We start from the raw sequence: 288,358 nt of genomic DNA, 5'->3' as shown, positions 1-288,358 counted from the left end.
ATAATTTTCTTTTAAATTGAAAATATTTGAATCTCTTTCAAAGTAGGCCAACAAACCAACCTTCAGAAATAATGCAAAAAAGAGTTATTTGAGATGAAAGATAATGCCCCAAAACTTGCCCACTTCTGACCATTAAAAGGTTTTGATCACTTCGCTACTCATGTTTGATAAGGAAGGTAAAAAACACTAATTAGGCTTTTCACTGTAACTTGCTTAATCTTTCCTTTTTTTTTTTTTGTCTAGATCTTAGGGAATGTGTTTGATCTGAAGAAGTGATTTAGAATAAATTTCACTGACTACAAGATGGAATTTTAAAAGGTAATGAATTTAACATCTGATGAATTAGAAATTTAATACAATTTTTATAATATCAATTTGGGAATCTCAAAAAACCATTTCTGTGAGGTATATTTAGTAAATGTCAGTACAGTACCATTTCTGTATGAATTTTATTATTCAAAGGTGATTGATTCTAATAATGGATGCAATATAAAACATTTAAGATGTCTTAAATGACAAATTCTTGGAAAACATTTTCTTTGCAGCATTTTTAGTGATACAGTGTTTTAATGGAAGCTATTAAAATTTATAAAACAAATATTTCACTACTTAAAAAAGGAGCTGGACACATTGGATCACCAGCCCAGGCAAAAACTTAGCAAGACCACCATCTCCACCAATAACTCAAGACTGGTGGCATACTTCTATAATCCCTGTAATGAGGAGGAAGAGGTAGGAGAAATGAATGCAGAGCTACCTCTAAGCAAAAGTGTGAGATCCTATCTAAAAATGTCTCAGGCAAAAGGACTGGGATATGATTCATTTGGTAGAACACCCACATAACAAGTGCAAGTCACTTACATGCTACATATTGAGAAAGAAAAACAAGCATAAAAGACTAATTTGTGACCTACTATTGTTTGTTACAAACATATAAAATCTGATCCAAACTACCTTCTTCCAGATCACACCTAACTTTTCTGGTTTAGCCAATAATAATAATAAAACCTATCACAAACCCCAGTAGAGTGCTTCACTTGTACCTGGGAGTGTTCTAAACACTTTCTTTTAATTTCCAACTCGGGAGGGTACGCATAGCTGTTCTGCAGGTAATGGCTAAGCCACTCACCAAAGGTGACAAATGATGATGCTTCTTTTGAGACAGACGTTATAATTTTTTAGGATGAATATAGTTTAATGTTGATCATTCCCTCCTCTCTGGAGGCCTTCTTTTGTGCTTTTAAAGCTTTTTCATTGTTCTCAGGTTTATTTATCCTTATCTGACAATATGCACATGGTTGTTATTTTCTTGTGAATGACTCTTGGTTGTTCAGCTATTCATTCTTTTGGATTTAAGTTGCTTAAAATTTTCCATTCAGAGAGAGGCCCTATATCAGAACAGAGGCTCTTTAGAAAGAAAGGCTAAAAAACTGTTTTATAATTCTAAAGATGTTTAGAGTTGAGAGAATTTTGAACATTGTGGAAATATCACTCAAAAAATTGAATTTCAAGAGAAACTCAAGCCACCTTTAATGCTATAGCAATTTGTACACATTACATGAAGGCATAAGCCTGACTGAGCACTTACATCTACATAAAGAAACAAATGAAATTTGTGTTATGATAGTTTCATGAAAACATCTCTTGAAACTCAATAATTTGTAGTCATTAGAAGAGAAAAATATGCGTCTGTACTAGGTAAGACAAGCACTTGGTCAGTATAAGTATTTTGTTTCATTTGATAATGTTTGTCACTTATGATAAATTAATGAATTGGCATTCTGATTACAAGTCATTAAATTATTATGGGACTGGTACTGGGGATGACACAGAGACCTATGTTTGGAGCCTCGTCTTCCATCTCACAACTCTGAAGCATCAGCAACACACAAACTCTGCTTCTTGGATTCTTCACTTATGAAATGAGGAGAGGCCACCACCTGACAGATAACTCATAGGTTAGACCAGGTGTCATTACCAAGTCTAAGAGATCGGCATCCGTTAGGTGGCAGTTGTTCACTTTCCCGGAAATTAAAACTGAAAAACTTAAAAACAAATGGACTGGACCAGGTGCAGTGGCTCATACCTTTCAAATAATCTCCACCATTAGGCTGGGCATGGTGTGATCACCAGTCATTCTAGCTAAGCAGGGGAGGCACAGGTAAGAAGATCACATTACAGGCTGACCTCCAGCATCAATGTGAGGCCCCATCTGAGAAATAGCCAAAGCAAAAAAGGCTGGAGAGGTGATTCAAGTGGTAAGTGTGAAGTCCTGAGTTCAAACTTCAGTACCACCAACAAAACAAAGCAAATGGATCAATACGTTTTTCAGAAAAGTACAGCAGAAAGTCTACTATTAGGGTTACCATTGAATCAATATTACTATTGAATTAATATAAGTACTTGAAATGTTTAAACACAATGCATTCGTGTATCCAAACAGCCTATCGATATCAATTAATTGTTCTATTATAGCTGGTCTGAGTTTTTAATGCTAGTAAGGGACAACAATCCTTCTATCCATAATTATTGTCCCAGTGGTCATAAGTGTGACCCTTAATCTAAATGAGAACAAAAATTTTGGATTAAATTTTTTATTCTGAATATTTTTCTGTATTGAAAACATCTCTCTGATGAGAAAATTGCCTGAGTTATTCACTGTCATCATTTAGATACTGTAGTAAAATTCTTAATCAACCCAGATAGTTCTGTCGTTCACTCAATTGCCGTGTTCTATTGTCTGCAGAATCCAGAAAGGAGAACTGTGGGCAGCTGAAGTATTGACGCCATGTATCTGAGAAGACATGTAACACTGGCGGAAAGTTTTATTTTTTTCTCTCTTTGTACATTACTACCTAATGTGACCAATAAATTATGGTGCATATCAAACTGTTAGCAAAGTAAACTATTTGTATTTAGGATTAAGTATTACTTTTGGTTTTTACAGAACTTACCATTTTTATATTCATTCACAAGACCTTAATTCAAGGCTATCTTGAACATATTAAAAAATTATAAACTTATGGATTTTAACATATTAACTGTATATCTCCAATCCAAAACCCCAGAGGTGTATGAAATATAGTAGCTAGGGAACAGGTTGAATGCACTTGGTTTTCAAATACTTTGTGATAGAAGACACTTGTTTGTGGAGATACATTAGGACGCTATCAGGCTGAGCCCAAAGAGACAATCTTCTAAGGAAGTTTTATTTCATAACGACTTTCCCTAGTAATCTAATAATTACGTTCCCTTTAATACAGTCTAACAATACTGCTTTGTATTAAATTACGGGTGTCTGAACGGTTTATTAACATTTCTGCTCAGCGAATGTATTTGAATGTGCCTATATTAACACAAACCTCAGCCTGTTAGGAGCTTTGAAATTACTTATCACACAGACGTATGTAATCATCAAAAGTTTTAAATTTTGAATTACATATTACCGTAAAATATTTGGTACTCTGCGTGGAGTATATTAAAAGTAAATATGGAATCTAATCTTTCATTATCCATTTAAAAGTACTGATGGGATCCTGTTTACAAGTCTGTTTACGTTAAGCTTTAAGGATTTGTAGTTTCTCTTCCCTGCTCCATGGAAATCTCGGTATGTTCACAGTGGATTCAATCGTCAACACAATCTTACTAAAAGTAACTTTCACCAGGCGATTTCACTGTTTTTGCAAATGAGATTTCCAGTTTATAATCAGGAGGCAGTTTGGGTGCAGTGGTCTTACTGGCTCAGCATTTGTTAGGAGTGGGTGGGGTTGTGTAGTGGAAGAAGGGTTGCTTTGTTCTCTGTGCAGCCGTTCCAATCCTGACAATCTATGATCGATCACACCCTACCAAGGCTGTACTTCAGCTGCCTTCTGAGCAAGGCAAGGCCTCCTCAGAGGTCACATCACTTGTTCAATGGCAGGACTGCAGGTGGGATTAGACTGCAGGCTGTGATTCATATTTTCTCACCCACATCAGAGTGTGTTTTGTTTGCCATTTGTGTCCCTCACAGTGAGTAAAAATAGACCCTAAATTTTGACCCTAACCCTATGATTAAGCCAAAACACACGTACCATGTGTGGAGAAAAATAAAACATTGTTAAAATCATTTTTACATTTTCCAGCCATACTGGCCTTATGCTTGCTAGGCAGGCGCTGTACCACTTGAGCCATAGCCATGGACCTTTTCTTTTTTGCTTGGGTTGTTTTTTAGATAGGATCTTTTATTGCTTCCCAGGGACAGCCTTGGATCACAGTCCTCCTACCCAATGCCTCCGACATAGCTGGATGACAGACGGGAGCCCTCTGCTTGACTTTTTGATTCAGCTGAGGTCTTGATAACTTTTTTCTCCGCCCCCCCACCCCGCCCTGCCCCGGCTGGCCTTGAATCACAATCCTCCTTATCTTTACCTCCCAAGTATCTGGATTACAGACGTAAATCACCAGCCTGGCCATGATGAATTCTTTATTGAGGATGCAGTGAAATTATCTACCTTGTCTTGAGCTAGGCCTTTAGATATTCTGCACACTATTTGTTTAGACATGTGTAGGGTGTTTAATGATCTCTATATATTTATCTTCTCTATAAATCTTACAAACTGTCTTATCATGTCTGCCATACACGCCTTACTTGTTATATCATTTTACCTTTGGTGCTCCTTGTGACAGAAAAGCAATTGTTACTTTTTTAGATTCATTGGTGTTTCCATGTTAACTCCTAACCATTATAATTTGTATCGTTTTACCCTGTATGTCTTCCCATGCTGTTCATTTTCATATCTGTTCCTGATAAACTATTCTGGCCATGACTTCCACCTGCTTACAACAGTGACTTCCAGCTGACATCTCTGGACCTAGGAATTTCCCAAACCAACCACTAAGTCCATCTTTTACTCATTAGCCAAAGATGGTATAAACTGCAAGTCTGATGATGCCAATGTCTTGCTTAAACCATTAAATTCTTGATTTTGTGCGAAATTTCTTAAGATGATTTAGAAGTATTTCATGATCAAGAACTACTCTGAGAACATCCTTGAATTATTTCCAGTCCAATTAAAGTGTTATGTCTGTGATATCTTAGTGTATCTCACTACTTTGGGAAGGCTATTTTCTTTCCTTGAACTATTTCCCCACCACATTCACCTCCTTTTCTTTGCTGTACATGAATCATCCATCAGTTTAAGTTTTATTTCCTTGGGATAGCCTTTCCTGACACTGAGCACACTCAATTCGGAAACTTTCTTTTGTAAATTTATGCAAACTTTGTAACAACTCCTTACCTCATAGGAGAATGCAGCCCCTTTTGCAATTTATTTACATGTATCCTTCAAGTAGAAAAGGACTCCTGCAGAGTTCACTTGTAGGAGAAAAAGAAAAATGGAAAAAGGGATGTAGGAATAGAGACAAAATTTAAAAAAATAGGGGGAAGGAGGAAAAGAAGGAGGGATAAAAGAAAGAAGGAGAAGAAAAAGATTGTATAAAGCAAGAAGAAAAGCAATATTGTGATCAAATAAGAAATAAATAGCTCAGCTGTCAGCCACTGCTTCATTTGTAAGAACTAATCCACTTCATATTAATAACTAATCCACGTCATATTAACAATAATATGACCTTTAACATAATAAACATCATCCTCTATGCTGAGCTGTCATACCCGAAATGACCACCAATGATATTCCTGTGTCTGTGACAGTTACAGGCAGGCTTTTACTTTTTCTATCTTCCTGGTCTTTGTTCTTAAATCGTTACATGTTAAACTAGACACAATTCATTGGAAGAACAAAAAAAAAAAAAAAAAAAAAATTCCCAAATAATAAGATTACAGTTAGAACAGAAAAAGAGAAAAGTATGTTTGATATATTTCCCTGTGTAATTTCACAAGTTTTAAGTAGTAACATTAAAAGTTTTATTGTCAGGTTTTTAACTGAACAGAAATGACAGAATACTAAAATGTGTAATATTTGTCCAGTATATTCACTAGTTTAATGAGATTCATATGCGAATTACTAATTTACTGCATGATTTGTTGTAAAACATTTTTTAATTTGAAAGTCTCAGAGAAAGTGACGATAGACTGTTTAAAGACATACGTAAAATTTTCCTGCTGATATAAAATTGATACGGTTAAACTCAGAATGTGTGAATCAAAATATGAGAAAGCTATAGTTAGAGAGTACTAACATAGGTTGTGACTTAAAGAAAAGCAGATAGAACTTTCGAAAACCTTATTATTCTAACTAGTTCCAGATTGCCATTCCTAGGACAGTGGGTTGAGGTGAAAAATTAATTCTTTGTCTGTATAACAAATATTGAATCTGTATGAAGGTGAAAAACACAAGAGATTAGTTTTAGTAATTCTTTGTGACTGAAGTGTAAATTTAATTTGAAAAGAAAAATAGTACATAAATCTCTCATAAAAAGACAGTCACAAGACTGTCATAAAAATCATTATGGATTGGAGAATACGAACATAAATTGCAGAAAACTAAGATGCAATTATGAAAAATTATCCAATTACAAATGGAATTAATCTTGCTTTCTTACACAGAAAAGGCTCCTCCCTCCCCTGTCCCCTTCCATCCCCCATTGCCTCAGCTCCTCTATTCATCACTGTGTCCTTTTTCTCTCACCTCCTAATCTCTCTTTTCCTTTCCCCACAAACCTTTGCCTCCCCCTGTTTGCCTTTGCCTGTCATTTCTGTATGTCCCTTCTTTTGATGTAGAACAGATTAGCTTCTTTAACAGGGTAAAGGCCTGGACTTTGACAGGCGTTTGCATTTTTATCTCTACCTTTGGAAAGGAGGCATAGGTGACTCCAGGGAGGGAATGCCAGTTATCACTTGGAGTCTGTGCCTCTGTCTGGCTCAGCAGATCTGAGACTCCCCCTTCCTTCTAAGATAGCATTTCCAGAGGGCTAAGGCTCCCATTTCAACTAGGAGGTTGGGATTATTTTCCAGATAGAGGGGATGTTATTTTTGTCAGAAAAACAAATGTATAGCTGTCCTTTCACAAAGTGCCTAAGCCTGCAGGGAAACAGAGTGGAGACCTGTGGTAGACACACATGGTCATAAGAACTCCAATTAGAAGGGTACCAGTGAACAATACCAATATATCAAAACACACTCACTAAAAAACCCTGGCATTTTTCTGAGGAATATTTCTGAAAGTTACATAACAATATCAATTTATCAAGTGATAAATTCCTCCATGATTTAAAATTAATGAGGATTCCTCAATATACCTATTTAAAGCTTTTCATAAACCACATCCCTCTCTTTCTGAGCTATTTTGCTTGAGAGCAAACTCTTATACTTGGTCAATTTATTTTCTGGCCTTGATATGGGAACTGCACACAATCAAATAGCAGAAGGCCATGTCTGTCCCTGTTCTCTATAATAGTGACGTGCATGAAAACGTGTGCCTGTGTCACAATGCCTCACAAACCATTTCTAGTCTGGTGTTTGGCCCAGAGGAGAGAAATGAGTACTTGGGCTGCTGATGTTTTTTCCCCTTGTCCATCTCAAATGTTTATTTATGCTCCAATATCCTCTTACTAGCTAGATCTTATATCTACAAATTAACAGTTCATATATTTCCATTCGATCACCTGGTATTAATATTTAAAGCAATTAGAGTTTTTATGATTTTTGAGATATTGTGATTACATTTTTTCATTAAAGAATTCTAAAGTATTATAAGAAATCCAGTTAATCATTTTTATTTTCAATTCTGAAGTAAGAAAATAAGGAAGAAAAGCTAAAAAAATTCCTGACATCTTGTAACCAGGAAATATGTGTGAATATCACCCAGAGCAGTGGGTTCTTTTCCCTCCCTCAGTTTCACTCTAGGTCTATGTGCATGCTTGCTTAGGGTACCTTTGCATTCTGTCTTCTTGTTTCTGCCTGCTCTGTCTGTTTTGGTCAGAGGCATTTGTTCTTGTGGAACTCACAGTGCCATCTAAGATTTCACGTTCATCCGTCCTGTGACTGGCCATGTGTTTGAAACTTGAGATTTGGCACGTGTATTATACTTTTTGTATATCGAGAAGCATCTAAGCAGTTGCCTTAGATACACACCCTTCATCTCATCACTTAAAATTTCTACTTGAAAACATTTTCGGTTCCCTAAATATAAACATTTAGGGTTCATATTTATTGAATGATATTATGTTCTGAGAGAGGGAAAAGAAGGGAAACAAATGTATCGAACTACAAAAGATTTGAAAGACAATCAAAATGTAAGGTTAAGGGTTTCTATGATGAATATATATGAGCATAAAGGTAAGCAAAGAATGACGACTGTCATACTCTTTACTGGCTTTTCTACATACTGATTAATAATTCCCTTGAAAAACTTCCCTCAGTTTCAAAACAACTATCCCAAAATATTCAAAAATGTTAAGGAGCGTGTGTTATCAGCTTTCTCAGGTATTTGTATAACAAATATCCGAGATAACTGAATAGGAGAGAAGGGTCCTTTGGGCTTGCAGTGGTGGAAGTGTCAGTCCATGGTCAGTTGCCACCTTTGCTTACAGCCTGTTGTAGCACTTCATGATGAGAGGCCATGGTGGAGCAAAACTGCTCATATCATAGCCAGGACATCAAAAAGAGAGAATGAGAAGGGGGCTGAGGCCCCACAATTGAACTCAAGGGCAAGTTTCCAATGACTTGAAGACTTCCTACTTGGTTCCACCTCTTAAAGGTTACACCGCCTGCCAAGAGCCCCTCTAACCCATGGGCTTTTTGGGGGACACTTACAATCTAAACTATAGCACAGCACACAAATTTATGTTGTTGAAGAAATCTCCTTATACCCATCTAATTGTCTTGTTGAATTCAAGGCCAGAAACAGTCATGATATTGGGTTCTTCCTGCTTTTTTTAACATTCATTCTTGATTTACTCTATTCATTTTGAAGAACATCTAATATAGTAGGTTATAGAAAAAGAAGGGATAATAATAAGGAGGCATAATTTTGGGAACCTCACATATTATAGAATATCTACTTTTTAATTCAAATTTTGGTAGTGAATACGATAGGCAAAATGTTCTAACTTAAAAATATTTCACTCAGAATTTTGTTTGAAGGTTTTGTTCCTTCTAGCTTTCAGCACAGAAATCAAAAGGTCAGCTCCATTCTTATTCTTGACCCTTCCTATAGCTAATGGAATTCCAGAAGTTCAGAATTAACATATCAATATGGGACATTTTTATCAAGTTTGGAGAAAATCAATGGAACTTTTTTTTTATCAGAAAACTCATGTCTATATGTTCTGAGAAATTTTCTCAGTGATTTCTTTGATGGTATACTGATCTTTTTCTTTTTTGATATTCCTTTCTGGTTGTTGAATTTCCTAAGCTGGTCCTTAAAATTTCTTCTCTTTTCTCCATCTCTATATTTTTGTCCTTTCCTCTGACCTTCTGTGAGAGTTCTTAACTTTTTTTCACTTCCTTACTGAGTTTCTTCTACTGTATTTTAAAGTTCCAAAGTCTCCTTTTATTTTTCAATATTCATTTGAATAGCATGCTGATCATATTTTATTTGAATTATCTTTTCTCATTATTAATTATAGTAACATTTCATATTATATATTTCCTCTCCTCATAACCTCTGTTTTCTCTAAATTGTATGTTTTTTTTTTTTTTTTGCTTGACTATTTTGGCCTCCTCTTTTCCTATGAGGGGCTTTCCTCGAATGCCTGGTGAGCATTGACCATCTGCTCACAGCAAATAATGAGCACCTAGATTCTTTGCCTGTGTCCAAGGATGAACATGTCCAGTGCGTCTTTAGAGGAGAATGTGAGCAAAGCTGTTTTAGTGGTAAACACTTACGTCATTATCTGTAAGGCTGTGTTCTCATCAGTCCTGCTGATCTGATTTAGCAGTTTCCAAGCATTGCCTACTCCTTATAACATGGACTTGACAAAACTCTAGTTCAGTAAAATGGCAAGAATGCCTTAATATTCAAGAGAAAAACGTCACTATTTTACTCTTAAAAATATTTCCCATATAATTCTCAACTTCTGAAAATAAATGCAGCCAGAGGGGCCTGGGCATTCACCATGTATACTTGAGAAAATGGTGCTCCAATTACTTTAGAGTCACTGTGAGTCTTGCTCCCAGTCTTTACCTTCTTTCCCTGTAACTCTTGATCCGAGTTTCCAAGATGTTGAGTTTCAAGTGTGAGTGACCTACGACATTTTTGAAGATGTCGTTTTGGATTTTTAAACATTCCAAAACTTCTTAAAAAACCATTTCTACCTGTTTTCCTTATTTGAAGTTCATAGACTATAGCTGTATTTCCTGTTATTGAACAGTTATACCGATGTGGTAGTAACTTGTGGAGGGAAAGAGTTCTATGGTCCCATGATTAGGGATCAGTGTTTTGGTGAGCCTACGACCCTGGATTGCAACCTTCACTAGTGGTTCTCTTTCCCTGTCTCCCTTTAGGTGAGACAAGAAGGCTAATTTATGGTGGAATTGGGTATTTCCCTTCTCCCAGGTTAATTAGGTTCTGCTAAAACTCTAGTCTGTTCAGCTGTGACCAAAGTTTCTCTTGAGAGGAAAGCCTTCTTAAGAGCACAGTGATTCCAAAATGATGGCTCTCCCTCTTCCCTTGCTCCACACATAGGGGTCTGTGAGAACATGCAGGGTTCCAGGAAGTAAACTCATGAATGTATGGGAACTTGTTAAGAATGAGTCCCATGGAATTTTTAATTCTCAACATGTCCACATGGAGCCTCCAGCAATTTGTCAATTATAGTTTTTCCGTTCCAATTTTGGCTTCCCTGAGATTTCTGCTACACTAAGTTCTTTGTATATGCCTCTGGGTCTCTCTGATTTTTGGAACATGGATTTCCATGTGTGACCTTAGTGCTCCAATGGGTCTCTGAAGGGTTGTAGATTTTCTGATTCCTGAGCTTTCTTCTGAGTGTATGGATGGGAGTCATAGTTTCCATGCTCCTTCCATATTCAGCAGGAAATCAAGAAGTCATCCATAAGTTTAACTAGAGGTTACTTACTCTGGATTAATAAGCAAAGGCCAATAATACCCCTTTCTTTTTAATTTTTAATTGACTCTATTGTTGTAACTATGGCTATTTTATGGCTGTGATTCATGAGATTTCCAGAAAACCTATTTTTCTTATAATCAAATCATATATTTAGACTTCTTAAATTGTTTCTGAACAGAAATAATTCTTCTTACAACATTTAAATGTTAATTTTTTGAAATATTCTCTAGTTTTATGGAATAAGTATTTAAAATACATATTCTAATTCATAAAAATTGCCTCACTGAACATGAATGATAATTTTTTGTATATTCTTATAGATGGGTTCATATTTTAGATGATTTCTTTGCAAAATGATAGATCTTTGCTGAGAAATTTTAATTTAAGGCATCAGATAAACTTGAGTCATAGCTCAATAAAAAAGAGCAGCTAGTGTAGATACTCTTCCCAGCCACATGAAGCAGATTTTATAATTAACATTATCACCACAAATTAGTTGTTTATGGTGCTATTAAGTTCATTATAGGTAATTTCACAAGAGATTAGATTAGTCTCAAGTAATCTTTTAAATTTTCTAGTTAAGGTTTTAGTTCATACCACCTTTGCCCAGTGATTTTTTTAATTGCAAGGGATGAGAGAAATGAAGAGGGGAAGTAAAACATGAAGATGTCCCAGAGAACGTCTGTACCAGAGGAGAAAGAAAGGTCAGTGAGTAGAGTTACTCCTGAAAGGAAAGGAAGAAATATGGAGGGGACATTTGAAGGGATTTACATAATCAGGCAAATGCATTCTGGGTCTCTCCTCCATGATGAAAATCTTAGAAATTGTGATGTTGGATAGTTCGGATAGAAAATCAAGAGATCATGCTTTCTAGCCCCTTTGTGATTCTGGGAGGACCATTAAACAGGAATTTGTATACCCAAGCAAATGAGCTGGAGCAAACTAAAAGTGGCAGTGTGGCACAGCAGGCTGAGAAAAGACCAGAGCCCTAACCATCCTCAAGTTTCTCCATGCCTAGAGGCTGAGTTGGGATCCATAGAACTGTCAAGCAAGGGAGAGATGACCTTGCCCAAAGGATGATGGATGGATAGGCTAAGCCAGACTCCTGTGGAGGACATGGCTGAAACTCAGGAAGGGTATGCAATCTGTATGACTAAAAGTAGATTTGGCAGAGAGAAGCACTGGGCACTTATCCAACAAGAGACAGAGAATATCGTCAGTGGTCATCTTGACAAATACAAGTACAAGCAATTTAGGGACCTAAGATGATGTCAGCAAAGAGTTTTGAAACATACCAAAAAAAAGATAAGAACCCACAGTGTATCTGAGATTTGTGAGAGGATCCAGTGGATGCACAGAGTGACACCAGGGTACAAAATGGATTATTTAATTTTTTTTTAAAGGAATGTTTTCCTCCTCATTCATTATAAGAAACTAAGAAGGTCATGAAATAGTAATCACAAGAAACAGATATTTTTTTAAAAAGGCACTCAAAAACAAAGTACAAAACTCACTAGTAGTATAATGAGTTTCAAACGTAGGAAGTATCTGTCACCTGCCATTTTATGGTTGTCCATTCATCTACTCAGCTGCCCAGAACAGGATGTGAATTCAGAACCTATAGCAAGCATTTCCAAACACGAAGCATAAAATGCACACCCTTGGAGATAACAAAAGATGGGGAGCTAAAAGGACCTGGCTACTCAGCTAGATGCTCCCTCCTGAGAACATGACATGTGCTCTTTGGGGGCTGCTCTCAATACAGCCCGATTACACTGTTGCACAGCCTCCAGAATCATGGTCATTTTTAAATGCCATCTAATCACTTGAAGAGACTTTCTCCCAAGACAGTGATGAACTCAGTAGTAAATGACACCGACACAAGCAACCTTTCTTATTTATCACAAATAACTTTTACCTAACTTCAGTTCTTTTTCTGCTTTCCTTTGTTGTTTGTTTAATGAATGGCCAGACTGTTCCTATGTCACTTAAAGGTTGCTTTCCATTTTAAGACTACATTGATGTTGAATTGATAAGAACTGGTGAGTTGTAATTATCAGGTAAAGTGAAATTTACTGTGAAAATTTTGACTGATTTTTGAGTAGGTGAAACATCTGTCAATACATACAACACCATCTCCAAAGCAGTGCTAGCTCACTCAAGTTAGACTGCAGTTGCTACAGCAGAAATTTTACTCTTTAAATGGAATTTTTTATGCTTTCTTAAGTCTGGGTACTGTATTATTGTATTTGTTTCATGGTTTAATATGAATAAAACATCAAAAACTGAGTTATATGTCCAGGTAATATGAAACCGGCTTGACCTCTCTGTAAATATCATCAAATCTAGCAAAGAAACATTTTCTTTATTTCCAGACTGGATGGTGGTTGCTTTGGAAATGACTAGGTCAAGAAGCAGATCATATGCATTTTAAGATATGAATATGGGAAGTACAAAGGAGAACATCGGGTCAAGGCAGCGATCTGTCGTGTATCACAGCTGACAGAAGTCTATAAATGTTAAAATGTATGTAGGTTATTTTCTCTGCACAAGTTTCACATATTTGAAGACTGCACAGAAATGCTTTTTTATACTGTTTCTACATACAGTCCAATTTTCCCCTCGGTGTTAACACTGGTGAGAAAATAGGAAGCCATCAGACTTAAAACTTCAGGGGTTAGTGGAAGAGAATAAGAATAAATAAGTCTGGAAAAAAAAGATTTTGTGGGTGAAATTTTCCTTTTTGGTTGGGGGTGGGGGGAAGAGGTTTTGAGGAATGGTCTCATTCAAAATCCTAGGCTGGCAATCTTCCAGCCTCAGCCTCCTAGGTGCTGGGATTACAGGCATATGCCACAACAGCTAGTCTCAGGAATGATTATTTCTTAAAGGGAAAAATAAATGACCGTAAGTATCATGAATTTTTTAACTAAGCATATTTTTTGTCTTAGAACTTTTAGCATAAAGAGAAATTAAAGACATTTACAAATAAGTTATGATTTTGAGTTTTCACACATTGATTATTCATATGCAGTACCTGAAAAACACTTGATACCTGAAAAACACTTGAAGCCAGTATTGCTCTTTTATCTTAAAAAATAAGGATACTTTTGTTCAGACTCTACAGTTTGAATTAATTCATTGGAAATTAAAGGCATGGCAACACAGGGAAGACAATAACTGCATTTTGAGTTCTACTTTGACCTTTATCTTTCAAAACAGTAACTCTCTAAAATTGCTGAAAGGTTAACTAATCTCTTAAAAGGTCACCTGTCTTTAAACTAGCTACAGTATATAAATGCTTTCCTGATATCCTGCAGCAATTCATCAATAACTCATTAAAATAGTTCTGTTTCTTTCTCAAAGTGTTTACTTTCTTGTAAGGCTATTTCCTCTTGGTCAATATAACATTTAACGTATGTCATAATTTACAAAAATATGATTATATAAAACTATGTAGTGCTGTTCTGTTAATTAAAATGGTTTTCAGAACACGGTATATGCCAGGCATAGTCATAGATGCTAGAAAACCAGGCTCCTATTTTTTCATTCATATGAGGCTTATACTTCTGCATTTATTGTATAGATGCATAAAAGAAGCCATCATAATGGCTGAAAAACCCTTTGAAAGACAATGCTCTCATTTCAGTACTCCCAATTTGATCCCAACATTTTCAGGACTATTTTGAGACCCTGCAGCACTTCTTTCCTGATATCTTTAATGTTAAATACAAATTAATGTAAAACAGGTCCTCATACAATAGGATTTTTAATATGATCAAACACCATTAAAAGATTAGTGATTCGACTAAAGTGACTTAGATAGACACAAAGGGGATATTGTTTGCATACAAATATAGGATTCCAAAACAATGCTATGGAATTTGGCTTCTGTTTTTGGTACTTAATCCAGAAGACATTTTTGTTGTTGTTGTTGTTGTTACTCTAAAAGAAACAGAAATATTTTTGCATACTATTTATTCATTATTTAAAAATGAATCTCACTAACAGCAACTAAAATGAAGGAACCATTACCCACTGAATAATTAAGACCCTGTATGTCATCCTACTGAAAACAAAACTGATACGCTTTATGAAAAAAAAAAATCTCTTTCTTCCAAAGAAATAGCACTTTGTTCATCCTCTGGATGACCAATTGCCGTTGATAAGAGAAGCGCAAAACAGCTTATGAATCCATTTTACTAGGAGAGTTTATGTTTTCGTCATTAACTAAATTCATACTGTGGATTTGACGTATATTCTCTAGGCTTTGCTACCATAAACGAGTATAAAAGAGAAAAGGCACCAGTTAATATTACCTTATCACATATTGTAGAACCAAGAAATGCTTTGTGAAAGTTGGTCTCTATGTTTACTGCTGTGTTTCTCTATATGTATTTATGTGTACTAGATTGCAATTTCTTCCTAAATTGCATTTCTTTCTAAGGGTTTTTTCAAAAGACTTGAATGGCACTGAATCAGAACATAAAGTGAAACAATCTGAAAGCATCAATAAAAGTAATGCCTGATTTTTCATAATTACACATTAATTTTACATCTCTGATTTTTCCACTGAAAGCTTCAGCATTCAGTGAGTTGATGTGGATTTGCAAAAAGGACAGATTTGTTACTGCAGTTATACAAAACAGAGAACAACAAACAAATTATTTAAAGCTACTTACCTATGTAAGCACTCAAAATATAAAAGTTCAATTATTACAACCCACAAGTTGGAGATATCCATGAGGCAAAATTAAATAATACAGTTTATTTGGAAAATTATTTTTGTAGCTATGTTAGCTATCTAACCAAATTGTTTTAAATTAATTTTTATACCGTATCTATGATTTAAAAACATGATGTGTACTCAGGCTTCTAATTCAATGTGAAAGATGGAGGTGACAATTTTTAATGACTGACTAAGAGTGTAAGTAGTTAAGAAGTCTGGTCTTCTTATCTTAGTAAGAAAAAACATCCTTATGCAATCTATGATTTATGGCCCAAACCTTGCAGATCAGACCAAGATTAACCTGTGCCTGATAATGCAACTTTCTTCAAACTTTCATCCTTATTTCTACTGCTAAGATTCCTCCCTTAACATGGTGGGTTTTTTTCCCTGAAGAAAATCACCTCATCACAAGGCTACTTTTACCCAAATCCCTGCTTCATGTTTGACTTCATGGGAACCCAATCAAAAACAATTAGTACCAGAAATGATACCAGGAAATGAAGCCATCAGTCAAGATTGAGTAATAGAGAAGAGATTTGTCTTCCTTCATGAAAAAAATAAAACATGGCAAAGTATGTGAAATATTGTTATTCAAGACATTGGATGCCAAGCAATGGTCAGTCATCCTGGGGAAATAAGAAACAAACAAGGTTATCTCTAAATTTTTCCTCTGAGATTTTATTTTGTAGGTAGGTCTTTTCAGGACAGGACAGTAAGTGAAGCTTAGCATTTTCCCTAAGTTGAGGAGGAGTTTGGGGTCCAGACAGACTGAAGTGTCTAGAATAGGTGGAGAATAATGATGATCAGACAAGAGAGACTGACTAAGCAATCTGTGGATCTTCCGTTCCTGATCCTTAAGTCTGTAGTGGAATACTCTGTATCCCATGTCTGTGATGAAATAGCCAAGATGGGGATAGAAAGCCACCCCAAAAGATTAATGTAAGCAGTATCTGTATATTCTACAGTGATATGAATAGCTCCTATTCTCCACAACCACTTGAGCACAAACAGAAACTACCAAAAATGAGAACCAGGTAGGTAAATAACAGAAAAAAATACAAATATTATCAATGAGATTCAGAATATCCTCAAGTGGTCAAATATGCATAAAATTAAATTCCCAAGTAGACATGAGAAAGAAGACACAAAAGAGAGACCAGAAGAGGGAGAGGAAAGGAGAAAGATTGAAAAGTGATGAATAATTTTTCAAATTTGGTTGAAACTGTGAAGGTATACACACAAGAAACTCAACATATACCAAATGTAAGAACTACAAAGAAACCCACACTTAAGCACATAGAAATGAAAATGCTTAAAAATAGTTACAAAGGGGAATCAGGGTATATGGTGGGTTGGAAACCTATGCCATGTGACTCTAAATAAGAAATCAAATAACAGTGGAGAGACTGTATTCATGAAAGAGGTAGAAGACAGTAAAAAAATGCAGAGAAACACAAGCAGCAGTGAAAAACAGCAAGCAGTTCCAAGCCTTGTTTGCAGCTCCCCAAGAAGGGGAGGAGAAGCTGAAGACACAAGGTGAGCTGTACAGCCCTGGTGACAGACTGGCAATTCAAGCTGCATGATGAGACCACACCTTCCACAGCTGTAAACCCAGTGTAGGGATTGGTGAGATAGTGACTGGTCTGATGTGGAAAGCTAGCCTTGGTGAAAAAAGACATTCTGTTACTCCCCTTGTGGATGAGAGCTATCTTAAGAGAGGGCCTATTGTTTGAGACTGAAGTACTCTGGCAGCTTGAAGACAAGAAACAATCACAGCTCAGAGAGCCTTGGGACACCCTGCCTCAGGACTGGGTGGTACCAGGTCACAAGAGTTGGTCATAGAGAGAGAGGGAGTATGTCAGAGATGTTCAAGCAGCGAGTAACTCAGACAGCAAAGGTGCAGTGATCTAAGCCACTGCCCTCCCAGCAAGGAGAAGTGGCAGAAACAAAGCACTGAGCCTTCACTGTTGTAGTTTTCATCCTCTCAGTCTTGCTTCATGGCTGTGTGTGTTGGTTGCTAGGTGGGTCTGAAGGTTCTGACTTTAGATCTTTTAAATCATGTGTTACCCACAGCCTCACCCTCTCCCCCCAACATACACACATACACACACACAAAGAGAGACAAATATCTGGGGAGGATCTTAAAGTACTGAAGCCCACTGTGGTATCTGCACACATTGGTGTGTGTTTGAGGGCTCTTTGCTCAGCCACCTGAAATTGTGATTTCTACAACCTCCTCATACCTACAGTGAGGTGAATTCCTACGCAGGGTCTGAAAACACCGAGGGCTATCTCCAGGAAACTTCATCCTGGTTTGTGTTTGCTGCCAAGTGTATCTAAGGAACCCAAGCCTTGGCCTGCAGAAATAACAGCTAAACAAGTCAAATAATATTAATAAACCTAAGGTAAAATCTCTAATAGAATGGATCAAATAAAAGTCAGAATATCGGGGCTTGAAAACAAGATATATGCATTAGGATGTGCAAATGAAGATAGAGTAAAATAAAGAAGAATGTAATATGCAAGATGTCTAGGACACCATGAAAAGACTGAATCATGGGCTTAGAAGAAGGATGAAAGATGTAAGCTAAAGGCATAGGAAAAAAATCCTATGAAATAAGAGCAGAAAACTTTCCACATCTTGAGAAAGATATGATCATCCATGAACAGGAAACTTTTAGGATTCCAAATAAACAAGACCAGAAAAGACATTCCCCACATCATATTGTAATTAGGACATTAGGCATACAGAAAAAGGAAGGAATACTGAAAGCTACAAGAGAGAAGGGCCAAGTCACCTATAAAACTAACTGCACAGAGCAACAAGAGATTAAAAAAAAAAAGGTGGAAGATACTCCCTGTGTAGCTATCTTTATCTCAAACTAGCAAAACGTCATGTTTCTCATTAAATCTTTTATGTTTTTTCTTCCACAAAATCAGAGGACGAGAGGGGCAGAACAGGTTCTGCACAGCAGTGGGGGGGTGGCACTGGTGGGAGGGAGGAGGTGGTAGGGAAAGGGGTAGGAGGGTGAATATGGTGCAAACAATATATACACATGTATGCAAATGCAAAAGTGAGACCTGTTGAAACTGTTCCAGGATCAGGAGAGGGGAGGGGGGTGAATTCAATTATGATATATTTGATAGATTATAAGAACCTTTGTAAATGTTACAATGTAACATGTAAATGCTGGGTGTGGACCCAGCACAACAATAAAAAAATATACAACTGATTCGAGTTTGAAACAAAAAAAAAAATTGGAAGATAAATGCAACCATGAGAATGCAGGAAAGACTGTATCTCACCAAATGAGCAAATAAGCAAATGAGGAATAAGGAAGATTCAAGAACTACAAAAACAATAAAATGTCAGGAATTAATACATATCTTTCAATAATAAATCTTAATGTTAATGGTCTCAATTCTCTAATCAAAAGATTGCCACACTGACATTTTGGATTACAAACAAGCCCTGACCATTTGTGGCCTATAAGAAATGCACCTCACTGGCAAATACGATCACAGGCATAGTGGAAGGAGGGAAAAGGATTTTCCAAGCAAATGGATCCTATGCAAGCAGGAGTAGCTATGCTCACATCTGACAAAGCAGAGTTCAAGTCAAAATTAGTCAGAAGAGACAAAGAAGTTCACTTCATATTGATAAAGGGAACAATCCATCAGAAGGATATAACAGTTATAAATATATACACACAGAATATTAGCACACCAAGTTTCATAAAGCAAACACTTGAAATGAGATGAGAAAGGGGATATTAAAACACATACCAATAAAATTCAGAGGAACATTAGAATGTTTTGAAAACTTACATTTTAATAAATTGGATAAACTATTAGAAATGGATAAATTTCTAGATGCACATGACCCACCAAAAGTGAACCAGGATGATATAAGTCACATCTGCCAACAAGCAAAAGCCTGGACTGGACGGATTCACTGCAGACTTCTACCAGATCTTCAAAGAAGAAATAACAACCATGCTTCACAAATCGTTCCATAAAACAGAGAGGAAGGGAATACTACCAACTCATTCTGTGAAGCCAGTATGGCCCTGATACCAAAATCGAATCAGCACACAACAAAAAATAAAATTGCAAATCAATTTCCTTGATGAATATGGATGCAAAAATTTCAATAAAATACTTGCAAAATGAATTCCACAGCACATTAAAAAGATCATACACCATGACCAATATGGATTCAGTCCAGGGATGAAGGATGGGTCAAACTATGCAAACCACTAAAGTAATGTAGCCCATAACCAGGGCAAAAATCCAAGGGATCAGCTCAACAGATGCAGAAAATTTCTTTGACAAACATCAAAATCCCTTCATTACAAAAGCCCTAATGAATCTAGCAATAGAAAGATTGTACCTCAGCATAATAAAGGCTATTTATGATAAACTAAGAGTCTGCATAGTCCTAAAAGGGAAAAAAATGAAGTAAATTTAAGGAACAAGACAAAGGTGTCCATGCTATTTACTCTAATTCAATATAGTGCTTGAAATCTTAACCAGAGCAATAAGGCAAAAGTAAAAAATAAAAGGGATTCAAATATTAAAAGAAGAAGTCAAATTATCCCTATATGCAGAGGATGATACTATACTTTAAAAACTCCACCAAAAAAATTCTTAGATCTGATAAACACATTTGGCAAAGTAATATGATACAAACATCAACATAGAAAAACCAGCTGCTTTTCTATATACTAATAACAAAGAGGCTGAGAAAGCAATCAAGAAAATCATACTATTTGTAATAGCTTCAGCAAAATTTGAATACATAGTAATAAATCAAACTAAAGGGGGAAAGAGCCCTATAATGAAGGCTATAAAAACACTGAAGAAAGACTTTGAAGAAGATACTGAATGTGGAAAGACCTCCCATGTTCATGAAGCTATAGAATTAATATTGTGAAAATGGTTAGACGAATGAATGCACTCTACATATGCACTGTTATTGCCATCAAAATTCCAATGTAAATTTCCCAGAAATACAAAATTCAATCCTAAAATTCATATGGAAGTACAAAAATGCTGAATGACCAAAGCAGTCCCGAGCAAAAAAGGCAAAGCTTCAGACATCAAAATACCCAACTTCAAATTATACTACAGAACACAGCAATAAAAACGATATGGTACTGGCATCAAAACAGACATTAGACAATTAAATAGAATATAAGATAAGAAAAAAGCCCACACAGCTACATTCATCTGTTTCAACAATGGTGTCGAAGCCATACAGTGAAAAGATATTTCTTCAACAGATAGTGTTGGTGAAACTCTATATCTATGTGTAGAAGATGGACAGTGGATGACTGTCTGTCTCCACTTGTGCAGAGATTAATTCAAAATGGATCAAAGAACTAAATTTAAGACTTGAAACTACTATGGGAAAACCTTTGAAGATAGACAATGCCTTTCTGAATAGAACTCCAATTGCTCAGAAAATAAGAGCAAAAATTGACAAGTGGGATGGTATCACATTAAAAATCTTCTGCACAATAATGGAAACAATTACCAGAATCAAGAGACAACTTTCAGAATGAGAGAAAATCATTCCCTGCTGTTCATCAAATAGGAAATTAATATCCAGAATATATCAAGAGCTCAAAAAATTACACATCAAAAGAAAAACAATCTAATTAACAAATGGGCAAATGATTGCACGAAGTGTTCTCAAAAGGGGCTAATGTTCAACATCCTTAACTATTAAGGAAAATCAAAGCGAGATGACACTGAGATTCCATCTCATCCCAGTAGAACGGCCATCATCAAGAAAGCAAATAACAACCAAAGCTGGTGATGATTCAGGGGAAAAGGAACTCTTATATACTGTGGGTGGAAATGTAAATCAGTGCAGCCACTACAGAAAGCAGAATGGAGATTCCACAAGAAGCTGAAACTACATATTATCCTGCACTGCTAGGCTTCTACCCAAAGGAATTAAGTCAGCATACAGTAGAGATATCTGCACACACACATTCAGAGTGGCACTAGTCACTGTAGCCAAGTATGGGATTAGTCTAGGTGTCTGCGAACTGATGACTACACAAAATGTGGTATATATTCAGCCTTAAAGAAAACTGAAGCTATGTCCTTTGCAGGAAAATGGATGGAACTCGAAATGATCATGTTAAGAGAAATAAACCACACTGAGAAGGCAAATAGGCCATGTTCTGTCACATATGTGGTACATGGAATCCAAACCAAAAGAACAGAGTATGGGGGAGAGAAAGATAAAATGGGGGAACTGTTTGGGGGTGGGAACCAGAGGGAGGGGAAAGTGAAAGGAGTACTTCATATAAATGTATGAAAAAAAAAATGAAACCTGTTTAAATTGTTTAAAAAAGTGGGGAGAGGATACAAGAAAGAGTGATAGAGTGTTAATTTGATCAAAGTATGTTATATACCTGTGTAAAAAGAATGGGATGAAAGTCTTTTGTACAATTAATGTATGCTGATAGAAATAAAATTACAAAACTCTCAAGGAAAAAAGTAGTTACACACAGCCACTCTTAAGCCAGTCACAAAAAAGTCACCCAATATTACATGTACTAGTATATTTCATATGTTACATGTATGTATATGTATATATATATGAGAATAATAGATTTCTTTTTCAGAAGCAAAATATGCTAGAAGACAGAGGAGCAATATGTTTTGAAAACAAAAGAGAAAAAAAGATTTCTCAAATATGCAAAAGATTTATCAAGCATACAATCAGCAGGGAATAGCAGCAACTGTTAACAGCAATCCTACAGGGAAAAGCTGAATACTCTCAGTCCACCGTCGTCCTTCCAGTCCCTGGTGAGGCATTGCCACCGTCTGACCATGGTTCTTGTCTCCTTTTCAAGTATATTGTGCAATAAAGGAAGAAGAGAGAGTTGATGTTTCTTCTTAGACTAGAGGACAGGTTTCTCACTGGAAGATCAGGAGAACATCTCCCTCTGGAGCAAATGGCAGGCCTATTTACTTCCTGTTATAAGGACTGTCTTCCCTTTTCATGCTGCTACATGGGAACCAGAGTTAAGGAACTATACAAAGTGAAGATACTCTGGCTACTGCTACTGCTGTTAATAATACGCTGTCTTTTCTTTCAGCATCAATAAAATCATGCCAGGCTACCTGCTTATTGAAAATAAGGTAAAATTTCACGATTCTTCGTAGTTCTCAACACCTGGTCACATATATTAGTTATTTCTCAGTTCTTTAGTATCTAGTCAGCACGCACATACTTAGAAGGTGGACAAACACTCACGTTGGTTCCTTGACCTGCAGAATAAGAGCTGTTGTAGTAAAAATGAGAAACTGAGCATCCTACAACTGACTATGAGACTTCCTTCCAAACCCCTCCCACTATTAGCATCTTGACTGTATCTATCATCTCTCAGGTGAAGGTTTTGTAATAACTCCTAAAACCCATGCACTTGAGTTTACTGTTGTTGTGAATCAACTCAGAAAACCCAAACCACTCTAGGCATTCTATGCAGGACAGAAAGGGTAATATTTATTGGCTTTCCATTCTTCAGTGATTTCTAATTATTAGCATATATTTAACTGTTAAAATTGCAGGGTCACATAACTCTTAAAATGTACTAGAAATTAGCCAAAAAGGAACGCTTAGCAACTTCGTTTTGACCTGGAATCTCCTTTTAAAGCAATGCATAATCTCATAAATATTATAAAGATTATTTAAAATAATATTTAGAATATAAATGGCAAAATTATGTACCAAATATTATACCAAAAATTTATATTTTATACCAAATTTTATTAAAAGTTTCAATACAAAGTTAATTTTTATAAAGTAACAATTTTCACAATACATACTCCCAACTTAATTTATATTCAATAATGATATACGCCTACTCTTTTATTTAATTATTTTAGAGTATGGATTTATGTTGGTGATTGAGCTGAGTGTGAAAGGGTGTGCTTTGCATATGGGTCATAAATTCAATCCCCAGCACTACTAGAAAAGAAACACTGTATAGAATATTATTATTAAATGTGTCACTAATAATAAGAAAAAAGAAAATAACAGTACAATGGCTGCTGAAAAGTAATCAGATACAACTGAAAACAAAAGTACCTCAGAAATTACTTATTATCAGTACTGACAAAATTAGAAAATGGTTAGAAATCCTCAGTATTATTCAGAGATCAAACTAAAAAAAATCCCCAATGGCAGAATAATCACTAGTTAAGAGAAAAATGAGAAGATGTAAACATATCTGACTTAAATTCTTAAAAATTGTTTATACACTTCTAAAACTTTGAAGGGAAAAACAAGCTGTACTAGTGTCAAAATAAGGCAAAATATATACATATATATACCTATTTTCACATATATGTATTTATATATACTAACATACATATGCTAGACATGTATATTTCATATACATTTATATACTAGAAATATATATATATACATAGACACTAGACATAAGGTTCCAATTTAAGCTTTGCAGGTATTGTTAATAAAATAAGAAACAATTACAAATAAAATTATAATAAAATTTCATAGAAGTACTTGAGTTGAGAAAAGCTATGAATCTGCATGTTAAATTTTTATGTGTGCTTCACTGTCAACCTGGGTGAAATTCTTCCAAAAGTGCAGTCAAACCTGTAACTTGAACATTTTATTTGCATAAAACAAGTCCTAAATAAGAGAGAAATCATTCTCTTATGAATAAATACATTTGGCTTGAATTATTCAATTTTTAAATTTTATATGCAAGGTGTAAACTATATACTGGGTACTATTAAAATTGTTGGTGTTGGTAACAATGCACTATCTCCAAATAATTACAGTCTCTTGAGGAAGATAGAGAAAAACAAATACTTTCTAAAGAAGTTGGTTATAATTAATAAGAGCTATTCTGTTATGCAGAAGTAAGTCACAATTCAGTGGTATAGATTTACCATACCCATAAGTTGAAGTTACCACAAGACAGTAACATTGTGTGTCACACACACACACAATATAAATATTATATATGTCATTTACACATATTTATCTCCTCTCACTTATGTTTTCTACTATTGATATGGACATCTAGTTGCTCTTCATGAAATGAGAAGTCGTTAGACTATCTGAAAGTGCATCAGCTTGTAGCATTCCAGAGTCAAAACTAAGAAAGTGGGGATTTCTAAATTTGGAGATAATCCCAACACTGGTTTGCACATATGGATCTTCTTGACAATATGTTGCATAGTATATAGTTTATAGAAAAGACAGTTAAAGGAGATATCAACTGAAACAATGTGCTCTTGTTGGAAATAAAAGTAATTTTTTGAAGTCTCATGAAGATTGCTCAGAAGAAATAGAACAACCTGCACCACCAACATCAGTATATAACCATATAAACCCGTTACTGAACAGCAACAGGGTATCATGGATACCTGTTAACTCTGCGTTGACAAGAGCCTAAGAATAGCTGGATTGTTTTAGTTTCGCAAGAAATTAAGAATTTTGTAAAATCACACAGTAGTTGAGATTGGTGAAAAAAACAAGCTATAATAATAAAACTATAAAGTGGTATTGTAAAAATATGGAATCATAGGGGAGGTGGATTGTAGGAAAGGACTTTAAGCCAGCCTGTGGCAATTTCCTCTCTGATAAATTGTGTTAGTTTCTTACTGATTGAAGGTGAACACTCAGCACACAGTTGTGGTTATGCACTTGAGAACTTTACCCTCTGAGTGCAATGTACTCATCTGAATATACAGCTAGCTTCTTTTGCACAGAAAGGTTAAAAACAGTCTGTGCACTAAGGAAACTTCTAAACTTTTATTCTTTTTATTGATTTCATACAAATTCTGTAACAAATTTTTTCTAGAATATACCATGAGACTGAATTATAAATATCAGAGAAAATACTGATAAACTAAGCTACATCACAATTTATAGCTTCTGTTCATCCATAAACATGTTAAAGAAAGTTAAAGAGCAAACAACACCGTGAGAGAAGATATTTGCAATTAACATATCTGAAAAGTGACACAAGATAGGAATTTTTTATAACTTCCTACAAAGAAGTAGGAAAAATTTCACCTAACCATATCTGAAAAGCGGTAAAGACTTGACCATTAGGTTAGAAAGAGCTACCAACAGAAGATCTGTCCACTGTACATATATAAAAGGACTTAACAGTCATAATCAAATTGCAATTAAAACCACTTTAAGGGATGGGGTCATAACTCAAGTGGTAGAGCACTTGCTTAGCCAGTAGGAGGCTCTGAGTTCAAGGCCTGGTGCTGCCCTCTGCCAAAACAAGCAAACAAAAAACCACTTTGGGTAGCATAGACTTGATTACTTAGGCCATCTCATACTGCCAAGTGTTAGCAAGAAGGTGGAGCAACTGGAATTCTCACATGCCTCTAATGGCAAATTCTGTCAGGGTCTACTCAGTTGGGTTTCCATACTGCACCATCCAATTGCCACAGAAGAGCAGAAGGGACTGCAGTTCCACAGTGACTGTCAATATTCAACATCTCTGTTAAAGAGAAGGTGAAAAACTATAAAACATCAAACAATCAGGGCTGAAATAGTTAGAAATGAATTCCAATCTCAAGAAATTTAGCCTGAACCATAAGTCTGAAGAAAGGACTATGGATAAAAGTGGAACCTGGCTGGTTCCACCCCAGTCTATGGGAAGTTGCCTGTGAGTTGTCCTTTCCGTCATGCTGGGGCGTCTTTTCAATGGTGGCTCTAGAGATGTGATGTGCACTAGCTGGCGATGGTGACAGGTGGTCCTGTCCAGGGCCAGACATTGAATTGTCACATTTCAAACTGGATCGTGGATATAAGGGATCAGCTGCTAATGATTTATTTGGTTCAAATACCTGTTGAAAAAGAAAACAGAAGAAAGCACTGTCAAATAGACCCTTGTAAATTCTTTTAGCAGATAATATGATAGACAAGAAGAAATATTGACTGAAGTTGTGAGAGACAGACCAATTTAATTTTGCCTACTGTGCTGCAATTAATTGCTAAAATTATTTATGTTTTAATAATGCAAAATAGAGGATATTTCTTTTAAAATGCATTATATATGAAAGTACTCACAAAAGGAATTAAAGATATAAAATTATAAGGGGCCAATTCATAAATGAAAACAACCATAGCATTCCTACCTAACTTTATGTAAGTAAGACAAAGTCATGAAGGGAATTGTTGCTATGTAGCAATTACGAACAATTTTATAGAAAATTGATCAGCAAGTAATCATCAGGAAAACACTCAAAGAATTGTATTTTCTGTTATATAATAAAGGAAGTTCATTTTCCTTCACTGTATTTTTGTTTTCCCACTGAAATATTTTCTAAATAAATAGAATTTTTGAAATGAAATTACCTTAAATGTTCCATTAGAAAACTTAAAATACACATGCAAGTTAGCTCCATAAAGCACTGTGAACATTATGAAAATTAAATCACTGCATAGTGAAAATGCAGAGACTTCATAGACACAGTATCTCCTAGTCACTGCCACATGCCACCTGCAATGTCATTGTCAGGCCCTAAGAGACGCCTACTGCTGTCTCATCCCATGGGGACTTATCTTAGCAGAGCTGCAGGCAGAACACAGAAAACTCCATTTCACCACTCGTAAAGCTGCCAAATTTAAGGTCAGTGCACATTATCAACAGCAACAATTTTTAAAAGAAAGGAACTAAATTTGTCAACTTTGTAGCCAAGTCTTAACAGGGACAAAATCTTGAATATTTTTAGGAACTAAAAAAGTGATCTGGCTGGGCACCAGTGGCTCACTCCTGCAATCCTAGTTCCTCAAGAGGCAGAGATCAGGATTGCTGTTTGAAGTCATCCCAGGCAAATAGTTCATGAGACCCTATCTCAAAAATACTCATCACAAAAAAAGAGCTGGCGGAGTGGCTCCAGGCATAGGCTCTAAGTTCAAAACACAGTACTCCAAAAACACCCAAGATGTATTAACTCTCTAATAGACATTGCTCCTCACTTGTACTTTTAATTATTCTAGCAGAAAAAAAAGTCATGAAAAATACATTTGGAGAAGGATGTAATCAAATACTGAATGAAATGACAAAGAATTTTTGTTCAAACAGATAATTACCATTTACAAAAGAAAATAGATACCGCTTTCTATCCCACAGTGAAAATGGAATTGAGCATGGAATAACTTTCCATTACATCCTCCGTGTAATATTTTTTTATAAATGTACTCCTCTACCGAGAAAGATTAAGAATTTCCAACAGAAGTAAATTTTTTTGTTCCTGCTGTTTTGGAGTTAGGGTCTCACTTTTTGCACAGGCCGACTTGGACCACAGTCCTATGTTAAGCTTCTGCCATAGCTGTGATGACAGGCACCTGCCACCTCATCTAGCTTTTCTCCACTGAAGCATGGTCTTAATGAACCTTCTTTTAGACCATGCTGGCCAGGAACTGGAATCCTTCCCATCTAAGCCTCGCATGTAGCTTGGGGTGACAGTTGTGTGTGCCACCGAGATCAGCTACTGGTTGAGATGGGGTCTTTTGGACATTTTGCCTGGGCTGCCGTCAAATAGTGATCCTCCCAATCTTAGATTCCCAAGTATCTAACGGTACAGGTTGAGCCAACAGTGCTTATCTCAGAAGTAACTTTTTAAAATGTATTTATTCAAGATCCTTTTAAACAAATGTGATCAATTTCTGTATTAATCAGGATACATTTTATTGAGAAGAATAGAATATCACAAATTAATTCATGACAAAAAGATAATTTACCCAACAGGATTCTAAAAATCAAATAAATAATGTCACCATTTCTCTTTCTTCGGTTGGCTTAGCTGTACTTGTTCTTGGTTTTATCATTTGACCTCTTTCCTTTCTTTCATAAAAAGATACATCTATTTGCTGAGAAAGGTGGACTTCCAGCAAAGTGATTTGCTATTCTAAATTTTGGGTAATGGGACACTTTGGACCATAGATGTAAACTCCAGGTCTAGGTTCAATGAATGATAATCCCACACAGACCACCTGGAGGAGTTGTTTATACGAGAGGAAATGGAAAACTGTGCGAAGAAGAATTAAGGAAGTTGGGAGGGAAGAAGGAAGGAAAAACAACACAGCTCACTAGCTCCTTTATACCCAAGGCATTTACAACTTCTGTAACCTCAATTTCTATTGCCTTCTGTGAGGCACACATGGTTGAAGCACTTCTTTAACAATAGGTTTTTCTAAGTTTATTTTTATGTAAAAAATGAAAATATGCAATTGATTTCCAAGTGAAATATCTGACCTAGCACAAAGTCAGGAAATGATAATATATTTAAATTATTTTCATATGATTTCAAAGTTGTTTTCCTTAGTCTAGTAACACATTGGGGAGGTATATGGAGAAATACAATATTTCCTTTCACATTGTAATTTAGGTGCACTCTTACTGCGTGAATTATGGTATCCTTCACCAACAAGACCATGTCTGGAGCTTTATGCAGAATTTAAAGGTTTAAAAAGGTGTGGGTAAATTTATTTTACTTAGAGGAGCATACTGTGAGAACTACTTGAAAAGAATGTTATGTGAGAAGTTAGAAGGGCAGAGAAAAAATAACTTATTGTTAGAAGATGGACATGCTCTGTGGATGTTTCAGAGTCTGCGTTAGGACTAATGAGAGGGAAGTATAAGAGTGCCGAATTTTCTCTTGGGGATATACCCAAAAGACTGTGACACAGGTTACTCCAGAGGCACCTGCACATCCATGTTTATTGCGGCACTATTCACAATAGCCAAGTTATGGAAACAGCCAAGATGCCCCAGCACTGACGAATGGATTAAGAAAATGTGGTATCTATACACAATGGAATTCTATGCAGCCATGAAGAAGAACGAAATGTTATCATTCGCTGGTAAATGGATGGAATTGGAGAACATCATTCTGAGTGGGGTTAGCCTGGCCCAAAAGACCAAAAATCATATGTTCTCCCTCATTTGTGGACATTAGATCAAGGGCAAACACAACAATGGGATTGGACTTTGAGCACATGATAAAAGCGAGAGCACACAAGGGAGGGGTGAGGATAGGTAAGACACCTAAAAAACTAGCTAGCATTTGTTGCCCTTAACACAGAGAAACTAAAGCAGATACCTTAAAGCAACTGAGGCCAATAGGAAAAGGGGACCAGGACCTAGAGAAAAGGTTAGATCAAAAAGAATTAACCTAGAAGGTAACACCCACGCACAGGAAATCAATGTGAGTCAATGCCCTGTATAGCTATCCTTATCTCAACCAGCAAAAACCCTTGTTCCTTCCTATTATTGCTTATATTCTCTCTACAACAAAATTAGAAATAAGGGCAAAATAGTTTCTGCTGGGCATTGAGGGGTTGGGGGGGAGAGGGAGGGGTGGAGTGGGTGGTAAGGGAGGGGGTGGGGGCAGGGGGAGAAATGACCCAAGCCTTGTATGCACATATGAATAATAAAATTAAAAAAAAAAAGAGTGCCGAATTTTGTTCAAAATGAAGATTTTAAAGGCAAAACTCATAAAGAGCAACAATTGAAGGATGGTTTTGTTATCTACACATGTCACAAAAGGATTAAACAGAGCCAGGACCTTAACTTTCTAGCGTGAGAAAGTTGGAGGTGGAGTAAGGAATTGGATATCAAAGAATAAGAAAATAAATGCCTCTCTACTACACAACTTTTTAAAAGAACAGATGATTGTTCTTTTTTAGGTCATTGAAACTAAAACAAAATAATCACTGTGGTCATCAAGGGAACAAATGTTGACTCTTTCAGAGAGGATATCAAATAATCATCAAATGTATCAACCTTTTTATTTGGTTCAAAGATGTTTTCAGAGTCAATTTTAGCATGTGAAAAATGCCATCAATATAATCAAACTAATTAATGTATTAGTGCTGACAGGAAGTTATAGTTATTATGAATTTAAGAAAACTTTAATTGCTAAGATTTCTTCCAGTAATACATCACCAATTATTAAAATATCATAGATATTATGTAACTGGAGCACTTTTACTATAACACAGTATCACAGAATTATACAAAGACAACAGAAATGAATTTGAGGTCATAATAATGAGAAACTCTAGCTTACTGAGGAGAAAACTGAATCCAGAACAAGTAGGGTAGTTTATTTGAGGACACAATTAAAAAGTCTTCAAGGTATAAAGAAGAGATATACTGATATCATGTAGTGCTTTGCTCTCTTCTGGCTTTTTGAGTGACACATTTTAACAAGACTATTATCAAATTAGAGGTCCTCCATAAAAGTCTGATCAAAACAGCAGGAGACCTAGGGGAAAAGTCATGTAAGAAATAATTTTGGAAAGGAATGGATCTTTTCATCAAAGGCTGTGACCCCGTCTAAGGGAGTGAATCATTCTTAAAAGTTCTGGAACTTGAGAACACAGAGCAATTCAGAAAACTGTTTTCTTCTTTGGATCCAGCACAGTACAAACTCATCAAACCAGCCTGTCTCCAAACTCCATTATTTCTGTCTTTATCAAATTAACTCTTTCCTCCATTAATGGAGTGCTCTCTCAAGTCAAGCCTTCTTTTCTGTTATCTTCCAGAGCCCTAAAACCATGAATGGTACATAGTAAAACCTGCTCCAAAATTACATGATTCTACATATGAGGAGTTTCCAAACTATGGTCCAGGAACTGCCAAGTCTGTTGAGATACTTTCATGGGATCCAAAATATCAAAAGACTTCATGAACAAAGTTCAAAAACAGTAAACATGGGAAACATGACTCATACCTGTAATCCCATTCAGGAGGCAGAGATAGGGAGGATAAAGGTGATTTGAGACTAGCTCAAGAGAAAAGTTAGCATGATTCCCATCTCAACAAATAATCCTGGCATGGTGCCATTTGCCTATAATCTCAGCTGTGCAGAAGAAGTGAGTAAGAATCCTGGACAGAAGCCTGATGGGAAAAAACATGAGACCCTATCTGAAATAATAACCAACGCACAAAGGGTTAGTGATGGGTTCAAGTGGTAGAATGCCTACCTAGAAAGTACGAGGTTCTGAGTGTGGATACACTCATCAGGATGCAGCCAGATGTTAAAAGGATTACAAGGATGGAAAACAAGCCACTGTTTCAATGTATGCTTTTATTGATAAGAGTATTTTCTTTAGATTAGCATGTGGCAGCCTTAATTTTAAAGAAATTAACATAAATATGTTTAAATTTTATTTTAGTTTTCAAGACAAAAATTATCAGTAAACAAATTCCGTGGTAGACAGGAGGCCATTGTTATTCTGAATAATTTTAAAAACTGTTCAAGATATTCTGGCTAACAAGTTTGTGAGCTACTGGTGTATGCAAATAAATACACCAATTTATATGATGATTTAATCAAATCCAGTTGTATGTGAACAATTAAACACTTTGTTTTCTTCGTCAGGGTCTCACTATTTCCCCAGCTGGCCTGGAACATGGAGTCTTCTTCCCTCAGCCTCCCGTGTGCTGGAATTACAAGTGTGCAGCACCAGGCCTGGCTTTCAGCTAATTTTAACAAGAGGCAAAATTGTCAGAATATTTTAAAGGATGAGCATCAGATTTTCTTCTGTGGGATGGAGAGCAAATGTTTTCTAAATTTTGAACTTCACAAAAGCATTTCATCTGCACTCTGAAGACACAGCATGGATTAAACACTGAAGATTTCTGCTCTTCTAGAGTTTATATTTTGTTTGTTGAGTAGAGCGACCAAGCAGATAAAGAAAGTCTCACAGTCTTTGATTGTGACCAGTGTTATGAAGGAATAAAGCAAAGAAATGGACTAGAACCAGCATGGTGAGGAGTGCATCAGAATTGAAGCGAGGAGGACAGGGTAGGTCTCCCTGAGCTGGGTGGAAGAGAGGCTTGAGTGACAAAAAGGAACAGATTGGAAACCTTCATGGAAGGGGCAGAATGGACGTCAAGGATCAGTCCTAGAATAAGGATGAGCTGATGTTTCAATGCATTGGAGCTGCTGCCTGGTGATAGTGAGGAGGACAGGGCTGCAAAGGCAGTCACAGAGGGGAGTCAGGCTGTGAGCAGACTTTGTGCTGCTTAAAAAGCTGATTTTAACCTGGACAGAATGAGAAGGCAATGTACTGTACACTCATAGGACTGAGAAGAAAATTTCCACAAGATTTTCAATCTATGTATTGAAAATGAAATTTAGAAAGCCATGGAAGTAGGTAATGAATGAAGTGCAGGAAGTGAATTGGGGTGGTCAAAGAGGACCCCAAAAAATGCATGCTGATGGTGGAACCAAGACACTGGCTGACCTGTTGGATTTGGATGTAAGAAACGGGGAATGAAGGATGAATTCCAGTTATTGAAAGCCATGGAGCTGTGTGGATGGTGGTTCGTTAAGACGAAAGAATCAGGTAGCAATAGGTGTTGGGAGAAAGCAATCGGTACTGGACCTGCTAAATTTCATTTTTAAGTAAGATATCCAAGTTAAAATTCTGACTAAGCAATCGATTTCCAAAAATGTCTACAGTTGTGGAGTGACGCAGTGGGTGGTGATATCTCTGCCTCAGAGCTGTGATCTTACAGTGCCTGAACACACACTACCAGCAAATGTTTGCTGAGTGAATAAATTAGTGAAGCCTTTACTTCCCTCATTCTTGATTTTTGCTCTTCATATAGTCTTTTAATTAATTCCTTCATTATTAATTATCTTCCGATCTTGTTCTACATAAGAAGTACTGGTGGTGTAAACAGGAAATTGGAATATTTCAATATTCCAAATCTCCTTGAATTGATTCTTTTTCCACATTTTTTGTTAGGATTTTTTAAATTGAATTATTTCAGATAAGCTACAGTATTTACCTACTGTATAAAAATCTCTGGAATAGCTAGCAAATTCAAGTTTCTTGCACCAACCCTGCTGGTACCAAAACTGTTTATCTTGATAGGATCTGCTGCAGTGAGTACAGGCACCCACCTCTGTGTTTGTTCACTCACTTGCTCACCTTGATAAAACCCGGCTGAGTGTCCACCCTGCTCCATGTGGAAGGGCGACAGCCCTGCCTCACGATCTCCCGCTGAGTTCTAGAAAAGACAACCAGCACTTTGGAGTCAAGAGAACAGCAATCACAGAGAATTTGCTCCAAATATGAAGTCGAATGTTCAAAAGAAACATTCCACTGGGAAAAGATAAGAAACGTCTTTCAAGATCTTCCATGAAATTTGAAACTTTACATGAGAAAGGTTAGTTCAAGTACAGGAACCACATGTCTTCTAATTGACATATTATAAAAAACACTGTGGTGGTATTTTTAAATATTGTAGTAGTATTTTTTAATGAAAAGGTTGGTAGGAGAGGAACTGGAAAACATAGGAGAGAAAAAAAGGACAGGGATGTTATTTGAACAATCCAAGAGAACTCCCTGAACTAAGCCAATGACAGTTGGAATAAAGAGTGGCTTCCAAATGTCAGACTTTGAAATTTAGGGACAGATACTATCATTTACCTGGAGTCACTAAGAGTAAGATGGGAAGGAGATTGGGACTTCCAAGTGGAAATGTCTAATAGGATGCACAGATCTGGAGAATGTTGGCATTTTATCTTTAAAACATCATATCAGTAATAGTTTAACATCTGACGTGAAATATGATAATGTAGCTGAAGTGAAGAGAGACTAATGCAGAGGCAGATTCTTATTAAAAACTGGAAAGAGAAAAACAGCATATGAAAGAAATGGAGAGTAGATAGAAAGATATAACAAGAAGTCGAGGACTGCAGTTTCACGAAACCAAAGGAGAGTCTGCTGAGGAGGGAGGAATTAAGAGAGTTGATGACCCATCTGTAAATTAAAAACTCTAACATTTTACTCAAATTTTAGTATGGCAAGGAAAGAAGAAAGAAAAGAATGCAGCAGGTGTCCTGCAAACAGTTGGGGCAATTTTCAGAGTTTTGCTGGAATAGTGTACAGAGTTCAGAACCTTGAGATTCAAGAGAAAGCTCTTTGGGGGAAGTCTGAAAGAGTGAAAATGCTTTTAGCTTCAACACACAACAGGATATTAAGAAAAGCAGAGAAGCAGAGGTCTCAGGTTTCTAGAAAGAAGGCTTAATGTAGTGCCTCAAGCAGTCTTTTGCAGAAGTATTCTCAGATGCAGCGTTTCCTTGGAACAAACCCTTAGAAGTCAAGTTTGAGACCAAGAGGTTTCACTAGGAAATTCTGTATTCTACTTTAGAAGAATAAACTAAATTTGTGATAAATAAAGAGAAATGCATGTTTGAGATTGTTTGGGGTGAAAAGCATGAAAGAAGAATTATATTGTGCATAGTATGGTAACTAAAGAGATATCAGTGATTAATTGGGGAAAATAATGTCTTAAGTATTTCTGCAGGTTTTGTTCTCAGAAAAAAATACACGATTGTGTTTACAGAGTACTATTTTTGTTTTGTGTGACTTGGGTTTCAGCAGAGTACTTAAATGTAACATTTTAAAGAAATTAAATAGGTTTTACTTCCAGTTAGTAAGTGGAAGTACTATTGTCACTTTAATATTTCCTTAAAGTTCAGCAGATCCTGAAGTTTCAGCTGTTGACCCAATTTTGCATTTTGCAAGAAATATGGTATCAATACTAAATCTCACCTTTGTCTTTGATGGCTTCTGAACCTGGAAGGTGTGGTAAAGCACTATATCATTAGCTAATATTTATTGGGCTCTGGAACTTCTATACTCTGGGAGTATATGAAGGCTGAAGCTATAATTTAGTAACAAAAGTAGAAATCTGCAAAATTATTTTTTAATCAAGGAAAATAATGTAAATCACAATTATCCAGATAATTCTGATTTATTATGCATTCTTATTGATCACATTATTATGAAAATGGCAGAAATTGTCTTCTGTTATACATAAAAATGATCTAGATTTGAGTGGCAGAATGTTATATTTTAGGAAGCTGTCATTGACCTTTCATCACTCATGGTTTATGATTTATTATTTTACCTCCTTCCATAAAAATGGGCTGTGAGAGCATGACAGATATTTAAAGAGAATTGAGGGTCTTCTTCCTGGCCAAATTTGTGATGGACTTTACTATGCCTCCAAGAAAAAAAAGAATATCATAAGAATGGACTTGGGTATAAATTTAGCTACTATCGATTATGTTATACTCTAGCCGAAGTAACTAATCCTTCAACTGATGGCAAATGGAAGTAAAATGGTCTGATTATTTCACTTTGAATTTTAAAAGGCACACAGTTAAGTTTAAACATAGCCAGTTAAAAATAAAATAATGGAAAAAGGTGTTGTCAGCTAACTCAATAAAAATAGAAATGTTTTCATTACTTCAAAAATAATGAAAATATATTATGACAAAGTAACAAGATCAGATGGAAAACACAGAAACCAAAAATTAGACTTTCTAAATAATTTGGTAGAAAGTATAATGGAACCTGGAAATTAACTCTGGGCTCTATAAATATTTATTATAAATGTACACAAAAAATTTGCCAAAGATCTTTTTCATTCATGCTTTCATAGAAAAAAGTTAAAGTATGTATACTATACACGTATAGACAAATACACAATATCAAATGCATACATACATGTTTATATGTATAGGCTTGAGATATTTTAGTCTCAAGGAAATGAAACAGAAAATGGAAACAATTCAGTATTTTTTTAGACCTTGTGAATAGTAAATCCAAAAAAGCCTTTCTGAATGTTATAAGACACAGTACGTTACTGAATTTAATCAATTCTGGAATATTATATGCTGCTTTGAGACACCTTCCTATTATGACTGTAAAGGAAGTTATTGCTAATATTTTTCTCATTGTAGCATATGCTTTGTATTTTTAAAGAACTCCAAAGAATAATTGCAAAGAAAAATTTTCTGGATTCTCTGATGTGAGATTCATTACTGTTTGCAATTTAGCATATTACTTTTGAAAATAATGGGATCAATCATTTCTTTTTAATCCAATATGATAGAAATTGCATGACATTTAAATTAAGGCTAATTAATCATTAATGTTTTGGTTAAAAACTACCCAAATTTCAATACCAAAATTTTAAAAAGTCAGAATTTGTAACTTTTTAGTCAAATTATAAATAAACACAATTATTTTTTAGTATTTTGATGGTTAAACCAATGTGCCAAGAATTTTTTCGTATGACTTCTTTTTCAAAATAGAAATATGTGACAAAAAGCTACGTAATTAAAGAAATTGGCGATCAAAAGGTCAGACCAGAGAGGCACAGGGTGCACACTGCAACCCAGGCTGCTCAGGAGTCAGAGGAAGGCAGCTCACAAGTTCATAGGCTAGGTTTTGGTCTTCCTTTGGTTTCATACCTAAATACTGTTTTCCTCTTGGTCTATCTTGAAATGGGACCATTTACTATGTGCCATTGTATCTTGCAAATTTGTAAAAACTTTCTTTTTGACTTTTAAAGGAGCCCACAGCTAACAACCAATGTTTTGGAACTGTTGCCAACCTGGCTTCATAGGAAGTTCTCTGGACAACTCAGAGAGACTCTGTCTCAAGAGTGTGAAATGAAAAGAGCTGGTGCTGCTGTTCGGTGATCGAGTGCTTGTCTGGCATGTCAGAATCCCAGCAGTCCCTCCAAAATACCATACCTTTATGTGCTTAGAGAAATGTATGCTGGAGAAGACAATTATCATTCATGATATGATTTTGACCTATTAACATATTTTCCTTTGAATAGCATTTAAACTTCATGAAAAAATGAATCACAGAGCACTGAAATATTCATATAAAGTGTTAATTTATTCATTAAGAAAATGAAGTTTGCTGTAACAGTCCCAAAATAAGCAAGATTCTCAGAATAAAGGCTTGCATAAAATGTGGTTCCAAGGAATTCCCAGTGCAGGAGTTTGTACTTGAGGTTCCCTCTGTCTGGATGCACCATGGGGCTGACCACCAGCAGGTCTTTGTCATTCATTGTTAGTTGCTAGTATGTCTGTCTTCTGGCCTTTTTTCTTAAAACTTTGTTTGGGAGACAAGAGTATGTTAGTTCCAAGTCAAGTTTTTAAAGTCCTTCGCTTTTAGAGCACACATATTTCCCAATTTTGAAGGTTGAAAAATTAAGCAAAAGTCTACTGGCAACTCTTCTGCTCCCTTACAAACAACAGATTTGATTACTCTTTATTTTTTTCTGCATTGAACAGAGAAAGATAAGAAATACTGCAGTGAGTTTTGAGAAAAATGAAGGGATCTCCAACCAGATTAGAGAGAGATTAGGATGGAAAATTACAGACATACAAAGAGGGTACAGAATAGAAACTACTTCTTTTCCTATAAATTTTAAGAAAAAGATTAATAATTTTGTGTAAGTATTCCAGAAGGGGTAAAACTTTTGGTACAACAATGAAATTGGTTTATTCTCATTGATTATAAGGAGTCTATGACACTGTCAGGTACCATATGTAATTTTGATCCTTGGGCAGTAGTTTATCTCAGCTAGGAACTCAGGTAAAAATCTCAGGTATGAAGATACAAACATAGAATTGAGAACAGGGGAGATAATTGCTTTTAAAGATAGTAAAGTCTAGGAGGAAACTTTGGAAGATTTGATAATGAATGGATGAGAATGGATGTAGAGAAAAGACATCATCAAAGAAAGGCCCAAGGAAATCAGAAAAGAATAATTCTTCAGAACAGTTAAAAGTCTGGAGAGAAAATACTTTAAGTACTAGCAATATAGTAAGCTAGGAGACAAATTCAAAATACATGCTAGTCTTAATAATTAAGGTCATCTATACTCTTCAGTAAGAGAAAAATTTATGTTACATACAATTTTCCTACTGATGCATATGTACATACACCCTTTCTAACTTTTTAAAAAGAAAAGCAGGAAAGATTCACATTTGTGACTGACAGTAGATAAACTTCTTCTCTAATAACTTAGGTAAACAGGTGATTTATTGCTTCTGGAACACCCATATTTTGACACAAAACTTAAATCAACAACATACCTATGACAAAAATATATTGAATATATATTCAAAATATTAAATAAAACTTATCAGGGCATAATACTCCATCAAGAACAACCTATCAACCTATGCTCAAGTTATCATTTCTAGTAGTTTTAAAAATCTAAAATGACGAGTTACTAGTGCTGGATATTACTGCGTTGGAAGCAGAGGCTCACATCATTCTCACGATAGGAGACACTCCCAGGGCAACGGCTGAATTTGTACCTTCACATCGCAGAGTATTTCATATTCAAATGAGGATTGTCTCTGCCATGAGTGCTTTTGAATTCTCTTGGCTATTTTCTCTTTGTACTTTCTGTTTTTCTTTTGTACAATTATGGCGAGTTACTACTGCCTCTCATGGAGATTTTACTTGCATTTCTTTGCCAACCAGTGCAGTTTAGAATATTTTTTATGTCTTACTCATATTTGGCTATTTGGATTTTATTTTTTATCAAATCTTCTGTCCATAAGTCTATTAGATTTGTGACTTTTACTATTAATTTTTAAGTTTTATTTATTGGGAAAACAAATCCTTTTCTGTGATACATGGATTATGAAGTTTCTCACTCTTTGAGTTGCTTCTTCATGTTTAGGCTATCCTGTGAAGAATAGATGCTATTATTTTTAATACATTCTAAGTTATTGGTTTCATTGGCAATTGCTTCCACTGAGATATCTTAACTACTCCAAAGTCATAAAAATATAATAATTTTTTTCTAAAATTTTAAATTCACCTAGGATTGGGTTTTGTGCACAGTGTGATGTAGGAATATGTGTGTGTGTGTTGTATGACACAAATGGATGTTATCTTAAAGCTGTGTATTATGGAAGTCATTGTTTTAAGAACCAAGTTCAAACCTTTGAAACTTTCTGGTAATTCTAACAAAGAAAATACTATTGCAATAAGACAAGCCCATGCTTTCCTGAAATCCATTACAAGGAGAAAATCACAACTGGATGCAGATGGTCACACACCGTATCTGCGTTCTCATCACATGGGTGATGGACAGTGAGATGCAGTAAGTAGTCCTCGCACCATGGAGGGAAGGAGACAGGCTCGAGGACAGAACCGAGAGATGTGGATAAGAGGTGCAATGTTACGGGGAGTTTTCACAAGACATTAAGTGTGTGGTAGAATGGGAATCGCCTTCTCTGTTACCCTTATAAAAATCTTTAGTAAATTTCTAACAAGGTCCATACAATAGTAGTAGTTTGAAAGGACACAAAGTAATTAAAATGAACATAGCAGCTTTTTTTTCTTTCTGAAATTCTTTTTCATAAATGGCTTCAATTTAAGAAGTGCTGTCACTCAAGAAGCCCTGGTAACATGTGATCTTAACATATGTTTCATCTTTGCTTGTGGAGGATGGGTTGTCTGATACAATGTCCACTCCTATTCAACATAGTACTGGAATTCCTAGCCAGAGCAATTAGGCAAGAAGAAGGAATAAAAGGAATACAAATAGGTAAAGAAACTGTTAAAATAGCCCTATTTGCAGATGACATGATCCTATACCTTAAAGACCCAAAAAACTCTACTCAGAAGCTTCTAGACATCATCAATAGCTATAGCAAGGTAGTAGGATATAAAATCAACATAGAAAAATCATTAGCATTTCTATACACTAATAATGAACAAACTGAAAAAGAATGTATGAAAACAATTCCATTTACAATAGCATCAAAAAAAATCAAATACCTAGGTGTAAACCTAACAAAAGATGTGAAAGACCTCTACAAGGAAAACTATACACTTCTGAAGAAAGAGATTGAGGAAGACTATAGAAAGTGGAGAGATCTCCCATGCTCATGGATTGGTAGAATCAACATAGTAAAAATGTCGATACTCCCAAAAGTAATCTACATGTTTAATGCAATTCCCATCAAAATTCCAATGACATTCATTAAAGAGATTGAAAAATCTACCGTGAAATTTATATGGAAACACAAGAGGTCACGAATAGCCAAGGCAATACTCAGTCAAAAGAACAATGCTGGAGGTATCACAATACCTGACTTCAAACTATATTACAAAGCAATAACAATAAAAACAGCATGGTACTGGCACAAAAACAGACATGAAGACCAGTGGAACAGAATAGAGGACCCAGATGTGAAGCCACACAACTATAACCAACTTGTCTTTGACAAAGGAGCTAAAAATATATGATGGAGAAATAGCAGCCTCTTCAACAAAAACTGCCGGGAAAACTGGTTAGCCGTCTGCAAAAAACTGAAACTAGATCCATGTATATCACCCTATACCAAGATTAACTCAAAATGGATCAAGGATCTTAATAACAGAACACAAACTCTAAAGTTGATACAGGAAAGAGTAGGAAATACTCTGGAGTTAGTAAGTATAAGTAAGAACTTTCTCAACGAAACCCCAGCAGCACAGCAACTAAGAGAAAGAATGTACAAATGGGACTTCATAGAATTAAAAAGTTTCTGTTCATGAAAAGAAATGGTCTCTAAACTGAAGAGAACACCCACAGAGTGGGAGAAAATATTTGCCAGCTACACATCAGACAAAGGACTGATAACCAGAATATATAGGGAACTTAAAAAACTAAATTCTCCCAAAACTAATGAACCAATAAAGAAATGGGCAAGTGAACTAAACAGAACTTTCTCAAAAGAAGAAATTCAAGTGGCCAAAAAACACATGAAAAAATGCTCACCATCTCTAGCAATAAAGGAAATGCAAATTAAAACCACACTAAGATTCCACCTCACCCCTGTTAGAATAGCCTTCATCAGCAACACCACCAACAACAGGTGTTGATGAGGATGCGGGGAAAAAGGAACCCTCTTACACTGTTGGTGGGAATGTAGACTAGTACAACCACTCTGGAAAAAAATTTGGAGGCTACTTAAAAAGCTGGACATCGATCTACCATTTGATCCAGCAATACCACTCTTGGGGATATACCCAAAAGACTGTTACTCCAGAGGCACCTGCACACCCATGTTCATTGCGGCACTATTCACAATAGCCAAGTTATGGAAACAGCCAGGATGCCCCAGCACTGACGAATGGATTAAGAAAATGTGGTATCTATACACAATGGAATTTTATGCAGCCATGAAGAAGAATGAAATGTTATCATTCGCTGGTAAATGGATGGAATTGGAGAACATCATTCTGAGTGGGGTTAGCCTGGCCCGAAAGACCAAAAATCATATGTTCTCCCTCATATGTGGACATTAGATCAAGGGCAAACACGACAATGGGATTGGACTTTGAGCACATGATAAAAGCGAGAGCACACAAGGGAGGGGTGAGGATAGGTAAGACACCTACAAAATTAGCTAGCATTTGTTGCCCTTAATGCAGAGAAACTAAAGCAGACAACTGAGGCCAATAGGAGAAGGGGACCAGGAACTACAGAAAAGGTGAGATCAAAAAGAATTAACCTAGAAGGTAACACACACGCACAGGAAATCAATGTGAGTCAACTCCCTGTATAGCTATCCTTATCTCAACCAGCAAAAACCCTTGTTCCTTCCTATTATTGTTTATACTCTCATCAACAAAATTAGAAATAAGGGCAAAATAGTTTCTGCTGGGTATTGAGGGGTAGGGGGGAGCGGGAGGGGGTGGAGTGGGTGGTAAGGGAGGGGGTGGGAGCAGGGGGGAGAAATGACCCAAGCCTTGTATGCACATATGAATAATGAAACAATAAAAAAAAAAAAGGACACAAAATAATTAAAATAAACATAGCAGTTTTTTTTTTTTCTGAAATTCTTTTTCATAAATGGCTTCAATTTAAGAAGTGCTGTCACTCAAGAAGCCCTGGTAACATGTGATCTTAACATATGTTTCTTCTTTGCTTGTGGAGGATGGGTTGTCTGATACAATGTCTGAAAATATGAAGAATGCATTAATAATATCAACCATAATATCAGGAGCAGACTTACCTGAGTGATTTCAATAGCCTACTTGTCCAACACATAATTTGCTCTATAATTTATTTGATGAACCAGGATATCTTTATTGCAAATACATGAAAGACATTAAAATTTAAACTGTGAATTAAATTCACATTGATGTCTTAAATAGTTGCAATATACAGATACATATAAGAAAAATACATTCTCAAAAAAGCTGCCTCTGAACACCCTCAGTTAACTATTAAAGGAATCAATGTCTCTGTCAGAGATTTCTTTTAACATTTAAATTACAGAGATGAATGACTCATGATGTTTAACTTGTTTTGATGGGAAAGAGAAAATCAGTATTTGTTGCCTATTTATTTTAATAAAATTTTATTGTTACTGATTTTTTTTCCTTTTTTGCTTGATTTCAAACTTGAAAGACAGTTTATCTACTGTGGAGCTCACAGCAAAGCTAAATCAGAGAATATATTCAAATAACCATTCCATACATTTTAGGAATAAGAAGCAATGGGTATGGTATGCTGAATGTAGAGGGGAATTCTTTAAAGTTAAATTCATGTGCTTATACTGCACACAGAAAGGGTGCGTTAATTTGTCACACAGAGGGAATAATTTAGAGAGCTTTCCTTGTACTGCATAGTAAAATCTTCTTGTGTCATGTAGAGGTGGCTTCCTGACTTTGGAGCTTCTTGAGCAGTGGCAGAGCGTTAGTCAGTCCTGGGTCAGCTTGAAGTAGGAAAGGTTTATTTTGGCTCACAGCTTCAGAGGTTTCAGTTCTTGCTCAGCTGGGTTTGTTGTTTCCGGGCCTGTGGTGAGGCAGAGCATCATTCCAGGGGTGCTGAGTGTGGTAGAGCAAAGCTGGTCACCTCTTGACTACAGGGAGGGAAAAGGAGAGAGGGAGGAAGGAGCTGGGATGGACATTGCTTCCCAATGCCTGTTCCTAGTGACCTACTTCCTCTCATTTGGCCCCCTTTTGGGGTTCCCACCACGTGCCAATAGCAGCACAAGCTGAGGACCAAGTCTCCAACAAACACTGAGTTTCTCAGTGGCATTTTAGATCCAAAACAGGAATCAGGCACAATGGCTTACAAATGTAATCCCAGCAACTCTGGGAGTATAAATAGGAGAGTTGTAGTTTAGGCTAGCCCTGGCATAAACATGAGACCCTACTCAAAAAATAACTAAGTACTACCCAAAAATGAGGGGAAAGAAAAGCAACTGGCATCATGGCTCAAGAAGCAGAATTCCTGCATTGCTTGTAATTGCAAGGTCCTGAGTTCAAACCCTAGTATCCCTAAAAGAAAGAAAGAAGCTTAGAACATCAGGTGTGCTTGGCAACAAAGCAAGGAATATAACGACTTCTATTTGGAGGTTCTCCAAGCTTATTTTCTAGGTTTGCCTTAAAGGTATGGGCTTCAGGACACCAGAACCATCTGCACATCATCTTGTACCCTGGTGTCAGTCACAGTCTGTGCTGGGGGCTTGTTGCTGTGGTCATCAACATCAGAACAAAGCAGTCCGTGGATCCACTACAGCTTAGAATTTGTTCGCATACCAATGCTCAAGGAAATGTTTTATTGCAAATCCAAATTTACCCAGGAGTTCTCAGGCTCAGAAAAAGCACTTACAGTTAAAAGGATAGCAAGTGGCAAAGTCACACACTCGATTTGTCCAAAACAAATCTCAGGAGGTGTTTTGTTGTTTTTGCTCTTATTGTTGTTTGGTGGTGCTGGGGAGGGAAGCGGCTCCCTGCACTTGCTAGTCAGGTGCTCTACCATTGAGGCACACCCCCCAGGCCCTGAAATAATTTTTGTGATGCTTTTGCAGAGATGTGCCTCCTCCATATGCCTTTCTCAGAATCATAGGGAATCATAAGCTGAGTGAGTGGGGACTTTTCACCCTCTGTGTACAGCTAAAGTATACCTGCTTGTTTCTCCTTGTCAGTAAAAGTCCTATACGAATGTTCTTCTTGGAAGCAAATTTCTCTCTGTGACTAAGTTAAATTATTGCATCTAGAAAGAAATGTCACTGTGTTAGGAAATGGAGAACTGCCAAAAAAAAAAAAAAAAGGAGAAAGGTACATCTACACTGATAATGTAGATGCAGTGGGAAAAATAGGACAAATGTTTTGTTGTGATCCTTTTAAAGATTATGACATAAAAACATAAAAGAGTAATTTTTTGAAGTCTGTATACAATTCTATCTACTGGGTATGTCAGTAATTCACAGAATTCATATCATTTCATTAGAGATAATTAGGCTCGACCATAAAGACACAATTACAAAGGGTTGGGAAGCTGTCCAAGTGTTCCTTCTGTCCCAGAGTCATCATGCCAGGAACAAATTCCATTATTTCTTGGATTACTACGGACATCAGCTGAATGGGGCACTGTCTTGCACAAGTCTTTTAACTTGTATTAATCTAAAGTGTACTAAGCACTGGGATGAAACTATGAATCCTTTATCCTTCCTGATATGGAGAACATTGCTGTCAAACTAAACTCTGAGAGTAGAAAACTCATTTCCTAATTATTTAGATGAACACTGAAAAGAAACCTTGAAATGCCTTCTGTTCAAAAAAGTCTAGACTTTTATAGACACTATGTAGAGAAGACAGTATCTGGTAGATTCAGCAACAAAAACCTGCTTTAATAGCAACTTAAAATAAATCCATGATTGCATTAAATTATTTATTTCATCACAATATTGCTTTCAAATTAAGTATTATCAAAGTAAGGTGAACTAGTCTCTACTACAACACTTATGGTTAGAGCATACATATTGATTGATTACAGATTAGTTATCACAGAGTTCATCAACTCATGCATACTCGCTTTTTGTCTTCTGTAATTTCTGCTTAAATCTGTTTCCTGTATGTAAATACACTCCAATAAACTCCACCTAGCTTTCACTTTATACCTTCTGAGCACATCACAGACAACTGTATATTGTCTTGTCTTCCTTATTCCTCTGCATTACATGTGTGGTTCTCATACGTCTTTAGATAATAAGAACCCTGAAGGCAAGAGACATCTTTTTCAACTCAGAACAGTGTTGTAGAAGATAGGAAAGAGGATCAAGTAAAAAACTTTAGACATCTACCTAAAGAAGTCAAAGACATGAAAAAACATGAGCCATTGAGGAGTAAAGGATGAGTGGGGTTCTCCTGGAGAAAAGTGCTGAGGATGTCCCCACAAGATAAAAACCAGAGGCAAAGGGATTCAGAAAAGGCTATTTGATTGAGAAAAATACAACTGAAATATGTCAGATAAACTTAAGAAAAGGGACATTAAATCCATCAATCAGGGTATGCATTAGAATAGTTTACATTCAGTACAGTAAACTTCCGCTTGTCTATCCTACCTCACCCCCTGCCCTGGCTCTGTTGTGTAAGTTTAAAGACTGTTTTTAAGATAAGACCAATGGCTTCACATCCATGCACCAATTGCCTACCATTGAAAAAAAGTGTTGGCTGGGAAACCTGAGAACTCTTACAAGATGGGCTGTAGAGATGGAATTATGGTTGTGCTAATTTTAGAATGTAACTACATCACTTCTGTGGCAAAGAGAAGTCCTCAGCAGGGAGGCAGTTTCTACAGAGGAGGGTTAGATTTGCCGTTACATTGAGTTTGAGGAGTTGACTTGAAATGAAGGATGTCAGTGCAAAGACATTGAGTGTTTGAGTTATACACTGAGGTAAAGATGGAGGCTACATCTAGATTCTGTGGAAGGGTGGGTTTTTTTACTTAGGATAGATTTATCGCATTTATATACTGACAGAAAACATGGAACAGGAAGAAGAAAAGGAAGAGTTGGTTGATGGAGTGAGGTAACCAGGAGGCAGGGGAAAAACGGGATTTAAAAACACTGATGCATTAAAACCACACTAAGATTCCACCTCACCCCTGTTAGAATAGCCTTCATCAGCAACACCACCAACAACAGGTGTTGACGAGGATGCGGGGAAAAAGGAACCCTCTTACACTGTTGGTGGGAATGTAAACTAGTACAACCACTCTGGAAAAAAATTTGGAGGCTTCTTAAAAATCTAAACATTGATCTACCATTTGATCCAGCAATACCACTCTTGGGGATATAACCAAAAGACTGTGACACAGGTTACTCCAGAGGCACCTGCACACCCATGTTTATTGCGGCACTATTCACAATAGCCAAGTTATGGAAACAGCCAAGATGCCCCACCACTGACGAATGGATTAAGAAAATGTGGTATCTATACACAATGGAATTTTATGCAGCCATGAAGAAGAACGAAATGTTATCATTCGCTGGTAAATGGATGGAATTGGAGAACATCATTCTGAGTGAGGTTAGCCTGGCCCAAAAGATCAAAAATCATATGTTTTCCCTCATATGTGGACATTAGATCAAGGGTAAACACAACAAGGGGATTGGACTTTGAGCACATGATAAAAGCAAGAGCACACAGGGAGGGGTGAGGATAGGTAAGACACCTAAAAAATTAGCTAGCATTTGTTGCCCTTAACACAGAGAAACTAAAGCAGATACCTTAAAAGCAACTGAGGCCAATAGGAGAAGGGGACCAGTAACTAGAGAAAAGGTTAGATCAAAAAGAATTAACCTAGAAGGTAACACACACGCACAGGAAATTAATGTGAGTCAACTCCCTGTATAGCTATCCTTATCTCAACTAGCAAAAACCCTTGTTCCTTCCTATTCTTGCTTATATTCTCTCTTCAACAAAATTAGAGAGAAGGGCAAAATAGTTTCTGCTGGGTATTGAGGGGGTAGGGGGGAGAGGGAGAGGGTGGAGTGGGTGGTAAGGGAGGGGGTGGGGGCAGGGAGGAGAAATGACCCAAGCCTTGTATGCACATATGAATAATAAAGCAATAAAAATAAACACTGATGCATATAAGAGCCTTGGAATTAGGAATTAGGCTTCTTTGGAGCTTTGAATATGATTTTTTTTCTTTTACTGAAAACCAGAAGTTTATTTCTCACAGTTCTGAAGGCTAGGATCAAAGATCAAAATGCCTATAGAAACAGTGTCTGATGAGACCCCTCCCGCCGCCCCACTCGCAGAAGACTTGTTTTTACATCATAGAGGATGCAAACACTCCCTCAGGTTTCTTTCATGGGGACATGAATCATCACCTTGGGGATGAAGTTTTAAAACATGAGTCCTGAGGTTGCAAACATTCAGTAAAGTACTTGGGTTTCACTGGATCTGGAAGACAAAATAGAAAACAAGACTACAAAATATGTCTCTCACAGCACATAGGACGAATTAGCCTAAGATTTGCTCAGCTTCTGTGAAAGGCATTGGTTCAATAAGGGAGCATTCTCATAGTAAAAGAAAAAGTGTTTTAAAAACAATGAACAAGAGAAAAAAAATTACATTGAATATGCTTTTGAAGACTTTCTCAGTTGCCCAAGCTGATGTTGTCCTGATCTCCCAAGCCAGTGTCATGACATTCTATGGCATGACAAAAACATTTCCATTTGAGATGTAAGGAATGGTGCAGTTGATGGTAAGTTTATGAGGCACTCAGCGGATGTTCTAGGACACTTTCGCATGCCTAAATTATTTCCCTGAACTAGTAATAAGAACTATCTACTGGAAGGTTGCATGGAGAAGATCTGGATTTCTGGTATAAGGAAAGTGACAGTGTCTAGTCTACATAATGATGGATTTGATGAAAATTATCTCCCTATGGCATACAATGTCAGATTAGCAACTCAAAACAATTTCTCCAAGAATTATTCATTTTCTTTTGCAATACTGGGGTTTGACTTCAGGGCCTCACGCTTGCTAGTCAGGTGCTCTACCTCTTGAGCCAGTCCACCAGCCCAATATTTGGTTGCTTTTAAAGATCTATTTGTTCTGTTAGTTTTCTAACCATTGTTACTTGAATTGGGAATATATATATATATATATATATATATATATATATATATATATATATATATATGTATATATACACACACACATATACACACATACACATATATATCTTAGAGCTATTCAAACTTAAAAATAATTTTACATGATTTGCTATTATAGATAATTGTGCAATTCAAATATTAATCAAGTAAACCAAGTGAGACTGGCTTCCCATAAAGAAGAAAAAAATCATCATTTTCTCCCGTGCTTATATTAATGCCCTTCTCTCCATAAAGTCATTCTTCCAACCCTTTGTAAATTAATAAGTAATAAACACTATTTGTCAGTGTCCCACTGAGTTCTTATTGCCTTGATTACATGAAAATCAATTACTGATAATCTGTTTTTCAACCAAGAGTTATTTTTCACATCATCTCTGAAGGATGATAGATATATTTTACTTTCAGATGATAAGGTGAAACCTGTATTAAATAAAAATATGATGGTATACGTGTGACTATTGCATATTGTGTATCCAAACACAACACAACCCTATATATATAAATATATACTATGGGGATATAAATTTCCTAAATACAACATCATAAAAGCATGTTTGTAATACTTTCTGATATTGTAAATCAGTAGGGTTAAATATACTGAACTGTTAATAAAAATAAATTCCATGCTTTTACTCATTGTACTTCATGTAAATCACTCAAAAATAGTTTTCTAGAATAGTAAAATTAGTGAAAGGTATTTTATCTATATATAGAAAAAGAAAAAAACTCATTTAGTTAATTTTCTTATGAGCTAACCAAAACATTATTGAAAAACATTATTTTGACCTCTCCAACTTAGAAATAATCCTTTACTGGAAGTTTACTGATAAGATGAAATTTAGCAATATGTTATTTATTATTCTATAAACATCTTCCAGATGTGCTTCCAAGTTCTCTGGCTACCATATAAAGACCAATTGTTCTAGAAGTAGTTGAAAATGTGTATGTTGATAACTGAAAGTAATTTTAGAAACATAAATATTATAACAAATATTTAGAATGCTTATCTAAAGCTCCTCTTGAATGGGTATTCAATGCATAGTTAAGTGAACTTCAAATACAACACTCACTCATCAGAAAGTGTATTTTGTGAATTTGAAGCCTCTGTCATCTGATGCAAGGGACAAGTAAAAGTAAGTGGTATTTTTCTGAAAAAAATATAGAAATGTGAAATGTTACAACAGGCCTATAAAGTGCTTTAGAACTCTTCACACTACAGTCATTTTGGATTTTCTTTTGTAGTCAAATATTATCAAGATGAAAAACCATTTGTACTACCTTCATATAAATTTAACAAACCAGCTTCTCTTTAATATCGTTCTCCGTGAGAAACTTCACAGAGAAAAATGCCAAAATATCGAATCATTAAGCAATATAAATTATCTTGCTAATTTTGACTTCTGGAACATCGTTTCTGAGTATTGTGACAAGCACTAAGAAATATTATTTTAACACCTTATTAAAAGTTACAGTTTACAGAGGGTGTGCATGGCCCTCCGGTATTAGGAGTGTGGCATGTGCCCGCCATCAGTAGCCTTGTGAGTGACTCAGCCGGGATTTGAACAGAAACACATAGTTTCCAGTGCCATGTTACCATTGTAATTATTTCTCTCGTGGCAGATAAGCGATTTACTTATGATATTTCCCAGAGATTTGCGTTTTTAAAGGTAAATTCTCAACATGACTGTCTCTTATCTACTAGCAATAGACCAGAAACACTAAAAATCTTTGCCCAAATTACAGGGAAAAGATGGAAGCAGTAGTCATTCATAATGATGCTTCTTAACTCTTCTATGATCCATCCAAACATATTCAGCATATTAGAATCAAAATAATAATGGTTAGTCTTACCCATATATGTCATGCTCAGTACAAATTTTATATGTATTATCCCGTGGAAGGTGCCAATCACTAATCCAAGGAGGAATAACAAAGTATTAGTCATAAATTACAAAAAGGAAACTAAGGTTCACTAGGGTGAATGATTTTTCAAAACTTACCTGGATTTCGATCTTAAAGTAAGGACCTTTACCAAGGCCATTTATTCCTTGTCCTAGGTCCATCGATTGTACTGCCTCTGTGCATTTTAGCTCTGATTTTGCTGTTTTATTACAGGCCTTTAAGCCATACTCCTCAGGGCCTAATTTTCCTTGTGGAATGGTAAGTCCACATTTCCCAAACCATGAAGCTCACAACTGTCATGTTGGTATGCTAATTTTGTAGAAAAAGATTTCCATGGTCAGTGGTTTGGAGTACTGGTCCAAATATCTGCTCGGCAGGATTGTTTTTATTGAACAACTCCTGAGAGACCTTTCACATGCTAACAAAATTGTAAATCTTTCAGAAACAGACAGAGCATACAACGTCCATTTGAAATGAAAATTCTGACACTTCTCCCTCCCCACCCCCCACCCTCCAGTTAGAGGCAGGACTGCTGTAAGGAATATATGTTGGGAGAATTTGGAGAAGGAGGTCTTAAAATCCCCTTTACTCCAATGCATTCTATGATGTTGTATTCATTTCTAAGATTGTTCCCTTCAATTCCTAACTCAGTTTACATAAACAGACACTGGTCACAGTGTGAGACACACTGCCATAGTTTGTACATGTAGCAGAAAACAACCTACAATGTAAACCTGTGATTCTTTTTGTCGTTTCTATTCCTTGCACCAAACATTCTGTTTGAATCACATAGCCATGTAGTTTAAGTGTGGGAGGGATTTATGTGTCTAAAATATTTGCTCTTTAACATCAGTGTGTAGGATATCTATCTTGGATCTTTCCAAAGGAACACTATTCAGTGAAGTTCTTCATTTTATCTTCTTCATGCTAATTAAGGAAACCAACAAGAAGGACCTAACTCAGAGGTCATTTCCAAACTTCAACATTTTTTAGCCTTGAATTAATAAATGAGAACACTGCCTGTTTCTCTTAATCTCATTGTCTGTAAATGTTGTAAGGTTTCATTTTTCCATGTGAGTGTTGTGATAACTAGCACGGTACTTGTCACAGACAGCACGACGGACATTAGCTTTTATTGTTTTACTATTATTTTAGTTCTACTTTACATGATTCATGCCACAGTTTGGAGTTAGTCAAGCTCTGGTGGCTTCTAGCTATGTGGGAGACTGACTGGAGGATCACCACACAAGGCCATCCTGGGCAAAAAAGTTTGTGAGAACACATCTCAGTGCAAAAATGCTGGCTGTAGTGATGCGAACCTGTCATCCTAGTAATGACGAGATTAAGGAGGATTGTGGGTCAGGCAGGCCTGGGCAAGAAACAAGACAATATGTCCAAAGGGCAGATTAGGAAGATGTGGAGGTGTGGCTCCAACTGTAGAGCACCTGCCCAGCAAGTGTGAAGCCCTGGTTCATCCCTCAGGGAGAAACAGTGAGAGAGAGAGAGAGGAAAAACAAAACAAAAAACCTCTTGGTAGAGATTTTTAAATCATGGGTTTTTTTGTGTGTGGCAGGGGGTGGGGGGACTGGGGTTTGAACTCAGGGCTTTGTGCTCACAGAGCAGGCACTCTACTAGTTGAGCCACACCTCCAGTCCATTTTGTTCTGGCTATTTTGGAGATTGAGTCTCAAGAACTATTTGCCACAACTGGCCTCGAACCATGATTCTCCCTATCTCAGCCTCCCAACTAGCTAGGATTACAGGTATACTTGGCAGAATAACAAGAAGTGACTAATTATCATATAATAATTGGAAACATTTTAATAGGGAATTAAGAGTATTGTCTTTTTTGGGGGGTTACTTTTTTATTTCTACCCCGAATTTCCATTCAAGAAGAAATTTCACATGAGCTCATGGGATGGGTATGCGCCCAGATCATAAGGGATTCTTTTTATCTAGTGGGGATTGTTTTGTCTTATACCCTTCCATATAAAATTCAACTTATGACCAAAAATCACCTATGAGAATTCACTTGTGTGTCTCAGTTAGCTTTAAAACTGTGCTAAAGTCACATGATTTTAAGTAGTAAAGCTTGCAAATAATCAATTTAGGAATATTTTTAGTTATCATGACATGATATGTGTTCTCTCTGCATTTCTGTGGTGTCTGTTAATGGATAATGGTTCTAACGTTACATCTATGTAAAGTTTTATATTTGAAACCTTTGAAGTTTTTCAAATTTTGTCAGTTATTTCAGAAAAAGAGCCTTTCGGTAGATTATTAAATATTTTTAGTGAATATAGTGTCAGACCTAACTCAGACCTCAACTACTACTTGAATTATCATTGTGTCCTCCCCCACACATTGTAGGTTAATAACTGGCGACCTTTGTAAAGTTCTAAACATGGTAAAATTTCCTACCATAGACTCAATACGTAACTATGACACTCATAACTACTCAATTCTGCTTGAGTTAGCATTGGTACATTTTGTTCAAAAATTTGCCCCTCTTCCTCTGATTTCAATTGTACCTACTCAATAGCTGTGCATTCTAAAATCTTAGGGCATTTAGACCTTAAAATTTAAAACCTATTTCTCTTAAACAAACTCAGTTGTGATGGATATTCTATTCATTAGTTTGGGATACAATTTTATGAGAAGATATGCCCTTTACGTAGAAAAAGTAGATTCTTCAGCACAGTTTATGTAAAAGAACAAACGTAAGATGAACTTTTACTTAATCCAGAGCAGTCAGCATAATCAGGAAATATTGAAAGTTCAGAGTACGTGCTCTTTCAAATTAAAGTTGGGTTTTTAGCAATCTGTTTTTAAATAAGTATAGTATTGGTTTCAGGTTTTTAACCTACAAAACCACCTTGTGTTCCTTTTGTTCTCCTGTAGATAATGAGAATGAAGGTGGGTGCTTATGTGTCTGTCACTGGTGGTGGACCTTCCTACCTGGGAGATGTACAGAGGTGAAGATAGCCACATGGGTTTTCTATTGACTTCCTGGTCTAGGCTGCTGTCTCTAGCATGGGAGAGGGGGAACCCAATTCTACCCTCAGACCATGCTGTGCTTTCCCATTTGAGCCAGATGTCATCTTTGGGGAAGAGAGGTAAAGCTTTTGTCAGAGAGTATTTCTCTTATCTCACTTAACAAGTACTCACCCTTTGGTACTGAAAGAATAGAAAGTACAAACTGATAAGGCCATCCCCAGGCAAGCTCTGCAATAATCTGTCAAAACCTGACACCACTGTGTAAAGCACCGTTCATTTCTATGTCTCATTTTGGATTGATGTACGCACACTTTTATATCCTTCATCTCGATATAACATTTGGCCTTTCATGTTCTCCATTTAAGCTACAGGGAATTCAAAGCTATTTCAAAGTGTAATTAGACCAATCTGCATATAAAAGGCTATATGTCCTACCGAGGGTTGGATAAAAAAGCAAACTCTTGCAAAGAAGGAAATTAGAAGTAATTCCCACAACTAAAATTCACTAGAGTTAATACATTTTTCATCTGGTGAGAACAGTTTTATTTTTTAAACCAATAGTTTAATCCAGGAAACGATGGGGATATTTTCAAGGTGGAGAGGAGTAAAGGAGAAATGAAAAATTGAAGAAGAAAGCAACATGAGTGCACATTTCACAGATTGTTTGGGAAAATGGCCACAGAACATCAGAAAAATCAATTGTTTGTATTACTGTAACTGACAATGGGCTTCTCACTTACATATTCTATTAGTTACCTATTGTTACCTAATGGTATCCCCAAGAACCAGCAGCTTCATCCATAGACATTTGTCTCACAGTTCGTGTGGTTTGGAAATTTGAGTGTCACTCAGCTGGTGCCCCTGACTAAGGTCTCTCATGGGACTGCAGTCATGCAGTTGGCAGGGGCGCCATCTGGCCAGCTCGCTCAACTGGGGTGTCTGCTTCCAGCTCACTCATGTGGTGTTGACTGGGCTCCATCCCTTGCCACGTGGGCCTCTCCACACAGCTGCCTCCATAATATTTCTGCAAGCAACCCAAGAAAGAATGAAAGAGTACATTAGGTGATCCTCACTATGCAAACACAGCCATTTTTATAAATCAATGTCACATGTGACATACCCTCCAGAGCTCTGCCACTTTGGGTCTTAGAAGTGCTTTACTCTTTTCCACCTGCATCCAAGAGAAAGGTATGAACACCAGAAAAGGACATCTTTATGGATCATCACAGAGGCTGTCTACCCTCCATGTATCCATTAATGTTAAGTTGCTTTAGGTCCATTTAATACTACAAAAGATCTTTCAAAATACAAGTCCTATAAGAAATTTTAAACTAAAAATAATGTTACTACACAAATTCTTTAGTTTTTATTTTTTCCAAAAATATTGCTTTCCAAATATAATCTTGGTAGTCTTAGAAAGTTTCATAAGTTTAAAACGATGAGAAAGTTACTTACATCTTCAACACTTTTTATCTTTTTCTAGGAAAAATGAGCATGAAATAAACCTCCCAAACATAATTGTGTAAATTCTGAAGCTAACAAAGTGCTTAGCACAGAAGTTATGTAGCATATGGTTATCCAAGTCCCAAACAGTAAAATGTGTCTGTATGTGCCAATTCCTAATTACCAGCTCATTAACACTCAGGTGTCGATTGCTGGTGGCAAAGGCAATACCCACACGGCCTAGTTTCTGTCATGCACAGTGTAATTAAATTGACCTCAAGTACTGAAGCTTGCTAGTTGCCTGTTACTATTTGGACAGTAATTTCAGGCACCACTCAAAATAGAGCGGTAGGATGAAGAAACCACTGTAATGAGAGGAAAAATATGTTGGATTTCATATTGTATTTCCATATGTAATTACGACCTTAAAGACAACTGAATAAATGATATCTATTCTATTCTACAAAAAGCATGATATAATAATATCATCCACTGGATTGCAAGAGTTTCTAAAATTTCTTTAGATTTTAAGATAAGGATAAAGTTGTTGTAAAACTAAAATGAAAATTATTTCAGTAGTTGCATTTGGGTAAAATAGAATGAGGTATTTTGTGATTTTATGTGCTGATATGCAATGACAGACATTAACAATTTTATTTTTATGTTTTAATTAGTTCCCAAGTATGATTCAATTTCAGTTCCCCAAAAATTCAATTCCAGACATATTAGTGCTTTTCTAGAGAACCATAATAGCAATTAAAAAATGTATTAACAAGAATCCTATATTTAACATAGGATCAAAAACATAAGGCCAGATTTCCTTATGACATTCTCTGTTATACCCACAGGACTCTTCCCATTAATGTCCAAAGTTTATTTTCAAGTTTCTAGTGAAAGCTACAGGAGAGATAAATTCATGGACTAACCTGTCTTCTTGTTGAAATGAAAAGAAGACTTTAAAGGGAAAACCTATAAAGATTAATAACAGACAACTATGAAAGCATTTTGAGAATTTAGGGGTAGATCAATAAGCTGTGATTGACTTATTAGTGTTGAAAATATTTAATCCTTAGCTGTAAAGAAAGAGCATGAAGAAGCATAATTTGTTCCACAGGAAATTCCAAAGACTCAGGAATTAATAGCAAACTAAGTGTGAAGTTAGAATGAGAATAATACTAGCAAGCAGAATCAGAAACGTTAGTCAGAAGCAGTGAGAACTAACTCCCAGATGTCCTCATCTACGTGCACAGGTTGGCGATCTACTTTTCCTCTGGTGAGACGACAGATTTATTCTCTGTGGAGGATCAAACACAGAGTGCTTAGATTGGAAGACAGCAGGCACAGTCCAATGTGCAATCACACCAAGAAAGTCTGGATCTTGAGTCTCCCAGAGTCTTTCCCAATTAATTTTCAGAACACAGCTTTCCAGGCTTATCCTTCTAGGCAGATCTGAAAAAAGTTCACTTGAAAATCTAACTTGCTCAAGAAGAAAAATATGCCTAGCCATAGTAACACTGAGAGTTTTCCAATTATGCCAGAACACCCTACACACAAACATACGCAACAAGCCCTTCTCAGCAACAGTTTACCTCCATCATTTTACAGTACAGACAGCCAATTATCAGTTCTGGGGACTGAACCCAGGACTCCTGTATGCAAAATAAGCTTTGTACCACTAAGGTACCTCTCTAGCTGGACATTTCAAAAAATCTTTACCATAATTCCAGGAAAAAAGTAGTGGCTTTTTCGGGAAAAATAATATGTAAAATAAACTCATCTATATATTCAAATGAAGGAGAAAAAGGATTTTATATAGAGAGAGATAGAGAGAGAGAGTTAAAATATCTTTAACAAGGAATATTCACAAAAATTGCTCAGAATTAAAATAGTAACAGTAATAAAATCAAAAGCACAACAAAAAATTGTAAAATAATCTTACAAGATAGAAAGCTTAATAAGAGGTTGAAATATAAGCATGCTATAATGAAATCTCCCAAAAGTATATTTTGAAAATATAGAAAAATTGAAGAAAATCAGCAGCTTGGTAGAGAAGGTTTATTGCCCAAATAATAAGGCCTCCAAAAAGATTTTTAAAAAATTTTAAAATGTGTGATAAATGTAATAATTCAAGAAAAGTTTTAAAAACTGAAGGCGTGGGTCAAAGATTGAAAGAATCTCTAATGTACCCACAGCATGGATGAAAATAGATCCACATCAAGTTACGTGACATTGGGAACTTTCAGAATTTAATAGCAAAGAGATCCTGCTACCGGTTTGTGACATTTACTTATGACAATGCTCTAGTTTGGAGGACATTCAGGATGTAATGTGAGCATGGGGAAGGGACTGTGGCCCTCAGCGATGGTCCTCAGAGTCCTAATGTGACTCGCTCAGCCAGGTAGCGACTTCATCATTTCCTCTGCTACGGTTTCCCTTGCTGTTGTCCCTGCTTTATGACCCCTAAGGGTATGAAGGTACATATCCCAGGTAACCCCAAGCAATCATGAAAAGCATAGTGATAGAAGGTTTAGAAGCATTTAGTGCCAGTCCTCCCCAAACACACTGGAAAAGTAAGGTAACTAATGGTTCTCCCAATGAAAACCCCCTTGCCAACAGGTAGATTCCTCTCAGTACCGCGCTTCTCACCAAGCTAAAGAACTAATCTGATCCCAAGGCTACACTGCCTACCCACCTCAAAAATGAGAGGACCCTATTGAGTGTGGACCCTCATTCTGGGCAGACTGAATGGAGGAGGAGGTTGCTGTCTGCAGGTGATCACTGACTTCCCGAACACATTGCTCTCCATCTCCCAGGTCTGCATTGAGGCAAGCTGAAAGTCGTGACTACTTTAAGTGTTTAGAAGCTCAAAGTATTTTGGTGAAATTTATAGAGAAGAAAAAAAGAGAACAGAGAAAGCACACAGTAGATGATGGTTTTAAAGAATTGCTCTTGGGGTTATGAACCCAGAATCCTTCTACCTTGCCACTCAATTGCCTATTTCTCTATTGCAACAAAGATTTATATCTGAGTGGTGGAGAAAACACTCATGGAACACCTATGGCAAGACGAAAAGTTTGATTCAAACAGAAAACAACTGAAAGAAAGTAACCCAACTTGACCTCTTCTCTTGGCTGTTGGACATTCTGCCCCCAACGTACAGCTGTGAGTTGCAGGAGGATTTCTTATGTAAGAGACTGTCCACTGTCAGTACCGTACAGCATGACCGCAACGATCCCTTCCAGAAATAAGCGCTCTTCCACACCACGCTTCTAATCTGTTATTCCAAACTGGACATCATGCCTTGGATTATGAAAGCAACATTCCACAAGCTCCGAATGGTCCCCAAGGCTGTCTTCAACATAGTGGAGCCAAAGTCAGGACCCTCCCCCCAACCTGTCCCATCTGTAGGAGAGGTGGTCTCACCTCTTCTCAGCCTCATGCTGGATTTCATGATATGGAGGAGGTCAACCCACTCTCAGAATCTTTGTCAACCTCGACAGATGCTTGTGAATACTGTGTGAACATTACTGGGAGTTTTCCATATTACAAACCACATCGCCACCATTAAACATGGCGGAGTTAAGGGAAATGTTACTGCTTTTCAGGTCTTAGCCATGGTATTCCAGACAGGTCTGCACATGGTCTGCATGTCAAGTAGTCCTCTTACTCTGGATACCCTGACCAGCAAACGGTGTCTTCTATACATAATCACCGACTCTTGCTATGTTGTCTAAGTGTTGACAGTTTTGAGGAGCTCTGGGAATCTCTTGCCTCATAGACCCAAAATATAAATTAAGGCAGTGGATATATCACTACATAAACTGAAGCTAAGCGTTAAGAACTCCACATTCAACTTCACCTGACTCTTGTCTTGTCTGGAAAGCTATGACTCCTGAAGCCTGTCCATTATGTAATATGTGAGGAACTAAATGCAGACAAACTAATCAGTAAACAAAAATAATTGCTGTTTTTCTTAAGATTTGCAGAACTGAAAAATAAATATCTTGTGACTAGGAGAATAAAACCAGATTCATCTTGTCCATAGGCTATGAGATGATGCCCACCAGTCTGAGACCACCAAATATGGGTATTCTCAATCACTCCAGAGTCAGCTTCCTAGCAAGATGGACTTTGGACAATAGTCCTCCATCTCTCCATCTTCATGGGCAGCCAACCTACTTCTCCTAGGAACTGCTTTTTGTTGTTGTTGCTGTTTTATTGTGCTGGGAATCTAACCATGGACCTATATCCCCGGTCCATTTCAAATAAAGTTGTCATCTTTGACTCAATATGTTGTCTGTCGGTGTTAATGGCCTGTCACGCAGCAAGCAGTCAGACTTGGGTCTGAGTCTGACCACAATGCACGGCTCACCAGAGTACTCCTCAGAGAGGTCCCTTTAGAGGTGGGAAACCATTGATAGTGATCAAGCCATTTATTTCTCTTCTCAAAATAAACAGTGCTGGTCTCTAGAGAACGCATTCAATGCAACATGTCCACTCTAGGCAACCAGTTTAAGTGAGACATACGATGGTCTTCACCATGAATTCTGATTTAAATTGCGTAGTGACAAGTGACAGTGCCTGTCCATATCCCCTGGGGCAAGCATTCTCTACTAGTGGCACACCAATTTCTTGGTTTCTTTTATTGTCTACAAAGGGATTATCTCTAAATAAAGTTCATGATTTTGAATACCGCTTTACTATGCAGCCATCTTTCTCTTGGTCATACTTAGCTTAATCCTAAGGAAAGCTCTTATACTCCCTAGAAATCCTGGTTCAGCTTCAAGATATAAACTAATGCCAAGGATTCAAGGAGCTGGTGGTACTGAAAGGCTAAAATTAAGACCCAATGTTATGTTTTCGTGTTGTCAACTGGCACAAATCAGAGGGCCTCCAACAGCCTAATGCATCCTTCTCCTCCAGAAGATGAGGTCCTCTTGTTCTCTCCACAGGGAGAGAGTATAGTGCCTTTTTACTTCCAAACAGTGGGGTTTCAGGCCCAGACAAGCCCCCCCAGAATTACTCAAACAAGCCAACCAGACTAGTGTGATTGCACTAAGAGATTTGCTTGCCTTGTTTGAGACCTAGAGAGGCTGCTCATTCTGCCCATGTATAACCACACTGGGACTGGGAGCTGCCCGTGTTCTCTCCCACTCTAGACTGCACCACTAATACATTCGTGGGGACAGTCAGTCACTAGAAGAACCCTTTACCTGCCTTCCTCTGTGTCATTCCATATTTGACCAAATTACTTGAAATAAGTTGAGTCAGTTGTGTGGATGACTGTGTGCAGTCAGATTTTGGAGCTTTCCTCTTGAGGAAGCAGCCATGTGTAAAACATGATTTCTCTGGGACATGCACTGGCTCATTTTTGATTCTAGTTTTCCTTATTCTGCCAAAGTAACATGTTGATAAGAGGAATCAATTGTACACATTAAACATTTAATTTTAATGAGAACACGTAGAAGGATATTCAGAACTGTCTTGTGTTTCTTAGGCCAAATTGAAAGATATCTTATTGGTGAGCATGTGGTCTGAGAAAAGCATTTAAAATATGAAAAGAGGCTTTGGAAAATACAACATGTTGGTATCCTTTTAGACATAGTTTTTCCTGGGATTTTGAGTTAAAATAAGTCACTGACTGGCCCAGGTTGGGTATTTAGAGTGAATAGAGAGGGTTAGGATAAGTGTGAGGTTATGGTCAGATTTTCCCATGAATCAGCCAACATTGGTCTTATGTTCATTATAAATAAGATTAGGACCAGAATATTCTCAAGTCACTGCTGCGCACTAAAATGCCATTATTGAGAAGGGTTCACTTTCTTAAAGGAAACATAAGTAAGGTTAATTTCTGCTAAAGGCAGATGGGAGTTGATGAATACAGATTCAACAACATGAAGAGTTCTTGGGTTCTTATAAAATATTTGCTAAAAATGTTATTTGAACTCATGTGAAAAGGAAAGAAAGAGTTTTTACAAGTGTTATTTCTTTTATTCATTTTATTAACTTTTATTCATCTTTATTATGAATTATGTTTGTGTCGCAATAAATGGAGAGGAATTGACTTAATTTGTGTCCTTTTTGTATTGGCCAAACCTACTCTTGCCATATATGATAGTCAAAGTTGAATAAATTACAGAAAATAAACTTTAAAATAGTTAAACTTTACATATTGTATGATCATAATTATTTCCAAACAATCATAATTAATGAAAAATGTTAAGTTGAAATAAAATTTAAATTATAAGCACATAATACAAAGAATAAAGTAGAATGCAGGCCAGATATTATCATTTGGTTTTAGTATAAAATCTAAAATACCTGAAATTATTTAAATATTTTTCAGTGCAGGTCTTACTTGGGTAGCTAACACAGAAAAATTTAAGTGAGAAAGAGAAAATTAAAAAGCCTATCTACAAACAAGATTACATTCCTGCATAACCTTTTCCCTTTCTTTTATATGATTTTGTCTAAAGATGGCGGGATTCACTCAAGCAAAGAGAACTACAGTTTCTCCCAGCCCAGAACCACCTGACTGACCCTCTAACCAGCGAGGATTCCCGTCTCTCTGCCCTCTCTGTCTCTCCACTCTGTTTTCCCCTCTAGTGTTACTGGCTAGTCTGTAAGTTAATTATGCTAAATTGTTACCTAGGTAGAGGTTTACAATAGTCTATCCTTGCCTCATTTTCTTTATTTTTTTTTTACTTTTTTCAATGTTATAAGTTGTCTTACTAAATCTAAATTAGTTATTTACACCATTTATTTCATCTTTTAATTATTATATCTAATACTGGGATAGCTCTTCTATAGAAGAGTGTTAAAATTGTTTCTCACAAGAAAATATTACATGTTAAACTAAAGTTCTGTGCTGATGATCTAAACATTAAAAGTTATTTAATGCCCCTTTTTCCTGCACAAATGGTCTTACTTTTTACTCCCCAATTGAGAATCCTGCTGCCCATTTCAGAAGCCATGGCTTAGCCAATGGTACGGGCTGTGGCTGCCTCACACAGCACTACGAAGCGTGACCTCACATCACAAGTTTCTGCATGGTCTCTTAGTGCTATTGCCAATTTTCCTCATTCTGGCTCCTAAAATTACAACTTCATTATCTTGGAACCAGTGTGATATGTGTGAAATGGGTAATATATGCAAATATTTTCAGTGCTGGGAATGGAACCCAGAGCCTCGCACCTGTTGGGCAAATTCTCTACCACTGTGGTACACTTCAAGCCCTGCAAATATTTTTATATGAGTTTATGCATCTTTATTAAAGAAACAGTGCAGCAAAATGAGCATCTATGAAGGCATCCCAATAAGACAATTATGCTTAAAAATTTAATATCATATTTTAAAAAGCTAACATGTCACTAATTTTTCCTAGAACATACTATCTCACTTGATTTTATCCCTTGCTATATTTGAACTAAAATAACTCAATCATCAATTTTCCTTATTTTTCTCGTTTTCACACACACACACACATACACACACAGGCACACGCAAGCACACACTGCTTCAACTTTACTTGGTGTATATTTTTTATAACCACTTTGTTGTCTCTCTGTAGTCTTGGGAGGCCTGTCATAAATAAGGGGAATATTCACACATCATCTAAAAAAATCAGTCATCAATTTTATGGGGTTGAAACCCCCAAACAAGCTTGTTGATGATCAAGTAATATTGCTTTCCAACCAGCATATTGTTATTCTGAAGACTAATGAATGGAGGGACATAGAATATAGGTGCTTGCCTTGCCTACAGAATTAGTTTATCCCCTCATCTATTTCTTCATATGAGTCTTTTTTGTACTCGTTAATGTCACACACACACACAAACACACACACACACACACACACACACACACACACACGCACACACACACACACACACATGCACACATATCAATTATGAGAGAAATATATTGCCAGAAAACTTTGAAATTGGCCATTCAATCCACACTTAATTACAAAACAACTAAGAAAAAGACATCTTTTTTGAAATAAAATTCAGATTTAGACTTCTGCAATCCCTCGTGCCAACACTCGTGTTCTTCCTTTCTTTCAAGGTCAAGAGAAGCATTGCTCTCGCAATGAGGAAGAGAGACAGGAGAAGGGGACAGTGGTCCAGATTGCATAATTTCTATGTTAATTAACTTCCTCTTCTCAGAGATTTGTTGGAGAATAGCCCTAAGATTATCAACTGCTCTCAAAGGAAAATAAATAAGCAAAGAAAAACACAAGGTTTCTTCATCCACTCAATATTCAAATTACAAGTTTCTACACACATTAATAAATTATATTTAAAATGTAAAGGCTCCTTTAAAAACACTAACTTGGTTACAGATTAATAAGAAAACCTTATTTTAACCAGAAATGTTAAGACCAAGTTTTCATGATAAGGAATACAACTTGTAATTGATACAAAAGAAAAGAGATCTTTTAGAAATATTTTAAACAGCTGTAGGGAACAAGTTCTGCCAGTCTTGGCCCACTCACATCAGTGAACAATCCAATTGTATTGAGCAGACACTGAATGCTGCCCAAAGTCATTCCTAAAATGAATAGAAGGCAAAAATGATGCATAATTCTCTCAGTTATGCTCTATTTTCAACAAATAATCATTTACATGGAAATATTAAGAAAGGACCTTGGCATCAAGGAAGTGAAAAGTGACCTGTCCTTGTATCATACATGTTTATTTGTCAATAATAGGCATAAAGAGTGACTTTGGAGTTGTGAAAGGAGACTGAAGGAGATGACTGCAACCTGGTTAGGAGTGAGTTTTATTACCAGTGACAAGTAGACAAAAGCAAGCAGATCCCATGAGCACACACCAAAGGGAAGCCTACTTTCACCTGGACAATCTGGAATTAGAACAGCTTATGTACAACTCCACCGCAGTGTGAAATTGTGAAAGAAGAATTCTTCCCATTTGTAAACTGTATTCTATGTTTTTGGTAATCAAAGATAGTGATGAGGGGATGGAAAATAATGATAATAATAATAATATATACCACCTGTGGGTTAGCATTTTATTATGCATTTTGCATGATCAATTCACCTAATTCTCAGAATAAACCTACAATTAGTATACTTATCCATACTTTATAAAGGGTAAAGACTAAGAATCAGATGTGAAGCAACTTTTCAAAAACATCCTCACTGACTTTCCACAGCTAGTAGAAGTTTAGATTTGAAATTAAGATCATATGGTATGGTGCAATACAAACATTTGGGAAATGATTCACAGTAAGAAATATATTTCACATTGTGACCTATTCCACACATATATCTAGAAAGAGTTTTACAAAGGACTATTTCTTTTTACATGAATGTTTTGTTTTGGTGTTTTTCTATCTACTTTTTCTATTGTATTTACTCATGTTTCTTGTTATATATTTATTTATATTTATACATTAAATTGATCTCATGATTCACTGATGGATTTTGATCACAATTTTTAATCACTCAATTACTTAGTATTCATTTAATATTTTTCTGCAATCTCTCTGACTGGCTCCAAAAACAAATTTTCTTGAAGGAGATATTGCCATACATTCTTATATCCCCTGGTTGTCAGACTTGTATCTCTAAAGACTCAAATCTAATTTTACTTCTAAGATTCATAGTCTTGGTTTAATGAAAGAGTCCATGCTATGATTTCCAGAAAGGTACAGGAAGTAGAAATCCACTTGGGAAGTCAGGGGATCTGTAATGGGAGTTGATCGCATTTCATGGAGAACCACATTCCTGAATATTGTATTCAATTCTTTACCATCATAGAGCTGGAAACTTAGATGTTCAAAGCTAGAAGGATACCTTATCCTCAACTCATGGGCTTAAAAAGGGATCTTGTAGATGTAGTGTGTGCAGTCTGAAGTCAAGAAAATCCGTTACACGAACCACACGTGAGATTAAGCAGCACAGACTTTCCTTTTAGCTATTTCAGAGCTAATTTCTGTTCTGTTAATTCAGATTGCATTACCATAAAAGGTGCCTATGCTTTAAATTATATTTTCTTCTTTGAAAGGAATCCCTATGTGTATTTTTTCTGTGTTTCCATTAACTTTAAATATGAAATGATATGCTTCTGAAATTTTACAAGTCTATCTAAAATGTAAATTTTTTTTTCTTTTTTAGCTTGAAGGCACTCATATCTTATGTACAACATCTCTATGAATCTTTGTGAACCCTTGGTATTACTACAAATAAAAAAAGAAGTTTAAAAAAATACAGCACCAAGTGGAAAAAAAAATACTTAAAGGATTCATTGTGGGTATCATGACAGTCACGTGGGATTGAATGCCTACGTTCAAAACTGTAAATATGGTGACATCTTCTCAATCCTGACATATGAGCTTCAGAGGAGAGTGTTTCGAACATATGTCCCCTTAGGCCTGTTATATTAAGACTAAAATTGCTAAACCAGCTTTAGTTGCTTTTAAACCTAGGGCCATATTTTGCCACTAATTTTTGTTCAAAGCTCCCACAGGAGTCAGTGGAAGACCCATGCATGGAAAAATGGCATATGTATCCTACTTTTATTTATTTCATATGTATACAGCAGTATAAAATAATATATGACATTTACACTCATTTTACTTATTATTATAGCATTCACAGTAACAAACACTATAGTTAAGATTGAAACTCATCTTTTGTTATAATACCCTGTTTTCACTCACAGATAACTGTCCCAAAAATGTGTTTAGAGCTGAAATTCTCTGCTTACTTTCAGCTCCACAATGTAGGGATGCATTATAAGTCTCGGTTCTACCATTCAGAAATTTTTTGAGTCTTGTGAAAATTTAATAGTCTTTGCATCCTGAATGCAATATTTTCACGCAACTCAACAATCTCTGGAGAGTCAAACTTCAAACTAAGCATGTGACAAGTTTTCCTGAAATAAAAATCATTTTTCTAGTTTTACAAATACTTAAAAAATAACAGGTATTAGAAATGCATGCATGCACACTAAAGGTATTAGAATTTAAGACGTATTATTGCCTGCAATACTCTGACGGTACCCATCTACCAGCATTCTCACAGAATGCTATAATCTAAAACCTAAGCCAAGTTTTGAAGAAAAAAATACTCTACTGAACAGTTTCACAAATTACTGTATAAGAATTTTGTTCTACTTAGCAGAGGGATCTCCTTTGAAGTACTAACAATATATAAAATAATTCTACCACTCCATGTGTAAAAAATATGGAACTTTGTTATTCTGTTTTTCCTTGTTAAAAAGGAACATGGAAAGGATGTTAAGTGCAAAGCCTTTGCCACTACAAAATTAGATTTGAAAAAGGTAAAGAACCCAAGAAATTATATTATGAAAAATATAAGATTTTCAGAAAAATTGTCAAGAATACCAATGTTTTAAGTACTTTTTAGTTCCTTGGGCATTCATAGCACACACAGAAATACGAAGGGGGAAAATCCATACATAAAACAGAACAGTGCCATCAGCAGTCAGCCCATAAGTCTGATCTTCCTCCTGCTGAACACCTGCTAGTCTGGCTGAGAAACATTTAAAGGTGAGCTGAACTCCAGTGCACAGGGTTTAGCACAATTAATGCCGAGTGGTGAAACTATGTGGACAACTGTGAGAACTATGAGGAAGAATTTTCCTTCCTCCTTTTGGAGAAGTAACATTCTGGGACATTTACTGGGGAAGTACAACACAATTCAGAAAGGAAATGGAATGCAAGATTAAAATACTTCATTCTCCCATTTAGCTCCTAATTTGCAATGTTTGATAAAGGCATTGCATTTAATATTTTTCCTAAAATAAAACACATATATTTCCTTAATGTTTTCTAAGATGCCACACTTATGTTACTGACATTATTATATCTTTAAAGTAACTGTAATGCAATATTGAAATATTCTATTTTAAGTGATTTCACAAAATTATATTCACAGATAAAATTTAGAATTTTACATGTGGATGAAGTACTTCTAAAAATTATCATTTGACATACTATTGAAAACATAGGACACTATTTCCACAGGAATATATTTTGGCTTTTACTGCTCTAAAACTCATATTGAACAAGGAGTAAATATCTGTATTATTCTCTTCTCAAGCAGTTTATGGATGAAATGCTGTCTAATAGTATCATCTTTCTTTTATGTGTATAAAAATTATAGAAGATCAGTTATTAGAATGATCAGATTAAATAGAATCCAATACTAAAATTCTTTTCATGTCAAAGAATCTTTATATGGAAAATAAAGTGTTTACTTGGAAAACTTCATTATTGGCTATTTGCACATCCTATTTTATAGTCCTCATTGAGGGGTAATATTTTAGCCAATTTACTGAAATGATAACTTTATTGTACCCTCTCATTCATGTTAGAAGCAATAGTTTCTTAGCAATCTAATTGTTTGGTATTTTATGTTTAAATAATCTTGTTCCTCAAATAGGTAAAATTTTTTATTTTGTTTTGCTTTTTGTAGAATGGTGATACAACTCACAAACTAAAATGCAAATTACTCTAAGAAGTTACTATGACATATAAAAATAGGTAATATACAAATATGTATATTTGTATACATATTTAAATGTTAAAGAAAACAATTTTAAGTCAAATGAATTAGTATGTATTACATAAGAAGTATCATCTTATTTTCGATGTGTGTAATAAGATTGATGTGGATTTTAGCCATGTTGTAAACTGATGCAGGAAAGGTTTTAAATAAAGCTGAGTACTCAACAAGAGAATCATTTTCTTGTTGTTCAAAAGCAATTGAACAAACAGTTTTTCCACCTAAATTATATGTAAACATTTTCTTACTAAAATAATCTATTATACAAAATATTGATGCAGTTGCCAAAAGTTTAAGAACTTTTGTTACTGCTGCACTTAGCAAGTATATGTGCTTTTGTATTACTTATGATCGGTTTGCTTCATCTCAAAAGGGTCCCCAAAAGACTGGAATATTTTACATTATTTTGATAGGTAAACTGATTGGGAATATTGATATATGATAATTTAATTTGATAACAGTCAAATGAGTGATACCAGGACATCACTGTACTTCAGGGACCTATGAATGTATGTATGCATTTCTTGTTAAATTTAACAAAAACTTTCCTCCTAATTCCATAAAATTAAATGGAGAACATTTGTGAAGTGTCAAGTTTTAGTCTGTTCTTTAGTAACCTTGTGCAGCTCAAACTGTCACTGAACAAAAGACCGGATGAAAAGGGAGGTTAGAAATTAATTATGCTCTGGAACTTGTACTGGACAAACATTTTGATACAGATGATGACTTTTTTTAGACAGGAGCCGAAATGATCCTATGATTTGCTTGGAAGATTGCCTCACAGTCTCTGATTTTCCCTCTCTTAATTGTGTTTCAATAAGCAAAGGACAACAGTAAAAAAACATGTAAAAGAAAGGAAAATGCATCTTACTGGATTTAATAATTGATGTTTTTGACATAAAAGGAAAAGGCAAGCTTAGCTCTTCAAGCCTGAATCATGAAGAATTTTCTCCGTAATGAAACACTGGCTACATTTAAGCTATAAAATTTCTACACATAAGATAATACTGAAACAATAAGTGTTATGTTTCTACCTTCAAATTTATTTAACTTGTTTTAAATTTAGAGATCCTTTATGTTTTACAATTATTCTTTACCAGTTCAGATATTTAAATTTATATATCTCTATATGTTCATATAGAGTTGTAAATAGACTTTGTATCCATGTGTAATTGAGAGTGACAAAACTATGTAAAACTATGTAAAATAAAATTCTGTGAGCTATATGACTGAGTACTTCTTAAAATAGTAATCTTAATACATATTTTATACCACAAGATGTACAGACACCCAGATTTTTTTTCTAACAACAAATACAGGTGAATTTGTAGATTAGAAAAGATTTCAGTGATTCTAAATTCAAAGCCATAGAAATAGAATCAGAATCACGTAGACTGTTAGATATTTTGATAGTTCATAGTCAACATTCTGTCTGATAACATTGACAGCTGCATCTTTGGCATTGAAAATTCAGTTGAGTTCTTGAAAAAATTTTGTAGCTTAGAGCTTCATTTTCTTTTAAACAAGGAAAAACAGGGTAGAGTAATATATGAAAACTGGGAGGAAGTTAGCAATGATTTTTTTCTTCTTTTTCTTTGGGACCCTGAATTACCTTTTTCTTTATTGTATGTTTGATGTGGACTGTAGGAATCCATTTAAAAACCAACTGATTTGTACCACATTTTAGGAAAATTATATAATATAATATATATATTTTATATTTATTTAGAAGCTTTGAAATAGTACAGTAAACACTTTGCCACACGGTGTAAAAACTACAGAATGTCTTTGATATTTTGTGGGTCTTCAGGATACAACATGTTTTCTAACCCACAGGTGAAAAGAATGTAGTCACAATCTCTCTTGTAAAGTGGGAATCGTTTGGGGAACACTGGATCACACAAAAATAATATAAAACAGTCAAGTTTAAAACAGTGATATTGCATTTATAATGCACAAATTTCCTTTATCTTTATGACTGGCTTCTCGTGGTGAATATAAACATCTAAAGGGCTCAGTAACATTTGGAGAGAGAGAGATACAGTGCTGTAAACAGGCACACACTGATGGGAGAGGCAAAGTCTGCTGCCTCTAAAGGTTCTACAGTTCTGCACATTTCAACTCATTTCTCAGGCCTGCTGAGAGCAGTTAGGTCCTATAATTGGCCACGACGACTCCGCTGGAAATCTAGGGTACACACAACTAAGTGGATGGCCAAGATAATGAAGTTGAAAAGTTGATGCTTTTGTTGGTCGACTTTGTGCAAATCATGCTGCTTCAGGTAAGTTCTGTAGAATTGACTAGCATATCCTTTTCCGTGCTGTGAAAAAGAAAAAAAAATACTCTAAGAAAAAGTGGTTGACGTTCGGGGGTCAGAATCGCACAGAATTGTACAAGAAATCAATGTGACTGGAAACTAGTTGCACTCCCCTACGAGACACAGCCAGTGTCAAGTTTCTCCAGCAACCCGGAATTCTAGTCCTCGCAGTTACTCTGTTGCTTGGTTTTCACAAATTCGTAATTTTGACAATTTTTTTATAGATCAGGTTGGCATGGGAAATGTATGTTTTATATATATCAGTTACCAATTATGTAGAGATTAAGTATTTAAAATTAGCTACAAAACAATTCTTTTTTTCACTATTTATGCACAGAGTTTAGAAAAAATGATTGGCCCACCCATACATTTCTAGAACAAGTCTCTATAAAAATCCATGAATAATTTGATTTATATATATAATTTAATAAACTTTAAATTATATATGCATTAAAGAAAACCTTCCCATAAGATATACATATGTTTTCAAAATTAAAAATGACTTACATTTTGTAGGTTAATCTCATGTAATTACTATTATTATAATTATTATTAATTGTATAAAATATTGGGTTTAATTATGACATTTTCATACTTGCAAACTGTGCTTTGACTATATCTGCTTCTTTTTAAAAATTATATAAAAACCAAGTCTTTTTATGCTGCATCATTTTTAAAAGTAACTTTATCTCCTAAAAGGAATGTTTTCTCTTAAAGAGATGAAAGCAAAGGGAAAGAAGGGTATTATCTTTTTTGGGTCCCATCATACAAAACATTGAGATTGTGAAGCAGAACACTCAAATTCAGTTTTTCAGATTTATAATTTTATGCATTTTAAAGTGATAAAGAATATTTCCCAGCACTATTAATAATCTTCAGGATATTTGTCCATGAACACAATGGGATCAAAACTTGCACCCCTGGGTCTACTGGGCACACAGTAAATGTGTAATAAAAAAAGTCCTGAAAATTAACATAGCAAAATTGAAATAAAACTGAGAACATCTTGTTAAAACTGAAAAGCTACACTAAATAGCACAAATGAACTATTTTATTTATATGCAATGTGTAGTAATAAGTGCTAAAAGCACTCACAAGCATGTTTTGTTTTATATCACATGGCAAGATGGTCCATGTGTACCATCACGCATGTGTTCCCTATAACTTTGGTCCTCGGTAGATACTGACACCTATCTGGTCACAATGCTACAGAGAATACGCTGTACAAGCAAATAGATCCAGCTCTTTTAATAGAATTAAATCCGATTTTCTGTATCCTGAAAATTTCCGGCTTCATGATAAACTTTGGTATAAGTAATTCAAATGTTTTGTTTTGTTTATACCAATCAGAATCAAAAGTGATTCAGTAAATTAGTTAGTGCATCCATGGAAATTCAAGTTCATACAATGAATTGGAGTAAACATATACAGAGATCAAAAAAACCTACTGTCACAATTGCATACTTTGGTGGATGAAAAATTCTGCAACATCTTATGTGTTTCTGGCCGAAAAAGGAGATATGGCGACTTATAAATTCTATTCATTTTTTTTTTCTAAATAAACTGAAAATGGTACTTGGAGGTTTAAGGCTTTCCTGATTTATACCACTTAGTAGTTCAAGTACAAAAGGAATTCAGAACTAACCTATGCTCAATCTACAAATTAATTTACTATATGAAAAAAAATACACCCAGAATCTACCTCTTCAGTGAATACAGAAATTAGTCCACCTGACGAATGCTTAAGTTGGTAAGGTATCACTTCTTGTTAAGTTGAGGGACTGCTTATAGGAATTGCTATTATATGTCAATTTGATTTAGTGAGAATACAAAAATAGATTGTTTAGCTAAAATGGCTCACAGTTATGAGAATACAGTTTAGCACATTTTATATCAAATATCTTGAACATATTTGAATAAATGCCTTCAAAATATCTTGAATAAGCTTAATAACCATGCTTTATTTGCTGCATAGTTACATGTGCATTGATTTTATTTAAAGTTTGCATATTTCAAGAGTGGTCTGAATAATATAATCTTTTTATTCAGCTTATCTCCTCCTACTTGTCTGTTAATTCAAACGTACAATTCTGCATAAGAGAAATAGAGAAGCTGAGGTTGAAGATCAGAATGATTGGAGCAAGAAGGGAAGACTTCTCTTCTGGAATCTAAGCTTTCACGTGTGGTGAACTGCCAAACTAGAAAAATTTCACACTATTACCGAAGCTGTTCACACATCCATTTTATTCCAAATTTTGAAGAGGTGAGTTTGCTCATGTGGACAGACACTCATTATTTAAAGGTGTATGGGCTAACTTGGACATATAGCAATAGACATATTATTTTTAAAATGTGATTATGCTGTAGAGATCATGCCAAGGAAAATTATTGCACAGTGTTAAGTAGTACTGTGATTATACAGTCGCTCACATACTTCAGGCTGGAAGAATCAGTCAAGTGCACTGAGTTTCCAAGCTTACTGGTGTCCTCTATGTGTATAAAGAATTATCAAAGCATACTTGGAGAATTTTTGCTTTTTCTGTCATTTCACAGATGAGGTTTTTTTTTTTAGCTATGCATTTGTATTTGTAAAGACTTGGTCAACAGATATTGGATGAAGTTCTTCTTTTCGGTTGAGTCAAAAGAAATAGGAAAGGGACTGTTTGTATTCTTTTATAAAGTCTGTTTCTTCACTGAATTTGTTTTTTCATAGTGGATAACAGAAATGTGAGATTTAAGACACTTATCTTAACATCTAATGTACAGGTGATAAGTACTCAAAGGAAAAGATGTCCTCAAATACCTTCCTTCTTATAGTTTAACATATGATTTTCATAAGTTGTTAAATGTGTATATTTTTTGTTTATGCTGAGGAATCCTTTTGCTTTTTATAATCTTCAAAGTCTGATATTAAACTGTGGAAACACTGTACCAATTGAGTGGATTAAAATTTATATTGAACTTTTTAATGACTTAAGAAATGACTGTAATTATAAAAATTTCAGTGCTGATATGCTATTTGTACTATGCAATTTCCAGATGTAAAATAATTATATAATACATTAAAGCGACAATTTATAATTTACATATTACATTCCCATACTTCCATAGCAAGAAAGACAAAATGCTCTTTACACTAGGACAGCCTAAACCATAGAAGATAAAGTGGTAAATTACGCTTGGGAAGTGATCTAATCTGTTCAGCAAGAAAGAACAGCCTTCAAATATTTCAAATGACTGAGACTCCACTACAGTAAGAAATTTCCAGAGGCTGCGATCTGTAACCTATTGCAAATCTCATTGAAATGTTTAATGAGCCTCACAGTCAGGACACTTTTTTATACTTAAAGTAAGTCTAAAATGTGAGGATTTGAGCCCATTGCCCCCTGTGGAAGACAGAAACACCTGCCTTCTGTTCTCTGTGTAAAGGCATATCATACACTTCAAGACAGTTTAAAAGTAAGCCTCTGTTAGAGATTTGTCCAGCTGAATAATCAGCTCTTTCAACTCTATTCTGTCTTATTATTGAACCACTTCTGAAGATGCCACTTAAAATCTTTCTAAAGACTTTATTTTCTGTTTAACCCTATATCCACAAAGGAAGGCAGTTCTGTTAAGCTATGGAGAGAGAGAACCTACTCCATTAGTCATTTACCTTCCTATTCAAACACCTTTGTACTTTTTTTTAACACTGTATATTTTTCAGATGATGGGTCATGGTTTGTGCCTCACAAAAACACTACAAATAGATTTTAAATAATATACAAATGAAAGAATAACTTAATTTCATATTGTGATTTATGAACGATAAAAAACTGAAGATTTCATGCATCACAATGTATTATTGTGTTCAGTAGTAATGTTTTAATGCAGCATAGACTTGAGTTTTTACTTAATTTGTAATGTTTCTACATGATCCTCATACAAAATTTACATTTTTTCCTTTCATCAAATAATGTGCTTTTTATTCTGGCTTGACAAGGGATTATATAATGCATATGAAAAATAGGGAATGGCAATGTGTAAAGTATGTAAACTTGTTTGGTCTTTCAGAAAGGAAACTGAAATAAATGAACCAAAAACTCCTTTAAACCATTAACATAAGGCACATGTGGTAAAGGCCTGTGTTTGTATGCAATGACTGTAATGTAGTTCACAAATAATATTTATTAAATTAAATATAAGTGAACTGATATTTTAAAAGATTAGAGAACTGATGAGTAGAATGAATAACACACAAGGAAATGGACCATTTTTAAGAGGAAGAGAAGCACATTGACTGTAATATTTATTCACAGATGCTCTAGTTCTGGCAACTCTGGCTAGAGTCAGCCATTGCGCCTAAGATTCTCAAGAATTCATTGTGAGAGAAACCACATACTAATTTAAAAATACAGATTATAAGTGAATCAGGCCTCATTTTCTCACTTCACAAACTGCATGATGCAAGAATTTATCTGATAAGCTATAAAATACTTTCCATGAAGTTAGTAAGCTGTATAAAGTCCTGAAGTGATCAGGGAAGATTCCACAAATTAGTACCTCTTAGCTTTCATTTTTAGAGAAAATTGTATTGGTGTGAAAAGAACTTCACAGCATTAAAAACAGGATATCCAGTGTCATGCATGGTATATGGCTGTGTCATTGTCCTCACATAATTTTGTAAGATCATGTGAGCCCTTAACAAACTACAGATGCCTTCTCAATGGAGGGTCTCCAGGCACTCAGCAATCTCTCCCTCTCTGTATGTTAGTGTGTGTGTGTGTGTGTGTGTGTGTAGATAAAATTAAAATTACCTCCTAACAAAGGTGATAGCATATGTATAATTGATTCATCTGGAAAAAAGCTACTCTGTGGATTACTGCAGCAATATTCACTACTTCTGATATTATCTACAGGTTAGATATAGTTACAGTAACTCAGTTTGTTTTGATTTAAAACATGTATAGCTAATTAATTATGCTAATGGAAAGTGACTTGAACTATGACAAAAACTAGTAAAAAATATATTAATTTCTTCAGACAATTCCATACGAATAGTATTATCAAAATTGATTTGAACAACATACCTAAAAATCACATGGTAATCTAGCAGCAAAATTGTCAGTAATCTATTGATCTGTTTTTTAACTAATAAAAACATTAAAGTTGATGCTAAAATATTTATAAAAATGCTAAGACAATGTGTTTATATAGAATTTTATAGGCAGGGATCCAGTTCAAACTTCTCAAAATCATAAAAAATGACATTTTATAGCTTGCTTTTCCAAGAAGGAATTAAAAATGACAGTATGTGACCCAACTCAGGGCTATTTGACCACTATTCTTGTTTCTCTTTGACAAACAAAACCCCATTACTTCATTGCTTCCCTGAAAGCAAGTTTGGGGACTGAATATTTTTATGCACTTTGATTATTTATTGGCAAACATTTTAGTAAGGATAAACTTAACATCTTTGATTCTCCATGTAAAAATTTGAAATTGTTTCTTGAATCAATTTAGTGAAGTATCATACTTCATTAAAATGTTGAAACTATAATTTGTTTCAGAAATGTTTGTTTACAATAAAAAAAACTTGAAACTTCTAAAGATAACACACCCAACTGTATCTTACTTTAATAGTCCTAAAGAATATTTTCATTTAAGAATACCAATATGTTATACATCTGAAATTCTTACAAGATACCATTATATTCCCTTAAAAACTAAATTGCTCCTTTTCTCCTTTTGAAAATTATGAAGCTGATAATATTTACTGATTTTTTGACATTTGCATTTCAAGTGATTCCTTTAATACGACATGTTAAGAAAAATTAGTTACTTCTCTATAAGCTTGAAATCAGAATAAATTTTCATAGCAGAAAGCATGTCACTCCTGTAAACACACGGATCTCTTTCTTGTGTAGACAGACTCATTTGCTCCAAACAAAACCATCACTTTATACCTGCTTAAGAAATGCACAACTTTATTTTCATAGATCATGCATTAATTTCACAATATAAGATGAAGATCACAGGAAGATTAATAAGACTTTCATTGTGAAAATACGTAGTCATGTATCTAATTCATTAACCAATAATAACCTGCTTAAAAAACAGGAGTAAGGTTTCAAAATAATTTAACCATTGCCTTAGAGATTGAGCAATGAAGATAAGTACAAGATCTTCTAGGTTAGTAAATAAAATATTTCTACCATAGTCTATCCAAGCATGTTTTTTTTAGAAACTGTGCTGAACTACATGTCTACTTATTTATATACTTGATGATATTATGTTCCTTAACCTAATACTTCTGTACCCCAGAAGACAGCAGATTAAAGCCAGGAAGGACTAGCTCTGAGTGGAGTTGAAAATATGGACACACTGGATGAAAGCTGACCACAGGAGAACGCAAAAGAGGACACCTCCATACAAGAAACAAGGTAGGAACTAGCGCTCGAAAGGGGTCCCAGATAAAATACTGCCCAGTGACATCCTATGCTCACATGACCATGAATGATTTGTTGTACACTCACGTCATGACAGCAGGACTCCAAGAGGAATGCCACAAAGGCAAGAAGAATACGGCACTATGCTTTTATATTATTTTCTAACACTAGTTTGTGTTTTAAGCATTCTATGTTCCCATCCAAAACAATAATAAGGTAGAACGGTTTAAAAGGAGATAAAGAAGCAAAATTCAGTTCTGCAGACTATGAGTGTGTATTCACTACCAATGATTATCCTATGTGACAGTAATACTGTTAACCTATTTCAATGTGCTATTTATTCTGTGTTGCACTCATTTTGACCATAGTTCTTGAGTGAAATCTTTGTTTTTGTGGGAGAGATATAGCATATGAAATAAAATGTTCTTTTTTCTATGCAAAATAAACATAATTTTTAGTTACCTCGGCTGAAGTCCATATCTATGTAGATAATTCAGTTTAGCTATGGCCTAGACTCCTTAAAACACCTCCTTATCTCCCTTTCAATTCAATCTCTCATCAGACAATAAGAGATGTGACAGTTGATAGGCAGTGGATCAAACAGCTTTGAAATTTAGAAATGTTAAATTGCTGAAATGAGATTGAACCATGCCAGTTAGATTAAGAATCTTTTTAGTTATATAATGGCAAAGATTTAGAATTTCATATTACTTTCCACATCTTTCAAATTTATGTTCTATTGGGTTTTGTTTTAGTTATTGCAAATATTAGACTACATACCAAAGTAAAAACTCGTCTATGCAAGGTAATGCAACAGCATCAAGAAAAACTTCAAACTTTCAATAATGAATCTTTTGGGAAGCCTGTAACAGATTTTGGTTATTCAGAATTGATAGTGTTCATCCATATATAAAATACCTAGATCATTGTTCTTCCTGGAAATAGTGAAACTATTGTAATGTTATCTTTAAATATCAGCATCCAATCACCCATTACTTGCTATTTTTTGCCATAAAAAAATGGTAAGAAAAAATTTGCCCCATGGAGTAATGACAAACAGAATACCATACACACAAAAACTCTTACATGAAAATCTCTGAAACCTAAAGGAAAGTCAAACACATTGCCTCCAGCCATGGACACCCAGTCCTATGAAGAACGCCTGCTCGTGACCACCACGTGGCTCCAACTGCTCTCTTCATGCTCACGTTTACGGTTACTTTATATTTACATACTATTTGCGTGCATGTTGAAAATGATATGCTACAGACAACTGAAAGGACACAGATTAGTGAAACCAGCAGTTGATAGCAAAACATAAGGCATTAGAAGTGAAAGAAAAAGTTTTGTATCAGAAAAGTATGAATAAAAGAACTACTTAAGTCCAGAAGAGAAATGTGACAATCGTGGAAATTTAAAAGACAATGAAATCCAGGGAAGAATCTTTAAAATTAAGAATTTTTATGAAGTTTTTGTTTGTTGGCATTCAGAGATTTCTGTAATTATATTTTGTATCTAAGTCGGGGTAGAAGCCTCACCAGCTTCCTTAAAGAGAAGTGTGACGTCCCTTGCTCCTTCCAGGGTGCTTCATTATTGACTCATGGATGCAGTCTTTTTTTTTTTGTTTTTACCTTATTACTGACGTTAAAATAGATTTATGGTTTAATTATGAGTTAATCTGAGAATGATTTTTATTTATTCCCATTGAAAAATTATTCTAGTAAAACAAATGTGAGAGGCTTTTAAAATAAATAAAATGTTACTACTTAAATCCAAGTTAAATCAGTAATATTATGCACTCTAAAGTTTTTAGTTAATAGCAAGAATTAACTTAAATCAATATCTCATTATTAAGTGAGAATCATAAGGAGAAAACATTTAACTACACATTGCCTTTGGAGTGAATGCATTCAGGTACAAGTGTCCTAGGAGATGTATCACAATTTGTTTTTTACACTGTTCGTGAAAAGTCTCTGGAAAGTAAACTAGGGAGGAAAGCTTGAAAAATCAGCCAGTGTGTGACAGTGAAGAAAGTTAAATATATGCCAAAAAGTTTAGAGATTATTTAGAAATGTCATTTATGTTGTCATTTCCCTTTGTTATCTCAAAGAGATGATGGGCACAGAAAGCTCCATAGTTTCACTAAAATATAAATTCTTATCTCAATAAATTCCAGCTTCAAATTATGGAGATTTCAAAGCATGTAAGTGAAATCGTTTCTTCATTTTTTTCTCTTCTTGTTTTTAATGTGTTTCTTTCTGATTATAAGCAGACATTGCAAATTATCCCTATCATTTATTTTTTTTATTATTATTCTTTTTTTTCACATGTGCATACATTGTTTGGGTCATTTCTCCCCCCTGCCCTTCTCCCCTACCCTCTCTCTCCTTCCCCTCTCAGTTCCAGGCAGGTCCTGTTCTGCCTTTATCACTAGTTTTGTTGAAGAAAAGAGACAAGCCTAAAAAGGACAACAAAGTGTTTTTCCTAGCTGAGTTGAGGCTAGCTATACAGAAATATTCCTAGCATTGCTTTTGTGTACACGTGTTATGACCCATGTTGATTCATCTCTAACTGATCTGTACCCTGGTAACTGATCCCCTTCTCATGTTAACCTCTGTTGCTTTAAGGTTTCTGTATTACTTCCTCTGGAGTGGGGACATCAAACGCTTTCATGTTTTGGGTTTTCTGCCTATTTCTATATCACCCAGATGTGCTCTCCCCTTATCAGTCTTTAAGCATTTGCGATTTCTAATTGTCCAGACACACTTCTGAACACAAGGCTTTAAATGAATGTGCAGGCACTCTGTGCTAGAGGATTTTACAGTCCAGTGGGCAAATAATTTTTTTACAGATTATTTTAAAGACAGTTTTCTTATGTATAAGAATCTACAAGACACTACAAGAAGAAGGTACATGTCTCTTTTTCTGGGAAGGCTTTTCTTGAAAGGTAAAATGAGCTAAGTCTTGATTGAGGAGGAGGAGATGGCTATGTGGGTGGAGAGGGATTTATATTTGCAGTGAGTTCATTCATTCCAGAAGTAGAACAGAATGCATAAACACATAAGCGCTCGAGGAAAAGGGTGTACACGTGAAGATAATGTAAAGTAATGCGCTGTAAGTTGAATAAGAGTAAGTAATGGGGGTTAATTTGATTAAAGCAGTAGATACAAGCCCAGACCCTCTTAGACTAGCAGCATTCACTTTTAAAAAATAAAGTGCAGGAAAGTAAAACAAGACCTTTCTGGGGGTGGGCATCAATGGCAGGGGAAGGGCATAAGGAAAGGGTGAATGAGAGTGATATGGTGGATGTATTTTGTACTCATGAATGGAAAAAGAACAATGGAATCTGTTGAAATTGTTGTAAGAGGAAGGGAGACGAGTGAGAACAATGGAGAGAGTAAATCTCATTCTGAGGTGTTGTGAACTCTCTGCAAATATCACAATGTATACCCCTGTACAACTATTACATGCTAATAAAAAAGAAGTGGTATATCATTAAACGGCATGAAGCAGAAAGTGTAGGCATGGCTTAAACATAAAAAGGATTTAAAAATGAGTATAAATATGAACAGTATTGAGGTTGTACTAGAGAGTCTCTAAAACAAAGAGGATAGTATTAAGGTCAAAAGTCTTAGGGAAATGCTTGAATTAGTTGACAAAGCAGACAGGAGGAGAATGCAAAGGTGTCCCCACTGACTTCACTGTGCTGGGTACAAGGGACTGAGTGCCAAACCCAAAAGCAAATAGACTTCTGTCTTCTCACCAGGCCTGCAGAGAATCCTGGGTTTATACTTAATATGTTTGGAGAGAGTCCGCATTTTCGTCTTCAAATCATTAAGGACATTTTGTAGTCAGAATGACTGCCTAGGGGATCAGGCCCAGCTCGGTGCCAAGGGTACTTTGAGAGGAAGGAAGTGGTGAAGGCAGTGGGTCACACAGTGATTCCACCCATGAGCTCGGGCCTCACTGAGGTCAGCAGCAATGAAACTAGAAATCTGCGGAAGGCACTGGATCTTTTCCTCAGCACTTTTTTTTTTTTTTCTGGCCAAGAGATTCTTTATTGCTGGGTGGAAGAGGGAGAGAGCAGAGAGAGCCGAGAGAGAGAGGGAGAGAGGGGCAGGGGCTTAAATACCCCTCCCTCAGCACTTTTAATGAGGAAGAAATAAGGCAGATAATGACCATGGGCTCATATTGAATTCATTTTGTAACCGAGACTCAATCTCTTTTTCTTATAAAAGATTGCTTCTGGGTTTTTCTTTTCCTAGAGAGATATGAGTGAATCTTGCTCTGTAATACACAGAATTGCTAAAGACATAAGAACTATTTTAATTATAACATTTCAAGTAACAAACTTTAGGTGATTAAAAGTCACATATTTGATCGAATCTTTCCCATGCAAAAACAACTCCTGCTGTATCCCAACCTACTAGTACTTTCAATTGCCATCTCTAATGTCTACTTTTCACTTCCAAAATGCTAAACTTAAAGAAAGAGAGTATACTGGCTTTAACACACACACACACACACACACACGTCCTCAAGAGTATGCTTAACTGGCTATCAGATTTTTCTGTTGTTTCTGAAGTGCTAGGGATTAAACCCAGGACTTCCTGTATGTTAGGCAAGTGCTCTACAAACTGACCTTCATCCCCAGCCCCACTATCAGCTTTCTAGTCAAGATGTACTCCTTTGCAACACACGAACCCATTATTGTTGCTTTGTCAGTCTCAGGACTACAGAACTCTCCTTAATAACTACTTTCCTTACTCTCATTGCTAAATTTAGCTTTTTGATTCTTCCTTTTCATTTTTATGTTTCACTAATACTCATTCTTCATTTCGTCATTCACCATAATAGTCTTGTTCAGGCCTTACTGTCACGAAGCTCTAAACCTCAGTCACACTTTCATCAGTCAAACAGACACTCTCCTGAACACAACTCCTTCCTGAGGTCCTTCTGAAAAGCACCCAGTTTCTTCAACTTAGCGATCAGGTAGTGAATGGTTATATACATCCACTCCGGAATCTGGTGGTCTCAAATAAAATGCCCTTTATTAGTCATGTAGACTAATCAGTGTCTTCTGGTACTGGCAAGTTACTGCGTATATCTTTTTCTTAGTTTTATAATATTTTGGAAATTGGGTCCAGCAAGAATACTTACTTAATATGATAAGACTTAGATGTATTCACATCTGAAAAGTGCATAAAATAGTGCCAGGCTCATAAGAAATTCTTGTTAACTATTGCTTTTTTTGGTATTATGACTCAAAACATGTCTTAATTTATCCAAAACTTAACTTTCAAAAAGTCTGTTATGCCTCTGGATTTATCTTATGGATTTGACCATTTAGAACATTTTCTTCTGCATCTTTATTATTGCTCTGCAATTTTGCATGAGCATGCAATTTTGCATGAGCATGCAATTTTGCATGCAATTTTGCATGTATTGCTCATGCAATTCAACATGCAGAAAGCTCTTGGGCTCTGACAGTTAAAATCATATAGACAGTATTCAAATACTGACGCTAAAGGGAGTTGTAAAAATCTTTTCTTGATTACACTGTTAAGACTCATTCCCAAAGATCATGCATTTCGTTCTAATAAATTAAATATCTTTTTCCTCTGTTCATAAGATAAGAAACTTAAAACAACATAGAATCATTTTAAAAAGTGAGTTTTGTGAAAGGGTAATTATAACTGACTGTAGCAATTTCACTCACAGCAAATGAAATGCAAAAACAATTAAATCTGTTTCAATATTTCATTTCTTCCATAGTTGAAAATAGCATTATTAAGTGTAGGGAATTTTATCACTTTCTAAAAAATGGAAAAAGTTATTCTTATGAGAAATGGATGTAAAAAGTGAGAATATTATGATTCTTGCATAGAAACTGGGCATGGGAACTTAGTTGCTATGACTTTTGTTATTCAGGTAAAATAGTGATATATAGGTAAGCTTCAGGTAGAAAGTGGAAGACAGAAAACACACCTAATCATAAAATCATGAGAATTATACCAAGAGCCCAAATGAACAAACTGCAAGCAATAAATAAATTCTGCTTACCGTTTGTGAGGTGTTTTTAAAAAGGCCTTTTGAAACTCTTTGCTAGTTTTGTTTGATTTTGAAAGATAAAAGCACAAAAATATAGATATCGGGCTGACTGAAGGAATCAGATTTATTAGATAAGATTTTGGAGAAAGAAAAGGGGCAAGAAAATGTCTGGGTTGTTCTTTGTTCCCATGCTGACAATGGCAGACACACGTCTATTTGATGTGTCTTACAAAAAGATACAACTTTCAACACTAACAGTTGCTTAATTCACTTTGATTATTTTAGGGCATATGTGTCTCTTACACAAAGGTATCAGAGATCTTTGGGGTAATGATATCCTAAGACAATAATTCACACCAAAAAAAAAATGGGCAAGAAAAATCATCAATCTATAGGAGAATCAAATTGTGTATGGACATTGACTTGTATTTCTGTTTACTTTTTTTTTTGTCCTGGAAGAATATAAATCTTCTCTTTATCTATAATCATCAAACATAATATGCAATTAACTACACTGAAATAAAAATCTGTGGTTTCAAAAATGAGTTTCTGTGTCAGATTATTTTCACCGTTTGTTGTACATAATCAACTATCTTCACTTGTTTTAAGTGTACAAGTAAAGGAAAATGAGTCAGTGCTGTTTTAAAAATTATAAGCATGTCCTGTGACTAACATTATCGTAGAATAAAAACAAACTTCATCTTCACTGCATGGTTGACATTGGTTTTTATAATATCTGTTCCATTGGCTTAATGGATAAAAAGGCAAAATAAGGATACTGTACTTTTAAAATGTGTTATGTGAAAGAATATATTTACTGCAGATGCATCATAGTGATACATTGTGAAAAGAACACTTGGAGTCTGATTTTTCCCTGAGAGTAAAAGAGCATAATTAGTTCTATTTAAGTCTTGAATTTTAATTTTGTCCATACTAAGACTGATGTCATTGTTCCCATTTTAACTGAATATATGGTTGCCTTCATCACTTAATGAGTGCTTCCTTTGGCCTAGGAACTATACTTTAAATACGTTAAATAATTTAATCTCCACAATGAACAGTTGAGGATCCTTACACATAGGAAAAAAGTGTTCTTGGAAGACTAAAGAAATGACAGAATTCACACAAGTAGTGACAGCTGGGTCTGACCAATGCTCACAGATGGTTCCCACCCCAGAGCTCTGACATGTGGATTGTCACAGAGTCCAAAGAAAGCAAATGCTCACTTCGAGAAGAAAAAATAAACAAATCACATACCTAATACTAAGAGTTCCAAGTTATAATAAAGTCAAAATGGATAAAATTAGTGAAGTTTAGGAAAACCTATTCTAAGACATTAAGACCTGAGTGATTTTTTTCAAATATTTGTGAAGGATATCACAATCCAACCAGGACAGCAGGTTGAAAACTTCACCTACTGTGATATGCAGAAGGTTGACTTGGTATGTTTAAAAAGTTTTCTACATGGAAGGTTGGAGGTTTGGGAAGAGCAGAGAGATGTGACAATAAAAAGTACCTTTGTCTGTTTCCAGGGTGGCCCACAGTGGGCGGCAATGATTAAGGATTGCACTGAAGGGGGATTCTTTCAGCCACAGAACCCACTAGTGAGTAAGTGGATCTAATTTTCTTTACTTCCTCAAGTAGAGTTTTGATGGTATTTTAAATTTTACCCTGGAGACTTGTCAGGAATATTTCAGTTTATTTAGTTATGATATTTGTATTTTAAATGAGGTTGATGATCTTATTTACACATGAGTTGGTGGTGAGTTCATGAGTCCTTATAACTTATATACCAAGCCCTGGAAACATTTATATAACATAGTTCTAGGTCAAACAAAGCTGAATGCCACAAAATCTAGGATACAGTGATGATCAACAACCAGTTATTTTGAAGTGGATGACACTTTGGACAGTCATCCACTTGGGAAGACCTGTCCAAAGCATTAGCTGCAACATCTGTAACAGATTTAATCTATTACAAGCCTCCTATATAATAAAGTGATAATACTAAGGCTAACAGAGCCTATTGATGACCCCCTGAAATTAGAAAGGAAAGTAAGTCAAATGTGAACTTTAAAACATTAGAAAAGAAGGACATAGGTTAACTTCAAAACAGTATGATGTGCCCTTTGTAACTACTTTAAATGTTTTGCTTTAAACAGAAGGTAGGGGCTGGGATGTAGCTCGGTGGTACAGCGCTTGCCTAGCATGCGTGAGGCCCTGGGTTCGATCCCAGCACCAAAAAAAGAAAAGACAAAATAAATAAATAAACAGAAGGTAATCTTCCTCCTTAGTAAACATAGTACACACTTTTTGTATCAGCATTGTTAAAACAGAATTTCTATGAAGAATTACCACAAAGTGAGCATCAAAAATTATCCAACATTGTATTACTAGATCTCGATCAATTTTAACCATGACAGAAAGAAATTAAATTACTTAATTGTAGTATTTCCTACAAAGTAATTTTCAGACAAACTGGGATTTAAAAAAATTTTCCAGTAATTTCAGTGAGAGAATACTTTGTTATTATAACTTTACAAATAATTACCCATACCATTATATTAGATTTAAAAGTACGGGTCACACAAATCCTTAGCTTAATTCAAGCCTGAAGGAATTGAATCTATTCTAAGCTATTAACAAAAAGTATTTTTGCCTTGTTTACTACCAAGCAATAGTTAAGGAAATTAAGTACATTTATGTAATTATATGCTGACATACAATTATATAAAATATCAATATATCTGATTCCAAAATTTTTCACTAAAAAGTCTTATTCCATGATCCGTAACTGAAGAGTTACAATTCATGAAATTGATAATTTTGTTGTATCTTATTTCCTGTACTCATACTTATAAAATAAGTAATCAGTATGTATCTCCTACTGTTATTATTAAAGTCAGTATTAATATTTACCTAACATAATTCCCCATTTGATTATTTTCCTTTAACTATATTTTTCTTAATTACGTGACTAATTCAAGCTGCCATGTGGCAAGATAAGGCTAACTTCTTTTAACTGACTCCAAAATATCAATCCAGAATATAATAATCACTTATGTCTACTTACTAAATCTTTCAAAATATGAGGAAAGCACATTACTACTAAGTTCACGAACAGCACAGGTAACTGCACCTTGAACACCAATAATGGCTCTTTCATTACTTAGTGTGTGCTTCATCTCACACTGGAGACACAGATTTTTCTTAAAATTCAGCAAATAATAACATTATACCAAAAGTAGAAAATTCTCATAATAAGAAAAATAAACTAACTCAATAGCAAGAAGACTCAATATTTGACAAAGTAACATATTGTAAATCTACTCATTTGTCTGAATTTTATGAACTATTATTTCACATAGTATGATGTCTTACACTTCACTTTCTGGTGCATGATTTCAATATGGTCAACTCATGTTATTTATTGCATCTGTATATAGAACAATTAACATTTGCACACTTGGTTTTTGTACTCTATGCAACTCCTCAAAGCTCTTCCTAAAATTTTACTTCTTAATTTTTGTACTGAACATTCTATTTCCATTGCAATTCAATATATGAGATTGGAGTAAAGCTTTAAGAAATGAATTTTTTTCCCTTTTCAAAATTCTAAAGTAAGAAATAAGTCATCCAGGGGGACACAGGAAATGTAGGAAATAGGCAAAACCAAATCTTTCTCTGGGCTTTTTCCTCTAGTCAACTGAGCTTCCTCATTCTTGTGCAAAGTCCTAGCTTCAGCAAACCATTTTCTGGGAAATGCATCATCAAAGGGCTAGACAGTGTTGTTGCAAAATCACAGAGAGATATACATACTCCTATAGTGTGCAAAGCTAAGTGAAATGTTTCCACATCACCCAGGAGCAAAGACCAGAGTGAGGGTCAAAGTCTTCCTACAGTGATGTCAAGTAGGTCCTTTTAGTCTCTCCTTAAAGACAGATTAAAACTGATCCCTATCTTATCTATGCAACATGTAATTTAATACTTAACATTTATTATGCATCTTTCCCCTTTTCTTCTCAGTTCTCAGCTCCTCAATCTTTTAAAACTCTTTTGAGATATGCTGTTTTCCAAAATGTTAATCTCTTTATTTAAAGTCTCCAGTTAAGCATCAAGGTCACAGTTTGCTACAAATTCTCTAAACTGAGCTCAAAATGTGAAATACACACTCCTCAATGTTTCTGCTCTTTTGGCTTTCGAGTTCACACATTTAAACATACTTTTCTATAAAAACTAGTAACTTGACAGGAGATTATATTTCAATCGATAAGAAAGATATAATATAGGTGTAAAGCATTTCTGATAGCCTACACCTAATGACCACTCCAAAATTCTAAGAGAAGTTACTTTCAAGGAGAACAGATACTAACTAAAGTAACTTTTCAGCTCACATATCTGTGCTTGTTAGGTTCTGCTGATGGTTTCTCCAGCATTATCAGAATGATGACTTGCTATTAAATTTGAGTGGAATTCAAACACACTCCATTTACTTCATTGATTCCAATAATATAAAGTTTAAAATACAGAGCAAATAATTTTTGGTTAGAGACCAGAATAGCACTAACTCATGGATGGGGTGGTTGTTACTGGAAACAGACAGATGGGATGGATTTCTTGAAATTTCCAATGTTTTGGCTACTGAACACAGAACCTGGTCACTTATAATACAGGTGTTCTGATTTTGAGACAATGTCTCCAATTATATTCTTGTGATTTTTTTGGAGTCTCCCACATGCATATGATAATTCGATAAAAAATTTAAGATAAAAGGAGGCAAATAAAAATTGGTTGCTATATTTAAAGCATATTTCAATCAAAAATCCACCAAATTAATTGTAACTATAAATAACATGAGAAAAATTTATGGAAATTTTAACAATAACTAGGCAATCAATGATACTAAAGGAATTCATTTAAAGATAAGACAATTCTTGCAGGTTATCTTAAAAATAAACCTTATTTTGAATAAACACATGCTGAAATACTAGTGAGTTAAATAGTGGGATTGCTGGCATGCTTTAAAATATCTAAATGAAAGGACAGTTGTGTTCATGTTTGGAAGAAATAAATTTTGCCAAATGTTGATAGAAAACATGAAAGATTTAGTACTCCTGTCTCTGTACATGTGTATATGCTTGAACAATCCATTATTGTAAAATGTTCAAAAATATAACTTAATAGAAGGTGATAAATGCTATTTACTCTTATCCTTTATGACTATTATTTTTATTTTAAAAGATTGAGATGAAAAGGAGAATCAATATATAGCCACCAAAATATGTCTGGCTTTCACTATTTCCAACATAATCCTCTGATGTGCTATTCTAAAGAAAATGTGCAATTCTAAAGAAAATAAATCTCAAAGTTGTACCACTAGAATTTCTTACTAATTTTTCAGGTCCACCTTCAAGTTTTCAATGCCTTTTCTTAGCATATAAGGTATGGCAACTGGCAGACTGTCACACCTCTTTATTTATGAATCTCTTCCTGCCACTTTTCAGATTAAAGGAAAATGTGGAATATTTCAGCTTAATAAACCGTCCCACGCATAGCATCCAGAAAACTTTATGATATCTACATCATCTACTGATGTCATTGTCAGCTGAGAATGTTATGATGTGCAGCACTGCAAGAAACAAATCCAATGATACATTTAATAGATATTTTAAAAAGGAGAAGAATCCTACCATACTATTTATTTCCTTATCCCATTTGTTTCAAAATTTAAACCAGAAAGTATATGTCCACAATTGAATTACTTCTATGCTCAGGGGTTTTTACAAGACACTTATTTGAAATCGTGGCAAAAACATTTACAAATATGTGTTTGTAGAATAAACAATATCTAACTTCCAGCCCAACTGTAGTTACTGGCACATATATGAAACTTAAATAGTTGTTGGTAAACTAAAGCTGCCTTTCTAGTTGGAGTAAAACAAATACAATCTAGTATAAGATTCTCACTAATGTGACCCTTTACAAGGCAGGGAAAGCCATATCGACTACATTTTCCTAGAAGTTAAAAATAGTGTCTCTGTTGTAATACATAACCCTCAAACTGCAAATCTATTTCCTCTTCAGTATCCTAGTTAATTTTCTGTTTTTTAAGTATTATGAACAGGTCCTTAAAAAGTGCAACTCAGACCTTAAAAAATAAAAGAGTGGACTGATAATAGATTGCATCACATATCTTTTTCTCAACAAGCTCCATGTTGTCCTGTCAAAATCTTCTGACAACAAAGTATTCATATATTAAATAAATTTATTATGTGTCAAACATGATCATGCTTTGTTCTTTCTCTAGTAAGTGGTGGGTATAGTTAAAGAATAAACTTATCGGATTAAAAACATAAAGTATTTTTGTATGAGATATACACATATGTGAATATATCAAACTGAATCAAGATACAAGAACATTAAAAGTATGATCACTAGTTGAACTCAATTGCAAATTACATTAAGGTCATTTATTTTCTCTTCAATTCATATAGTTAAGAAATGTGTCTCTAAAAAAAGAATACAGTTAAGTGCCCTGCTATTTGACATGCATGGTGTATATAATGTATTGATTATAGAATCAAATATAAAACTTTTTTTAACTGTGAAATTTCCAGCTTACAATTTGTTTCTATCCAGGTCCTCTGGTTATAATTACATTCTGAGATTCCATGGTTTCAAATTTCCTTTCCTCACTTAAACTGACACAGGTCAAGCCCTGCAAAGATTAGGAGGGCTTATTGGGCCTCAGTATAAACCTTCAACAATTTTTTATGCTCCAGATAACATTGAAGTTACTTATGGTATGCTGACTTTAATCTCTCTTCACTAAGACTGTTGAATCTTAAACAATGAATATCACATCCAAAACAATTTCTGTGCTACTTTATCTAATGTTATCTAACTCCTATAAATAAGACTTTATAAGACACAGACTTACCCCAAAAAAGTGTAGCACATTGAGTATTGAATAATGTTTAATGAGAATTATAGGCGATTTATTTTGTGTATTCCAGACTTCTTCACAGTATCTTTATAACTCAATGCACTTATATTTTGACTCATAAATCTTCACTTTGATATGGATGGAAAAATAGTCTGAAGTAGATATTCCTTTCCATTGCATAATTCTATTTATGTTTTAATTGATAAATCTTCTTTTGTTAGGCTCATATGACAGACAAATGCTTACATGGGTTTACTTCCAATGTACAAAATAACAAGAGGATGGAAATGATATGAAATATAAAATGAGGTATGTAAAGATATTAACATGCTAAATGATACCTCTGCAAAGTAAAAGTATGCATTACAGAAATCTCCTTGAATAACAGATAAAGCTTCATATTAAGGAACTATAAAATGTTGGATAAAATACAACTTTTATGTGTTGCTTTCACCTTATTTTTTAAATGAAAGTATTTTATTTAACCATTATATCTATGAACTCAAAAATATAAGAACTATATAAATAAAAAGTCCTACATGGGAATTAAATAAGAGTAAAAGTGACTAAGCCCAGAAGAATGTATATACTTCATAAAAAGGGGAAAGATAAGAGTTATGGTAAAAAGTTGCTGATAAGTGAAATAAATGAAACATAAAAGAAAGTCTCATGGACCATGTAAAGAATGGAAGTAATTAAAATTCTAAGACAGTTAAGACTATTTAACTTCTCCATAGGATAGAAAATAAGTTCTCAGAAAAACAATCAAAATAAGTTTACAATCTAAAGGTATTGGGAAAAATTCATCATTCTTCAAACACCCAGAGTGATGTGCATCACAGTATCTTCAATTTGTTCAAATTCTATAGAAACATGTAGGTACTAGTTAGAAAAGAATATACTAATTTAAAACAAATTGAAAGCAAGTACTTTGCAAGATGATATCAAAAACTGAATGTGTGTGCACAGACATGTGTAAGAATGAATGAATGAATGAATGGTGGAGAAAACAGAGGAACTTAAATACCCCCTTCATCTGCTTTTCATCCCACAATGATGGTACACTTATACTACACATAGCTGGGTAATGAGTCTAAATAGCATCAAGACAGAATTGTATCAGGGAATAAAACAGTATAGAAGAAGCATATCTTTGCAAAATTTATAATTAGTGAGAAATACAAGTCACATTGTTTTACAATGTTCATATAAATTTTGTGTTTAGAATACAAAGATTTTAATAAACTGTAGGTTAAAAAGATCAAAATAAGGTCAATGTAATTCGATGTCATATTAAGAAAACAGTTTAACTATCACAGAGGATTATAAAGACAATGTGTTGATTAAACAAACTATGAAAATGTTCTTCAACAAATAGAAGAGAAATTTCTTGGATGGTACCTAGTTCCAAATCATTCAAAGGCATCGATTTGAAATTATCTGTTTTAAGCCACAGAGAAGCCTTGATGTTTAAATAAGTTCAAAAACAAGCTGCCAAGAAAAATGAATGGATGCATGAGTATGAAAGGAACAGCTCTGCATCTCAGAAGAATTTTCATAGCTTTCACTTTAAATCATATTAGTTGAGATAGATCATTACCCAGCAACTAAAGATGAAAGAAAATAATATTATCTTATGTAACTAGAGTTAGAGAGGCTCCAGGCGACTGCTGTCATCAGTTAACTGAAGTAATGATAGGAACTGTGAATAGATTATTATTTTTCTAAGAAGTAGAATATAATGCAACTTAATATACGTTCAATTTAAACCCTACATTTGTAGAGAATGTAAATAGGGTCGGACATTTCTACTGATCTTGAGTTACTGCTTGCTTCCTTCTCACAGGTGAGTAAACTATTTTGATTGTGAGAGACATATTCACAATCACTGAATGATGGAAGTTAATGGAAAAGTAAAATAGTTTGATTCTAAGACCAGACATTTGTCACACAATGATAAACTTAGAAAGTAAGAAAATTAAGCTCACCAATCCAAAGGTATACAAGGAAGAGACACACCCCAGAAGTAACACTGTGCAGGAAGTATATGAACGCTAACGTTATCAGTAAGAAAAGCCATTTTACTTCGAACACTATAGATGCTCTTCCCACATCGAGTTCATTGAGTTACGAAAACTCACAGAAGGCAGACTGAGATAATGAAGAAGCTGGAAGAAATGTTACTAAACAAAGCATGTTCTACAATTCCAATCAACTAAAGACTTGAAGTGCTCATAGTCGTAATGTAGAAAGACGCTGAAAAGATTTTTCCCAAAATGAGATTTACTGAAAAGAGATCTAGGTAAGCTGTCAGCAATATTTCAAGTGCAGGATTCCAAAAATCGGACAACATTTCTTTCATTATGAAATGGGTGAGTTACAAAATTTCAAAAGAGCTCAAAACTGGCAAAAATAAAGTTGGACAACCCAAGTGATATTTTTTAGGTATATCGATTATTCTACACATTGTATACCAGGAAGGCAGGACTGCACAATTTTCAATGAAAACTGCCTGTTGATTCTGGAAAACCCCAAAGATTTAGAAATTGTTAAAATGATTCTGTCAGTGCTCTTTTTCACTTAACTCAGTATGACTTAGTATTGTATGACATTTTAAATAAATGAAAATTTTTCACAACTATATTTCAGATGAAATTTCATTGGTTATCTCATGATTGCCTCCAATATCCAGGGAGTGATTATGCTTATGGCAAAAATTTAAAAGTTTCCAAGTAACAAATCCTTATCCCTTTTTTACTGTGTTGTTTAGACTTACTGAAACTCAATGTACTCATTCAATGACAAAATCTTAAGAGATGATGTTGAAACTGCAGAGCCAAAGTGATACGGGACAATGGTTACAAAAATATTTTACTATTTTTTGTATTTGGGTTTTCCTAAATTTGTAAGAGTTTTTAATCAGTTATATTCAATTATTTTCATGTTGCTAACTTGCTGAGACTATCAGTTTTTCACATACGATAGATTGTCTCTTTTCAAAGACTAAATTATTTTAAATAAGAGGCCAATAATTTTCTTAAAAAAAATCTTGGACTTTCAATGATAAAATTGCAATGTTATTTTTAACTCCAGAGAATATTTTGTTTTACTTTAAGATTATTAAAGTCATGAGAGCAATTATTAATTTTAATTAAATGTTAAAATGATGTTTTAGTGTTTCTATTACATTAATAAAAATTAAAGGTAAACTAAAAATTTTCAGGTTAATCTAAGTATGGAGTATGGGATGTATGGACATATTCTATACATTTAAATTAATTTCACCAATACTTTTATGTATCATTTTGCTACATTTATGAAAATGAAATATTATAACAAGAATAAAAGAATAAAAGCTAATAAAGTGCTCATAACAAGCTCAGGGAAGACTGATTTTTTTTTAACTTAGAAGTCAATTTGAACATGTCTCTTTGAAACACACTATGCATGTTCTCCATGCATGTTTTCTTACACATTAAGGAAGGAAACATGACTGTATTTGGGGTTTTAAGCCATTAAGCACATTTTAATGTGTGAATGCACATAGGTTTTTTTGGTTTTTTGGGAAAACTTTGTTTCTCAGTTTTTAACTTTAGCTAACAGTGGTATAGAAAGTGGAAGTTATTGGTATAGGCAATGGGGTAATTAATATTTGTAACCATACCACCTTTTCCTGGCCATTGCGGTGTAAATCACAGGCGTTTTTAGAGCCATACAAAAATAACTAAATAAACATCTGTTTTTCTGAACATCAGAATCTATGCCATATTCATTACAAAACTAAATGCATGTTTAGCAAAAGTAAAACGGCAACCTCAATAATTATTTAAACATTCTGATTAAAAGTAATTAGTGTCATTTTTTAGCTTCTTTAATTACATAAGGGATATGCTTTTTAATTTAGAAGATGAGAATGCTTCCATTCCTGATAATAACTGGCACAGTATTACAAACTATTCTGGGTGGGAAATGTTCAGAAATACCTGGGTTCATAGTTTGTATATTAGATTAATGATAAAATTGACAATGCCCATGAAGGGTCAAGATATAATTTTTAAAGATAACTACCTGAGTCTAAGGTGACATAAAATACTAAGTTTATTTGGAAAAGGAATTCAGACGTGATTAAAGACCTGAGAACAATATGAGTACAAACAAGTTTTCTCTGCTTATTTGTCACACTCATACTTCAACCAAAACTTTAAATTTTGAGTGGTGTGAACTGGTTAAAATGAATAAAGAAAAAAAAAGACACCATTATTAAAATCTAGATTATTCCAACACATATGTCTGAAAAAAATGCAAACAAATCTAAATATACTCAGTATAATAATAGGTGGATTATTTAATTGCTAGCAACACATATACATGCTGACAAATTTCAGAATCCTCGACACAGGTTTCTAAATGAAAATAGTAGGTTCTTAAGAAGTAGAGAAATTCGTACTAAGACAGATGCAGCATTACCATCTTACTAACCAATTGTTACCATGATTATTATTAAAGAGAAAAGCTAGCCCATGGCAGTGGAGAAAAGACATCTGTAGATGTTTCAGATTCCAGGACTACATATAGGTATAATTTACCAAGACCAGTACTCACTAAAACCATAAAAGGACAAATTTATTTTCTATTATATTTGATGTAGATTTACCTGACACAATGTGCAGAAAGCAAATATTTGTATTAAATTAAAATAACAAACTAGAAATTTTTACTTCCAAAAACAACTAATACTTGCAATCCAGAAGTCAATTTGCGAGGTAAAGATCTCATCATAAGCCTCACTTAGAAAATTTTGATTTGAGGCTATATGAATTCCTTAACGTGTGAATGTGTGACTTTAGTAACCAAACTACATCCTAGACATCTCAATGCACTGTGTGCTTGTGCTCTTACAGTATACTGTAACTTTTAAAAAGTTAAACAAATATCCATGATCTCTAGGAAGATGTAATTGTTTGGTTCTGGAGTGCTGACGTACTATACCATGCTGGGATAATGGTGTTTCTTTGTAGTTTGAAGAACTGAACACATTCCTTCATAAAATACAAAGAAACACAATGGCCATCACAGTTCACACACATGAAGAAAGCCTCACAATAAAATACCTGTTTTCACTGTCAACGTCCAGACGTGCAGCCATGACCTGGACATATCTGATTCAAACCTTCTACATTACACATCCCTAAAGGCTTGAATACATGTTCTGGGTTTTTTTTTTATTTAAGATTCTTTTCAAACAAAAATTTCCTTTCTATTCCATTAGTCATAAAAGAAATTATACATCTGCAATCTGTCTCATCTGTTGTTTCTATCTTATGGTCCCACAATTTTTTGCACTGCAAGATGAAAGATTACATTGTGTGGGTTGGATTTTCAATATCTGATAAAAGTCATCTTTTGATTGAGTTGCTATGACACTCACCTTCATCAATTATTATTTATGTCGTTTGACCACCATATTGAGTTATTGGTAGTATTTATCCATTAACTAAAAGGAAAAGACACTTAGGTAGCAGAGAATCAACGGGATAATTTCATCACCAAGAACTCAAAGGAAATCTACCACAGAATCCCAAAGTATTTTCACTGTTCATAATAGTTGTATAAAGTAACCCATTTAGATAATATGGACCCAATATTGAAAGAGTTGAGTGCACTTATCACTACCTAAATGTTAGAAGAATGTATTATTTTAAACAAATTAATACTGCTGTGTTGACAGGCTCCTATCACAGACTTCCTCTGATTCTCATCAGAGACTTGAATTCTCATCTACATATTGCTAAAATATCTTGAATGGTCAAAGTGATGTCTACACTGCCTTCTGGATTTGGTCTAATGTGTTCACTATCTCTAGGACAAAGCACCGATTTGATGCTCTTGAAAGCATCAAGAGGAGAGTTCTTATATTAACCCTTGAAAACACACAGAAGTCAAATAAGCGAGAGTGCCATACTCTAGGAAGCTATAACAAACACTGGAAATGTTTGCCATAAAAGCAAAGGTTGCATGTTATACCATCAACAATGATGTTCTAACACAAGAACCTGGGTTCCTGCTAAGCAGATCCATTTTTCCAGGCTAAAGTACTGCTTGCATCCAAAAGTCATTTTTATCCATGTATATATAAACAACCTGAAGTCTATTTTAACCAAGAAGAGCCTTGAACTTTTATTTCCTCAAAGGAAATACTTTTATGCAGCCTTTTGTGCAATACTTACTCAAATACGGTGGTTTGTAAGGCGCTCGTGTACTAGACAGCAGTCCATCCAGCTCCTTCCTCTCCAGAGTGCTGTGAAGCGCCTTCTCTTTGCCAAAGGTGGAGAAGGATCGCTCTGTTCCAGGCTGGGCTTCTGGAGTTTCAAACACCTCGGTGTCAGGAACAGAGTCCATACCAGGAACGTGCAGGTTGCTGCGATAATCTGCAGCCTGGCGTCCATCAGAAGGGACAAAAGAAGGCATCCAGCACCGATCTGAGTGGCCCAGGGCTTTACATTCCTCAGTGCAGTTGGAGAAGAGATCCATACCTATAAATAAAAACAGAAAACGAGAGAAAGGAGCTACAGGTGCAGTCTTCCCCTTGTGTCCACCTAAATAACAGTGAAACATTTCAGGTGGTCTGAAGAGTGATGGGTGAAGTGTTGAAACAAATATTTTTTGTCTTAAATGGGCAGGAACCAAAATCGCCATTGAATTTTATCTTGTTCATCATTTTAAAAAGACATGTGATCCGCAAACACAAAGGGTGAGACTCTTCTGGCAAAGAGACCTCAGAGATAAGTTGCAGAAAGACGCAGGATGCTCACAGAAATGTGGCAGCTGCAAGTTATTGAAGTGATTAGGAAATGGTGACTAGGAAAAAAAATGGATATTTGCTTAAAGTCTCTTGTGAGGCTTGTAACAGAGAATAAAAAAAAGGTATGAAAGCTTTTATAAGTCATAATCCCAAACATGAGGAATCATATGGTTTTGTTCTTGGAGACAGAAAATAGAAATGTGTCTAGCAGTAACAATGATACGTAGACTACAGAATCTAGATGTGAAGTGCAGAGGAGTCAAGTTCATCAGAAATACGGTTTGCACACTGATAAACCAGTGAATAATAATGATAATGACAATCTCATGAGCAGTGAAAAGTAAGTTTTCTTAGGTTCCTAGGAAATGACTTCCTAAAGGTATTTCTCATTGGCACTCTGGTAATCCATATTACTACAAATCACTTCCTATTTACCACTGTAGACAATCCCAGAACAGATGACCATAATTAGGGAAACCAAGGAAACCAAATGGAGGTAAATCAGTTGTAGATACTATTGACAAACAACTAATTACTCATTCTATAACGTAAACACCTGTCCTAGTCAACATGAAACTGCTTATTAATTCTATACTGCCAAGACTGCAAATGATGACTTCAAATTCTGTTGTCTTCCTTAGACTGACAAGACTATGATATGTTATCTGATTATGGTCAAAAAAGCTCACCCAGTTTTTTAAGCAAGACATTAGAATTTCTGAATACTTCTGAATGCTATCTGATATTCATTTTGATATATAGCACTGCACAGAAAAGCACATAAACAAAAGCTGCAGGTCAATGTTTTTCTAAGTATAATAACATATTTATTGAATATGTTTTGAAGTAAGACTAATTTAAAATAACAAAAATATGATGAGTTTTTAAGGAAGGAACTCCCAAATGCATGACAAGTTAGGAAAAACTGGGAATTTTTTTTAATGAACAGAGTAGTATTTATTTAATGATCATACCCAATTGCTACTTCTATAAATACCATGGATGATTTGAGATCTCAAAGTATTTTTAGCTTTTAAATTCCTCATGGTATTCTGTTTTATACTGATTTACATGTGTTTGTGAGTATGTGTTAATGTTCATATATGTACAATAATCTTCAAACTTACGAACCTTCTAGGTTTGCTACAAATGTTTTGCCTTAGGAGCAGTTATTTACATAAATTACTTCTTTAGAAATAACACCAAGTCTCTTATCATGGATTAATCTAACTATAATGACTTTTTATTTTGGATAAAGTTAAGCACAATGCAAAGTCTGACTCTGATTTTAACATTCCATTGATAATTGTCGTGCATAAACCCAGAAATAAATTGCTGGTCAGTGAGCTGTTGAGGAGCACAAACGTGAGCTGAAGCTGGGATTATGGATTCTGCTTGGGAACGGCATGTAAGTGTTTCACTAGACACCAGAGAGGCCCAAGCCTTTATCCTGATTCTGCAACAAGATATATGGGAAGAAGAGAAAGGGGCTGGGAATGTCCCCGACACACGATCACATGGGGCATAGCTAGAGATCCAGGCAGAGAACAGATTTACACAGTGATTCTCTAGACTGTCAATACTGCCTATTGAATAATAATGTAATGGAAGGAAAAGGGGGGTTTTATTAATAGAAAAAAACTATCATAAAGAAAATTATTAGGAGCAATTATTATTTAAAAATAAATTTAAGATAGCAAATGTGAAGAATTTAAGGACTTGTATTCAAGCACCAAGATAGAAGTGTTTTACGGATCCTCCTGACATAAGTACTAATGGGAAATTTGCAGTTAATACAGTTTTTCTTCACGTGACTTACATATTATCATTTAAAATATGCCACATAAGATCACACACAGTCTTTCACGTGTTTTTCTGCACCTGTGCCTAAGTAGTCTAATTCTGAACCCTCTAATCTCACATAGAAAATTTCCACAAAGTGTGCCCACATTGAGATGTTGCTCCTTGATGCCAGCAGGTCTACTCTGGGTAGTTTACAGTCAGTCATGCCCTTTTCTTTTGCAGGTGTATGGCTTTTCTGTCTTTTTTTATTACTAGAGGTTGGCTAAAATTTCCTTAGAGTATTTAATAAAGCTTGCATGAGTTGCACGTGCATAACAAAAAAGTGAGGAGTATAAAAGATTTGCTGAAAGAATAATGTCACTCAACAAAAAGGGGAACAACTTGTGGATAATGGTTTTAATTAATTTATGAGTTAATTATTTTAGAGTGGTATTCGTGAGTAATGATATATACAACTTTAGATACCTAGAATGAAAAGTAAGTTTTCTCAAACTGTGCCTCAATGTTTCACCAGTTTTATATCAGCAAAACAGGTGGATCTATTTCTCATGACAAAAAGTCACACATAGAAATGAAAATGAAAAACATAATCAATGAATTTTAAATTCAGTAACAGAATATAATTGAAATGGATTTTTTCATTTTTCACTTCAATTTGGCTGTATAGTTTGAGAGCCAAATAAATGCATCCTTTATCAGTTTTCAGCTACAGTATGACTAACATTTTATCATTTATCACCAGTCTCATTAAATATATTACTTTAATTACCAAGTAAGTAGAAGTATATGTAAATTTTGTTGTGCAAAATGACTAAATGATTCACAGGGAAGCAGGTATCGCAGTTACTGTGGCCCATTAAAATGTGTGCATTGCTCTTATAATTCTTTATTGATCCAAACTGAAGACTCATGAATTCAGTTCAACTTGACTTCTTTTCCCTCTCAAATATTCTTACTATTGAACCTGCGAAATTTGTACAACAGGAAAAATATAAGCAAAACCTCATTTTTTGAAATTTTGGTAATATCTAGGAAATATCTCAACATATATAATTCACTTGCAATCTCTTTTTGCAGTTATTTATCTTTTCCAGTTCTCAGGAATGATCTGCTCTGCACAGTATGACAGCTGACGTGATAGACTGCCTGTTATACAAAGATATATTTAGACAAATTTGAAAATACATATTTTTTAAACTTGTCCCTTACAGACAGTAGCAGTGAATAGTTTCATTGAAGATAAATTGTGGTTTCAAAAATATTAGAATTGAATTCAATTTGGACTGATTTCTAAAAACTACAAATTTATAGGCATAATTCTATTTCAGCAAGTATTCACTAAAATCTGAAAAATCGTTAAAGAAAACATCAGTGTTGTTTTTTGAGGAAATTTCCAGTTACATAAATTATAAACTATAAAACTGATATAATGCATAAGAAAATATGGCTTGGTGCCAGATATTTATCCAAATAACTTTCTCATGAAAAATTTAAAATGCATCAAAATTTAGCCCTCATCTCATCCTTAAAACCACACATAGATCTTTTTCATTTTCTCTCACATATTTGTTCCACTTATTTTAGCAGTTCCACATTGTCACTCAGAGAGTCATCAGAAACCCAAGTAAACTTTGTAAATAACTGGTGTAAGTTAACTTTATTTATAGATCGAAAGCAAATTTGGCAATATCTGAATTCTTAGAGGTTGGGTAAAGGATGTTTGTATTTTGTGATCATCAAGAATTCCCCTGCAGATATTGCAGTTGCTTAATGCACTTCATGATATCTTTACCCACCCCTGTGAAAATACTGACAACTCACATCACTTTGCTTTGTAAATCTACAGCCAAATTGTGACCATGTGCTATATAACTCTCATAATAGTTAAAGCCAAACACATTTAGAAAATAAATTTCCTTATAAATGAAAGAAAAATTTACATAAGGAATTGAACAATTTTCTAGTAAAGTTTAATAAGTAATTCAATCACCTGTTAGATTATCCTTGTCAGCATATATTTTTAAGGAATTAACAAAAATTCATAAGTAATGCTATTTATACTATGGGTATTTAATAAGTAGCAGAAAAAATTCTGATTACTAAACAGATCTCCCTAGAGATGATTCCAATAATAGTAAAAATGTTTCAGACTATAAAATTTAAAATGTTCTACTATTATTCTACAATAGAAAAAGTAGTTTATCTTTTAATAAATAGACTTTGTGAAGTCCACTTTTGTAGCTTTTTAGCATATGACTAATCAGTTTTTCCCCTGTGTGATGGCTTAGGTGTACATTCTCCACATGGCTTGGACTTCTGCCATATCTACCCAATACATCAACAGTGCACTGAAAAACAACAGGAAGCACCTTGCAAGGCCGCACAGAGAAAAGTGCCACAGTGCTGCGGTCAAGCCTAAGGATTTCACACATGGATCCAGGTGCAGTGACAACCGAAAATCTTAGTGATTCTGTGAGCAGCTGCCTGCATGGTTAGAGCCCTTCTGGGAGCAAGATTGGTGACTGCAAGTGACTTAGGGAAAAGCAAGAGGAGGAAAAAGAAGGAAACGAAAAAAGAAAGCTATTCATGAAAGAATAAGTAGAACGCATATCTAAATAGGTATAAAATAAAGATAACATGAAAGTGAGAAAATAAAGGAAAAGTCAGAAAGTTTGAACAGGTGGCACATTGTATTATAGTTTGGAGAGAGTTATAAACTGAAGGAGAGAATTCAGAAATTTTTTTCTTTCCAGTATTATTTCCTTGATAATTTAACTTCCTTCATAAAATGCAGTAAAGTGAGATTTGCTTATTAGTATAAGAAATGGATAGTTATGAATAGTAGTACCTAATTTTACAAATTTGGAGAATCATTGAAACCTGTCTTTACAAAGAAATGGAACATTTATTTAAAGCAAACTTAACTTTGGGAGCATTCTAGCTGCTTGCTGTGAGGGTTATAATGCACAGCTTCAGTGTGAACTGGACAAAAGGCCCTAAGTAAATGCACTTTAATTCTCTACATTTAGCACTTATGACTAAAAAAGAAAATACTTAAAATCATTCTTGCAATAAAATTAAGCATATTGAACCCGATCACAACTCGACACAAAGAGGGGCAATTGCTTCTTATTTTAAGTTCTTCATTACAATGCTGAAACAGTGTTGTCGTGCACATTGTTGTGGTTGTCCTTTAACTATTGAAATTCATAAGTGGATTGGTATTTATACAATACTTTTTCATGTTTAAGGGGACTTTGAGATAGGAGACAAATTTAGCATTTTGATGAAGAAAAATAAAAGCTGCCTTGCTTTTAGAAAATGTTTTGTGGAACATATTTCAGTATTTTAATATTCCTTTAAATGCTTTGACATCTCAAATACTCTGAAAGAAACATTACCAAAATGGCAACATTGAGTGTCTGTGAAATAAAATAGCTACTGGGAAGACACATTGATAAGAATTCATTCCCATCCATCTTCCAAACAGTGCTTTTTGCAAATGTTTATTCCCTTCCTTTCTTTGGTTAGATTATTATGGCCCATTATGTCTAAGGGACTAAACTAATTGAAATGTTCATTGAGACTGAAGTGCTACAGAAAAGAAAAAAAGAAAAACCAAGTGGGGGTGGTGGTGGGAAGGGAACAAAATGCATCCAAAGAAACATGTAGCAGATAGTCTTTTTTATCTCAAACATTTTGATTTAAAACTTCTAAAGGGCTGACGGTTAAATTAGAAACAACAACAACAAAAAAGAATACAAACGAACAATTCTAAATGTACAGTTTTTAAAAGCTAAAACAATAAATCATATACTATATATAGGCAAAAATGAAAGGGACTTTGTACTCCATATAAACTGCTGGCAAGATCTGGTCTGTTGTCGGGTTCCCAGACACTAAATAGATGCTCTGTTCACTTAGCGTGAAGGCCCGCAAGGGGCAGGGACCTCCGGGGATTCTTGGCAGTTCTCAAGTCTCATTAGGTCTGCATATTAATAAGTTGCAGTAATATAAAGAGACCCTTGAGCAGCCTTTTCTCCCTTCCTCCTGCCTGGGTTTCCCAAGGCTAAGGCAGCCACAGCACAGCACACATTGGCCAACTGAGAGGCTTGTGGCAGCCCCTGCTGCCAGAGTGAACAGTGCCTGGTGACACAGACACAGCCCCACTGGGAGGTCCACCAAGCCTGGTGAGGAATGAATGCTCTCGAGGACTGATGATCCCTCAAAATGCAGAGCCCATCATTTCATGGTGATGCTAACAGGAATAAAGGTCAAATCTCAAGCGAGCTGGGTAGAACCCAGAGGTAGTCCAATGGTGGAGATTGTTTTAGAAGTTACAAAAGCTGACCAGCCTTCCTTATGTGTCAAATAAACACAACTCAGAAGGAAAAGTTAAAACTCGACAAGCTCCCTTCATAGGTGAAATCCAAAAGAAGTATATAGAGGAAAAAACCCCAGAAGTTTAAGAAATTATTTTCATTTTAAGGTACATATTTTTTATTTTTTGTAAATTTCCTTTTAGCATCAGTAATTAGACTTAGAGCTTATGCAACTTAAAGTTTGAACTTATCAAAACAAAATTAAAATTAATGTAAAATAGAGCAAAAATTCTGTATCAAATTACATTACTAGCTAGTGAGTACTAGTAGTAAGCCCACATACAAATACGCTCAGAGCTCAACTTTCAACAGGTCAAAAAGCCTGTGGAAAATAGGAAGATACTTCAGAAAATATACAGAAGACATGTTTACTACTGTATTGAAGCCCAAAGACTCAGGACTGAAAACCTAGCATTTAAGCTGTTTATGACTTTTAATCCTCATACCTTCTCTCACTTAACAGTTGTGAAAAACACATTGATCAGAAAAGTGTGAAGTTAGTTTCTAGTCCCCAGTCATCCATCACTCCTCCTGTGACCTTGTGCAGGTCAATCAATGTCCTTCATCTCAGTTACCTCATCCACAAATAAGTATAATAATACCCTAATTAATTAAAGACAGGGGATTGGACCAGGTGAGATCTCTCTGGATGTCTGTGTGCAACTGAATTCCATTAAAGAGCATCCCATGTTCTAACACATCCACAATGAATTTCTGACCTCAATTCCACAAAGGAAAGTCATGTTCATACAGTCCTCTTTGAGCATACAATGACCAACTTAGGCTGACACTGTTTTGCCACTCGTGTAGTTGCCACCACTCAACAAATAGAAAACTACATAGGACATCATCCTTTCTAGATTTACTTTATCTGTTTTGCTCTTTGGTCACACTTACCTGCTGACTGGCCGCGGTTGGTGGCATCATGATCACTGTCTCCTTGCTCACTGTCTCCATGGCCACTGTCCTTAGAGCTCACTATGTCTGCTTCCTGGAATGCAGAACTAGAAGTACAAAAAGACAGATATTAGAATAAATAGGTGAAGAAACACGGAAAATATCTTCTGCCACCACATGGTCACACATGTGTGCTGCAGATTCTAGGCCTCTTAGCTGGCTTCATTTCTGCACGAAGCTAGTTTTTATAGAAGCCTAACTCTTGCAAAACTGATCCTTGAAACCCAATTTGAGCGTTTAAGACATGCAAAGCTTAGGTATTATTCCATGGCTGGAGCCATGTATATATTTATATCTTCTTTGTAAAACATATCTAAAAATATAACAGAACAACTACAAAAACTATCAGAAGCCATGAAGGTGTGTAAACTGACAAAAATATTTGCAATTTGTATGTAAATGAAATATACCCTTTAAAAAATGTATCCTTCAGGAGCACTTTATAATTAGCATTTATGTCTTCCCTAATTTAAAACATTATATTCATTCATGTTTTAATGTCAAATAATCTACCTACTTCCTACTTTTACTAGGTAGTAAATTGTCCACATCCAGAGCTAGGGAATTAGAGGGGCCATACCTGTTAACTCGGCGAGGTCTGTCAACTAGATAGCTGAGCTCTGCTCGCTGATGTTTAGTCTAGGAAAAAAAATATATCAAGAGCCTTTGAATGCTAAAGTTATCTATTTCTGAGGTAAGGAACTATATCTATTTTAAGTAATTGTGTATATTTTAACAAATCTCCAGGCTTATCTATGACTTCACCCTAGTGATTGCTGGGTAAGAATAGAGGAGAAACACATTTCTTTCAGTCAGCTGTAAAGGTTTAAAAATATTGCCCAACATAAATGTGCTTTTATAAAGACAGAATGAAAACGACCCCCATGCTAGGGCTCATAAACTATCAATTGTAACAGAATTAGTATAACCTAGTTACACTCCTCAGTCTTTCTGTCAGTGGCCTCAAAAGTGTTTTAAGTGCATTACTTGTAGACACAAGAAAAACAGCACGCTCAATAAAAAAAAGTTTGGATATTTTATAGAATTATCTTGTCGTTTATTTTCAAAACGTGGTTACGATACAAATGAGCTGTACAAATATTCATGAAAGCCAATGAGTAATATCTAAGACTCACGTAAAAGAAGAGGCTGGCAAGGAAATCATAATCCTGTCCCATCTTTTCCCCTCCAAAGGCCCTCTGTATTCTTCTCCGCCTCCGCCACCCACACCCCTTTTCCGGTCCAAACTTTGTTTTACAAAAATCAACTCTGTTTGTCACCCTCCCCTCCATCCAACTTTTCCACTTCTCCCTCTTGAAAAAAAATTGGAATTGACAAGCCAAATTATTTGACGAAGAAAGCTAACAGGAGTAATTTATCCAAAAACCAAAACAAAAAAAACCCGGTGGCAAGAAGGTAATTATTAGCCAAAAGATATATTTAAGACAACAATCATTTAAGCTTTAGTTTACTCTTACAGGGTTTGTGCCAAAGCGACTTCATTCAAATTCACACTGTGTGGGCTGTCGGCTTCAAGAGCGTCTGTAATTGCTGTCCAGGGCAGAACTGAAGGCCTTTTTTTTTTTTTTTTACAACCGGAGTTCAGAGGATAAGGAACTGCTAACTTGTACACTAAAACATGCATTCCAGTTTACGCAACTGTATAAAGTTTAAACAATCTAAAATCTATAGCTTACTTGTACACGCGACTGAAAGCAGCCATAAACAAAGCAAAATAGAAGCACCTTTATTAATGCTTGGGACAGATGCAAAGAGAAATAGACCTTGGCCAATTCTAGAGTGCCCCTCCCCCACATTTCCCTTTCCCTCCGCGCATTTCCCCTGATGACCCCAGGTTTCCAGAAGGGCAAGGACTGACAGAGATAGGACCTCAAAGGAAAGATGGGAGAGGGAAGGAGAGAGCTCCAAGGTGGCACCAAGGGAGACAGAATGGAAATCAATGGGACATGGTGGAGAGCAGAGAGAATTAGAAACACCAGGAAAGTTAGGTTACACGCCAAGAAGTGAGAGAAGGTGCCCCCCGCATCTCGCCCCCCACAATAATACAAATGGACTAAGATCTTAAAAATAAGTACACAGTGCACCAGAGATACAAGGGCCGGGCTAGAGGAGGCTTTCTGATGGAGGAGATGAGAGATGGTGGTCCTTTCGCTTCAGCCTTACCTCGTTGGACAAAATGCTTCCGTTGGAGATGATGTCGGGCTGCTGGTCGGTATAGCCAGTGACTATGGCCCCACAGGGATTGTGCTCAGTGTCCGTACTCCGGGAAGGGCTGCAAGGCTTAAGGAACATCAGGTCGGTCTTAGCGGACTCAGGGGTCAGGCAGACTTGGTAGCAGTAATTCTGGTTGTGGTGGTGGGAGCCAAAGCCCCCGGACTCCTCCACGGGCACCTGGGCCGGGTTGCTGGGTACATTGGAGCTCTGCACCAGCATGATGTCCGACTTGCTGAGTTTCTTCTTGCGCGCCCGGGCTTGGCGGCCACAGCAGGTGGAAGCCCCACTCCCGCAGCAGCAGCAGCAGAGGCAGCAGTCGCTGGCGAGACACGTGTAGATGTTGAGCTTTTTCTCTTTTTGGCAACGCACCGCCAGCACGATCATGGCCAGCAGGAAGATGAAGGACACTGAGCCCAGCGCGATGATGAGGATGAGGGTGAGGTCCAGAGAGGTCTCCCCGCCGCCAGAGCGGCTGGGACGCTGGTGCTCCCCGGACCCTCCGCCTCCGCCCCCGCCCCCGCCCTGGGGCTCCACGGCGCCATCCACCAGCTGAACCACCAGGGTGGCGGTGGAGGACAGGGGCGGCTGCCCGTGGTCGCGCACCTCGATCACCAGCTCATAAGGCCGCTGGGGGTCGCGCTTGGCTGGAACCCGGCGCGCGGTGCGGAGCTCCCCGGTGCGCCAGTCCATGCGGAACAGGTTCAGGTCGTTGCCCCGCACGATGCTGTAGGTGAGCCGGGCGTTCTCGCCGTCGTCCGCGTCCACCGCGGCCACGCGCGTCAGCAGGTAGCCCGGCTCGGCCGAGCGCGGCAGCACCTCGCGGGCCGGAGTCCCGTTGCGCCCAGGTAGGGGCGCAACAATGGCAGGGGCGTTGTCGTTCTGATCCACGATGAGGATGTTGACCGTGGCGTTGCCCGTCAGCGCCTGAGGGCTGCCGGCGTCCCGTGCTTCCACCTGGAAGCTGAAGTCCTTCAGCTGCTCGTAGTCGAAGGACCGCAGGGCATACAAGTAGCCGTTCTCCGAGTTAATGGACACGTACGTGAAGACGCTCATGCCCTGGATCTGGCACTCCAGGATGGAGTAGGCGAGCTGGGCATTGGCCCCCTCGTCGCGGTCGGTGGCGCTCACTGCGTAGATGTAGGCGCCTGGCACGTTGTTTTCTGTCACATACACGTCGTAGACAGGCTGGCTGAAGCGCGGCGCGTTGTCGTTCACATCTGACACCTGCACCTGGATGGACTTACTGGTGGAGAGCGCAGGCTCGCCCCGGTCCCGCGCCACCACGGTCAGGGTGTAGGAGTCCCCAGCCTCTCGGTCCAGGGGCGCCTCGGTCACGATGGTGTAGTAATTCTTGAAGGAGGACTTGAGTCGGAATGGCACGTCCCCCAGCAGCTCGCACTGCACCTGCCCATTCTCCTCCGAGTCGCGATCTGTCACGCTGAACAGGGCCACCACCGTGCCGGGCGCCGCGCCCTCGCTCACCGCCTCCTTCACGGTGCTGAAGCTGATCTCGGGCGCGTTGTCGTTCGCATCCAGCACCCGCACCAGCACCTTGCAGTGCGCGGGCACGGCGTTGGGGCCCAGGTCCTTGGCTTGCACGTACACCTGGTACACCGGGCTCTCTTCATAGTCCAGCTCTCCGCTCACCTCCAGCCGGCCGGTGCGCGGCGAGAGTCCGAAGAGCTCCCGAGCCCGAGGCGAGATGTGGCTGCTGAAAGAGTACACGACCTCTCCGTTCTGTCCCTCGTCTGGGTCCGTGGCATTGAGCTGGATGACCAGTGTGCCCGGGGGCGAGTTCTCTGGTAGGGACACAGTGTAGACGGGTTGGTCGAAGGCGGGCACATTGTCGTTGGAGTCTAGCACTCGGATGGTGAGTAGGGCCGTGCCGGTGCGCTGCTGCTGGGGGGGCAGGCCCGCTCCCCCGCCGCCGGCCCCTCCTTCGCCTCCTCCTCCCCCTCCTCCCCCATCCACCGCGGTCAGCACGTAGCGGTGCACCGCTTGCTGCTCTCGGTCCAGTGGCTTCTCCAGCACCAGCTCGGCGAATCGGTTGCCATCCCCCTGGGTCTGCACGTCCAGGGAAAAGTAGCTGTTCGGGGTGATCGCATAGTCGCGCAAGGAGTTGGTGCCCACGTCTGGGTCGAATGCGCTTTCCAAGGGGAAACGGGTGCCCGGCGTGGCGCTCTCAGAGATTTCCACCGTCAGGTCCGGCTCCGGGAAAGAGGGAGGGTTGTCATTGATGTCCAGAACCTCAGTCTCTACTCGGAACAGCTCCAAGGGGTTCTCCAGGAAAACCTCCAAGTGCAGGACGCAGGAGGGGCTTTGCTTGCAGATTTGCTCGCGGTCGATCTTCTCGTTCACGTACAGCACCCCAGTCTCCAGGTTGATGTCCAAATACGGGGTCCGTGAGTTGGGCACCGTCTGGAACCTGCGAGCAGAAAGTTTTGTAATGTCCAAGCCCAGATCTTCAGCGATATTCCCCACGAAAGTGCCATGTTCCTGCTCCTCCTGTACCGTGTAATGAAGCTGGGAAAAGACTCCTTCCACCATCCAGAACAAGGCAAAGAATAATAGCACAATCATCTCCAAATCGAAAGGAAGCAGCTTCCCGGAGCCAGTCAGCCACCCAACCACCTTCCCCCCCACCACGAAAAAACCTAAAAAAATGTTTTTAAAATGCAAATAAAAGTGTGCTACGTGGAGGCTACTGTGGCTTTCTGTCTTTAAAAAAGATTATTCTTTTTGCTTCATTTTAGAGCTTCCCCCAGCCTCATTTTTCAATCTTAGCGCAGGGTGGGTGACAGATGTCTTCTTTCTCAACAATAATCTTCCCACTGATCAATTAACAAAATAATGATAATACAATAGTCAGTGTCCTTTATTCCGACAGTCTTGGCGCAACGCGGCCCTGGCAAATCCCAAGGAAATTTCGGTATTTCAAGACTGTCCTCGGTTTATCTTCTTGCTGGTGGAAGGAGAATGAGGAGGAGGAAAAGGAGGAGGAGGAGGAGGAAGATGAAGAGGAAGAGGAGAAGGAAGAAGAGACGCTGCTGGCACCGCTGCACATGCCTCTTAATGTCAACGGCTGGCAAACACGAGAGGGCTCAAACACAGAGGGAGAAATTTGTGCCGGAAAAACACAGAACGGCTCTGCAGCATAAAACTTTCATTCTCTTCATTTCTCTGGATGGACGTTCTTCTGGGCATTTTTTTCCTCTCTTGCTCTCTATTTGCATCTTTTGGCTTTCATCGTCTTGTTTCCTTCTGTACTCAATTCCACCTTTCCTTGCCTCTGTAAGTAGAAGGAGCAGTTTGTTTTCTGCTGTTTCCTTCCCAAGCCTCTTTCCCTCTAACCTGTCTCTTTTTCCTTTCAGTCCTTTCCTCCAGCTTCAGCCCCCAAAGCCTGTGATCTCGGCTGGCAGTTTCTGAGCTCCGAGCGCTCGGCTTCTCTGTTTTTGCGCAGCGCCCTCATTCTGCCAACCAATCGCCGAGCAGCACCACCCACTGAGCAACTGCTTATTGGCTAAACCGGCTGTCAAGCATGCGCGTCACGCGGCAACCAGGCGGGGCGGGGCAGAACCCGCGCCCAGGCTGCCCGGGTGAGTGTGAGTGTGAGAGCGAGAAGAGCCCGGTAGGTCCCGAGGCGCTGGCTGGGGACTCTGCCGCGGAAAGTTCCCCGTCCCCAGCCGCAGGTAATGGGGAGGGAATAGCGAGGTTCCCCTGTTTGCATCAGCAAATGCGAAAACATGATAGCAACAACTGCGGTATCCTCTCCAAGGAGCGGGATTTCCAGTGATGCTAACATTCTTTTTCCTTTAAGGTATTTTCCCTGCAACTGATCATGGAACGAAATCACCGAGAAGGGGAAAAAGTTACACAGGGGCCACTAATTGTCAGGCGTTAACTAATTAAGGGACTCCAGTTGAGATTGTCAGGACATTTTTAAAAAGTGGCTAAAATATGGCAAGTGTCGAGCGAGAGGGTCTGACCGGGCTGAAGCTGTGGGAATGGGGCGGAGGTGGGTCCTAAAACGCGGAGGGATTCGTGCGAAGGAATGGGGGGTTGACAGCTCCTATAGACGTGCGGACGCATTAGACGTGCTATTCCCTCCTTACACGAATAGCCACAAAATTCTCACCAAAAAAATTAACTCGTTTGGGGACCGCGCTTCCAGGTGTGAATACACTGGTCAAAGACTTCAGAGTTTCATTTGAGCTTCTGCATATAAACTCGCCACCTAACGCCCGGCCCTAGGGCGCCAGGGCCGAGCACCACTGGCGCTGCAAGGCGCATTGGATATCCCTGCGCCTCGGCTGGCCAAGTGCCAGGCAGCAGTTGGGAGCTTCGGCTATTTTCTGCTTTTTTTGTTTTCTGTTTTTTGGAGATCCTTCTCCGCCCCTATGCTAAAGCAGGCCAAGGATTCCTAACCCGCTTAGGATCAGCTCTGTGGACGAGGACCGCGGCGGGCCGGTGACTGATCCGTGCCTGTGAGTGCGGTGCATATCCCGGACTCCGAGTGTGCACCGCTGCGGGTATCCGCGAATGCGTTTGCACATCCACGGCGCCCGCATCTGTCCTGCCTGGCCGGGCGCTCAGCCCAGTGCGCGTCTCGGCGGAGCCGCCCCTGAGCCCCAAAGAAGGCGCTTGACCCGCTGCAAATGCCAGCTCCCAAGGCGCGGGGGCAACGCGGCGCATCCTCACCCAGCTCTCTAGAAGTTCAAACACGGCGCGAACTCTTCAGGCTGGAGAGTGGACTGAATGCCAATTTTCCAAGGAAAAATTTATATATATAATATTTATTTATTTATTATTTATGTGTGTGTATTCGTATGTGCTGCACGCGAGGATAGGTTGTTCAATCACGAAAGCAGCCCTTGCTCAGTTTCCTCCTTAGGCTTAGTGGTTTTCTGGTAATGAATGACCCAAGAGTAACACTGCCAGAAGCCGCGGGAACAGGAGAGCCATGTCCACCCCCAAGGTATGTGGCTATTCCCTTCAGCGGGGAGCTGTCGAGCGCGCGTGTCCACCGCCTGACCGTGGACCCCGGCCCGCTCCTACGAGTCCCGAGGGCTCCACGATACCTCCCAGCCCCACCCCCACTTGGCTCTTTCTGGGAGATGGGCTCTGCCTTTAAGCGGTTACAAGGATAGGATGCCAGCAAAAATGGCTAATCCCTTTCCAGCTGCAGTAAATTGAAGACTGGCCAAAGCCAAGCGCAAACCGCCGCAGTTAAAATGATCTTAGCATCACGTCTGCGGCTGAGAATGGAGCGGCAGTGTATAAAAGGACCTGTGGATCAATGAAAAGGAGATTATAGTGTATCTGAATATTAATAAGTATTGCAGCGCGGCTTCCGCCCCTCCCCCTTCCCTTTTCTTGAGATCTGCAGAATTGAAAGGCAACATTTCAGCCCTTCTAGCTGACTCATCAGAATCCCGGAGCGCGGTTAAAAATACGGTAATGTTCTAATGTGTGCATTTGTTCGTGTGCAAACGTTGGCGTGTGCGCGCGCGTGTGCGCGCGTGTTTACGTGTGGCAGACATGCGGCTGAATGACACTGCAGATCAGGGTGTGTTTGGGGACCAGGGCCGCCTCCAAAATGTACTGGAAGTTGGAGCTGACTGAGGGCGTTTGCTGAAAGCCAGAGAACTTCCAGAGGTGGAGATGGGAACGTGGAGGGATGGTCAGATTTCCCTGTAAATAATCACTACCTCCACTGTAGGCTGGAGCTGTTTTTTTTTTGGTAGCAGATGTGTTTCAATGGGAACACGCGCTCTCTCGGCAAACGTGGGTTACTCGCGTCCCCTAGCGGCCGAAACTGCACAGGGCAAGCAGGAGCTTGAGCTCAGGAGCCAGGGTTGGTTGGTTCGGTTCCGCAGGGGTGGCGGGCCAGGTCTCTGCGGGACTCCTCAGGTCCTCGGGTTCCCGAGGCCGGGACCGCGCCAGGGCGCCAGGCCCGGCTCCTCCCCACGTCTCGTCGCTCTGACTTCGCCTCCCCGGCGTCGGCCCGGGACCCGAGAGTGACATTGGGTCTTTTGAGCCAGAACCTCCGCCCTCCGCGCGGTAACTCCATCCAAGGACATTCCCAAGAGCGTTTTGTTGGAGTCATCGTTTGGATATTGGCATTGTAGCCTTCCATGTCTCCTTAGCCCGGAGCCATTAAAATGCACCCACCCTGTCATTCGCGACCCCAAACAGCACTTTAATTTTGCCTTTTAAAAATGCCAGATAAACCTGACAGGTTTGCTTTCTCTAGTAGGGGCAATCAAGCAGATGCGTCCCTTCCCCCCCCACACCCCCAGATTTCCTTTTTCTTCTTCACGCTCACCCCAGAATTTAGTGAAGTCATGATTTTAGCAGAGGTGGCGAAGTGCACGACCTCTTTGAGTGCAGGGTGTCATGCATATGTCCTGTGATCTCAGGCTTCTCCTGGCTGGATGAGCAGTGGGAAGGAAGCCAGCACAGAGTCCTCCCTCCCTCCCGCGGCTCCTGCGCCCCAGGAGCGCCGGTTACCAGATCCAGAACAAACTGGTTCCCTGGACTGAGAAGGAAAGAAGTTTTCAGTCGTTTGGAGGGAGATTATAAAATCAGTTTTCATAAAAGTCTTGGTTTGTACGTGGGAGTGGTGATGCGTATTGGTCTATTTCCTTGGGCTGTAAGTGCAGCAGAAGTAGGGGGCGCCAAGGAACCCCGAAGTGCTCTTTACAAACTTTGAAACTAGGTAAGGGTTGCTTTCTTCCCTACCTTTTGCCGGAAAGGGCAGGAGAGAAACAAGTGTGTTAAGCAGCCATTGGATAAATGAGTGTTTGCAGTGACTTAACATGACTCGAAAGCAATCTGTTTCTAAATCCTCTTATTACTGCAGTGTGTCCAGAGCTTTGAAAGAAAAGGTGGTTGCTTTTTTCCTTAAGAATTGGAAGAAGAAAAATTTAATTTATTAGTAGGGAATATTTCAAACACCAGACTGGGCCAGGATAGAGATGCATGGTTCGGTTCGTGGCACGTGCTGCTCCCAGAAAGCTCAGCTCAGAGTCCAAAATCAAGGACCTGGACTGCATTGTTGCATCGTGTGTGGGGAACCACAAATAGGTTTATTTGTCCTAACCTAACCTAGCTTGGGAAGAAAGAAGGCGAGGCTTTGGAGCTAATCCACAGGTACAGTGTTAGTTGTTGTTCATCTGAGGCAAAGAGAGAATTAATTGAAATTTCTGGAAGAGACTTGAAGTGTTTACTATAGTAAGTAGTCAGGTAACTCTAGTTGGTGTGTGAAAATGCTTTGAATCCAACAGAGAAGAAGCCACTCCTTGTTCTTGGAACTGAGAATACTAGATATTCCATTAAGTACCACTATCCTGATATCAGGGCAGACATGCGCTTCTCTGTTTTGTTTAACCTAACTGATCTTGGTGTGCCTTCACATTTCAATGGTTATCAAACAGGGCCAGTATTTTGTTAAACTCTAAAGAGTGAATTAAAAGCACTGAATGAGCTGGAGCCACCTTCTAATGCAAAATGACAAATTGCACTTAAGCAATACATGAACAAGAAAATGATTTATGGACTTTTACAATGGTCTGAGCAAATGAAAGCAACATGAATTATATATCCTAATGCTCGTGATACCATTTTCTAATAATACCATCTCAGTTCAGCTGCTCTGCTCTCCTCTCTGTAGGGAAATTGATCAATAAGAGGTCCAGGAATATTTTTAAATTAGGCGATGGCTTTTGAAACTGATGCCAAATGTACATATGCATATATTTTCCCTGGGTACAGGGAAGTATTGAACATGGAGCACTCACTCTTGCCAGATTCTTTTTATATGGTGCTTTTTGGTAGTAAATAGTCTTAAAAACTTATGCTGCTCCACACCATTGTTCAGAATGCAAATAGATCTGCTTGGGGATGATAATCTTTATTGCTCCATGACTTCTTTTTAGGTTTTACAGTGTCTTAGTAGATAGATAGGTCCTATGGGCTCTCTTAAATTACAGAAAAAAATAGATGAAGATGAAGTTTAACATGATGCTTTCTTTGAGTTGGAAAAACAGAGTTACCTGTAAGTATGTCTAGCATTTTTACTTAACCATTTGTTGCTTGATTGCGTGCACATTTTCAGAGGGACATACAATTTTAAGTGAAGTAATGCCTTTGCTATGTTGCATTCTCAAGCACAGGGACACGGCTAGTCACCATTGGCCTCTGGAATCCCATTATTAGGTTTAAACTTAATTATCAAGTTTTATGTACAAAAAAAGAAAACAGCAAAAAGAAAAGCATTGAATCCCAGTTTCTGCTTTTGACAGCATTAATAACTACTCTGACTGAAGGATTACTGAAATCAATGGTATGATTAGGATTGTGAATAAGAACTCCATGACTTCATGTTTAAACAGCCAGCTCTTGGCTAACAGGGAGATGTGTGAGCTTTACTGATGGGGCCCAGAGGCAGAAAATGAAGCTCCAAACATTGAGGTTGATATAAAACTATTGCAGGTCCTACTAAGTTTATATGAGTAATAGAGAAGTATCCAGAAACTGTTTTTTTTTTTTCTTCCTCCCTCAGTACTTTGACTTCCTATTTGACAGTGATGCAGAGCCAGCACAGTGCCAGTATTTGTCTGGCCACTATAAATTGTTTTCTTAGGGGAAGTCCTTTGATTTTATAAATACAGAATGTGATTACTCAAATTGTGATTAGGGTTACAAGTCATGCAGCTATATTCTGAAGAGTTTGCAATCATTATTGGAGACAGATACTACCAGAAAAAATATCAAATGTAACTTTCAAGTCACGTTAGTAATTAGAACTCTGTTGGAAATACAGTAGTACATCAGAACAAACAATAAAATAGATACTTCAGTAAAAACAGTATAACTCCCAGGTTAGTGTAATTCTCTGGTTAGTATAATTCTTTGTATAAGAAACTTGATTTTCATGGTATCTTCTTGAAATAAGCCTGCAATACCACACCCTAAAGTGCTTTATTTTATTTCAATTTCTTATGTTTTTAGGTGAAGGTAACTAATAGTTTTCAACAACTATTCTGTGCCGAGAAATGTTTTATGGTATAATGCTTGATCTTTGCCATCTCTATTAGGTATTAATTCAACATTATAGAGGAGACCACGAAGGGTGTTTAGCCTTTAAGTTAGTCATAAGAGTCATATGGAATTCAAATGCAGATCTTTTGATATTTTGATAGTTTCATTTCTACTGCCCCATGATATTTCTTAAGTCTATCTGAAAGGACTTAGGAGACAAAACAAAAATATGAGTAATTTAGACATGTGGTTCATTCAGACTTTGGACTGACAGGAGTGGTGATTATATTCTAGTCAAAATTGGTCAGTACATCCTAGTATATCCTAGAATCGAGTTATGGAGGAATTCATGATGATGTTTGAGGGTTTTAGTTTTTTTCAAGTTTTTATCATGGAACTAAAACCTGAATATATTTTCTTACAAAAGATTGAAAGTATAAGCAGCCATCTCTTCTTGTGCTGATGTGCCTAACATAGAAATCCTAGATTCTAAGGAAGGAACATGGAAACTGATAATGCAAACATGTCCAAAAGAATAACACCTCTGCTTCATCCACTCCTGAAAATTACCACTTTGATCCATACTGCCTTGTTCTCTTAGTTCATCGGAGGATACAAGCAAGGGAAAAGAAGGAGTGTAACCTATTTAAAGAACACAGATACCATGTTTATCATATAGTTCTGAGTTGGTCTTTAAGAGAGAAAATGTATTTTGTTAAGTGAAACTCAAGTATCATTTTATATTAATTTCTTCAATGTTATTTTGAAAAAAAAAGTTTTACTTAGAAATTTGGGGAATTAAGCAATTAAATTTATTTGAAAATTTCAAAAATTATTTGTTCCAGGGAAAAAAAGTGAAAAGAAACACTGTAAAATAATTTTAAAATTGGATAAAAGATAATCATAGTAAGATGACTATGACAGCACATTAAAATTTGAATGACTGTGTTTTGTTAGTAAGAACTGACAAGAAAAAATATAATTCAGAATACATGTAATGTGGTCCTTATAGGAAAGTTATACATCTTTCCTTCTCATTTCTGACAACACTGACCAGTGGCAGGAGATGATATGGTAAATTATGATATAATCCTGAGAATAAAACCAAATTGGGCTCAATTCTTTGCTTCTACAAATTTGGACTTGGCCAATTACATAACCTCTTGGAATCCTGGTTAAAGTATGTAATACATTCTAAAAGCTGTTAACATAAAGCTATATGGACTTGTTGACTCATTCTGAGGCTTGATCTCAATTAATATATTATAAAATCCTTGAACCACAAGAAGAGTCTCAGTAAATGCTAGCTGCCAGTATATCAAGATGCTTTCAGTGGGGGAGTCCTTAAATATTGTTTATTGAGAGTAGTTGACATTAATTTTCTTGGAGGCTTTATTTTTTTATCAATACAAACTGTTCACTAAGCAGGTATAAAACCAATTTTACATTATTCTTATTTTATAAGAAACATGGTTTTGAAGACTAGATGCAAACAATAAGTGAATACTAAACTACTTAAATATAAGCCTTAAACCATAAAAATCAATTATGGGCTTTTTCTGTAATCATGTTGTTTTATTTTAACACTTTTCTTGCTTTCTTACAGATAAATAGGTTAATTAAAAATATCATTTCAATAGGGAGATCTTTTATTTCAAAATACTACTTTATTATTTTGATGTTTGTCAAATTTTAAGATTAAAGTACAAGAATGCTTTAATTTTAGAGACATTTATTTTTCTAATTCCTTAATTTAAAATGTCTTGACACGCCTCTTCTCATGCTTATTAGTCCTAAATTTTCAAAATTAAAACCAAATTAGCAAAAAAATTAGTTACTTAAAAATAGAATGAGTTCATTAGAACCTTGACTCTGAGCTTAAAGGCCGACTGACTGTAAGGCTCTCTCTTCAGCAAGCTCTGCCTTACCATTTTCTCTGTGGTATTGCTGTTAATGTCATTCTTTAGCAGTCTTTCATTGAAGCCTCAAAATCGTGCATTGGTGCTGATGTGACAGGACCCCACCGTAGAAATCCTGAGAGAATGGAAAAAACAATGCAAATAATGGATATTTTACATCATCACCTTGATAAAGGATGCACATACATACAAAGGCTTGAGTCACTTTAATAACATGAAAAATATTTAAATGCCTATCAGCTCTGAATAATAAATACATGTGAAGTAAAAAGAAAGACTTGAATAAGATGAATTGAGCAAATTTTTCTAGAGAACAATTTTTGTTATGGTTTTAGAGGCAACAGTGATACACATTGGTGGAAAGAAATCATGAGAAACGTTTTAGAGAGACTCGCACCATGAAGAATGACTAGCACCAAGCTTTTCTACAAAGAATATAAACAGAGTGAATATATATTTTTATTTGGGGCCAAGATCCTGACTTTGACCCAATTCCTTAAATTTAAGAAGTCAGCAGCCCCAATTTTGCTTTTTATTGGTAACTTCCACCCCCGCCCCCAACTGTTGATTGAACAAGTCTAAGGTCAGGCAAGACAGGTAAGATCCTCAATTATCAGTCACAGCTGAATGACACTTTTGGTATGTGCTGGGCGAAAGGCCCATTTTCAGTCTTACAATTCTGATGGAGCCTATATTACTGTTTATTCATTAGTGCATTTGAGAAAGTTGGCTGAAGTTACTTTAATGCTAAACTGTTGATCTTCTGAAAACTTTAATTTTCAACACATAACCAAGTATCTAATTTCACAAGAAGCATTACTGCAAGATTACAAGAGACAGAAGTGTTGTTTAAACCTTAGGATTCAAGCGTATCCATTTGAATGGTAGTTTGTTATGGAGTTTGAAATCTATCAATCAGACTGTTTAATGCTTAGTACTTAATAAAGATTTACTGACTCACAGAACACCTGACTTTTTAACTTTCTACTGTTGATAGTATTAGAAGGTATTTCTAGAATATTAAATTCAATTCCACAAGATGTATTTTTAACACTTTGTATTTTGGGAAGATCTTTTTAAGTTGGTCATTGTAATAAAATTTTACTTAAACTGGAAAATCCACCATACATTGTTAAGAAATGTTAACCCTTGATCTGTCACTTACAACTAATAAAGTATATCTCTCCAAACTACAACTAAGCAAGGTGGTACATCATCTTAAGACTTTCCTTTTTATCTAATTTTTTATGCATATACACTATGTTAGATGTTTAAATTTGAATAAACTAGGCATAGTGGCCAGTATTCTGACTTTTAACATTTTTTATAAGGTCATGATAAGGATGAGTCCCTTGGCTGGGCATGGTGGTTCATGTCTGTCATCTTAGTTCCTCAGGAGGTAGAGATCAGGTAGGAGGTAGGAGACCAGCCTATGGCAGGAAATTTGCAAGACCCCATCTCAACCAATAAAAACAAGAAAGCTGGAATGGTAGTGTGCACCTGTATCCCAAGTACATGGGAGGTGTAAATAGGAGGATGGGGGTCCAGCCCAACCAGGACATAAAGTGAGATAGTACCTGAAAAACAACTTTTAAAAAAGGGCTCGAGATAAGAGTCCTGGGGTGGAGTCAGGAGGTCTCATAATTTGGAAACATTGTAGTGCTGTGTTAAAAAGAAAGGTTGATTGTCTTGGTAGCTTCAAAGCAATGTCTGGAATTGCAAGTCAGTAAGGGCATGGTTTAGCTTCTTGCTTCTCTCTTCTTCACCCTTCTGAAATGGAAATGATTCAGTTCAAAAAATGGCTATTGATCAAGTTATTATATTTAATTTTTTTTCCTTTTGGGATGATGGATAAACCAAGCATATTTAATCTGTAATCAACAGACCCATATTGTTTGTAGTTTAGATGTTATGAAGTTAGGCAATACTTACCTCTTCAATTCAGCTAATGATGATTCTAGACATGTAGGATTAAGAGTAACCTTGTGAGATTTTTCTTGGGCTGAGACAGTCTGAGGTAGTTAGCAAGAATGAAAGCTTTTCAGTGGAAATAGAAATCACATACAGACATACAGACCCCTTAGAAAAAGAAGCATTGTACTTGAACTGTGTTTTTGACATATAAACAGAGCTCTGAAACAGAATAAATCACACAAAGTCAGAGAATGTAGCATGTAGAAGTTTACTTGGCTTTCATGGAAAACTTGAATATCCATTGTAAATAGACTTAGTGTGTTATTTCACCCAATAGACAAAAATGAATTCCAGATGGGTTTGAGCATTAATTAAAAATAGGAAACCATGGGATGATTAAATGTAGACAGTATTGAATATTTAGGTCAGTCCTGATACCTTTCTTAAAATAGGGCTTACTCTTGTGCCTTTCAGGGCCATTATGAAGGCAAGAACAATACTAATAAAAACCAAGAAATATATGAAGGATAGCAGAAGTGGGAAGCTTTTCCCATGATGCAGGACAATAAATGCAGAGTACCCTCACTGGAGAGCTGCTTCGAGGTGGCCTTTTGCAGATGGATCTGTTGTTGGTGGTGACTGATGGGGATTCCAGAAGGAAAACTGAAGATGTGTGACAATTTTGGACAGTCTCTTTTAAAATGCAAGTACCTTTTGACCATGCTGTGGGAAGGTTGTTAATCTTTTAATTCTCACGAAGAGAACTTTTTTAAAATCCTAGTTTTTGGTATTAAGATCCTAGAAAATCTAGGAAGAGTTTTATATCAGTTAAAGAAATGTTTACAATAAGCTGGTTTGGAGGTTCCAAGTGGAAAACATTATTTTTGGAGTTCTGAAATGTTATTTCTAACATACATGCATGGTCTTGACAAGTTTCCTATTGATTCGACAACTAAGTCACTGAGCCTTTAGTGTTTATTTATTTCTTATAGACATTCACATTGGAATTTTTCTAAAAGTTTTTTGGTTTATGTATTAGTTCATTGGTCTTCATCTGATTAAGTGTATTTTTTCAAGAATTAAAATATACCAGATTGTTTGTCTCAGAAATGTGAAGAATGAGTAGATATTTAACCTAGAACACAGGATTTGTTTATTTAAAAAGGGCATTCATCATGCTGTTTTTTTGTGGTTCTGCAGATCAAACCCAAATCATCATTACAATGTCACATCAAGATTAAGTTATGCTGAGATGGAAAAATTCACCATAAATTTAAAGCAAGTGCTTCTCTACAAAAAAGAAAATGTCCTGCTCCTTCTCCAGTGAAGGTAGTAGTATGAGTTTAGTGGCTTTCTCATATGTTCTATACATAAAATGGGAGCCTACATGAGGTTGGATTCACTTCTTAGGTTGTACGCGAAAAGAACTCTATTTCTTTGCTTTTATATTGGAACATATATATATATATATACATATATGTGTGTGTATGTGTGTGTATACTCTCTCTCTTTGTGTCTCTCTGTATATATAAATATATATATATGAAAGAATTGAAGAAATACATATAAATACATATAAATGAATAAATACATGTATATGAAGAAATTTGTTTGCATGTAAAAGCCAAAATGTAATAAGCATCAGAGTTTTTAAAAGTCTAATCATTTTGAATAAAATAGACAAAGGAAAGCTAAAGGTGGCATTTTAAGAGCATCTGTTTAATAATACAGTGCTGCCATCCTTTTAAATTACTGCTCACCCTGTCTCTGCAGCATCCTTACTGTGTTCAGGAGGATTTGTGAACTTCTTTCTTTTTTCTGAGCTGTCATATTTCAGTGAATTGTAGATGGCAGTATACACAGCTAAATTCTATGTGGTATAGCAGGTAGACGAAGGATTTTTTTTTCAATTGCTGTTTTATTTCATTTATTATTTTATAAAATCCATTCTGAGAGATAGTAAAGAAACATTTAAAAATTTTCACTAAAATAGTATGGAATACAGATATATAAGAAAGCATAGTATTTATTCACTTAATATTAAGACTTTAATATTAAAATGAGAATTGAAAGCAAAAAGGACAATTTTTTATTCCTTTTTATTGTCTGTTTTAAAAGTTATAATGTGCTTTGATCGCTAACTTGTAGTCGTGCAATACCTTCCTGATTCACTATCCTGAGGTGTGATAGCTTTAAGAAAGTTAAGTATAAAATTCTTGATTTTTATACCTGAAAGCATTCTATTCTAGGAATGGTAGCAAACTTGTATGGTGAAATAAAGAGCAACATAGACCATAAGCTGGTGGTGGACCACTATGCAGAGGCACCTTCTGCAGAATGATGCTAGGCACTGTGACACCCATTGACACCATGCTTTGGGGAGACTATGGAACACATCCAAGGTTGCAAGGAAGTTATTGGGAGAGGCATGGCATATGTCTGATATGCAATCAATATTCACTTTGTTTTTATTTGTTTCCTTGAGTGTGGTTTTTGTTTGTTTTGTTTGTCTGCCCTGCACTCACTATAATTTGCTTTAGCCTTCAGTATATTAAATTCTTGGTTCATATGCAGCTTATAACTTTTTAATAGATATTCCTTCACTTTTCTTTTCTAATTTGAACTTATTTTTAGCTGATACCTACAAACATAAAAACTGTAATGTGTATGGAGTACCATTTGAAGTTTCAATATATGTATGTGTATATTCTGTAATGTTTAGTGTTTAAATTTGTCTCCTCAAATCGTTATGATTTCTGTGTGGTGAAATTCTTTCTCTATGTTTTTGAAATATGCAGTATATTATTAGTGTTCTTGTTGTTCCTGAGCACATTCATGCTCTTCCACTGTTTTAGACAATTGGTTACTAACACGATTCTCATATCAAATAACCAGATTTAAAAAATCAGATCAAAATAATTTCTTCAAGTTAATTTCCTGTTCTTTTTCAAGACCATTAGAGACAGGCTTTCAAAACGTGTTTGTTTCTTAACTACATTTTAATGGATTTCATTGTTTTATTTGATAAGATACAGTTCAATAACAATTGGAAGTCTGGAGCACCACTCAGTGTTTGGAGTTTAAAATAACCATAGGATATAGAGAGCCATTGAAGCTTCAGTTAAATATGCTGACTTTACTTCATTTCAAAAGCAAACTGGTGTGATGAAAAAAATCCGTTAAAATAGGAGGTCATCTGAAACTCCTCTATTTAGGGGAGACATTCAGTGGGCCCAAGGTTTAATTGTTCTAATTGTTATTACTTTTGAATGATTTACAATCCTGGATAGTTCCTGAGTCAGTGTGTTGGGAACAAGTCTCTTTTCACTGGAAACAAACATTGTACTTCAAACTCCCCCATCCCCACTGAACTTGTCCGTCTAAAAAGTATTTTAAAGTGTACTAACTGAGATGGAGTTTTTTCACTACTCATGCCTAGGTTTAGTTTTGTTTTTTTTTTAAATCTTGAAGGAAATGCAGATATTGTAATAAATTATACCTAATTTATTTTTTATACCCAGCTGTGGCCTAGGGGAAATTCATTTCTTTAGGTTGGGCCTGCATGGGTAGATCCTGGATCTCCTACTAATAAATTCATGGTTGTAAAATATAGAAAAGATACTAATAACTTATCATTCTAATTTCAGGTGAATTATGGCAAGAAATTGTGATTGGTTTATTAATTAATTTACCCATTCAACAAATTCATATTGAATAGACCAAGGTATACTAGTGAACAATACACTTGCCTTTATATGTGGGTATGCATAGATAACAAGAAATACATATATTAACAAATTACCTACTTGAAGGTGAAAAGTGCTGTGAAGACTAGAAAGCTAGAACAGGTAAAGGGGAGCTTTAAGTTTAAAATTAAGTACTTCTCAGTTTGTGCCAGAGATGGAATACTGCTATAAGGCTTTAGCGGTATTGACTAATAATGCTTTTGATATCACAGGAAGAGAAAAAAAATCAAAAGACAAAAATGTGGCTGTTCTTTTTTAAGGTCTCCTTCAGGAATTACTTTGAAGTTGATTTCTCATTAGCCACTAAATTGAATGTTTTCCCAATAGGCAATTTGCCCCACACACTAAATTAGTGGGAGAGCCACTAAAATAGCTCTGTCTCTCTATGTCAAGAGAGCTTTTAAAGAAAAGAGTCATCTGGATGTAGAGAAGGTCTCCATTTTCTGATTGTTCCCTTTTATTTTTGGCCAAAACGTAAGGTAGTATTTAAGAATGTATCAGTGGAGGCAAAACATTGGTGTAGGGTGCTGAGTCCCCAGAAGGACAGCATTCAGGAATTTCTTGTTTGCCTTTACAAAACCCTTATTATACATTGAGAGTAGCTAAACAATAAAATAAAAGTGAGGAAATCAAAAGCAAAGAAAAATCTGGTTATTTGAATAAATAAATTTCCCATAGAAACTGATGACAGTGACCTGTGTGACTCTGGACATCTCTAAGAGCATTGCCTCTTGTTGAGGCTTTTGCAAAAACCTGATTTGTAGTGAAGTGATGAGGAAAATGCTTGAAAACGCCACATGACAATATGATGGGCACTTCTGGAGGGTGCTGTGTGTACAGGTGTGCTCCCTGTACATATTGTATAAGCTTCTCTAAACTCATTTAGCTCTGAATTTAATATAAGCAGTGGACTTCCAACAAGTGCATGTCTCTGTGCATGCAAACTCTGTAATTACCAAGTGCTCATGCCTCACTGTAGTGCTCTGTAGAATTTTGTCCTGCTGCAATTTCACTATTTTACCAGCATGCCTATCACCCAAACTTATTTGTTTATTTGCTTGCTGTCTTCATGTACTTATTTACTTGTTTATTTTTAAAAAGACATGAAATAAGCACCTATATATTTGAGACATTATGCTACATGCTTACAGATACCTTTCCTGTATAAAATGCTGTAGGAAAGTGGTACACATTTCTGTACATATCTCATCTCTGAAACACCATTTTGTTCTTTCGAGGTTGTACCTATGCATATATTAGCAAAGGAAAAATAGTTGACAGTGCTGACATAGGTAGAAGTGTTACTAGATGTGATATCAAACAGAAATATGGATACACTCAGTTAAGTGCTACAAACATAATGAACATAATGAGAATCAGTGAGAAAAATATGAATCCTATTGCCTGTATTTCTTTTAATAAGGCAGGGACAGTCTTAATTCATGTCAGAATGCTTTCAATACAATGGTCTATATTTTATACAGTTAATTACAAAATATGCTAATGATACTATCAGTAGTTTATGAAGTCCTTGATCAATTATTTGCAAAGTTCCTTTGTAAAGAAAATTATTTCATATGCATCCTTATTTTAAATTATTAATGGGTATATTACATCACAACAGATTACACTCCATCTATTTTTTTAATTTGTCCATATATTAAACCTACATATTCGCCATACCAGATATTCTATGAACATGTTCTTTTTTAAATGTTGTTATTTACAGGTTTGCAATGGAATGCAATGAATATATTTATAATCATATCATAATCCTTGTAAATATTTGAAAAAGCACACTTAAATCACTCTTACCTATGTAATGAGTTCTACTTTAATACAACCTAATGGAATTATCTTACGTAAATGTTGCATTTCTAGCTGAATTTCATCACATAAAGTTGAAACTATGTGTCTTAGTTTCTTTAGAAAAATTGTTGAATTTCATATAATATGTTTCTGGGAGAAATGAGAGTAATTAAGGAGTGCAGTGTTACCCATTTAATTATCCTATTTGTAGCTTCAGAAGAATCCTCAGTTGTGAAAAGTGTGAGGGACCTTGCCCTTGGCTAATTAAATCATAGAATTTCTTTACCTTATTTACATTCCTCCCTTTTTATTTGGTTTACTTTTGTTCACTCCAAAGTGACCCACCAAAAAATTCTAGACTACGTGTTTATTCTAAGTAACACATTGTGGAAACCTGTGAATCTGAGGTCAGATCTAGGGTCATATCAACTTTGTTAAAACAAAACAAAAGGAGAAACAAACAAAAAAATCCAAACCACTGCATATATGTTTATAATAAGAGGGGTTCCTATAGGTACATAAATTCCTCTAATCTTTGAGAGTAAGGATTTAACATGTTGACACATTGAACTGTTCAAAACTGTGGTTTGTTGCTGCTTAACCTTTCTTGTTTGAGAATGTTGGTACACCGCAGGGATGGGGAGAGGGGAGTGCACACAGAGCCTTGCTTCCCAGACAATTGTACTATTTACTAAAATGCACAGTACCTATTTCAACTTAGTATTTTTTTTGAAAGGCAAGTCCCAATTTAGAATCCAGTGAACAAAAGGCGTCATGCTTTCAATGACTTTTAAAAAGAAGCTAATCTTTCCCCTTTAAATTAGATTAAACTTTTTGAGGAGAAACAAAGCCAAGGGGAGTAGCCAGAGGAGAAGTGTTTTGAAGCCAAATATAAGTTACCAATCCTTTTATGGAATAAAGAAAACAGCAGCTGCCATTTCAGCTCAATAACTGTGCTACCTCCTAGTGAAATCAGTTTGAGACTGCAGAGTAGAAACAGTTTAAAGGTCTATTGTAAAAGAAACAAGAATTTGATTCATTAATTAGACTCCTCAGAGACTGCTTTGAATTTGCAAAACTGAATAACCTTTTATTCTGTGGTTATAGTTAAATCCTTAAGCTCATTTGATTTCACTTTAAGGTTTCACCTTTACAAATGTATTACACCAGACCAATGCCGTAATGTTTTCATTTCCATGGCACTATAGTTAAAAAAAAACAAAACAAAAACAAAGAATAACTTTTGTTAACAATTAACACACGACAGTGGGGATATGAATAGCAGAATTTAAGTTATTTGATAAAACACAAATAAAAGAATAGGAATATGCTTGTTTATGTATTTCCCATTTTAGCTTCAGATAGATAATGAAGATTTTTTCCTTTAAAAATTTTTGAATTGTGATTTTTATGCTGTAAAATATTGGAGTTTTAAGGAGGTTGTTTTCAGTTTTGACACATTTCACTTGAAGTCAATTCAGAGGCAGAATCCATGCCAGTGTTTGGGATCCCACTGTACAGCATGTATCATGTGTCAATAACGAATTCATGTGTCACTAATGTGGAATTCCTGAAACTTTGAGTTTTTTACCGAACCTTTTTCAGTAGACAAAGAGAATATGTTAAGCAAATAAATAATATATAATTATAGTATATACACAAGATTAATTAGAGATTAGCCAGTTTTAAAGTTTCAAAAATGTTTTAAAGGTTTCCAAAGTTATTTTTCAGTTGGTTTGGGTGACAGCTACAACTCACTAGTGAGAACATTGATCTTCTTAAGATCAATTAAGATAATTATAGATTATGGCTATAAACCTTCCTCTTAGGACTGCCTTTGCTGTGTTCCATAGGTTCTGGATGCTTTTACTTGCCTTTACCTGATGCTTTTCAATTCAATAAACCAGAATTTTAATCAAAAAAGTTCAGCCTACAAAAGCAGGTGTACTGCTCCCAGCCTCTCCACCAAGGATTTCCAATCCCAGAGAAATATACTGAGTTTTGTAAGCTGTTTCTTTGGTATTTGGAGCTACATATTTACATAGCACATTGATTATTTTCCTTAATTTTTTTCCATTTTAAGTTATATGTATTAATGTTCCAAGTACAAATTCTTTTAACTATCTGCCTGCACATATAGAAGCATGATTTTTCTAATTCCATCTTCCAAGTAGACTTTTATTGCACTTTTTGGTTAAAACGTTACTGTTACATTATTGTAGGTGTGCAAACTTGTTGCTATCTGAGCTAAATAATATATTTGAAAATAATTGCTTTCTTGAGCAAATACTTTTATCTGGAGTCAGTAAGTTGCCTAGTACGTATTTCATTTGGATATATCTATCACCCCAACACTCTAAAAGACCATGAGAACCGCTCAGTGTGACACATCATATAATCTCCTAAATTCTTTTTGCCTTTCTCATTTTTCCTTCTTTCCCTGGCAGCTGTTTTATGTTCTGAAGCAGCTAATCTCCAGCTCAAACACACAGCTGCCAACCCAGGAAATCCAGTTACCACCATCCTACAGTTTCTGTGCCTTTCTCCTGTGTATTTATCCTGTTTCTAAGTTATTCCTTAGTTTTAGGTAAACATGTCTTTCCAAAGTTCATGAGGAGCGATCATTTCACTTTGAGGATTCTGCAGTTCTTAAAAAAATGGAGGACTAGAATATAGGTTCTCACAGTAGTCTCTGATGGTTCCCTGGATTTCCCTGGTGTTTGTTGTTATCTCCCCTTTTGCATTTCTGATTTTACTAATTTGGGTCTTTTCCCTCTTCATTTTTGTCAGATTTGACAGGAGCTTCTCAATGTTGTTCATTTTTTCAAAAAACCAACTTCTTGTTTTGGTGATTCTTGGTATGGTTTTTTGGTCTCTATTTCATTACTTTTGGCTCTTATTTTCGTTATTTCTCCCCTTCTGCTTGTTTTGGGTTTTGCTTGTTCTTGTTTTTCTAGGAGATTGAGATGTAGAATTAGGTCATTTATTTTAGATCTTTTTGTTCTTTTAATATATGCACTCATGGCTATAAACTTTCCTCTTAGGACTGCCTTTGCTGTGTTCCATAGGTATGTGGTGTTTTCATTTTCATTAAATTCTAGGAACTGTTGATTTCCTCTCTGACCCACTGATCATTGAGCAATGTGTTGTTCAGCCACCAATTATTTGCATATTTTCTGCTGTTGTTTTTGTTGTTGAGTTCTAGTTGTAATGCATTGTGATCAGATAGAATGCAGGGGGTTATTTCTATTTTCTTATATTTGTTGAGGCTTGCTTTGTGCCCTAAAATGTTATTTATTTTGGAGAACATTGCATGGGATGCTGAGAAGAATGTGTACTGTGCTGTTGTCCAATGAAATATTCTGTAGACATTAGTTAGGTCCATTTAATCTATGGTGTCATTTAGTTCTAGGATTTCTTTGTTGATTTTTTGTCTGAATGACCTATCTATTAGGGATAGAAGGTTATTAAAGTCTCCCACTACCACTGTGTTGGAGTCTATATGTGTTTTTAGTCCTTTAGCTTATGTTTGATGAAGTTGGATGAACTGACATTGGGTGCATATAGATTGATAATTGTTACTTCCTTTTGACGTATTGCCCCTTTTATTAGTATGAAGTATCCTTCTTTGTCTCATTTGACCAATGTCAGTTTTAAGTCTACTATGTCTGATGTATTACTACACCTACCCATTTTGGGGGGGCATTAACTTGGTAACTCTTCTTCCAGACTTTCACTCTAAAACAGTGTTAATTTCTGTCAAAAATGTGAGTCCCTTGTAAACAACAGATTGTTGGATCTTCCTTTTTAATCCAGTTTGCTTAACAGTGTTTTTTGATGGGAAATTTGAGTTCATTGACATTCAGTGTCAATATTGGTAGGTATGTGGTGATTCCTGCCATGTAGTTGTTTTTGTTAAGGATTTGAGTGTTTGTAGCCAAAACAATGCTACTCTCTGTTTACTTGTCTTTTCTTCTGAAGTTTAATGCTTCCTGTCCTCACATGGTTTTGTTTGCCTTCATCTTCTGTGTGCAGAATTCCTCATAAAAATCTTCTGTAGTGGTGGCTTGGTGGCCATATATTGTTTTAGTTTCTGTTTATCACAGAAAACTTTTATTCCTCTGTCAATCTTGAATATATTTTGCTGGGTAGAGTATCTGAGAGCTAAAATTATTTTCTTTCAGTGCCTGAAATACCTCACTCCATGCCCTTCTTGCTTTTAAAGTTTCTGTTGAGAAATCTTCTGTTATTTTGATGGTTTTATGTTTATAAGTTATTTGTGTTTTTGTCTCTTACTGCCTCCAAATTCTTTCTCTGTTCTTTGTGCTGGTTGTTTTAGTGATAATATGTCATGGAGAGGTTGTATTTTGCTCAAGTCTGTTTGGTGTCCTGGAGGCCTCCTGCACCTGAATGGGCAACTCTTTCTCAAAAGTTGGGAAATTTTCTGTTTTTTTTTTTTTATTTACTATATTACATATCCATTTGGCTTTCACCTCTGCTTCTTCTTCAGTGCCCATGATTTCAGGTTTGGTGTTGTGATGGAGTCACTGAGTTCTTGCATGTTCCTTTCACAGCTCTTGAGTTGTTTGACTAAGAGGTCTTCTGCTTTTTCTTTAACATCTGTTTTATTTTTAGGCCTGTGAATCTGTCTTCCACTTGTTCTAGTCTGCTGAAGTGGCCTTCCACCTGTCTAAGGGGACTTTTATTTCCATGATTTCTATTTGATTCTTTTTTCTGAGGTTTTCCACATCTTTGTTCAACTCCTCTTTAATATCTTGTGTTGTCTTCTTTATTTCGTATATCTCTTTTTTATAATCTCCTTTGTTATACTTTGTTGTTTGTTGAAGTCCTCTCTGAGTTCATTTAGTTGTTTCCATGGTTTCTCAAATTTTTTATTTGTGATGTCTTTAAATTTCTTGAGTGCATTTTCTACTCTCTGGTTAACTGTGTCTTGTATCTTCTCCATTAGTTTCTCAGTGATGTCTCCAAGATTTCCTCTTTGAGGGATTTTTTTGTGGGTACCACTGGGCTCGTAAGTGACATTTATCATTGTTTTGTTGGGGTTAGGAACTGGGTATCAATTTTCTTCATTTTCCTCTAAATCCTCTATTAATTTTTTTTTTTTTTGAGGCACGTATTTTCCTTACCTTCCTCTTCTCCCCATTGCTCCAATTGGTATGGTGCAACTTTGTTTTTTGATTGGCTACTTGGTGGTTTTAATTGCCTGTTTTCTTTTCTTTGATTTAATTTTTGTGTTGTGACTGACTTGGTTGTTAGCTAGGTTGATGTGCTCTTCCTGTCCCTGGCCTTAAGGTGTAAATTAGCAATAACAAATTCACAGATTCAATGTCAGACCATATGTTTACATCTTATATAGAAAATCCCTTGGTGATAATATCCATAAACAGTGGGAGTTGAAAGGCTAATGGTTGTTTGTCTAGAGACAGAAACTTGGGTAATTGGTAAAGGTGGTGCTATAAGGGGGGTGGGTGAGGGAAAAGATATGGGGACTTCTGGGTTTGTGACCCTCATGTTTGTCTGGGTGTGTTTGCACTGTTGTAGTGGAGCATGCTTGTGTCAGGGATTGCAGGGGACTGGGTTTGTGTACAGTTGGTACAGTAGGCTAGTCAGCAGATGGTGAATGTGTAGAAAGGAGGAGCACTGTGGTGACAGGTTGGGGAAAGATAGGAGGGGAAGGCTAAGATGGGAAAATGTGGACGAGAAGGGGCAAAAAGAGTAGATGGAAATGAGAACAATAGATTGTAGCACATGAAAAGGAGGGAAAGTGAAGGCAGTAAAAATAGGGATAAGAAAATAGTGATGGAAAAGGTAATATGAAAAACCAGACAAAACAAAAAACCAGTTACAGCAATAACAAAAAGTTCAGTGTGCTCGGTAAAAGTTTTGGACTTATTCCTTTGGCATCCAATTCTGGTATTAACACTTGGCATTCTGGGCTTTGTGGGGAAGGGTGCTGCCCCTCTTGTCACACAGCTTGGGGAGGAGACTGCTGGAAGGGTTTCTTTTGCCTCATTCCTTGGTCTTATGGGCTGTCCATTAAAAGCAGGAGCTCTGACATGGTCTCATCAGCTAACTGGCTTGTGAGCAGTATTTGGTTCCTTTTGTCCACTGGCCAGGTTGCAATTGGGAACTGAGGTAACTCACTGCCAGTTCATGCAAGGTGGTCAGATTTGTTCTTGTTTACACCAGGCAGCAGCTGCCTTGCCCTACCACTGCAACTCTGTCTGGTCAGCTCCTCCCCCAGCAAGGTGGGGCATTTCAGTTTTGAGTACTTCCCTCAGTCTCACAAGACTAGCTCAGTGATCCACCATGTCCCTGCTTTGGGAGGTTGGCTTGTTGCCCCACCCATGCTCTCAGACTTTGTTACTTGTCCTGCCTTAGTTTGCTCAAGTTCGACTCCTTTCTCCACCCCCATTCTCTGAGAGAGGTTCAGTGTTGCACCCCACCCTGTTGTTGGTGTTAGATCACAATTTGATGTTCATGCTTTTCAGTTCAGTTTTGGTGCGGGAGAGTGTTCAATCTGCCTAGGGTCTGTGCTGGATTATGTTCCCAGGGGGTGGGTTAGGGGAGTCACGTGTGGTGCATGTTGCTCACCTCTTGGGTCTTCACGTTTGTGCAGGCAGCTTTGAAACCAGCTGGTGGGGAGAAATGGCTTCTGCTTTTCTCCAGGCAGACACTTACTGGGACTGGGTTCAGTGTGGCAGGGTGTAGGGAGGCTTTCCATGAGTTAGGAGTTCCAGATGTCACAGAGTTTGATTCTGATTGATGCTCTATCATCTGTTTATTGGAAAAGAAAGAAAGAAAGAAAAGGGAGAAACAGCTAGGTGGCTTTTTCCCCCCAGGGCAGACACGCCCTATTGAGTGTACTGTTAGGATCTTCCTGGCTGTGAGGTGCAATTAAAAGCTGTTTTAAGGGTTAGTCCTTGGATTTTGTATGCACCTAATGTGTTGGCACTTGTTATTTTTTTTCTCCTTCTTTCTCTCAATCTTTTTTTTTAATTGTTGTGTATGGAATACATTGTGGCATTTATAAAAGTTCTTACAATATATCAAATACATCATACTTGAATTCACCCCCTCCACCATTCTCTTTTATCCCTCCCCCCTCCCCTCATTTTCTCTCAATCTTCTGAATGTAAGTTGTAGGCTGGATATGTGGCTCAAGAGGTAGACCACCTGTTTACAAAGCATGAAGCCCTGAGTTCAAACCCCAGTACCACCAAAAAAAAAAAAGTAAGATGCAAACATCATAACACTTCACCTCAGATTACTTCAGCATAACTGGGTGCTGGTGGCTCATGCCTGCAATCCTGCTACTCAGGAAGCAGGGATCAGGCCAGCCCTGGGCAAATAGTTCACCAGACCCTGTCTTGAAAATACCCAACACTAAAAGGGCTGGTGGAGTGGCTCAAGGTGTAGGCCTGAGTTCAAACCCCAGGACCACCAAAAAAAAAACAAAAGAAAATTACTTCAGCATGAATTTCCTGACACAAGGACATTTTTCTGCCAAACAATTAATATCATTATCATACCTGAGAAAGGCAGTTGTTATTTTGGCTAGGAATAATCAGAATTACCCAAGTGTAGTTGCCACTCTTGAGGTGGTTTCTAGAGTCATGGAGCTCAAGAATTCTGATTCCCTTCCATCTTTGATACTCCATTTTTGCCATTTTTGATCCTCTATTTTATTTTGAATTATTCTACCTTTCTTCTCTATCTTTCAATATCCTATTTTCTGTTTATTGATTTTGTTTGCTACTTTCCATTTAGAAGATTGGTTTTTGTGTGGTACTCATTGGCCATCCATTCAGTTTTAGATGCTGAACTAAATGTTGATTTAATGCTCAGAATGAAAGTGTTGATTGGATGCTTAGTGTACACAGATCAGCTAGTGAATGGTTGGTGTATCTCACAGTAGAGAGTCATGTTCATGGAATTCATTTATCCTGCACAAATTTTCACAGAGCATAATCTTCCAGTCTCCTGCAGACGTGTGTATAAAATGGACTGGGGAGGGCCACTTTTGTATGTAGACTTTCATGTTAAGCCTTCTGTTTTTATTTGGCTCTCTTATTTCTCTCAGTTCTTAACACTTGCATCTGATTTTTACAAGATAAAAGCCTCCTTTGCTTAACATCTCTGTAGATTTGATCTGTGTTTAAGAGAGAGAGGTATTTGAGGGTTGATAGAAAGGTTCGGAAAGATCAGAGCAGTCATCTATTGTCTATAATTGTGTCCCCTATGCTTTATTCTTTTACTAATCACCAACGCTTCTAATTTCTGAGTAATCCAGTAGTCTGCAGGAGTGGTTTGGCTTGCTTCATGATGTTCTCCCCTCAAGGTTCTTTGGCATCATCTTTCTTTATTATACTATTTTATTGACTATACCCCATATTTTTCCTTACACCAAAAGTTTTCATTGGCTGTGCTTTCAAGTGGTTATGAACCAAGAAAGGACAGGTGAACAGCTTGTATGGGAATGATAGGCCCAGGAAGTGATAGCACCCTTAGTCCCATGCTGGTCTCTCAGGCCAGGTGACTATGTGAGGATGGACAGAAGCCTGAGCCCTGTGCAGACATTGCTGGTGAAGGGAGAAGGTACTGGAGAGTGAGGAGGAGATGTGAGAGAGCTTCTGTTCATTGTGTTTGTGCTGGGGTGACTATCCAGAGTGTCCAAGTCTCCAGGCTGCTGTCTCTGCAAGTCCAAGCTGGAATACAGTAGATCCTTGATATCTGAAGGTCTGTTGCTCCAAGAAGATCAGTACTGAGGAAAATCCACACATGCTTAGGATGCACAGAGTTCAGCACTCTAGAATTACTCAAATTTACCTACACTGTGTAGGTATGAACACACATAACTTAAAACAATATGGATTAGGCTACATTTCTACCACAAGATCGCTGTTGTACACATTAACACTGCTCACCAAAAACTGGATCTTATTGCATGCTCTATCTCTAATATTGCTGATGCTTGATTTGTTTTTCACATAGCATCACCCAACTGCCACTAAAGACAGGCCACCTTCAACAAATTCAAAATTCTTTCACTCACATTCACACTCACTTTCTTTCTCCTTGGTTTGTGGGCACCACTGACTTTCTGGGAAGATGACTGGCACAAAATTCAGAACAGGGGAAAACTCATCAGATCACATGAAAATTTAAACACAATTAATGATATATGGTATTGACTGAGAGGTTCTCCACATCAACTGAGCTGTGTGATACATGTGTGAGAATTTAAATTTTTTCCTTTTGAAATTCATTCTGATTTTTTGATTATCATTTTTTATGCCACATTTGGTTAAAACCATGTGTAATAAATCCAGGAACAAGGCTGGCTTACTGTATATACAATGACTTTACTAGATCATGGGTGGGTGAAGGTGGGGAGGTGAGTAGAGAGGTCCATTAGCACCATTCAACTGCATGATCTCCCCATCTGGTCCAGAAAGTGATGCTCCTGGGTACTGCTGTGATGTTTGTGGCAGACTACAGTGAGAAGGAGGCTGAGGCATCTGTTACATCTCAGAGCCAGCAGATGGCTGACATCTAGCAGAAAGACTCATACTAGTAGGTTGAGCTGGTGGGGATCACAATGCAGTAAGCTGGTACCACCCTTTTGGAAGATCCCCTGCACAAATTGGTTTGCAGAGATAAGCATGAGTTTCTGGGCCACTTTTGGGGAGTCATTGTTATTGGGATTTGGGAAGAAGGCACTGAACTATATTTAAAAATCAGGCCTTATACGTGCCTCCCACCCCCATTCCTCTGGTTGCTGAGCTGGTCCTGCTTATGGGTCTGCTGAACCTTGGTCAACCTTAGTAAGCTGCCTGTTCCTCCTTAGGCATCATGGGCTATAAACCACACTACTGGAGGCTGAGGTGGGGATAGAGATTAATTTTGATATTGCTGACTGATTGAAGAGTAAGACAGTGTTCAATGATCTAATAGGAAATCTGGATTGGTGGACAGGGCTCCATGGGGGTCTGGGATGGAAGGACTAGGCTGGAGGTGGGGCAGGCAGAAGTGGGGAGAGACTTCATAGAGGCAGGGGCTGTACCATGAGAGGGAATACCTGCTGAGGCTGCTGGGAAGCAAGTGGAGACTGGAAGAGAGCTGAAGAAGATTGGCTGCTTCAGCCCAGTCTTGGTGGCCATGGTTCATGCTCTTCAAGATATTACTGAGGTCATCTGTCTATATGCTCTGAATTCTAGGGCTGCTGTCACTGAGGCCTGGACAGGAGTATAGGAGAATTGCTGCTGCATTCAGTGCAGGGGAGAAGGCTGAGGAGAGATGGGGATGAAGCAGCCTGGTTTCACATTTCTATGGCTCCCAGCAGAAAAGCCCCTTGCACTGCCACCTTTTCTGCTTCCAGTACTCTCACTGAGAAGAGATTGTTCTCACTGAGAACAGCAGTTGTATTGATGGTGACACTTTTCTAGGTAGGTCAACATTGTGGTCCATGCCCTAATCAAAGTCTACCCATTGTAGCAGAACATGGTGAAATGAAGTCATACACGTGAGCTTCTTGAACAAGTTATTTCTGTTAATAAACTCCAGACCACTGCTATGATTTTGGCAACACCAGTTTCTCCCTTGAGTTCCATTTCAGAGTAAAATAGCACTCTTTGATCCATCATTTCACTTTGTTCAGTGATCATTACCCACATTCAACCACAGCTTGGAAATATGAAATGGAAAATTCCACCCATAAACAATGCATAAATTAAAACTTACATTCAACTCTAGTCATTCCATCCTTCCCAGGACACATGAATCATCCTTTGTCTAGTGAACCCATGCTGTATGTGCAGCACTCCCTCAAATTCCCTCCTACTCCCTCCTACTCCCTCCTACTCCCTCCTACTCCCTCATACATAGTAGCTGGGTGTGGTGGAATCACAGTACTTGTTTTCAAGCAGCCTTTAAATTGTGACCCAGCACCACCTCCCAGAGTCTACATTATTCACCTCATGTCAACTCAACTCATCATGGGCCCTTTTCTCACCACACATCGTCTCGGGAAGACTCAGTGTGGTACAATGCAGTAGTTTAAGAGAGGGGTTGAAGTCTTGCTCAAGTGCTAGAGTATCTGTGTAGGAAGTGTGAGGTCCTAAGTTCAAATCCCAGAACCACCTCCCCCTCAAAAAAATATTTTGTTAGAGAGACCACATTCACAGAACTTTTATTATAGTGTATGGTTAAGTTGTTCTATTTTATTATTAGTTGATATTGTTAATCACTTACTGTGCCTAACTTTTAAATGAAACCATATATGTTTGTGTGTGTGTGTGTGTGTGTTTGCATATATATATATGCAAACACATATATATTCACACACATATATATATACATATATGTATATATGTGTATGAAAAACACAGTATATATAGGGTTTAGTACTGTTCATGGTTTCAGGCATTGAATGGGCATCTTGGGTCACAGCCTCCAAGTACAAGCATGTGCTTATGAGAAATTTGATAGATGTTTTCTGCTGGAGTCCATATATTCTTGGAGGGAGTCTCTGGGTAGCATTTTCCTTGGAATTCTTTCTTTCTTTTTGTCCTGGTCTTATTTTTCAGACACATCCTTTGTGGACTTTTCTTCCTCCGTGGCAGATGGGGAACTAATGTGCAAATAAATTATATCTGGGTTTCTAGTGGCCCACCCGAGGACATTTCACACAGTGCCAGGCGTCATCTTCAGTTTGGAATGGGACTTGGCTCTTTTCTTGCACGAATGTTCACATGTCCACAGCTGATTCCTCATACACACTGGTATTTTCTCTCTTTCTCGATTTCTTTCTTACCTGGAATCTTAACATAACCTTGTGTTTCTTTAGAGACATTTCTATCACTTTTTATGATTCTTTTATGAATTTCTAGGTTATCGTAAGTCATGTTAGTCTTGGACATCTTCAACAGGATGCAGTCATATCTGTTGACTCCTGTGATGGGCAGTAGCAGGGCAGGTGCTCTGGTCTCTGCCCTCCGCTGGAGCCCAGGGTTCTATACTTGTATGCTTCTAGGGTCAGGCTGTCCTCAGGATGGGCATCCCCAGGGCCCAGGATAGAGAAACAAGGGGAATAGAGAGTGGAAGGAAAAGGCTTGGAATAGCGGGAAACTAGATGCAAAAAGAAGAGAGGGCTGCTAATCACACCTACTAATTAGTAAGATGAATTCTGCTACTGCTCATTGAAGTATAAACGTTTCCTATCAAAAAAGAATCAGTGATTAATGTTGGCTTTCTCACCAGTTAAAATTTAAATTACTGTATAATTGTAATAGCTGTGATGTTTTAATTAGAATAAATTTTGTTTATATTAAAAAGATACCCAGGACTTCTTTATAGCTGGTAACTCCATCACTGGTGATTTTGTTCTTTCAATCCATGTTAGTATGGTGAAGGTTCAAGTGTGAGCACAAAAAGAAAAAGCATTCTTGGAGATTGGCCAATAGTTTTCCAAAAGGCCTTCATTTAAGTAGATTTTTCTATGGCCCAGGATTTGTCTTAAGAATTTAATTTTTTTATATGTTTTGAGATATTATTTCTCACTGTGCACCAGTGCAATATTGGCACATGCTGGGAGTATGTTTTTAAATATAAGGGTGACTAGCTAGCAGAGAGCAGAACAAGAAAGACCTGTGGAACTAGAGGAGTTGCTTTTCTCTCTGTGGTTCAACCCTTGCAGGGACCTGTTGTTTGGTGTCCCTGAAATGAGAGTAAGACAAGTTAACTTAAATTAGTATTTTACAAGAGCAGCTTAAGTGATCTAATGCATTCATTTCCTCCCGTGATGATCTTACCTATTTGTGATTCATTGGGGAACGAGAGCATAAATCTCATTTGGCCATGAAGATGTGCCAGTCATTGAGGTCTTTTAGTGCTTTCATTTACCTTTTCTGTGGTATTTTGTGGTTGATACTTTTATTCTCATTTTACTCATGAGAAAACTAAGGTTCAAAAAAATTGTGATTTGTGAATGGCTTGTAAACAGTTGCATCAAAATTGTAACCAAGGCCAACTCCACCACACACAATCTGAAAGACTGATGGCCCAGCATCGTCTGCTGCAATGCTTACATTTGTTTCTTAAATGAACCACACACTGTGTGGCTTTAAAAAGCAATTTTGTTTTCTCGAATATAGGAAGTCAACTAGTTCTAAATGAAGCTAGTGTTTCCCTCCACAGGCTCTGGGTAAGAGTCTGTCCATGTCTCTTCTAGCTTAAGGTTCCCTTGGTTTGTGGTGGTAAACTCTAGTCTTTACTTCTGTCTTCTCATGGTCTTCTCTTTGGGTCTTTCGGTAATTTTTCTTTTTTTGTTTCGTATAGAGAAACTTGTCTTTGGATTTAGGACCTACCCTCATCCAGGATCATCACTTCTGAACATTTTTTCTTTTATGAAATTTTGTTGTAATCACTCACTTTCTTTGCTTTAAAAGTTTATTATTCATATAATAAAATAGTAGTTTTACATATTTTGAATTTTATAGAAGTAAAACATTATTAAGTTTTATTTTGTTTTACGCTTCTTCTAGTTATTATTGTAAGAGTCATATGGATCATTGAGGGAAGCTGTAGTTACTTCATTTTCTTTACAACATAGCTATAAATTTTACTTTTGTTGTCTATGTACATTATGTTCTATTTTTATCTATCACAGGCACTGCTCCTTGAACATTTTTATATATTCTTTTCAGTATAAATATACAGGTCTGTGTGAGGTATGGGCTCACTAGATGACAAATAGTTTTTTGAAGAAGTTATTGCAATGTACCTCTCAGTAGCAGTTTCTGAATGTTTCTGTATAGCATGTGTTTTTCGCTGAAATTTCATGGGTGTGTAGTCATATTTCATGGTGGTTTTAATTGAAATCTCAAAAATTATCAATTACATTGTATACATTTTCTTTCCTTTCATTTGTTTTTCTTTTTTGGTTCATGGTGCTGCAGATTAAATCCTGGTACATGTTAGGCAATTGCTCTACCACTGAGCTACACACCCAGACAGACTTTGGATATATTTTCATAGATTTATTTTGATTAATACTTTCATGAACTATTTTTCCCACTTTTTAAGTTTGCCTGTCTTTTTATTGTTGTTTGTCTTTCATGTCATGGTATAATTCTGGTTAAGAACTCATTCCTGGCTATACACTTGGTAGACATTTTCTCTCATGTAGTGACTGTCTTTATTCTCTTTTGATTGTGTGTTTTGATCAGCACATGGTTTTTTAATAAACATTAAACTTTCATCCTTCATTTTCGTTATGCTTAGGGCTTTCAGTGCTTTTAAATGTTTTTCCTCCTCTTTTCTATCAAATCTTTTTGGTACTTTTTATTCTGTGCATCTATCACGGGCTAAACCCTTTCCTGATTGGAACATTCTTCTTAAGAGACGATAGAAGTGTGTAGTCAAGTCTTGCTTTGGGGCAGCATGATTTTCTGCCAGCTCAAGGTGTGTTGCATAATTATTATGAATGATCTCTTCCAATGAAATTGGAAGCCAGTGTAAATTTTCATCTGTGGAGCTGTGTTGTGGGCCCTAGCTGTCCAGAAAGCATAAATAAAGGGAGGTTCTCTCTCAAATTGCTTGGCTTTGATGATGAATTGGAACAAAAGAATCTCACCAGCTGGGCACCAGTGGCTCACATCTGTAATCCTAGCTACTCAGGAGGCAGAGAGCAAGAAGATCACGGTTCAAAGCTAGCCTGGGAAAATAGTTCACAGACCCTGTCTTTTTTTTTTTTTATTCATATGTACATACAATGTTTGGGTCATTTCTCCCCCCTGCCCCCACCCCCTCCCTTACCACCCACCCCACCCCCTCCCTCTCCCTGCCCCCCCGATACCCAGCAGAAACTATTTTGTCCTTATCTCTAATTTTGTTGAAGAGAGAGTATAAGCAATAATAGGAAGGAACAAGGGTTTTTGCTGGTTGAGATAAGGATAGCTATACAGGGAGTTGACTCACATTGATTTCCTGTGCGTGGGTGTTACTTTCTAGGTTAATTCTTCTTGATCTAACCTGTTCTGTAGTTCCTGGTCCCCTTCTCCTATTGGCCTCAGTTGTTTTTAAGGTATCTGCTTTAGTTTCTCTGCGTTGAGGGCAACAAATGCTATCTAGTCTTTTAGGTGTCTTACCACCCTGTCTTGAAAAAGCCCATCACAAAAGCCAGTTGGTAGAGTGGCTCAAGGTGCAGACCCTGAACTCAGCCCTTGTACAACAGAAACAAGAAAAGAATCTCTCCAATAGCTTTTATTGTTGGTCATGATGCCTCTTATTAGTCTAAGTTATCTAACTATCAGGAACATTTACTCATTATCAAACATTTTATATATGAGATGTCAGCAAGTTGTCTTAAGAAAGCTAAAAATGCATGTAACTATGATAATTTTACTGATGAAGACTATAAGACTTAAAGACTTTAAATAACATATTCAAATGCAAGGTAGCAAGTTAAGGGTCAAAATATGAATTCAGGTCTGACTTTTTTCATCTCCATTACATATCTTCCTTTAAGTGCAACTTCAAACCTTAGAGTGAAAGATTCACTTATTTTACTTTAGTTAGCATTTTTTTTTCAGCAGTGGAGATTGAATTTAGGGCCTCACACTTGCTCTACCACTTAAGACACACCTTCATTCTTTTGCTTTTAATTTGTTTTTCACATAGACTCTAACTGCCTGAGCTTGCCTGGGACCCCTATTCTACAACCTCTTTCTTCCCAGTAGCTGGGTTAACCGGTGTGCACCACCATGAGTAACTGGAGTCACTTATTTTAAATGATACCATCTATTTAAAAATAAATAAAAATTATAGGTGCAGTGACTTGCACCTATAATCCCAGCCCCTTAAGAGGACCATCACTTGAGATAAGCATGGACAAAAGGTTTTCAAGATCCCATCTTAACCAATAGAAGACAAGAATGTGGCACATGCGTGTCGTATCAGCTACATGGGAGGCGTACATAGGAGGACACTGGGCTGGGCTGACCTGGCCTATGTGAGACCCTATTTGAAAAGTGTGGTGGGGGCTGTGGTTCAAGTGCCAAAGTGCCTGCCAGGCAAGTGGGATGTTCTTACTGGCCTCAGCCTCAGAGTGATGAGGTCAATTGAGTGTGGGCTGGAACCTCTGAAACTATGAGTGAAAATACATCTTTCCTCTTTTTAAATTTTTGCAGGCATTTTGTCACAAAGAGTGAGAAGCTAACTAACACATGGGTGTTATTTGGTTTTGATTTTTTTTTAACATGTTATGTGAGTGAGTTTAGAGAAACATGGACATATTCGGTTAGGGAAGTTCATTTACCATTTGTTTGCAGCTCCATTTGACTATGGTTATTTTTTTTTAAAGTTTATTCTTGTGAGGTACTAATTAAAATTAGTAGAGTTTAAAAAAAACATAAAGTTTGTTGCATTACAACACTGAATATCAGGTTTCTACATTGGAACGCACAAGAGTCTCAGAAGTTGTTTCTTCCCAATGTTTCTGCTGTCTACAGACTAACAAAGAGAGGATTCACTGTTACCCCTGAGGTTCTGTGGTGGGCGAGGTAAGTTCCAAAAACATGGAATATATGGATCTTTTGATTATGGATGCAAAAAACAGGTGAAAAGTCTCAGTGAACTGATAAAATTTTGGAGAAAATATTTAAAATGCATATGCTAGCTGGTAATGATGGTAGACATCTGCAGTCTTAGCACTTTGGAGGCCGAGGTAGAAGGATCACAAATTTGAACTCAGCATGGCATTGCAGTAAGTTTGAGTACAGGCTGCACTACATAAGAAGACCTGACTTAACCTCTATATCAACACATACTTCTGCATAAATATAAACATGCCCACAATCTGAGATTTTTTCAATCTCTATTTGCCTTCAGGCATAGAGTTAGAGACAATTTATTGTTTTACTAATTCTTAGAAATAGTATTCATATAATAATGAATTTTAGTGAAAATATGGCCAGGAATGGGGAGAGGGGAATGATGGAGGGGTTGAATTCAACTATGATATACAGTAAGAACTTTTGTAAATGTCACAATGTACCCCCAGTACAACAATAATATAATAAAAAAAGAAAAAATAAATAAGACTTGCAAGACTAGTATTAGTCACTAAGTAGTAAGCCATATTTCCATGTTCTACCTATGGCTTCTTTTTTAGTGTTATTTTGAACATTTTCACCATTTCTACATTTGAAATCTACTTCTTTTAAATAACTTCTCTTTATGATGACAATCACATCCTATTCAGAAGAGAAGCAATAGAATGGGTGGCTGTTACAGGCCAGTCTCTCAAATGGATTATACACTGTCAAGCTTTCTGGACATATAGAGCTGGTCCAAATTTATGTTCTAGTAATTGACTGAGATGGAAATCCCAGTAAATCTGTATCATTTACCCGGTCTTGGGGTTCTCTTAAAATCATGCCTTTCCATTTTTCTTTGAATCTCTTTGGCTCCATCTTCTGTTGATGCAGTCATTAGCAGAAGTCCAGAGAGAGTGGAATTTCTCAAACTGTACATACTTTTATTCAAAACATGAGCCCTGCAGGCGTTTCATTCATTTTTACTTAGTTTGGGATACAGAGCTGCACTTTGGCTTTAATATGCTTGTTACAGAGTCTGAACACTGAGCATATTTCATCTTGCTTTAAGATACAGATGGCAAAAATCCTTAGTCTGCCAAAGAATTTTATTAGCTTTTAAATTCTAACTGTCCCATTATATGACTTTGTTATATTAAGATTTTAATCATGTAAATAAGGGTCAAGACGTCATTGTTGATGAAATAGTAAATTACTCTGGCTTTTTACATCTGACAGCTATTTTCTACTTTATATTTAAATGCGGAAGTTCAGAAGCTTTTTAACCAGTGGAGAGGTAGGATTTTATTCATGTTCAGAGTCATTGAAACCTGCCAACCATATAAAAACAGTTGCCAATATGGGAGAAGTCTTTCTTGTGTTGTGATAGAAAGGGTTTCACTGTTAAAAATCGAACTTACCATGAAAATGTATTTCCCCATGAAGAACCTGTGCTTGCTGGTCCAAGAATGAGAAACAGCAGACTTTTTTGATGACATTCCAGTGATTTTTTAAATTCTGTGTGTCCACATATATATATTACACTCATGCATACACACACATTCACAAACACACATGGATATACATCTGATGTACAGAAACATTCCCAAATCAATGTTAACTTTGAGTTGGTCACAAATGTTCCTTCAACATTTTCCTGAGTGATTTGAAATGCAAACAAAGCTTTTCCTTTCCTTTTTAAAGTTAATGCATGTATTCTTTGGGTTTTAGTTGAGATTTAGGCATGTGTATTTACAAAGTAAATTCCAAATGAGCTGAGATTTTAATCAGTGACTTTCTGTTGATGCTAATATGGTTTTTCTTATTGGCATGTCCTCTGCCTGGCTCTCTATAGCAGCAAAGAGTAGCAGCAAAGACAGACAAACCCCCTGACTTCAGTTAATCTGGCCCTGTTAAAGTTCCTAATCACTTTCTTTCCTTAATTCAGGTCCTTAGTTTGAAACATCCAAATTTTTGCAAGGTTCTGCCTGGCCCTTTGGCTTCCCATTGACTGTCTACTTCAGTTCATTGTAAACATTACTTGCAGCACCAGTTTTCATGCATTCAGTTCCTGTCTCATTGTTTTTCCTACTATGAAATCTCCATGGCTTTTCATTGATTTTGAGTAAGTGTCAAATTTCTGAGAAAGGGCTCCATACAGCAGCCACTGACCATATGCAGCTATTTAAACTTGCATGGAAACTTAATCAAAAGTAAATAAGGCACACTCAACTCTTCAGTCACAGCAGCCCAATTCCAAGAGTCACACTTACAAGTTGTACTGCACTGATCCACAGGATTCCGTTCATCCTAGAAGGTCCCCTGGGACCTTTCTATGCTTACAACAGCTCTTCCCTAACCATGTGTCAGATGACTTTTTCTACCTCATTTCCTCCCTCAAAGCATTAACCAACTCTGTGATTCTGTCATATGAGTTTCATTATTGGTGAAAGCATCAGTCATTCAACCAACAAGCTTCTTTGAACACCTTGTGTACCTTCTGTATGCTCAACCAGATTTGTGTGTGTGGTAGGATTTGTGCTTCCTGGGAAAGCACGCTATCACTTGAATCCTTTTTGCTTTAGTTTGTTTTTCAGATAGGGCCTCACCTTTTTTGCCTGGGGCCTGCTTCAGGCTGTGATCCTCCCACCTCTTTCTCCCAAGTAGCTGGGATGACAGGCATGTGCCACCACAGTCAGCTTCTTTGTTGAAATGGAGTCTTGCTAAGCTTTTGGGTCAAGCTGGCCTTAAACAGTGATCCTACCATCTCAACCTCCCATGTAGCTGGAATTAAAGGTGTGCACCTCCACACCAGACTAGATACTCTTCCATTTTGAAAGCAAGACCATGGATTAAAGACAAAAGCAAAACAGAACAAAATAAATTACTATCATGGAGTTCATGGAAGTAAAATATGGTGGTGGGTAGGTAGATGGGGTGTTCAGAAAAATCCTTTTGATGAGGGATGTTTTCAGCAGAGTTCCTGGTGAAATGAGAGACATGCAGCTAGCAGGGGGTTGGGGGAATAAGCCACAGGTAGTCTTAGGTTTGTGGGAATACCACTAATAAAGGTTGTAGGTTATTAAGTGCTAGCCCATGACACTGCTGTAAAGAGTTTTGGTCTCACTCCAGAATGTACTCAGAAGTGTAATCTATTAGAGCTACAGATAAACACAGAAATCTTCACGCCATTTCCTGCTTTAATGAGGAGGTGCCTAAGATTAAGATAAGTTCACTGCTTCATTCTAAATGATCATGTAATAATGGTAAAATGAAAATTAGAACTCTGGTTTCCTGGCTCTTACAATTTCTGTGCAGGACTGAGTTTTCTGAGTAATTATGAGATACAGATGCAGAAGACATGTTAATACTTTTAATTTTTTTTAATTTGGTATTTATTGTTATGACTATTTTTAGCAGTCTGTTGATATTGATGTTTTAAATGAAGCCCCCCCCCCACCACCACACACACATATACTGGAGCACCCTACTCGTGCAGGGACATGGCTAAGATTATTTGCACACACATGTGCTTCTTATAAATTTTATTTTATATGGGAAAACACTTTTACTGTTAGAAACATGATACTCATATATATGTGTGTATGTACGTCTGTCATAACAAAACACCAAAATGTCCTTGCATGTAGACCCCACAGCCTAAAGTCATGGGTTTTAGTTGAATCATGCCTCGGCTTGGCCCACAAACATCCTTAGAAACTGCTCTAAGAACTCAAGAGAAGGTAGCCTAATAATGCACTTTATAGACTCTCTTTACATCTTAAACCCATCTGTGTTAAGTAAGGACTATTCTTCTTCTCCATTGTGGGGTGCACAGTCATGGTCCCCCACATGAATGGTCATGAATAGTCATGGCTATTCAAGGTTTATAGCTTAGTAGTATAATTCTATTGCAGTTATTACATTATCAAAACCTAGTAAGTTCATATGGTACATCATTGTTTAATACTTTTGAAAATATAGTTTAAATGCCTAAACTACAGCTATTGAAAAATATTTGAAATTATATATTATGTTTAATGTTTTTTGGAGAAGAAACTATTTTCTTACAAGATCAACAAAGCTTTCTTTTATAGTTGTCCTATGTATATAATAGACAGCCACTTCACTCTAATATGTCCATGATTACATATTTTATAGGAATATAATGCTGTATTTCTTTTAAAAATATACAAAGCGATTTGCCCCAAAATCTGAAACACATTCTGTCATTCTCAAATCCACTTTTTAAGGTTCCCTTTTGGATGTGAACTGTGCCTGTTTAAAATGATTTTTAGACTTAATTGTAGCATTTCTTTAAACTGACTGTGAGCTACTTATTACAGTTGAAGATACAGCATAATAAATCAATCCTTCAATGTTTTGGAGGGAAAATATACAAAGTGAGTGATAATATGCTGTCTGTGAAACAGGCTTTCACTAAAGAAAGCATGCAGCATTCTTTTCTTGGAAAATATTCAGCAACAATTTCACCCACAAGTGAATGTCTTTGGAGTCTCCTAAATTTTGTATCATGTATCCCTTCTGCTGTTCTCTGGCCAAGGTCTCTCTTCATAGCAAACCTGAGTGCAATATTCAGATCCAACAGAAAATGTGGCTAAAGAGTGTATTCAAATGTACACAACTGAACATGAAAGCGTTTCCTTATTTCAGGCAGCAGAATTCTATCGGAGTGCTGGGAGGGGGAAGCTCAATAGCAGCCACTGGACTTTCAGGTGCAAGGCCCTGATTTCAATCTCCAGTACTGCAAAGTGAGAAAAAGAAATAAAAGAATGATTACTAAAAGTATGCCAAAATTAAAGGTCAGTTTTGGAATGACCTGTCAGATCATGAATTTTATGAATAAACCATAGATTAAAGAAAGAAAAATCAACAGTGTATAAAGTAGTCCTTTAAAAGAAGTATTTCAGTTTTCTCATTTCAAAGGAAGAAAATATGTATGAACCCTAATCTTAGGTTTTTCAGTATTTGTTATTTCAAATGCTCCCCCTGTGAAGTAAAGGGGGGGAAAGAAATGAAAATAAAGTGTTTAAGAGAAAAATAAAATGAAGAAGTTATGGGAGAAATAGGAAAATGAAGAGGTTCAAATGTTAACAGTGCCAATGCAGTCTGATCAGAAGACTTGCAAATTGTTTATCCCACCAGGCAGAATTCATGGCAGGACGCGTGGTGTAAATGGGGTTTTTTAAATGTTAGGGATGGGAAATAAAAAGGGAGCGTGGAAGGTGCAGGTGGACTCTGTAGAGAGTGTACCCTCATTTTCAAGTGCTTTTAAAACTCGTGCTAATCTATGGGACAGAGGAACCAGGTGGATTCCATCTAATAATCAATGAGTGGGGAGGGGTAGAGGGGTCCAGGCCAGGTGAGGGTGGTCTGGGCCATCCTGGGGCAACCTATATATGAATTCCAAACTTTTCCTTCTTCTAACCTGCCTCACAAATAGAATGTCTAGTTATTTTGAACAGCAGAAGAGAAAAATAGTACAAAATGCTCTCTATCCATTTGTTCTTTGTGTCACAGCCTTTATTCTTGGTGATTGGTGGGATTTTGTTTACTAAACAACCGGAATAATATCTAAAATCAAATTAAGTCAAATTCTGTGCTATATAAACCAACTCATCTCTGAGTGAGACTCTGATGTGTTTATTTTTCCTTAAATATCAAAGAAGTTGTAAGGGCTAAGTGATTGTCGAAACATTATATAAGGTTTGGCTAGTTCTTTGTACAAAAATCAGAAGAAATAGAATATATGTTCTTTTTCTCTTTCAAGAATGGACTAAGAAATGGGAGGGAGGGGGAGAGAACCCCTAGAGACTTTAAATTTTCTTTTTTTTTATTCATTTATTCATATGTGCATATACTGCTTGGGCAATCTCTCCCCACCCGCCCCGCCCCTCCTTCTCCTGGCAACCCCACCTCCCTTCCAGGCCTCACAAAAAGCATATACCTTTTTTTCATTATTATTCATTTATTCACATGTGCATACATTGTTGGGTCATTTCTCCCCCTGCCTTCCCTGGCCCCAGCCTCTCTCCCCCATCCCTCCTTGCTTCTAGGCAGAACCTGTTCTTCCCTTATCTCTAATTTTGTTGAAGAGAAGACATAAGCATAATAAGGAAGACAAAGCATATTTGCTATTTGAGTTAAGAATAGCTATACAGAGAGATTCCTAGCATTGCTTCCATGTACAAATGTGTTACAACCCAAGTTGATTCATCTCTAACTGATCTTTACACTGGTTCCTGATTCCCTTCTCCTGTTGACCTCTGTTGCTTTAAGGTTTTTGTATTAATTCCTTTGGAGTGGGTACATCAAACGCTTTCATGTTTTGGGTTTTCTATCTATTCCTATATCTCCCATATGTGCTCTCCCCTTGTCATGTGATCCAAGTCCAACCACATTGCTGCATTTGCCCTAGATCTAAAGTCTGCAAATGAGGGAGAACATACGATTTTTGGTCTTCTGAGCCTGGCTAACCTCTCTCAGAATGATGTTCTCCTGTTCCATCCATTTACTTGCAAATGATAACATTTCATTCTTCTTCATGGCTGAGTAAAATTCCATTGTGTATAAATACCACATTTTTTTGATCCATTCATCAATAGTGGGGCATCTTGGTTGTTTCCATAACTTGGCTATTGTGAATAGTGCTGCAATAAACATGGGTGTGCAGGTGACTTTGCAGTAACCTGTGTCACATTGCTTTGGGTATATCCCCAGGAGTGGGATTGCTGGATCATATGGCAGATCTATGTTTAGATTTTTAAGAAGCCTCCAAATTTTTTTCAAGAGTGGTTGCACCAGCTTGCATTCCCACCAGCAGTGTACAAGAGTTTCTTTTTCCCCACATCCTCACCAACACATGTTGTTGTTGGTGGTTTTGATGATAGCTAGTCCATCAGGGTTGAGGTAGAATCTTAGTGTGGTTTTGATTTGCATTTCCTTTATGGCCAGAGATGGTGAGCATTTTTTCATGTGTTTTTTGGCCATTTGAATTTCTTCTTTTGAGAAAGTTCTGTTTAGTTCACTTGTCCATTTCTTTATTGGTTCATTGATTTTGTGAGAGTTTAGTTTCTTAAGTTCCCTGTACATTCTGGTTATCAGTCCTTTGATGTATAGCTGGCAAATATTTTTTCCCACTCTGTGGGTGGTCTCTTCAGTTTAGAGACCATTTCTTTTGTTGTGCAGAAGCTTTTTAATTCTATGAAGTCCCATTTGTACATTCTTTCTCTTAGTTGCTGAGCTGCTGGGGTGCTATTGAGGAAGTCCTTGCCTATACCTATTAATTCCAGAGTGTTTCCTGCTCTTTCCTTCAAACTTCCCAAAAATTCAGAGTTTTTCCAAAACGTCAGAGTTTTGGGTCTGATATTAAGGTCCTTGATCCATTTTTAGTTGATGCTAGTACAAGGTGATAAACATGGATGTAGTTTTAGTTTCTTGCAGACAGATAACCACTTTTCCCAGCAACATTTGTTGAAGAGGCTGTCTTTTCTCCATCGTGTGTTTTTGGCACCTTTGTCAAAAATGATGTGGGTGTCGTTCTGTGGATTCATATCTGTATCTTCTATTCTGTTCCACTGGTCTTCATGTCTGTTTTTGTGCCAGTACCATGCTGTTTTTATTGCTATTGCTTTGTAATATAGTTTGAAGTCAGGTATTGTGATACCTCCAGCATTGCTCTTTTTGCTGAGTATTGCCTTGTCTATTCATGGTCTCTTGTGTTTCCAAATGAACTTTAGGGTGGATTTTTCAATCTCTGTGATGAAAGTCATTGGGATTTTGATGGGAATTGCATTACACATGTAGACTGCTTTTGGTAGTGTAGCCATTTTTACTATGTTGATTCTACCAATCCATGAGCACGGGAGATCTTTCCATCTTCTGTGGTCTTCCTCGATCTCTTTCTTCAGGAGTTTGTAATTTTCCTTGTAGAGGTCATTCACACCCTTTGTTATGTTTACTCCTAGGTATTTGATTTTTGGTGAGGCTGTTGTGAATGGAATTGTTTTCATATATTCCTTCTCAGTTTGTTCGTTGTCGGTGTATAGAAAAGGTAATAATTTTTATAAGTTGATTTTGTATCCTGCCACCTTGCTATACCAGTTTAATATGTCTAGGAGGTTTTGGGTACAGTGTTTTGGGTCTTTAAGGTATAGGATCATATCATCTGCAAATAGGGATATTTTGATATTCTCTTTACCTATTTGTATTCCTTTTATTTCTTCTTCTTGCCTAATTGCTCTGGCTAGGAATTCCAGTACTATGTTGAGTAGGAGTGGAGATAGTGGGCATCCTTGTCTCATTCTTGATTTTAAGGGAAATGGTTTTAGTTTTTTACCATTAAGTATGATGTTGGCTGTAGGTTTGTCATATATATTGCCTTTATAATGTTGAGGTACTTTCCTTCTATTCCTAGTTTGCTTAGAGATTTTATCATGAAGTGGTGTTGGATCTTATCAAAGGCTTTTTCTGCATCTATTGAGATGATCAAGTGGTTTTTGTCTTTGCTTCTATTGATGTGCTGTATTGCATTTATAGATTTGCATATGTTGAACTAACCCTGCATCCCTGGGATGAAGCCGAGTTGGTTTGGTGAATGATCTTTCTGATGTTTTGTTTGATTTGGTTTGCCTGTATTTCATTGAATATTTTTGCATTGATGTTCACTAAGGAGATTGGCCTGTAGTTCTCCTTTGAGGAGGTGTCTTTGTCTGGTTTTGGGATGAGTAATACTGGCTTCATAAAATGTGTTAGGCAGTTTTCCTTCCCTTTCTATTTCATGGAACAGTTTAAGGAGGGTTGGTATCAGCTCTTCTTTAAACGTCTAATAGAATTCAGCAGAGAATCCATCAGGTCCTGGACTTTTCTTTTTTGGGAGACTCTTTATTATTGCTTCAATTTCGTTTTGTGTTATAGATCTATTCAGGTGATTAATTTCCTCTTGGTTCAGTTTTGAATGATCATATGTATCTAGAAATCTGTCCATTTCTTCAAGATTTTCAAATTCATTATACTATGGGTTCTTAAAGTAATCTCTGATGATATCCTTGATTTCTGTGGTGTTTGTTGTTATCTCCCCTTTTGCATTTCTGATTTTACTGATTTGGGTTTTTTCTCTCTTCATTTTAGTCAGGTTTGCCAAGGGTCTGTCAATCTTATTTTATCAAAGAACCAACTTTTTGTTTCCTTGATTCTTTGTATGTTTTTGTTGTTATTGTTCCTATTTCATTGATTTGAGCTCTTATTTTTATTATTTCTCTCCTTCTGCTTGTTTTGGGTTTTGCTTGTTCTTGTTTTTCTAGGAGTTTGAGATGTAGCATTAGGTCATTGATTTAAGATCTTTCTGACCTTTTAATATTTGCACTCATGGCTATAAACTTTCCTCTTAGGACTGCCTTAGCTGTGTCCCATAGGTTTCAGTAGGTTGTGTTTTAATTTTCATTAACTTCCAGGAACCTTTTAATTTCCTCTTTATTTCATCAATGACTCATTGATCATTGAGCAATGTGTTGTTCAGCTTCCAATTGTTTTCCTGTTTTTTACTGTTGTTTTAGTTGTTGAGTTCTAGTTTTAATGCATTGTGATCAGATAGATGCATGGGATTATTTCTATTTTCTTATATTTGCTAAGACTTGCTTTGTGCCCTAAGATATGATCAATTTTGGAGAAGGTTCTGTGAGTTGCTGAGAAAAATGTATATTGTACAGAAGTTCGATGAAATATTCTGTAGACATCAGCTAGGTCCATTTGATCTATGGTGTAATTTAGTTCTAGGATTTCTTTATTGAGTTTTTGTTTGGATGACCTATCTATTGATGATAAGGGGGAATTAAGGTCTCCCACTACCACTGTGTTGGAGTTTATATATGTTTTTAGGTCCTTCAGCGTATGTTTGTTGAAATTGGGTTCACTGACATTGGGTGCATATAGGTTGATAATTGTCAGTTCCTTTTGGTGTATTTCCCCTTTCATTAGTATGGAGTGTCCTTCTTTATCTCGTTTGATCAATGTAGGTTTGAAGTCTACTTTGTCAAAGATAAGTATTGCTACCCTTGCCTGAATTCAGGGGCCATTTACTTGGTAAATCTTCTTCCAGCCTTTCATCCTAAGCCAGTGCTGGTTTCTGTTGATGAGATGGGTTTCCTATAAACAACAGAGTGTTGGATCTTCCTTTTTAATCCAGTTTGCCAAACGGTGCCTTTTGATGGGGGAATTAAGTCCATTAACATTCAGTGTTAGTATTGATAGGTATGTGGTGATTCCTGCCATTTAGTTGTTTTTGTTGTTTAAGGGTTTGATTGTGTGCAGCTGAATCAATGTTACTCTCTACTTTCTTGCTTTTTCTTCTCCTGTGGTTCTGTGTTGCCTGCCCTTTCATGGTTTTGTTTGCTTTTTTTTCTGTGTGCAGAATTCCTTGAAGAATCTTTTGTAGTGGTGGCTTGGTGGTCATATATTCTTTCTGTTTATCATGGAAGATTTTTATTACTCCATCTATTTTGAATGATAGTTTTACTGGGTAGAGTATCCTAGGGTTGAAGTTATTTTTATTCAGTGCCTGGAAGATCTCAACCCATGCTTTTCTTGCTTTTAACATTTCTGTTGAGAAATCTGCTGTGATTTCGATGGGTTTACCTTTTTATGTTATTTGTTTTTTCTCCCACACAGCCTTCAATATTCTTTCTCTATTCTCTGTGCTTGTTGTTTTAATGATAATATATTGTAGGGTCATTCTATTTTGGTCAAGTCTGTTTGGTGTGCTGGAGGCTTCCTGTACCTGAATGGGCATAGTTTTCTCTAGATTTAGGAAATTTTCTGTTATTATTTTGTTGAATATATTACAGGTTCCTTTTGCTTGAACCTCTTCTCCTTCAATGCCCACTATTCTCTGGTTTGATCTTTTAATGGAGTCAGTGAATTCTTATGTATTCCTTTCACCAGTCTTGAGTTATCTGACTAATAGTTCTTCAGTTTTTCCCTTAATTTCCATTCATCTTCAAGTTCTGAGATTCTGTCTTCTGCTTGTTCTAGTCTACTGAAGTGGCCTCCATTTTGTTTTGTATTTCTGTTTCATTTTTTTCTGAGGTTTTCCATATCATGGGTCACTTCCTTTTTACTATTGTCAGTTTTCATCCCCACCTGCCAGCCCACCAGCCGCCAGCTCCAAACATGCTTGGAAGACCTTCAGCAGACAAACAGAATACTTTCCTGCTGGAGCCACACTTGGCAAAAAAAAAAAGCAAAACGAAGAAACAAAACTCCAAAACACTGAACCCCCATCCCATTAAAAGCTTCTCCACATCCCAGTATGGCTCCAACCTGCCTAGGAGATGCAGACAAACAGGACTGCACACTAAAGGAGTAACAACGGAACTACTAAGACTGAAATTCTGCTGTTCCTGAATTGGGAATGTCATTTTCTTTTCTTTAAGTGTTTGTTTGTCTTGTTCATTGTCTATCATATCTCCCTGTTGAACTCTTTGGTGCTCTTTTTTTTACTTTATTTTTCTTTTTTCTCTTTCCTTTTTGTTTTTTTTTAGTTTTACTATTGTAAGTTAGCTAATACTGAATTACACATAGACCAGGAACAGAAATAGTACCAAGTGGAAAGATGGGAAGACAAAAAAGGGATGAAAACCATTCTCCCCCCAAAAATAAGTTAGTACAGGATTCAGAGGGAAATGAAGAAAATGGACACTCAGTTCCAGACTCCAACAAAACAAAAATACACTATACCAAGGAACCCAGCACAGCCCACAAGAACACCCTAAAAGAAGAAATCCTGCAGGTAATCAATGCAAACCTCATAGAGATGTTACTAGACATGGCCAACCAAAATGTAAAGGAGGCACTCAAGAAATTCCAGGACAAAAAAAAATATGAGGAAACACAAAAACAAATAAATGAACTCATAGGAGCCCTAAATAAACATGAAAGTGAAACAGAGAACCTCATAAATAGAGAGATAAATGAATTAAGGTTGAAAATTTGACAATATTAAAAAGGAAGTGACCTATGATATGGAAAACCTCAGAAAAGCATATACTTTCATAATTTTTTCTTTCCATATTTATTTTGAATAAGAGCTGAGAGAACCCAGACAAGGAAAAGAAACCTACATGCAGATTTTTTTTCCCCAGCTGAAAGAAAGGCTGTTTACAGTGCAGTTTTTTTTCTTTTCATTTATTTCTTTACCTAATTTTTTTTGAAACAGAATCTCTTTATGTAGCTCAGACTGACTTATAACTCCATATGTAGCCTAGACTGTCCTTGAACTTGTGCTCTTCCTGCCTCCAGGAGGGAGATATGCTGGGATTGTATGTGTGTACTACCACACTGGCTCATTTATTTTTAAATGACAAATTCTTTGATATTCAAAATCAACAAACACCTTTCCATACTATAAAGTTCCCCCTGTGGCACTTGCTGGCAGTTACTCCCTAATGTGGGCAATGGGAAGGGAAAAGTTTAGAATATGAAGATTTCAAACTTGAGCTCATGCCCCATGACCCTGTTTGCTGGGGGTTAGAGACACAGGTGACATCAGATGGGACCCTACCTTGGATACCACACACTTTGCCTGCTTCAGTGTATGCACGCACTCTTGTCACTCTGAAGATTTATGGGAAAAGCAGGAGAAAACAAGGCTTCTCTTGGTATAATCCATCCAGCTGCCACCATAGAAGACATGCTATCCAAGGACATGACTCAACAGTGACAAGTTAGTGTCTTCACAGTGACATTCCAGCAACCACCTGTGGGTAGTTAACATGGAGAGGGCAGAGGTAAAATGGTGCAGTGTCACAGTGAATGTCCAAGACTTTATAATGTCTGATAAGGAGTCAGAAGAGGTCCAGGTAGCCATGACCTTTACACACATTTCCATAAAGGAGGTGGGTTTTATTTCTATATATCAAATTATCCAGCACCTCAGATCTGCTTGAGCTTTCTCTCAACACAACCCCTTTGTTATGATTGCTCTTTTCCTACAACCTTTTTGCAGTCACCGCTTTGAAAAATCAGGAAGAATCATCTCAGCATTAACAAAACCATTGCATTTACACCTCTGAGAGGAATCTGAAAAATGTTGGGATGACAATGTCTCTATAAAGTGTCATTCATGTGAGTTCACCTTTTATACCAACTATCACTTTAGTTTGTGTGAGACTAATGCATGCTTAGTGGTGATTGTTCACCAGTGGAAGAAACAAAGCAAGTGTTCACATATGTCTTACTATCTGTTCCAGAAAGTAACAGAATTTTTTATTAGCACACACACAAACTGTAAGACCAGCATTGTGGTTATTGTGTTGTTGGAGAGCACGCATATATTAAGTGGCTGTGGTCACGGAGGCTCTTTCTTGATTTTCACTAGGGCATTTCTTGCCTTTACTTAGTTATGTCTTTTAAAATCTTCCAGGAAATTGGAAGGATTTTCTTTCATTTTAGTATTCTTTCCTACAGATTTTCTTACTTTTTTGAATCTACATATACACATTTTTTGCTTTTCATTTTTTATGCTGCATAGTATTCATTATAAGTACTATCTGAATTGATTAATCCATTTGGCTGTGGGAATTTAAATTGTTTGGTGGCAGTGCTAGCAGCACTACTGTTATCTTTCCTACATGTCTTCCAGTGAGCTTTTGAAGTGTTTCTCTGCAGTGTAGATGCAGAAATGGAATTGTTGCCTCAAATGCATGCATTCCAAATTTTACAGAAATGCTCTTCCATCTGCTGTTCTCAGAGCTCTGGAAACTCTTACAGAGTCAGCAGATACTTACAGGTGTCACAAAACTGGCAGTTGTCACATGGCATGCTGGTTTTAATTTCGAGTTCCTGGATTACTAGTTACCTTGATGCCATTTGTGTTTTGTCTTTTGTGAAGTGCCTATTTGAGTGTTTTGTCCATTTCAAAACACTCAAGACTGTCTTATTGATGGTTTCCAAGTTTACTTCATGCTCTGTGTGTAAGTCTTTTTATCAGTTTTACACCTTGCAAATATTTTTCATTGCTTTTTGCCTTCCTTTATGTTGTTTTTGATGACTAGGTAGAGAAAGTAACTCAGGCACTTCAAAGTGGTTTTTGTGTTTGTCTAAATTTTCCAAGAGTGTCAAGATTCTCTCCTGTTATGCTGTCATCATAAGGCTTTTGTGGGTTTTGTTTGTTTGTTTGTTTGTTTGTTTAACATGAGTCTGTAATCTCTCTGATGGAAACATTTTAGTATGGCTCAGACAGAAGATGGGCACCGAAGCTTGCAGGAAGAAAGTTTCTCAAGCAAGCCAGCAGCTATTCAGCAGATTCGCATCCAAAGGCTGAGCTCGAGAACAAAAGGAGCTTTCCTTATATACCATTTAGAGCAGGTTACAGAAATGGGGGTAGTTTGTCCCGTACATGGTCACATAGTAGTTTATTGTCCATTTTAACTTCTGGGGCAAGATGACCCTTCTCTGGTCTCACCCCAGTGACACTCCAGAAGTCTGTTTTTGTTGTTGTTGTTGTTTCACTGTTGAACTCATTGTCTCATTGTCTCCCTTCCCCCTCCCGGCTTCATGTCACAATATCTTTTGACATAGAGTGATTTTTATATTCCAAATTGTAGTCTCCATATATTTATCCTAAAGTTTTCCATACTGTTATCCTATTTCTTGAAAAGTTTGGTATTTTCTTGCATCCTTTCTTTGCATTGCTTCTTTTTCATGAATAAAATATGTACATACACACAGGTCTGTTTGGGGTTCTCTGTTCTGTTTACTTGGTCCCCTGTTCATCATTGTGACAATATCAAGCTGTAATCATTAATTGTGGGTTTATAGTCTGCTTTAATAACCAGTCCTGTTAATACTTTTAAATATCCGGCCCTTTGATGCCCACAGAAATATTTTAATTAAGTGACCAAGTGACTCCCCAGACTATTAAAATTTTGGCTTATGGTTGCATTAAATCAGCCTATACATTAGAAGGAGAATTTATAGCTCTAAAATATTGATTTTTCCAGTCAATAAAAATATCATATATCTGGATTTATTTAGCCTTTAATATCATTTAATAAAAAATTTAAAAATCTTGCACATAAATTTTGGATGTATTAGTAGGAATATGGCAATATTATCAATGACATACAGAATGATTTCCTTGAATTATTGCTGGTGCATAAAAAATACCAATTGAATTTATACATTCTGTATCACACAACATTTCCAAATTCTTGCTGATTCAGATATTTTGAGTGTAAGTTATTGGGTATTTTTTAAATCTAGTGGTATCTTTCTTAAAGCTGGTATAAATTTCTATTTTTTCCTCTTGTCTTACTATACTGGTGGTCAATCCTAGTACAGTATCCACTAGAAGCAGTAAAGGCACCTTGAGATCAGGATGATTTTAAGGCAGGTTAGAGGTTGGGAAACTTGGGACTGAGATCCCTCCTGACACACCTTAAGAGCTTAATGTAATTACAATAAGTTAGAAAGAATGGAAACTTCCTCCCCCATGGGTGTGGCACCTAAAAATTAACATAGGTGTATACAGAAGTCATGCCTGGCAGCTTCCAAGTCATGTGCTCCTCCCCCTGTCTCTAAGGTCATTGGATTCAGGGAATGGCACTTATTTTCTCCCTGCCTCCAGGTTTAAGGTGTTATATAAACCATGCACTCTCTCCCCACTTATACAGCAGGTAGTCCCTTTTCTTTTTCCTGCAATAAAACTCTTTCTCACAACATCCAAGTGTGTCCTGCTTGGAGTCTTCCATGTCAGGTCACAAAAGCCAAGGTCTTCTGAAAACAGCATTTGCTGTTAACATTTTAGTTTTCAAATCCAGTTGAATATTGTACAATCATTGCAGAATTAGTAGGTGATATATTGAGGAAAGATTTATTTTATTTTATTTTATTGTTGTGCTGGGTAGGGGTACATTGTTGCATTTATAAAGGTTCTTACAATATATGAAACCACTTCTCCTTTATCCCCCCACCCCATTCATGGAATTGTTTTAACAGGTTTCATTTTTCAATATCAAACCCTCCTCCCCCCACAGGACTTGTTCCAAACTCCTGTTCTTCAATTTTGCAAAAGAAAGGAAAAAGAAATAATATTTGCTTCTTTAAGATAGCTACACTGGGAGTTTTCTTGTAGCACTTCCATGTATATACATACTATAGCCCCATTTGATGAGGAAAGATGTTTTACTGCTACTTGATTTAGCTTGAAAATGTCCTGCCATTAGGATGAGAAATTGCTTCTCTCAATTAGCATTAAGTTATAGAAGTCACTGTGAAAAGAGGCTGAAAATACGATGGTTAAAGTAAGACAGTAATTTGCTTCTCAAAACCTGGCTTGGGTACATGGGTGCACAATTTCCTAGGAGATCAAAGAGAATGTGAGCATGAGAGTCAAGTTTGGATGTGGCACAGAAAACACTGCAACACTTCCTATAATTTACTGAAATAGTTTGTTATGTGGCTATTCAATGGTAAGAGAGTCTGAGCATAAATGAACTGACTTGGACACAGCATATCTATTATTGAAGAGAATTTATTTTTGGTAGAAAATTTACATCTGCTCCCTGCTATACTACCAATCTTTGTTTAAAGTTACTGTGTGTGTGTGTCAGAAAAAGAAAGAAATGTGATAAGTCCTTAGAAGGGAATTTTCTAACATTTCTAAGAGTTTTCTATTACACTTAAGATTTTATAATATGATTTACTTATATGAAAAAGCAATGTTCACAGTTAAGAAAGAACAAAACTCCTACCACTTGTGTGCCTTAGTAAAAATCATGTCACATTGCATTTTATAAAGCATTTTATATACCCACTTTGATTTCAATTCTAGTGTGTATTCTTGGCTTTGATGCCGACACCAGCATTTCATCACTGACTGGGCTCTGTTCAGGTGATGAGCGGAGAAATCTCTTCAGTACTGAGGGAACTACATTTATCTACAAGACAGCCCTTCAAATATTTAATCAACTGGGAATTTTTTAGGCTCTTGTTGTTCTTTTTTGGTTTTTTATATTAACCTTCAAGAATGTATTATATTTTTTATGTGGTGAAAATTATTTGTCAGTACATAGGTGAAATACATAGTAGATAAGAATCATTGTGAAATCATAGACATATTTTAGAAAAGTAAGCCAAATATTTAATATGCACATTTGTGTTCCATGAACTGTATTTAAAGTAAATACTTCCTAAGATACATTGTAAAATTTGTACCAGTAGAAACATCATCAAGTGACAAATGTCGTAAAATCACAACATATATCATAATTCTCTTGTTATTGACATCAAATTATTACTCACTGACTTAGTATTTTACTCTTTCAGGAGTCTCTATCACCAATGTTTTCCTGTAGAAGTTTCATAGCTATATGTCTTATATGTAAGTCTTAATCCGTTTTGAGTTGATTTTTGTTAACTTGTGATAGTCAGGGTTCAGCTTCATTCTTTTACATAGTTGACTGTATATATGACAGTCTTTCTTCTTGGCTTTCAGAACTGATCGATTGGTCTCAGTTTTCTGTTTGTCCAATATTATGGTCTTTTGATTACCATAGCTTTGAAGGCTATTGTGAAGTCAGGTAGTGCAATGCCTCTTACTTTGGTCTCTTTGCTCAAGATTGCTTTGGCTACTCAAGTTTGTAGTTTCATACAAATTTTAGGATAATTTAAGTATTATAAATAAAATCATTAGTTTTTTTAATAGAGATTGCATTGAATATGTAAATTGCTTTTGGTAGTATGGACATTTTAACAATATTGATTCTTTCAAGTCATGAACACAGATGGATGTCTTTCTTCCTTTATTTCTCTTGATTTTCCTTTTTGGTGTCTTCTTCCATTTCTTCCATCATTGTTTTATAGTTTTCCTTACGTGATTTTTCACTTCTTCAGATAAATTTATTCCTAGATTTTTTTGTAATTACTCTAAGTGGGATTGGTTTCTTGAATTCCATTTTAGATATTTGCCATTGATATACAATAATGCCACTGATGTTTTGATTGATTTTGTATCACACAACTTTTTTGAATTTCTTTATTCTAAATTTTTGGTAGGGTCTTTTGACTTTTCTTTACATAAGATCATGTCTGTAAATGGTGATGGTTAGACTTTGATAGGGAAAATAGTTCAGAATATTGCAGTGGGAAGAAATTTTGGGCAAGATTTTGAAACCATAAGAAACCAAAGCAAAGATAAATGAGGTTACATCAAATAAAAAAGCTTCTGCCCAGCAAATGAATCAACAGAGTAAAAAGACAACTTATGGAATGAGAGAAATTATTTGCAAAAAATTATCTAACAAGAAGTTAATATCCAGAAAATATAAGGAGCTCAAATACATCAAAGCAAAAGAAAAATCTGTTTAAAAAGAGAGAAATAGATACAAATAGACAATTCTCAAAAGAAGACCTACAAATGACCAACATGTATGTGAGAAAATGCTTCATATCACTAATTATCAGAGAAATGCAAATCAAAACCTCAGATAAGAATGGCTGTTAGCAAGAAGACTATATAGTGAGTTCTGGGGTGACATGAAGAAAGTGGAACTTTCAGCACTGGTGGCTAGGATGTAAGGGTAGTGTTGGTTGCTTGCAAGTTTTGGCAATTATGAATCCAGATACTATACACAACCTTGTGCATGTGTGTGCGTGTACAAGTTTTCAACTTATTTGGGTAGATATCAAGAGACGTGACTATTTGGTCAATATGGTCCATGAATATATAATTCAGTAAAAACTGCTAGACTATCTTCCAAAATAGAATACAGTTTTGCATTTCCATCAGCAATAAAAGGAGTGTTTCTGCTGCTGCCACACCCTCACCAACATTTACTGCTGCCAGTGCTCTGGGCTGTGGCCGTTCTAATAGGTGTATGGTCACATTTTATTTTTTTATTGTATTTAAATTTATATATATATATATATATACTTATATATATATTTTAGAACTACTCATGATTGTTTCTACAAAACAATAAAGTTAACCAAGACTGTTTATTCTGTCTCCCAATTTTTAAGTGTGTATTTTTCTATCATATGTTGTCAAATTTCTAAAATAACTATATTTGTTCCAAATCAAAACTTAATGTTCAGTTTACCTCTTTGTTATATGGTTTATATATGATTTTATAAAATAGCCTGTGTTATTTTTAAGCCATATACCAAATATGGCCAGTATAATCTGAATATTGTTATACTGAATTCTGATTATATTAACAATAACTTTTAATTGACTAAATATTTCTATTAATTATCCATCACTAAAAAGTATTCAAACATCACTTGTCCTCACATAGAATTTCCTAACAAACTTTTAGAACAGGCTATTTTTTAATGCTGTCTTAGTTCATCCAATCAAATACACATTTAGGACACTGAATGCTAAATAGTCTCTCATTAATAATCATCCTTTGTAATACTCAACATTTACATGTAGAGCACTAATTGGTGTGAAAAATCTTAATATATATAGTTTTATCTTCTTGTTTACCAAAACTAATAACAGCAAAAAAAAAACACCCCATGATAATTTTGAGTCTACATTTAATATATAGTATAGTACTTACCACTAGATTACTTTCTTATTCTTTTAGAGACTCCATTATGTATGACATTTTCAGCTCTTTCAAAAACCTTTATCACCTATCTCCATTATTTATTCTCAGTTAATTGGCACCAAGCATGAGGCCCTGAGTTCAAACCCTAGTACTGCCCAAAAGAGAAAGAAATTAAAACATTTACAAATGATTTTCCTGCATGTTCAAATAAACACATATTATGAAAACAACTTTTTTAAGTTGTAGAGTCAAGTGGCATTGTTTCCCCACATTTGTCTTCCAACATAGGCCTTAATAGAAGATGGATGGCTTTTCATATCTTCTTCTACATTCAATCTGTTGTGATACCAGCTATCAGGTACCCTTTGAAAACTTCCATTGCATTCTTGCATTCTTGTGACAGAAAATACAACAACAACAACAACAAAGCGTTATTACTACTAAGAAATACCTCCAACCTTGTGGACTACCCAAAGAAATAATTGGAATCTTTTAGAAGTCCTCATTTTGAGAGTTACTGCTGCTGAAAAATATTGTCGTGGTCATTCAGCATGTCTCACATTTGTCTCTCAACACCACATCTGTTAAGTCCAGTGTTGTGATTTTTATTTTTCAGTACTACACTAATGGAGTACTGATGCTTCTGAGGTTAATATGTGGTATTAGAGATATCTTAAACTTTGCAAGTGCTGAACCACTGCTAAGGAAGCCTTTATTTGCCTTCAAAACCTTTCTCCATGTCCTCTTCTCTGTGACACATTAATCACTCACTAGGCTTCCCACTGATGTACTTCACACATAGTTTTATTTTTTTCACCACCAAGAGGTATTAATTACAGTCTGCAAGCCAAGGTGTGTATGAAACACTACTTTATTTTCTTTAAATAAAACTTATTTTTACTGTCACTCTTAGATTTTTAAATTCACAGGAAATCTCATCTCCCACATGTTAACATTTCCTCCTTCACCTGAATTTTGGTGCCCAAGGAATGGGGCATGAGTTTCGGGTGACTGGTTAATTCTGGTGATATCCGAACTGACATTTCATTGCTGGCTCTGACATCAGTCTGGCACTTTTTAGCTGATCTCTTGGACATGTGTAAAGTGTCCAGCTGCCTCCTAAGACTGGGCTGCTGCACCCACACAGCTATTCCTCTGGGGTACTCTCCTGTCACAGTTTGTGTCCATGGCTCTGTCACCCCCTTACCTAATTTAGGGGGAATGCAAACATATCACCTGGTCTTATAAGGCCTGTATAATTCTGCCCCAAGAAACCATTTTTCTTAGAGAGTGCAGGATTTATAAAGCAAATGTTCAAAATTCTGGTGAGCTGTTTTTCATTTCTTTCCACTTATATACCTATCCTGAGTACACAAAATATGCAACTTGCTATTTTCTTGCAGGGAAGGCAGAAAAAAAATGTGAAAATCTGGGAGAAGGAACAGAGAGCAATAACAAATATCATACAATGCATCTAGCTGTATTTGTATTAGTGATATTTTTTATTTATTGAGTTTTGTCTTTTCCCCCCATCCCCCAGCACACATACATACACACAGGGATGCACACACACTCCAGTGTGTCAAGTGTGTGTCAAATCCAACTGCCAAGGATTTGATGTAAGTAGATTCTAGTACTAATCACAGTCATCAGCATATAGCAGGTCCTGTATAAATGTTTGGCTACAGCATCCCAAAAAGCAGGAATAAATGCTTTCAACTATCAATGCATTCTTGTATCTTAACTGTTTTTAAAAATAATGTAAGCTTTCTGGTTCTTTGTTATTTGAATTGAGGAATTGAAGGAGTAAAAAAACCACAGATAAAATATTGATGATGATCTCCAGGGATTTTAATACACTAAACAAGTTCTTAATATATCATAGCAACATTTACTGAATATCAATGTAGGCTCTTTATTATGGTGCTGAAAGAAATAACTATACTTCTGATCTAGAATTGTTTTCCAGTGCTGAAAAAAATATAGTGATATAGCATACGGATGTGTGTACACCATCTATTTGTCTCCTGCAATTTCTTGTGAGTATGAAAAGAAGTGTGTTTTAAAATAGCTGGTGTGGTATGTCCTGGTGTTAGCTGCTGAGCACACCACAGTCCTTTCCACTGTACTGTCATTTCTTTCTGTCCATAGACCTGGGCTATTGCACAGCTATTATGTAGCTTTGAGGAACACAGTCTGTTCTCTTGCAATACATCCTTCATGGATTGTCTCAAGGCACTGTTTCTTATTTATTTCCTAGTCTTAGACATCAAGAATTAAAGTTTCAATTTATAAAAGAAGTTAATAACCCAGTTACAAATACTGTCTTCATAGATTTTTTTTTCACCATATTAGTTAGTTGGCATTCTTAATGACGATTACTGTCATGTGATGAAACAAACCCCCATTGTGTTTGTATGCATGGTTACCCTGAGTGTGTTGTAGAAGACTCTTTCCTCTGAACTTGATATAAATACACCCTTCATTCTTAGGATATTATAGGAATAGGTAAGCTTTACCTTTATTTTCTTGAACAAATTGTAGTTCTTTCAATTCTAAGCTTTGTATGATGATAATTATCATTGAAATTCTGAGATTTATCCCATTTCTCCACTTGCTGTTTACTTGCCTAACTTAGTTCATCTAAGACTGTGCAGGTCATTTTTGAAAAGTAATTTAGAAGCTTGTCATATTTGACATAAAAGCTTCTGTGATCATGGATTTCCACTCTATTAATATTATCATCTGGCTGTTTTCTGACATTCTAAAATAAATGTGAGTGGTATTTACTATTATTCAAAAGACAGATCACTCAACTACTCTGAGTGAAAAACATTTCACTGGCTAGTGACAATACTTCAACAATAAATATTCTACCCAGAAGTTTAATGGAATGACCATTAAAATTCCCATCATTTTGTGTAATTGAGTGTTCTTTTGAATACACTTAAATTCAACTGCTGTGTCATTCTTTGTTACACTGAAGACATTGATACTATTTTAGAACTTGAAGTCTAGAGGTTTAGGCTTTGTTTTCATTTGTACTTCAAAAAGAAGGAGATCTTTGAAGGATTCTTTTTGGTTTGGCAGTACTGGGGTTTGAACTCAGGGCTATATGCTTGCTACATAGATGCTCTACCACTTGAGTCATGCCTTCAGGACTTTTTGCTCTGGTTATGTTGCAGACAGCATTTCTCTTTTTTGCCCAGGCTGGCCTGGATTGGGATCCTTTTATTTGCCATTTCCTGCCATCACTGGGATGCAGATGTATGCCACTATGCTCAGTGTTTTCCCATTGAGATGGGGTCTTGATAACGTCAGCTGGCCTTGAGCCAGCATCCTCTCCCAAGTAGCTAGGATTACAGGCAGAGCCATCAGCACCCAGCTTTTGAATGACTCTTTAAATTAATTAGGATCCCTCTTCCGAAAGGATAGGTTTCCATCAAAGTAGTTCCAGGAAGTTAAATCTGTTTGCAAGAAAGTGAGAGCAACAGTCTTAGTTAATTAATTAGCATAGAACGGTGGTTAAGAACAGGTTCTTGGTGGCCAAGTGGCTTGGGTTTACATCTCTACAGAGTTACCTTGATCAAGTTACTCCAAATGCTCCTCAATTGTAAAGCAGGGATGAAAATGACACAACCGCACCAGGATATTATCAGTGACTCTAATCTCTTTTTTTTATTTTTAAAATGACTGGCACACACAGTAAGGGCTATACAAATACACGACAACCATTCATTACTAAGATGTGCCAGGTACTGTTTTGTTTTATTCTCGGGTTGCTCTTTGGCACCTGGCATGATGTTAGCATGTGGAGGTACTTGCTAAGTAAGGAAGGAAGGACTGAATGAAGACATGAATGATTTACTTGCATGCTTCTCTGTGAATGGAAATGTTAGATGTCCAGAACATCCAATAGCTTGGTCTATAGTTATAGATATTTTAATCTTATGTTTCCATTGGATTTTATAATGTACAGTCTCATTAAATATGTATGAGAATGTGTGTTTCTATACATTCTTCTCTATATATGGTCTTGATTGTGATGTCAGTCAACTTATAAAAAATGTTCCTACTGGTATAACTTGTATTTTCTTGATGATTACAGATTTTAACACCTTCTCTTTGATTATATATGGGTACTTTTCCTGCAAAGAAGCTCTTTGAAACTTTTGCTCATTTTCCCATTTTTAAAGCATCATTAATTGTGAAAAGTCATTTTGTTCTCTGGGTACCATTGATTATATATTAATTTGTGCTAAACTTGTGTGGTAGTGATAGTATTTTATGTGTAGATTTATTTGGGTTTTTGATGTAGTCTATCTTGATATCATGAGTAGCAACTCATTGCTTTCCTGCCAGTCCTTAAGCTGTCTGTGCATAGCTCTGGGCTGCTGCCTTAATCTGCATCCTCTGAACCTCTGACTAGAAATGGCCATACAAGCTCCCCTGACTTCTTTTTGAGCAATTTTAGTGGATTTAAATATTCTATATTCACACATGTATGTAATGTATTTGATCATATTCACCCCCCCATTGACACTTTGCTTTGGTCCTCCCTTTCTTGCTGTTTCCCCCAATAAGAAATGCCCCTTTGTTTTTAGGTCTGGAGCCCAAGTAAGAGAGAAATAATGATACTTACCATTTGCAGTTTGGTTTATTTCAGTTCACACAGTGATCTCCAGTTATATCCATTTTTCCTGCAAACAGCATGATTTTATTCTGTCTTTTCTTTCTCCTTTTATTATATTGTTTTTACATTTATTTACATGTGTATACATTGTTTGTGCCACTTCCTCCCCAGCCCCACCCCACCCCCACACTCCCAGGCAAAACCTGGTCTGCGCTTTTCTTCTCTAATTTTGTTGAAGAGAAAACAAAAGAGATAATAAGAAAGACAAAATGCTTTTGCTGGTTTGGGATAAAGATAGCTATATAGAGAGATTCTTAGCATTGCTTCCATGCACTTGTGTATTGCAACACACATTGGCTCATTTCTAAGAGACTTCTTTGCAATTTCCTGGTCCCCTTCCCATAGTGGCTTCTGCTAATTTAAGATTACTTTATTTGCTCCTCTGTGAGCACATCAACCACATTCAAGTTTTAGGTTTTCTTCCCTTTCCCTATTCCTCCCATGCATGTTCACCCCTTAATGTGTGACCCATGACCAATAATATTACTGTATTTGTTTTGGGTCTATAATCCACATCTGAGGGAGAACATGCAACTTTTGGCCTTCTGAGCCTGACTAACTTTGCTTAAGATAATCTCTAGCTCTATCTGTTTACTTGTGAATGATAAAACTTCATTATTCTTTGTGGCTGAGTAAAACTCCATTGTGTATAAATAACACATTTTCTTAATTCATTCATCAGTTGTGTAGCATCTTTGCTGTTTCCATAGCTTGGCTATTGTGCATTGCTGCTATTGCTGCAATACACATGGGTGTGCAGGTGCTTTTGTTATAACTTGAGTCACATTTCTTTGGGTATATCCCTAGGAGTGGGATTGCTGGATTATATGGCAGATCTATGTTTAGTTTTTTAAGAAGCCTCCATATTGTTTTCCAGAGTGGTTGTACTAGCTTGCATTCCCACTGGCAGTGTATGAGGGTTCCTTTTTCCCCTGCATCCTCACCAATATTTGTTGTTTTTGATTATTGATGATAGCTATTCTATAGGGGTGAGGTGAAATCTTAGTGTGGTTTTTCCTTTATGGCCAGGGATGGTGGGCATTATTTCATGTGTTTTTTGGCCACTTTGATTTCTTCTTTAAAAAAAGTTCTGTTTAGCTCAGTTGCCCACTTCTTTATTGGTTCATTGATTTTTGGGGAGTTTAGTTTTTTTAGCTCTCTGTATATTCTAGTTATTAGTCCCTTGTCTGATGTATAGCTAGCAAATATTTTCTCCCACTCTGTGGGTGGTCTCTTCAGTTTAGAGACCATTTCTTTTGTTGTGCAGAAGCTTTTTAATTTTATTAAATCCCTTTGTCCATCCTTTCTCTTAGTTGCTTAGTTGCTGACAAAGCTGACTTGGTCATGATGAATGATCTTTCTGATATGTTGTTGGATTTGGTTTGCCATTATTTTATTGAGGATTTTTGCATCTATATTCATTAAGGAGATTGGCCTATAGTTCTCCTTTTTGGATGTGTCCTTCTCCAGTTTTGGGAGGAGTGAAATACTGGCTTCATAAAATGAGTTAGGCAGTGTTCCTTCCCTTTTTATTTTGTGGAAAAGTTTAAGGAGTGCTGGCATTAGTTCTTTAAAGGTCTGATATACTTCAGCAGAGAATCTGTAAGGTACTGGACTTTTCTTTTTTTGGGAGACTCTTTATTGCTGCTCAATTTCATTTTGTGTAATAGATCTGTTCAGGTGGTTAATATCTTCTTGGTTCAGTTTTGGATGGTTGTAAGTATCTAGAAATTTGTCCATTTCTTCAAAGTTTTCCAATTTATTGGAATATGGGTTCTCAAAGTAGTCTCTGATGAGTCCCTGGATTTCCATGGTGTTTGTTGTTATCTCCACCTTTTCATTTCTGATTTTGACAATTTAGGTCTTTTCCCTCCTAATTTTAGTTAGATTGGGCAGGGGCTTGTCAATCTTGCTTAGTTTTTCAAAGAACCAGCTTTTTGTTTCATTGATTCTTTGTAAGTTTTCTTTTGGTCTCTATTTCTTAATTTTGGCCCTTATTTTTTATTATTTCTCTCCTTCTGTTTGTCTTGGGATGTGCTCGTTCTTGTTTTTGTAGGAGTTTGAGGTGTGGCATTAGGTTGTTTATTTCAGATCTTTCTGTCCCTTTAATATATACACTCATGGCTATAAACTTTCCTCTTAGAACTGCCTTTGCTATGTCCAATAGGTTTTGGCAGGCTGTATTTTGATTTTTATTAGCTTCCAGGAAACTTTTTTCCTCTGTTATTTCTGCTAAGACCCACTGATCGTTGAGCAATGTATTATTCAGCCTCCAGTTGTTTGTGTATTTTCTGCTATTGTTTTTGTTGTTGAATTCTAGTTTTAATGCATTGATAGAATGCATATAGAATGCAGAGTGTTAGTTCTATTTTCTTATATTTGCTGATGCTTGCTTTGTGTACTAAGATAATATCTATTTTGTAGAAAGTTCCATGGGCTGCTGAGAAGAATTTATATTGTGTTGTTGGATGAAATATTCTGTAAACATCAGTTAGGTCCATTTGATTTATGGTATCATTTAGTTCTAGGATTTCTGTGTTGATTTTTTGTTTGGATGACCTATCTATTGGTGATCAAGGGGTATTAAAATCTCCCAGCATCACTATGTTGGAGTCTCTATGTGCTTTTAAGTCCTTTAGAGGATGTTTGTTGAAACTGGGTGAACTGACTTTGGGTGCACATAGGTTGATACTTGTTATTTCTTTTTTTATGTATTGCCACTTTTATTAGTATGGAATGTCCTTCTTATCTCATTTGACCAATGTAAGTTTGAAGTCTACTTGTCTGAGATAAGTATTGCTCCTCCTTCCTGTTTTGGAGGACCATTGGCTTGGTAAATCTTCCAGCCTTTCACCTTAAGCCAGTGTTTATTTGTGTCAATAATGTGGGTCACTTGTAAACAAAAGATTGTTGGCCCTTCCTTTTTGATCCAGTTTGCCAAACGGTGTCTTTTGTTGGGGGAATTGAGTCCATTAACATTCAGTGTTAATATTGATAGGTATGTGGTGATTCCTGCCATTTAGCGTTTTTGTTGTTTTAGGATTTGATTGTGTGCATTTGAATCAATGCTACTGTCTGATTACTTGTCTTTTCTTCTCCTGTGGTTTAATACTTTCTGTCCTCCTGTGGTTTTGTTTGCTTTCATCTTCTGTGTGCAGAATTCCTTGCAAAATCTTCTGTAGTGGTGAGTTGGTGGTCTTATACTGTTTTAGTTTCTGTTTATCATGAAAAATTTTTTTTGCTCTGTCAATTTTGAATGATAGTTTTGCTGGGGAGGGTATTATAGGGTTAAAATGATTTTCATTCAGTGCCTGAAATACCTCACTCCTTGCCATTTTTGCTTTCAAAGTTTCTGTTGAGAAATATGCTGTTATTTTCATGGATTTACTTTTATATATTATTTGTTTTTTCTCTCTTAAAGTCTTCAATATTCTTTCTCTGTTCTCTTTGCTTGTTGTTTTAATGATGACATGCCATGGTGTCGTTCTATTTTGGTCACATTTGTTTGGTGTCCTGGAGGCTTCCTGTACCTGAATGGGCAACACTTTCTTGAGATTTTGGAAATGTTCTGTTATTATTTTATTGAATATGCTATATATCCCTTTGATTTGTACCTCTTCTCCTTCTTAAGTGCCCATGGTGCTCTGGTTTGGTCTTTTGATAGAGTCACTGAGTTCCTGCATATTCCTTTCACAGCTCTTGAGTTGTTTGACTAAAATTTCTTCTTTTTCTTTAATTTCTATTTTGTTTTCAAGCTCTGAGATTCTGTCTTCCACTTGTTCTAGTTTGCTGGAGTGCCTTCCACTGTGTTTTTTGTTTGACTATAGGGACTTTTGACTTCCAGGATTTCTGATTGATTCTTTCTTCTGAGGTTTTCCAACTATGTGATCAACTCTTCTTTTATAATTTGTGTGGTCCTCTTTAATTCACGTATCTCTCTTTTCATACTGTTCTTTGTTACATTTTGGTGTTTGTTGAGGTCCTCTCTAAGTTCCCTTATTTGTTTCTGTGTTATTTGTGTTCTTTGTTTTTGGTGTCTTGAAATTTTTTGAGTGCATCTTGTACATTCTGGTTGACTATGTCTAGTATATTCTCCATGAATTTCTCAGAGATTTCTTCCAGATTTCTACTTTGAGGGTTTTTTCCTTGGCATCACTGAGTTCCTTAGTTAAATTTATCATTGTTTGTTGAGGTCAGGGACTGGATATCCATCGTCTTCATTTTCCACTGAATTCTGTATTGAATTATTATTTTTTTTAAGAAGAGTGGTTTCCATCTTTTCTTCTTCTTCCCATCACTCCACTTGGTGCTGTACAACTATATTTTTGGTATGCTAGTTGGTAGATTTGATTGCCTGATTCCTTTCCCTGATTCAATTTTTGTGTTGTGGCTAACTTGGTTGTTAGCTAGGTTGATGCTCTATCTGACCCTCATCTGGGGGTGTAATTTGGCATTAACAAATTCACAGGTTCAATGCAAGTCCAGTTGGTAATGTATTCTATGGAAATCCCCTTGATGATAATATCTATAAACAGTCGGAGTTGGGGGGTAATGGTTATTAGGCTAGTTATAGATCATGGAGAATTGGTAAAGATGGCACTAAAAAAAAGAGAGGAGTGGGAAAAGGAGTGGGTGGGTGAGTTGAGTTTTGGGAGTTACTGGGTTTTGTGGCCCTTATGTGTGTTTGGGTGTATTTCTGTTGTTGTAGTGGAGGGTGCTTGTGTCAGGGGTTGCAAGGAGTTGGGATTGTGTAAAGTTGGTAGAGTAGACTAGTTAGCAGGTGGTGAATGTGTAGGAGGGAGGGGTAATGTGGTGGCAGGTTGGGTGAGGATGAGAGGGGAATGTGAAGATAAGGGAAAGAGTGGACGAGAAGGGACAGAAAGAGTAGTTGGGAAGAATGGATTGTAGTATAGGAGAAGGAGAGTGAAGAGGATGAGAATGGGAATCAGAGAATAGTGATGATGGAGTTAATAATACAAGAATAAAAAAAGAAAAGAAAGAAGGAAAAGAGAAAAAAGATACACACACACACATACACAAACAGGTTCAGTAACCTGGTTCAGTTCTGTCTATTAATAAAAGTTCTGGAGTTATTCTTTAAGTGTCCAAGCAGAAGCTTTGATCTGGTCTCACCATCTGGTAGTTGGACCTTCTGTCCACAATATTAGTTTGAGTTGTGAGGTGAGGTAAGACTGCCAGCTCGTGCAGGGTGGTCAGAGGTGTTGTTTTCACCAGGTGGTAGCTGTATTGCCCTTCAGCTGCAGCTCTGTTTGGCCGGATCCTCCCCCAGCAAGGTGGGGCAATTCAGTTTTGAATACTGCTCTCTGTCCCAGATATTAGCTCTGGGATTCATCTCCTGCCCTGCTTTGGGAGGTTAGTTTCCCTCTCTTAGCCTTTATGACACTCCTGATCTCTGCTGGGTGCCCTTGGCTCCTGTAGGTGGTTGGCTTGTCAGCCCACCTCTGATCTCAGCCTTTGCTGATCATAGCATTTCACTGAAGAGTTCAGTGCTGAGAGCTCAGCTGCTTGCCACACCCCTGACAGTTCAGCGGTGAGAGATAGGCTCTTCGTCCCTCCCCTGTTCTCCAGGGCAGGTTCAGTGTTCTACCCTCCTCCAATATCGGTGTTAGATTATAGTTGCTGTTTATGTTTTTCAGTTTCGCTGGGGGAGAAGGGGAGGTTCAGTCTGCCCAGGGCTGTGCTGGTTTATTTTCCCGGGATGTAGGGGTGGGTTGGGGATTTGTGTGTGGTGCAAGATGCTCACCTGAATCTTCTGCAATTTTCTGCATACAGGAAGGTTTGGAGCCAGCTGTAGGGAGAAATGACGTTGTTCAGCATGGTGTAAGGAGCCTTTCCACAGGCTAGAGGTCCAGGATGTTGCAGGGTTTGATTCTGACTAAAGCCCTGTCTTCTGTTTGATGGCAGAACAATGAAAAAATAAGGAAAAAGGAAAAAAGAAAGAAAGAAAAGAGAAGTGGCTGGGAGCTTTTTTCTGATGGCTGGAGCTGGACACACCTCACTGGCAGTGCTGGGTGGGATTTTTGTGGCTGTCAGATACAATTAAAGGATGATTTATTGGTCAATCTTTGAATTTTATCTGTACCTAACGTGATGGTGGTTATTATTTTGGCTAGGAGCAATCAGAATTACCCAAGTGTGGCTCCAGCATCTCAAGGAGGTTTTTGAAGTCACAGAGCTTTCGGGATCTGGTTCCCCATCTTAGCTGCCAGACATTTTGATATCCAAGACTTCCATTTTCTCATGATTTTATTATTTATGGCCAAATAATGCTGTATTGTTTATCCATATATTGAAGAGTGTTTTCTTTTAAAAAAAATCATGGATGTAGTTTTGAATTTATCACCATTTCTATTGAGGAGACTATAGGATTTATCTTTGTGAATATGCTAATATGATTCTTATATTAATTGATTTTTTTGTGCTGTAGAGAAAACCTTGATCCTCATGCATGCTAAGAAGACACTGTACACTGTGCTGTATCCCTACTCACTGATTTTTTAAAATATAAACTACATTTGTATTCCTAGAGTGAACCCAATATTGTTATGGCTATTTAATATTTTTTTAACCTTAATTGATTCAGTTTGCCTTATTTTACTGACAAATTTTGCACTTAAATTTCACAAGTTTTGATTTAAGCTTTCTAATATTGTTTTTGTTTGTCATTTAATATCAAGTTCATGCTAATAAAATAGTTGATGTCATCATTTTTATTTTAACTTCTTTTGTTTTAATGTATAGTATAAGTATATACACTTAATGTATAATATAATTATATGTCATTTAATCTAGACATGTGCTTGTAAAGGGGAAATGTTTTCATGATGGTATGTCTTCATCTCTGTGAACAAAAGTAAGACAAGTTAGCAATTCTTTAAAAAGTCTTTGTATTACTATAATGTTTTCTGCATTCTACTTATTTATTCTTTTATTAATCAATTTTATTGTGCAATTAGTTTTGCTTTTTATAATGCCATTTAACATAAATTACCTAGTTGCTTATATAGCTTTAATTTTTATTTAGCTGTGTTACTGAATGTTCACCACTTCTAGTGACCAATCTGAAATTCTTTATTATTCCAAACAGGTAATTTTTTCACTATTGAATGAGTAGAAGTTTGTTTTTGTTTTTTTCCTTTCCAGTTGCTTCTCATCGTTTTTGCTGTACACATAATTTTAAATAACAGTGATGATAACAAGCTTAACTTCCAACTTTTATTATGTTAAAGTTAACAACAGTAACTCTTCCTCCTTAAAACATAAGGTTTAAGGAGGTTTAATTTTTATTATGTTAAAGTTAACCATAGTAACCCTTCCTCCTTAAAACATAAGGTTTGTTTACAACAAAGACTCTCCAGCAAGAAAAAGTCCGGGACTGGACAGATTCAGTGCTGAGTTCCACCAGACTTTTAGAGAACTAACACCAATGTTCCTTAAAGTAATTCATAAAATAGAAATTGAAGAAATGCTTCTAAACTCATCAAGTGAAATCAGTGTTACCCTGAAACCGAAACTGAATAAGGGCACAACAAAAAAGAGATGTAAAGACCAATCTCCCTGATGAACACAAACAAAAATCTTCAATAAAGTACTCACAAACCAAATTCAAGATCACATTAAGAAGATCATACATCATGATCAGTTGGTTTCATTTCGGGGATGCAAATGTGAGTTGACATATATGCATAATAAATTTAATACAATACATAAACAATATCAAGGACAAAAACCACACAATCATTTCAATGGGTGCAGAAAAAGCCTTTAACAAAATTCAACATCTTTTCATGATAAAAGTCCTGAAGAAACAAGGACTAGAAAGAAGATACAGCAGCATAATAAAGACAATATATGACAAATTATAGCCAGCATTGAACTAAATGGGGAAAAAATTGAAGTCACTTCTAATACAAGGAATAATACAAAGATGTTCACTTCACTGTTATTCATAATAGTGCTTGAATTCTTAGTGAGAGCAATTAAGAGTTACAAATAGGAGAGGAAGAACGAAATCACCTCTGCTTTGAAACAATATGATCATTTTCTTACAAAACCCTAATGATTCTATCAAAAGACTGTTAGTAACAGGATATAAAATCAACATACAAAAATCTGTAGTTTTTCTATACGTCAATAATGAACACTCTGAGAAAGAAACCAGGAAAACAATTCCATTCATAATTGCCTAAAATAGTAGTAGGAACACATGCAACCAAGAGGTTGAAAGACTTCTACACTAAGAGCAATAAACACTGGCCAAAATACTTGAAGAATACTGTGTTCATAGATTTCCAAATTTATATTGTGAAAATGCTTGTTTATATTACTGAAATAAGTCTACAGATTCAATGCAATCCAATTCGGTTCCAAAGATATTATTCACACATATAGAAAAGACAATCCTAAAATTCATATGGAAGTAGAGCAATGGTGAAAAAATCACAATACTTAACTTCAAATTGTACTACAGAGATAAAGTAACAAAAATAACATGTTACTGGCAGAAAAACAAACATGAAGATTAGTGGCATAGAATAAAGAGTCGAACCCTCACAACCACAGTCCTGTCATTCTCAAGAAAGGTTTCATAAACACTAAGCTTTTGTAGATTCCATCTATTGTGTACTTTTAAGACCTAATTAGGACTTTTATATGGTATTCTGAACCTTCCAATGGTTTGTACTTATCCCTCTTCCTTTAGGACAAACCTTTCTTTACAAAATCCTTTCTCATTTAACAGCATTTCCTTTTTCTCTTTAACTTTTTCCCCAAAACATACCCAGTACCTTTCTATATCCTTTCTACTTGTTGACTTTTTTGTAACTCGTGTTTTAAAATAACTTTTATAAGAATTTTAAATTCAAATAATATTGTTTTTCCAATAAAATATTTTATTAGCCTTAAAATTGGAGAAATAACAGCCTTTTTAACAAACAGTTCTGGAAAAACTGGATATCCACTTGTAGAAGAATAAAGCCAGAGCCCTATTTCTAACCCTGTCCAAAAATTAATTCAAATTGGGTAAAAGACCCTAATATATGACCTGAAACTTTGAAATTGCTAGAGAGAAACATTTAAAAATGTTGGCATTGGCAGCAACTTTCTAAATAGCACCCCAGGAAATAATAAGACTTGACAAATGAGATTGTGTTCAATTAAAAAGTTTCTTCACAGAAAAGGAAGTCACCAACAGAATTAACAGGTAGTTTACAGAATGGGAGAAAATCTTTGCTAGCTGCTCATCTGATGGGATTAATATCCAGAATATTTAAAGTACTCAAAAAATTAAACACCTAAGAGCAAATAATCCAATTGACTGATGGGAAAATAATTTGGACAGAAAACTGTACAATGAATAAATATAAATGACCAAAATACATGGTGTTAAATATTTTTGTCATAAGGAAAGTGTTAATAAAATGACATTGAGATGAACCAATTAATGTTATAATGCATATATATGTGGAAATGTCACAAGGAAACCTATGTATAGCTATCTTAAACAAACAAAAATGGAGAACAAGAAAGCAGGACAGTTCCTGTCTTGGCACCAGTGGGAGGGAGGAGGACACAAGGAAAGGGTGTAGGAGTGATTATGGTGCAAATACTGTGTACACATGTCTGTGAATGGAAAAATGAGACCTGTTGAAACTATTCTGGCAATGGGGAAAGAGGATAGGGCAGAATGGTGAAGGGGTGAATTCAACTATGATGTATAATAAGAACTTTTGTGAATGTCACATCATACTGCCAGTACAGGATAATAAAAAAAGAAGAAAAGAAATGACATTGAGAGCCAATTTCACCCAGTCAGAATGACTATCATTAAGAAAAGAAAAAAGAGCAAATGTTGATGAGGATGCAGGACAAAAAAGTAACCTTAATACCCTGCTAGTAAATGCTCCTTAAAAAAATTAAAGATAGACCTTCCATATGATCCAGCTGTACTATTCCTTTCCTCTACACCCATGGTTATTGCAGCACTATTAAAAAAGCCAGTGAAGGAATCAGCTCAGTTGCCCAGGAACTGAATAGTGGATAAGAAAATGTGCTCTCTGTGCACAATGGACTTCTATTCAGCCATAAAGAAGAACAGAAATATGTCACCTCTAGGAAAATGAATAGAAGAGAAGATCTTAATGTTAAGAGAAGTAAGCCAGTCCCATATGTGGAACCAAGGGAAAGACAAAGGACATGAAGGTAAGAGGGGTACCAAAAGGGATGTGGAAGGGGAGAGAGGGAGGAGGAGAGGGTATGAAGAAGAGCAACCGAGGGGCGAATATGGACAAATTATTCACGTATGGAAATTTCATAATGAAACCTCTTACTGTGTGCAATTTAAAAACACACAAAAGAAAAGAAAATAATCAGATTCAAGTCAAATGGAGCCACCATTACCTATGGTAATAAACAGGTTCCTGGTAATCTTAGCTAAGGCAGCAGGAAAACTAGAAATTATGTGTAGCTTAAGAATTGCAGTGTAACAAATAATTTCCTTTATGCACATGCAATATTATTATTTCATTAGAAATCTAAGGTCCTGAGCCAATATTAGACTCATTGAGAAGGTGAGCCAAAGAGTGGACATCAGATAGAAGTGTAGATTTCAGGGTCTGGAGACATCCGTCCCCTTGTATTGAAATTCCAGCTCTACCTCTCCTGTGACTCCACAGATGTTGCTTAATCTTTCTGTACCTAAGTTTCCACATTTCTATAATGCAGATAATTGACCTTATCCATAAGGATATATAAGGAGTTTAGATAAATAGATTAATAGATAGATAGATACAACATTTTTAACATTTGTCATATGGTAACCACTATTTAATTAGTTGCTATTATTAGTAGTATTTCTCCAAAATGAATAAAAAAAACCAAAATGGAAATATATAACTCATCCGTGGGCTGAGAAAACTAAATATTAGAATAATATCAAGTTTCTCTAAATTAATCTGTAAATTTGATAAAATTAAAACCCAGATCCCCAAAGTGATTTTCAAAGCTAACAAGTGAATCAGAAGTCTTTAAGGAAGAATAAAAGGCAATGTACAACCAAAGAAAATCTAAAACTATAGTATTAGAAAGATCACCTCATCCTGTCAAATATGAAAACAGTACAGTAACACCAATTGGGTGACACTGAGACACAGATAGGCAAATGACAGATCAGACAAGGGAGCCCTAATTTATATTCTACACATAAATATTGCATGACTAGTAGTTCTTCACAAATTAGTGTCTATGCTAGATGATGTTGCAATTATTGATTCCTTGCATGAGAAAAATAAATTAATTCTCTACCTCACATCTTATACAAAGACAATTGTATTCATAACATGACTTCTGGAGAGCACACTATGAAGTAAAGCACTGTGTCAAGCCAAAGTCAGTCTCACATCAACGCACGAAAAATGTCAACAAAAAGGACCTGTCTTGTTGCTTAATATTCTCATTTCTCAAATGTGGGTGAGGTGATTAAGATATCACTTTGTGACTCCATGCTCACGTTTTTAAACCATGGCACTCTGGTGGAATTATAAAGCTACTAACCTCTTTTGAACACTTGTAACTATAGTTGAAATCAAGGCAGGTTTAGTGGAAACCTATTTCATTTTGGCTTTACAACTGTCTACCCTTCATCTGGCAGATGAAACTCTGTGTCATAAATGGAGTCATTTTGGACTATTCTGCCCTGTCTTGTACTATGACCTTAGGCACACAGAATCAAAATTCTCCAAATTGGTTGTCTGAGGTTTGGGTTTATGACCAAGGAGGGACCAATTACATGGCTCTCAAGACTTACCTGAAAGAGATAATGGAGAGGCTTCAGTCTATTTCCCAGAATAAGTAGTTTTGAAAGCATTTTGAGTCAACCAATTGTCATCTTTACAACAGAGAACCTGTCTAGAAATGAAACCAACATAAAGGAAATTGAAGCCCAGGTAAATAATAGTAAGATGGATGTTTGATGATATAACCATGTCATAACCAGTCATGACAGAAGCTGATGACATTCCTTGAGTTGACTACTGTTTGTGTTGAAGGTGATCATTTGCACTAAATGTGTAATGCTGTCACCATGATAACACAATAACAATAATTGGATGAGTTAAAATTGCATTTAGACTGCATAGCTGTGTAAGTATTGTTGTAAAATTGACAATGTGAAGGTAGAAGTAAATGATCATTTATAAATGTGTTTCATGCTCCTTCTATAACAAGCCAAGATCTACTAACTTCTGTAACAAATGGATCCCAAAATATGAAATAGCACAAAAGTATTAGAAGCTTATTACTTACAAGAGTAGACAGGTCACTATAGAAACCCGAATTCCAAAGGCCAACAGACATTCTGCCATGCTCGCTCTAAGACAGCCAGTGCTTCCCTGGCATCTCCTCTATAGGTTGGAAGTGGACAAAAAGCAAATGGTTCTTAGAGGAGCATGCATGGGAGTGTTTAATGAACCAAACCTGGAAATGGTATACATTTCATTCTGGGTTTTCTTTCTTTTTGCCATTACTGAGGATTGAACCCATGGTCTCAAGCATGCTAGGTAAGTGCTTTGCACTGAGCTATATACATCAACCACCATAAACATCCCATTAACAACTCAAAGCAAGCAAAGTGTAAACACATTCAACATGACCAAGCTGAGTATCTGTAAGGAATATTGGTTTACGAAATTAGGGAATATGTGAATACTAATCACCATGATGTTATATTAAAAGACAATAAGGTCACTTCAATAAATGTAAAAAATTCCTTGCTGAAATTCCACACATTCTTGTTAATAAACAAAAAATTAGCACATAGGCAGGAAAAACTGATGTTCAAATAATCTCCTACAGCAAACCTTATTTTCTTTTTTTGCCTTGACAGGGATACACTAATTTTATTTAAGTAATTTTATTTAAGTAATATAAGGGTATTTTAAAATTTCCATACAAGTTTCCCATTTAGTTTTAATGCTGTGTATTAACTGTATCCAATGAATTTCCGTATGACATTTTCATGCACAGATTTCTTTACTTTGGTCACATTCATCTCCTGCATTACACTCTCTTGTCCCCACATCTGGGCATGCCTGAATCTCTATTGTATGCAGACTTAGATAGTTTCAAGTTTTGGAGGAAACTCTACACTGATTTCCATAAAGGGTGGACTAATTTATATTCTTACCAGTGTGTATTAGGATTTCTTTTTGCCCCACGTTCCCCTCAAGATTTGTTTGTTTGTTTTCTTGATGATAGCCATTATAACTGAGTGAGATAGAATATGAATGCAGTTTTTAACCAGTATTTCCTGATAGCTAGAGATGTTGAGCACATATATTTATTGGTTATTTGAATTTATCCAATTGAAAACTGTCCCATTCATTTCCCATTAATTGACTGGATTATTTTCTCTTTTGGTGTGTAATTTTTTTGAGTTCTTTATATATTCTGGATATTAATCCCTTCCCAGATGTGTAGCTGGCAAAAATTTTCTTCCAATCTGTAGAATGTTTCTTTGCTCTGTTGGTTGTTTCTTTTGCTATTCAGAAGCCTTTTAATTTAATGCTACTATTTTATGAGATATGAGAGTCCTATTCAGAAAGTTTTTGTCCATACCTAGTACTTAAAGTGTTTTCCTCTAGAAGTTTCAAAGTTTCAGTTCTTGCATGAAAACCTTTGATGCATTTTGGATTAGATTTTGTTCATGGTGAGAGTTTAGAGTCTAGTTTCAATCTTCTGTATGTGGGTATCCATTTTTACTAGCATCATTTGTTGAAAAGACTGTGTTTTCTCCAATGTCTGTTTTTGACTCTTTTGTCAAGAATCAGATGCCTGTAGCTGTGTGGGTTTATTTCTGGATGTTCTACTCTATTTCACTGGTTTTTCTGAATACTTCTCTGCCAGTGCCACCCTGTTTTTGTTACTGTGGCTCTGAAATGTAGTGTGAAGTCAGGTATTGTGATACCGCTGACAGTGTTCTTTTTGCTCAGGATTACTTTGTGTGTTTGGGGTCTTATGTGTTTCCATATAAATTTTAGCATTGGTTTTTCTATTTCTTTCAGGAATGTCATTGGAAGTTGGATAGAGATTGCACTGAATCTGTAGATTACTTTTGGTAATATGATGTTTTTCACAAGATTTTTTCTGGTTTCCCATGAACATGGAGGTCTTCCTATCTTTTAGTGTGTTTTGTAGTTTTTTCCTTCAGTTGCACCTGATTTTAAGCAGAATGTTTCCAAATATGCTTGGTATAGGTTGTTAATAATTACACATTACAATATTATTTTTCTTCTATTTCCTATGGTTTTTAAACTCATTAAAAATGGGTTCCATTATCATATGCATTTTAAATATCCTGAAAGCTTATGTGTTGAAGGTTTGGTCTCCAAAGCAGCAGTATTCAGAAATGGGGTATTGGAAGGGTGATTGGCTCATAAGAGCTCTAATCTCACCAGTGGATTAACCCATTTATGGATTCATAGCTGAATGGACTGTTGGGAGGTGGGGCCCAGTTGGAGGATCAGTGGGGGTGTGCCCTTGAAAGGTATATTTGACTCTGACCTTTTCTGTTTCTCTCTTTTTTGCTGCCGTGGCCACCATGGACTGAGCAGTGTCCTCTACCACAAGCTTCTGCCATGATGTACTTTCCCCCTGGGGGCCTAAAAGCACCTGGGCCAAGTGAAAATGGACTGAAATTTCTGAAACCATTGGCCCAAACTAACCTTCCTACCTTGAGGTTGACTCATCTCAGGTTTTTTCTCAATTTCCTAGTGTGAAAAACGTATGCTTTCCTAGGATGAATGCCATGCTCTCATGAAAGATTTTAGAGTCATAGGAACATGGTGTCTATAATTAAATTTTCTAGTTTTAAAGCACTCTGTGCCACTTACAATCTATAGTCCTTGAGAGAATTCCTCTACCTCCATAAGGGCACCAATCCTAGACTCTGACCGGAGGGAACTTTTCCCCTGGGCCCTGGCATTTTCAAGATCCTATTCATCACAATCACAAAAAGTACGAGTATGCCTGAATTGTGGTTTGAATGTAAAAGTCTCTCAGAGACCCGTTGTTGAAGGCTCCACAGTTGGAACTTTGGAAACTTCTGGAAACTTTAGGTAGTGGGCCCTGGCTGGAAGAACTAGGTTTCTGGGGGTTTGCTATTCTTGGTTGTATCTTGCCCAGCCCCTCTCTCTACTTTCTGTCTGCCATGAGGTGAGCAACCTCAACCACCTGTTCCCACTGCCATGATGTTCTGCTTCTCTACAGGCCCAGAATCAACAGAGCCAAATACTATGAACTGAAATCTCTGAAACTATGAGCTGAAGTAAATCCTCTTCCTTTAAATTGTTTCTCTTGGGTACTTCCTCATAGCAACAGAAGTGTGTCTAACTCATGAGGTAAGACTTGGGTGTCTCAAATTGTTATGCTAGCAAGTGTGTGACAATAGGCTTCCAAAAAGTTCAAGGTTGGCTATGAAGTTCGGTCCTCCTGCTGTTCACCTCCTGAATTGCTGGGATTAGAGACATGAACCCCTGTTCCTGGTCTATTATACATTTCATTGATATAAAAGTTGGGTAACTCACCAATTTGAAATGATTTAAAAGTATTCAATAGTATGCATAACCGGTTGCTTTACAAGGAATGTTTTAATTATTTTTGGTTAAGTGCTGTGTATATAGCCATCTTACACGTGTCTTGATAGCTAGTCCAGTCATGACATGAATGTTTGTTATAGAGTCATAATTTTAATGAGTAAAATAAAGTGACATAACACTATTTCATAATTGCACTTGTTCACCGATAATGTGAGCAACTTCTTTGCCAAATCAAATAGAGATGTAGAATGGTAGAATAGTATTTTCTTGTGCTTTTTTTTAAATTCATTTTGCCATATAGCATACATTTTCTCCATAAATTTCTGAAGTCTAGAAAATCAACAAAACAATACAGTCCTGATTCATCATATTTGCCCGTCTTTGTGATATAAATACCCCAATGTGGCTGATTTATAACTCCAGGATAGGAGAAGATACACAGCTGGTCTCCATGTTATGATGGCCCAACTTACAGAGGAGATTGGCGTGCATGTCCTCAGGACAGGGTGAAATAGTAAAAATATTAGAAAAAGTAAAGTGATGAGATTTGAATGTTTAAATTCTTTAATGCAATTTATTTATTTATTTTCTTTTTTATTGTGCTGGGTGGGGGTACATTGTGGCATTTACAAATGTTCTTACAATATATCAAATATATCCTATTTGAGTGTACCCCTCCACTGTTTTCCTTCATACCCTCCTCCCCCCAGTCCTGGAATAGTTTCAACAGATATCATTTTTCCATGTATATTACATGTTTACCCAGTATTTGCACCAAATGCACTCCTTCACCATTTCACTACCCCCTTCTCCTCCACTGGTAACAAACCTCCAGGCAGGACATGCTCCACCTTCCTGTTCTCAAATTTTGTGTAAATAAAGAAGAAGAAGAAGAAAGAAATGACACAGGAAGTTTCCTTGTGGGATTTCCATATTTATATATATGATAGCCCAATTTGGTTCATCTCTTCTATTTTTCTTCTTTCTACCTTAGTCTCCTTCTTATGGTTGTTTCAACCAATTTAAAAATTCTATATTCATTTGTACATAGAGAGTACATCAACCATATTCACCTTCTTAACTTCCTTCTTTTACCCTCCCCTTCTCATATGTAACCTCCCTTAATGTGACCTGTTTTTCATAGAATTGCTGTATTTGTGTTACGTCTATATTCCACATATAAGAGAAAACATGCAGCTTTTGGCCTTTTGATCCTGGCTGAATTCACTTAAGATGATGTTCTCCAGTTCCATCCACTTAACTGCAAATGACAACATTTCATTCTCCTTTGTGGTTCAGTAGAACTCCACTGTGTATAAATACCACATTTTCTTGATCCATTCATCAGTAGTGGGACATCTTGGCTGTTTCCATAGTTTAGCTATTGTGAATAGTGCTGCAATAAACATGGGTGTGCAGGTGCCTTTGTTGTAACCTGACATACATTCCTTTTGGTATATCCCTAGGAATGTAATTGTTGGTTCATCTGGCAGTTCTATTTTTAGTTTTTTGAGGAGACTTCATACTGTTTTCCATAGTGGTTGTACTAATTTACATTCCCATTATCAGTGTGTGAAGACTAGAAGGAATGTACTTCGACACAATAAAGTCTATATATAACAAAACTGTAGCCAACATCATACTAAATGGGGAAAACTTCAAACCATTTTCTCTACAGTCAGGAATGAGACAAGGGTGTCCAGTCTCTCCACTCTTATTCAGTATAGTCTTAGAATTCCTAATCAGAGAAATAAGTCAGGAAGAAGAAATAAAAGCAATACAATTTGGAAAGTAAGTAGTCAAATTATTCCTATTTGCAGATGACATAATCCTATATATAAAAGACTCAAAAAACTCGAACAAAAAATTCATAGACACCATAAATAGCTTCAGCAAAGCAGCAGGATATAAAATCAATTTACAAAAATTGGTAGCTTTTCTATACACCAATTGAAAACAGATTGAGAAAGAATGTAGGAAAATAATTCCATTTACAACAGACTAAAAAAAATTATCAAATACCTAGGAGTAAACTTAACAAAGGATGTAAATGACCTCTACAAGGAGTACTACAAACCCCTGAAGAAAGAGATCGAGGAAGACTATAGAAGATGGAAAGATCTGTGCTCATGGATTGGCAGAATCAACATAGTAAAAATGGCCATACTACCAAAAGCAATTTACATGTGTAAAGCAATCCCATCAAAATTCCAATGACATTCATCACAGAGATTGAAAAATCATCCCTTAAATTCCTTTGGAGACACAAAAGACCATGAATAGCAAAGGCAATAATAAGCAAAAAGAGCAGTGCTGGAGGTATCACAACACCTAACTTTAACCTATACTACAGAGCCATAGCAATTAAAACAGCATGGTGCTGGCACAAAAACAGATATGAAGATCAGTGGAACAGAATAGAAGACTCAGATATGAATCTACAATGTAATTTATTTAAATGTAAGTTTATAAAGTATAATTCTTGACAGTATCCATGATAAAATTAGCTTGCAGAATTCCTGAAAATTTAACAGTGTGTTCTCATGAGCTTGTATGAACTCATGCATGACACTAACTTAGCGTCATAGATTCAGCATTCACTGGTGATGATTTGAAATCCATGTCACTGCACTTACACTTTCATACTCCTTAGGCTCCAGGAAGACATTCTTCATTATGGCTCTATCTATCCATCTGTCTGTCTATCTATCTAATCTATCATCTATCCATCTGTCTGTCTATCTATCTAATCTATCATCTATCTGTCTATCTAGTGTATCATCTATCTATCTATCTATCAATCATCTATCTATCTATGTAATCTATCATCTAGCCAGCTCACTATTTTTCACCATACTTGGGTTCAAACCAAATATTCATTGCCCTGCCCTTGCCAGGCTCTCCCCTCCAGTTCTCCCATCCTTTTTGCTTTAGGTAATTTTCAAGTAAGTTCTCACATTTATGCCCAGGTCATCCTGAACCACAATCCTCCTATTTATGCTTCCTGTGTAGCTGGGATGAGAGGGGTGAGCCACCAAATCCAGCTTTTATTGTTTGAGAAGGAGGGAGGGATCTTCTGAACTTTTTGTTTGGATTGGCTTGGAACTATGATCTTCCTGATCTCTGCCTCTAGAGCAGCCAAGATTACAGGTGTGAACTACCATGTGGTGTTCACATATCTTAATGTCTTTTCCTTGTTTTAAAGGGAAAAGGTGACTGCATTCATGGCTTTGGAACTTGTAAGTTGTAGGTGGATTTTTCTTTTTTATGATGCTATTATATTGTTAGCATATTAATAATATATTAATATTCAGCTTTCAGCCTAGAGCTTTGATCATGCCAGATAAACACTCTGTCACTGAGACACATCGTCAGCCCTTGGGTTTTGTTCTTGAGAACTTCACAATGGAAGTACTGAGGAAAAATGAGAGACACCTTAATCACCTTGACAAATCTATCTTTTAGAAATGACCAGATTAATAAATTTTGCATAAAGGTATCAAGTAAACCACTGCAAAATTTCCCTCTTTTAAAATTGCAATTCATGGTTTAATTTTCTTCATCATTAAAATGGTACTCATAGAAGTTGTAAAACGCAGGAAACATTTTGCAGCTCTCAACGATTTAAGTTATCTCCAACTCCTATATACGTGGTCTACACAGAACATGAATGAAATATAAAGTAAGTTTTTAGCAGACAACTAAAAGGCCATTGAATATTTAAATTGCACCTAGCATCATTTGTGTTAGTCCTTCATTAATATGTCAAAAGTAAGTTTTTGTAAAGTGTATTAATTTCAATAGTATGGATTTTAAATCTGAATATTTCTTAACTATGATTAGTATTTTGTCTTTAAATTATTTATGTAAATGTTTACTGAGACATGACACATATAGAAAAACTCTTCTCACAGTAAATGAAGGCTTGGTAAATTCTCACAAAACATACATGTCTTCAGCCACTGCCTGATCTGGAGAAAGAACTTTCCCCACATTGCAGAAGTGTTTTAATGAAACTGACCCTGTCAACAGCAAAGGGCCATGCTTTCCTCTGGTTCTTACAAAATGTATTGGTACTGCTTCTTTCCCTTTCTATATATAATATAATATAATTAATATAACATAATAAATATAATATAATTACTGTAATGTAATGTAAATATAATGCAATACAATATGTAATATAATATGAAATATATATATGCATATGAAATAATTCAGCCTGCCTTTTTTGTGTCTTCATTCTTTCCCACATTTATGTTAGTGAGATGTTCCATGTTGTAGACAAAAGATATATTTTTTATTTTCTTTGCTATGTAGCAATCCATTGCATAATCTTGTCATTCTTTATTTATTGCAGTATTGACAGAAGTTTGGACAGTTCCTAATTTACATGAAATATTGCTGCTATGAACAAATATTACATATATTTTGAAAAACATATTTAACATTTCTGTAAATATATATGTAGGACAGTAGTAGTAGGGTCACAGAATATGTGTATGTTAAGTTGAACCTTACAATTTAAAATCCCATGAGAAATAAAAGTTCTCTGTCTGCTTGCGAATGCTTGAAATTATCTCTTTTTAATTTTAATATGCTGTGGATACATAGTGGTATTGTAACACTTCTCTAACTACTGATGACTTTGAGCATTTTTCATATATTTATTTGCCAGTTGGCTTTTTCTTTTTCCATTACAAATATTCTATTTTCCATTTTGATTTATCCATTTTCATATAAAGTTGTAAGGGTTTGTTTTTATTTAGTCTATTTCTATTTTTGTTGGATATTTTAATGTATGAGAAAAAAAATCTATGTTAAGTATTTACCATAAATGTTAAAAATACATTGAGTTTATATGTACATATCCAATATTTCCATTTTTAAAGCATATTTTGCTCAATTAAGTTTTAATATAACTACAGATTTAAGGTTTTTCTTTAACTCCCTATGAGATCTTTCACCTCCCCAGATCATGGGATAGTCTCCCAATATTTTTTTTATAAGGGCTTCATTTTATCTTCCATATTTTCAACAATATTACATCTGCAATAACATTTTTATTTGTGATGTGAATTGAGTTAATTTCCTTCCTTTCTTCCTTCCTCCTTCTCTTTCTTTTTCTTTCTCTCTCTCTCTCTTTCTCTCTCTCTCTCTCTCTTTCATTGAACCCAGAGCCTGGCACATGAAAGGCATGCACTTTGAGACACACCTGTTTTTTTTTTTCATTTGGTTTTTGAGATAGGGTCTTGTTAACTTTTCTAGGTTTGCCTTAAACTTGTGCTCCTCCTTCTCCACCTCCTGAGTAGCTGGGATTGCACATATGCATGATATTATTAATTTTTATTAGAATTGTCCAGCTGATTCAGTACCATGTAAAGAACCATTATTCTTTTCCAATATCCTGCCCTGTTGTGGTTTCATTATCTGTATATATCTTAATTCAATGTCTTAATTATATGTTAGTAATTATTTGCTAGTCATGATGCCTTGTACTGTAGTTCATCCAGTTTTCTTCTCTTAGATTGGCTTTATTGCTCTTGGATTGTTACTTTTCATACATACTGTAGAAACAGCCTGCCAGTTTCTACATCCAAACACAACGATGCTCAGGTACCAGCCTGAATCCTGACTGGGACAATATTAGGTTTATAAATTACTTTGGGAAGATTTGTACCATTAAAGCTCTATCCACCCTTCTAACTCATGAGTACCCTATATTCCTCTACTTAAGGTCTCCATCCTTAATGTCAGAGTTTTCATTGTACTAGCTTGAACATACTGTATTACGTGGATTGTATAATTCTGTATTTACAGTCTGGGGCATGGCTCAAGTGTTACATACCTCCCTACCAAGCCCAGGCCCCAGCACCGCCAAAATACCTTTTACATCTTTTATAATGAGAATTAAGTTCTATTTTCAAGTTAAATTTTCCTTGCAGTGTTTGCAGTAAATAGAAATGCATTACAGATGACCACGTGCTGATTTTGTATCCAGAAACCTGGGATGTGAGTCAGCTTCCCATTACCGTAACAAAAAAGCACGGACACGCAACTTAAAATGAGACTGTGGCTCAGTTTTGGCATTTCAGTTCGTGGTTCGTTGGCACCACTGCTTTTGGGCCTGTGGTGAAACAGCACATCATGGAGTGAGAACATGGCAGAGGTCATTGCTTTCCTTCTGGGAAGCCGAGAGAGAGAGAAGTAGCCTAGACATCGAAGGGTCACAATGTCCTCTTCACGATCACTCCCTCAGTGACCTGGCTTCCTCCCACTAAGCTGTGCTCCTAAGTGTTCACCAGTGCACTGCAGACCGAGGACTAAGGCTTTCAAACATGAAGACTTTGCAAGACACCTACCTAAACCTTTGTACCTAGCTAAATTCACTTATTAATTCTCTGATTTTGTAAATATCTCTGGATGATCTCCATTCAAAATCATGTCATCCACTGATAATGATGGTTTTGGTGTATCTATTTTAAACTTCCAACTGCCTGAAATGTCACTGAATAAATCTTTTCTTGCTGAGTCTCACTCTGGACCACATTGCACATAGTGCAGAACAGAAGTTGGACACTGGGTACCATTGTATCATTTCTGCTGTCAGAAACAAATCTTTGAAAATCCATCTTTCAGAATTTTCATTGATTTATTTCTTATAGTTACCTTATCATATTTAGAGACTTCATGGTTCTAGTTTGAAATGTACTTAAAAATATGAATGATTTTGAATGTTATCAAATATATAGCATTTTCTAATTCTATTTAAACTTTTCAAAATGGAAAACTGCCCACTTGGTTGTGACAACTTTTTTTTCTCTTGTAGTGTTAACTTATCAACACTTTGTTTAGGGTATTTGCTTCTGTGTAAAGAGAGGATGGTCTATAATTTTTCTTTCTTACAATGACCTCAGGTTGGAAGTAATTTCATATTTTATTATTATCTGAAGAATTTCTGTAAAAGTTATATTATTTTTAATTAGCAAATGGAATTAGCATATCAATAGAGCCTTTAACCCATGGAGTTTTGCTCCTGGAAAATTTTAGAAATAAACTCAATTTCTTTAAAACTTTAACTTTCTTTAAAACCTTAACTTTTTTCTAAGTTGTGTCTTCCAAGTTCTATGACCACTTCATTTCATTTTCAAAATTATTAGTATAAAGTTGTTTGCAATATTCTACCAAATAATCTTTTAATGTTTGCAGGATCTGTAGTATCGTTTATTTTAAATTTGTGGTATTGGTTATTTATTTTCTCTTTTTGAATTAGTCCTTTTGGAGAAATTTTTATTTCATGTTTTTAGGTAAGTCTTACAATTGGTAGATTTTCTTCATGGCATGCTGATTTCCTATTTCATTGATTTCCTCATATTTATTGATTCCTCCTTTTTATTTTCTCTAGAAAACTTTGATGTTATTTTCCTGTCATCCTTGGACGATGGGATGCAGTTTATTTTCAACTTTATTTCTTTTATTGTATGTGGCAGCTTTGAGTATTCCTTTAAATGCTGCTTAGTTGCATCCTGAAAAGTTGAGTGTGATGTCTTAGTTAGCTTTCCTTTGAAATATTTTCAAAATTTCCCTAGTGACTCCTTATTTGACCTCTGCTTTATTTACAATGCATTGCTTATTTTCCAAATAGTTGGGGATTTCTTAGTTGGTGTTTTGTTGCTGATTGTTGGCTTAATTTCACTGCAGTAAGATAATATACCATAAATGGCTTAAATCATTTTAAACATGTGAGCCTTGCTATATAACACTTTTCAAAGTCCTGTTGCTTTCTGCTGGATTATTTCATTTTCTTTTTCTCACTTCATAGTGTTAGTTTATTATATCTGCTTAAAATTAGGCATTATCCTCAACTGTTGTTTTTCATTCTCTTATTTCCATTTATGGTTTGCATTAAAAATGGTGCCGTATGGGAAGAGATGTGATTTTGTTTATAGCAAAGTGACACAGTATTGACTAGTCCAGCTTTCAATCTAAAAAATCACATATTTTTTGTCATGTTATATTTTAGAATAGGGCAGATTTACTTTCTATGTTGTTACACTATCATTATAAAGATGTGTTACAAGTGTCATGACTGAATAAAATCAATACTCTCTACTGCTTTCTCATCAGTGAAAAATGACACTAAAACTTGTGAATGCATTTTAATTGTGAGTAAGTTAGGAAGACTACATGGCCTTAATATAATGAGTATCAGCTGAGATTTGCTACCTTGTGCTACACCACTAATGCTTTTCCTTCCTCCAGTGTAAGTGACAACAAAACAGAAAAAGTAAATAGCACTATGATAAAAAGATTTTCCAGACATGCAGACTGTACTCAAGAAACATTGCCTTAAACTAATCAAGGACTGAACTGGGCTGAGGCAAGTTTGTAGTTCTTAAAAGGATTCTTTTATTTGTTTTTGGCCATTCGTTTTGGGTATAGATAGCTAGAGGTTGCTATGCAAAGTCTGGAATCTTCCCTGGGAACTTTTCTTTCCTGGGCCCTGAACTGAAATCTTCATCTTGTCAATACTGAATGATGGTGGGACATTCAGATCTTTTAAGATACTTTGGTCTTAGTTTGGAGCCTTCTACCACTTGTATTAGAATCTGAGGAAAGATGGAGAATCTTGCAGCCTGTTTGCTGTTTTTCAAATCTCCAGTTTAATCTCTACAGCCCTGGAGACCACTTAGACGTCTGCCAATAATTTGCTGTCTCTCTGTATGACCTGCCCCCCGTCTCACCTCAGCTCAGGTTTTCAGCTTCTGTCTTGTGCCAACTTTTGGTAAAATTGTGGATGTGGAACCTCAGCAATTTTCCCACGAGAGTCCTCTGCAGAACCCACTGAACTTCATGATTCAGAAGTTGTCTGATCTTCTCACCCTATTCCCATGTGTTCGATTGTCTCATTATTCTGTATTTGTTCTACTGAAAGCTGTCCCATTATATTCAGAAAAGGAACACACTGGCTGTGAATTTGTTTCTATTCTAATACATTTTATTTTGCTTCAATATTTATGGTTATTTGTCTCTAATTATATTTTTATTATTCTATTGAAGTGATTCTGTCATTTGGAATTTATATGTCACTAATTTTTTTCTTCCATAAAAATAAAGTGTTATTTTATTTATCTGTTGAGTTATATTTTAGCACAAAATCTGTTTTTAATTTTAGACATTATGTTTGTCCTTTTAAAAATTAATGTTTTTCTCAATGTTCTTTTTCTTTAAATAAGTTATTTGTTACTTACCTTCTAGTTACTTAAAGATACTAAGTATATAATGTGTTGAAAATTTGTCTTTCACACATGTGCATGGGTCAAGGTTTGTGTTATTTCCTTTCACATATACTTTTAAACACCTACTGCCTAAGCAAAAGATAAGAAAAAGCATAAAAGGAGGTTTCCATCACTTTTCCTTTTTTAAAATAAGGAGGATGCCTCTGTAGTATTGTGAAAGTCCCATTTCCAGTCGGCTACCTCGTGCCCCCATGCCAGCAGCTCCATCTTTCTGAGCACTCTAAAAAATACCCAGTAACTCCCAAATTCACACATAAAAGTCAGATCTCCATGGCCACCCCAATCCGGGGTCCGTCTCACTGCTCGGGCTTTGAATGTCCCCATTTCTGCCTTTGCTGAATTCCTTCCTTTACTTTTCCTTTCACTTCTTGTTTTGTGTTTGCTTTTCTTTCACTGTCTTTTCTTTTTGAATTTAGCTATGTATTGAAACATTTATATTAAATGTTATACATTAAGTATAATAATAAATGTTATATCTATATGTTTGCATTTGGATTGTGGGAGTACATTTTAAATTATCTTAGTGCACCATGTTGAGGGAAGTCTTGGTCACAAGCTTCAGTTTTCAAAAATTTATTTGGCACACATCTCATGTAATGTTCCTGGCCATAGCAGTGTTACCTGTAGCCTTGTAATATTTTGTACTACTTTGTGTTACTTCTACAACACACTGTTGGAGTACATGGAGAATATAATTTCATTTTATTTCTGTTACTTGCTTTTGTAATAGCTTCCAGCAAGCAATGTTATTTGATGCACTCAACCTCAAACCAACATGCCCTGTCCAAAGCCTAGACCTGAAGCTACATCAGATTACACGACAAAGAAGAATTAAGATTGTAGATGGACATAGGTTTGCTATTCAGCTGACCTTCAGTTACGATATGCTGGTTATGCCAATGGGCCTAGTGGACACCCAGGGCCGTGCAAACGTGAAGGAAGTAGGCAGCAAAGCCAAAGCAAGCTTAGAGTGATGTCGTGGCAGTTCTACCCACCATTGCTGCTTTTGGAAACAGAAGCAGGTGCTGAACTGAGCAAAATGGGCAGCCTCTAGCAGCTGGAATAGTAAGAACAGTATTCTCCTCTAGAGTTTGCATTCGGGAATGCAGCTCTCCCAACACCTTGGTTCCAGTCCATTGTGGTCTATGTCAAACTTTGGACCTGCAGACCTGTACATGCTAAAATTGTGTTGCTTTAAGATAATATGAACTTGATAATTTGTTACAGCAGCTCTAGGAATGGAACACATACATAGTCCATCTCTAAATTCTGTTTTTATCTGAAACAGTTTGAAATATCAGGGGAATCATATGTCTTCATGACATGAAAAACTGTGAGTCAGTGGGAAAAGAGGATGTATTTCCCGAAAACTTGAAGATCTACAGTAGAAAGGCTTGGATTTTAGATGTGGATCCTGCAGCATGGGAGAGGGGTTCAGCTTTCTTTGCAGGCAGCAAAGGAAGGAAGGACAAAACCTTTCTTCTTTCTTTTTTGTTTGTGGAACTGATCTATTTTAGATACAAAAGAGAGATTAGATATCCTTATGTATTATAACTAAAGTAAACTAGTCTATGGTGGCAATAGGAAAGTAAATTCTCATGTATTTTTCTTTCTTTTTCTCATAAGTATTTTAATAGGAATTTGGGAGACCCTGGCATAAACTGTTTCCTTGTCATAATTTTAATTGTGCATCGACTATTACATACAAATCTCACTAAAGTCACATGTTACATACATATATATTTTATCAGGATAACTTTGCAAACTAATTTGCATCAGTATGCAATCAGAGTCAAGGCTTCTTTTAATTTAGATTCTGAATGAGATAAAATTAGTACATCGATTCTGATCTAAGTGTTTGTAAGTTCCATTATTCTTCTTCAACAGACCAAGGTATCTTCACATATTTATGTATCAAACAGCTTAAAATAATTCTGACATTTTTATGACTTTCTACCTTAAGAAAAAAAACCTACAATATACTCCTTCTGAAACACGTGCTTGTTCTGTGTCTGTCTCTTTCTCTCTCTCTGCTCCTCATTTACTAAGTGCCCTGTGAGCCGCTTGGGCATGGTCCATCACCTCCAAATGTTTTTGTGGAGGACATCCATCCATTGCATTATTTCAATTAAATATGTGATTGGAGATAAAAAAGAGAATGTTCTTTATCATTTCTAACACCCTCCTACCCAGTGTTTAAATAAAGAGAGATTTGTATTCAGACAGCTACTTTAAATCACTATTTCTCTTTTTAAAAGGTAGAAAAATGAAAATACTTTGGTAATACAAATGTTGTGTATCTGTACACGTGGAATTTAGCTTTTTAAATTAAATATGTCAAAATGAATTAAGATGATGGAATGTTTAGTTGGATTATTGATCGCTTAGCAGAGCGTTCAACTACCGCTTTGATCATTTCAGTGACTCATAAGCTTTGCCCTTTCTGCATTTTCTGGCAGCATATCTAATTTAAGGGACTATTTATTTCTGTCTTCATTGTCATTTCTAGTGACCACATTTCTTTGGTCACTTTCTTCCTTTGATAATACTTTCTTTTTTGGCTCAGTAATGAACAATATCTTCACTATTCATATTGGGGTACTCTGAACAGAGGACAGACATTGGATAAGATCATGGACCACTTAACATATTTAATTATAATAGCCCTTATATTTGAAGTTGTTTTCCATTCATATATTCAGCAGAATTTTCTTCCAATTTAAGAATAGAACAGAAAACTTGACCCCTGAAAATATTAAAAACAACTACAAAATAACCCTTAAGCCCCCAAAAGATCAAAAAAAGCAAAAACTACAGCCTACGTAACTAAGTTGACTTATGTGTCTTGAGCCACACAGGAATAAACAGAAGCAGTGATTATAGTTCATAGATTATTTAAAAAATAAACATTTATTATTACTTTCCAATTATGCATTTTAGAAATTGATTTCATTGCTTACTGATTATTTCACAATCCTGCCACATTAGTAATCATAGAACAGTTATCATATTAAATTGGAGTGCCTGAATTAAATCTGAATTTCCACTGTATTTCAGTGGCTCTAATATCCTGAAAACTCTTTATATTTCCCCTTAAAATAAAATATATAAGTCTCAGAAACCAAATGCTAATTAGTGTACTCATAATGTTTGTTAAAGATGGTAAGGTGTAAGGGAAATCATTTCCACAGATTCAGGGACCACTGCAATGGGATTTTACAGTAGGGATGAGAGACTGGGCTCAAGTTTGAATCCAGCATGTGTGATGGAAATTTATAGCTAATGTGTTCTACCAGGGTCTTTTATGGTTTCCATGAGTGTCTTCCAAATGTCAGTGTTGTAAAGTCCTGGTCCCCAGATGGCACTGTTGGGAGGTAGTAGAAACTTCAGCAGATGAAGTAGGTGAGATGACCTTCTGATTTGTTGTGGCATGCCCCTGAAGAGGATTCTGGTATTTCTGGCCCTTTCCTCTTCCTCTCTTTGTTTCCTGTCTCATGGAGTGAGCAGTTTGTTCCATCGCATGCTCCCCACATCTCCATTGGGCATGTCTACTGGAGGCTCAAAGCAATGGGTCTTCCTGGTCTTCACTGAGACTTCTAAAACCAGGAGCCAGCCTAAACATCTTTTTCTGGATCTCTTGGGCATTCTACTGTAGCTATAGGCACTTGACCAATGCAGAGTAAGGGATGGAAAGCTGCTAGGAGGAGATACTCTGTCTAAACTTACCTAACGGGATTCTCTCTGAAGTAGGTAGAGTGATCAGACACCTGTGGAGTTTGGAGGGTAAAAAATCAGATTTGATATTTACAGTGATCAGATATCAAGTACTCAGAGAAGGATTTTATATAGAAGTATGTAGATGGGCATAGTGAAGTTTCAGGAGTTGGGCTAATGTTAGCTTAAGCAAAGAATCTCTGTGGCTCAGCAAATAAAAATTTTAAATTGTGTGTACAAAAGCAGATGACAAGTGTTTAACTTCTGGATTTGAAAACACAAATTAACTATGATTACCTTGTACAAAGTTGTAACTTTTAGAAAGGCATCTGTGAGAAGGAAATTAAGAGAATGCTCTAGAACTAGACTTGCACAAGGACCTGTATCTAAAGGACGATGCAGAGAAATTGCCTGATTAGAATGTCAACCATCTTCAGCTGGCTGGTGCTGTTGCTGCTGTCACCTCACAACTGACTGTACCACAGTGGATACAGATATGACAGACTTTCCTCTACATCTTTGTAGGACTTTCTAAGATTTCACAGTTGAGAGTCTCAGCCAGCAGAATCCAAGTGGACATTCAGAGACCAAATCCTCATTCTCTGTCTGCCCAGGAAAGGGAAAAAAGTTCTCCCTCCTTTGATCTGTATCTCTGGCCATCTTTCCTCCAGGTGAAGTGGAACGTCAAATGTATTGCTTGAAATTCTGTCTACTGGGATGATTTTCCTTCTTCATGGTCCATAGAGCCACCTAACATATTGGTATACCTGGGCAGTCTGTACCTGGGCAGTCTATATAACATGTGGGACCATCTACAATTGTGTTTGAGTTGGGAAACTATGTAGTTAAAGCTGTGATTTGACAGGGAGGCAGCAATTCTCCAAGAACAGAGGGCACTGAGAGTGTGAAGCGTGTCCTCGTGCAACTTAGCTATGCCGCAGAACATTCTTGGGTTCCATTGTTTACAGGGACTTCCATTCTGTTTTGAAACATGGGAGAAAAATACTGTTTCCTAAACTCACTTTAGGCTCATTATCAGGGCTCCAGGAGTGAAGGATGGATTAGCAAGAAAGAACACGTATATATTTTCTTACTATAAGCATCCTGTGACATGAGAATCTTCAGAAGGAAAAGAAGACCTGAAGAAACTTTTCAACTGAGGTATTTTTAAAATAATAATATTGATGAAAAGTGTAGACTCGGGGTGAAATGTTGCAAGACAAGAATGAGAATATAAGCTAAGCGTAATAAACTAGGAGAAATGTAGCAAGGCCTGTTCATTCAGATTCCTGTCTGAGCCTCTGTGTCTTCTGGGATAACCATATTCCCTTTCTCTGGGTATAGAAATGGCACCAGTCACATGAAGGTCTAATGACTTGTTTCATAAAATTTGTTCCTAGGTTTTATGACCTACTTCATTGCAGAAGAATGGGTGAAGTTGACAGACCTCTCTATACATGCTCCTTTCCAATTTCTTTACACCTGAAATATTCAGTATGCCACAGTGCCATATTTTTGGGTATCTTATCCTGAATCTCTCACTGCTCATGGTTTGCAGTCAGTTAATCTTAGGCAGCCACATTGCTGATGGACAGCTAAGCTCATGTAGTTCTTAGTGGAATCTATAGTGAACCCAAGAATGAATTATTAGATCAAAGCTCTGCATTTGCTCTGACATCTCAGTTCACTTACCATGCTTCTTCTTTGCATGTGAAGTGTGGCGTTTTGTTACCAGAGACAGTGAATTTGCAATTAGGTGTCAAGGACTGAGTTGGGAGTGTGCTTCCATTGAAGCCTGACCAGTCAAAGAAGCTTCTAGGGTCCTCACAAAGCTTTCCAAGTAGCACTTATGCTAACTCTGATTAAAAACAATAATTTAAAAAGGCCCACACACAGGGGGAAAATGTGATCTAAGTACTTTATGTGTATCTATAAAGACAGAATAATGAAATCTATTGAAATCATGAGCAGGGAGGACAAGAAAGAGTAGCAGTAGCAGAGCAAGTGAATTGGGTCAAAGCATATGATATGCAGGTATGGATATGTCTTATGAAATCCCTTTGTACAAACAATATGCTACGACAAAGGCCTAAGCACAAATATAAAGATTGGAAGTCTTCACACATGCATTTTATTTCCTCATTAAATATTAATTTACTAGCTGGCACTGGCCAATTAGTTTATCCCTCGGTCATCATTAAAGTGGATTTCTTAATACACTTCTAATGTTGTCATGGTTTTCTGTTTAATAGTTAAAAGATATTGGGGCAATTCTGTGATTCTGACTGCCACTTTTAACCCTATTCATTTCTATAATTAGAGTAAATAAAAATTTGAAGAAAATTTTCATATTGATCACTATATTTCTGAGTAGTCCTAGTCTCACTAAGGGAACAAAATGAACAACCTGGGCTGATTTAGCTTGAGCAGCTGCTTTTATTTTACACTGAATAAAATTCTGTCTTTACGAAATGCTGCATGATTTTAATATATGTGTTTTCTTTAGTCAACTTCATAAATAAAAGTATAATCTCTTCAGAAATATAATTTCCCTAATTTACTTCCTCTTGCATTTCCTGCAGTTAGAACTGTGCTGAATTTATACTAATATTATGAGCACTATAGACACTAGTCAAGCCTGAGAGAAGTCTGATATAAAGGGGGAGGATTGAGGGAGATTCCTTTTGGGTTTTCTGGACAGATCAATGGGGAGCAACACCAGGGGTTCCATAACCATGTGTTAGAATGACTGCCTTTCTCTGTCTGATGAAGTGATCTGTGATGGAAGCTTGAGAGAGGAGATATATCCTGCTGAGCTGGAAAGGGTAGTTGCAGAGGAAATTAAGAGTTTGACTTTTTGCAAGTGAAATTGGTGGTTTACAATATGCAATTGGTCAAACATAAAGATAAAAATACTTGCTGTTTGGGAAACACAAATAGACACTAGCTATTAGTATCAATCCAGTGCTAATTTCCCCTTAAGGACAAAGAAAAGCCATTCTAAATGTGAAGTCAAAATTTAGAGCTAATTAGAGAATACCATCGGGAAATCTGTAAAATATAATTAAAAGGGGAAAGGGTTTTATGACTGTCTAGTATAAATGAGAGTTCTTGTCAGAAGCTGAAATTTAATCTGAGAAATGAAGAATGAAATGGGGCATGTAATGAAATATTATTGAGACATGTATATGGTCACATGTCTATGGTTTATGACATATTTCTTGGATGAGTTAACTTCAGTTTCATGCTAAGTAGCCAAATGAAAAGTTTTTAGTAGTCAAAAGTAGCATCACTTCCATCATTCCAAAGTATAAATAGTTGGCTAGCATTAGGCATTTAAGTTTCTAAAATCATCATCATAAATGTATTCATTTGAGCATTTCTGAGAAAATAGGCAATGGGCAACACATTCTGTCTAAAATAAGTTACAGTTTTGCTGAGTTTCACAATAAAACTTTCTGTCCAAAAATAGTGCTATTAACGAACAGTTATCCTTTGAAATACATTTACTGAACTTTAGCCGTTTCTGGTCCTGGGCTTATATATTTCTCTGTTTTTTGCTGTGTACAGTCCTCAGTAGAGTGAAACTTCATACAAAATGTTTGAAGAACATCAACATCAGTGATGGCAACATTTATCGAGCGCTTTGCTAAGTTCCAGTCACTGTATAAGAGCTTGACAGGACCTCTTCTCTTCTCACAACAGAGCATGAAGTCATTTCTATTGAAACTGAGACTCAGGGAAGTGGAGTGACTTATGAATTGTCAAAGGCCATACAGATGCTGTCAGTCCAGGGATCAAAGCAGTCCGACTCCAGAGTCACTAGCCATTTAAAATCAGAGCTAAGCTTTAACCTTTTTAGCTTCTCCTTCTTCATAGCTAAGCAGCACTAAACTTAGTGATCCTAAAGAACAATGCTATTTTTTGTCTTATAAATTTCTGTGGCCTGACTGGACTCAATTGAAAGCTCCTGCTGGTGCTCTGCTCAGCTGGAGGCATGGCTGGACCAGAAAGTACAAGAAGGGTCATCCCACATGGATGGTAGTAGCAAGATGCTAAGCTGAGATTGTCAGTCGAAACATGTTGTCTGTTCCCCCAGTGGCCTCTCTACCTACCTTGGAATTCTCGTGTGAGTTCCAAGACGAAAATTTCTCAACCTATAAAAGAAAGACCTGAATCTGTCTGAAGACCTAGCCTTGTAAGTCATAGCGTCACTTCTGCTGTGTGCCAGTGGTCAAGGAAAGTGGTGAGTCTACTTTTTGAGAAGATGTAGCCAAGAATATTTTTGACATTTTAATTAATTCTGCCACTGATTTATTATATTGTAGGTAAAGTTGATTTCAAGGAAAATTAATGTAGGTTGTGTAGTTCGGTGTAATGACATTAAATTTTCCTAGTAGATATGACCATCATTATTAACTTTTAGACTTTCATATATTTGTTAAATGATAAATGGTAAAGGTACACAGCATTGTTGCTTTGACTTATTTTTCTATTATCGTGTATTGAATGAGATATGTTGCTGTTGGAAAAATAAAGATTTTTAAAACATTCTTTTTATTATTACGGTCTTAATACTTAGCATTGTTTTCTTGACTTTACATGTTACTTATATGAACCTTTTTCTTTCTATCTTTTTCCTATTTTGTGTTTTTTTTTTTGGAGTCCTTTGAAATTAAAGTTCATACACTGCAAGGCCAAAGAAATGGTAGTCATACTATATTTTATGAGGAATCAGTGGCTGGCCACGTTTGTCTAATTGCATTCATCAAATTCCATGAATGATGACCTAAAATGTGCTTGATTAGTTATTTATTAATTGTGAAATTAATGACAACAGTTGAATATATGTATTTATGATTTTAATTTTGTTGTTTCATGATATTGCTTTTAAATCTCTAAAAGCATGTTACCAAAACTGGGAGTGAATGAAATTATTAGAATAATGAATAACGAGATATAACAGATTTAAGTAGGTAGTATAAGTTTATAACTGTATATGACTGCATATATAACTCTAACCAGTATGAAGAAAATCACACTTCTTACCTTAGTATTATTGAAAAAATTCTTGGAGAACAAAAATGCTAGTAAAGAGAGCTTGAAAAGGTGTTAAACAAACTTGCTGGTGTAATATGGGCCAGTCATTTCCTAAATTGGGCTTACTGAAAGTTCCTCAATGAAATATTACTTTTGAAAATCTATCAAATGAAGATATAACCAAATGTTTATTTGACTATCCTGAAAATTATGAAGGAACTGATTGTCTGCAGTTACTCTAGAAAAGATATTAATATATTTTATAATATTTAAAACTTTCTTAGTAACTTAATAATTCACACAATACTGTGTTTTTATTCCCTGTATGTCTGACACTATTGAGGCACTGAGGAAACAGAAGTAAAAGAAGTAGTTGTGACTTTTTTGGTCTTTCAGGTAATAGAGTAAAATAGCCACTAAGGACATACTTCAATTTATAATCAAAACGTGGTAAGAGTTCCAAGAGGAGAAGGAACAGACTGCTTCTAAATTAGAGTATAGGAAGTCATGAATGTCTTTCATAAAGAAAATTTATTTGAGTGGACATCTGAAGAAGACAATTGAAAAATTTGAAAAGTGATCAGGGCTTGAAGAAAGCATATGAAAGGCCTTGTTTGGAAGAAAGGAATTTTCACAATTTAAATAAGGTCAGCATACACTTATAACTGAGAGAGTTCAGAGCTGAATGTGTACAACAAAGTCTCCAGGTAAGGGCAAGATGATGTTTGTTTTCTCAAGAGTGGAAGGCCACTGAGATTTGCATTTTCAAACTCTATTGGCTACATTGAGAAATACAAAGGAAATAAAGCAGATGCTTAATAAGTTTGTATATTCAAGTGTTGATATTGTATGACATATTGAATGACTGGTCTCCAAGTTAGAGGAGAGTTATGAAAACCGTTTGACAAAATGGATTAAAAAAGAAGATCCAACAATTTATTGCTTACAGGAGACTCATCTCACCAACAGAAATAAGCATATGCTTAGGATGAAAGGCTGGAAGAAGATTTACCAAGCCAATGGCCCCCGAAAACAGGCAGGAGTAGCAATACTTATCTCTGACAAAGTAGACTTCAAACCTACATTGATCAAACGAGATAAAGAAGGACATTCCATACTAATAAAAGGGGAAATAGACATCGATCTACCATTTGATCCACAATCTGTTTTTCTATTCATATATGTACATCTCTAGTTCTGAAGTTCATAAATAAATCAGCCAGGAATACATGTATGAAATGTCATAGAGACATATGCTCTCTTTTTAGGAAATATCTGGGATTGGTGTGGCTGGGTCACATAGTAAGTGTTTATTTAATTTCTTTTAAAAATGTTTTACTATTTTAAAATAGTTGCACAGGGGATTTCATTTTGACATTGCCATATGTGTGTGTGTACCCCAGTTTGGTTCATCCCCTCCATTATTCTCTCTCTTCTCCCTTCCCCTTCCTAACATGACGTCAACAGATTTCGGTGATCCTTATTCATATGTGTACTGAAAGTACATGCACCATACTCACCCTCCTTTCCCTCCTCCTCCCCCTAGTACCCTCTCCTTAACTTGTTCTGCATTCCTGTCCCTCATTGTTTGAGTGTCTGTTCATTGTTCAGTGGGGGTTTGTTCTGAAGAAACTGTCAAACTGTTTTTCAAGTGCAACCGTTGGGCCACTTTACATTCTCATCATGGAATATGAGAGCCCTCGGTTCTTCGTGCTCTAATCAACACTCAGGATAACTGTTCTAATGACATGCATTGGTTTATGATTGTGATTTAATTTCATTTTTCCAACCACATGACTCTTTTTTCATGAGTGTTTGCTTTTAATACGCCATTTTTGTTAAAATCTCTGTTGAAATGTTCTGCTCACTTATTCTTTGGATTTGTGAACCTACACAATAGTTCTAAGCACAGAGTTACTAGGCAGGTCTGGATTAATACTGTACGTTAAGATGGAGTGGTTTGTTTTTGTCTTTTTAAGATATGTTGCCCTTAACATAATAAAAGTTCTTTGGTCAAATATTGTCATGTGTGATAAATTCTCCATTTTGACATTTTCAGTCACAAAGTGATTGGCAAAATAAATTTCAAATGAAGATTCCCCTTACAGTGTGTGTATACCTACTCACAGTGCACTGTGGTCGGGCATTTTGCCAGAGTACGTCAACTCTGATACCAATGCTTCTTGTATTAAATTTTAAAAAGATATTCATTGACTAAATGGAAACGTGGATTTAATGATTCTTTCAAATCCAAGTGAAGAAATGTCTCCCCTGGCTAATTGCAGCTTGAAAGTCTCTAATAATTGTTCCTGGCATTCTGGATGGGCCGAAACCGTCAACTTTACAGACGACTAGGGGGGACTCTTTTCCATCCCCAAAGCTTTATGACACGTAATTATTTCAAGTGTTTAAAATTCAAATTGCCATTGTTTTAGAAACGTATGAGCTGCTTGCAATAATTATAATGACACCGAGAACAAAGTAACTACGATTCTAACCATCAGATTTGGGGCCTGAAAGAGGCATGAAGGGAGGACGCTGGCTTTTTCCTCTGTGGCCCCAAACTTCTGGCTTATATCATCCCAATACAGAGGGGAGTTTCAGCAATGTCAACCCAAAATTTGTCTTTTCTTTGTCTTTACCAAATTTGATGAGAGAGAGAGACAGAGAGAGACAGAGAGAAATAATAGAAGAGAGATGTTGATCTCCAAACTATAGCCAAACTTGATTTGCAGTATTAATTACTGGAGATGATTAGGTTTGCATCCTAACAGTACGAGTTTTCTGCGTGACCTTAGACAAGTTACTAAGTCATCTTTCTCTTTTTAAAATTAATGTTGTGATTTTATTGTCACAAATACTTTACATGTGTTTCCTAATGTTGCTAACATTTTTTGGTGCAATAATTCTGAAAACCAATTAGAAATCTCATATCATACTTTATTTGCAAAGAGTTCTGCAGATGAGAATTGTTTTGAATTGTTAAAAAAAAAACCAAACTAGCTGCAATGAAGCAATCTCACAGTAGGTCATGTCAAAGCCAATACTGGAAATCACTACGTGAACACCAAAGTCAATTGGTTTTCCAGGCCAGGCCTGCTACAGTTTGGATCTTAAGTGTCCCCATAAGCCCATGTGTTGAAGGCTTAGTTCCTGGAGAAGTTACAGGAACTTTTAAGAAGTGGTTCCCACCAGGGGTCTTAGGTCACTAGGGACATGCCCTCCATGGGGACTGTGGAACCCAACCCCATTCTCTTCCTGTATCTCTTTTACAAAAGAGCCATGATGCAAACTGTTTTGTCATGCCCTGCACTCATCGTGTGCTGCCTCCCTACAGCAACGGGACAACTGACAAGGACTGAGCCCTTAAACAGGAATCGAGTACATCTTTGCTCTTTACCAGCTTATCATCACAGGCGTCTGTATAGTAACATTAAGCAAGGTGTCATAACCTTCCTCTCTTTCCCCACACGGTCATTATATTCTATGCCCACACCTCATTTCTGGAAATATGGCAAATTCTGGTGTTTTCTATTTGAAGTAGAAGTTGAAATATTCACCAATCCCCATATGAGACATTTCTTCTCTGGTATTTCTGTTTACTAAAGAGACTTAAATGCCAAAATGATTTATTTTTAGCTCTGTCTATGATATCTTTCAAAATACACTGTGGGAAAGGCAAATAATATTTAATGATATTAGATGTTAGCTTATCTTGAGTACCTAGATTGGAAATGGCTTTTTGATTAATTTTTGTGTAATTTTTTCAGAAATCTCATTCTTAGCACTATTCCATGTGCTGTTGGATATAGACTATTCTTTTCCTGCTTAGGGTTTCAAGGTTTCTACTTGCATAGGTCTCTTCTCCTTAATTATATATCTCTTATCATTCTTCCTTACAGCTACTACCATGTTTATTTGTCACTGGTTTTGAGAAACTTCTCATATTGGGAAATTACCTCAAATGAAGGACACAGTAGCAGTTTGGAACAGGGACATTGGGTAGGTTTCTTGTCTTCTTTCAGTTCTATTGCCAGCCAGGTACAGTGGCTCATACCTGTAATCCCAGTACTCAGGAGGTGGAGATCTGGAAGATCATGGTTCAAAGCCATCGAGGCAAAAAGTTATCAAGACCTCACCTCAACAAACAAGTCAGCATGGGGCGTGCTAACTCACCTCTGTAATATCAACTATGTAGGAAGGGGAGATCAGAGAGAGAATATTCTTGGCTTTTTAACCCAGGTCAACTCTGGGTAAAAGGCAAAAATAACTGAAAAAATGACACAAGTTAAAAACAAAAGAAATTTGGGGTATGCCCAGCAGGTGTTAGTCACTGAGTTCAAACTCTAGCTCATAAAAAACGAACAAAACTTATTGTCAGAAATACACTGGTTGAGAAATGAACTTTATTTATTGATTTTTTTAATCATTGCTAGTACAAGAGAAAACATGAGTGCTTTTCTGTCACACTTGTAATCACATGATAAAGCATTGACTGTTTCCTCAATAATGCTGAAACTGGGAAGGATGCACATTGTTATCTTGCCTGGTGGTGAAGGATCAGCCTTCTCAGTTCATGGACTTCTCAGTTCTTGGAAGCTTGCAGTATGAGACCTTTAGGAAGCTCCATCCTTTATGAAAGTCTTGGTCTCACCATGCAGTTACTGTGTCCTCCAACAGACTACTAAGCACTTTTGATTAATTCAAATGATTTATGATGAAGCAAATACCGATACTTTGTTGACCACAGATTCTTGGGGATCTCTGTAACACCGTGTTAAGAAAGGAAAGAATGGTTCCCTGGTGAGCATAGGAGTCATCTGTGATGTGTGAGAAGTGTTCATGCCGGGGATCTACCTCCAAAGAAATTCATTTAATCACAGGTGTAAGGGACCGAGGAACTGGGGTTTTCAAAATTATTCTTACATACAGCTAATGTTGGAAACCAATAGGTTAGAAAAGTCAAACATTATTATTAATATTAAATATTAAATATATCCCTTTAGATTTATTCTTGTGTTTTGATAGAGAACAGTAATGATGCAAAACATTGAACTTGTTTATTCATACTATATCACTGCTGAACTTTAGTTTCTGTCTCAAGAACAATGATTATGTTCCATAAGCATAACAATCCTGTAGTTGAGTGATTTATCAAAAGAGTAATAGTTTCTGAGAGAATGACACCTGAAGAATAAATATCATATTTTTTCCTGCTTGATCTGTTTAGGTTGAATTAAATAACCCAATGGAAATAAAATATCATGTGATGAATGTTGAATCATTTTGCTATTCCTTCTATATAGCTGATCTTTTTAAGAATGTTGTGAAAATTTTTAGAAATTGTAAAGCTTTTAGAGATTAAAATTCAAAGGTTTTCTTAAACATTAGTGTATAAAAGCATGTAACATATATGTCTATACTTTTGAAATGATAAACTTGTTTTTAAATAATAGAATGCTGCTTACTTCTATCAATTTATAAATTAAACTTAAGTTTCTGGAGTTACAGAAGTGTTATTCTAAGTCATATACCAAGGACTGGAAGGTTGTCTGACATGAGTAACATATAAACCAGTTATGATATGTTTGGTTGGTTGACTCTTTGAGTTGATGTATTTATAAATTATTTAGAGATTTCATACTTTAGGTTAATAAATTAGTTGAAGTAGGGTTATTTTCATTTAATTTAAAAAATAGCAACAATATTAAGCAGGTTTACAAAAATCATGGCATAGTTTTCAGTGTTTATTTGGAAATGCATAGTTTTAAACTAAAATGCTACATAATTTCATTGCACTACCTATAAGGCAGTTATTGAAATTTATCAGAAAGATTACTTGTCACATACTAGATGTATGAATTTAAGCTGCTATGATCAACAGCTTCGTCCAACGTATAACTTTATCACCTTGCTTAAAGATGGGACTGAAGCTACATTTGAGACCCCGAATCACTTGAAAGCATAAAACTTATAATTGTTCTATACCACAAGTCAAATGGAAACTATACTTTGCATACAAACGTCAAAATTTGACGGATCAAATTAATCTAATCAGTTGTTTACATTGCAGAAAATGAAGTGGTTGCTCTTAGCTATATGCTATTAATAATATATTTCAGTCCTTCTGGGGACATGCTACATCAGTCATTCTCGAATTCCTTTTTTTTTTTGCATATGAAGAAAGAATGTGAAAACACCTAAATATACAACTTGGTCAGTCCCTACATCTACTAAATGTAAGAGGTAAGAACAGCAGCCAGGTGTGGGACTTTAGTTCAAAATGCCTTCCCCTTGCCAACTACTCCTTTTGCAAATGTCTGACTACTTTAACTTTCCATCAGTACACTGGATTTAATGCCACGTTCATTTGTTATTTAATGATTTTTACTACATGGCTTTCTGTTGTGCTGCAGATTTAATTTGTTAATACTAAAAAATCACATTCTGAAGCTCTGTGCTGTGCAGGGCCTAACAATGTAAAAACAATGGGTAACATGTTTTAGCTTGTTAGATTTGGCATGGCACATTGACCTTTCTTTTCACTTAATGTAAGTAATTGCTCTACACAAGTAGGTTTCTACTACATGGAAAAACAGACTTTGCTGGATAGCCTTTTGCTGCAGTCCTTGGGTGGGGGTTTTAGAAAGCCATGTTGGGTGGGAAGACTTCCTGATTTTCTTTATCCATGTCATCTGTAATCCACAGCACTGATCTGTGCAGCATTATTTTCATTAAGAAATATTACCATGGGAAATTAGACAGCTAAATTTGCCACTAATATAGGCAAAGTGAATCAAATTTTATTCTACATTGTCTTTTGCTTGAAGAGAATATGGAGAAGTTATCCTTGGATTTTTTTTTATCTATTTGTTTATACACTGGCAAATCCTCATTGCGTATGTAGTATTTATGGAGTGCCAAAGGATGGTATGATTCTTTAGTGCAATGTGGAATAATTAAATCAAGCTAACTAACATTATGTCACCTGAAATATTTAACTTCTTTGGTAGTGAGAACTCTTGAAAACCATTCTCTTAGTAGTCTTGACATTTGCAGTTCTCAATAACTAGCTAAATCCCTTGCATTCATTGTAGATCTCTACAGGAAATTTATGTATTCCTCTTACCTAACTGAAGGCCTATATAAGCTTTGGCTATCATATCCTTATTTCTGCAGTCCCTAGCTCTGGCCTTTACCATTCAATTCTCTGATAATGTGAGTTCAGTTGTTTTAGATTTCACATGTGAATGACAACCTGTGGTATATTTGTCATTATGCATTTGGCTTATTTCACTTATCAAAACTTTCTCCAATTCTACCTATATTGTCACAAATGACATGATTTCCCCCTTTTTAAAGGCCAAGGAATGTCCTATTCTGTAATAAATCACATTTTCTTTATCCCTTCTTCAGTTGATGGACACTTAGATTCAATGTCTTGGCTATGGTGAGCAGTACTGCAGTGAACATGGGACTCCAGATGCCTTCTTGACACATTGACTTCAAATTCTTTGGGTGAATAACTAGACAAGAAATTCCAGGATTTGTCTCTGAATTTGTACGTTAGATATTTTTCTGTAACCCCAAACACCATACTATATTTAACATACAGTCACATTAAATACTCTCTGTTAGTTATTTTTCACCACTGTGACAAAGTAGTTAAGAAAACACCTTAAAGACACAGGTTTCTTTAGCTAATGGTTTCAGAGGTTTTGGTCCATGGTTGGCTGACTCCATTGCTTGGGGCCAGAGGTGAGGCAGAACATCACGGTGGAGGTAACAACTCTCCTCACATTAACCAAGAAGCAGAGAACAGGGGGAAGTGTCTGGGGTCAAAATGTACCCTCCAAAGACGTGCTCCAGTGACATACTTCTTCTAAATATGCTCCAGTCAGTTCATCGTCAATGGATTAATCACCAGTTAGATTACAGCATTTATGACTCAGTCACCTGTCAAGAGTGCCACCAGCTGAGGACCAAGTCTTCAATACAGAGCCTTTTGAGGGGACATATTATTTCCAAACAATAACACGTACAGTCAGATCAAGCACTCTTTTTCAGGTTTCTCCTTTACATACATTTCCTTTATACATTTAATTAATTGATACTCCTGGATAACTACTCTACTTTGTTTTATATCTCTCACTCCTAAGGATCTAGTTCTGAACAATCTCTTGAATATTTCACTTAAGATTATTGTAAAACTGCTGAGGAGGTCAAGTTGATAAAGGAATCAATTCTCTTTAGTTTTGAGAGATATGTGGGTCTTTTGTTATTGATGAGGTTAGATAAGACATTTTCATATGATGAATAACAGTGTTTTACAGAATAATGCTGTCCACGTAGTATATTCTTGAGTCATGTGAATTATGACAAGTCTGTTTTAAAACATTTAAGTGTGAAATGCAGACTGAATTTTGAAGACAGCTGGGAAAACAATGCAAAATATCTTATTCATATCTTTATTTGATTTTATACTGAAATTATAACATGCTGGATATATTTGTGGAAACAAAACATACCATTACCATTAATTTTTCATGTTCCTACATAAAATATAGGTTCTGTTTGCTGTACACAGTCTGTTCATGGGACAGTAATCGTACTGGAGTGATAATCCTGGCCCATGAGAAGCGTGATATCATTAGTGCGTATTTTCAAATGGAATATTACCAGTCCCTCTCTGTGCAGTAGTTTTGACAACTCCATAATCCTTCAGGGCTCTAAGGCCAAATGTAAGCTGTGACTCCTTTGTAAGTTGGTATTTTAATAAAGTTGATTTATTGAGCTGGCAATCTCAATGCTGTGTAAGTGTGAAGGGCTCATGATATTAAGTAAGGGGCGATAATCCTAATAGAATTCTTCATGTGATAGAAATGTAGAATTATTAATTTTAAAAAGTCTATACAATATGGCAGGTACACAATATTTAAGACCTCACTTTTTAAAAAGCATCCAGACCTTAAAGTTTAGTATGGAGTTTTGTGTAAAACGAGAAAAGTATCTATTAAAATTCCATTCTGTTTCAAGCATTATGTACTAGACACACTACAAATGTGAACTCATTTAGCCTTCATAATCCTCTGATAGGAAGTTGAACACACCCTGAGTCTTCCATTGTTAGGTGATGGAGTCTTTACGAGCCCCAGCCTTTCAGATTCCAGAGTTTACCTTCTGTGCGAGGTGTAATACAGCCTCCTACCAATCCTCTGCAATCAATAGAAAGCAAACAGAGAGCACAATGAGGGAAATTAACTTTCAAAATACAATTTCTACAAGTTAGGCTGGAAACAATTTTCTCTCTCCCCTCTGACTAGCCAATAATATTAACATTTGAATTATACTCCAGATTTCTTAGTGTCATCTTCAAGTCATTCAGCCTTCTTTAATCATATTAAATTATCCCAATTCTCATTTTAAAATATATCGGTTCTTTTTCTTCATTTTCAATCTCACATCACTTCTAGTCCCAAGGTCCAGGTGTTCATGATTCCTTAGATAATTTTACACTAGTTTGGAATTCTCTCTTCCAATACATTCCCAAACGATTGTGACCAATATTGTGACCAGTATTTCTACCAGTTTTTGTATTGTTTTGCTTTGTTTTCTGAGACAAGAGCTTATTCTGTAGCCCATTCTGGCCTTGAACTCACGATCACCTGCCTCTGCTTGCCTGTCTAGTGCTGGGATTTTAGGTGTGTGTTATGCCACAACCGTCTACCATTTTTAGCATAGCATACATAAATATAATTATGAGTTAGAAATAACAAAATGAATACAATTTATGTCCATCTCCCAATAAAGTATGAATTCCACCCTAGTTTCAGATATGTGATTCCTTCTTTTCCCATTTGCTCTGAAGCCTCGTATCATGCTGGGAGACAACACCTGCTGGCTAAAATTGGGGTTTTAAATTTGCTTTGGTGATTCACAGATGAGACGACCCCCACCACTTAACTCTTACAGCTCTGGGAAACTTACTTTGTTTCATAAAATCATGATTACCATGTTGACCACTAAGTGAGGGCGGGAGTGAACCTATACTGAGAGGGTAAGGTGTTGATTTAAAGGTGGTGTTCCTGCTTGTATACATCGGTTACTACTCACCAAACTGAGTGCTCCTAAAACATGTCAGAATGTGACATTACTTGGAAACAGAACTGTATTAGCTGGAATTCAATGAAGTAAGTGGAGCTGGGTAGTTCTCCACTGCATTGTGAGTAGTGTCAAACAAGACACTCAAATGCAAAGATAACATGATGTAGAGAAGGAGGCAGAGATTGGACCACGCACCTGTGAAGGTCTCTGGTTGTCACCAGAAGCCAGGAGGGAGACACAGAATCTTCCCCTTAGAAGGAGCCAACATGGTGCTGGTCGATTTCACACTCCTGTGTTTCACAACTGAGAAAATAAATTCTGCTGTTTTAAGACACCCATATGCAGAATTTTGTTATGACAGTGTAGGAAACTGATATATCTTATTACCTCAGTTTTTATATATTGTGTCTTTTCATCTATATGCCTTTGAACACACTTGTTCAGGTTCTTATTCACATTAACATCACCACTATACAACTCCTTACTTTTAACGTTATATATATGTATATATATATATATACACATGATTTATATACATATACTATATATATATATATATATATATACATAGTTTAGCTTTTATGAGGATAGGATTTTATTGTTTAATTATGTATATTCTCCTTTATTGGAATAGAAACTCTAAATATTCAGAAAATAGAATTTATCTGCTTTTTACTCTTTGTTTATCCAGTATCTTTCATAGAGCCTTAGACATGCAAGAACCTTATGAATGACTGAACTCGAACTGTTTCTTTTTGTTGTTGTTGTTTGGTTTTAGCAACTGTAACTATAGCTGTTGTTTCTAGAACTAATTTGAATGCTAATTCTAAAATTCATAGAAATACTAAAAACATATGAGATGCGCTAGAAAGATATGTAAAGGAATTTTCCCTAATGATATGCAATTATTAATAGAAGCAAGGCACAACATTTCATTAAAATATTAGTATTAGATTATTTCTTTCTGGTAGTATATTGGCAAATTAGAAAACTGTCAAAATTTTTAGAAATTTCTTCTTAAAGAAATATGTACACTTAAAAATTTAGGTTTTTTTCAAGTTTAGTTAGCTTGAATTTAAAAATCGCTAAATGATTCACATAAACTTGGAGAAATATTTAAAATCTGAGTATGTCATTATAATTTGCCTTTGTGTCTTCTTACATTGAATAATGAAAATCCTTCTAGCTTTTAAACTGCCAATTGTTTAAATAAAAGCAAGGCCTATAATATTTTACATATTTAACCACTTATTTTACTAAAGCCAATTGTGGAATCACACCCTCATTCTGTAAAAGAAAACAATATTTTTCTACTTTAAAAAATATACTTCATTCTGAATATATGGAAGCAAGAGGGAAAAAGATACTAGAAAAAGATGAGTTCAGTGTTATCGTGAACACTCGAGTACATGTTGTGTTTACTAGTTATGTGCAACGGAGGACTGTGGATTGCCATGGACCCCTGAACAAATCTTGAAGATTCGAAGGTGAGGAATCATTCACCCTGACAGGAGGACGCTGTTCGTGGCTTAGAGAGGTAAGTTAGGTTCTCTGGCTGTGTCTGTGGCTCTCAGAGTGCATTTGTGGTCCCCAGGAGTGTCTGTGACTCTCGGGAGTTGTCTGTGGTTCTTGTGTTGTCTGTGGTTCTCGGGTGTCTCTGTGGTTCTCAGTGTGTCTATGATTGATCTTGGGGTTTCTGTGGGTCTCAGGTGTGTCTGTGTCTCTCAGGGTGTCTCTGTGGTTCTCATGGTGTCTGTGATTTTTGAGAATGTCTGTGGTTCTCTTGTGTGTCATAGTAGCCTAATTTCTTACTATCTTATTAATGATTGAGAAGAGATTTTCTTATTTAGAAAGCAAAACAAAACAAAACAAAATTTATGGAGACTTCCTTTTCTTTTATTGAAAAGTATTCTTACCCTGAGTTTTGGTTATCTTTCCTAACAAAATGTAATTACACCTGAGTTACAAATGTTAAAGAAAAGTTACTTATCTGTTAACAAAGTTGGATTATAATTTTATTTGTCTCTAGAACTCACTTTTAAGGATCAATGAAGACCCTTATCACTTTTGTCTCCTCACTTAATCTTTCTTGTATTTACTATATAAACAGGAGCCTGATTCTATCCTGAAGAGAGTTCTTCTCTGCCTTCCTTCAAGGTGGAGCTTATTGGTTCTTCCATACTCTTGAGAAATGTGTTGAATACCCTCAAGCAGCCACCTAACTCTGTCAAAGGCCTTGGCCACTTGGGGACCAAGCATTAGGGTGAATACCTACCTCACTCTTAAGCACCCAGAGTGCCTACCATTTTATTAAAAATGGTGCCCCAGAGGTCAGAATACTAATACCACTTTTTTCAACCCATTTGACAATGTGAATTATCAGGTCCTTCACTTTCTCACCTCTAACTGTATCTCTGATAACTGCAGTAGTTACCAACTTTCTAGCATTTGGTGCCAGCAATTACAGGACTAATGAACCGATATGATTAGATACCCCTCTTGAAACATAACTTGTTTTTTTAAACAACTTTCCTTCTCATTTGCTCAAGTCATCTTCCTCTGCTTCCTTGGGTTCTCAAGTTCACTATACCTCTAATTTTACCAGCTCTCTTTATCCTGATATGATAAATTTTTCCACTATTAGGTGGCATCAGCCATCACTGTTTTCTCTGACTTTAGGAGTTTCTGGAGGCTTGGGATTTTTAGGGATAAAATCAAGTCAGTTGCAGCAAAGACAGTTGGTCATGTTTCTTCAATAATACAAGATCCCATGTAATTTCTAATCCACTGGAGAAAATCCTTCCATTGCTTTGACTGGCTGCCACCCATATTCTTCCACTTTGTCCCTAAAAAAACCTACCTGAGAATCCAATATAATTTCTGTCAACCATGTTTTCATTGATTTAAAGCAGTAAATAGTTACTTTTACTTAACTTCTTTTAAGAACCACTTTGCTATCCACACCCCCGCAAGAAATAGAAACTGTCCAAAAACTCAATTTATTTCCAACAGGCCTCCCACCTCCATCGCCCGTTACAATTAGCACCTGTTTAAATGGAAAGGAATTGCTTCTTACCAAAGTTAATGCTTCACATTTCATCCAAGTTGGTTTCATCCTGTCAACTTTACTTCCAATTGGCCAGCAACTCTGATTCATTCTCACTGTAATAGTCTTGAAACCATTCCAGTTTTATCTGTCTCCTGTGCCAACACCCATCTCTTGTCCTGGACATTTCAAGTCACTTATTATATTAAACTCAAGTGATCTTTGAAAAATGCAGACTTATTATTTCCCTCCTCTTGAATCAAAATGATTTGAAGACTTTCATTATGTTGAGCATAAAACTCCAAACCATTAACATGACCTCCAAAGTCCTAAGTTATTTGGCTTGAGACTCCTCATCTGATTTGATTTCTTCAAACTATTTTAACCTTTGTTCTAGAAAAACTAAACTTTCCTGTATTTCCTGAAACAATACCATTGATATTTTACCATTCACAAATCTTGTTCAGCACCTAATCATTACTTCTATCAGATTATATCTTACATATTACCTTTTAGGAGTCATTTCTTAGAGTCTTAGATTAACTGGGCACTCCTTCTTTATTTTATATTCTAAGGGCAAGAAATTCATTTGAGTGTTACACAGACATCCTATTACACTGTATAAAGTATTTAAGTAAGATAGTACTTCCTAGATCAGATACAGTGCAAATTCTCTTTGGAATAAACACCATGAGTTACAAAGCTGAAAGTGTAACAATGTCAGGGTCAACATTAACATTAAAGTTAAAGGTATATTTCAATAAACTGTTTTCGAGAAACAGGAAATCATTAACTCTTTATTTTAATCAGAAAAGTTTCTGATTTAATCATTAAATTAATCATTAAAATGCCACTAAAGTATTTTTGTATATTCAGTAAAAGTTTGCGTTGCTCCAGTATTTTCGGCATGTAGAATAGGTATGAATATGATTACTTCTTTCATTCACCATTTAGACAAACAAAGATTGTATATACTGATAATGTAACTCATGTCCTAATGTACGTAAAGACTGTGAAATGATCGCCACAACCTAGCTGACTAACCTGTCACCTCACACTGTAATCACTTGTGCTGTGTGTTTGTGTGTGGTGAGACCTCTAGTCTTTAAGCAGATTTCAAGTATGCAATACATATTATTAATCTTGATCACCTTGTTGTATAAAAGATCTTTAGATATATTCATATTTATTCATTTGTACCCTTTGATCAACATCTCACCAATTACCCCAGTCCTCACCATGGCAACCACCATTTTACTCTATTTATTTGTGCATATGCCTATTATCTCATGTAAATGAGATAATAATGCATTTACAATTCTGAACCTGCCTGATTTCACTTAAAATAATGTCCTCCAGCTTCCATGTTGTCACAAACAACAGAATCCCCATGATTATAAGATTGGATAATATTCCATTGTATACATGTGCCATGTTTTTGTTACTCATCGGTTCATTCACTGAAGGACATTTAAGTTGGTTCTTTATCTTGACTATTGAGAATAATGCTGCACTGAATATGGGTTGCAGAGATCTCTTTGTGATACTGATTTCATTTTCTTTGGATATGCATTGAGAAGTGGGCTTGATGGATTTTATTGTTCTGTTTCTAATATACCCACCATTCTGTCTTCCATAATGGTTCTACCAATTTACATTCTTATTACATCTGCTTTAACATTTGTTATTTTTTTGCCTTTTGATAATAATTATTCTAATATACAAGAGCTAAGATCTTACTGGAGTTTTGATTTACAATTCTCTACTGAGCATTTATTTTATATACTTATTAACTATTTGTTTGTCTTCCTTTGAGAAATGTTTATTTAGTGCCTTTGTTCATTTTAAACCAAATTATTTGTTTCCTTGTTATCAGACAGTTTTAATTCATTATGTATTTTCAATATTAACCCCTTTGTCAGAATTATGGTTTACAACTATTTGCCCCAATCTCTATGTTGAATTTTGATTGAATTTTCTTTGCTTTTCAGGAGCTCTTTAGTTCAATGTAATTCTATTTTTGCTTAGTTTTCTGTAATTTGGGGCAATGTTAAAAATGCAAAACAAAAACACATTGCTTAAACTAATGCCTAAAACTTTTTTGCCTATTTTCTTCCAAAAGTTTTATAGTTTCTGATAAAACGAGTCAATTGTTTTTTAATCACTATAATGAAATACCTGAGACAGTGTACTTAAAAAGAAACTTCATAGTTTTGAAGATTCAAGAGCCCAGAGCCTGTGCCAGCTCAGTCCTCTTGGCTGAATCAAATGTCATCAAGGAATTTGGCCCTGGTCATGGCAGGAGCTCCTGTAGGTACAGGGATAGCATATCCATATAGGAAGTCAGAGAGAGAGTAGGTCACACCAGTCTCAAGCTTTTGTAATGCTCTTCTAATGAGAATTAACCAGGGCTGCATGAGAAATGCCTTATTCCCTTTGAAGGGCACACCCTTGAGTGACCTAACTATTAACCCTTATCTCTTAAAGGTTTTACCTCCCAGCATTGTCACATTGGCTATCAAAACTTCAAGGTAATGACCTTTGGAGGATAAAGCACCATCCAATCACAGGTCTTAAGTTTTGCCTTTAATTCATTGTATTGCATATTTTTATATGTAATTGGCTCTGAGAACCAATTTCATCCTTCTTGCATTTGGACATCTATTTTTCATAGCAATGGTTTTTGAAGAGGCTGTCCTGCCCCCACTGTGAACTGTCAGCACTTTCAGCTACAACCCTTTAACCATGAATGCATGTGGTCTCTCTGTTCTGTTCCCTTTGGTCTAAATGTCTTCAATTTTTGTGCTAGGATCAAGCTCTTCTGATTACTTTCTCTGTGTAGTGTACTTTGAGATGAGGTTGTGTGATGTCTCTAGACTTGTTTGTTCTACTTAAGATTGTTTGAGCTGCACAAGGTTTCTTATTATTTCACATCAATTTTATGAATGTTTTCATCTGTGTTGGGAAAATATGTCATTGGAATTTTGATAGGGATTGCATTTATGTGCAGGTCACTTTGGGTAGTATGGACATTTTAACTATTTTACTTGACTGCTTGAACACATTCCATTTAGTTCTCTTTGTCAATTTAGTTCAAATTTTTAAGTTTTCAGTGTACTGATTACTTGATTCCTTGATTAAACTCATTATTAACTTGTGATTTTTGGGGTAACTATTTCAAATGTTGTTTTCTTAACTTCTTTTTGAATAGTTCATTGTTAACATATAGACACACGGGTAGTTGTGTGTTGATTTTTGTATTTTGCAACTTTGTTGTGTTTATTTATTAGTTATAATGATTATTAGTGATGGTTTTCCAGTATTTTATACATAAGATCATGCCAAAATCAAACAGTTTTAATTCTACTTTCTAATTTCAATGTCTTTTATTTCTAGGAATAGTTAGAACTATGGCAAGAACTTCCAGTATTATACCGACTGTGTTGGTTGGAGTGTCCATCCTTGTCTGGTTCCTGATCTTAGAAGAAAAGCTTTAGCTCTTCACCTTTGTACTGATGTTAACATCAGGTTTGCCACACATGGCCTTTATTAGGTTGGGGTACAGTCATTCATTCATTCTGTAGTTATTCATTGACATATTTTGGGGAAAGGATGTTGAGTTTTGTTAAATGTTTTAATTATACATATTCAGAAAAATCATATGATGTTTATACTTCATTCCGTGTTAATGAGGTGTCTCACATTTACTGATTTGTGTAAGCAGAACTATCTTTGCATATTAGTAATAAATCCCATTTAAGCATGGTGGATGAATCTTTTAATGTGTTGTTGAAGTCAGTTTGCTACTGTTGTGTCCAGCCCTCTTCTATCTATATTCACTAGGAATGTCGGCCTATGAATTTCTTCTGTTGTATTGTCCTTGATTTTAGTACTAGAGTAACACTGGGTTCTAAAAATGAATTTTGAAAATTTCTCTCATCTTCAATTTTTGAGAAGAGCTTGAGAATGGAAATAATTATTATTTTTATGTGTTTGCTGGAATTTATCTATGAAGGTATAAATTAACTGGGATTTTCTTTAGTGAATTTTGATTATGGATTCAATCTCTTTCTTTATTATTACTCTGTTAAAATTCCCTGTGTTATCATAATTCAGTATTAGTAGCTCATATGTCACCCAATTTGCTGGCATGTGATTGCACAGAATTTTTTTTGATCCTTTGTTTTTCTTTGATATCAGTTGTAATTTTGCCTCTTTATATTTTAATTTATAGTTTTATGTATTCATTATATTGTTTAGTGTGTCTACAATTTTTTTTATCTTCTTGAAAAGCAGCTTTTGGGTTCCCTTCTTTCCAAGGTTTTTCTACGGCCCCAATTAATTCTACTCTGATGCTCTGATCTTACTTACTTACTTTTGCCAACTTTGGGCTTAGTTTCTTTTTCTTTTTCTACTTCTTTGAGCATAAAGTTAGGTTTTTGAAATCATTCTTTTTATTAAAGAAGGCATTATTAATATAACATTCATATAGAACTTCCTTCTGATAACTGCTGTTGGTATGTTTTCTTTCCCATTTTCATTTATCTCAAAACATTTTCAAAATTCCATTTCATTTTCTTCCATAATAAATTACTTGTTCAGGATCATAGAGTTTAATTTTTATGTTTTCAAAATTTTTCTGAAGTTACTCCGGTCATTGATTTCTACCTTGATACTATTATGGCAGAAAAGGTATTTAATATTATTTCAGTCTTCTTAAATGTATGAAGAGTTATTTTGCAGCCTAACACACTTTTTCCTGGAAAGTGTTTCTGTATTCTACAAACAAAAGTGTGAATTTTGGTGCAGTTGGTTGAGAGTTTCTGTATGTATCTGTCATGTTTCTTTGGTCTGTAGTGTAGTACAATTCCAATGTTTCTATATGGATTTTATGTACAAATGATTTTTCCATTGATGGAAGTGGGGTTTTGGAGTCTACTACTATAATTTTATTACTGTCTCTCAGTTATGTTAAAATTTGGTTGATATATTTAGTTACTCTGAAGTTGGGTGCATATGTATTTATAATCATTTCTTTCTGTTGAAGATTTGACACCTTTACCTGAGTAAAATGGCATTCTTTCTGTCCTGTAACATTTCAAGTTAGTGTTTGTTTTGTGTAGTTATAACTAGCATCCCACCTCTATTTTTGTCACCACAACTCACATGGAATATCTTTTTCCCATTCCATCACTTCTAATCATTCTGTGTTCTTACTGCTGAAGTGAATGTTTTTCCCACAGTACATAGTTGAGTTGTGTTTTTTGAATCCATAGATCCACTCTGTGTCTTTTGATTAAGTAATTTAATTCATTTACATTTTAACTAATTATTGACATATTTGGATTAGTACTGTCACTTTATTTATTTATTTTTTTGATATTACATAGGTTCTTTGTTCCTTTTTCCTCTCTTGCTTTGTGATTTATGGTGGTTTTTTTGGGTAATGATATGTTTGAAACCCTTACTCTCTATATTTTGTGTATCTACTCCAAATTCTTTTTTTCTTTGTGATTACCATGTATAAAATATTTTTAGTTGGAAAAGCTGATAACTGCTTAACTTAGGAGAACCAAGTAAAAATTTATGTATTAACTTCTCTTTCTGGTGTTTTCTGTTATTAAAGACATAGTTTGCATCATTTTGTATTATATTTTGACACATTATAAATACATTTTAATGTTTTGGTCTTTTAAATTTTATATTATATCAAAAGTGAGCTACTCATTGCCACTATAGCATTATTTCAAATTTAATTGTAATATCGCCTTAACTGTGTTAGCACATTTTTGTTTCAATTTGAAATACTCACTTTTATGAATTTATTCAAAAACATGCATAGTAATAATAAACTCTCACAGAAGGTTTTTTCTTTAATGCAGAGAAACTAAAGCAGATACCTTAAAGCAACTGAGGCCAATAGGAAAAGGGGAACAAGTACAAGAGAAAAGGTTAGATCAAAAAGAATTAACCTAGAAGGTAACACCCACGCACAGGAAATTAATGTGAGTCAATGCCCTGTATAGCTATCCTTATCTCAACCAGCAAAAACCCTTGTTCCTTCCTATTATTGCTTATACTCTCTCTTCAACAAAATTAGAAATAAGGGCAAAATAGTTTCTGCTGGGTATTGGGGGGGGAGAGGGAGGGGGTGGAGTGGGTGGTAAGGGAGGGGGTGGGGCCAGGTGGGAGAAATGAACCAAGCCTAGTATGCACATATGAATAATAAAAGAAAAATGAAAAAAAAAAAGAAAATATAACCATGCAATATTTTTATAGTTACCCCAGTTTTTCACTAATAAGCTACTAGAAATTATAAATAGCTAATGTTTGTTGGCATCTATTATATGCTGGGAAGTACGTGTGCTTTGTATTAACTCATTCACTGTATCGTCACCGACTTAAGATGGTCTATTTTTGTTACCATGTAGATAAACAGAGATAATACCACTGAGATACAGAGGCTCAAGGTTTGCTGAAGGTTGTATAGCAAGTGACACATAGGAGCCTCAAACCCAATCTGTCTAGCTCTTAAATCTGTGTTCTTGTCCACTATTCTAGCTTTTATTTTAACTGACAAGTAAAAATTATATGTTTTTATGATATATATGTTTTAATATATGGAATTTAGTAAATCATTGACTTATATGTTTAAAAAAATTTTTTTTCACAATGTGTGCACATATGAATAAATTAATATATATATATATAATAAAAAGAAGAAAGTTTTAATTTTTCTACACTTTCTGAAGAACAGCCTTGCCAAGTCGAGTATTCTTGGGAGGCAGTTTTGTTTTTTCTTTAATCACTTTGAAAATAAAATTATATTGTCTCTTGGCCTGCAAAATTTCTGCTGTTAAATCCTCTGATCATCTTATGGGAGTTGCCTTGTATGTGATTATTTTTTTTCAATGTTTTCAAATTTATCTGTCTTTTGTTTTTTTGAGATTTTGATTATAATGTGTTTGTTCATGGTTCATTGATGTGGATATGCATTTTCCTCTCTAGATGTGGGAAGTTTTGGATAATTTATTTAGTTAAGATTCTTTCCTTACCTTTTCAGTGTTCTCTGGAATTACAATGTGTATATCTGTTGGTTTCATGGTATCCCACAGTCTTTTGAAGTTTCTTCACTTGCTTCATTCATTTTTCTTTGGCTCCCCAGAGCAGTTTATTTCAGATGACTATCTTTGTGTTCACTGATCCCTTTTTCTGCTTCATTGAAACCAATGTTAAGCTCTCTATAGAATTTTTCACATTAGTCACTGTGTTTTTCAGCTCCAGAATTTCTTTATTTTAGAAAATTACAATTGTATGCATTTATGAGGTATAGTATAATAATTTGATGCATAGGTCTAAAGTGTAATTATTGAGGTAATTAGTAGTATACATCCTTAAACAGTTATTGTTTTGTGTTGGGAGATTTTAAGCGATCCTTTCTAGTTCTTTGTAAAATTTATGATAACTTACTGTAAACTCTATTAGCCTGCATTCTGTAGAAGGTTAGGACTTAGTTTTCCTGCCTGACTGCATTTTGGCACCCATATTTAGCCTCTCTCCATCCTTCCACCCCACTGCCCTTCTGCCTTTTAGTGATCATCATTCTGCTCTCTTGTTTTATGAAAGTGCATTTTTAGTTTCCATGTGTGATTGAGAACATACAGCATTTATTTTTCTGTGCCTGTCTTATTTCATTTGACATATCATCCTCCATTTTTGCATAGGTTGCTAGAAATAGAAGGATTTCATTTTTTAATGGCTGAACAATGTTCCATTGTATATATATAACACATTTTCTGTATCCATTAATATTTCCATGGGCATGTCAGTAGATTCAGTATCTTGGCTGTAGGAAATAGTGCTGCAATAAACCTGGGAATGTGCTCTCCCTAACATGCCAGTCTAGTTTCCTTTGGATGTGTACCCAATAGTTTGACAGCTGCATCATAGGTCCTTTTTTATTTTGTAATTATTATTATTATTATTATTATTTATTTATTGTGCTAGGCGGGGGTACATTGTGGTATTTATAAAAGATCTTACAATATAACAATATATCACACTTGAATTCACCTCTTCACCATTCTCCTTTATCCTTCTCTCTCCTCATTTCTGGAATAGTTTCAACAGGTACCATTTTTACATTTACATACATGTGTAAACAGTATTTGTGCTATATTCACCCTCATTGGTGAGGCTATCTCATTTTGCACTACACTGCCTGGGTTTGAGGAAGGAATTACATGACTATAGAGAAACTGCCCTTCTCTCCCTCTTCATGGCATTTTCTTACTTCTGAGATATACTCAGATACTGTAATCTCTCACCTGAATTCCCCAGCTCTTGTGACATTACAGCCACAGTTTCTGAGAGAAGAAAGTGCTAGATAGTTTTATCATTCATTTCACTGAAGCCATTCCTCTACAAACTTTCTACTCTATTGGGAAGAGACAGCAAATTAGCAAACAAATACATTAAATGTATTTTCACATGACAATAAAATACCATAAAGAAAATTAGCCATCACACTTTAATTTAAAATGACTAGAGGGAAAGGACAGCCTCAAGATGGCAGAGGAATAGATGCTTTCTGCATCAGGCTGCAGGAATAAGAGTTTAGATGACAAAGAAGAGACTACATACAGAAAAGCCAAAGAGATGAGAGCGTGGGGGAATATAAAACACTAAATGGATGTCTGGAAAATAAAGACAATCACAAAGACAATACAACACTTTTTCGTGTCTGCCAACCCCTGTTCCCCTAGGAGGAAGGCAAGACTCCTTGAAGGAATTCTTAGCCTCTGGTCCATGGAGGCTGTCCAGACCCAAAACAATTTAGCAGGCAAATTCTTTAAGAGAATTGACTGTGTCAGATACCCTCCCTAAGGCCCCAGCTAGAATCCAAACTCCACCTTTCTGAAGCTGTTCCCATAGTAACCAGTACAAGAAGAACCAACAGAGAAGTCTGTTTCCTTTTGACAAGAAAATGTGTGCTTTTTAAAAGTCTGTTGTTGCTGTGATTGACTTCATTTTGTTTTTGTTTTGTATTTTAGTTCATTTCATTTCAGTCAGTTTGTTCTTGGCTGTTTCCTTTGTCTTTCATTCTCTATTTACCAGTAATTAATATCTACAGCCCTTTCATACTAATATCTCTTACATTGCCCTCACCTTCTTCCCATCATCCCACTCCCTTCCTCATACTACAACCCCCAGATACTAAATTTCTAATCCTTTTACCCTTCAAACTGTGTTAAGCTCCCAGACCATCCCACTAGAAATCAAAATTTTATTTCCATACAACCTTATTGGAGAACATATATTCCTTACATATTCAAATACTTGATTTATTGCTGAATTGTCTATCTGGAAGTAAAGGGAATATTAGACCAACAGATGCACAAAACACAGTGTAGAAATTTAAATATGAAAACCAAGGCAATGTCTCTCTCTAAACTCCCACCATAATAACTCAAGATCTGAATGAAAAGATAATGAATTGGCCAAAATGTTGGAGAAAGAATTCAAAAGCCTACTGTGAAAAATGATCCCAAACCTTAAAGACCACTCAAATAAACCGAGAAGTGAAGTAAGGAAATCAATCCAAGACATAGACAAGAAAGTCAGGTCAACATCATGGAAGATAAATTCATCAAGGAAATAGAAATTATGAAAAATAATCAAGTTGAAATATTAGAAATGAAAACCTCAATAAATGAAATACAAACCATAATGGATAGTATTATCAGCAGACAAGATCAAGCATGATCAACTCAGTGAACCAGCAAAAGCCAAAGCTGAATGATGCCAAAAGTAAAGAACAATCAACAAGAATTTTTTTTCAATCTGGGAAAAAAAATAATAGAAGTAAAGAATTTAGTAAACAGCTCTCAACTACAACCCTAAATGTAAATGGACTTAATTCTCCAGTTAAAAGACACAGACTCATATTGGATCAAAAAGCAAGACCCAGCAATCTGTTGTCTATAAGAAACATACCTCACAATCGAAGACACATGCAAACTAAAAATAAAAGGTTGGAAAAAGATTTACAGGCACGCAGATACCAAAAGTAGGCAGGAATAACTATTCTCATATCAGACAAAGCAGATTTTACATGAAAATCAGTCAAAAGAGATAAAGAAGGGAACAATCCAGTAAGAGGATACAACTCTAAATATATACGCACTGAACCATGGAGACCCCACGTTCACAAAATAAACACTTCTGAGCTGAAGGGAACAGACAGGCTGAGATACAATAATTCTGAGAGCTATCAACATCATACTCTCTTCAATAGACAGAACATCCAGAAAAAAATCAGCAAACATATCCTATAATTAAAAAGTACCATGGATGGAATGGATTTAACAGGCATTTATAAAGTATTTCATCCTATAAGAGCCGATTACACATTCTTCTCAGCAGCCCATAGAACGTTTACCAAAAGAGATGAAATTTTAGGTCATGAAGCAAACCTCAACAAATACAAAAAAAAATTTAAATAATTCCCTGTACCCTAACAGAACATAATAGAATAAAATTAGAAATAAAAGACAAAGAAGATCACAAAATCCACACAGATTCAAGGAGTTTGAATAACACACTTGTGAATGGTCAATGAGCCAGTGAAGAAATTAGGAAAGAAGTTAAGAAATTCCTACGTTCAAATGAAAAGAAGGCATAATTTACCAGAAACTGTGGGACACAGCAAAGGCAGTTTTAAGAGAAAAGTATATAGCCATGAGTGCACATATCAGAAAACTAGAGAGAAAGCAGATAAATAATCTTATGATACATCTCAAACTAGAAAAACAAGAGCAGGCCAACCCAAAAAGGCACACACAGAAAGAAATTATAAAAATCAGGATCAGGGTAAACATCAATGAATTGAAGACCAAAACACAATACAGCAAATCATTGAAACAAAAAGCTGCTTCTTTGAAAAAATAAACAAGATTAATCAACATCTAGCCAAATTAACTAAAAGAAGAGAGAAGACCTGAATCAATGAAATCAGAGATGAAAAGGGAATATTACAAGAACACCAATAAGATTCAAAAGATCAAATGGGAATACTTTAAAAACCTCTACTCCAGCAAACCAGAAAATGAAGAAGAAATAGATCAATTTCTTGGCACATAGTTGAACTAAGAGGCCATTAAAAACTTAAACAGATATTTAATAAGCAATGAGATTGTGGTAAGTTATAAAGCACCTCCCAGCAAAGAGAAGCCCAGGTCCTGATGGATTCACTGCTAAATTCTACCAGATCTTTAAAGAAAAACTGACACCAATGTTCCTCAAATTCATCCAAAAAGTACAAAAAGAAGGAATACTACCAAACAAATTCTATGAAGCCAGTATTACCCTAATACCAAAGCCAGGTAGAGACACATCAAAAAAAAAAAAAAAAGTGATAGGCCAATATCCTTGATGAACATAGAATCAAAAATCCTCAATAAAATACTTGTTAACAGAATCCAACAACACATTAGAAAGATCATTCACCATGTCCAAATAAGTTCCATTCCAGGGATATAAGGATGGTACAACATTTGAAAACCAATAAACAAAATGCAACACATAAACAGAATCAAGGACAAAACCCACATCATCCTATCAATACATGCAGAAAAATCCTTTGACAAAATTCAACGTCTGTCAATGATTAAAAAATCTGAAGAAACTAGGAATATAAGGCACATTTTACAAAATTATAAAGGTTATATGTGACAAACCTACAGCCAAATGGGAAAAAGCTGAAACCATTTCCTCTAAAATCAGGAATGAAGCAAAGAGTGTCTGTTCTCCCCACTCTTACTCAACACAGTGCTGGAAGTCCTAGCCAGAGAAATAAGACAGGGAAGGAAGAAGTCAAGTTGTACCTATTTGCAAATGATATGATTCTATACCTGAAAGATCCTAAAAACTCAACCAGAACCCTCTTAGATCTCATAAACATGTTCAGTAAAGTAGCAGGATACAAAATCAATACACAAAAATCAGTAGCACTTCTATACACAAACAATGAACAGTCTGAGAGAGAAATCAGGAAAGTGATACCAAAACTCATATGGAAGTACAACAGAACTCGAATAGCAATCCTGAGCCAAAAGAGCAAAGCTGGAGGTATCACATTGCCCAACTTCAAACTTCTACAGAGCCATGGTCATAAAAACAGTATGGTACTGGCACAGAAACAGACATGAAGACCAGTGGAACAGAACAGACGACTCTGACACAAACTCATGTAATGACAACCATTTAAGTTTTGACACAGGTGCCCAAACTATGCATTGGAGAAAAGATAGGTTCTTCAACAAATGGTGCTGGGAAAACTGGATTTTAACCTGCAGAAGACTAGCACTAGATCCCAGTCTCTGACCTTGTACTTGTCAATTCAAAATGGATCAAAGATCTTAGTGTAAGATCTGAAACAGTGAAATGAATCCAAGAAAAAGTAGGGAACACATCAGAACACATTGGCATAGGTAATAACTTTATGAATAGAACTCCAATAGCTCAGCAATTGAGAGAAAATATTGACAAATGGCTCTGCATTAAACTAATAAGTTTCTGCACAGCAAAGGAAATAGTCACCAGACTGAAGAGACAGCTTACAGAATGGGAGAAAAACTTTGCCAACTATACTTTTGATTAGGATTAATGTTCATAATATTTGAAGAGTTCAAAACACTAACCTCTCAAAGAACCAACAAATGGACAAAAGAACTGAACAGACAATTCTCAAAAGAACAAGAATAAATGGCCAATAAACACAGGAAGATGCTCACGATCTTTGTTCATAATGAAAGTGCAAATCAAAACGACATTGAGATCCCACCTCAGCCCAGTCAGAATGGCTGTCACCAATAACACACACAACAACAAATGCTGGATAGGATGTGGGGGAAAAGGAACCCTTCTAAACTGCTGGTGAGAGGGTAAATAAGTGCAACCACTATGGAAAGCAATATGGAAGTCCCTCAAAAAATTAAAAATAGATCTAACATAATCCAGAGGTACCACTTCTGGGCATTTATCCAAAGGAATGTACTTCAGGATATGATAGAGTCACCTGAAGACCCGGGTTTCTTGCAGCGCTATTCACAATAACCCAGTTTGGAAGCAACCCAGATGCCCTGGCTTAGGAAAATGTGGTATTTATACACAATGGAGTTTTACTCAGCCATAAAGAGGAACAAAATTATGCTGTTTGCAGGTAAATAGGAGGAACTGGAGAATTTCATATTAAGCAAAGCAGGCCAGACTCAAAAAGTCAAAGGTTGCATGTTTTTCCTCCTATGTAGAAGCCAGACCTATAAGTTAAATGTATATATAGGAACATATACTATCATATATAATGAGTGATAAAACAATAAGATAGTCTTAGTGATTCTGAGGGGACCACAGGAGGTGGGAGAGGAAAAGAAAATGTTAGAAAATGTAAAATATTGAAACAACCTATCTTTGGTGAATATAGTATAATGCACTGTACTGTAAGCTGTTGAATATTAGGGGTGCATGGTGATAATAAGTAAGTAATGGGGGAGGGGGTTAATTTAAGTAAAACACAATATATACAATCTTGAAGTACCAAGGTGAAGCTCTCTTGGACTATCAATATATACCTAAAAAAATTAAGGACAAGATGGTTAAACAGGTCTTTTCCAGGGGTAGGTACCAGTGGGACGAGGTGGGAATAAAGAAATGATGGTGAATGAGGGTGAATGTGGTATATGGTGGATGTATTTTGCATCCATATATGAAAATAGAAGAATGAAACCTGTTGAAATACTTTTAATAATGGGGGAGGGGCAAATATAACTAAGATATATTATAAGAACATATGTAGCTATCACAATGCCCCTGTACATCTATTATATGCTAATAATTTTTTTAAAAAAAATGACTAGAGGAAGATTTTAGGTTAGCCTGGATGAACACAGAATTTGTAAGCTAAATGTCAAAAGAGCTTATAGAGTGAATATATGAATGTAAATAGAAAGCTCCAAAGCTTCAATCTAGAGGATGGGATGGAGTTGTAAGACAGAGTCCAGGAAGCAGAGCAACAGAAAGAGTTGAGAAGTGTTCCAGGGGCACTTTATCTGTTTCTGTGTAGACTACCTTAAAATATAGTTTTGATTCCAACTACAGTGCATTGTTTTAAGCAGGCAAGTATCCATACATGGATATTTATGTATATAAAGATATCTTTTGCTCTTGTGTGGAAAATGGATTGACAGAGAGAATCTGGATGCAGAAACTGGTGTGGAGGCTGCTTCTAGCCAGAAATACATGGCAAGAGCTTGAAAGCGAGAAAGACTAGTGTCTTTTTTTCCTTGATGGAAGAATGCATATGTTTGGAAAAACTATGGAAATAAGATCTACGGGAATTGTGTGTAGACTACATATGGAATACATGTGATACAGTGGCTTCAGGTTCATGAAATACAACTTATTTCCTGTGGTAGGGAAGGCTTGGGGAGAAGTCTGGAGTTTTATATTGTAGAGGAAGAGAGATGATAGGATCCTTTCTGAAAGTGGGTTTGAATTTTCTACTGGACATCTAAGTAAGACATCCATCCATCACTTGAAATAGAGAAGCAACCTGCCTGTGTAGAAAAAAAGTTGCAATTGTAATCAAAGATCTGAATCAAGCTTTCAATGTATCAAGTCTGAAACATTAAACAACTTCAATTACGTGATCCTCATAATTCTTACCTACCCTGGGGACCAACAGATTAGGTCCATGTGAGAACTAAGAATTTCACTGGGCTTCATCTGTGGTCGGGAGGTGGTTTTCTGACAATCATTGCATCTGTTGCCTCTATACTGGGAAAGGAACTGTGGGGATATGTTGGCAAGTTAATTATTTAATCTAAAATTGTGAATGAGGTATAATAAGAAAATTAAGGAGAATACTGTATGATGAGAGGAGTACAGACATACAAATGGGTGTGAGAATGGTGGTGGTGAATATCATGTGTACAGAAAAGAGAATTCAGGAAGAAGTTGGGAGAGAAGCCAGGAAGGAGGGATGCACTGGAAAATATGAGAAGAGGAAGCTTGAGGAGTAAGTCAGTTAATTGTTGCAGAAAAGATAAGAAAGGAACCAAAAAGTGGCAGTAAAATATCATAATAATGGTAGTCACCTTGTCCAGAGTGGGCTCACTGGAATGGAAATGTAGAGGGAGAGGAAATACCTCTTCCCTTCAGAGGTGCAAAACTAGGATGATGCGAGAATGCTTCACTTAGATTGCAATTAGTAAAGACCAAGGTGAAATAAATATTTCTTATCTAAGATGCAAAGTCAAGCTCATAGGGTGAAAGAGCAGGCTTGGTTGGGGAATTTGAGGGGGAAGGGGGCAGGGGGATAAGTGTGGGCAGTAACTTCTCTCATCACAGGACAATGAAAAGCATTGTCCCCAGAGGGGACAATGAAAAGCACTTGCTTGTACTTGCAAAATGTCTGCCACCGTATTCATCAGTTATTATCAGTAAGAATGTGACATAAAGGCATATATTAAAATCAAATCTGATTCAGTATCTTCTGTATATGCTACATTGTGCTTTACACATTTCCACCAGAAAAGATCTACTCAAAACAGAAAGACTATTTTATACATTTCTGTTGCAGAAGACATGCTGTGCCATTAATTAGTGTACAAAGAACTGTTAGGTTTGATGATTATGTTCAATTAAGTATAATGAATATAATTAATGTACTTGATGTTTTAGGTTCTTGAGTTAATAGTGCCATTAAATGATGCTGTTTGTGTTCTGGTAGTGATTCTTGTTATAATAGAATACCAAACTTAAAAATGATAGGAAAGTTGAAAGTTTGACTACGCTTTTACAGCAAGTATGTACATCTACATTCTAATTTACATAAAGGTCATACTGTAATCCCACTATGCAACAATAAATCTCTACCCATTATGTTTGCCACTTTAAAATATTTTTTCTTATGTATTTAGAAAGCATGGGTTAAAATTGAAATATGTTTATCAAATCATAGTTGCAAGTCTAGTTCATGTGCCTTTAAGTTGTCTGTAATTGAGTGCTGTGCTATTGTACTTTTATGTAAACAAGTTCACAATATTAACTATCAATTGCAATGTACAATGAAATTTTAATAGTAATTACAATTCATTTCCCTATCTATTTGTTCTACAGGAAATATTAATGAATATTTAGGTCATAAATGAAAATTCTTTATATAGCTTTAAGCAGTGCTGTAAAAAAGATTATGATCTATATTTTGTGAATTATTTGTAGTATAAAGAGCACAATTAAATAAAACCTTTTAATATGTAAGAAAAGTTATTGTTGATTCTAAAATATACTTTTTCATTTATTTTACATTGGCAAATAAGAGGAATCCTCCTTAAATTTTTTTCCTATGTAGGTTCATACTTTAGATATGTAGACACACAATTTCATGTGTTTTGGTTCCTGTCATTGTAGTTATGTAAGCCTGTAAGTCACTTCACTTTTGTTGTGTATGTACAGTAACAGAAAGTTCCCATTTTTCAATGTTTTGGAAGAATAAGGTGTTCTGTAAATATGCATTTACTCTTTAGACAGTATTTTCTGCATTTTTTTCCAGTAGTAAACATTTGAAATGTTTTCTCCATTAAGAATTATTTTTTTTACTGTTTGAAGTTTGCATGTGATATCTTAACAGCCAGTTTCACAATTTTCTTGTTTTCTTTGGAAATTGCCAAATAAAATTGCATGCATTTGTCATGTGCCTTGAGAGGCTTTGAAGTACATGTACATGAGGTTTTGGTGAAATCTAGTCAATTAATAACTGCATTGCCTCTCCTTGCTATCATTTATTCTCTAATTGCTAATGAAAATGTTGTTTGATTATCTCTTGCTTGGTAACAGTTCATGAGACTTTCAATTGGGACTGTAAATTATTTTGGTCTTCCTATCCGGGAGTGTATAGTTTTGTTTCTGTTTTTTTTTGGGGGGGGTGTGGCGAGACCTTTAATTAACTGACATTTCCCTAACTAGCAATTTGCCTTCCACATTTTCATATATTTATTTGAATATTCTACTTTAAGAGGGAATTGTTCAAGTATTTTGCTCATTGCAAAGTTGGATTGCTGCCATTTCCTTATTCCATTGTAAAATTTCTTTATTTTAAATATGAGCTCTTCAGCAGATATTTGAATTGCAGGCATTTTTCCCCACATGCCTTCCTTTTATATGTCCTTGCTAGTTCCTTTGATAGGCATATTTTCAATAATTTTAATGCAGTTAAATTTGTTGTTTTTCCTGGCTGCATTTTTCATGTCCTGTTTGACAAGTCTAGGTCTACCCCAAAGCCGTGCTTAAGTTCTCTTATGTGTCCATCTAGAAGTTCTGAAGTTTAGCTTCACACTTAAGTTCACAATTCATCTTGAACTAATTTTAGAGTGCTGTGAAGTGGGAGTCAGGGTTAAGCTATTTCATTCTGGGTTTCTGGTTACTGCAGTACTACTTACTGAAGGCATCTTCTTCCACTGAGTTGCCTTTATCTTCTGACTACAGATGTGGACGTCTCTGCTCTCCATTGGACTCACTGACCCCCTGCTCTATCCTCATGAGAATGCATACAGTTTCTGTTTAGCAAATTTTAAGGTTACATAGTTCTTATGTTTATATATGTCTAAATCTATAACAGATAAAAGAAATGTTCAAGTTGTCCCTTTTCTTTTTGTGTTTTTCATAATTTTCCTTTTTCCAGGCATTTGTCCATTTCATGTAATTTGCCAATTATATTGGTACCATGTGCTAACCCATGCGTGCAATTATGATTCTGTTTCTCTGGAGAATCCTATCACAGTAAGCATGGACAAAATTTCCATCATTTAAGTGATTCACTGGCTGAATCTGACTTCTTGTCCCCCTAGCTCTGGTCTCTGAAGATTTACAGTGCAAACCTAATGCTTTGCTCCCAAAAGGTGTGCACTCACCTTAAGAGATACAGTCACGATCCCATTAAACTTCTGATTGCTTCCAATTCTGAGGAGTGTTTGTAGCCGTCTGTCCAGGAAGTAGGTAAGAAGAGTCACCACTAGGACAATAGTACTTCATTCCTGTTATCAGGAAGAGCAAGAGTAACTTTACACTTGGCAAAGTGCCGTGTGTAGGAGCTCAGGTTGTCTGTCTGGATGCCTGCCTCTGGGTGTTTCCATTCCCAGTCTGATCAGTCATGATCCTCTTACCTCCATATCCAGAATCAAGAGAAGATGGCCAGTCACTTGCACTGATGATGGTTCTGCCTCCTGTGAATTGGGATTGCTCAAACTTCTTTGTATTCACAGCTCACCGATGCCTTTAAAATGTATGATTTAAAAAATTCATCAGTTTCTTTCTTCTTGGTTATTACTTCAGGAGTGATCAGCTGAAACCTTTCTCATCCAACTGATGCAGAAATGACATGTGCGATTTCTGCTGTGTTTCTACAGTTCAGAAACACCTTAAAACCATATGCATTTGATTCAGACTCAACTCGTCCATTTCTGTTTTGTAGCCAACAATATATTCAGATTATTCTTCCATTTTGATTTTGTCTTCCTTAGTTCCATTGCATTTTATTTTACTGTATTATTTTCTAGCTTTTCTTAGATCTTATGAAAGTTGTCCTGCCTTCCATTTACTTTCCATTTTCTAGGATTTCCCTTTCATATATTTGAATAGCCAGTTAGACCTTCCACCCCAGTCCATAAACTCATATGCATTCTTGTGTTTCACCTTTACGCATTCTGCACCCTCCTGCATAGACCTTGAGTTTTTCTTACCTTTTCAGTCTCATAACCTCCATTACGCATTTTTCATATATTTCTTTCTCTGCACTGCATGCTTCTTTTCTTCATTTCCACTTTCAATTTTCATATATTTCTTTCTCTGCACTGCATGCTTCTTTTCTTCATTTCCACTTTCAATTTTATTCTTTTTTCAGCTCTATCTAAACTGAATCTAACACCATCACTATTTACAAATTTGTACATATGTTTGTATGCATGCATGTATTATTTTCAAATTTTCCTTTGGCTGTGTGTCAATTACTTCACTATTTAAGGCAGCTGAGCACTCTTGAATTATACCTTGTTCCTTTATTCAGACATAGAAGCATGGTTATTTTTGTTTTAAAATATATTTTGGTTCGGAATAATTGTAGGTTTGGTTCTCTCATTAGTTGTTTCCTCTCTCTCAACTAATAGAGGTTTTTTATCCATATGTGTTTTGTAATTTTTTGTTTGTGAGTTTGTCATTGATGTAACTCTGATTGGGATGGTTTTTAAGGCTGCCTTTCATGGCTGTTCTTTCAGGAAGATTTGGGCCTCATAGTGTCAGGTTCTTGGGAGGACTGCTAACCCTGTTTTTCTTAAACTAAACTGAAATCCTTGAGGGAGCACCGTAAATTCAGACTTCAATCTGTTACTGAATAATTTTTTAACTTTGACAAATAATAAAGCAGGTCTTGGTATTCTTCCTGTGGTGTGCTTTTCTTTGCTGAAAGTCTATTTCTGTTTCTGTCTTTCCCCAGGTATTTATCATGTCCTAAGAAAAGCACTGTGTTTGTTATTCTCTAATTCTCTCCACCTTTCACAACCCCTAATATTTTTGTGAAAGATATTTAGTACCCTGATGGTGTCTGGCAACTTCATTGCTTAAGAACATCCCTAGGACCAGATTCACTCTCTTCCACGGCCATGTTCATTCTCTTTAGGCCTGTGCATCTGGAAGCATATTATATTACTTCACGAAGGAACTGATTTTTATGTAATTACTTTTACATAGAATATCATCTGAATAATGAGTCTTAATACTTTAAAAGTTTTAAAACCACTGGAATGTATGATTTTGATGTCTCTTCTAATTCTTTGTTGTATATGATGCTTTCATTTCTTTGTAACTGATCATTAATATAAAATTAATTTCTTATAGTATAAAATAAATTCTTTGAAAATTCAAAATTATATATAAAGCAAAATGAAGACCAAGTCCTCAAGCTAGTCTGAATTATTAATGTGTGGGTTCATTCACTGTCAATGTTTGTTTCATCTTCCCTCACCCCTTCCCTAAAAGCTATTATGGTTTCTGTAACTCTGGAAGAATACCTTACATTTTGGCTCCATGATTAAAAATGTATCTTACATAGGCCACAAACCTTTATGTCTTAACTATAAATAGGAAATCGATTCAAATTAGCTTATTAAATCTTGGTAATATCATCCATTGTTAATTTTGGTAATGTTATTTTTTTTTTAAAAAAGCATGACATAACACATATGAACTTTAAGACATTATATTACCTTTAATTAAAAAACTGCCAAAGAGTAAATGCATGTACTTCGGAGATACCAATTATTTATTTTTATATTAATCCTCCAGGAAATCATGCACAGTACTAATATGTGTTATGATGGCTTTTTAATACTACGTCTTATGTATTACCCAAAATATCACTATTTGTACATAAAGAAATTGGGGTAGCAGCAAACTGGAATAGTGTGTAGGATGCTAAGATATTTACTACTTGTTAAATTATCTTTGGAAACAAGCGTTAAATGCCTTACTTAAATTATATGTATATATTCCCCATTGCAAGTATAAATATTTACCTATGCTAATACAAAAGCAGGGAACCAATTACTTTGAACTAATATTTGAATAGCACTCTATAATTTATAAAAAATTTTCATGTGTATCATTTTAACTTTGTATGTGAGGTAGTAGACATATCTCCACTTTATGAATGGAGAATCTGAGACTGAAAGAGAAAATATGGTAACATGAAATTCCAAAGTTTATTAGGAAGGTGTCTATTTGTAATGATTGTTCCTGATCCACTTTATTTATTTTTTTAATTTTAGCAAGATTTATTTTAGTATAACAGGATAATGGTAGGGAGAAGTGGGAAAAAAAAGGAAGGAACAATTTTTGCTACCCATGCAGGAAATGGGAATTATGACTCAAAATGGTGGTACTTATATGTAGTCTTATACCTTCTTTTTTTTTTCTTTATTCATTTATTCATATGTGCATACACTGTTTGGGTCATTTCTCCCCTCTGCCCCCCGCCCCTCCCTCTGCTCTCCACCCCCTCACTTACAGACAGAAACTGTTCTGCCCTTGTCTCCAATTTTGTTGAAGAGAAGACATAAGCATAATAAGAAAGATATAGCATTTTTGCTAGTTGAGATAAAGATAGCTATACAGAGAGATTCCTAGCACTGCTTCCATGCACATGTGTATTACAACCTAAATTGATTCATCTCTACCTGATCTCTTCACTACTTCCCGATCACCTTCCCATACTGACCTCTGTTGCTTTAAGGTTACTAGATTAGTTCCTCTACAGTGGGGACATCAAACACTTTCAAGTGTTGGGTTTCCTACCTATCTCCATTCCTCCTGTAAGTGCTCTCCCCTTAAGGTGTAACCCAAGCCCAACAACATTGCTGCAATTGCCCTAGATCTAAAGTCCACATATGAGGGAGAACATACGATTTTTGGTCTTCTGAACCTGGCTAAACTCCCTCAGGATGATGTTCTCCATTTCTATCCATTTACTTGTGAATGATAAGATTTCATTCATCTTCATGGCTGTGTATAAATACCACATTTTCTTAATCCATTCATCAGTAGTGGGGCATCTTGGCTGATTCCATAACTTGGCTATTGTGAATAGCGCTGCAATAAACATGGGTGTGCAGGTGCCTCTGGAGTAACCTGTGTCACATTCCTTTGTGTATATCCCCAGGAGTGGGATTACTGGATCGTATGGCAGATCTATGTTTAGATTTTTAAGATGCCTCCAAATTTTTTTCAAGAATGGATGCACTATCTTGCATTCCCACCAGCAGTGTACAAGGGTTTCTTTTTCCCCACATCCTCGCCAACACCTATGGTTGGTGGTGTTTTTGATGATGTCTATTGTATCAGGGGTAAGGTAGAATCTTAGTATGGTTTTGATTTGCATTTCCTTTATGGCCAGAGATGGTGAGCATTTTTTCATGTGTTTTTTGGCCATTTGAATTTCTTCTTTTGAGAAAGTTCTGTTTAGTTTAGTTGCCCATTTCTTTATTGGTTCATTGATTTTTGGGAGAGTTTAGTTTCTTAAGTTCCCTGTACATTCTGGTTATCAGTCCTTTGATGTATAGCTGGCAAATATTTTCTCCCACTCTGTGGGTGGTCTCTTCAGTTTAGAGACCATTTCCTTTGTTGTGCAGAAGCTTTTTAATTTTATCAAGTCCCATTTGTACATTCTTTCTCTTAGTTGCTGAGCTGCTGGGGTTCTATTGAGAAAGTCCTTGTCTATACCTATTAATTCCAGAGTGTTTCCTGCTCTTTTCTGTACTAACTTCAGAGTTTCGGGTCTGATATTTAGGTCCTTGATCCATTTTGAGTTGTTACTAGTACAGGGTGATAGGCATGGATCCAGTTTCAGTTTCTTGCAGACAAATAACCACTTTTCCCAGCAACATTTGTTGAAGAGGATGTCTTTTCTCCATCATATATTTTTGGCACCTTTGTCAAAAATAAGGTGAGTATAGTTGTGTGGATTCATATCCAGGTCCTCTGTTCTGTTCCACTGGTCTTCATGTCTATTTTTGTGCCAGTACCTTGCTGTTTTTATTGCTATGGCTTTGTAATATAGTTTGAAGTCAGGTATTCTGATACCTCCAGCATTGCTCTTTTTGCTGAGTATTGCCTTGTCTATTCATGGTCTCTTGTGCTTCCAAATGAACTTTAGGGTGGATTTTTCAATCTCTGTGAGCAAAGTCATTGGAATTTTGATGGGAATTGCATTAACCATGTAGATTGCTTTTGGTAGTATAGCCATTTTTACTATGTTGATTCTACCAATCCATGAGCACGGGAGATCTTTCCATCTTCTGCAGTTTTCCTTGATCTCTTTGTTCAGGAGTTTCTAGTTCTCCTTATAGAGGTCACTCACATCCTTTGTTAAGTTTACTCCTATGTATTTAGTTTTCTGTGAGGCTATTGTAAATGGAATTGTTTCCATATATTGCTTCTCAATTTGTTTGTTGTTGGTGTAAGGAAAAGGTAATGATTTTTGTAAGCTGATTTTGTATCCTTTCACCTTGCTATACCTGTTTATGGTGTCTAGGAGGTTTTGGGTAGTGTTTTGGGTCTTTAAGGTATAGGATCATATCGTCTGCAAATAGGAATATTTTGATATTTTCTTTACCTACTTGTATTCCTTTTTTTTCTTTTATTATTCATATGTGCATATAAGGCTTGGGTCATTTCTCCCCCCTGCCCCCACCCCCTCCCTTACCACCCACTCCACCCCCTCCCTCTCCCTCCCCAATACCCAGCAGAAACTTATTTTGCCCTTATCTCTAATTTTGTTGTAGAGAGAGTATAAGCAATAATAGGAAGGAACAAGGGGTTTTGCTGGTTGAGATAAGGATAGCTATACAGGGAGTTGACTCACATTAATTTCCTGTACGTGTGTGTTGCCTTCTAGGTTAATTCTTTTTGATCTAACCTTTTCTCTAGTTCCTGGTCCCCTTCTCCTATTGGCCTCAGTTGCTTTTAAGGTATCTGCTTTTATTTCTTCTTCTCCTTGCTTAATTTCTCTGGCTAGGATTTCCAGTACTATGTTGAGTAGGAGTGGAGATAGTGGGCATCCTTGTCTCATTCTTGATTTTAGGGGAAAAGGTTTCAGTTTTTTACCATTAAGTATGATGTTGGCTGTTGGTTTGTCATATTTACCCTTTACAATGTTGAGGTACATTCCTTCTATTCCTAGTTTTCTTAGAGCTTTAATCATGAAGTAGCATTGGATCTTCTTTTTTCATTTTATTTTTTTTATTATTCATATGTGCATACTGGCATTGGATCTTGTTGAAGGGTTTTTCTGCATCTATTGAGATGATCAAGTGGTTTTTGTCTTTGCTTCTATTAATGTGCTATATTACATTTATAGATTTGTGTATGTTGAACCACCCCTGCATCCCTGGGATGAAGTTGACTTTGTCATGGTAAGTTATCTTTCTGATGTGTTGTTGGATTTGGTTTGCTATTATTTTATTGAATATTTTTGCATCGATGTCCTTAAGGAGATTGGCCTATAGTTCTCCTTTTTTGGAGATGCCTTTGGGATGAGTGCAATACTGGATTCACAAAATGATTTGCTAGTGTTCCTTCCCTTTCTATTTCACAGAACAGTTTAAGGAGGGTTGGTATTAGTTCTACTTTAAAGGTATGTTAAAATTCAGCATAGAATCCATCAGGTCCTGGACTTTTCTTTTTTGGGAGACTCTTTACTGCTGCTTCAATTTCATTTTGTGTTATAGATCTATTCAGGTGATTAATGTCTTCTTGGTTTAATTTTGGATGGTTATAATTATGTAGAAATTTGTCCTTTTCTTCAAGATTTTCAAATGTATTGGAATATAGATTCTTAAGTAGTCTCTGATGATATCCTGGATTTACGTGGTGCTTGTTGTTATCTCCCCTTTGACATTTCTGATTTACTGATTTTGATTTTTTCTCTACTCATTTTAGTCACATTTGCCAGGGGTCTGTCAATCTTTTTTTTTTTTTTTTTTTAAAGAACCAGCTTTTTGTTTCATTGATTTTTTTATGTGGTTTTTATTTTGGTTTCTATTTCATTAATTTAGGCCTTTATTTTTGTTATTTCTCTGCTCTGCTTGTTTTGGGATTTGCTTGTTCTTGTTTTTCTAGGAGTTTGAGATGTAACATTAGGTCACTGATTTGAGATCTTTCTGACCTTTTTATATATGCACTCATGGCTATAAACTCTCCTCTTAAGACTGCCTTTGCTGTGTCCCATAGGTTCCAGTAGGTAGTGTTTTCATTTTCATTAACTTCCAGGAACCTTTTAATTTCCTCTTTTATTTCATCAATGACCCACTGTTCATTGAGCAATGTGTTATTCAGCTTCCAATTGTTTGCATTTTTTCTGCTGTTTTTTTGTTGTTGTTGTTGAGTTCTAGTTTTAATGCATTGTGATCAGATAAAATGCATGGGATTATTTCTATTTTCCTATATTTGGTGAGGCTTGCATATCAAACTCAGAGCCTTGTTAAACACCTGAAAACTCTTTTTTTTGATGATTTACTTTCTAGTTGGGATGTCTGAAAGGTGACAATAGCTCATCTCTAGAATATGGTTTTTTTGTACTTGATTACATAGACTGTTACCTTAAATAAACTCTTTATGATATGTTCAGAGTTGGGTGTCCAGTGCCAACCCCAAATGTTGTCTATACCTCACAAATGTGCAATAATGAACTTATTTTAATGACTACCTCATTAAACATATAGCTAAGTTGACCTTTGTCTTGTCCCCTCCATCACATTTTATGTTCTATGCATACCTCACTGAGCCAAGATGGTGAGAGAAAGCATTCTTCAATCTTTTATTTGATGCTATTCTATATCTTTTACTGGTGTAGAATGCAGAAAGAAGATATGTTTTTTCCTTTAAGTCTTAATGATGGGCAAACTCTTCAAGTCTTTGTAGTTCTCATTTAATTCCTTAAATATTTGGGTATAAATAACACGTGTTCAGACACACTTAAGAATTTTATAACAAAGACAGACCATACACCATCTAGCAATTGCCTGCTAACTAGAATATTTACAATAGGAACCATTTGTGCAAATTGTTAGATGACCAAGGACCCAGATGAGCTATATTTTTGGAAAGGTTATCATTCCACAAATGGTTCATTCTTTTACAGCTGCATTAATCTTAAGAGGGTCAGAGAGGTAAGCAAAGATAAAATTAATCCACTTGACTGATAAAATAAGAACTTAACTTGCTTAATAATGAAACACTGGAACAGTTTAATATGAACTCACACAGAAAAAAATTCCCAGACTGCATAAGACTGCAACAGATTGAAATAAAAGTAAACTCAATATGTCTTAGAAGTCAAACATCCTAACATTTCAAATCATTAACAAAACTGAGTCAACTCCTTTTCTAATGGCACTACTAGATTGCCTTTCCAAGTTGGAAAGATGGCATTCCCAGATGTTAATGTATCTAGAGAGACTATGGGTATAATATTATAAAGTGATATTTCCAAGTCATTATATTACAATGCTAATTAATTCATAGAACATGAGTCTACTCATATAAAACATTTACATTATACAAACCATTGTTCTTGCTTTTCTTGGCACAGGAAGAGTTTCTTGCTTTGAAAATTAAATTGAGGAAAGATGTGATGGAGGTTGTTTATTATCTAGTGCCAAAATGAAGGAACTTGTGATCATCTAACACCTTTACTTCTATACTCAAATTACTTCCTATTGAAAATTTCTGTGAATATTTCTCAGTAAATAATTTAAATTGATCCAAACCATCTTTTGTGTACTAGTTAGGTTTTCCTATGATAACAAACCACTTCATATTGACATTAGATTATAAAAGCTAACATGTCTTGGTTAGCTTTCAAGAGGGCTATGGATGAATTGTATCTCTGCTAAATTAGCCTGGGCTCCATGTGACTTTGTTTTTCTGATACCAGCTAACGGCCATTTTGCACAGTCACATTTCCAGCACTTTCTTTGATGAGCTCATGGTAAACATCAGGTTAGCTCACATTTCAAGCACCAAAACTTCTCATCTGGCTGTGGCCAAAGTTAATAAAATAGATTTTAAATAGCTCAATGGCAAAACAATGAGTGAATGAATTGCACTGCTAACAAAAGTAAGAGTGGGTAACTGGTACATGCATTCTATCTACCACAATGTGATTGTCCCCTAAATTTCATCCACTTTTTCCTAAATTGACCACCTTGTTGACCATCACTGTGATAATCCTCCATTGATGTGGACAGTCATCCTTCATTGGTGTTCATTCTTCACCAAGCACAATGAATCAACAACCAAGCATTTTGTGGTCATCACTTCTGTATCGCTCAAGTGTTGTCTGTTATCTCTTCATCTGATTGTTCCTATCATTTTCTAGCCTGCATAGCATTTATTATATGAGTAATTACTCTTTCTCCTAAATTAACTGGTTTAGGATATATCTTAAATTCCTTTTCCTAATGATTAAAAAAATTTATTTTGAAATAATGAGTTATGAGATGTCACTCTTTTATACTGTTTTGTGGTTTTTCATGACTTTATGGATAAAGTCTTTAAGCCAGATGACAATTACCTTGTAGGGCTTGGTGCCCAGCCAGTGTTGCCAATTTTGCATTTTCTATATATTTCATCATGCTTTTCCAGACTGGACCTTCTCTTTGAATCACCCTTTCCTTGGTTTATTCAGCTGATGCTTCCTCTTGCACAGTTCGAAAACAGTATTTTGTCTGGGGATAATTTCAAGCCGTTTTCTAGTACAACCATCAGGTTGTGGTTTCTTTTTCGTTTTTTGTGTTATTGGAGATTGAACTCAAGGCCCTACACTCACTTGGTAGGCAAGTGCTCTACTTCTTTAGCCACATCCCTAGCCCTTTTGCTTTTAGTTATTTTTTAGATAGAATCTAGTGTTTGCCCAGGAAGCCTCATATCATGAACCTCCTGTTTCCACCTCTTGAGTTGCTGGGATTACAGTCATGAATCACCATGCTTTGCCCCAGATTCTGTTTTAAGTGGTTTTCTCTATGGTCTCTTATCATCTCTATATTTGATTTTGGCATTTACATTGTATCACAAATGCTTATGCTTGTATATACATCTATTTTAAGATTATAAACACTAATGGGATACTTCTTGATGGAGCCCCAATATTTCTTCTTTTTCTGTACATGTTAATTGTACTATTTGATTTTTTTTCATACAATGTTGGACTTTTTCAAAGTTTTAAATTTGTAACACTTTGACAAAGAATAAAGCTTAAGTTTTGCATAGCTTGATGCATCATAACACCTGGGAAATAATTGGGTGACATCCAAACATTCAACTAAATTTACCTGAATTACACAATTATTATAGTAATGGACCAATTTATGCAAATTTAAAATAAAGTATTTTAATTAAAGAATGTCTATATTTTATAACTTAGTCTTTTAATTCATTCTAAACATATGGATCATTCCCCTAACTTCCAGAGACAGGAAAAAAAAAGTTAATAAAACCATGCCTTTTTGAAGGTGCAAAGAACCTTAAACTATTACTACCAATTAGTTCTACAAGATTGCCAACTGTTATAATGCCAGCTCAAAAGGTATGCTCAAGAGTCTAATTTTTTTTGTTATCTCAATTCAGATCAGGTTTATTTTGGTAGGGAGAATGTCTTCCATGTGTCCTGAGTGTCTTTGCACATCCTCATTGATTATGACCACCAAGTTCTGGTTGTTCCCTGGTAGTGGGCAAACTGAGTGAATTGTTGTTTAGGCACATACATAAGTCAAGTATACCCGAGTGACTACCATGAAACTGCTCAGTCCCCTGGGAAGGACATTGACTTGTTCGTTGCTGCTTGCAACACAAAGTACTAAGCTCTTTAAATGGGGTCCTCTTCTGTGGTACAGCCCACCTTCTGCATAGCCTCCATCAAGGCCCATCTTTTCCTCCCATGGACCCTGAGTTAGGAAAACCTGCACCATGCTGAGGTCCTGCTTATTGCTGTGGGGTGGGTAATAAGGTACTTGCTGAGTCCCTGGAGTTTCAGCACTTTGGAGTTGTGACAAACTACCTGCTTGCTTTGCTTTGCTTATTATTATTCCTTGCAACCTTCTCAGATTGGGAGTCTTCTCGGACAGATTGCTTTTTCTAATTAATTGTTTTTTGTATCATAGGTAACTATAGTTTCAATGTATGACATTTCTCCATGTGAAAACTCAGGGTCTATGATGCACAGTGCTCTGCTGCAGCTGCAGATTTGCACAGGCTTTTAACACTGCATTTACAACATAAGGGCTGATGTATTCTCAGGTTCCCTTTCTTTTTTGACAATATTTTGTCTTTCAGAATTTTAATTTTTGCTGCATTATGTTCTTAAAATCCTCATTCAACATAATCATTCCTGTGATTTTTCTGTTTTCTTATCCATTTGGAAGGGCATAATAATCACTGTAATGATTACCCATGAATGTTAAAACTGCCACAAGTAAGCTTACATATGTTTCTTGAAATAAATTTATTTTCTTTAGCTAGAAGCTAGTTCTAAGAGAACTTTAGTTTCCACTGTTGCTAATCCTGCATTCTGGTCCACTATGTCCATAAAGCATGTTTTCTGTAGGCATCCCAATCAGATTTCTATGGCAGAACTTCCTCTAGTCTTCCAGTGTGTGACATGCATAGTGAAATTTTAAGGTGAAATATAGTGATATTCCTGGCTAACAAAATTATTTTAGCCTGAAAACCATCATATCTCACCTGCAGCAGTAAAAAGGTCAACAGTGACAATTTGTGAAGATCTGATTCAAAAGAGTGGTGTGACACCTCCTCTTGGTAGTCCAGCTTGACAGCAAATTACACCAAGTGATATGCGTTCTGCATTACTGCATGCATTTGCACACTGGTGGAAGGATGAGGTATTTTAGGTTCTGTGAATTTGACTCCATGATTTTTTTTGTAAGATTCTCAGGCATAACTTTTATTCTTTATATAATTTATATTTCCTAAATGATTAGTGTTATAGGCATCAGTATTAGCACTGATTTTCTTTTAAAAATACAAATTAGAGGTGTTCACATGAAATAAGAAAATTTTGGTATTATTACTAATTTAATGAATTCATTACTCATCTTAAATAATAGGTGATACACAGAGGTGCATATATGTAATCCAAGCTCCAAAAGAGGCTGAAACAGGTTAATCATGAGTTTGAAAACTGCCTGGGCAACAAAGATCACATAGTGAGACTCTGCTTCAAGGAAAAAAAAAAAGAGCTTTTTATAGAGCAGTGGCTAATGAGTACTGTCATTTATATCTGTGGGTGGGTAATATAAGATTTATCAACTGAGCAAATTAAGTGATAGAACCTTGGATTCAAGCTGGATCTGTTGATAAAAAAATTCAAGCAGCAACCAATTGTACTACTTTTAGTAAAACTAATGCACATATTGAGACGAGTGGCAGGTATCTATGATAATATTAGAAAATAAAAAAATGAATGGTGGGAACAATAAAGTTAATTAAATTCTCACACAGCATTTTAGTGGGAACCCTTTGTTGTTAATTGTAATTGGAAGTAATCAGCAGGATGCTTTCAACCCAAGCTGTAGACAGGATTCTCGATATCATAGCACAGCAGTGTATTATGTTTATTTCCTCAATGTTTTCCACATTTAAATTTCTCCTTTAAGATCATTATAAGCTCATATAATAAGAAATAATTTTGCAAACTTAAACTTGAACAACTAAGCAATCTAGAAGATCTGAATCCTAAACCAAATGTTTTTAAAATGTCTTGTTGTGATCGTTAGACATTTCCTGTTTGTTTGCTTTTCCACCACAAACAGTAGATGGCATCTTGTCTATGTAAGGGAATTGGTGTTTCCAAGAGAAATCCAAGCAGCTCTATTTCCGGCCAGTTTTTCCTTTTTAAAAAATCACTATCATAGTCATATTATTTGCACTGTCCAGCATCTACAGGGGAAGGTGTTCCTGAGGCAAATGGGATTTATATGAGCAATAATGAAAACCTTTCTGGTTTTGGGTCTGAGAACACAAAACTGAAACCCAGCTGAAAGACCAGCTTGCTTCCTTGGAGGTGCTCCTCTATGTCATTATATGCTTTTAGGGATTTAATTTATCCTATCATAACTTACCTCAGTGCAGAAAGTGACATGCTCTACTTTTCCTACAGAAAGGATGTGTTATGAGTATATTAATTTTAAATTAAGTCAGGAAACAAAATCTATGGATGAAAAATTGGATTCGTTGTTTTTTGAAAAAATGACAAGGAATGTTTTAATGAGAAATATTATTTATCCTAAATAGAGCTATGTTAGTAAAATGCTAAAACTGTGTAATTTATAATACTTTGATAATATTAACATCTGATGAATGAGGGAAACTTAATCTGTAGAATATTTAGGGGTTTTCTAATTGGGTACAACAAGCAATTAAATTCACTTATAAGGACTTCCTTATAAAGATAAATAAATTATTTTATTTTTGTTGGTCTCATCGCAACATTCAAATTTGATTTTTTCAATTTTAATTTCCAATTAAGTTCAAAACTGGTGAGAATGGATTCCTACAATTAAGTGCTATTTTCTTCTTTATTTAGCAATGAACTATTAACATCTACTATTTACACTGTCCTATATTTAAGGAATTGGGTATATAAAAGTCAATAAAACACAGCCCATTCTGACAAGTAGTTAAAATAAGAAAAGTTCAATTAACTCCTTTGCTTACTGAATGCTTTCCTTGCTGGAAATCTTGAAGTCTTATGCCTCTGGCAATCATTTGTTTATGTTAAAAACAAGACTTCTGAGTCTTCAGATTTCTGAGTTGAGTTTGTGATTCTATTTGCAGGAGTATTTTATGTATCATTAGATTAAAAAAATATGTAAACAAAGATTCAGTCTGGCCTAAAGCAAGACTAATTTATGATCTAGTGGAAGAGTTTGTTCCCGGTGTTAGATTATAGTATATTGAAAATGACAACCTTCTGTTGTTTCCTTAAACTAAGATAGAGCTTCATGAAGAACTTTTCAGGTCATTTATGGGAAAGTCTGAAAAAGCATGTCACTTAAAAGCACTAGCACTTCGTTGGGCTGCCTAACTGAATGTTTCTCTGACTCTGAGTTTTCTGAAGTGGGCATTTCTTTCCGTACCCTACAACATTTTAGAGCTCCTGACATCATTAGGAAGCCCAGCACACCAAGATGTACTAGACTGTTCACCTGTGGTCCTCTTTACGATGCCTAATCTTCAGCTATTAAGATTCCAGCTGTCTGTGCGTATAAGGGCAAATGGAGTTAAATAAAGGAAAAGAAGAGTTAGAAAAGCAAGAGGAAAAACTTCTGATTGCACCATGGTGGTAAGGAGTCAGTCTATTTATAAAAGAGGGGTAGTATTAGCTTACTGGATGGTTACAATTCAGATGACAAGAAGATACTTTTAAGAGCTGGTTTACTACTCTCAGGCCAGTGCCCATGTCAAGTGAGCTAAAGTAACCTCACCAGCTGAGCTAGTAAAAGTACTTTATACTTACCCAAGATCTCCATTAGAGTAGCTTTTTGGCCTCAAAACAGGGCCACAGCTGTCAACTTTCTCCACATCACCAGCAGGTATCACTGCAATCAGTTAGAATTAACATGGAGGATTTGAGACAGATGCTGACATCTTTCCTTTCTTGCACAGGGAGTTGCCCAGAGGTCAGTAAACCAGGACTGGAGGAGGGAGTTTGACAGTGATAGCACTCCTGCACTGACAGAGCCCCAGTGATCCTTTCTGCGAACGTCTTAGTGTGGGTGAGGGTACTTCAGACTGATCTCTCAGTGCGCTGAAATTAGTTTCTTTTTGAAATCCTTATGATATATCTTGGTACATTTGTAGAGATTAACCTTAGTCACCGAGGTAACTTCCTTGTAATTTGAAAGTAATCAGAAGAAAACACGATAAACACACACAATAGTTAAGTGTTTACACGTTATTTCCTATTATAGTAACAAAAAGCTTTGTAGGTTTCTTTATTCAATGTGTTCTTTAATACTAAAAAAAATGGGGAATAACTTTAAAACATTGGGAACTATATGGTTGTTTCAATTACAGTTTTTGGCAGTTATGCAGTCTATTTTAGATAACTAATTAATTTATTTAAATTTTCTCTTAAAGTGCTTCAATATTTTTCAGATTTGTTTTAGATTTTGAACTTTCAGAAAGCATGGGCAGTGGTGGCAGAAAATAAGCAATTTCTCTGTGCCTAAAATTTAGCTGTATCTATGACTAAATTTGTTCAAATATAGTCAGAACATAGAAAGCAAGGGCTGTGAAATTAATGATCAGTGATATGAAACTAATGAAATGAGTGTTGGAGTTACTTTATGCCAAGTCTTACTCACTTCTTATCGTGAGATGCTGTATCATTACTGTCAAAATAATACTAATATAGTTGTGAAGAAAAAGGTTTTTGTGTAAGTTATATGGCTATGGTTTTATCATGATAAAAAAAGAAAAATTCACTCCTGATAGTTGTGAAGTAAGCAAATTATTACCTAGGTCGTGGAAAGCATGGTTTTAAGTTTATGACTATATAATGTTAAATAGAATGAATTCTTAGCATGAATTTTGGTTCAAACTATTTTCTCTTATTTTGATTTGTGGAGGTAATAATTTATACAGAGTTCACACATAACTAATTCTAGAAAAAAAAGATGAAATTTAGCATTCACTTTAGTTATGTTGGTGTTTTTCTTGCAAACTCATTAGCCTATTAGTTTGTATTAGGTTATATTTTGGGTAACTTAGATATAATAGTACAGGATTTTAATTATGCTTTTTTGTGTGTTTTGGTATGGAACCTAGGATCTTGGCTGTATTAGCATGCACTCTATCACTGAAATACACCACAGCTCATGTAGAGTAGACTGCAGGCATTTCATGGCTTTAACTGAAATGGTCACAAGATTTCACTGAGTGAATATTGAAGCAAAGTCTGTTCTTACCTTCCTCTTTCTATCAGAAGAGAATCGTCTCTCTCCTGGTTTGTCTTTCTAGACAGAGCTTTAGCTGAAAAATATCATGAAAAATGATTTTTTTGGCAAGAAAGAACAAGGAGGAAAAGTTTTGCAGGTTAGAGACAGTGTTTGCCACTGTCACACGCACCATAATTGTATCAAGCAGGGGCTTCTTCCTGAATCTTTACGTGAATAATTACAAAATGAGAGCCATTTTGCTTGCATTAGGTGTGTGCTGCTGATCTGAAAACTTTCAAACTCTTGTCATCTGTGAACAATTGAAAAATTACAGAGGAAACAGCATCATTGGTACACAACATCTGGTTACCTTGATAAATTCTATCAGTTCAAGGCCTTTCAGAAAATGTATGTTGCCATAAATTTTGATTTATCCACTAAAATTTACCCATAATAAACAGGAGACATACTGTGGTTTTCAGTTTCAGTAATCATTAGATGAACCTACAAAATACCAACAACCATGTAACCTAGGTAAGAAAATAAGTAGATGGACTTTAAAAGGGTCCAGTTAACTCTGGTGCTAACAAGGCATAAATACTAGGCTTGAAAGGAAAGTAGTATTGTCCACTCAGCCACCTTTTTTCCTTTAAGATTAGGGGAAACAGAACAGGGGCTCTGATATTTAGTGCTGTGACAAATCCATGCTATTTCTTTTCTATTTTGAGTTTTGCTGTTTGACACACTAAAATAGAAAACTGAGATAGCAAAGAAGGGACTTGTCTGTGGGAAAATTGGAAATAAATCCAAGAGCTTTGACAAGGGACATAATACAGGAGAAACTTGCATGAACCTCTTTTGTCAAATTCAAAACAATGTGTAAGTGAGTTCAATGAATGCAGTATTTAAAAAAATTATTATCTTTCTTCTCTAATTTGTTTCTAGGTAATGCTAAAGGAAGAATAAAAGCTTTCTGATAATCATCACTTTCAAGATACAAGGCCCAATTTTATGTAGAACTTAATCTCAAGCATCTATGTTGACTTCATATAATATCTTAATTTTTTAAGGCAAACATTTTTCTTGCCCAACCATACATTTCAATATTGTTTAAAAGTTGATTGTTTTCGGGAAGACTTGTCATCTAGCTACTGATTTATTCATTGAATAAGGTGTCTGAAGAAGTGCCCAGCAAAGCAGCATGTACAAACAGGCCCTTAACACATGCCTTTGTGAGGGTGATGATGAGGGCTGATTGTAACCACTCCACTCCATTGTCCCCTTTTCATTTGGCAAGTACTGTGTGTACTCGATCATTGGAAATGTTTTATTCATTATTACAAGTGATATAAAATGACATAATTCACAAATGTTAAGACAAACTGTTTGGGTTGCATAAATTTTAAAGTTTGTAAATAAAGTTAAGATGACCATTCATCTCAGTGACGGAAAAACAACTTTAAAATGCAATCAGTTATCCCAATGCAATGTACATATATGTTGCTTAGTCTATGTGCAGAAAAAATTAATTAATAAATAAACTGTTCCAGGAAATAGTTCAATAAATCTTAGGAGGACACTATGAATCCATTGAGATGCATTTTATCATTTTTTATTTCCCATTTTAATTTTCTTTTCTTGTAACAAAATGGAACAAACCACCTAATCTCTTGATTATTCTTAAAATCTGTCTTATTTAAAAATTTTTATGGAGTAACTACTGCATGCTGGGAAATTTGTTTGGTTCTAGAGATACAAGGTCTCACTTGCTTCTGATGCTTCCTTGTCCAGAGATTTTGTATGGTTACTGGTTTACTCATATCCTGTACTCAGCACACTATCTTGCCTGATTATACGTTATAATTGTGTGTTCTGTGATGCAGAAACTGGAGAAGAGCCAAAGCAAATATAGAGTCTAGAAAAGGTCTTTTCAAAGAAGTACTTTGATTATTCATTTTCATCAATGTATATTATAATAATTTGCAAATTATTTTCCTCTTTTGGATATCTCCATGGCTTATCTGCTCTGCTAAAACAGAACGCAAGGATTTGAGTGTACCTAAACACACATACATACATGCATGCATGCAGGCAAATACAATAATGTTTTGGGGAAAGTGTTTCCCCCCTCATTCAATTTTCTTCCTATTATGAGAAAGATTTAACAGTCTTTGGTATTGTGGAAACAGCTGTAGAAGAGGAAGCCCTCAATGGGCTGTAGAAAGACCATTGGTCTAGGATAGGCACTGACTAGTGTTGACCTTAAAACCTTCAATCTTTCCAGAGGAAAACCAATGCTTGCATTCTTCTTCACTTATCAGTGAAAGGTATAAAAATATATACTGAAGGTTCCTCATACAAATTATTTTTATGACTTCAAATTTCTCTAATATAGATACAAAATTCAGTTATATACCTTTCCTTCTTTAAGAAAGTGACACAATTTAAAATAGATTTCTGTACTTAATATGCCATGCTAGGAACACTTAATCTAAGAAAATATTTTAATTTAGGATTAAAATATTATATTATAAGGTCTAAAATAATCAATTTTTATTCTATATTTTAAGAATTAAGTTTTTATTTAATCTTTTGGATTAACTTGTTGAAATTATATTATTCTTGCTCTCCATCATTTTTAAGTTCAGTTAGTATTTTAATAAAATATGTATAAAGACAGAGACTATTTCATTATAGCTTGAGAGGAATAACTATAATTAATTCCATAAATTAAAAATATTATGATTGTTTAGTTCAAGGAAAATTTCTTCCATTCAATTAAATATTCTTTTCTTATAGTTAGAAATCATGAATTAAAAAATATGTGGTCTCATATGTCTTCTAGATATGGCAATAAAATTACAAATTTCTGAACCAATATCAATAATCATTATGGAATATATAGAAAAGAGTTTTTGGAGATCATTTGATAAAATTTGCTAATAATTGCATCATAGCATGACCTCATGAAATAAATGTAAAATCTCTTTTCTTCCATGACTTGTGCTGTTCTTTTTTTTTCCTTCCTTCCTTCCTTCCTTCCTTCCTTCCTTCCTTCCTTCCTTCCTTCCTTCCTTCCTTCCTTCCTTTCTTTCTTTCTTTCCTTTCTTTCTTTTTCTCTCTCTTTCTTCTTTCTCTCTCTTTCTTTCTTTCTTTTTCTTTCTTTCTTTCTCTCTCTCTCTCTTAAACTAAGATCATGAGCAAGTACAGAAGCTACAGCAAACTTGGTTATTTGAGCACAGTGCTCTGTGTGTGCTCCAGCTGAGGCGCTTTTTGGTTAGGAAGGATGGAGCTTCCCTGGACTACTAAAGAAGAGACCAGTGAAGTTTTGGCATCTTCAGAGCCACTGTGCTCAAGGGTTTCCCAGCACTGGACAGCAGGAGACCATAACCAGCTTGTCTGAGAGGTAGACTTGGAAGATGGACTTCATCAGGTAAGGCTGTCTCCTGTTCCCCTGCTTCTTTCTGTATCTGTCCTCCTGTGGGAGGGACTAGAGAGGAAGTTCTAGATCAGAGCTTCAGGTTCTTGTACTTTGCGCTACTAACAAAAAAATCTAAGCACAATAAAAATTTAAAGAGTTTATTCGAGCAAACAGCCTCATGAATTAGGGAGCATGGAACGAAAAGAGGCTTGGTGCTGTCAGTATAAAGGGTGTTCAAAGCGAGTATTCATAGAAGGAAGTAAAACAAAGAAATTGTTTGATTACAGTTACAAAGTTGCCTCCTTTGGTTTATTTTGTTCCCTCACAAAGCTTTATGTTAGTTCCCTGTTTTTGCTTTGCTGAGGTTAAGTTTTGTTTTTGTGTAGCACACACATTTACCAGACATGATACAAGTTGTTTCATTTGTATCTGCAGTGGTAAGCAAGATTAAAGCTATTTTTAAAGCCTAGTTGGTTTTATTTGCTCAGGAATTTTTCAGGCTTCATGTCCATTCTATTTTCCTTGAGTCTCTACACATCTTGATTCGATAGGATCTTCTGTTTCAGCACCAGTACCTAATTGATCTACTGGTTAAAACTCAGTTCCTACAAAAGGACTGTGGTTGGTGGAGCTGGGTTAGCTCCTGAGTCAAGATACCTTCTACAATATATGATGGTAGGATTTAGGGAGGGAGGGTGCCTTGTGGAGTGACAGGCTAGACTGTGGTTGAAATTAGGTCTGAGAAGGTAAGTTGAGTAGCTGGCACCTTAAAAATGGCCAAACAGAGTTCTGAGGTGCACTAAAGCGTGGGACACACACAGTAAGATGGCTGTTCTCTCATTCTCAGCATAAAGTTTGGCAATTATTTAATGTGTCCCTTGTGATTCTTCAGTTTTGAGATGGGCCTGCTGGCTGGCTGTCATCCACTGTGTACACTGCATGACTCTCCTAGACAACCTTCCCTGCCACAGCGGTATTCAGTGGCTGCTGTGCATGATGACAGCTCTTGTGACAATGGCAGTGGTTGATTAGAGAGAACTGACACTTGAATAAAGCCCAGCCCCTTGATTGTTGAGGCAGGATCTTAGAGTCTCTCACCACTGCCAGCTGGAGGTGGCCCCTGCAGCTCCTAGGACAGGATTCCTGAAGATTGTCAGTTCCCTGGAAGCTATCCTATGTTTTACTCACACAAAGAGGGCCCTGGGTTCTTATTGTAGTAAAAGCTGGGCAAGTTCTTTCTTGAAGCTGAACTGACTAAAAAAATAAGCAAAGTTACAATGAAGAGTAATGTAATTTGAGAATGAATTGTGTGCTAGAATCCATTCTAAACACATCTTATATAATTCACTTAATCCTCCCAACAATACTGTAGCATAGATGCATGAAATATTTCTATTTATAAGAAAAGATCCTCAAGCACCTAGTTAAGCAGTGTTAAAATTGATGAGCTTAAACGCATTGGAGTTAAATTGCAAACCTGTCTGATTCAGTTTCAAAGTTCATGTTTTTAGTAAAGAATAGCTACATGATAAAAGGCTTTGGACTCTAAAAAGGTGCACATTTTTGGTATTATTGCTATCTCTATTATTTGTTGAAGAGAGACTATTGAATATATCAAATAAATATAAAGCCTCTCAACAGAGGTAGGTATCTCCAATATATAGCTATCCATGGGTTTGAAGTGCTTGTCCAAGTCCCTGAAGCTAGTTAGTATTGAACAGAGAAAGTAAATTCAAAAAGGGTCTGGCTCTACATTAGGTGCTTTAAAAATAGCAACTGTATTATCATACAGCATAAAAAATTCAATGGTGAAAGCGTTTTGTGCTGGAGATTTAGCTGTATGTGTCACTGTCTTTTATAGACTAGATCTTCAGTTACAACTTTTGTTACGTGTGTGCTAGAAGTCATATTCCTTCTGTAATGCATGCTTCCTTGCAAAAACCTAATATACATAATAAAAGAACCAGTACTTAGAGAAAAATTTAGGTCGCCCTTTTATGTTTATTCACCACGTGTTTGGAGCCAAACCACTCAATCATTTTCATCCAAGCACTGACACATGTGACTGTTGTCACCAGCCAGCAGCTTCCCAGGGGTGGGGATGGGCTGGGTGAGCTGTGTGTCCCTTGTCTGGCTGACCACATGCCTTCCTTCTCTGACAGCAGACAGGAACCAGTGTGTGCTATAACATGCAGATTTTCCATGATCTGGGATTAGGACACTGAGCAGAATTTGGCATTTTTAAACATGGATGTATTTTGTAATTTTGCTTTAGATCCATTTAGAAGTGACCTTCGGTCTTTTTCAAATTCATCATTGAACTATATATCTTGAATGCAAATTAAGCTCAATAATGTGACTGTACTTAATAATACTGAACTGTATTGTAGACTTCAATGGTTAAAATATCCATTTGTGAAATGTCCAGAAATCTCAAATTTGCATAGATATCTTCTTGATTATATCACACTGCAGTACTTTTAATACTCACATGCACTAAGATTATGGATGCTTTCCACAAAATTTGATTTATTGCATATTAATGAAAAAATAAACTTTGTAGTGAACAATTTAATTCCTGTGGTTATTCAGTGAATTGAGATTGCTTAGATTATGTGACATTCCCTGCCACAGAAGAGTTTCCCTAAATATGATGACCCCAGAATTAGTTTTAGTACTGGGAAGTTGTAAGAAGGAGCCGAGGTGTGGGAGAGAGTGAGACCAAGGCAACAATTGAGAACTGTAGCTCTGTGGGCAAACCTGAGCCCACAATTGTCCTCTCCATGCACATTGTTTAAGTACTAGGTCAGAGGAAGTCAAACAAATGATAAAGTTAGCATTTTTTTCCTCAGAATTACCAGCTAACTAAATTGTACCACCTCTGGTCTTTTCAAAAGCAATCATTTTCTAACATGGAACTAGAAAATGGTGAATTAGTTTCCAAATTATAACTTGCCATTTAGCAACACAAGGGAGGTAATCAATACAAATAGTTATAACACAGAAGTTAAAAACTACTCTGCATGCTTATTTTGTTTTCAGAAATGAGACATATTAAACTTTTCCAAAGACTTGCTCCAAATAATAGTTTTTTACTTCTAATTAAACATCATACAACAGAGACTATTGGTGGTCTTTTGCTTTTCTCTTGTGAAACCACAATATGCATTTAAGAATTATTAAAAAGCATATTAAATGAAACTTAAATATTTTTGAACCTAACTCATTTACCTTTTGCATTTTAAGACTTAATGGTGGCATTACATTAATTGTTTTATCAGAGCAATATAGTTATTTTTCAGAAGGCCATATAATTTATGTATGGTCAAAACACCAAAAGGATGCTATTTTTAATCTAAAGATAGTACAGTATCTATACTGTAACTAAGAAAAATACCCTCCAGATTAGCAAAGAATTATTGATATGTATAATTTTAGGGGCAATATTCAACTCTTGGTCAAGATGTAAAAACGTAGACCTCAGATAAGTCCATTAGCTACATGGTACTGAGAAAAAATAATAAAATACCAAATTGTGCTTATGGTGATGTTAGCATTATGATCCGAATTTTTAAGATTGATGTATTGAGATTTGAAGTATTTTTAAAATTACATACTTAGTGGCGTTTAGGGAATTCATATATTAATAGATACCACTAAATTAGATAAAAACTAATCAGAAAGCACAATATAATTTTTAGGTTTAGGAAACAATTTTGGATATATCAACATTTCTTAATGACAACATGGACAGTATTTAACCATGATTCTCAAATCATGAATCAATTAATGCAATATAATTTATTGCAATATATGACCAAAAAGTCTTGGCATGGGTAAATGAGATGTGTCATAATAGTTATATAAAATGCAAAAGATTTTATTTTAATTTCTCCTTTTGTTAAAACCTACATATAATTCTCAGTAAGTTAGAAAAGTTACTTTAATTTTTACAATTCCCAGTTTTTCATGAAGAGATGCACTTTGCTAAATATGTTCTACAATCTAGATTTCAACCATATTCTATTGTGTTATGCAAATAATAAATACTTAAAGATATAAAAGGTTGGTGAAAATTATGTGAGAAAAAGAAAGTACATACTAAAAAATCTTCTATGAAAAAGAAGATTTCAGGGAGTCAAGAAAGATGGCCATATACATGGCAAGTGGTATTGGGATTCACAAGGTGGTCCCATGTGAGCAAAGTCCTGATTGCAATGAGGAAATTAATTGTTTCAGAAAAATATGTAGAAAAAAACAATTTCTGGCCCATGAAAATAAGAACGAATGCCATGAAACAACAACAAAAGTCCTTATTGTTTTCTGTGGAAGCTGGAAGGGGAGGTGATACCCACTGTCTGTGAGTGGAGAGTAGCTTGTGATCATGACTAACCATGGCAAACCACAGAGCTTCTATTTTTCTTAGCTGCACAGTGGGGACATACAACTACCTCAACTATCTCAGGGTTGTGAAGTGGCAATGTTTGTCAAAGCATGTTAGAAAGTGTAAGTTTATGAAAAGGAAAGTTATTGCTTTAAAAATACTTTATTATATGGCCCAAGTCAAAGAATCTGAAGTCCTGTGCCTGGCAGATGTTGCACAAAGTAGATTTGGTGAAATGGGCAACAGGTAATATGGCTTTATTTGTCCTGCAGTCTAAGGTTAAACTGCAAATTGTGTGACACATTCAGGTCACAGCAAATCCCTCCCAACTTTCTTTCCTAGGTCAGTTTGTTTATTGATAAAAGGGGGTAATAGAGTGTAATATATTGTTTTCTGGGGGAGATCAGATGAGATATTGTGTAAAAGTAGTTGGTAAGGTGCTTAAGATACAACAATCACCAAATAATAACTACTTTAATAGTCATAATTATCTATTTATAAAAGTTGTGTTCATAAGATATCGGACCAAAACATGTCTACTCTAATAAACTCGTGGGTCACGTTCTTAATCACTGATGGAGAACATATAATTATACTGTAAAGCAATCATAAATAACAAGTAAAATAATCACACCAAGTATATATTTGTAAGTCAGTGATTTCATTAAATAATGAAAGTTTGGAATAGTATAGGCACTGAACTGATAGACACATTCACATTTTTAAGAATGTTTTGTTCTGATTAAACAAAATAATTAAATACACACATCATTGACTTTTAATTAAAAAGGATAGTCATGTTATTTCATGGGCCTCTTGAATCATAACAAACACGATAGTTTTATTTGTCCAGTAATATTGCTTGAAATAAAATATTTTAACCATTAGAAGCATAATATGTATGTCTGTAGACAGTTCTAAGCCCAGAGAACTAACTAATTTGATGTGTATTTAACACCTAATTTGTAGTAAGGCTTATGGACACCATGATGAAATACAGTTCTTTCCAATGGTGATGTCATGTAATTTGTACTCATGTTTATAATGTGATGTGGTGATTTAATGAAAGAAGGATGCACAGAAATCAGGCTGAGTCTAAGACTAATAAAGGAAGACATTTTGAATTAGGGGCTGTAGGCTAAGACCTCATGGTCAAAGTTCCAATTAGTGTAAATTAGTGTGGTCTGAGCATTCTAGCCAGAGAGAAAAGGACCAGCAAAGACATAGAGGAGGTATGGAAGGGATGTTAGTGCCTACTAGCACACACGGGCACTAGGCTCTATGTGGAAGTTCACAAACATAGGTAGAAATGACGTCAGAGAGGGACCTGTATGCTGTGTTGTTACTTAAGAGGCTGAGAACAAACATGGAAAACCATATGATTGCTCAACTTCCTGCCTGGTGAGAGATTTCAAGCTGTAACACCCAAACAGGAGGTTAGGTGTGCCTGCAATGCTATTTGTCAAGTAGATGGTAGTCAAGGAGACCAGGACTGCTGTAGTTTTAAGATAGGACACCGAAAGGGAAGGAGCTGAGTGAGGCATTATTCTGGAGGTGTCTGTTGAAGCATTTAGGAAAACACTAATCCTGGCCTACCTGGACAAAAACTGACTGAGACTATCTGGGAGGGTTGGAGCAAACGTGTCAGATGCTCACCATGAGCAGGAGTAGCCCCTGTTCCCACAAGTCAGAATTGAAATAACTGTACTCTGAGGATGGCAGGTGGAGATAACAGAACAGCCTGGTCAGTGAGAAGTAATTTTTCATAGACTAAACACCTAACACATTTTAGAAGTAAAACCTCAGAAGATCAAACTGTTTCTAAGTAGCCAACTGTGCCCTAGAAAGAAAAGCTCAAAAGCATCTACAGGAGTAAAAAAATAGCTTGTGTCCAACAAGATAAAATGTAGCATGTCTGACATCCAGTGTAAGAGTTCTAGGCTTTCAAAGAAACAGGAAATGTGGATGATAATAAGAACAATAGTGATAAATAAATAATAATAATAACCAACCTGGTGCTGACATCAGATTAAAATTAACCAACATAAATATTAACACATTATTATAATTGTTAATTCTGCTAAAGAAATCATTACAATTACATATGAATATAAAAATAACATCAAATCAAAACCTAAAATATGAAAACTACAATTTATCATGAGATAAAATTACAGCAGCTCAGATTAATAACAAATTGGGCATTGCAGAAAAATAGTGAAACTGAACACATCACAACAGAAGCTATTTAAAATGAAACATAACCAAGAAAAATAATTTAATAATAAACAAAAAGAACATCAGCACACTTCAGGACAATGCCACGAGATATAACATGACTTGTGATAATGTACAAATTGAAGAAATAGTGACTGAATTTTTTCTAAATGTGATGAATATTGCAAAGTCATATATCAAGATTGCTCAATGAACAAAAACACCAGAAAATATGGTGAGTTACTAATGAATGTCATACTCAAATGTTTTAAAAATAGTTTTAAAAAGAAGTTGTAGAAGAAGTCAGAGAATAAGATATAAACAGAAGAGACAAGGAAGATAATAGAATGAAAACCATACATGTAAGATGAATGAGAAAGATCTTTTTTGTAATGCAAGAAAAAAGAATTGGTAACCTATAACTGTATGTTTAGTGAAAATATCTTGCAAATGTGAAAACAATGTAGACTTGTCAGACATACAAAAGCCAAAGTAATGTTGAACTAGAAGATTTCTACCACAAGAAATATTACAAAACAATCTATGTTGAGGGCAAAAGCCAAATGACACCAAATGGAAATGTGACTCCACAGTGTGCAAGGTAAGGAACAGCAATGAAATAGAGACACAAAAGATACAGCTTTTCATTTAAGTCCATTTCAAGGACAATGGCTTACCTACTTGTCACCTATAAAGCACATATAAGTTAACAGTTAATGTAAAATACATGATAGCAATAGCATAAAGGCAGGAGGGGAGCAATGGCAAATTCTATGATAAAGTGATCACCTGAGGTGATATATTAATTGGTGTTAGGCTGCACTAAATTTATAATAAATACTGTAAACCCTGAAGAAACCAAAAAATAACAAAATAAAACTATATGTAATGAACAAATAAAATAAGATGAATTCATAAAAGCTGCTAATCAAGAATGTAGAAATAAAAAAAGTAAAAAGAGCAGCTATGGCAAAAGCAAGATAGAAATCTTAATGTAAGGTTTTCAATGAAAGCATTAAAGGACTGGTGAAGTGGCTTAAGTGGGAGAGCACCTACCTTCAAGTGTGAGACCCATACTTCAAATTCTAGTATCACCAAGAAAAAAAAAAAGAAAGGCAAAAGTATTACAGTGTTAAAAGTAATGTAAATATATAACAAGGATTGTCATATTGAATAAAAATAAAGAACAAGAAAGTCTCAATCACACTTGTTACAAAAAGCAACCTCAAATAAGTCACATAGATTAAAAAGTATACACACACACACTATGCAAGTGCTAGATAGAAGACAATTAGACTAAAAATTCAGGTCACAAAATGAGATAAAACATCTTCAATGGAAATACCTGAAAAGGACATTTATACAAAATATATTAAAGACTCTCCAAACTTAGTAATTAAAAATTAAATGTGTGAAGACTTTCAACAGATACTTCACTAAAGAAGTATATGCATACATAAAGATACCCAATATCATTTTTAAAAAGCAAAATAAAACCACAATGAGTACTACTCCTCTTCTTTTAAAATGGTTTGTAAAGTGTGTCGGGTTCATACCATGTGTTAGGAAGGATATGTAGGAACTGGAATGTTTTACACTATTTGTGGGAGCACAAAGTGTTAAGCAACTCTGGAAGACTGTTTGACAGTTTCTTAAAATGTTAAACATACATATACAATAAACCATCATTTCAAAAGAAGATATTTGCTCAATAGGAATAAAAGTATACATTCGTACTTATAATTGTGCACAAGTGCTTAAAGGCAAATGACACCAAACAAGATATTGCTCAAGGTCAATCAATAATAAAAGATTAAAAATCCCTTTTATCTATACAAGGGAATTCAACTCAGCGATTAAAAGTATTTACCTTTTGATAAACTCAGTAACGTGAACGGATCTCAAAAATTATAATTTTGGGTGCAAACAGAAGGAGAAAAAGGAGTACTTAATGGATAGTTCCATTATATAAAACTTTAGAAAGTGCAACCCATAAGATAGTAACAGGTGAACAGTGTCTGAGGTGGCAAAAGAATTGGGAGATCCAGGAGTGAGTTTACCCAGCAACAAGTGGCAATGTTTGGAGATGACGCAAAATCACTATCCTGATTTCTTTGGTGTATACATACATCAAAAATTACCAAATGACACATTAACTCGTTTGAAATTTGTATCAATTAAACCTAATAAAACTGTCCTTTTTATTTGTATTTTTGGTGGGACTGGGCTTTAAATTCAGGGCTTCATGCTTACAAAGCAGGTGCTTTATCACTTAAACCATGCCATCAGCCCATTTTGTTCTGGTTATTTTAGAGAGAGGGTCTTGAGAACTCCTTACCTGGGCTAACCTTGAACCATGGTCCTCCTGCTCTCAGCTGGCCAAGTAGCTAGATTACAGGCCTGAGCCATTGGTGCCCAGATAAACTGTGATTTTTTAAAAAAAAAAGGAATAACAATGTGTGGGAAGTAAGAATGCTGTTAGGGAGCCAATATATATCCATTTTTATTCTATAAAACACTGATGATTTTAATTAAAACTCTCAAACCTAGAACCAGGCCCAGGTCACTTTATAAGACAACAGAATATAATCCCTTTTCTTGTTTCTAGAATATATACAAATATATACAAAGATTTTCACAGATTTTAACCTATTTTTTTCACTTCTAATTTTGAGATAATTTATTTTACATGCACAGAAGGATTGCAAAGGCAATAAAATGAGTTTCTGCGTAATTTTTATCTAGCCTCCCATAATATTGCCATTTTATGTAGAGATTAATGAATGTAATATTTAAACAATGCCACACACTTAATCTGGGTTTCAGCAGTTATTTTCCAATAATATAATTTTTCCTGTTCTGGTTCCAACCCAGGGCATCCCATGGTCTTCAGATTTCATGATTCCTTGGACACTATCATTTTGTGCTGTTTTCTCATTTTTCATAAATTGGAATTGTGTTAGAAGCCCCACAATTTTGGGTATTTTCTCACTATTCACCAGGGGCTGTGAACTGAGGAAGATACTAAAGAGGTGGATTTTTTATTTCTTCATGGCATCTCAATGGCAACATGGCTCGCTACTGGTGAAGCTCAGCTCCTCACTTGGATAAGTTGACATCACCCCGGTTTCCACACTAAGTCTCCTCCCTACAGCTGTAATTTAAAAATGTGACAGCCACATGAAGATTATGCAAATCTTCTGTTTTTCTCACTAATTTCCAGCATTCATTGGTGAACTGTGTAATTATGAAGTGTTACAATGCCAGTTTTCTGTTTTCCTCATTTACTTCGGTTTTAAGTTGAATTTGTTCTGTAAGAGTTGCCCTTCTTACCTGTGTATTTATTTATTCAGTCATTTGTTTATATTACTATGGACTTAAATTTAATTTACTCTTTAATTTAAGTGAATATTAGTGTTGTTTGTAATCATCCTCAAGTCATTTGAACTTGGGCCACATGGAGTTAACTGACTTTGTGTCCTGTGTTCTTTGATGTGATCCCATTTTTGTTTTAGATGCTGTTGGCCCCTCCTACACTTCTGCACCCTAAGTTCTTTCAAGTCCCTTGGAATTAACTACCAACTACAACTCAAGGAACCTTTCCCCTTCTTCGGGAAGATGGCACCCAGGAAGTGTCTCCTTGGTGCCAAGTACACTCATTGTCACTGAATGACATCAGTCCTAGGCCACTCAGGATGACAGACAGGAAATGCATGTGTGTATGTTAACCCATCTATTCATATATTTCTTATCAATTTCTGTATCTACATTATATAACATATGTACACATGTATTCACATGCATATGAATCTCTCTTAGATCCATACGCACTCCAAAACAAAAAAAAAAGTGGAAAAAGGCACAATGAGTTTATCCTGTATGGTTTGGTGCCACTGGGGTTCATCCTGACATTCTCCTTTTGCACATTTGTAACTCTTTCTCCAACTGTAGGAAAATTTGTTCTTACTATACACAGTGTGTTCACTTATTTGTTCAACTCTAGTATGCATGTAGGTACAGAACTGCTAATTCATATCCCTGTAAATTTCTTGGTGAGTATACATGGTTTTAGTGCAGTTCTTGTCTTTCTTTTTGCAATATTCAGTCAAAAGTATCCATAGCACTGGGCTCAGGTCCTTCACTATCTTCCTTTAATGTAACAGTCTCGTTATTTTCTAATATGACTTCATTCATGTTTTTGCAATGTGTATTTCTTTATGGGATTCCCAACATCATTGTTTTATTTTGGCTGTTTGTTTAAAATTTGCATTCAGTAAAACATCACCCTGTGAGGATAGGAATGGGTTTGACAAATGCATAGCTCTGTGTCTACCACTCAGTACTGTGCAGAACAGTTCTGTCAGCCAAGAAAGTTTTCATCTGCAGCAGCTTTGGAGCCCAACTCCTCACAACCACTGACCTCTTGTCAATCCTTATTGTGGGGCTTACTCCAGAATATCATATAAATAAAACCATACAATATGTAGCCTCTAGGACCTGGCTTCTATCACTTAACAAAATGCATTTAAGATTTATCATGAGTTTGTTCTGTTTTATTGCTGAGTAGTGTTCAATTATATGGATGTTATCTAGTTTTTTTACTCATTCATCTGTTGAACATTATTTGGGTTGTCTCCAGGCCTTAGTGGTTATAAATAAAACTGGTAAGATGTTGTGTACAAACACATGTCAAGGTAAGTTTCTAATTCACTCAGGGAACATCTTAGGAATGAACTTTCTGTGTTTTATTCTGTATTTGTTAGTTTGTTTCTTTTACTAATGTCTTTTTAAACAAAATAAATTTACATAAAATAATGTGTTGCATGGAGTTCAATAAGTTTAGAAATTTCAATTTTTCATGTAACAAATATTCAAATGAAGATTTCTGCATAGTTTCAAAGATCTTGACTTCAACCCCAAATGAACTTGCTTTGCCAGATTTCAGGGTGGTTGTTTGCTCTGGGACCTCAGTTATCTTCTGAGTATTTAAAATATTATATTGTGTTTTAGTTTGTTTGCCTTTTATAGTTTTTCTTGCATTGAATCAAGTAATATCAGTTAATTCCATATTAGAACTGAAGCTAGAAATCCTGCTGTTATTAAAGCCATGCATCATATATATTTAGGAATAAATTTCTTTCCTACTTGGTAGGCTGTTAAGTGATTTTGAAGAGCACATCGTAGATAGGTTATTCTCCACCTTGGTTTAGAAAGTCCTGAGAAGATCCTTTCAATCTCAACTTGTTAGTCATTCAGTATCTCTAGATGTCCTTGCTCAACTGCAGTGATCAGCCCCATTTTCATGACATTTTCTACTTTGAGTGGCTCTCCCTAAAGTATGCGGCTCTCAAACAAGATGATAGTTCTACGTTATAATTTTTACTTATAATTGAAACCTAAGATTACTTTGAAAGTAGAGGCCAGTGTGCAGTAAGATGATATTTTGGAAAATAATCTTATAAAAATATGCACTTGTGAGATAATTTAATCTGTGCCTCATTTGTCAGTCTTACATTCAGTATCGATGTTACCATTCAGTCCTGTCTGTCCAGAAACAAAGATAACATTGGAATGCTGATTGTTCTATTAAAATATGTTTTAATTTATATTCATATCTCCTTTGCTTATTTATCTAATAGGCACAGAGAATTTTAATCATTGCATTTCATTTCTGATATGGTTCCAGCCACTCACCTGGCTAGATTTCCCAGAATGACCATTTAAAGAATCCTGGTGGAGCACAGCATTTATTTATGATAGAGTACATAAGCCCTCTATTTGCTAGGATAGAAGACTGGGACTGGCATGAGGTTGTCTCCCACCTGCAGCATGATTTTTGTTCTCTAATGAAGATCTGATGATTTGGAACTGGAAGAAATAATTTGCCAAAAATAGATCAACCTTTTCCTCAAGAGTGCTCGTATATCACAAAATCACTGTTGTCCACTGCCTACAGAATGATATTCTGGGAATCCTGGTTTCTAAAACATTCTATTGAAGACTTTGCTACAGTGTGCAGCTTAGTTTCCCACACCCACACACACCCACTAGCATTAGCTTTCACAGCGTGAAGCAGGACTTCCTGGTGGCATCTTCATGTTTTATGGAACTGTTGAAGCCACTGCTGACACCAAGAATGTCACTGCAAAATCCTAAGACATTTTTGAGGACAGAAAAGTGTAATCCAATTATTTGCTCAAAATATAGCACCAGCAAGTAACTGAGAAGGCAGCTCCTCAAAATCCACAGCCCACCAGTTTGCAACAACATACTCATTAAAAGCTTTTCTATTCAACAATTTAAAAACTATAAATTCCAGCTTCTTCTCATTTAGGAGACAAGAAGGAAATATCCACTCAGCAAAAAACAAGGAGGTATAATTTAAACTGTTTGCTTCAGTGTCTGAATTCAGAGGGCACATGCTGCTGTTTGTGTTGGGTGGTGCTCAAATGATTGAACTTTTAAGGAAATACCTTGGAAGCATATCTGTGACAGCTATGGAGAGCAACAGCTCTCTGAACAGCTTAGGACACAAAATTCCTTGAGCTTGGACTTCTCTGATCATCTCTTATATTTCCTTGGCCTGGTGTCTTTTTCATTTATATGCAGAGTTCATTGAAAATCCTACATGTCTATGTAGAGCTCTGTACAGTTCATTTTAAATCCATTTCACCTTTTATAACATCTCATATCACATCTTGAATGTGAATCATAATTGTGCTCAATACAAGGCAAACAAAAAAAGGAAAGAAAACTCTTGACATGAAGTTATAATTTTGAATCAAGACACTATTGAGATCGTTATTTCAATTTGTGAAAAAAATAATTGATTGTAGTGAAATACAGATGGCTCAAGGGTTATTTCTTGGCTTCTTTTGCTTGTCAGTGTCAGGAAATATTAACTCAGTAAGTGATGTGGAGCTACTGCAATCATCATTACCTGTGCAGAGGCATTATTTGTTCTGGGGTTCTCTATTTTTTTAGAATTTATGCCACTACTTCTTAATTTTACTATCTCTTAATTATTCAACCAAATACTGGGAACGTTGGGGTCATGTGTAAGTGTTTTTCTGTGAACAACTCACGTGAATTACTCTCTATGCCATTTATAGCATTTGGAAAAGCATCTCATGAGCCTTGGGCTTTCAGACTGAGCGTACCTGGTAAAATGTAAGTGCATGAGATGATACTGTGAATTCAAAAGGATGGACATGCATTGTCCTGTTACCTGTGCGAGTTCAGGAGGTGACTCCATATTTCTGCTTTAAATATTAACCCTATAAGAACTTAGCAGTTTACATGTAGGCCATCACATAGATTGCTTTATTTCTCATAGTCTGCTTCAGAATAGGTTTCATATATACAAATATAATTACAGTAAGGGTGCTTTATTCATAATTTGTTGTATGGTGGTTTTACTAAGCATGGTAAAAAATTAATAAATTTTACAAATCAAAGAAAGTTTCATAAACCAAAAATAAAAAAGTTCCCATATACATTTTGCAGCTCAGCTGGGGCACAGAAACTCTCAGTCAGCCCCACATTATTGTCAGCTGTTTTGAAAATATTGTGTGATCTGATGTGTCCCTGCCCTTGGTTTTGTGAGAGTACAGTGTGCTAAACAGCAAGGTGAAAGTGAGTGCAATTATTTTAAGTAAAAAAGTGAAAATTTGAAATTACTTGAAAGCCAAGCTGTCTTTAGTGGAAGTTGGGCAGCATCGTGGTAAAAATGAGTCAAACATCCACGGACAGTGCTCAATGTTAAGCTTTCTGAGCATGTGCAGTTTTCCATCAACAGAGGCTCCTTGGAAACATGTACCTGTGTATACCAAGGGCCTACTGTACATAAAAATATCGGCAAGGAAAGGTAAAAATGAGTTAAACTATACGTATGTAAAATATTGCTGAATTATGATCTATTACACAGACTTAAGATGTATATATATATATAAACTTATTTAATCCTCATAGCCACCCTGTGAAGTAAGAACACAATTGTCTCCTTTACATATGAGAAGAATAGGGCAGGGAGAGGTAAACTTCTCCTCAGACATACACAGTTAGTGACGGTGAGAGTCAGATTCCTATGGAAACAAATCTGCCTTGAAGCCAGTGCTCTTAGGACTATATAACAGAGATCCCTTACTTACACATTCCGTTACTTTAAAATAATTAGTTTAGAAATGTTACATTAATTATCAAATTATTCTCATCTTTGTTCTACATGCGTATGATAATTTAATAGTTTTTATACTGTTCCAAAATTTGCTTTTATAATCAGTGATCTGTCACCACACTGACTTTTCATTAGATATTCCTACAATGTAATTTAATATGTACAGTTTGGGCTGTGTGTTTTCAATATTTTGAAGTATTTTTACATAAGACTGTTAGCTTCCCTGTATCTGTTGTCCTACTCTTACCTGGCAGTTGGATGAATGAGTAGACACAGAGATATCCTGAAGACAGTTTTTCTATCTGGGGGTGGCCTATGGGATACATAGTTAGAAAATGTCTAGTATTTGCTCCCATCAGACTTCTGGGAAGTTAAAAGTCTATTTTTACTGCCGAGAAGACAGCTGGCTGGATGAGCCATCATTCTCTATGAAGCCACCCTCTGAATGGAGTTAGGTGAGGCTTAGGAAGCAGGAGGCTCAGTCTCTGAGGATTTCAGAAAGCAAAGCATTCATTACAGGCCTAGATGTTTTTCTTTAAAATGTTTATGCAATAAAGCAATAAACTCCCATCTTGGCTAATGCACTATTATTTTGAGTTATCTGTTACTCTTAGCCAAACTAGGCTGAAAAGTCTCCAAGTGCTTATGCCAAGTTTCTGCACAAATAGAGATTGCTACTCTACAAAATCAAAACTGAGTAGTAAAGGCCATATTACAGTTTTAGCAGGAAAAAAATTCACTGTCCTCAAAAGTACAGAGGTCCATTTCCATGACACAAATGTACTCCCTCTAAGCTAATGAGGTCACATGCTCAGAATGGTGGTGTGGGGGGTGGAATAAAAAGAAACTTGTTTATGAGGATAAAACTCTTACCAACTCTTATCAACCACTTCACTTGCCCTCTCCTCAGCCTCTTCCCCCTCACCTTCCCTTCTCCTCATCTCCCCCTCTCTTCACCTTGCCCCCTCCTCACCTTCCCTATACTCCCACTCTTGTATCACTGACTTTACTGGTCCACTTTTCTCCCCAAGGTGACTACGTCTTAAGTTATGCTTACCCCTACTACTATTGTAGTAATTAATTTATTTCACTTGAATTGTGTTTGAGTAAGAGTGGATATAAAAGCATTCCTCTAGTCAGTTCATGGCACGAAGTACTTTGATCTGATATTTAAAGTCAAAAGTAGGTTATATCTATTTTTTTCTTATTACATGAGAAAACACAGAATTATCAACATAGAGCAGGTAACTTTCTTTCCCTTAAAGTTTAGATAATCATTAATAGGATTTAAAGAAATAACTTATGCAATCATTTTTCTAATTAATTTTCCTTTGGATAAGGCAAACATTTTATGTAAAAAGTAAACTATGATGTAACACATGTACATACGACCAGTATAATGAATAACAGAACATGTCTTATAATTTATCAATACCTAATGTATCATTATGACATATTTTCCCGAGACAGGCATTTTCCTAATAAAAAGATATTTATCATTGAGTTGTCTTACCTTAAATTTCCACCTGCAAAAAAGAATGACATATTTTGGAATGTTTTCAGCTAGGTTATGAATCACATATTTTGAATAAAAAACATCTTTTTAATATAGCATTGTAAGGTAATTGATAATGTAACTCGTTTCATATGTATTGGTGCACATTAAAGCACATTTTAAGGCAGTAGATAAAGAGGGAAATGCTTGCCTCTTAAATATCCAACAAACCAACATAGACCCACCATATACATTTATTAAACTAATTAAAATTGCTTAGTATAACCAGATATGATATGTATTATCATTAAATAAAATCTTTTAGATTTAAAATAATTGAAATTAGGGTGAACAGTTTATCTCAGAAGTGAAGCAAGAACTTAGCCCTGGGTATGCTATCCAGCACCATAAAATAAAATAAAAAAGAATCAAACAATTGAAAATTTTACTTTTAATAAGAAAAGCTGATTTGAAAGGTACTATGAAATTGAATAACAGTAATAAAATGTGAGATTTGAGATTATCTTTAATTCCCTAAACCTGAGACTCAAGAATTCTACATAGAGTGATAGTATAGTTATTCAAAATATGTGAATGTAAAAATTATTATAAACATCCCCACAGCATTCATTCTATGTGCCATGCTAGAAATTACTTTAAAAGGTTCATAGTACTTATAATTACTCCTTAATTGAATACTTTTTAGATATGTTATTTTTTTATGAGACATATATGGAGATCCACAAAGGAGGTTATATTTAAAGACGTTTTTAAAACTTGTCCAAACACTTTTGTAAAACACAGATATCATGACTGTGGTGATTTAAAACCCTTAAAACAAGAACTCAGTCACACAGTTGGGCCATGGAAGTCGATTCAACCATTTGACATGGATCCTGGGCTGAGTGTGTCTGTCTTCATTGTGAGTAACCTGGCATTGTATCAAGTAGGATAGTTTTTATGGTTCCAAGGATATGACACAGAGTAACAAATCTGAAATCTATAACAAGGACATATCCCACTAGAAATAGGTAAGTTGCATTTCAAAACAGCTGCCTGAAGACCACCTGTGGAAACATGGAGAGAAATCCTGTATGCCATGCTGTCCTATTGCCCCACTCACTCATGTTATTATGAACACAAGTGACACATCAGTGATGGACTGATGCAACAAATGTTTGTTAAAAGGATTAATTTAATTTCTAATTTTAACCAAGAAAATTTTCTAATTTTAAGCAACTATTTCATGATTACTGAGAATATTTTAAGGACTGCAGTAACTTTTTCATATATAGAAAAAACTGATTTTACAAGTGTATAGCAATTAAAAACAAAACATTTTCTTCTTTAAGCATTTTTGGTGTATGTTCTTGTAATATACCTCTCTTGGACGAAAGTAAAGAACAGAATCAAAGTTGCTTAAAGATCTAGAGATCTTTAATTTGAACATTACTACTTTTTATACTGTATTTCTGAAGCTTTGGTGAAATTTAGACTTCCCATGTGATATTTGAATTTAATATCTGCATAATGTTCTATTTATCAATATTTTTAAAATTCCACTGAATTTTATTATTACTACTCTTATCTTCTCATTTTATACCTTCATCCTGTTTTGAGTGATTTTCTTTTCTTTTCCTGTTTTATTTACCTATGCAACTAACTACCCAAGGAACATTTTCAGCATTCTGAAAAAATTCTTTTAAGTGAACTTCCTACTTTTTCTCTTCCCAACCTGTTGATTTTCCAGTATTTCCTTACTCAGGGATTGGGGGCTATAATTTGTAGAGTCGTAAAAGTCAATGACCCCAAACATGAGCATAATTTCCTCTTTCCCATGTCTGAGGCATGACCATAGCTTCCTAACACACTCTCACGCAGACTTTACCATCCCCTAAATGATGACATTAACTTCAGATTGAGAGTACTACAGTAACTGCTTAACTTGTTGCCTCAACTGAGTAGTCTTTCATAATCATTTTGTACATTTTTAAAATGTAAATATTCCACTTCTTGCTTCAGTTACTGAGACTTTCCCATTGGAGAAAAACAACATAGCCAATCACCTTAAACTTACCTAAGGATATACCTGATTCTGCCTTCACTGTCTTTCTAGCATTGTCTGCTCTCCACAGACATCACTCTCCAAACATAGTAAATTATTTGTAGTTGTTACATTTGAGTTTTCTTTTGACATTCTCTGTGTGAAGTGCTGTCCATCATTGGCACTGTCTCCCTACCCACATCACCACAGGTTCTCCTTCCCCTTATCTCTGTGGATAAAACCTATCCAGTTTTCAGGAATAATGTTATGCACCTTTCTGTGAAGTTTTCCTAGAGTTCTAGAGGCATAACTTACACTCTTGTCTTTGTACAACTGCAATGACTCCAGTTTCAAGGGAATGAAACTTCCCTGGGATTTGGATGATGCCTGGTTTAGTTCTATATCTATACTGTTTAACAAAAGGCCTTCAGAAAATTACTGAATGAATGAACCACAAAGAAGCAAGACAAATTTACATGTCTTGTGGGGCACAATGGGCCCCACCTGTCAACCCAGCACTCTGGAGACTGAGGCAGGAAGGTAAGAGTTCAAGGCTAGTCTAGTCTGCACTACAGGGAATTCAGGCAGTCCTGAGCTAACAAGACCCTGTCTCAAAACAAACAGGCAAAGAAAAATCTACTGCTCGACCGTAAATAAAGATCTTTCTTACTGAAGTGTGAGAAATAAATCTGAGAAAAACATAAATAAGACTCTATCATCTGGAAAACTCTAAAATATTATTTTGCTAGTGTAACAGTTTGGTAGTGGACATTTGGGTGCAGGTCTGCTGATAAAACATCTTTATTTCAGTCTTTCAAACAGAAAAAGCTGACATAAGAATTTGGGTCATGTTTGGGCCCTGTCACAGGAAGATTTGGGATCCTGAGAAGCAGTGACTATCTCTTAGATTCAGCTTTTTCTGTAGGACTTAGTGACTTCTAAGTCTGTCTTTAGCCATAAAACCTCATGGAATGTGATGTTATGGCTGTGGAGATATAAATTCCTGATAATTAGCAAAGTGCTTTTTTAAATTAATTTTATTAATAATGTAAGTGTTAACTAGGACTTATCATGGAAATGCAAGTTTTACTGAAGAATTTCCTGGAAAGCTTTCTTCCTAAATGGTTAACCTTTTTAAAAATAATTCTTAACACAGAGTCACAGTGGCTACATTCAATTTATTGGATATTCAAGATACTTCAGACTTCATTATTCAAAAGAAGTGATTATTTTTACTACAATAAATAAAAAAGTTTAATTTATACTTGGGAAAAAAGGTTAGCATTTTGTGTGTGTGTGTGTGAAATCAACTTATACTTTGCCCTGGCACCAAGAGGATTATATTTAAAATATACACATTGTGTGGGAAAAACACACATACCTATTTTCACTCTGAAAATTAAGTGTGAGTAGCCTCTCCAGCTTGTCCAGCTGCAGTTTCCAATATAAATGGAGTCTTGACCTTTTCCAACAAATTACTGGCTCAATAACAAAACCCCCAGCACATTCGCCTTGTTTTATGGAGTACTGCCTGAAGTTATAAACCTGGCAGGTAGAATTCAAGGACACATTCATGGAAAGGACTCTGAGGGACATGACCATTAAATTTATATATACATATGTTTATTTTGTAAGATTCTTCTCTGTCCTCAATTGTCTGACAATCTTTTGGTGGCCATCCATAGTTAAGCAGGAGAAGATAAGTGGCAGTGCATTGGCTCAGCTGATGGAGAGCTGGGCAGGAAGGTGTGCACCTACTGGCTGCCAAGGGCACCACACTAGACATTGGGAGCGGTATCTCTTATCACTTTGTGTTTAATGGCACTTCTGAGAGAAAGAATGTATTATTTTATACTACAACATACAGCTACATTAAGGGAGGTTAGTTCTGTAAACAAATTACTTCTGAGGTGATATAAATATAAATCATGCCCAAAGAGCCATTCTGAGGTGTTCTGTTTATATCTTGTGCTGTCCCAATGACCAAGGCAAAGGTTGTTGTGACATTGTGTGACAGTGAACTACAGGCTGGCTTTCCACTGCTTTTAGAGCAATGTAAATTGAATGTCTGGTTACAAAAATTAGTCACCCAGCCACATTTCTTAAGGAATTTGAAGGTGTAACAAATTAACGACAGTCAAAAATAGAAAAGAGGGAAGAAGCAAAGATATGCACTGTATAATTACTTTGTAGAAGCCAGGAGCACTCCATTAATGGTAAGTGTATTACCAGTTGCTGGAAATCATCTAAATTATAGAAACTAACTTCTTCAACCAATTCTCATGTACAAATAAGAATAAAATTACCAAAATCAACTAAATGAAGAGAAAAAGAAAATGATATCCATTTTAATAAGACTGGGGAGCTAAGGAGATTGGCAAGGAGAGGAGTTAATATCTGACAGAAAAAGGAAGCAAAGTTTAACCCCACTGGTTCAGATTCTTCTTCCAACATCAGCCAATTCCTAATTAGCCAAAACCAAAATGGCAGCAGGAGGGGACCAAATGTTGAACCTGTGACAAGGGCTTCACAGAGGCATATGTATGGCATCTCTGATAGTCAATGCAGAGGCAGATGTATGGCATCTCCCATAGTCAATGTAGTCAAAGTAGACAGGACAGAGTTTGATTAATTACACACTATACAGTAAAGAAGAGTCTGGTATGAACTGTTTTCCACTTCCATTTTTCAGGTTAGGATGAGGAAATGGGAAGGACAGAAAGCAGGGTAGAGCTTCCTTGGTAGAGCCAAGGAAGTGACAAAGTATACAAAATCAGGATGGGAGGTTGTTCCATGTGAGCCCTGTCTCTTAACCACTCCTTGCCAGAGTTGACATCCTGCTCTGCCATGGAGACAGAGAGACATGCACCCTATTTTCAGGTATTGGCTGCAATACACAATAAATTGGCAACCTTGAGTTTTCTCAGGTAGACACTTAAAAATTATTGGTGTTTATTAAATTGTACCTAGTACTGGGTTTTATCATGACATTTCCATTCATGCATATAACGCACTTCTACTGTATTCACCCCCACTCCTACTCTTTCTTATTCCCCATCTTCCCTTTCCTTTATTTGGTCCCCTTCCTCTAGAATTATTTTACTTTCATGACCTTGTTTTATTTGTTTCCCCCTAGCTTCCATAAATGAGAGAAAGCATGCCATATTTGTCTTTCTGATTTCCCACAGACACTTTAACGGGACCATGTTCATTTAGGGAGTTTGACTTCAGAATCCAGATGTTCTTCCTTCAAAATTTTACTGACTGTGGTTGAAAAGTTGTCAAGATGTGACTGAAGAGGGGTCTGGCTTTAATTTTGTTCAAGGGTGAAGCTTTGTGAAAAGAGTATCATACTATATTTCAAAATAAACTCTTAACTTTTCACATATAATTTTCATAATGTATGAAAGGGTACAATGCATAATAGGTAAAACATAATAGAAAATAAGGGGATAGAGAAAAATAAAAGCATTTCCTTGTAGGAAATGCAACTCATGAAGTTAAAGCCTACGGACTTTGAAATACTTGAATAGACCCAACATATAGCTAATAAAATTTATTAAAAAATAAAATATTTAAAACTAAAGGGGGACAGGAGGAGAAATGGCCCAAACAATGTATGCACATGTGAGTAAATGAATAAAAAATTTAAAAAAATAAAACTAAGGGTAAATTCAAGTTTTGCAAATAATGTGAATATATAAAAATACTAAATACTTCTATGGACAGTTACTATTAAATAATGAGGGTATAAAGCTAAATGAAAATAAATATTCAGAATTTTCTTATATACAGTCTTTAAAGCATAATTTAATGGTGTATTATTATTCACAACAGTCATACACAAATACAGCATCAAGTGTGTTAACAACAAAAAAGTGACTATGTGACTAAAGCAAAGTCATTTCAACTTAATATTATGATATTGAGAAAATGGCGACTTTTCCAGGAAAATAAGTAATATTAGTAACTTACAATTTGTAGCACTAACAATTCTAAAATAGATTCACATGTCGAATGGTCTAGTTGACAACTTAATTTGTATACATAATAATATTTGAAACCTCACATGACCAGAACAGAATTCTTTTTCCTGTCACACACAGTGAGGGTTTGTTTCACCCTAAGCCCACAGTTTTGAGGACCAGTGATATGAAATGTGCCACAGTCCTGTGCTCCCAGCAGTTGAGAGGCCATGGTGGGAGACTGTGAGTATGAGGCCAGACGGACCCACACAGTAACGCCCTGTCTTAAAAATTAAAATAGACTGAGAGCATCATCCACAACTCAGTACTAAAGAGAAGAAAAACAGGAACTAAAGTTCCTTATGTATTCCATGGACTGTCTGGAAGATTACTCCTTATTTGTTGACTAATTATTAATCTATAATTTAAGAAAATACATACTGAAATATGCCAATTTTTTGTTTACCATATTCATGATTATGAGTACTTAATGATTATAACACTTTTATAAGCTATGAGTTTATAAGCAGCTAAGTATGGGTCCAAACTTGATTTTATATTATTGAATGTAATTATCAGTATTTTTTTTACATTGTACATTATCAATCTATCTATACATATATATTTATCAAAATAATTGGAAAACTGGTTTAGCAAATGTTTAATAAATGCTTACCATCTGCCAGGTATTTTGTAGGTTCTGGTGAAATGATGCTTAAATAACAGTAACTTTATTACAATAAGTATTTCTGTGCCAACGTTTTCTTGGGCTCAAAGTCTAAAGTGCAAGGCATATAATTTTAAACAAATCCACTCTTAAGATCTAGGCTCAAAAGGAAATGAATAGAATCCTGGGATAGAGACAACAGGGTATAGAAAGGAATTGTTTTTGTAAGGACAGGGACTTTCTGAAACAAGACAAAGGCGAAAGCTGGAGGAAAAGTGCATTTCAACAATGTGTACAAATGAAGTGATGATATGAGATAACGAAGGTTATCTTATGTCTATTAAAAATAAGTAAGTTAGCAAAGTGTCTCAGAATTGTCCCATGTAATGTCCATGTAGCATTCTTTGCTTTGAGATCTGTTTTTATTATTTAATTTCAACAATTTAAGATCACACCTCATCTATAAACACATATACTTATGTAATGTTGGAAAGCTCTTATTCCAATGTAGGATGGTGAGACGTAAAACATCTCTTAAATGAAAATAAAACAAATTAGCATGATTGAAGGCATTTTTAATCACTGTGACTTTACTGTTTCTTCTGTGGTGATTGTCTGATAATCAGGATTAATTATTGGCATCATTTCTAGGAAATAAATGACTGGAACTGAATTGAGAATCAAGGAACAGATGGAACCTACATAGCCACTTAATTTTATAGAAAGATGCAGCCGCAACTTAGTGAAGAAAAAAATAGTCTTTTAAGCAAATAATGTTGGAAGAATTGGGTACCTAAGTGTCAGAAAACGACACACATACATCACAATATCTATAAGTATTATGATCAAAGAATCACAATTTAATGTGAAAAAGAAAACTGTAAAACTTCTAGAAGAAAACATAAAAAATCTTTGTGACCTTGAGTTACGCAAAGAACTCTTAGGTAAGAATCCAATATTATAATTGATAAAATAAAATAACTGCTAAATGAGACATAATCACAGCTAAGAACTTCTTATGTATGAAAGCCACAAGCTGGGAATAATGTGTATATCAGATGTATCACAAAGCACTTAAATCTAGCGTGTACTCTTAAAACCTAACAATTAGAAAAAAATACAATTTAAAGAAGTTTTAAATAGAGACTTTAGCAAAGAAATTCAAATGACAAACACAAGAAAAGAGGCTTACATTTTTAGTCATTGGAGTGAATGAAACTTAAAGTCATAAAATATCATGTCAAATGGAAGGGAAGGGGTGAAGACAGCAATAGAGAAGGGGGTTCATCTGATCAAAGTACAGTATGTCCATATGTAAAATACCAAGGTGAAAACCCTTTGTGCAATTAATCTTTACTAATAAAAACATCACAATGTACCTACTAGATTGGCTATTAAACCATCTAATTGTCCACCGTCGGTGAAAACATGGAACCAAGTAGAGCGCTACTGAGAATTGAAAGCATAGTTGGCTCTTCCCTAAAATGTCAAGACTACACCTGTTACGTCACCTTGCTATTCTTTTCTCAAGACTTAAGACAATAAATTTTCATACAAAAAGTTTCACATAAATGTGCATAGTAGTTTTATATTTAATACCCAAAAAACTGGATCCAGTTTGAGTGCATAGAGAAAATGGAAAAACAAATTGTCCTATGTTCATGAAATTAATACTAGTGAGCAATAAAAAGGAGTCAACTTGTGGTACATGTAACAATGTGCATTACTAATCGCCAGGTAAATTTTCTTAGTGAAAGAAGCCAGACTGATGCCCTAAAAAGTACATAATAAGGTGACATTTGCATGAAATTCTAGGAAAATAAAATCACTGACTTCAATCATTGCAATTCAGTGGTATTATGGTATAGGTAATCTTTAATCCTGATAAATTTTTTTCTTTGTGGTCTATACTTGCTAATGACAGGATATTGTGGGACATTTCTCCTAAAACATGATGAAGGTTTTCAAGACATCTTATTTGCTAAAAAGGGAAAATGACAGGAAATGACCACTTGGGTTATATCATGTGTTTATTCCTACTAGAACCACTTGAATCTTATCTGTGGAAGTGGATGCTTTCCAAGACCCCCAGAGATGCTTGTAATGTCACAGAGTACACACCCTCTATGTACTATGCCTTTCCTCTATATTTAAAGATTATATGTGTATACAATTTCCTTTACCTACAAAGATCAACTTACAAATTAACCACATCATGGGATTAACAGCAGTGACAAATGACAAAATAGAGTCATTGTCACAATCTACTCAATAAAAGTTATATGTATGTATTATCTCTCCTTTTTTAAATGCTGTAAGGCAGGGAGTATGTACAGTGTGGATCTCTTGGAGTACAGAATGATTTACGAACTCAGGTGGAACAGAGAGGGATGGAGTAAGATTTCATCACACCACTCAGAATGGGGTGAATGCATTCATTTCCATCCAGTGGTCTCTGTACACAGATGACCACAGTTTGTAGATAAGGGAGGACCTCTGTGATGGTTTCGACAGTTGCAGTATGAGAGGGCTACTTTTTCAGAGAGCATACAAATTGCAAGGGGTTTTAAACCATAATGACATCTTTAGGGCTTTCGAAACTCTGTAAAATAGTTGATTGAATACTAGAAAAAAATGCATGCTCTCAGTTTGCCATAAAATATTTTAATATCACAAATATGAAACTTCTGTTTTTCTTCCATTATTTTCAAAAAAGTTATCAAATAATTTATAAAAGAAATACATATATAAAGTTAATAGCATATAATGTAGAGAAAAGTGATAATCATTTTATAAAAATACCTTATTGAGTTACATTCATCTCATTTTATTAAAACATGGTAGAGTGCACCCATTAGCCCAGGAAAACAACAACAACAAAAGAACTATCTTTTCACTTAATAAAATTTTGTAGCTAGTTTAATTTTACTTCAGAAATTTACTTATATTATCAAATTTCAAGCTGTCACAAAGAGTCAAAAACAATGGCTTTATTAGTTTCACCTTTTATTCCTAAATGTTTACAAGTATAATTACTTGTTGATTAATTTGAATCAGAGATGTAGTTTAAATTATGTCTGAACATGTGTATATACTGAAGAGTCAGAATTATATAGGTAGGAAGAGCCTTACAGTTATAATTCTGATGTCAAGTGCATATAATTTTATTCTAGTTCAGTGAACACTGTTAATTCATGTATGATATATTTGACAAATGTCAATTAACAAGGATGTTCAGTTAACTAAAAGACCCAATTTTCTGATTATTTTTGGGTAAATGGGTCCATATTAAAATTCCTGTAAAGGAATAATTACCATGAATGTAGCATCTATAATTTATACGCCCATGCCTAGTGGAAATTGAAGGTCTCTGACATGGGATTTTTTTCTGTCTTTTGATGATTAAGGGAGTTCTCTGATAAGTGTATGGAGTGTTGAAATGTAAGCGCAAGCAAACACAGAATTTATAATAGAGATTGTTGCGTCACATTGTATTTACTGTGATGGCTTAGTGATGTAAAATGTATGTTGTATTAAAATTTATACTTGTCTATTCTGCAGGTTATTTATTTATTTATTTTGCAGTACTGGAGTTTGAACTCAGGGCGTACACTTTGATCCACTCCACCAGTTCTTTTTTTGGATGGGTTTTTTTCAAGATAAGGTCTTTTGACCCTATTTGCCCAGGCTGATCTCTGGCTCCTGAGTAGCTAAGATTATAGATGTGAGCCACTAGTGCCTAGCTTGTGTAGGTTATTAAATCATCATCTTTCAAGAAGGTGGGAGAAGGGGCACCCACCCTATTTTATTTATGGTTTCTGCTAAATTGAATCTAGCAAATATTCTTTATTTTCATGCCAGCCATTAGTTCCAGCCTTTAGTTTCTTTCATAATTCCCAGAAACAGCTTAATCATGGCACTATTATAGAACCAGCTGGCCAAATCTTCTGCTCAGTGTTCTGAAAACCAACTGTAAAGGGATTTCTTTAGTATCTGATAATCCCTGTGTACTCCTTTGGTCCTATAGACTTACAGGAGGTTGTTATTTTTCCTAGTAATTATAACTGTGATAATTCCATTTGTATGCTTGTGCTGTAAGATTTTCAATACCTGTGTAGTTATTTCCCTCTATTCAATTCTATGTGCTGAAATACATTGTATGCTTTCTCTTTGTTCTTGCCAGACACACTATCTACAATTGATGGATAAATTATATACAAAACAAAAAACCCTTTTCAAAATTCAAGTTGTTATATATCCTATGTTGGTATCAGTTTTACAAATCATTATTTGATGCTTGAAACTATACAATAGTCTATTATTGAGGATTAAAATGAAGTTTATTATTCATGTAATTTATAAGTAATTTTACTACTGATTTAATTATTCCTCCTGGTCGTGAAGCTGTGGCATTACTGTCAAGTTTCTTTATGCCTCTTTTTAGTTCTTCTAAGAAGTTTAGTATTTCACAAACATACATTTTCCCTTCTCTCATCTCACATCCTTCAGTGTTGACTTGTCACCGGTATTTGCCACCTTTGATAAGTCTTTTCTCCTCGTTATCCTTTCTTTGGTTGGCTCCCGGTATTGCACACTTACAGCTTTACTTTACCTCCTTCTCCACCTCTACCTGTTTCTTCTGATCTCTCTTTATCTGCCTAATTTCTAGGTATTCTCTCTTTTAAATCCATATCATCATCATCATCATCATTATTACCACTATACTCACTACTTGGGAAAACTCATTCAATCTCATATACAGTCATATAAAACTCATTTATTGTCACTGATGTTTTTTGTTTGGTTACTTCCTGGACTTCATCTTTGTAGGGCAATCTTCTTTATGTGTGGACACTCAAGTCATTGGTTAGCTCCTATGTAACATCCTTGATGGGCTCTGTGTGTGTGTTCATTCTTTCCTTCCATGGTCTGGCCATTCACAATCTCTTAGCCTTTAGTTCTAGGAATGACCTCAATGTCAGACAGAACTGAGTGAGTAGAACCTCTTCAGGCCCTTTTAGGACATGCCAACTGCATTGTGCTTGCTCTTGGATTATAAGATTCCATAAATATGCTGGAAGATTTTCAAAACCCCTTAGGGACATCTGATTCTACCTGAAATCATAAATAAAGATTTGTGGGTTTTACTCACTTCTTTTTAAATTTTTTAAAATCACAACTAATTTCCCCACTGTGATTTAAAGAACTGGTGCTCACTTTTTTTGACAAATGTCCTGGGATGAAAGCTTTATTGGCTGAAGGAGATGTGAGCAAGTCATATTAGGACAAGTCTGGCAGATAGAGTTGTGATTACTCAAAATAATGAAACATTTAATGTTTCATGATAACAACAAGAAACAAATTCCAAAATTTTGAATGGTCTCTGTTCATTTCTTACTTTGTGCAATTGTAATTAGTGTATAGATTTCCCACACTGCTCCATGCTCTTCTAAACATAGTGCTCTTCAGTGGCTTGAAATTGATGTGCCTGATTCATGGTGGGGAATGACTACCTACAAGTCAAGGAGTTTACTTTTAGTTTATAGTAAGGCTGAATGGGGATGAGTAAGAATTTGTTTAACTAGAGGAAATTATACTTAATATATGTTTCTGTGGAAGAAACTATGGGCTCTTGATTACATTCAGGTACCAAAAATAGAAGAAAAACACCCTGTTTCCTAGTGTTGCTTCTAGATACATTTCTAGAATAGTTATAAAGTACTGGTATACTTTCCAAGAGAAGTATACATGAATCATGATCTATTAATTCTAATGGCTTTAAATGAAAAGTGAGCAGAATTTTCAAGGTAGGTTCTATTTAACCATGTGAAGGTCTCTACTGATGGTCCCTCACTGACCAACTAAAATTGAACTTCAGATGGAAGTACTGTCTGGAGGTTGGTATCCATGCAAAGAGGGGAGGAAATAAGGAAAGGGTGTGGGAGGGTGAATGTAGTGGAAATACTATGTACTCCTCCTATATGTAAATGGAAAAATGAGGCCTGGTGAAACTGTTTTAGGAATGGGGAGAGGAGAAATAAAGGAGAATGGTGGAGGGATGAATTCAGCCAAGATATATTATAAGAACGTCTATAAATGTCACAATATACCCATACTACAATAATAGAATAACAAAAAGACTTAAAAAAAAGAAATCTAAAGAAGAGAAAGTTTTAGACCCAACAGAAAATAGGAACTATCATGCTGCTTAATTAATAAGCTCTCAAGAGTCCCTTACTCTGTATTACCAACTTAAGAGACTAAAGAGAGTTTTAGGACTAAAAATAAAATTGATAGTACAATATATTTACTTTAAGGTCTTATCTAGTTAGAGTTGCCATAAGTTCCATTCACTCTGAGTTGATAAAACTAAGATTGTCTCTTGCCTAGATAACTGTCATTTCCTACTCAGGGGTCTTCTTGCTTCATGATGCATCTAAGACATCAAGTCTACTAGAAGGATGAACATCAATGACTAGAACAGTTTTCAGAATAAATTTATTTATGGTTTGTTTGCTCAGGACAAATCATATGAGAATATTGGAACCATATGTTTTTCAACAGTTTATGATTGTGTAGAAGATACAGTTCTGTTTATGTATGATGAGCTGAAACTCAGATTTAGAAAGTTATATCAATGATCTGTTTCTCCTCTAATGAAAAGTTCCTTCTGTGAATTTTTGATTGTATATCAATTGTAATCCAAATAACTTTTGTTATTTATAAAATCCTTCAATGTCCAACCCCCTACCCATAACTCCTACTACTTTGAATCTCACTGCATATCCCAGAATGATCAAATTGGTTGATTTCATCTCAATGAGCATGCTAACCTAACTTCTGCATTTGCTCAAGGCTCCCACAGGTTGGAGTTTTATGTAGTTTATCACTCACCTCATTTAACTTTCTGCCCAGCTGTCACTTTGTCTTTGATTGATCTTATAGCCTTCCCATCTAAAATAGTTGGTAGTGTCTTATGTAAGAATAAATGGATAAAACTAGGTGCTCAGATAGAGTTACTGGCTGTGGATGGAGGTGATACCAAAATTGCAAACTAAATGCCACAGAACAGTCTATTTTGGGGAAAACTGATTACAGATACTATTCTAGAAAAGGATCAGTTGAAAACTGGCTATTGCCATAAACTTTGATATCACTGATCTTTTCTATTGTTATTAATTATAACTGAATTTAATTTCTTTTTGAAGCTTGTTCAGGTCTTATTCATCTTTCAAAATCTAAGCCTAAATGTCATCTCTTATCTAAAGCCTTCCATAGTTCTTTTTCTGAAAGGTATCTCTGCGTCTCCAGAGTCTACATTTTACTATGTAAAATACATAGGGTGCATTGGTCTAATGAAGTTATTTAGAAAGTTTCATGCCTTTTATATTCATTGATAAAGGTAGATTTTCATTTTCATGATTTTTTTGCAATAAAATCGAGCATTCTCTTTTTGTATAATTAAAAAGGAAATATATCATTAAGTTGTTTGAGAACATTCAATAGTTTTCTGATTTATCCCAAGGTAATAACTTTTACACTTGTGCATGAATGCCTGCATGCATGTATACGCAGAGAGAAAGGTTTCAAAAACTCTGGAATATATTTAAGTATGCATAAAATCATCAGAAAGAGTAGTCAAACAATTGAAAATTAACATATTGTCTATATGTCCAGGTTTTAGGCATACTTTATGTATAAGAAATTGCTAAACAGTATGTGTGTTCATGTGTGTGTGTGATGGTGTGGACAGGCAAGCTCTCTGGTCTTGCTGTATCCTGAACTTACCATGGGTCTTCCAACACACCACTAATCACAGAGGATATTAATAGAGATACAGATGAAGTGAAGATGCAGGGCAAAGCACTTATAAGGAAATTACTATGAGATAATAAATAAAACAATCAAGCAGTTTTTTTTTTTTTAGTAGTTGATGGTAACAGCCTTCCAGAGGAAGAAAGGCTAGCATTGAAACTTCAGCATTTTAGACACACACAAAGACTGTTTGAAAAAAAAAGAAAAGAAGGGCCTGAGAAGAGGATGTTGTGAAGTTCATAAGATGCAAATAAAGAATAGCATGAAAAATATACATTGGATAACACGTGAAAGGTAGGGTGATAGGGATATTAAGATAGACACATTTTCCAATAGAAAACTGGTTCCTGAGTCTTTCCAGTTTCTTTCAAAGGCCTTGAATTCTGAAGAAAAAAAATTCTGGATAGATGTGCATGGTAGTTCATGCCTGTAAGGTCTGATAGAATTCAGCAGAGAATCCATCATGTCCTGGACTTTTCTTTTTTGGGAGACTCTTGATTGCTGCTTCAACTTCATTTTGTGTTATAGCTCTATTCATGTGATTAATGTCCTTTTGGTTCAATTTTAGATGGTTGTAAGTATCTAGAAGTTTGTCCATTTCTTCAAGATTTTAAAATTTATTACAATATAGGCTCTCAAAGTAGTCTCTGATGTTTTCCTGGATTTCTGTGGTATTCGTTGTTATCTCCCATTTTGCATTTCTGATTTTAACTGATTTGGGTTTTTCTTCCTCATTTTAGTCAGGTTTGCCAGGGGTCTGTCAATCTTATTTACTTTTTCAAAGAACCAGCTTTTTGTTTCACTAATTCTTTGTATTTGTTGTTGTTTCTATTTCATTGATTTCAGCCCTTATTTTTTATTATTTCTCTCCTTCTGCTTGTTTTGGGATTTCTTGCTCTTGTTTTTCTAGGAGTTTAAGGTGTAGCATTAGGTCATTGATTTGAGATCTTTCTGACCTTTTAATATATGCACACATGGCTATAAATTTTCCTCTTAGTACTGCCTTTGCTGTGTCTCATAGGTTCCGGTAGGTCATGTTTTCATTTTCATTAACTTCCAGGAACATTTTAACTTCCCCTTTTTTTGTCTTCAATGACCCATTGATCATTGAGCAATGTGTTTTTCAGCTTCCTATTCTTTGCATATTTTTTACTGTTGTGTTTGTTGTTGATTTCTAGTTTTAATGCATTATGATCAGATAGAATGCATGGGATTATTTCTATTTTCTTATATTTGGTGAGGCTTGCTTTGTGCCCTAAAGATATGATCAATTTTCAAGAAGGTTCCATGAGTTGCTGAGAAGAATGTATATTGTGCGGAAGTTGGATGAAATATTCTGTAGACATCAGCTAGGTCCATTTGATCTATGGTGTGATTTAGTTCTAGAATTTCTTTATTGATTTTTTGTTTAGATGACCTATCTACTGGTGATAGGGAGTGTTAAAGTCTCCCACTACCACTGTGTTGGAGTCTATATATGCTTTTAGGCCCTTCAGAGTATGTTTGTTGAAAGTGGGTTCACTGATGTTGGGGGCATATAGGTTGATAATTGTCATTTCCTTTTGGTGTATTTCCCCTTTTATTAGTATGGAGTGTACTTTATCTCATTTGATCATGTAGGTTTGAAGTCTACTCTGTCCAAGGTAAGTATTGCTATCCCTGATTGTTTTTGGGAGCCAGTGGCTTGGTAAATCTTCCAGCTTTTCACCCTCAGCCAGTGCTGGTTTTTGTTGATGAGGTGGGTTTCCTGTAGGTAGCGGATTGTTGGATCTTCCTTTTTAATCCAGTTTACCAAATGGTGTCTTCTGATGGAGGAATTAAGTCCTTTAACATTCAGTATTAGTATTGGTAAGTATGTGGTGATTCCTGTCATTTGGTTGTTTTGATTGTGTGCAGCTGAATCAATGTTACTCTACTTTCTTGACTTTTCTTTCCTTGTGGCTTGGTACTGCCTGCCCCTTCATGGTTTTGTTTGCTTTCACTTTCTGTGTGCAGAATTCCTTAAAGAATCTTTTGTAGTGGTGGCTTGGTGGTCATTTACTGTTTTAGTTTCTTTATCATGGAAGACTTTTATTGCTCCATCTATTTTGAATGATAGTTTTGCTGGCTAGAGTATCCTAGAGTTGAGGTTACTTTCATTCAGTGCCCGGAAGACCTCACTCCAAGCTCTTCTTGCTTTGAAGGTTTCCATTGAGAATCTTCTGCTGTGCTTTTGATTAGTTTACCTTTGTATGTTATTTGTTTTTTCTCTCTTACAGCCTTCAATATTCTTTCTCTATTTTCTGTGCTTGTTGTTTTAATGATAATGTGTCATGGGGTGGTTCTATTTTGGTCAAGCCTGTTTGGTGTCCTGGAGGCTTCCTGTACCTGAATGGGCATAGTTTTCTCTAGATTTGGGAAATTTTCTGTTATTATTTTGTTGACTATATTATGGATTCCTTTTGCTTGCACTTCTCCTTCTTCAATGCCCATGATTCTCAGGTTTGGTCTTTTGATGGAGTCAGTGAGTTCTTGCATACTCCTTTCACATGACTAATACTTATTCAGTTTTTCCTTTAATTACCATTTAATCATCAATTTCAGAGATTCTGCTTTCTGTTTGTTCTGTTCTGCTGGAGTGACCTTACATATTGTTTTGTATTTCTGTTTCATTGTTTTTTCTGAGGTTTTCCACATCATGGTTCACTTCCTCTTTTATATTGTCAATTTTTGTCCTTAATTCATTTATTTTTCTTTTTATGGTGTTTTCTGTTTCATTTTGGTGTTTATTTAGGGCTTCTATGCTTTCATTTATTTATTTTTGTGTGTTCTCATATTTTTTAATTTTGTTGTCTTGGAATTTCTTGTGTGCCTCCTGTACATTTTGGTTGACCATGTCTAGTAACATCTCTATGAAGTTCTCATTGATTACTTGCAGAATTTCTTCTTTCAGAATGTTCTTGTGGGCTTTGCTGGTTTCTTTGGTATAGTTTACCTTTGTTTTGTTGGAGTCTGGATCTGGATATCTGTTTTCTTCATTTCCCTCTGAATCCTGTACTAATTTATTTTTGGGGGGAGAATGGTTTCCATCCCTTTTTCATCTTCCCATCATTCCACTTGGTACTGTTTCTGTCCCTGGTATGTGTAATTCAGTATTGGCTAACTTACATTAGTAAAATTAACAAAACCAAAAAAGATAAAATGATAAAAAGAAAGAAAAAAAATGGAGAACCAGAGAAATCAATAGGGAGAGTTGGCGGACAATCAAACAGTGAACAAGACAAACTAACACTTAAAGAAAAGGAAAAAATACACAAAAAAAAATCCCTTGTTCAGGAATAGTAGAATTTCAGTCTTAGTAATCCTTATGTTATTCCTTTAGTATCCAGTCCTGTTTGTCTGAGTCTCCTAAGCTGGTTTGGAGCCAGTGTCTGGTGGTGCTGGAGCCCTCCTGTGGTGTGCTGGCCACCGGCAGTGGCCCTCCTGTTCTTTCAGTGTTTAGTGACATGGGGCAGCCTTCCACGGGCTAGGGGTTCAGGGTGCTGAAGTTTCAGCTCTCCCTGGTGCTTTACCTCAGCCAAGAATCTCTCCAGCATGTCAGCAAGTTCCCTGATTCCTGGAGCTCACTCGGTCTGCATCTGTGTCCCAATGGCCATTTTTGATCATCTCCCACTAATTATTTACCACATCTGACACATCCAGGTGATCTTGCTATGGTCCTGCAGTTAGAAGATTTCACACAGCTGCTGGAGCTGTGTAGCCTGAGAGCTCCCTCACTAACAGACCCATGGCAAATCTCAGTAAAATTCTTGAAAGAAATTGGTCTGAGTTTTATTTACATTTATATTCTCAGTGCTTATCACAATGGCTTTCACTACATAAACATTTACTTAATTGCAAATAATTGAAGAAAGCCATGAATCTATTCATTATTAAAACCTTTGCATATGTAGTGTTTTTTCCTTCAAAGTCAAATTTGCTTAAAAGTCTTCTTATATCCAGATATTGTATTTCCTCTGCATCTAAATTCAATTGATCTTTATAGAAACATCCAAATTATATAAAATAGTTTTTAAATTTAATGCAAATGGTATTTAATTTTTATACCAAGAAGAATTTATTTCACATTTTCAAGGCCAGAGAATTGTTTATCATCTTTGTTTGTGAGAATACAAAAGGAAAAACTTTCTAGGATTGGCTAGTGACCAGTAAACTTCTGCTTCATATTCATCAAGATTTATAACACTTTAAAAACAATCCCATCTTATGTTCTTAAAATATTTGTATTAAAATTCAAGACTTTGTGTTAAAATGAGATTAAGAATTATTTGCAGATAAACTTTAAATTCATTTCAAATTTCAAAGATATTGCATATGAAATTGTGTGTTACAGGACAAGTTGTGAATGACACCTTCCCTCTCTCTGCCCTCAGTACTTCACAATATGACCATATTAAGAGATAGAATTTCTAACAAGATAGTCAAATTAAAATAAGGCAGTTAGGGTGGCCACTTCAGAATGCCTATATTGTCATTTTTTAAAGGAAAAACTTCAGACAGAGGTAAACAAGGAGAGCATTTCATGATCATGGAAGCAAAGACCAAGGAGACATACCAGTGGTATAAGGAACATCAAACAATTCTGACAAACTCCAGAAGCTCGGAGACAGGCATGGAACCTATCCTTTTATAACTGCCTGAGAGGGAGCATAACTTTTGTGTACATTTGTCTCAGACTTAAAGTCTCTAGAACCACAAACAGAATAATACATTTCAAACATTTATAACACCCACTTTGTGTTAGTTTGTTATGGCTTTACCAGGAAACAGATGCAACACATAGTTGGTGCTGTATTGAGACCAGTAGAATGGTGTTATTTGAATGAACAAGAAAATGACTAATGACTTTGGGAATTAATGCTTTAAGTGTCTCCTTAATCAAGACTAAACCAGTTGACAATTCTGAGAAGATACTTTTTAATACAATCCTTATTTATTTAATTCTTACTACATAATTCTTTGGAACAGGTAAGGTGAAACAGCTTCAATTGCAAAGGTTGTCAAGAGAGTGAACTGCTAACCTCCATAATGCAAAGTGAGACATGTTGAGTAGAGTTTTGCAAAATGCTGTTACACAAAGATCAAATTCTATGAGGTTTTCATGAAACTGAAACTGGATAATCATCTGCACTGTTTTGATTTAAAACTTTCATTATGTAATAAATAGGATTCCAATGTTTTATTATTAATGTTTATTGGCAATTTATTTTCTATAGCATGATGATTGTGTATTATCTATTTTAATTTTTGGAAGTAAACACTTGGTCCTAAGTGCCAAAGAATCATTACATTCTAAACAATAAAAAGGTATCTATGATGAGAAGGATGAGTTAAAAAAAAAAAGGTAAATATTACTCATGCCATTATGACTAGCTCCCTTCCTGCTCATTTTAATTGTCCCTCCACAAAACCCCAGAGGAATCAATTGCAATGGAGTTAACATTAATAATTCTATTAGATTCCATTAGAGTTTGCCACATCTCTGCATAATACTAACATGTTTGTCCTGTTTTCCAATATTCTGCTGTGTTCTCTTGCTCACTAAAGTTACGTTAGGATTTCTCCATGTCAATGCATGTCATAGTTATTTAACTTTCATGGTGGTGTTCTGAGCTAAAGCATAATTATACTGAATTTAATTTTAATGAGCATGTGGGTGAGTTCCTTTGGTTCTATGGTACCATGAACAATGCCCCTAGGACTATTTTAGGACACATATCCTGGCACATGTGATAAACTTTGGATATATTCCTTGGAATAGATTCAACTAGGCATTTTGTATGCTTTTGTTTAATTTTTCTAGGTAAGGTCAATGTTTTTTCAAAAACAGTTGCACCAATTTATATTCAAAGCAACAGCAGAAGAGTATGAAAATTCCTCCCTATTCTTGACTACATTAGAATTCACTCATTTTCAGTTTTCCAAGGACATAAAATTTTCCCCTACAAAGAAGTTTTAAAGAGATGACATGCTTGGCTTTCATCACCAGATAACATTAGACAGTGAGAAGTAAAACCAAAGCAGAAGAAAATCGCAGCGCAATCACAGAAACTGCAAACAGTTTGGAAATTTTTTGTTGTTTGGGATATTTGGTATCTGAAAGATCTCACATTAGATTGTGAGGACAGTTCATTTCATTCTTTCTCAACAATTTTTAAAACCTTTAGGATGTCATTGTCCATTTGTTCTCATTCTTTGTGAAATGCAAGTTATGTGGTGCATATATATGTGTTCATGTAGCTTACTTATTGATTCGTTATCAGTGATGTTATGAAGGGTACAGACGAACAGAGATACGGAGAAAAGGATGGCTGAAGGGTCACAGAAATTCCATTCCCAGGTGCTAGCCTCCAAGTGTCCAGCTCTTCAGAAGAAGATGATTTATAAGCCTATCCTTGTATTTATTTATTTAATTGGCTTGGACTGGATTTGGGGAGGTGGGGTGCTGAAGATCAGATCCAGTTTCCTTTTGGAATTTTATGAATGTTTATTGCATAAACCTGATTGAATAGGCAACCATGTAGAAATACAGTTGGACATAAGAGTATGACCCAATGCTAAAAGTCTGAGTGGGGAAATCCATTGAAAGAATCTGTTAACATTCTTTTTTCCTGGGTATAAGGGAAGGCTCATTTCTGAAACTGGGGCTTCAAATTTACCATCAGAGCAGGTCAGGAATTTTCTTGATGGCCATCATAAAGCAGGAAGGTGAGTGAGACTAGATTTTCTAGGGTCCATTTTGGGGAACAGAGAAATTCTAATTTCTATGGTTTATCATAGGAATGAATTTATGAACCAGAATTATATACACACATACATACACATTTTTATTTTTGTCCAGTGTGTGTCATGTGTGTATTAATATATAAATAATAATCTATGTTATATGAAATATAAATTAAAATATTTAATTTTACTATCAGATAATTTATAAATATTTTATTTTGTGTTCTAAGATCATTCCATATTCTCACCTCAAAAATAATATTATACTTTATTCTAGTTTTTCTAATTTAACTTTTGAAATTTATATCTTCAATTCACTTTAAACTATTTTCTCAAATATTTAAAGTACAGTGAGTTAAAATTAATTTTTCCAAATGCATAAATCTACTGGGTTCTTGGACTGATATAACATAAAGCAGATGACTTGCAATGTCAATTTTTTTTCACAGATCCGGTGGCAAAGAATTGTAAGGTCAAAGTGCCAGCCCATGCATTTCCCTGGTCACCCTTCTCTAAAGACCCCATTTCCACATACTGTCACACTTGGAGGCAGAGCCTCTGCATACAATCCAGCAATACCACTCCTAGGGATATGCCTGAAGGAATGTGAGTCAGGTTATGACAAAAGCTCCTGCACACCCATGTTTATTGCAACACTGTTCACATTAGGCAAGCTACGGAAACAGCCAAGATGCCCCATTTAAGAAAATGAGGTATTTGTACACAATGGATTTTTATTCAGCCACAAAGAAGAATGAAATTTTATCATTCACAAGTAATGAATGGAACTGGAGAACATCATCTTAAGCAAAGTTAATCAGGTGCAGAAGGCCAAATATTGCATGTTCTCCCTCAAATGTGGTTTATAGACCCAAAACAAATGCAGTAATATTATTGGACCTGGGTCACACACTAAGGGGATAATGTGTACACTAGGAATAGGGAAAAGGAAGGAAACTTAAAACTTGAATGTGATTAATGTAGAGGAGCAAATATACTAATCTTAAACTGGTAGAAGCCACTATGGGAAGGGAACCAAGCAGTAGTGAAGAGGTCTGGTAGAGATGACCAATGTGGATTGCAATACACAAGTGCATGGAAGCAAAGGTAGGAAATTTCAATCAATGAAAATAACCAGTTACTTCTGCACAAGTTTTTGAGTAATTCTCTCTCTAATTTCTGTAAGTACAGTATTCATACTGTCATAAGTAAGATTACACACATGCATTGGTTGACTTGTACAATCTCTATTGGTTTATTGTGGCAACAAATCACAGTTGCTTCATTATTACAGGAAGCACAAGATCTGATATCTAATGCTACAGATTCTGTCAACTTATTTTTTATTTACACCAATTTGTTAACTCTTCTTGATTTAGAATTGTTGTTAGTTTGCATTACTTTTTATGTTGTAGTTTATAACATTAACAACAACATCTAAGGTGATTCTAACTGGGATTGAAAAAAAGAAAGTACTTGTATACATACAGGGTCAGTTAGAATGTATTGATAAAATTTTAATAGGATTAGAAAGAGTATCTGCCTTGGTGATATTTAGGAAGTTACCATTTGTAACTGAGAATTTGGTATCTTGCCATTTAGTTTTTGTCTTGGCATTATCAGAAGGGTATATAATTAATCAGGCTATTCATTTAGTAAGCATGGCTAACTACAATTTATATAGACTAAACTAATAAAGGCTTGCTTATTCAGGATGGTTTAAATGTATACAGAGGAAAAGCAGCTCATGAAACAGGTACAAGTTCATATCAGTCAAGGTCCTTGTTGCCAAAACACCTGTAAATCAAATTAAACAGCAACAAAAATCAGCAAAAAGAAAAGCAATTGTCTGGACAGGCAGCAGGTAGGTCATAGAATTCAATGCTGTGCCAGAAAACCATATTTAGAATGTGGGCAGGCCAAGAGTGAAGGCATTTTCACCAATTAGGACCTTCACACATACGTGACCCAGCAGTAATTAAAGTATAAAACACGTTCTGCATTTGAAAAATCAGTATAGAAAAAGTTATTTTACAAATATGAATTCACATTAATATCTGAACATTGATTATATATATTAAGACAATAATATATTTCATTCATTTGTTTAAATAATGTCTTTAAAATTAATTATGCTTTTTATGACTGTTAATGGGACTACTAGAAATTTAAAAATCATATGACATTTGTGTCTTGTACAATATGATTTTGACTTGTATATATTGTTTAACTCTCTCCAAGAAGACTAGCTGGGGTGTGTGTGTGTGTGTGTGTGTGTGTGTGTGTATAGGGGGTGAGTATGTAGAAAAGAACAGGATTTGCATCAAAATTAACAGCACTGAACTATAGCATTGGGGTACTGCCTTCTTTC

The 288,358-nt window shown here is 35.8% G+C and overlaps 1 protein-coding gene and 1 long non-coding RNA gene across 6 annotated transcripts; one reads left to right on the top strand and one right to left on the bottom strand.

Moving 5' to 3' along the window:
- Window positions 1–53,946: 53,946 nt before the first annotated feature.
- Pcdh10 (protocadherin 10) lies at window positions 53,947–108,785 on the bottom strand. 3 transcript variants are annotated; one of them, XM_074041170.1, is made up of 6 exons: window positions 105,298–108,785; window positions 103,694–103,752; window positions 103,054–103,160; window positions 95,397–95,702; window positions 54,548–54,598; window positions 53,947–54,451 (listed from the first exon to the last, which is right to left on the bottom strand). In XM_074041170.1, exons 1-5 carry the CDS (start codon window positions 107,926–107,928, stop codon window positions 54,585–54,587), a joined length of 3,117 nt encoding a protein of 1,038 aa, XP_073897271.1. In that variant the 5' UTR covers window positions 107,929–108,785; the 3' UTR covers window positions 53,947–54,451; window positions 54,548–54,584. The 3 variants fall into 3 exon arrangements, with proteins under 3 accessions (XP_073897271.1, XP_073897270.1, XP_020007445.1); XM_074041169.1 differs by lacking the exon at window positions 54,548–54,598; XM_020151856.2 differs by lacking the exons at window positions 53,947–54,451; window positions 54,548–54,598 and adding an exon at window positions 62,692–69,747 and having other exon boundaries at window positions 105,298–108,784.
- Window positions 108,786–108,931: 146 nt separating this feature from the next.
- On the top strand, window positions 108,932–181,117 carry LOC141410829 (uncharacterized). 3 transcript variants are annotated; one of them, XR_012435577.1, is made up of 6 exons: window positions 108,932–109,037; window positions 118,698–118,926; window positions 119,424–119,552; window positions 178,743–178,795; window positions 179,292–179,416; window positions 179,947–181,117. It is a non-coding gene; the product is annotated as an uncharacterized lncRNA (long non-coding RNA). The 3 variants fall into 3 exon arrangements; XR_012435576.1 differs by having other exon boundaries at window positions 179,292–181,117; XR_012435578.1 differs by lacking the exon at window positions 108,932–109,037 and adding an exon at window positions 110,231–110,802 and having other exon boundaries at window positions 179,292–181,117.
- Window positions 181,118–288,358: the final 107,241 nt, after the last annotated feature.

The sequence above is a fragment of the Castor canadensis genome, chromosome 9 (genome assembly GCF_047511655.1).
Source record: "Castor canadensis chromosome 9, mCasCan1.hap1v2, whole genome shotgun sequence".
Lineage (NCBI taxonomy): Eukaryota > Metazoa > Chordata > Mammalia > Rodentia > Castoridae > Castor > Castor canadensis.
The sequence above is the reverse complement of the archived record's forward strand: the minus strand, read 5'-3'. Positions and strand labels throughout refer to the sequence as shown.

What these genes read in the sequence shown, in the direction of transcription:
- Pcdh10 (XM_074041169.1), bottom strand. Translation starts at nt 107,928, where the DNA reads ATGATTGTGCTATTATTCTTTGCCTTGTTCTGGATGGTGGAAGGAGTC. An exon ending in GAAGCATTTTGTCCAACGAG is followed by an intron (nt 103,753 to 105,297) that starts GTAAGGCTGAAG and finishes TTTTTTTCCTAG; the next exon opens with ACTAAACATCAGCGAGCAGA. An exon ending in CAACCGCGGCCAGTCAGCAG is followed by an intron (nt 95,703 to 103,053) that starts GTAAGTGTGACC and finishes TTTTATTTATAG; the next exon opens with GTATGGATCTCTTCTCCAAC.